A 219965-nucleotide genomic window follows, 5' to 3' on the forward strand; every position below is an offset into this window, starting at 1 on the left:
TTCCGTCCGCGTATTTGGCCAGAACGAATTCGTTTTGAATTTGAATAACGAGGGATTTTTTACGTTGTAGAGGATATTTTTCATTTCCTTTCCGATCTTTGGCATAATATGGAAGGCCGTCTCGGGTTTTAGCGAAAGGATCACCTTTGTCGGGATAGATTTCCCCCTTTTGGGAGTGAATGGCATACCTTTCATGACCATATTCACTTTTCACAAAGACTGGATCTTTTTTTCGATATTTGTAATATTCGCTACCATATCGATTCGGATAAAATTCCATTATATTGCTTTATCTTTTCAAAAATAAATTTCTCGTCTAATGATTTTATTTTTACTTTTCTTCGTGAGCATGTTTAGGTAATAAATATTGATGATATTTATTGCCGTGCATTAAATAATCCATTGTGATCCAAGTATATTTCGGATTCGCGAGCAGTGCGTAAAAATATAAGAGATAGATGCAAGTGATATGGTAATGAGCAGAATCTTTAGGAAAAAACTGACTGGCCATTTTGCGAATAGGGTCTAAGACTTCTTCATTCGATAAAATAAATTCTTCATCATTCCATTCCAGGGCATTAAACAGGGGCTGCTGATCGATTAAAAGATATAGGTGTCCATATTGCGACATATTATCTAACACGTGACGGATATGAGCAACGGCCTGTGATTGAAAATCTCGAACGAGTCGAGGCGTAATCTCAAAAAATAAATTCAGAAACCGGTACGTCGCTTGATAGTTTTCAAGTTGAGGATTTTGCCCAATCACGAATCGGATGAGTCGATCAATCGGTAATTGAATAGTTTTCAAAACAGAAATATCGTAATACTCTGCCATGCTTGTTTAATCCTTCGAACCGAAGAAGAAGAAAAAAAAATTAAATTAAATTGAAAAAAAAAAATGAATCATTCAACCTTTCTTCCATGGCGAATCACCGAACGGTTCAATCGACAAATAGGTCCCTCCTTTCGATATATTGTTCTTATTTCCCATACTGCCACGTTTAATTTGGAAAGAGATTTAAAATCGACCTTGGGTCTTCAATCTTGGTCCTTAATACAATTTCTACAAAAGTTTCGTCAACATCGAGTGGGTATAGAATATATAACTCTGTTCACTCGCAAGGATAAGATACGTCTAGGACCTATTGCAGTACAAGTATCAGAGCGGATTTGTTTCCAACAATTAAAGAAAAAATATGGAACTCAATCCATCCACTTAGTTGGAGCCACCTATCTAAAAGGCAAATTGAGAGATTTTCATGTGATAACCGTAGAGGATTTTAGATTCAATGTTCTCCTGAAACAAGATGACCGATAAAAATAAAACATGGAATCCTATATCGTTCTCAATTTCGAAGGTTTCGAATTGAATGGTGATCCTCTCGCCAAAGAACTCAATCTTTCTTATAATGATGACTTTTCCGACTATATTATTAAAGAAGTGGCTTATATCACCCATGATCGTTCCCAAGGCATTATCTACGTGGAGCCACCCATACCGTGGTCTGAATTATCCTATTCCGCCAAACAAAGTATATCGAGTGTTCATTTACCGTTAGCGGATATAACGCATGGCTTTTCATGGAATGAGGGTCATTTGCCGTACGATCAATTAAAACCGTTTCTCGTAGCTCTAACGGCAGGATATAAAAACATTTACTGCCCTCATTATTGGAAAATTAATGTTTTGTACCAGATACTGGCCCGTCCTATTTATTTCAATTTCGTCTCCAAGAACAAGGAGGCGTTTCATACCGCGCCCATACCAATGAACTATGAATATTCATCGTTTTGTCCGAAACATATAGGTCGGACCAAATATTGTGCTTTCCAAGAAGCTTTGTTTTATTTTCATCGCCTTCAAGAGTACAAGAAAGAAACCTTTCCGTTTGTCATTCATAAATCTTTAGAAAAAAATGAAAAAGAAAGAGACTTACCTCCAACATTATCCAACACGTTATAGAATACTTTTATTTTCTTCCCCGTGAATGAGTCAACTAGGATCTAGGTGGGTCCCTCTTCAACAGCACGTACACATTTGAAGCAAAACTCGAAATGCTTAAATAGATAAGAAAGAGTTCATTCCTAAAAAAACATGGTGATGACTTGTGAATCCAGTCGGCTGGAAAAAATTTCTCAGAGCTATTAAAAAAAAAAAAAAAAAAAAAAAAAAAAAACTTTTTGTTAATTTTTATCATGTCTTCTAGACATGATAAAAATTAACTATCCCCTTTTGTTTTCAATGATGTCTCACCATGTTTCTAAAAATACACCATGACTCATTTATTTCTTGGAATTTTATTTTTAGAAAAGGTGAGTCATAGTCTAATTTTCGAAAGGGTGAGACATCATTCCTAGACAAAAAGAGTAGATAGTTAATTTTTATCATGTCTAGAAGACATGATAAAAATTAACAAAAAGGTTTTTTTTTTTTTTTTTTTTTTTAGCTCTGAAAAATTTTTTCCAACCGACTGGATTGACAAGACATCCCAATCTTTTAAAGAATGGATTGTTTCAGATATTTTTCTTTCTCTCACGACTTTAGTTTTTAAACAGTATATTAATGCAGATTAGGAACGCAAGTATGGCCAAGATACCTATCATAGAAAGAATGATTTTAGTCCAGTTGGTGGTGGATTGATGATTATTTTCGTCAGACTGTATCGGGTTGGCATATATTTTCTTCTTTCTTTTCTTCTTTTTCTCTTCCTCTTCCACTGGATCTTCCTGTCCTGGAAGACCGCTTTCCACTTTCTCGACCACTTTACCCTCCGAGTTATTATATATAACTTTATAGGGTTGGAACCCGTGTCGAGAAGCGCGTTTAGATCTCAAATTGGTCAAATAATCCATCGGTTTCGAATGCGATCGGTACAAGTAGCCTATCAAATTTTCGGGTTCAATTCTAGGGTCTCGTATAAACGCAGACGTCCAGGGCTTGTCATTTAAATTGGGAACAATGATGATTTGATCACACGTGATGGGGTATCCACTCGCAAAGATTTGTTTCTCACTCACTTTCTTGAACTGGACAATGTACTCGTTATTGTATCGATCGACCGGGTAGTAATATTCACCCAATTTATTTTGAGCGTACCGGTTTCCTAAAGGTTTTTGGGTAATGCGCTTATCGGCATGAATAATTTCCGGATAGATTTCATTATTGTCTGCATCTTTGACGTATCGTTTCACGGCCGGATCTTTCATCAATTGATCGTACGATCCTTTGTCCGTCACTAAATATCGTTCGTTGCCGTGTTGATCGACCGGGTAAATAATGACCCCGTTCTTATCATGAGCATAAAAGAATTCTTTCAGCCTCGTCATGGCGAATTGACCGCTGTCCGGGTAAATTTCGCCTCCATCCGCTTTCCGCGCATACACTTGGTTCTGATCGGTATCTCTTCCAAAGATGACTTGCTGAGTGAAAGGGTGAAGGATTTGATAAAATTCATCGCCTGTAGCATTTTTAGGATAGATGGGTTTACCCTGAGAATTGATAGGATAGAACGGAATACCGTTTTTATCGAGGGCGTAAGACATGTATTCGGGCTTGTGTTCCGTATCGTCGGCGAACAAGGGATATTTTTCATTTCCTGTCTCATCTTTAGCATAATAATACCGCCCGTCGGCATCTCGAGCAATCATGTCGTTCCCAAACAAATCTTTGGGAATCGTTTTATTTCGGCCCCGGAATGCTCTTTGGCATAAATTTCTCGACCCTGGTACTTTAGAAAGACGGGCAAGTTATTGATTTTTCCATAATACTCCTCAAATTTTTTTTCTCCACCGATATACACGGGTTTTTTAGCATAATGGGGAATTTTATATTTGTCTAGGGCATACAGTAGACTGGGATCGTCAGTGGTAATATATGTTTCAAATTCCCTTCGATCCTTTCTATATCGTTGATTTCCAAGATTGTCGACTGCATAATACTCATCTTTTGCCATCGAAGATCCTTTGGTAATCGTTTTGCTTTATTCGTCATTGTCGTCATGGTAAATTCTCGGATAATATTCGTCCAAGTTTTCATCTTTCGCATAAATGCCTCCTCCTAAAGCATCTAAGGCCGGTTCGTCCCTATTTCCAATTCGAATATACGTTTCGAGACCGTTGAGTTGCTTGGGATAGTATTCGTCCCCACTCGCTCTCTTAGCGTAATAAGGGGTTCCATCGATGTTCCTAGCCGGCATTTCATTGTGCAAACGATCTCGAGCGTAAATTTCATCGTTGAATTCGTTGACGGGATAATATTCGCCTAGCGTATTGTTTGGGAAATACATTTCGTCCTGATCCGGAGAGAGTTCAAACAGCGGTCGTTTTGTGACGAGATTAAACGGGTATTGGAATTTATTGTTCTCTAAGGGAATATAGATCCGTTGACCGTTGGAATCGAGAGGGGCATATTCGATGGGGAATTGATTGACATCGAGTTTTCGAGCATAGTAAGGCTTTTGATGCTCGTCTTTGGCAAAATAGGGTCGATGATGCTCGTCTAAAGCATAGATCTGTTCTTTGGTCTGAGGATTTTCCGGATACCATTCTTTTCCTCCGTAGAACAGGTACACCATTTTTCCGTTTTCCATGGGAAACATGGGTTCCCCATCACTATCAAATCCATACACGGGACGGTTTTGGGCGTCGACGGGTAAAATAGAACGGTTCAGATGATCGACGGCATAGACAGGGGTTATTTTACCGGTGATGGGAGAGATTTGTTTTGCAAACACAATATTTCCATCGGGATCCAGCATATAAAATTCATCTCCTTGTCGATTCTTAGCATAAATCTCATTTCCGTCAGCCAATTTGGCATAGCGCTTATCTGATTTCATTCGATCGGAGTAGTATTCTTCGTAATTCAGGAGATCTCGCTTATGCCGACGAATTATTTCCTCATCCACGTCCATGGGAATATTGCCTACATTATCATTATTAGGAGGATTGTCATGGATTGGAGGAGGATGGTTAGATGGATTGCTTGGAGGGTGATTGTTAAGGAGGTTGTCAACGACTGGGTCTCCTACATGATTAGGAGGAGCTGCTTCCATTCGAAGCAATTTTCGTTCCGCTTTATCAGATTTGGATTTATCCCTTCGAATCATTTTTTTAATTAATATGAGTTACTTTATTATTATCTCTTCTCTTCTGACTCAGAACAAAGAAAACAAAAATATGGTATCGATCCTCTTATGGATTTTATTATTTCTCTTTATCCACCATCCCGTTTATAATGCTTACCAGAATATTACGTATCGGACCCTTTATTACGAGACATTAGGTCAAGAATAGAGAAGAAGAAGAAAAAAAACAAATGGATTCCTTAACATTAGGAACGCTTTTAGTCGCTGGAGCGTATACGTCCTTCGTGATCCTGTTTTGTCTCATTTTAACACAAAGCTGGTTCTTTCTCCTTTTCCTCCTCATCAACGGACTCATTTTTCTCTTTCTGGCTTTTGGATACATTCGCAAGCTGACGATTTTTACAACCTTCGGGGAATTGCTCGGCAGTTTGGTGCAAAATAAAGACGTGGGAGATTGGTATTGCCGTTTTCGTCAATGGTGGTTTAAGTAAAGAGAATGGATGCTCAAACCTTTAAACGTTTAAAACGAACTTATTTAGAAGATGAACCGATCGTTTCGAACGAACTCCAAGAAAGCCAGGCTCGTGTTTCACCGTTCGTGGCTCATAAAATTCATGAACTTTTACACTTCAAAACCCCTTCTTCTCCACCTCCTCCTCCGGGTATTGACGTTACCCACTTTACGACCGCTTTCCGAGAAGAAGAGCCCCAACAACGATTAGATGAAGTCTTCGTCACCTATTTATTATTCATGGCCAATTTAATGAACCAAGATAAATGGGGACGGACGTTTCTACGACCTGGAGCTTGGGTAGGCGAATACAGTTGGATTCAACTCTTTAAATTGACCACGTACTGCGTCTTAACGCTCCTGTACCGTATTCGATGGAAGAGCGAATACTTTTTCTTTTTAGATGAAGCGGTGATTGAATTACTCCAGGGGAAAAGTCAGGCGATTCGAGACTTGATGACCCGGATCGGCATTTCCGTATCCCCACAACCTTTTTCAGCCGAAGATTATTTTCATCACATCAATTACCACAACACGTTGGTCTTTGGTCCTTATTACTGGCGGCTTTTACATTGGATGGCCGAAGCGTTTTCAGTTCAGGACGAGAAGGACGAGGATATTCGACTCGCGAAAACTCTTTGGAGAGACTTTGTGACAGAATCTTTATATCGAACTCTCCGATGCGGGATTTGTGTGTATCATTACTTATCCAAACTCAAAACGTATAAAGAACGGTTTTTAGGCGAACACTTTGCCCACGTCTGGTTTCAATTTCATAATGAAGTGAATGCCAGTCTTCAAAAGCCACCTTATCCTGAATCGGAATTCCAGAAAGATCAAGAATATATGCGAGCTGCGTTAAAAAAATAAAGAATAAGAAGCATGGGATCTTTTCTGACTCATCTCGGGAATCAAGTATGCGGAACAAACACCATGGGTTCCATTCAAGATCTTTTCAAGAAATGTCAAGACGCACCCGTGACCGTTGTATTAGGTAATTTAGGAAGGCATCCTTCCCTCTTATCCTATCATTTGGAAACCCTTTTTGTTCGACATCATAAAACGGTTCATATTCTTCTCGACGATTCCAACGATTGGTTCGTCAGCGGGTTAGATCCGTCTTACGAATGCGACGGCACGCATTGCGATCTTCTCATCTGGATCGAACCGAATTTTGGAGACTCGGTGGTCAAACCAGCCTATGCCGATCGTCTCATTGTTTTCACGAGCCATCTTCATCTCAATTTATCTAATTGTCAGTTACTGAATTATCATTTAGGCGATCCCTACGACCTTCCTTCCAGTACCATGAAACCGTGGATCGAAGATGAGGCTGAAATATATCCACACAATGAAGTGCTGTACCCAAGGAAATATCAAACTGGGAGATGGTGGAAGCAAGTCGAGAATGAAATGGATGTTGTCTTTCATTTGAAACTGTGTCGGACAGCTCAAGAATGCTATCTCAGCATGTTAAACGCTCTCGAGATTGTTGGAAAGTATCGTCCCAAAACCTGGCGATTCCTTCTTTCCGAATATATGAAAAAGTCATTGGCTTTAAATCTTCGGATGGGATTAAAGAAATGGGATGAATATCAGTCCCAATCCATTCCATCGGTTCGAGTCCGATCCCTACATCCGTCATCGGCTAATTTACTCAAACCCATCTATGGTCTCGATTCCTTTTTCCAGTCTCAATTAGTTTCCTCACTCTGGTTTTCTTCCTCAGGTTCGATTGATTCTGTTTCCTCCTCCTCTTCCTCATCAGAAGTTTCCCAAGGTCCCAATAATTCATACATGAGTAAATCATCTAAATCAGCCTCATCGTCTGAAAACCTGATGCGGTTTTCATAATCGTAAATTACATCATATAAAAAAGAACGTCGCAAAGGGAGAAACATAGAAATTAATTTCTGCAGGACATCTTCAAACGGTTCTCGGCAGACAGGACACGTCAATGCTTTTTCTCTCCAAATGTCAATACATTTCGTGTGGAACTGATGTTGACATGTTAAAGTAGAAATAGTTTCTACATCTTCGGCAATGAGTTTGTCTAAGCAAATTGGACAACATTCGGCCATTTTGTTTCTACTGTTTCTTCTTATTATTATAAATATTTTTTTTGATTCAAAAACCTATTAAAAAATTATAAATAAGTAAGAGTTCTTCATTATACCAAAAATAAAAGAAGCATCATGTCTCCCTCAAAAACTAGTAAATTAGTCTACTCTATTTATGAAAATCAATATGAAACTTGGTGTTTACAAATGCATAAAGATCTAAATCATACCGAAACACTTCAAGAATATCACCAATATCTTATCGATCAAAAACAACGTTCCGCGAAATATATTTCAAATGCTTTAAATGCTATTCGACGAAAATGGTTCTTACCTTCTGCAGATGAGGTGGTGGTCAAGAAACCTCGTCGTCGAAAACACCAACGTTTTACAGCAGAGCAGATGAATCAAATCCGTAATCACTGTCTCTCCAATTATGAAACAGATGAACTGTCGCTGATAGTCTTATTACTTTTAGAAACGGAATTGAGGATGATTCACATCTTGGGCTATCTAAACGATGATCCAGAGAAACGAAAAGCGTTTGCGTCTAAATCTTTAGAAGTCTATAAGGATCCAAATCAGATAAAGTTATTCCAGTTTCTTTTCAATGCTCCTCCATCCAAACTATTTGGAAAAAATCATTACCAGTATTTATTTAATCTAAAGTGACGATTGAAGAAACAGTATAACATCAAAGGGGCTTCCTTCGAAATGCTGAAGCGGTCTCGATATCTCGTGAAAGCAAAGGCGAAAACGAATGAATCAGAACCCAGTGAGTGAAACTTATATATCGACTTATATATCGTTATCAACATCTCCAAAAAAAGAAAGTAAAACCGACCGACTGGTGGAAAATATTTCTCAAAAAAATCTAATGTGGTATTAAAAAAAAAAAAAAAAAAAAAAAAAAAAAAAAAAAAAAAAAAAAAAAAAACTTTTTGTTAATTTTTATCATGTCTTAGACATGATAAAAATTAACTCTACCCTCTTTTTTGTTTGGAATGATGTCAACATGTTGTCTAGACATGTTTCTAAGTATAAATTTCCAAGAAAAGCATGATTCATTCTTAGAAATCTATTTTAGAAAAGGTGACATCATTCAAAATAAAAAAGAAGGTACTGTTAATTTTTATCATGTCTAAAAGACATAATAAAAATTAACAAAAAGTTTTTTTTTTTTTTTTTTTTTTTTTTTTTTTACTATCAAATTTTTTTTGAGAAATATTTTTCAACAGTCGGTCGGTTTTACATTTCCATTTGGAAATAGATCTGTTGATATAACAATGTATAGGAGATGGATCTGTTGATAACAAAATATTATACACCAGTCGTGAGTTTTACTTTTCCATTTTTGCGTACTGTATTTATTTTTATTTTAAGAATCATCTAATTCCTTCTACTTCGTCTTTGTCGTCTCATTTCTCTCCAAAATGCATTCGGTCGACCAAAACAAGGATTGACTTCCCGTTCTTCATCATCTGAGGTAGGTGAACTTTGTCTAGGTGTATCCATATAAGCATAATCTCCCACTAAATCTTCTCTTCTCTGTCTTCTGGGTCTCGTCTGACTGGTACTAGGCCCTGAAAAAATGAGACCTTGGCCTCCCAGATCGACTAATTCTTCTTCGGGTCTTCGTCTTCGTCGTTGCCTTGGCGGTTCTTCCATCTCTGGTTCTTCCTCTTCCTCCTCCTCCTCTTCATCCGAATCTATTCTTAAATGTTCCATTTGCAATGTTCCGCTGGTGAAATAGAGCATATCATCCTGGCTGATACGAGTCCGACAGGTCGGGCATTTCTTTTTACCATACTCTCGAATCCATTTCTTTATACATTTAATATGAAAGGAATGCTCACAATCGAGATTGAAGACTTTATGGCGTTTCGTTTCTTTGAAGGCCTTCAGGCAAATTCCACAGATTTCTTCCTCTGCGTCTGCCATTTTTCCCAATGATTTACTTGATTATGACATATCCATCTCTTCGCCGTCTTCGTTTCTTCTTCCTCCTCCTCCTCCTTGACATATTTCTTGACGAGAGGGAACTTGAGATTCCTTCGTCGCTACATTGAGTAACATTCTCAATTCTTTTTCCATATACCCGTCGGAACATAAGAACAGTTTCACCATTTCCATCGTCCAGAAAATTTCTTCGTCGGATTTTTCAAATTCGCGTATTTTCAAGGCCACTTTCTGTACAAGACGGTAAAATTTCTTACCCGTCGCGATCGAACCTTTCACTAATCCTTTACCTTTGAGCTTGGAAATAATAAACCCGGTCCCGAAAAGATATCAGAGATACTCATCAATTTGGGTGGCTTTTTTCGTCATCTCTTCGTCTTCTTTCGGAACAAACAGGACGTAGGGGAAATTTTGTTTGAACGCAAACTGCTTTATTCGATCATCCGCTTTTCCTAGGAACACTTTCGCTAAAAGGGTTTCGATTCGACTCATTTTTTCAATAAATTCTAGTGATAAGGCATCGCACGTGCCGCCTTGTTGAATCTCTCGAAGGAGGTAGTAGAATTCTGTATTCCGATGGTACGTAATTTGAGAAGTGACCAGTTTTCGCAATTGCTGGGTCAAGAACGATTCTTTGAAGAAGAAGGGGCGACGACAAATGCGAACTCCAAACTCAAACACGAAATTCGCCACCACGTTGAGTTCGTTCCGGCATAAATTGCAATAAATCATGACGTGCACAAGATCAAATAGGGTCGTGTAAGGAGAATAACGAGCCCGAATTTGATTCGAGGCTTTCATTTCCAAACATAATTGATAAGCGGGATCCTTTTCAACATCCTTGGAAGTAGGAGGTAGAAGGAACGAAGCATCGTCGCCGTCACATATTTTTACGTAGGGAGCTAGGACTTTGTGATAATAACTTAAGAAGTTGAAAGGTCCTCGTCTTGATGGACATTTTCCATGAGCGATTTCATGTTGGTGAAAAGAGCGTGCAGAGCCGCTTTATCGACTTGGGAGTGATTCTCTTCGTTGGCGATTTTTTCAATATGCTGGGCGTATTCGTCCATGTATTCGATCATGAACCGTTCGAGCGATTCATATGATTCAAAAGGTTTGGCCTGGGATCGAAAAGGGGCATTCACGCATTGTAATAATCGAATCCCGTTTAATAAAATACGTAACGTGACGGAAACATTACGGATCGGTAAAATACCAGGAATCCCTATGAGAGGGAATGTGCAGGGTACGTTCAAATCTCCCGTCCAATTCGCATATTCTCGAGCTAGACGAGCCGATAAGAACGGATCACTGTCATCAGGAAAGGACGCTCGTAAAATAAAAGCATACGCATCTTGAATTTGATCACATTCCGTGCACTGCAATTGACCATTGACACCTGCTACGATTTTATCGGGACCGTGACACGTTGAAATGAAATCAAGGAACATGGTAACCAAGATCCTACTTGTATTATTCTTATTCTTATCATGCCGTATACACCTATTGAAATAAGACGGGAAATTCGTCGTTCGTATTATGAACGAGGGCAAACGGTTCGTCAAATTGCTCGACACTTGAATGTCGCTCCTTCCACAGTTCAATATTGGATCTCCCGCTCCTCGGAAAATGAGGAGAACTATCAAACCAAACACAAATCCGGCCGACCTCGAGCCACGACCCAAGAAATGAATCAACGTATTTTTGAAATGTCGACGGGTGATCCCTTTTCACCCGCGACGGATATTGGTCGTCGATTACAAGTGCCTTGCACCGCTCAAACGGTTCGTCGACGATTAAAAGAAAAAGGATTAGTGTCGCGCATCCCCGTCCGAAAAGATTATTTGCGGGAGATTCATCGTCAACGACGCTATGACTTTGCTTCTCAGCGTGCGGAATGGACGGTCGATGATTGATCCCGGATTATATTTTCCGACGAGAAAGTATTCAGTTCGATCGGGTACGGTCCTATTCGCGTATGGCGGCCTCGACAGGTCCTGCGTTATCAAGACGAACGTTATTTTTCTTCTGCGTTAGAACGCCGTCAACGTTCCGGTCGCTTTAATCTCAGTGTCTGGATGTGCATGAGCGGAAAATTTCCCAACCAAATCCGTCGAATCGGGATCCAGCATTTAAATGCCGACTATTACCTCTCTAATATTTTAGAACCGGTGCTTCTCGATCATAGTCAACCTCCCGATGTTTCTTTAAACCCTTTGATCATCGAACACCGTCTCTTGTTCATGCACGATCTCTCTCCGATCCATACGAGTTTACGCGTCACACAATGGATTCGAGAACATGAAATTCCTATGGTCGAAGACTGGCCTCCTAAAGGAGCCGATTTAAATCCCGTCGAAAATGTTTGGGCGGAATTAGAACGTCGATTAGCGAATCGGGTAGCTCGAAACCGATTGGAATTATGGGACTTGGTCCGCGATGCTTTTTATAGTTTGGAAGAAACTTATTTTGAAACATTAATCGCGTCCATGCCTCGACGAATTGCATCTGTCATAGAACACAGAGGAGGTTGGACAAAATACTAATCATCATCTATAAAAAAAAGACACTTCATTTGGTTCTTCAATGAATATATTTATTGACACCATATTTCACTATTTGTTGCAGGGCGATCATAGCCATAAATCGATGACAATATTTCGTTCCACAATACTCACATTGCTGTGGACGACGAGAAGGTTTATAGCTTACTGTCCATACAGATTCAACACGGAGCAATTGATAAATTTTTTTTCGACAATGTTCATTCGCGACATACAGTCTTTGAATATGAAGTTTTCGCAGATCCTCATTCAATTGCTGAATCCATTTGGTATGCGGTCGATACGTTTTCATGTCTCTAGAGGCAAACCGGACACTGTTTGTCAGAGTGTATCCATCAGACGTGATGGCCAGCACACCTATGACACTCGGATGAATTTCAGTTCGATATTTCTTTTTTTTAGTAGAAGAAGTAGAATGAGATGAGGAGGGAAGATCTTCTTCGATTGTAGAACGCATGCGTGGTGGAGAGGATTGGTCCATTATTTCTGAATAATGAGAGGGAGAAGACGAAATGGGCGATAACGGCGGATTAAAATTCAGAGAAGGAGTATCACGAATTGGATTAGGTTTCTTCTTTTTGATCCTACGGCGGACAGGTGGAGGAGAAGGAGTTGGCGATATATCAGACCACGACGTGATATACTCATTCTCCGAAGAAACACATTCATATAAAGGCGAAGAAGGTTGCAAGTCCAAACAGGGTTCATCATCGTCTTCACACGTCATGATTAAGTCTCCCGTAGCCATCTATTCTCGACCTATCTGCTCAAGAAAATGAGCCGCGATTCCTTCTGCAATCGTTTATATAAAGAGTGAGAGGGGGGAATGAAAGTAGGTAGGAGTAAAAAAGATAAGTCGTTGGGAAAAATATTTCTCTCAGAAAAATTTTCAATCTTAAAAAAAAAAAAAAAAAAAAAAAAAAAAAAAAAAAAAAATCTTTTTGTTAATTTTTATCATGTCTTTAGACATGATAAAAATTAACTATACCCTCTTTTTCAAATGATGTTGATAACCTGTTGTCTCGATATGCTTCTAAAAATAGAACATGACTCATTTCTTTCTTGGAAATTTATTTTTAGAAACATATTCGAAAGGATGAGACATCATTCTCAGACAAAAAGAATAGAGAGTTAATTTTTATCATGTCTTAAGACATGATAAAAATTAACCAAAAGTTTTTTTTTTTTTTCAAGGTTTAGAAATTTTTTTTCTTGGCTTTCAGAAATTTTTCCCAGCCAACTCGATGGACAAAACTATCCATTTTTTAAGAACGGACTATCGCTCATCTATTTAAGCATTCCGAGTTTCGCTTTAGTGCAATCCGTGTTTCCTTTTAGAATGAGTGTGTGCTCTCCAACATGGTTCTACCCTCTCTTCTCAAGAACCCCGTCCAGTGAAGAATTTAAGGATATCTCCTACCTATCTATCAAAGAAGCTACGCGTAAATTTAATAGAGTTGAATTCAATATGAGTTTTTCTAACAGTTTTCATCAATGGATATTCACAAAATTAATAATAAACGCGGAACCACCCGTTTTTTATGAACACAGATTAACGAAAAGAAATGCTTTACATTTCGCTATTTTGTTCTCAATGGATGATATCGTTCGGCAACTGATTCTTCTCGGATGCGACATGAACAAACATGATATTTTTGGTTTTACCCCTTTACACTATGCCTGTCAATTACGATGCAAACTCATCGTGGATATGTTGTTGCTTGCTGGTGCAAATGTCCGGTGTTGCGATCCCAAAACAGTTTTAGAACGCTGGCGAAAAAATGGACAATTGGAAGAGGAAAATATGCGGTTACTCAATTATGCTGTTGAACCACGTATTCTTAGCCTGGAAAATTTATGTTACATAACTATTAGAAAACATATGAGGCATGTCAAAAGGAATGCTCATCATCTCGGATTACCTGACTTAATGGTAAGACGTCTCACCCTCGAAGAATGGTAATAATATTCTTTAAAATAAGATCCCTTAACCACCCCGCATTTCCCACTTGAAGAATCCATCCTATCTATTCCTTTTTTAAATGTCTAGGGATGTCATCCGACGCATTCTCTCCGCCAAAAAAAACGAGTTCCTCCCACCTACCCCAAAAAGAAGAAGAGGAAATTTCCCATGAGTCTTTTCGAGAACACTCCTTCCCCTCTCTCTTCCTATATATAAAAGAAACCGAGAGAAAAGTTGTCTTTTCTTTTTTTTTCCATCTCGTCCTCAGGAGAGAGAGAGAGAGAGAAAACCAAATGCCATGGAGTGGTTACGGCGAGAGTCTTTTTCCCTCGCGATTCATTTCCGGTTCGCCAAGACGATTCCCCTCACGTTTTACTTGGGGTCGGGCACGCTCTATTTTCGAGGATCGGAACTCGTGACTTGCCTTTCCCAGCAAGGGACTTGGATGAGTCCGAAAGGTCAACGGACTATTCAGCAATGGATCTCTCGAGCCCCTTTTCGCCCTTACCGATCGTTAACGACGGATCTTTGGATCGATACGTCGGACCGCCCCAGCCGGATTCTCCGCTATACTCCTTTTATCACCTTCGATTCCCTGGAAAGACTGCTCAACGATTTGGGTCCAGACGCTCTCCTCTTTTCGACCTGGCTTCAGAGTGTGATGAGAGAACCTCTTCAAATCCAAGAAGATTCTCAGACCGGGGAAACTTATTTTAGTCCCGTGGAGAACAAGGTGATGGACTTTCAGTTTCAAAATTTATCGGAACTGTTTCAATGGGCTTTATGTTTTTATTCTTCTTAAAGAGTGGGTGGGGAAAGATAAACTAAAAATTGTAGAATAATCATAAAAAATAATTTTGTTTTTCTTTAAAAAAATATTGAGATAGTCCAATCTTGGGGAGGAGGTGGAAAATTCAAAAGTATTATCTAAAACAGATGTGGCGGTCAGTCCATTTCGATCCACGGAGGAGGATATGTGTGAGATTCTCTGATCCATAGAGAGTTTCAGAAAAAAAAAACTGCGAAAGTTTCCCCCCTATCTCCAAAAAATGGGTATCCAGGTTGAATGCACAGTACAGACTGATGGGAAGCCGAAACTCGAGTTCCTTAAATAGAAAAAAATGAGAGCTCCTTCTAGAAACAATTTTAGATGTCTTGTTTGGATGAGTGAGTCGACTGGGAAAAATTTCTCAGCGCTCTGGAAAAAAATTTCGTGTTATGCAAAAAAAAAAAAAAAAAAAAAAAAAAAAATTTTTTTGGTTAATTTTTATCATGTCTTTTAGACATGATAAAAATTAACTCTCTCTTCTTTTTGTCTGGGAATGATGTCTCACCGTTTCGAAAAATAGAACATATCCCATTCTTGAAATTCTATTATTTTAGAAAGGATGATGAGTGATGGTCTATTTTTCGAAACGGTGAGACATCATTCCCAGACAAAAAGAAGAGAGAGTTAATTTTTATCATGTCTATAAGACATGATAAAAATTAACAAAAAGTTTTTTTTTTTTCAATTCAGGAAATTTTTCTCTGAGCTTTGCCAATTTTTTTCCCAGCCAGCTCCATCCATAAAACAACACCTCTCAAAATCTTTTCTCACTTATCTATTTAAACCACTCGAATTCTGCTTCCAATGAGTCCACGCATCTTGGCCTTTCTTCCACTCTGCTCTGAGAAAGATAGGATAGATTGTTTTGGGTGGACCGTCCTGTTGACGCTTCCGATTTATATAGAGAGCTATATATATAGATAGGGTCCCTCCTAACTCCCTCTATTATGACTATTAGTCTTTTCTTTTTTTTTCCCAAGAAATATACAAAGTTTTTTTTTCCGTTAATGAAAAAAAAATATGCTTCCACCTTCCGACTTCTTTTTAGTACCTCTTTAGGTGTCTCCTCCTTCTGGATCTTTTCCTTCTCCTCTCTTCCTCGCGAGCAGGGAATTGGAAATGCTGTTCAGGATGCAACGCTCGTAAAGGCTCCACTTTCTTCCTGGAGAGGGCGTCTACGGCAAACACCGTCTTGTCATGAAATTGGAGTTGGTAGTAAAGAGGTCCGTGAATAATGTACACGGAGCGAGCTCGCAGTCGATAGGGAATTATACGATACCCGTCGGCTTCTGATTCCATTTCGCATCCATAAAGACGGATAGAAGCTTCTCCTGTTTGAAGAATATGAACCCACTCGGGTGAAACGTAAAACAGTTTTAAAAAGGTTCCAGCATCGACGGCGATCACATTTTCCCATCGCAGATAAGCGTGTAAGCGAAAGGTTCCTGCCTCCATCATCGATTGGAAAGCAAAATGCTTGAAAGCTTCGATGGACGAAAAATAATGCAGGATTTTTCCATCTTAACAGGATAAATAGCACATGGTTTCTTGGACGATTTGTTCCATACGCTCCGGGTCCCGAAACCATTCCTCGAAACGGGAGAGAGGTTCCCATTGATGAGCTCGTTCGAGATGACAGACGGGCGTGATTTCCACCAGGGTAGGTAGAACTGCAACGGCATCGGTCGACATTTTAGTTTTGCTCGGTTGAGAAGGAAGAACGAGAATGAACCCTGTAGGCAGAAAAACTCGGATCTATATAAATACTAGTGGAAAAAAGGCGGGGGGAAGGGAAGTTCTTCCTTCCTCCCAAAGAATAAGAAAAGTGGGTGGAAAGAAAAAAATCATTTCGCTCTCAGGAAAAAAAAGAATTTTTTTCTTGTCAACATGTTGTCTAGACATGTTTCTAAAAATAGATTTCCAACAAAGGTTCATTCTTTTCTTAGAAATCTATTTTTAGAAAAAAACTGACATATCCTTCACAACAAATTTCTTTTTTTTTCCCCTCCCTCCAGCCAACTGGATGCGCAAGCGTTTCGGGTCAGATCAGTCCGTGCTGACATTATTTTTTTTAAATACAATGGAATTAGTATAGGAATGTACTAGAAACTGACCCAAGGTTGAAAAGAAAATATCAAAATCAATACTCACTTCTTGACGATTTCTTTTTCCAAAAACCTGTCGAAGAATTCTTGATGGGTTATCCACTCTCTAGACCTGTCTGAAAGGAATCCAATCTAAGGTGAGCGCGCATTTACCTCGGAATATCTGCATAAAAAACAAAACGTCCATTCTTAAAAACTCATCGTCTAGTCCATTGAGAGTTGGTTGGGGAAGAAAAAATTCTCAGAGCTCTGGAAAAAATTTCTGAGTAAAAAAAAAAAAAAAAAAAAAAAAAAAAAAAACTTTTTGTTAATTTTTATCATGTTTTATAGACATGATAAAAATTAACTGTCCCCTCTTTATGTCAAGGAAGGATGTCTCACCGTTTCGAAAACGAAACCAAAACTCACACACAGCGGTTCGTTTTTCTTTCTCGGTGAGCATTTGCCATGGAAACGGGGGTTTAAAAACAAATACCCCTCGAGAAGTACCGTCCAATGTGACGTAAGCCAATTCTTTCACAATAAAGGCTCCTTGAGAATCGTAGAAACCTTCAAAGTCGAGCACGAGTTCCATGTTTTTTATTTCTTTTTCTTTCCAAGGTGACCTTTATTATTATCATGATGGATGTGTATTGAGATACGCACAATATTATTCAAAAACCAAATATATATATACGAATGTGACCTTTCCCAGAATTCATACGACCTGTCACGTGCAACCTTTTCTCTCTCTATATATATAAAAGAGGAGACGGCGTGAGAACGCTATCCATTTTTTCCTTCAGGACACACAGCGAGAGAGAGAGAGAGAGAATTTTGTTTTCTTTTTTTCCTCAATTGAAGAAGATGGACATTTTGAGTGCCAAACCTCTCAAAGATTCCTACATTGTTCTGGACATGGAATACTTTCACTGTTATGATCCAAAGACGGGAGATATATGTTTCATCTTGAAAGAACTGGGCTACATCACTTGCGATTTAACCTTATGCGGATCCATGATTTTTCTCCCTCCTGTCCATTACGATGACTTATCGTCCCGCAATCAAGCTGTGGTCAACCAGACTACAAATAACCGACACGGCCTGCAATGGACCGAGGGTCGTCTTTCCTACGAGCATCTTCCTACGATCCTGAAAATACTGACCGAAAATGTGGAGGTGATCTACGTCAATGGATACGATAAAGCCGAATTTTTCAGCAAGCTCTGCCAGCGATCCGTTTACGAGTTTTACATCCCAGGGAAAACCGAGTGGCGGAACAAGTCGAAATGCACGCGACACCAATATTTCCAAAAGATGATTCATTGTGCCGAGAACAAGGTGAGAAATTTTCGATACCATTTGATGGAGGGTAGTTACGTTTTCCGGAAATTACATTGTTACCCCTCCGAGAGCAAAGCTGTCGAAGAGGAGGCGGAAGAATCTCCCCAGGAGAACTCGTGCGACGATGAGGAGGAGGAGGAGGATGAAGTTTCTAATAATAATAAATGTCTAAGTTGGGATGCTTTAGAGACCCAAGAATATTGGTCTCAACCCTTATCTCACCTAGACCTGAAAGAGGATCCTCAAGTGTACTCTTTGTGGTCCTCTTCTAAAATTTGGTCTTTTAGAGAACCCTTGAATGTTCATGAATGAAATGGTATGTAAATCCCTAGAGAAAAAAAATAAAAAAAGAGTTCCTTTTTTTTGTAATATGTTGATTTCTTTCCAATCCCATTTCTTTTCCATAACTCCACCCCAATCGACGAGAAGAAGAAGAATTTTCCAAGTTACACAAGACGAATCTTCCAAGTTACACAAGACGTAGAAAGATTTCACAAGGATTTATAAATCACACTCTCCCACATGATATATGTATAGAGAGAAAAAGACCCTCTGTTCTCTAGCCAATACGTCAAGACTTCCCTAAACTAAGAGAGATCATGAGTACCGAGGAAACCTTACCAGAGCAAGTGGAAAGACTTTCAAAGAGATTAGAAGAGTTAAGACGGGATAGATTTACAGTTCCGCCGACTAAAGAGGAAACTATCATCGATTTCAACAAACCGCTGTACTTTCATCCCCTACCCCAAAGAATAAGACGGGTGGACTCGCCGTTGAACAGTTCCAATGAGAAACAAAATGTCACTTATTTGAATAGCCAATTTCAACACGTGAATATTTCATAACTATTTTTTTGTTTTTTTTCCCTAAAGCGTAGGGAGATCGGATCAGTAGTTTTTCCCTTTTCATCGTCGAAAAAAGATTGGGAGGAAAAATCTTTCTCAGCTCTCTCAGAAAACTTTTTCAGCCTTAAAAAAAAAAAAAAAACTTTTTGTTAATTTTTATCATGTCTTAGACATGATAAAAATTAACTCTACCCCCCTTTTGTCTGGGAATGTTGTCTCACACTTTCTAAAAATAGACCATCACTCCTCCTTTCCTAAAGAATAGAATTCCAAGAATGGGATCTGGTCTATTTTTAGAAACGGTGAGACCCTATTCCCAGACAAAAGGCGGGTAGAGTTAATTTTTATCATGTCTAAAGTTCAGGGTCCATCCATCTTCTTATGTGAAACGGTGACCCTGACGAGATCGAGATAAACAAGTCCTGTGAGTTGTTTTGTAATCTTGACGCGATCCAAGAAAGACTTTTTATTTTTTTTTTGAAACAGGCGGGGGGTGGGGAGAGAAAATGTTCTCACGACCCTCAGATATCTTTTCATAAATATATTTTTTATCAAAGTGTTTCTTTCATTCCGATCCTTTTAAGAGGTTGGAATGACCCTGACATTTAGATGGGGTCGCGATCCCGACAGATGTCGTGCGAGTATAAAAGTGTGTGTCTTCCGCGAGATTTCTTCAGAGAACAGAAGAAGACGTGAACTGAGCTGGTAAGTCCCTTTGGTCCTATGAATATGGTTATCTATAAACTCGATTTGATTCTTTGTTTTTTTTTAATAATCATAATAATCATAACTTCATGTAAAAAGACCTTTGAAACTTTGAAACTTCTTAACCCTTTGAAAAGAAAAATGTCTCTTTCAAGACGACGACTCTAAAACGTTTTATTGTTTTTTTTCCCCTTCTAGATCTTCCCTGTTATACATATATACCTTTTCGACTCTTTTTTTGCTCCTGTTTGTGGGAGGCATCAGCGTATTCATCGCCATGGCGTGTTCAGAAAACTTTATCGTGCTCGATCTAGAGGGTTTCCAGTCCTACAAGCACAAGAAGGTTGAATTTACCTACGTTTTAAAAGAATTGGGCTATGCGACAAAAGATTTTTTGACCGTGGGATCGTTGACGTTTGCTCCTCCTCACCCCTTCCACCAACTGAGTGAAAAAAACCAAAAGACGAATGCCTGGCTGACGAGAAACCGGCACGGACTTCGTTGGAACGAGGGTCATATTCCCTACAACCATTTAGGACGCATTCTCCAATCGCTCACTCACAGCTTCTCCACGATTTATGTGGTGGGATGCCAGAAAGCTAAATTCTTTGCTAAAGCCTTGGATTATCAAAAACCCGTGACGGAAATTTATGTGCCAGATGGAATCATTTGGAAGTATCGGGAAAAATGTGCCCGACATCATCAAAGGAGGAAATATTTCCATTGTGCCGAAAACAAAGTGCGCAATTATCGATGGCATATTACGGAAGGAGATTTTCATATCAATCACGTCTATCCAGACGGAACGGAGAAAGAGGAGAGGATCCAGGAGGAAGCAGACAGTCCTCTGCAAGCTTTTGATAAGGCCTACGATCAGTTAGAGAAGGATCCGTCCCCAAAAGCGTACGATAACCTCATCCAGAAATGGGATAATCTGTCCTGTTTGCAAGTGATGGAACATCCGGATGAGCATACGCCTTTCCACTTGATGGGCTCTTCTACTTCTTCTTTGTCGTCAACTTCCTCCAATAACTCGAGGAAGACGGAGGGTTGGGGAGACATACCTGAAAATATTCCCCATTGCTATCCAGCAGCCTGTTGGGACGAACCTTCCAAAGAATCTCATGAGACCCCCAAAATATCTTCAGAGGATCCAAAGACAAAATCCACTGAGTGTTGGGACAATGAACGGACGACTCATGCTCCAAAATCCACTAAGTCCACTGAGTGTTGGGACAATGAACAGACGACCCATGCTCCAAAATCTACTGAGACTATGTCCACTGAGTGTTGGGACGATGAAACCGAAATAACGACAGAGAATTGGGATGACCGTTCTCAAAAGTATTTGAATTGATATATACATAAACTCAGGAGAAAAAAAATAAAGAAAAGATTTTTAGAAATAAGTAGGAAAAGGTTCTCCGCTTTCCCTATATTTATGGAAATGGACTAAGAAGAGAGAGAGAGAGAGAGACGAATCAGGAGACCAAAAAAATGGGTCTTGGAAGGAATGAGTGCAAATGCATTCAATTCCTTCCGAGACCCATTTTTTTTGGGTCCCTCTCTCATCCAATCTTGGAAAAGAACTTTGTCCTATTTTTCTAGGTCCATTCAAAAAGAAATGAATCTATCCATAAATTTTCTTAAAAGAAAAAAAAACAAAAAGATCCTTTACTTCTTGACGGTCCAAAGTCGAGAATCTTCGAAAAAAGTCATCCACTCTCCATCCAGTCAAGCTTCTCTGTAGAAAATCTAGTAGGTGCATCTGCATTCTTGAACACCCGGCAGTTATTATTGGACGCGAAACGTCGAATGCTGAAATAGTTAACAGTGAGCCCATTCTTAAGGAAACGGGGATGTTTTATTCATCCAGTCGAGTGCGGAAAAATTTCTGAGAGCCGGAGAAAAATTTCTCTAGCTGAAAAAAAAAAAAAATACCCCCCCCCTTTTAGTCTGAAAATTGATGTCTTCAATTTTTAAAAAATTGAAGACATCAATTTTCAAATTTTCAGACTAAAAAGGGGGTTAATTTATTTTTCAGAAACTTTTCCCAGCCGACTCGATGTGAATAAAACTTTACTGTTTGTTAAGAATGTTATTTAATGGATCGATTTCAACCTATCGAGTTTCGCTTGAGTTCCGGCCGTGCTGTGGGCCCACCTGGATACAAGTTTTCCCCTTTTAGAATAGAATAAAACTTTGCTGTTTTTTAAGAATGTTATTTAATGGATCGATTTCAACCTATCGAGTTTCGCTTGAGTTCCGGCCGTGCTGTGGGCCCACCTGGATACAAGTTTTCCCCTTTTGGAATAGAATTTCCGTCAAGGTAGGCTACTTTTCCTCTTTTTGCATTTTTCATGTCATTTCATTTGTATTACAATATACTGAAAACGGGCGTTCGAACTGATTTCTAGACTATTTCTATACAAATGGAGCTCGATCCAAGAAAGAAATGATGTCTTTTTTTTATTTTGTGGACTGCCAATTTGTATTGGAATATACTGAAAACGGGTGTTTAAGTCGGTTTTCAGTATATTTCAATACAAATGGAGCTCGATCCAAGAAAGAAATGATGTCTTTTTTTTTATTTTGTGGACTGCCAATTTGTATTGGAATATACTGAAAACGGTTGTTTGAGTCGGTTTTCAGTATATTTCAATACAAATGGAGCTCGATCCAAGAAAGAAATGATGTCTTTTATTTTATTTTGTGGACTGCCAATTTGTATTGGAATATACTGAAAACGGTTGTTTGAGTCGGTTTTCAGTATATTTCAATACAAATAGAGCTCGATCCAAGAAAGAAATGATGTCTTTTTTTTATTTTGTGGACTGCCAATTTGTATTGGAATATACTGAAAACGGGTGTTTGAGTCGGTTTTCAGTATATTACAATACAAATAGAGCTCGATCCAAGAAAGGAATGATGTCTTTTTTTTATTTTGTGGACTGCCAATTTGTATTGGAATATACTGAAAACGGGTGTTTGAGTCGGTTTTCATTATATTCCAATACAAATAGAGCTCGATCCAAGAAAGGAATGATGTCTTTTTTTTATTTTGTGGACTGCCAATTTGTATTGGAATATACTGAAAACGGGTGTTTGAGTCGGTTTTCAGTATATTCCAATACAAATAGAGCTCGATCCAAGGAAGAAATGATGTCTTTTTTTTTATTTTGTGGATTGCCAATTTGTATTGGAATATACTGAAAACGGGTGTTTGAGTCGGTTTTCAGTATATTCCAATACAAGTGGAGCTCGATCCAAGAAAAAAATGATGTCTTTTTTTTATTTTGTGGATTGCCACTTTTGTATTGGAATATACTGAAAACGGGTGTTTGAGTCGATTTTCAGTATATTCCAATACAAGTGGAGCTCGATCCAAGAAACAAATGATGTCTTTTTTTTTATTTTGTGGATTGCCAATTTTGTATTCGAATATACTGAAAACGGGTGTTCACGTCGGTTTTCAGTATATTCCAATACAAGTGGAGCTCGATCCAAGAAAAAAATTATGTCTTTTCTTTATTTTGTGGACAGCCAATTTTGTATTGGAATATACTGAAAACGGGCGTTCACGTCGGTTTTCAGTATATTCCAATACAAGTGGAGCTCGATCCAAGAAAAAAATGATGTCTTTTTTTTATTTTGTGGACAGCCAATTTTGTATTGGAATATACTGAAAACGGGCGTTCACGTCGGTTTTCAGTATATTCCAATACAAGTGGAGCTCGATCCAAGAAAAAAATGATGTCTTTTTTTTATTTTGTTGACAGCCAATTTTGTATTGGAATATACTGAAAACGGGCGTTCACGTTGGTTTTCAGTATATTTCAATACAAATGGAGCTCGATCCAAGAAAAAAATGATGTCTTTTTTTATTTTGTGGACTGCCAATTTGTATTGGAATATACTGAAAACGGGTGTTTGAGTCGGTTTTCAGTATATTCCAATACAAATAGAGCTCGATCCAAGGAAGAAATGATGTCTTTTTTTTTATTTTGTGGACTGCCAATTTGTATTGGAATATACTGAAAACGGGTGTTTGAGTCGGTTTTCAGTATATTCCAATACAAGTGGAGCTCGATCCAGGAAAAAAATGATGTCTTTTTTTTATTTTGTGGATTGCCAGTTTTGTATTGGAATATACTGAAAACGGGTGTTTGAGTCGGTTTTCAGTATATTCCAATACAAGTGGAGCTCGATCCAAGAAAAAAATGATGTCTTTTTTTTTATTTTGTGGATTGCCAATTTTGTATTGGAATATACTGAAAACGGGTGTTCACGTCGGTTTTCAGTATATTCCAATACAAGTGGAGCTCGATCCAAGAAAAAAATTATGTCTTTTTTTTATTTTGTGGACAGCCAATTTTGTATTGGAATATACTGAAAACGGGCGTTCACGTCGGTTTTCAGTATATTCCAATACAAATGGAGCTCGATCCAAGAAAAAAATGATGTCTTTTTTTTATTTTGTGGACAGCCAATTTTGTATTGGAATACTCTCTCCCAAGATTGGATGAGAGAGTGCCTCCTATTTGTATTGCAATATACTGAAAACGGGCTTTCGAGTCAATTTCTAGTCTATTTCTATACAAATGGAGCTCTATTTACGAAAAAAATGATGTCTTTTTTATTGTGTGGACAGCCCTATTTGTATTGCAATATACTGAAAACAGGCGTTCGAGTCGGTTTCTAAACTCTTCCTATACAAATTCCACCATCTATATAGAAATGATGTCATCGTTGAGTCCAAACAAAGTCGTGCCCGGACCATCTTGATGACCAGACATATTGCCTTTTCAACAGCCCGTATTATTCTGAACAAAAACGTGGAATACTTTTATAGAAAAGAGAAGAATTGAAAGTGAAAGTCAAAAAGCAAAATGGGATCGGCTGGGAAAAATTTCTGAGAGCCGAGAAAAAATTCTGAGTCAGAAAAAAAAAAGAAAAATATATAATATATATATTATATAATATATATTATAAATACTTTTTGTTAATTTTTATCATGTCTTCTAGACATGATAAAAATTAACTAATCCCTTTTGTCTAGTAATGTTGTCTCACCGTCTCTAAAAATAGACCATGACTCATTCTTTCTAAAGAATAGAATTCCAAGAAAAGAATGGGTTCTGGTCTATTTTTAGAAACGGTGAGACAACATTCCCAGACAAAAGGGGGTACATTGAGTCTGTGCTGTAGACCCTGAACAACCTATCGGTCACCGGTAATATATCTGGAAGGACCCCAAAAGGCTATCCACTGTCGTTGGAATTGTGTTCACTGGAGGCTATTTCTTTTTTTGCAATCTCGCTTTTAGTTTTCTCTGAGATTCTTTAGAAATGGGTGAAGATGGGTAGCGTGAAGCGGGGGACACCTGGATCAGGATTCCCGATTAGGGTAGAGAGGGAGGCGTGTTGCCTTTTCAACAGCCCACAGTGTTCTGAACAGAAACGTGGAATGCTTTTATAGAAAAGAGAAGAGTTGAAAGTGAAATTAACTCACCCCCTTTTGTCTGGGTATGTTGTCACCGTTTCTAAAAATAGACCAGAACCCAGTCTTTTCTTGGAATTCTATTCTTTAAAAGGATGAGTCATGGTCTATTTTTAGAAAGTGGGAGACAACATTCCCAGACAAAAGGGGGGGTGAGTTAATTTTTATCATGTCTAGAAGACATGATAAAAATTAACAAAAAGGTTTTTTTTTTTTTTTTTTTTTTTTTTTTTTTTTTTTTTTTTTTTTTTTTTTACATCTCAGAATTTTTTTCTGAGCTCTGAGAAATTTTTCCTAGCCAATCCCATTTCGTTTTTCGACTTTCACTTTCAACTCTTCACTTTTCCTATCCACTGTCGTTGGAATTGTGTTCACTGGAGGCTATTTCTTTTTTTACAATCTCGCTTTTAGTTTTCTCTGAGATTCTTTAGAAATGGCTATACAAATTTCACCATCTATATAGAAATGATATCCAAACAAAGTCGTCCCCGGACCATCTTGATGACCGAATATGTATAGAAATAGTCTGAAAATGGGGTTGAGGGCCGGTTTCTGGACGATTCCTCTACAAATTCGGCCGCATCCAGAAAAACAAATATACATAGTTTCTTTTTGGGTGGACAGGAGATGATAAATTTCTTTTTTCTCTCTCCCAATATTGGAGGAGAGAGTGGCCCAAAAAAATGGGTCTCGGAAGAAATCGAAAGCATTTTGAAATGCACTCATTCCTTCCAAGACCCATTTTTTTGGTCTCCTGATTCAATTCTCCAGTCTATGGAATAGGGAAAGCGGAGAACGTTTCCCCTTCTTTAAGCGACTGGAGACCATAGCGCATCATCATCATCATCATCCTCTTTCTGATACTTTTCAACGAAGGCTTGATGTCTCTGGATGATTTTGGGGAGATGATGGATCCCGAATTGAGTGATGAAAAAGAGAGGACTCTTTTTCCTTTCTTGTTCGTCTTGCACAGTCTCTCGGAGGGTGATATACGTTTCCCCGTCCTCCTCAATTTTCGTCAGAGGTCTCATGAATATTTTATACATCCAAGGGAAGAGCGACTTGTTATGCAGGGATTTCGAAGCGACGAAAGCCGCTTCATTCGAAGTGAGGACAATCTGGTTCGGTTGACCCCATTCTTTGGAGTAGTTGTCCAAATCGCCTAGTCGAAGAAAATGGTGTCGATTAGGAAAAAAGACTTGGAGAACACTCGTCGTATGCGAGACGTTCGTAGGCAAGAGAGACAAGATATCTTTGGCATTCCAGTACAGGAATCCTAGATCCACATACGCGTGCACGTAATAGTCATCGTTATATTCCAGTTTGAGCAGCATGGCTTTTGTGTTTTTTTTTCCGTTCTCAAGGCGAAACACTCGTCTGATATGAACAAGAGCTCGCTGGCGATCCGTTTATATAGACTCCTCAGAGAGAGAGAGGGAGAGGGGAGGAGGAACAAGGTTGATGAATTCTAAAATAAAAAAAATGATAAAACATGAGTATTTGTGAAGGTCATAGAGAGATGATTATAAAGTTGTTTTATTTTTTATTTTCTCAAAAGAAAAAACCAAAAGGGTCCCATTCCATACGACATAACCTTTGAGAAGGTGACGGGGTCGAAATGGGTGAAGATGCGTAGCGTGAAGCGGGGGACACCTGGATCAGGATTCCCGATTAGGGTAGGGAGGGAGGCGTGTTGCCTTTTTTAGAAAAGAGAAGAGTTGAAAGTGAAACTCGAAAAACGAAATGAGATCGGCTGGCAAAATATTTTCAGAGCTCAGAAAAAAATTCTGAGATGTAAAAAAAAAAAAAAAAATTTTTGTTAATTTTTATCATGTCTTCTAGACATGATAATAATTAACTCATCCCCCTTTTGTCTGGGTATGTTGTCTCACCGTTTCTAAAAATAGACCAGAACCCAGGCTTTTCTTGGAATTCTATTCTTTAAAAGGATGAGTCATGGTCTATTTTTAGAAAGTGGGAGACAACATTCCCAGACAAAAAGGGGGTGAGTTAATTTTTATCATGTCTAGAAGACATGATAAAAATTAACAAAAAGTTTTTTTTTTTTTTTTTTTTTTTTTTTTACATCTCAGAATTTTTTTCTGAGCTCTGAAAATATTTTGACAGCCGATCTCATTTCGTTTTTCGACTTTCACTTTCAACTCTTCACTTTTCTATAAAAGCATTCCACGTTTCTGTTCAGAACAGTGTCTCTCTCTACCCAAATCTGAAACCCTAGTCACGAGAGAATATGAGACTAGAAAAATAGTTTAGCTTATTGATCTAAAAAATGTCCCATGCTAGAACTCAGAATTATAATCAGAGCAGGGCTTTCCAGTATCCACTTCCAAGATTTTAGATTTGCCATGGGTGACATGTTCCCAAATTCATAAATTCTTCAATTATAGTCCCCTTCTTTGACAAATGGCTAAGAAATTCTTAAAGAATATCATGATAAAGATTTAGCTATCTATATATAACATTATGTTTTCTTTTCAAAAACAAAATCCAGTCTTGATCGAAATGGACTTTACACACAATTTATTGTATCCCCACCTTTCCAAGATTGGCTTGAAGAAGTGATCAAAAAAAATGGGTCTGGAAGGAAAAGAGCGCATTTCCAGAAAAGAAAAGAGGATCCTCTTTTTCTCGCAATGCACCCGTTTCCTTCCAGACCCATTTCTTTTGCCTCCTCAGAACTCTCTTTCTTTTCTCCTCCCTCTCTCTTAAGAGGGATTGAAAGAAAGAGGCTAGATGGAAAAGTTTCTTTTTTTTTCTTTCGAGAAGATAAAAAAAAAATTTGGAGGAGGAGCAAATTTTTTTTGGGTGGTGGTGGTGGTATTTTTTAGAAGGTGATAACTTTAGTGACATTTAAAGAGACCACCAGAGGATCCGTTTGAGTCTCGACGACCTTTTCTTGACGGGGGTCTGTCTGGCAATAAGCGCTGGCATATTGTTTAGGGTAAGTAGAAGAGTCCGTCATGCCTGGATGAGGCGGTATGTAGCGCACTCCCAGATTAAAGAGGGTGATGAAGGGAAATCTCTCCCCCGGATAGAGCAGTCGGTAAACGGGTTGATTGGGTACAACTCGAACCAGCGGCTGAGTTAAAATGCTATACACCCAGGCCAGAAGCTGATTATTTTTAGGATTCTTTTCGGCCAGATCTAACATTTCTTCGCTGGAGAGGACATATCCCTCTTGAGAACTCCCGAGACTTTCGAGATCTTTTATTTTCCTGAAGACGTGGTGTTCGTCGAAAAACACGGAGAGAATGTCCCAGGTTCTTTTACTGGAAGTATGAATCAGAGGCAAAATGTCCGTAGCGTTCCAAAACAATCTTCCGTCATCCACATAACAGCGAATGCTCACAAACTCATTATATAAGACGCGGATCATCATCTTGAGTAGAAATATGGATACGTACAGCAGTCTTTCTCTCTGGGAAATAGAGTCTGTCTTCCACTCGCCTCTCTATATATACGAGAAGACCACGTGATGGGCGACGTGACGGTTGACTTATAGAAAAAAAATAAACTTTGGCTAACTCTCTCTCTATAACCTTCTATTTTTTTTTCTAAAGGATACCCCGTCACCTTTTCAAAAGTCATGGGATTGAGAGGAACGAAAGAAAAAAACAACCATCCTTTGTATACTACCTATGACCTTCTCCTAGAGACTCCTGTCATTTTCTTCTCGAGAGCTACGTGATGACAGCTTTTTTTTTATTCTAGAGTTTATCAACTTTGTAGACACATGACCCCGTCACCTTCTCAAAGGCCATGTCGTATGGAATGGGACCCTTTTGGTTTTTTCTTTTGAGAAAATAAAAAATAAAACCACTTTATAATCATCTCTCTATGACCTTCACAAACACTCATGTTTTATCATTTTTTTTATTTTAGAATTCATCAACCTTGTTCCTCCTCCCCTCCACCTCTCTCTCTCTCTGAGGAGTCTATATAAACAGATCGCCAGCGAGCTCTTGTTCATATCAGACGAGTGTTTCGCCTTGAGAACGGAAAAAAAAACACAAAAGCCATGCTGCTCAAACTGGAATTTAACGATGACTATTACGTGCACGCGTATGTGGATCTAGGATTCCTGTACTGGAATGCCAAAGATATCTTGTCTCTCTTGCCTACGAACGTCTCGCATACGACGAGTGTTCTCCAAGTCTTTTTTCCTAATCGACACCATTTTCTTCGACTAGGCGATTTGGACTACTCCAAAGAATGGGGTCACCCGAACCCGATTGTCCTCACTTCGAATGAAGCGGCCTTCGTCGCTTCGAAATCCCTGCATAACAAGTCGCTCTTCCCTTGGATGTATAAAATATTCATGAGACCTCTGACGAAAATTGAGGAGGACGGGGAAACGTATATCACCCTCCGAGAGACTGTGCAAGACGAACAAGAAAGGAAAAAGAGTCCTCTGTTTTTCATCACTCAATTCGGGATCCATCATCTCCCCAAAATCATCCAGAGACATCAAGCCTTCGTTGAAAAGTATCAGAAAGAGGATGATGATGATGATGATGCGCTATGGTCTCCAGTCGCTTAAAGAAGGGGAAACGTTCTCCGCTTTCCCTATTCCATACACTGGAGAATTGAATCAGGAGACCAAAAAAATGGGTCTTGGAACGAATGAGTGCATTTCAAAATGCATTCGATTTCTTCCGAGACCCATTTTTTTGGGCCACTCTCTCCTCCAATATTGGGAGAGAGAAAAAAGAAATTTATCATCTCCTGTCCACCCAAAAAGAAACTATGTATATTTGTTTTTCTGGATGCGGCCGAATTTGTAGAGGAATCGTCCAGAAACCGGCCCTCAACCCCATTTTCAGACTATTTCTATACATATTCGGTCATCAAGATGGTCCGGGGACGACTTTGTTTGGATATCATTTCTATATAGATGGTGAAATTTGTATAGCCATTTCTAAAGAATCTCAGAGAAAACTAAAAGCGAGATTGTAAAAAAAGAAATAGCCTCCAGTGAACACAATTCCAACGACAGTGGATAGGAAAAGTGAAGAGTTGAAAGTGAAAGTCGAAAAACGAAATGGGATTGGCTAGGAAAAATTTCTCAGAGCTCAGAAAAAAATTCTGAGATGTAAAAAAAAAAAAAAACCTTTTTGTTAATTTTTATCATGTCTTCTAGACATGATAAAAATTAACTCACCCCCCCCTTTTGTCTGGGAATGTTGTCTCCCACTTTCTAAAAATAGACCATGACTCATCCTTTTAAAGAATAGAATTCCAAGAAAAGACTGGGTTCTGGTCTATTTTTAGAAACGGTGAGACAACATACCCAGACAAAAGGGGGTGAGTTAATTTCACTTTCAACTCTTCTCTTTTCTATAAAAGCATTCCACGTTTCTGTTCAGAACACTGTGGGCTGTTGAAAAGTCAACACGCCTCCCTCTCTACCCTAATCGGGAATCCTGATCCAGGTGTCCCCCGCTTCACGCTACCCATCTTCACCCATTTCTAAAGAATCTCAGAGAAAACAAAAAGCGAGATTGCAAAAAAAGAAATAGCCTCCAGTGAACACTATTCCAACGACAGTGGATAGCTTTTTGGGGTCCTTCCAGATATATTACCGGTGACCGATAGGTTGTTCAGGGTCTACAGCACAGACTCAATGTACCCCCTTTTGTCTGGGAATGTTGTCTCACCGTTTCTAAAAGTAGACCAGAACCCATTCTTTTCTTGGAATTCTATTCTTTAGAAAGAATGAGTCATGGTATATTTTTAGAAACGGTGAGACAACATTCCTAGACAAAAGGGATTAGTTAATTTTTATCATGTCTAGAAGACATGAAAAAAATTAACAAAAAGTATTTATAATATATATTATATAATATATATATTATATATTTTTTCTTTTTTTTTCTGACTCAGAATTTTTTCTCGGCTCTCAGAAATTTTTCCCAGCCGATCCCATTTTGCTTTTTGACTTTCACTTTCAATTCTTCTCTTTTCTATAAAAGTATTCCACGTTTTTGTTCAGAATAATACGGGCTGTTGAAAAGGCAATATGTCTGGTCATCAAGATGGTCCGGGGACGACTTTGTTTGGACTCAACGATGACATCATTTCTATATAGATGGTGGAATTTGTATAGGAAGAGTTTAGAAACCGACTCGAACGCCTGTTTCAGTATATTGCAATACAAATAGGGCTGTCCACACAATAAAAAAGACATCATTTTTTTCGTAAATAGAGCTCCATTTGTATAGAAATAGTCTAGAAATTGATCCGAAAGCCCGTTTTCAGTATATTGCAATACAAATAGGAGGCACTCTCTCATCCAATCTTGGGAGAGAGTATTCCAATACAAAATTGGCTGTCCACAAAATAAAAAAAAGACATCATTTTTTTTTCTTGGATCGAGCTCCATTTGTATTGAAATATACTGAAAACCAACGTGAACGCCCGTTTTCAGTATATTCCAATACAAAATTGGCTGTCCACAAAATAAAAAAAAGACATCATTTTTTTCTTGGATCGAGCTCCACTTGTATTGGAATATACTGAAAACCGACGTGAACGCCCGTTTTCAGTATATTCCAATACAAAATTGGCTGTCCACAAAATAAAAAAAAGACATCATTTTTTTCTTGGATCGAGCTCCACTTGTATTGGAATATACTGAAACCCGACGTGAACACCCGTTTTCAGTATATTCCAATACAAAATTGGCAATCCACAAAATAAAAAAAAAGACATTTTTTTCTTGGATCGAGCTCCACTTGTATTGGAATATACTGAAAACCGACTCAAACACCCGTTTTCAGTATATTCCAATACAAATTGGCAGTCCACAAAATAAAAAAAAGACATCATTTCTTTCTTGGATCGAGCTCTATTTGTATTGAAATATACTGAAAATCGACTCAAACACCCGTTTTCAGTATATTCCAATACAAATTGGCAGTCCACAAAATAAAAAAAAGACATCATTTCTTTCTTGGATCGAGCTCTATTTGTATTGAAATATACTGAAAACCGACTCAAACACCCGTTTTCACTATATTCCAATACAAATTGGCAGTCCACAAAATAAAAAAAAGACATCATTTCTTTCTTGGATCGAGCTCCATTTGTATTGAAATATACTGAAAACCGACTCAAACACCCGTTTTCAGTATATTCCAATACAAATTGGCAGTCCACAAAATAAAAAAAAGACTTCATTTCTTTCTTGGATCGAGCTCCATTTGTATTGGAATATACTAAAAACCGACTCAAACAACTGTTTTCAGTATATTCCAATACAAATTGGCAGTCCACAAAATGAAAAAAAGACATCATTTTTTTCTTGGATCGAGCTCCACTTGTATTGGAATATACTGATAACCGACTCAAACAACCGTTTTCAGTATATTCCAATACAAATTGGCAGTCCACAAAATAAAAAAAAGACATCATTTCTTTCTTGGATCGAGCTCTATTTGTATTGGAATATACTGAAAACCGACTCAAACACCCGTTTTCAGTATATTCCAATACAAATTGGCAGTCCACAAAATAAAAAAAAGACATCATTTCTTTCTTGGATCGAGCTCCATTTGTATTGAAATATACTGAAAACCGACTCAAACAACCGTTTTCAGTATATTCCAATACAAATTGGCAGTCCACAAAATAAAAAAAAATGACATCATTTCTTTCTTGGATCGAGCTCCATTTGTATTGAAACATTCTGAAAACCGACTCAAACACCCGTTTTCAGTATATTCCAATACAAATTGGCAGTCCACAAAATAAAAAAAAGACATCATTTCTTTCTTGGATCGAGCTCCATTTGTATAGAAATAGCGTAGAAATCAGTTCGAACGCCCGTTTTCAGTATATTGTAATACAAATGAAATGACATGAAAAATGCAAAAAGAGGAAAAGTAGCCTACCTTGACGGAAATTCTATTCCAAAAGGGGAAAACTTGTATCCAGGTGGGCCCACAGCACGGAAAAAACTCAAGCGAAACTCGATAGGTTGAAATCGATCCATTAAATAACATTCTTAAAAAACAGTAAAGTTTTATTCTATTCCAAAAGGGGAAAACTTGTATCCAGGTGGGCCCACAGCACGGCCGGAACTCAAGCGAAACTCGATAGGTTGAAATCGATCCATTAAATAACATTCTTAACAAACAGTAAAGTTTTATTCACATCGAGTCGGCTGGGAAATGTTTCTGAAAAATAAATTACCCCCCTTTTTAGTCTGAAAATTTGAAAATTGATGTCTTCAATTTTTGAAAAATTGAAGACATCAATTTTCAGACTAAAAGGGGGGGTATTTATTTTATTTTTTTTTTTTTATTTTTTATTTTTATTTTTTTTTTTTCAGCTAGAGAAATTTTTCTCCGGCTCTCAGAAATTTTTCCGCACTCGACTGGATGAATAAAACATCCCCGTTTCTTTAAGAATGGGCTCACTGTTAACTATTTCAGCATTCGACGTTTCGCGTCCAATAATAACTGCCGGGTGTTCAAGAATGCAGATGCACCTACTAGATTTTCTACAGAGAAGCTTGACTGGATGGAGAGTGGATGACTTTTTTTCCAAGATTCTCGACTTTGGACCGTCAAGAGGTAAAGGATCTTTTTGTTTTTTTTCTTTTAAGAAAATTTATGGATAGATTCATTTCTTTTTGAATGGACCTAGAAAAATAGGACAAAGTTCTTTTCCAAGATTGGATGAGAGAGGGACCCAAAAAAATGGGTCTCGGAAGGAATTGAATGCATTTGCACTCATTCCTTCCAAGACCCATTTTTTTGTTCTCCTGATTCGTCTCTCTCTCTCTCTCTTCTTAGTCCATTTCCATAAATATAGGGAAAGCGGAGAACCTTTCCTTACTTATTTCTAAAAATCTTTTCTTTATTTTTTTTCTCCTGAGTTTATGTATATATCAATTCAAATACTTTTGAGAACGGTCATCCCAATTCTCTGTCGTCTTTTCGGTTTCATCGTCCCAACACTCAGTGGACATAGTCTCAGTAGATTTTGTAGCATGGGTCGTCCGTTCATTGTCCCAACATTCAGTGGACATAGTCTCAGTAGATTTTGGAGCATGAGTCGTCTGTTCATTGTCCCAACACTCAGTGGACATAGTCTTAGTGGATTTTGGAGCATGAGTCGTCCGTTCTTTGTCCCAACACTCAGTGGATTTTGTCTTTGGATCCTCTGAAGATATTTTGGGGGTCTCATGAGATTCTTTGGAAGGTTCGTCCCAACAGGCTGCTGGATCGTAATGGGGAATATTTTCAGGTATGTCTCCCCAACCCTCCGTCTTCCTCGAGTTATTGGAGGAAGTTGACGACAAAGAAGAAGTAGAAGAGCCCATCAAGTGGAAAGGCGTATGCTCATCCGGATGTTCCATCACTTGGAAACAGGACAGATTATCCCATTTCTGGATGAGGTTATCGTACGCTTTTGGGGACGGATCCTTCTCTAACTGATCGTAGGCCTTATCAAAAGCTTGCAGAAGATTGTCTGCTTCCTTCTGGATCCTCTCCTCTTTCTCCGTTCCGTCTGGATAGACGTGATTGATATGAAAATCTCCTTCCGTAATATGCCGTCGATAGTTGCGCACTTTGTTTTCGGCACAATGGAAATATTTCCTCCTTTGATGATGTCGGGCACATTTTTCCCGATACTTCCAAATGATTCCATCTGGCACATAAATTTCCGTCACGGGTTTTTGATAATCCAAGGCTTTAGCAAAGAATTTAGCTTTCTGGCATCCCACCACATAAATCGTGGAGAAGCTGTGAGTGAGCGATTGGAGAATGCGTCCTTAATGGTTGTAGGGAATATGACCCTCGTTCCAACGAAGTCCGTGCCGGTTTCTCGTCAGCCAGGCATTCGTCTTTTGGTTTTTTTCACTCAGTTGGTGGAAGGGGTGAGGAGGAGCAAACGTCAACGATCCCACGGTCAAAAAATCTTTTGTCGCATAGCCCAATTCTTTTAAAACGTAGGTAAATTCAACCTTCTTTTGGTTGTAGGACTGGAAACCCTCTAGATCGAGCACGATAAAGTTTTCTGAACACGCCATGGCGATGAATACGGTGATGTCTCCCACAAACAGGAGCAAAAAAAGAGAGTCGAAAAGGTATATATGTATAACAGGGAAGATCTAGAAAGGGAAAAAAACAATAAAACGTTTTAGATTCGTCGTCCTGAAAGAGACATTTTTCTTTTCAAAGGGTTGAGAAGTTTCAAAGTTTCAAAGGTCTTTTTAAATGAAGTTATGATTATTATGATTATTAAAAAAACAAAGAATCAAATCGTGTTTATAGATAACCATATTCATAGGACCAAAGGGACTTACCAGCTCAGTTCACGTCTTCTTCTGTTCTCTGAAGAAATCTCGCGGAGGACAACACTTTTATACTCGCGCGACATCTGTCGGGATCGCGACCCCATCTAAATGTCAGGGTCATTCCAACCTCTTAAAAGGATCGGAATGAAAGAAACACTTTGATAAAAAAATATATTTATGAAAAGATATCTGAGGGTCGTGAGAACATTTTCTCTCCCCACCCCCCGCCTATTTCAAAAAAAATAAAAGGTCTTTCTTGGATCGCGTCAAGATTACAAAACAACTCACAGGACTTGTTTATCTCGATCTCGTCAGGGTCACCGTTTCACATAAGAAGATGGATGGACCCTGAACTTTAGACATGATAAAAATTAACTCTACCCGCCTTTTGTCTGGGAATAGGGTCTCACCGTTTCTAAAAATAGACCAGATCTCATTCTTGGAATTCTTTTCTTTAGGAAAGGAGGAGTGATGGTCTATTTTTAGAAAGCGTGAGACAACATTCCCAGACAAAAGGGGGGTAGAGTTAATTTTTATCATGTCTAAAGTTCAGGGTCCATCCATCTTCTTATGTGAAACGGTGACCCTGACGAGATCGAGATAAACAAGTCCTGTGAGTTGTTTTGTAATCTTGACGCGATCCAAGAAAGACTTTTTATTTTTTTTGAAATAGGCGGGGGGTGGGGAGAGAAAATGTTCTCACGACCCTCAGATATCTTTTTTTTTTAAGGCTGAAAAATTTTTCTGAGAGAGCTGAGAAAGATTTTTCCTCCCAATCTAATTTCGACGATGAAAAGGGAAAAACTACTGATCCGATCTCCCTACGCTTTAGGGAAAAAAAACAAAAAAATACTTATGAAATATTCATGTGTTGAAATTGGCTATTCAAATAAGTGACATTTTGTTTCTCATTGGAACTGTTCAACGGCGAGTCCACTCGTCTTATTCTTTGTGGTAGGGGATGAAAATACAGCGGTTTGTTGAAATCGATGATAGTTTCCTCTTTAGTCGGCGGAACTGTAAATCTATCCCGTCTTAACTCTTCTAATCTCTTTGAAAGTCTTTCCACTTGCTCTGGTAAGGTTTCCTCGGTACTCATGATCTCTCTTAGTTTAGGGAAGTCTTGACGTATTGGCTAGAGAACAGAGGGTCTTTTTCTCTCTATACATATATCATGTGGGAGAGTGTGATTTATAAATCCTTGTGAAATCTTTCTACGTCTTGTGTAACTTGGAAGATTCGTCTTGTGTAACTTTAAAAATTCTTCTTCTTCTCGTCGATTGGGGTGGAGTTATGGAAAAGAAATGGGATTGGAAAAAAATCAACATATTACAAAAAAAAGGAACTTTTTTATTATTTTTTTTCTCTAGGGATTTACATACCATTTCATTCATGAACATTCAAGGGTTCTCTAAAAGACCAAATTTTAGAAGAGGACCACAAAGAGTACACTTGAGGATCCTCTTTCAGGTCTAGGTGAGATAAGGGTTGAGACCAATATTCTTGGGTCTCTAAAGCATCCCAACTTAGACATTTATTATTATTAGAAACTTCATCCTCCTCCTCCTCCTAATCGTCGCACGAGTTCTCCTGGGGAGATTCTTCCGCCTCCTCTTCGACAGCTTTGCTCTCGGAGGGGTAACAATGTAATTTCCGGAAAACGTAACTACCCTCCATCAAATGGTATCGAAAATTTCTCACCTTGTTCTCGGCACAATGAATCATCTTTTGGAAATATTGGTGTCGCGTGCATTTCGACTTGTTCCGCCACTCGGTTTTCCCTGGGATGTAAAACTCGTAAACGGATCGCTGGCAGAGCTTGCTGAAAAATTCGGCTTTATCGTATCCATTGACGTAGATCACCTCCACATTTTCGGTCAGTATTTTCAGGATCGTAGGAAGATGCTCGTAGGAAAGACGACCCTCGGTCCATTGCAGGCCGTGTCGGTTATTTGTAGTCTGGTTGACCACAGCTTGATTGCGGGACGATAAGTCATCGTAATGGACAGGAGGGAGAAAAATCATGGATCCGCATAAGGTTAAATCGCAAGTGATGTAGCCCAGTTCTTTCAAGATGAAACATATATCTCCCGTCTTTGGATCATAACAGTGAAAGTATTCCATGTCCAGAACAATGTAGGAATCTTTGAGAGGTTTGGCACTCAAAATGTCCATCTTCTTCAATTGAGGAAAAAAAGAAAACAAAATTCTCTCTCTCTCTCTCTCGCTGTGTGTCCTGAAGGAAAAAATGGATAGCGTTCTCACGCCGTCTCCTCTTTTATATATATATAGAGAGAAAAGGTTGCACGTGACAGGTCGTATGAATTCTGGGAAAGGTCACATTCGTATATATATTTGGTTTTTGAATAATATTGTGCGTATCTCAATACACATCCATCATGATAATAATAAAGGTCACCTTGGAAAGAAAAAGAAATAAAAAACATGGAACTCGTGCTCGACTTTGAAGGTTTCTACGATTCTCAAGGAGCCTTTATTGTGAAAGAATTGGCTTACGTCACATTGGACGGTACTTCTCGAGGGGTATTTGTTTTTAAACCCCCGTTTCCATGGCAAATGCTCAACGAGAAAGAAAAACGAACCGCTGTGTGGGCGAGTGATTATTATCACGGCTTGTCGTGGTACGAAGGAGAAATTCCGTACAGTTATTTTCCATGGGTGTTAACGATGTTGACGGAACCTTTTTCCATGATTTGGGTGAGAGGAGAAATGAAACGGCAGTTTTTAGAGAAATGGTTGCAAAGATCCATTTATTGCATTTCGGGATCGACGCAAGAGATTCTCAAATACAATGGGATCGAACACATGAATTGTCCTAACCATACAAAAGGTTTTTTCCATTGCGCTCTACAAAAAGCGGTTCGGTATCATTATTATTTAAAGACACAGAGAAGAAATTCGCAAGGTAGATCCTGCACAATTCAATCTTAACAGAACTCATTAAAAAAATACATATATCACGTTACTTCTTCAACAGCACAGATGGTTCTGAAGCGAAACTTGGAATTTTGAAATAATAGATCAGGGAGAAATCATTCTTAAAAACAAATGGTAAAGTCTCGAATCGGCTGGGAGAAAAAAAATTTCTCAGAGGTGAGATAAAAATTCTCTAATGAAAAAAAAAAAATTTTGGTTAATTTTTATCATGTCTTAGACATGATAAAAATTAATGACCCTCCCTTTTTGTCTGGGAAGGATGTCTCACCCTTTCTAAAAATAGACCATGACTCATCCTTTCGCTAATGGCAATCATTCCATGAATGAATCACGATTTGTTTTTCAAAAGAGTGAGACAACATTCCCAGACGAAAAGGGAAGGGGGTCGTTAATTTTTATCATGTCTAAGACATGATAAAAATTAACAAAAAGGTTTTTTTTTTTTTTTGAGTTGGAGAATTTTTCTCAGCTCTGAAAATTTTTTTCCAGCCGACTCGAGACTTTACCATTTATATTTACGAATAGTCTTTGGATTATTTATTTATTTTCTTTTAAAAAGAAAAATTCTGAGCTAGACCTATCTATTGGCTTAACATTCTGGTCATAGAAACAGTCTACAATCTCATTTTTTTTCGAGGCTAATGCACGGGTTCTCCAATCAAAAGGGTTACTATAAAGGGATTGGTTTGAATGCATTTATCTGCAAATGTTGTAGGATTCTGTTGTTGAGAAGGGGGTATATTATTATTATTATTATGATGATGATGATGATGATTGTGGCAGATTCGTTTTCTACATGGAAGTCTAATCTCCTCCGAAGACCTTTTCTGGGGATCGTCGATAGATGGTTTTTCAATAGGAATCGTTTCCCTCGGATCCTCAAGAGATAAAGGGGGATCCTGTCTTGAGACATGAAGCGGTCTCTTCTCCTGCTCCTCCTCCTCGAGAAGTCTTGAGAAAGGGAGAGGTTTTTCGGTTCCCTTATTCTCGAGGGGTCTTGACAAATTGAGAGGTCCCTCTTCTTCGAAAGAGAGAGAAGTTTTGGTTCCCTTATCCTCGAGGGGTTTTGACAAATCGAGAGGTCCCTCATTTTCGAGGGGTCTTGATAAATGGAGAGGTTTTTCATCTTCGAGGGGGTTTGATAAAGGAAGAGGTCCCTCCTTCTCGAGGGGTCTTGAGAAAGGGAGAGGTTTTTCATCTTCGAGGAGGTTTGACAATGGGAGAGATCTCTCCTTCTCGAGGGGTCTCTCCTCCTCAAGGGGTTTTGAGGAAGCGAGAGCTGGGGATGCCTCCTCATGATCCACTTGGACAAAAATACGACTTTGGGGCTCTCCCCTTTTATTTATAGAGAGAAAGAGAGTGTGACCTTCCCTTCCCTCCTCCTCTCTCCCTGCTTCCTCTATCTCTGGACATCCTTGGATTGGAAAGGGTGACTTTGAAAAAAAAAAGAAGGTCATGGTTGGATAATTTTTTGTTTATTAAATTATTACTTTCACTTCCTCATTCCCACACACATTCATCTTTTAAGAAAAGAAAAAGAGGTCATGGAGATAAGATTTCTTGGAAAGAAAAGAGAGAGAGAAAAAAAACAAATAAAACGGACGTCATAGAGCCTCTACGTGTGTCTGTGTGTGTCTATATATATACAAAAAGGCGAGAGTACTGGGCGAAATCATTTCTTTTCCATTGGGAGCCATGTCGCTATTAGACGTTTTTCCAACTCAACGGATTTCGAACGGGGAGGATTTGAAGACGCTAAAGCAAATCTCCAACTTGAAAATTTTTTTGGCGTGTCATTGTGCGACATTTATTCCGCATTTACCACCTCATCAAGCGATCGTTTCTTTCAACCAAGATGTCGAATCCTCCAACCTGCTCGTTCAGAATATATACAGAAATTTATTCGAATCGCAACAAACGAAAGAGGAATCTCCCTTCTCTTGGAATCGGATGGATCGAGCTTTGAGACGGCCCATTCAAACAGACCGGCGATATACGGATCCGCGCACGAGTTTTCGGTGGAAGAATATTTTTCTCACGAAACGATATTTTACGTTTGGAGTGAGAACGACGGCTGAGGACGAAGTTCATATCGTTCAGACCACAGCCGCTCCTCTCGCCTATTACGAATCATCATCCCCCAATCTGAAGGAAAGAAGTTTTAAAGTCAGCGACAGGATGAAATATAAGAAATATATTCTAAGACCTTTTCAAAACTATGTCGTTCCCCCGAAAACGCAATATCTCATCGTCACAACCCAGAAGAGTCTCTTTCTCGTCGATCGGTGCTCGTACTCGCTTTGGAAACAATTGAAAGAGGAGATTTCTTTCCAATCGCCGATGATGTTTCAAGAAAAAGAAGAAAACCCTTTGCCACCTTTACCCATCCCTTCCTTAGATGATAAGAGGAGCTGGACCAAACCGTTATTTCCCGAAACAAAATCGACCCGGCAACGGAATGAAATTGAAGTCATCACAATTGAAGATGAGGAGGAAGAAAAACAATTACCTTTTAAAAAACGGTCGACTTACCGGAACCTACCTGGCGTGCAAGATCCGCTTCAGAACCCAGAAGCTTCTTCTTCTTCTTCTTCCCCGACTTGTTCAAACAGGCAACCTCTTTCGGACTCCTCACAGACAGAACCTCTTCCAGTATCCTCTTCTTCTTCTTCTCTAACCTGTCCCGACATCGTAGAGGTAGAATGTCAGACTGGTCCACAAGCTTCAAAAAGTCCCGACATCGTAGAGGTAGAATGTCAGCCGGGTCCACAAGTTCCAACAGGTCCAGAAATCATGGAGGCAGAATCACAGCCGGGTTCACAAGTTCCAACGGGTCCAGAAATCGTAGAGGTAGAATTTCAGCCGGGTAAACAAGTTCCAACGGGTCCAGAAATCATGGAGGTAGAATCGCAGCCGGGTCCAGACATCCTAGATCCCTCCACTCATCCCAAAGAGACTCCAAGTATTTCAAGACAGCCTTGTGAGGATCCAGCCCTTCCCGTATGGAATGATTATATGGACTTACAAAATTTGGTGCAACAGGAAGGAGAAGAAAATAATCATACGGATGGGTGGGTCAAAGACTGTTTAGATCATTTAACCTCGAATGAAATTGAACTGTTATGGAATTGCATTTCTGAAATCACATCGGAAATGGGATAAAAACCAAAACAAAAAAAAAATTTTTAATAACAAATTGGAGGAGGGTCATGATGTCAATTTTAAAAAAAATATTATATAGAGTCCAATCTTGGTGGTTCACTTCAGTTTTCCAGCATGAGGTGATCCACGTTTCCCGAAATATGGATCCCATTCCAAGAGAGATTGTGTAGAGCCTTCACTTCAGTTCTTTTTTTTCCTACCAAGAGGAGAGGGTCCCCAAAGGGCTACCCATGTCCAAAGAGAGAAAGTGTAGAGCGTTCATTTCAGTTTTTTTCCAAGTTTAGGGGAGGGAGGTCTCAAAATGACACCCCCCATTTTCAAAGAGAGATGGTGTAGAGCGTTCATTTCTGTTTTTTTTCCAAAGTTAGGGAGTTTTCAAATGGCTACCCATTTCAGAGAAAGAGAGAGAGAGAGAGGTGTAGAGCGTTCATTTCAGTTTTCCACCATTAGAAGGTCCCAAAATACCTTCTGAATTCAAAGAGAGATCGTGTAGAGCGTTCATTTCCAGTTCTCCAAGATCAGAAGAAGAGGGTCCGCTTTTCCCAAAAGGGCTTTCCGTATTCAGAGACAGCGAAATGCAGACTTCAGTTTTCTCCCTCCCCAAGAATAGAGGGTCCCAAAATGGCTTCCCATTTCAAAGAGAGAGGGAGAGGCGTTCATTTCCATTCTCCAAGATAGGGTCGTCTGCATTTTCCCAAAATGGCTTCCCAATTCAAAGAGAGAGAGAGAGAGAGAAAGGGTGTGTAGAGCGGTCATGTTCATTCTCCAAGATAGGGTCGTCAGCTTTTTCTCAAAATGGCATCTCCGTATTCAAAAAGAGATCGTGACCAATTTTTTCCAGTTTTTTCCAAGATGGGGGGGGGGGAAGAAAACCTAGGATGGAATAACACGACACACAGAGAGAAAGAGAAAAAAAAACGCCATCTTGTCATTTTCTGATAAGGTACCGGTGTTCGAATACTTTTGTGAAAGACTGTACTGACTTACAAATAATTTTTTGACTAAGAACTTTAAAGTTGCAATTATAATTCCCATGCACATACGATAAATATAAAGTGTATACATCATGCTTGCATATCCCTGAGTCCTTCCCTCCAAATAAAGAGTGTTGTAAATATTCACAACTCTGAGGTTCATAGTTCATTTCTTTAGCTGTACTTCTTAATAAATATGATCGCTGTGAAGCAGTATCGATAATAGCTCTTGCGACGCGTTTTTTCCCATTACTTCTAATTATAACTTTGAATGTTTGAAGCATTACGTCCGGAGTAGAAGATTGGAAAGAGCTTGATCCACTTCAGCACTAATCTCAGTATTCTTTTCAACTTCAGGTGATTCTTCGTTTTTTGACATAGTTATTTGGTGCATCTTTCTACACAGAAGAATATGGTGTTTTTTACCACAACACAAGAAACTAACTTTCAAGTTACAATCCTTGACTGAATGTCCAGATTTCAAACATAAAAAACACTTGTGAGATTGTTGAACCAGTGACTCCTTCTGCCTTAAAGGTATTTTTTTTACTTTTAGACAGTCTCCAGAAAAATGTGAATCAGAACAGAATATGCACTGTTTTGATACTTGAGATGAAGTTAGAAGGTCTGTTGCACTAGGTATATTTGAAAACTTTCTACTCTTACATTTGTTCTCTATTACCTTTTTCTCATAGGAAAGATTATGTTTTACTTCTGCTTTTGTTTCGATGTGTTGAAACTTTGAGAGGCTAAAAAAATGCGTTCTTCTGCTTCGACTTCGGCTTGTAAGAATTCTAAAATGCATTCTAAATCACTTTTCTCAATTATAGTTTTACTTTCGTCTGAATCATGTAAATTCACTTCTCGAATTCTACGATGAGCAGATCTATAGCGCTGCCAAGCAACAAGAGTTTTTTCGGGTAATGACGATTCAACTAGTGGAAAAAGCATTACAGCATATTTTTCTCTAGTAACACCTAATAATTCAAGTGATCGCAGTTTACTCTTAAGTTGATCTAACAATTTTCTTAATGAATTTTTAGAAGTGTTCTGTTTTTGAAGAACTAATACTAATAAGTCTCTGACATATACTTGAATCAATAGTTCCTCTCTGCCGAAACGCATTTCAGCTGTTTTAAAGCTTTTTCGTAACTATTACCCCCTGGGGGATAGCTCTTAATTAATTCTTCAGGAGGACTGCCTTTTTCCATTGCTTGAGATAAATACGAAAATTTATCGTGAAAATCGATTTTTTGATTTTTTGAATTTATCGTGTCCTCAATTTTTTGAAACTGACCCCAAAAGTATAGCCAATTTCGTACACTATTGTCAAAAGTAAGTAATTTTATTTTTGGGTAACGTAATAAAGTGTTCGGCTGCGAAACAGTGTTCAAATTTTCATTTTTAGAAGATAATTGTTCACTCACTAGTGTTTCTAGCTTCTGTTTTAAAGATCTCCATCGATCAATATACATTTCTGACTTATCTACCGCTTTCTCTATTTCGGTATCGGAAGTATTTTCAGAATACAACAAATGTTTATATTTCTCTTCACATGCTATCATTAATAAAGCTTTCTCTTCAATTAGCTTTAATTTATTAATTTTATCAGCACGATTTAATTTGATTTCTTCCTCATCAAAAGTATTACATGCTCGAGTAAACAACCTTCTAAGTTGCTTTCTATCTTTCAAAACAATATCTATAATGCACAAAGAATAAAAGAAAATATAAAAATATTTTTTCACTCTTAAAAATGCAGCCGTAGTCCTGTCTCTTGGACCCCAGGTATCCCGTTTTACCTTCGATATCAGAAGAATTATGATAGAAAATGAGTATACAATCAATTATCTAATGAAAGACATCTCGTCACAACACAAACAGTTTAATATTACATTTCTATTTACAAGTCTAATTAAGTGTTAGTCATTACCTCAAGACTGTTTTGGTAAAGTATCAAGTCATTCTAGCCTGTAGTTTTAAAGATAGCGCGGTTTGAAATCGCAACCTGTCAAGCCAAAGAAAGATTCTTTGGCCAAGCTGCACAAAGTAGAAGAAGAGGGAGTATTAAAGGGAGGCGGGATTTATGGTAGGTTTCTGTCTATGGTAGTTTGAATGCTTTAAAGCTCTTTACCAGAATGCTTAACAATGCGAACTCCAGATATAGGCAGGCGTGAGTTAAATTGTTCTCACAAACGACGCCTAAGTAAAAGTATATTTCGCTTTAATTATTATATGTTGTATATTTATATCTTGTGTCAATTGTACTGATCGTCATTTCTCAAACTTTTTCAAAGTGAGAACCTCTTTTATAAGCTTCCCCGTTCTGCAGACCATCTTCCTCGTATCCCCATCGAAAACAATTTTTTAGCATATTTTATAAATATCAATATATTTAAATTTTTTAAATACACTGAATGAAAAATTCATTTAGGTTTGTATTAATAATTATTAATAGAAGAGGATATGTTTTCGTTTTTAATGTTTCAAGGCTATTAGAATTTGGATACTCTTTATCTTATTATGTAAAAATTAAACAAATATTGGTTCTCGCATAGATGAGTTGAATGAGTATACGGATTCATGCACAGCTGTTCGATGTTTGGGATGCATGCTGGTAAGCTTAAATCTGAGATCGGCCGTCAGTATCAAATAAATTTCGATACTTTATTTGTAATCAAAAATCTTTTCTCACTGATAGATAGAAGCAAATTAAATTATAATTTTTGGAAGCACTTCCGCAGAGAACCCGGTAAATGTAAACATCGCCAACTTTAGCGATAATAGTTCAAACATGGTAACCTATCGGATTCATCGTATTCTCTTGTTTGAAGGTTGTAACCATTCTTCTTGCGTTCATTTTGTTGAATTATCACTGTCGTTGTTCGCATTTGAAGATTTATATTCTTCTTCTCGTATTTATTATTATTTTTTCTGATTTTCTACGTTATTTTTCTGAATTTTTTAACAACGAATGTATAGAAATATTTTCGTTATAATTAAAGAAGTTTTCGTCGATAGATGCCGGTTTACGGCTCCAATTTTATGGCGTAAAATTTTAACAAGATACTATATTGTTAATGCTTTTCTAACAATAACCTTTCCGAGGATGGCAGGTGTGACATAAATAGCTGATTAAATTGAAATAAAAAATATTGATTATCCAAGATGACAGAGTAGTTTGATGCATCCCCATGGTCATCAAAATTAGCAAACCACTGCTGGTGTAAGGAATACAGTTCAAATTAGTCTTGAAAAATAATAAAATGTATAAAGTTCTAGTTTTGTTAACAATGCTACTGAAGAAAATTAGATTACTGTTGAAGGTTATTTGTATTGTGAAATATATTATGAAAAATACAGCTTTATTTTCGTGTATCACGTTTAACCGGTTAGTTTTACATCTACATGCTTATTATCTGTGAATTTTTACTACCATATGCTTAATATTTTGTTTTGTCTGCTAATTTGAATTTACATGCACTATAAATCACGTTTACGACTCGGCTCATCTCTTGGCGAGTAAAAATTGCAACGGCGCCAACGGGTTCTCTGCGGATGAAAACCATAATTTGGAAACATTATTGTACAATTCAAACATTATTGTACAATTCATTATATTCCATTTTCACTGTTCATGAAATCTAGAAATTAACTATATCTTCTGCTTAGAATTTAATTTTAAATCTGCTATCATTTGAGAGTTCAATTAACTGGTGTGCTTCATTCAATGTACGTTTAAGTACTAAATCACAACACAAGCTATTGATGGTGAAAATTTTCTCTTTTTTGCACAAAACCCCTTTATTTTCTTGTGAGCATTGAGAATAGTCAAAGAATTACCGAGTACACAGGTATTTAGTTCACTTAGATTTGATAATACTTCTGAAAGGTATACCAGTCAATTATGTAAAATCTTCATTAATTTCGTTTATGAATAGCATAATTCCTATCATAAAGTCTTGCGAGTACTTTCAGAATGAAGAACCTGTTATGTTTGATTTTCGTATCATGAAAAAATATTGAAAATGCTATGCTGGTCAGATGCTTAATAAAGTTGATTAATGCTGTTTTCTAACACTGTGGTAGGTCGGGGTAACTTGATGAAACAATAAGTTCTAGTAACATGATGTGCCACATCTGTAGTTTCGGCAACAAACACCACTATGCCTTTTGGCAAGTACTTGAGCCTCATCAGAACAGAAACCTACATCTTTTTCCAAGCAGTATTATGATGTTCCATTTAGAACTTAAAAACCTTGTTCTTTTGTTGTACAAGTTAGCAGAGTTTTCAGAAATAACATAAATAACATCTTCATGACTGTAAACTCATAGCTGACATCAACAATTAACTCTGCATTATTCTTAACTTTTGTTATCTTATTCAGAAGTCAAACAACAATTCAGAAGTCTTTTGTTGTCTTGTCTGTTTGAATAAAATAGACTCTCTTTTAAGTTCAGATTCCATGTTATTGATGCTGAGTGTAACTGACTGTTTGAAAGAGTATTAAATCATTGTTCTTAGATAATTTTTCACTAAACATTTAAAAAAAAAATTTTTTTTTAAACTATCCTTTTTATAACTGGAAGTATTAAGATCTCACCTATAGAAAGGAGTTTTTCACTCTTTATGACTTGCAATATGGAAAGCTTCAAAGTTTTTTTTTTTTTTTTTTTTAGTTTTTGAACCTGTATCAGAAATAATTTTGATTTTTTATTCAGCTAATATCACTAAAAAAATCTGACAGATTTTGCATTTTATCCTTGCATATTTTGTTCCTAAGTGTAATTTTAGTTTCATATATCTCATATTCTCATTTTGCAAGCATTTTGTAACATACAACTCGCTAAGGTTTTGGTTCACACCCACTGGTACACCAAGTAAATCCAAATTCTAAATAACTGGCATTGTACTTCTGAAAGCTTTTTTTCTTTGAACAGCTACAAGTACTCTAGATATTTGTTTAATCACACCTAGCATCACTGATGTTAATATCATAATTACATTCAAATTCTGTACTCTTAGAAGCCCTGCCTAAATGAAGGCTGTCATCATGTTCCTTTATTTTTAGATATCTGGTTCAAAGTCAGTCTTCCATTATGTACAATGGCTACTATGTAACAGATAACAACTAATGTCTATCACATGAGAGTGATTTCAAACAACTAGTATGTATGCATGTAAGATAACCAATAATAAATTTCATAAAATGAAAGTCTTGGGAGAAAAAGTTACGGACGAATGCCATGTATAATTTATAAATTCTTAGATTTTGAGCTCTAGATGTTACATGCAGTTAATTGGAATCTTTTTTTGTGTCCTTCCTCCCCTCTTTTAGTTAATCTGAATCTTATTTTGTGCCCTCCAATTCTTTTTCTTTTAAATCCTAGATTACAATGGTAGGCCTCAAGAATCACATATAGTTTGTGGACCATAGAGCTGAGAAATAATGGCTTACGATGATGCTTACCAACCTATCTCATGTCAGAGCACACCTCACAAGATAATTTGACAATGCACTATGAAGGAACTTTTTCCTTTTATTAACATAAATAATTTCTCTTTCACACTAGGGATTCAATTAATAAGATGTTTCTTTTAAATATTTTTGTTTGAATTTTGCAGTATATGAATATTCCAGCTTGATATTCATTTCAGTTAAGTCCTCTTATGCAATTATATAAGCTTGAAGTAAATGGAATGAAAATATCTAATCCATCCATTTTCAACAACCAATTGTTAAATTTGACTGAGTGAAGCTGCAGGGATTTCATAAAACAGGGATTTTGGGCTACTGAAATGACTGATATAAACTTTGGTGAATTTGTCATTAATCTCGAAGCATGAGCTCATACTATCTAGTTTTCATGTGTTATATCTGTAATTTGTATCAGTTGATTATTTAACTAAATAAAGAGTGATCTGTACTCGTAAATTCTGCCTAAATGATTGACACAAGTTTGGGTGTAGTCTCAACCAGCATTTATGGTCGACAGAAAAGTATGTAAGTACCATTCTACTTTCAAAGCTACAGCACCTTTGTTGGATTTGCTATATCTAATTTCTTAAAAGAAATTATGAAGCACAGCATCTAATTTTCACTAGCTGCTTCACAATTACTGCAGGAAAGTTTGTTTAGTCAACATGGTAGTGCAAGCTCCAACAGCCTGCATTTAAATGAAATCTGAAATGCACTGTTTTTCATTCTTGTAAAAATTACTTTGCAACAATGGCATAGCAAGTAACTTTGCTATGTATTTAACTTTCAAGTAAATGCCACATTAACCTAGTCAGCTCTTTTTTTTTTTTTTTTTTTTTTTTTAATTCTTTGTCCCTCTAAAGGGAAAATCACCATACTCTCCTTATTAACCTGTTTCACAAATACTGCAGTCATGCAAATTATGATCATTAATGAAGTTTCACTTTTTCCTCAGCAGTTGTAGTTCAGGTGTATGACAAAGTTATGCTGTTGCTCCATAGTGGTGTGTAAGGAAAGTCTGCCTCTGTATATGCATTTGTTGCTGGTAATAGCAATAGACATATTAATACCATTATGTAATATAATGAAACATTTCAAGTTTCTCATAGACTTTTTATTTGTAAAACCTGTAATTTGTAGGATTTTAAATATATTTACTCATGATTTACTCTTTATTTTTGTTGATTAGAAACTTAATTTCTTCCTAATTTAAATTACTACTGTATATTCACAAAATGTGATAATTTTTCAACAAATATTAGTGGTGAATTATGATTTAATACTTTCTGTATTCATAGTTTAATACTTCCTGTATTAAACTGTAATTAATAATGGCATTTATCCCCTTCTCAGTCATTACAATTCAGGACCATGTATCAAATAAGGGTTGTATTCCTGAAAGTCTGTAGAGAGAATATGTTGTCATTGTACGTGCATCTAGTGACAATAGCAGAGTTGAAGACGAAAAATCTACACTGCTTGGGACCTGAGGTTTGTGTATATTAGAGTTTTTCAGATTTCAAGCCATAAATAAAAGATTATTAAGCTTCTAAGCTGGAACGAATAAAGACAAATTCATAAAAAGCATATAAAAAGAATTACTGTAGAAAGTCTGGAATCCAGAGTCATGAGGAATTCAGTGGTTCCAGATTTCAGATATTTTTGGATTTTAGATCATTAATTGAAATCTAGTAAAATTGTATGTAGAATGCGAAATTAAAAAAAAAAAAAAAAAAAAAAAAAAAACATGAAAGGGTTTTTCAAAATAAACCCCTCAATATTAACTTTTTCTTTCATGAAAATCAATATGAGTTTTTTGAGCAGTTTTTTTATATATGTTAATACAGTCAAAAGTCGTTAATTCGGACACCCATAATCCGGAATGATCTATAATCCGGGCCTCAAAGCTACAAACTTTCTGCGCATGCGTTGCGCTCACGCATGTGCATAGGCGTTTACGAGTGCACGTAAGACCTTTACGGCTGTGAATATGTGTGTGCGCATGAGCGTTTAACGTGTAACGGAGGTATAAGCTAAGCTAAAATTATCTAATTCAGTTAATGTTGCAGATTGCGTTGTTCCTTAATCTTTGAATTGGATCCGGCTTATTATTTTTTGCAGACTGTTAGAGAAATTTTATAAAAGTAAGCTTGAACTTTCGATTATGTCAAATAGAATTTCCGATATATATTTACTAATATGTAAAAGATCTGCAAAGTGAAAGTATGTTCTGAAATCTGTTTATCAATTTCACGCGTCGGTGCACAATGAATTGGAAGTTGATCTGTCAGCACTATCCTTATCTTCAGAGCAGATGTTTTTATTTTATTTAGCTTATAATTCCTTACTAAATGCAGTATTTGATCTCGATGTACTCCATCTTTGATATGATTTAAATCAAGTTCCTTGTCATTATAATTCGCTTCCGATAGTGAAGAAAGTGACCCAGAGGTTATTGAAAACGAAAATATTTCGATTGACAAATTAGTTGGTATTGACAACACAGCAATTATAGGACTTCAACATCGGAACTTTGTAACTAAACAAGAAATTATGTCTGTTTAATAGAATTAAAGAGAAAGTATTATCACATGAAACGAAGCAACTTAAACAACTTACATTGAAAGAAATGTTTAATAAAGTAAACAAATAAATATTAAGCTTTTTCTTTTTGTAAATTTTGATATCCTTTAGATCATAATTGTTCTTTATTTCATAAATTACGGTTTCATATTTTTAATTTTGTAATTTCTGCATGCCATCTTACCAGATTTAAACTGATGATCTATAATCCGGAAAAATCGATAATCCGGAATTGCCGAAGTCCCGACGAGTCCAGATTAATGACTTTTGACTGTGCTTTCTTTTAATACATCTCTGCATATGTCCTCTATGCTTATGAAAGGAGTTTTAAAAATATCTGCAGCCTACTAGTGACTAAGCATTAAAGTTGCTGAATGCTGCTAGTTCGATCTGAGTTTGATTCCAGGTGAATGGGCTGGCTGTATGAGCATTTCTGCTTTGTATCTTTTTGAAAATCTCCACACGGCACTAGAATGTTCTTTTGTATTTCTAGAAGATACAGGAACACAAAATTTAAATTTTCCTAACTGGCTATGCGTTGTGTTTTATGTTTAACGGATTAACCCCTAATTCAAATTTACGGTGAACTGGTGAGTGACATGAACAAATCAAATAAAACATACCATTAATTAATCCAAAGAAAATAAGACTACAGTCAAAAGTCGTTAATCCGGACTCGTCGGGAATTCGGCGATTCCGGATTATCGATTTTTCCGGATTATAGATCATCAGTTTAAATCTGGTAAAATGGCATGCAGAAATTATAAAATTAAAAATATGAAACCGTAATTTACGAAATAAAGAACAATTATGATCTAAAGGGTATCAAAATTAACAAAAAAAAAAAAAAAAAAGAAAAAGCTTAATATTTATTTGTTTACTTTATTAAACATTTCTTTCAATGTAAGTTGTTTAAGTTGCTTCGTTTTTTATGTTATAATACATTCTCTTTAATTCTATAAACAGACATAATTTCTTGTTCAGTTACAAAGTTCCGCTGTTCAAGTCCTATAATTGCTGTGTCGAGAATACCGACTAATTTGTCAATCGAAATTTTTTCGTTTTCAATAACCTCTGTTACTTTCTTCGCTATCGGAAGCGAATTATAATGACGAGGCATTTGATTTAAATCATATCAAAGACGAGATGAAATACTATATTGAATAAGCAATTATAAGCCAAATAAAATAAAAACATCTGCTCTTAAGATAAGGATAGTGCTGACAGATCAACTTCCAATTCAATGCACGCTGCCGCAGCGTTAAAGATAAACAAAGTTTAGATAAACAAACGTTAAAGTTTAGATAAACTTTATCCATTTTTTGCAGCAATTCCACTTTTTGTTTAATGGACTCCGAAAGATACTTTCGCTTTGTATATCCTTTACATATTAGTAAATATATATCGGAAATTCTATTTGACATAATCGAAAGTTCAAGCTTACTTTTATAAAATTGCTCTAACAGTCTGCAAAAAATAATAATCCGGATCCAATTCGAAGATTAAGGAACAACGCAATCTGCAACATTGACTGAAATAGATAATTAGATAATTTTGGCTTAGCTTATCCCGTCCGTTATACATTAAACGCGCATTCGTAAACGTATTTTGCGCACGCGCACATGCAAATTAGCAGCGGTAAAGGTCTTACGCTCGACGCATGCGCAGAAAGTTTGTAGCTTTGAGGTCCGGATTATAGATCATTCCGGATTATGGGTGTCCGAATTAACGACTTTTGACTGTATTTATTTACTGAATGGTATAGTTAGAATTAAATAAACAAGTGATGATATCAAAATAAACAATAGGACATTAAAATTATCTTTTCTATTTTATCCAAGATGTCAAATATTATAGTGCATGATAAGGGTATCATAATCAGTTAAAAAAAAAAAAATTGAAAGAAAAACATACCCTCCCCGAGGAGAAAAAAAAAAAAAAAATTCTTAATAACCATTAACAATTTCCTAGACAAACCAAGTAACAATTGCTTTTCCCTTTTAAACACTAGTTATTTACACTGGTATTAAAGAACAAATTTCGGATTTGCAAGACAAAGTAATACTTAATTATTACACATTTTCTGTTACCATAGTACTAGGATGACTGGGTATAAATTTGAGTACGGATATATATTTTTTTTCATCTTAAGAAGAAACTTATTCTAATGGAAATTACATAAACGATTAATTGCACTCAACTGGATTAATTAACTTTATATTGCACAGCTTTATTTCAATCAATTAAATATATATACAGTCAAAAGTCGTTAATCCGGACTCATCGGGACTTTGGCAATTCCGGATTATAGATCATCAATTTAAATCTGGTAAGATGGCATGCAGAAATTATAAAATTAAAAATGTGAAACTGTAATTTATGAAATAAAGAACAATTATGATTTAAAGGGTATCAAAAGTTACAAAAAAAAGCTTAATATTTATTTGTTTGCTTTATTAAACATTTCTTTCAATGTAAGTTGTTTAAGTTGCATCATTTCATGTGACAATACTTTGTCTTTAATTCTATTAAACAAACATAATTTCTTGTTCGGTTACAAAGTTCCGCTGTTCAAGCCCTATAATTGCTGTGTCGAGAATACCGACTAATTTGTCAATCGAAATTCTTTTGTTTTCAATAACCTCTGTCACTTTCTTCGCTATCGGAAGCGAATTATAATGACGAGGAATTTGATTTAAATCATATCAAAAACAGAGTACATCGAGATGAAATACTACATTTAGTAAGGAATTATAAGCCAAATAAAATAAAAACATCTGCCCTGAAGATAAGAATTGGGCTGACAGATCAACTTCCAATTCATTGCGCGCCGCGGAGTTAAAGATAAACAAAGTTTAGATAAACAAATCTTAAAGTTTAAATAAACAAAGGATATGCCTTTATCCCTTTTTTTGCAGCAATTCCACTTTTTGTTTAATGGACTTCGAAACATACTTTTCGCTTTGTAGATCCTTTACATATTAGTAAATATATATCGGAAATTCTGTTTGACATAATCGAAAGTTCAAGCTTACTTTTATAAAATTGTTCTAACAGTCTGCAAAAAATAATAAGCCGAATCCAATTCGAAGATTAAGGAACAACTCAATCTGCAACATTAACTGAATTAGAGAATTTTAGCTTAGCTTATACCGTCCGTTATATATTAAACGCGCGTTCGTAAACGTATTTTGCACATGTGCACACGCATATTCGCAGCCGTAAAGGTCTTGCATCATCCTGACGCATGCGCAGAAAGTTTATAGCTTTGAGGTCCAGATTATAGATCATTCCGGATTATGGGTGTCCGAATTAACGACTTTTGACTGTATATATATTTATTATTTTCTCAACAAATTACTACTCAAACAAAACACAAGTAACTTAGCCTAACCCAACAGTAAAAAAAATTATGTCAGAAAGCAGAAATTGGACTAACATAAGAAGGATTGAATTAATAATTAAACAGCAGAAATGAAGATCGCTAGAGTTTACCAGTTAAAAGACGACAGCAATTAACTATTGGATAAAAGTAATCTTAAACTTATCTGAATCTTCTTAGGACTTCGGCTGGCGATAAGAATGAATTTCAGGATGCAGAGGTGAAAGTCTCCATATTACTTGACTTAGATGACGAAGAATTAGACGACAGCGAGTGGTATTAACTTTTAGCAAAATTCAGGCGGGAACTATTCTGGAGGGAGATGGTGACTGGACACATCCTTCAAAGGTGGGGAAATCTCTGCTATATCAGTTGGGTACATCAGAAGATTAAAACTGTAGGCATGAGAGCAACAGCATTTTGAAGATTAAAACTGTAGGTATGAGAACAACAGCATTTTGAAGATTAAAACTGTAGGTTCGAGAAGAACTGCATCTTGAAGATTAAAACTTTAGGTTGGAGAAGAACTGCATCTTGAATATTAAAACTTTAGGTTTGAGAAGAACTGCATTTTTACTGGGACGAACGGCCTCATAGATTCGGCGGGAAGAACCACCGCCATTTCGCGCATCACCTCAGTGTGCAAAGCACGCGACAAAAGCAAGTACTTTTTGACTAAAGCAAGGGACTTTTAAGCGTCGAAAAAGGTCAATAAGTGACCTTCTCCCAGAAAACCACCCGTTTTGAAGTTACGAGCGGGTTCGCCAACTTGGCATCAATCACGCTCCGCCAAGAGGAAAACCAGTTATAACACCCACCTTTCCTGCATACAAAACTTTCTCCAAAACCAACCAGTTTGAAATTACAACGGATTTCCCAACTCGCCAATCAGACCACACCTAGAAGAGGGGAGAACGTGGGAATCTTGGCAACCCTGGACCATGTCCCAGAGAAACTAAACTGAAGAACCCAAAAGTAAGCAATTTGCCGGAAAAGGAGAATTTCCTCCCCCAAAGTTGAAATCACAAAAGCCGTTGCAAAAATCCATTAATTAAAAGACCATAACTTAACTTAAATTGAAGTTAGGAAAACAAAAGTAATCTCAAATTAAAGTGCTAATTTTTCTGCATCTATCGATATCTATTGATTTCTGCTTCTATGATCTATCGATATATGATTGGGTTTAACTTAATTCTTGTCATGAAAAACTGAGTTTATTACATGAAAATTCACCTATATCCATTGTCTGAGTGAGAACACGAGTACGACAAGTTTGAAAACGAAGTGGGCAAAGAATGACGCTAGCTAAGTTTTTCGTGTTAATTCAAATAAACTAAATTGATTAAAATATACTAATAGTAAACCAAATAATTTAATAAAACCAAAACATGTTGCGTAGCTTAAAATTTAGAATATCGACATGTTAAAATTTTGATTACTGTGATTAAATTAATTACGTTAAATTTGCTACACAACATTTCCATGGTTTTTCCCGTCTGTAACAAGGATGATTTAGTATTGCCAGTATCCCTTAGAAAGTCCACCACAAAAGCATCCTTTTCCTTATGCAGAGAGCACTCGTGTGTTTTGCCGTAATCAAATAAACCAAACTAAAAATATCTGTAAACCTGTTCTCTGTAATGTTGCACACAGCAGATTAAATACTAAAATATTTCAAGAATTCTGGGATGCTATTTCTGTTGTATCGATTTTATATATCTCAGTTTCGGTGTATACAAAATTCTGATGTTCATTGGCTGATTTGATTGTTATAAAATTTAAAGGATAGAGTAAATAGAGATGTTTTCTTTCATTAAAACTTTAATTTTGCTCTTCCTTGTATGTGAGCAAAAGAAAACCAGTATGTGCAACATTGCTCTTCAAACAAACATTAGTTTAAATTCACTTATTGTATGCAGGGCTAGATAAAGGCCAGTTTACATCTGTCAGAGCCTCTCGTAGCAAGCCGCTTGTCCGTTCGTTTTGAACCGAGTACAGGTAAAAGAATATGTATATTATGGCATAGTTCCAACAGGAAGATATTTATCTCAAATTCTTACTTTTGGATCCTACTGAAATTGTGTTTCTGGACAACACACAAATTGATATTAACAAAATTAATAATGGTTAAATATAGTGATTATATTTTACTTTTAAAATGCTAAAACGGATAGTTTAAGAAGATTAGAATTCATCTAGCATAATTTGTATAAACCTTAATACACCTTCAGTACACTCACACATCCAAGCTGAACATGTTTCACATCCAAGCTGAATTGTAACGAATTATTGCCCAGAATGTTTTTATACAAAGCAAGAAATTTAAATATCCCCAATAAAACAGATCTACATATTTTTTTCATAATTCCATTTTTATTTTTATAGTTTATAATATCATATATTTATTGCATCCTCATGTAGGATGCTTGTAGAAAAATGAATATAAGCTCACATAATTATAGAAGTATGCAACATCTTAATGAAGCAGTGAAGTGTTCCCTAAAACACTTCATAAAATGCGTATGCATTAAAAAGTGCCGTGGTTTGGCTATCGCTTTTACATCTCGGCATTATAGAACTCACTGTCACGACGTCCCTGCGAACGCTGCTCGGACTAACTGCCCGGATAATTTTTCAACAGGTTCAAAGTAGAAATGGAAGCGCTGACTCATTTCCCCTACGTTTCTACTCCGTTGAAGTGAGCGTTTACACTGTCAAAGTAATCGTAACAAGCGACTCACTCTGAGCCGCTCTGACAGGTGTAAACTGACCTTAAGATAGTAAAACGCTACCCCTACAACCATTTGAGAGCCAAAAATGAAAATTCAATTTATTATTCACCAGGTGTTTAAATTTGAAACACCATGCAAGATGATTTAATATTATCATGGATGGAAAATGGCACATTTTTTATGACATGAGGATGGTATGCTTGAGAGGAGGGATACCTTTGTTGAGACTTTTTTAAAAGAAACTATTCATGTTACACATTGGGAAAACCATTACAACCAACTGTGCAGCTTGTTGCTTTGGATAGAACTTCCAGTATTCTGAGTTCTTAATCAGTTGGAAAAGAAAGGAATAATAACAGAACAACATTATTTACAGCACCCTTTCTCAGGGCTGCCATGCTACCTGGAAAACCAGAAAAAGTCAGGGAATTTGAAAATTGACCAAAATAGTCAGGGAATTTAAGTATTTTAGTCAAAATCTGGAAAAGTCAGGGAATTTCATATGGCAATCCCCCCCCCCAAAGCGAGTTTTGCACCAACGTTGGAAGCAATAACTTTCTTGGGGAATTATATATTACGTGAGCGTCATTTGAGCAGCTGCCTTAGAGCCAATTTTCGCACCTCCAAATTGTGTTGTCTATTAGAAAGCAAAGCAAGTTCCCAGTAACCTCGAGAATCTAGAGACTCGCATGCACATATGCAGTGCATGTTGAACTAAAGAAAATATCTTCCTATTCTCTTATCAAACAAAATCAGTTTAATCCTAGTATAGGGTACTATGGAGGTTAGAATAGCCTCCATGTTCTACTCTATTCGAACCTCCATGTGTGGTGCACACGGGATTTGTCGACATTGTTCGACATGTTCAAAATGTGCCAAGGCCGTAGCTTATACAGTACAAAGTCTTTAATTCAGACTCGTTGGGACTTTTGGCAATTTCGGATTATCGGTTTTTCCGGTTCATAGATCATCAGTTTAAATCTGGTAAGATGGCATGCAGAAATTATAAAATTAAAAATATGAAACCGTAATTTATGAAATAAAGAGCAATTATGATCTAAAGGGTATAAAAATTTACAAAAGAAAAAAAAGCTTAATATTTATTTGTTTACTTTATTAAACATTTCAGCTAATCTTTGGAATATGGAAACAGGTAGTTTGGTGACATTTTGGTAAGGCGATAAAGGTTACTAGCTAGGACTTTAGCAGTGTACATGGATAAAGTCAAGAGTGTGCACAATGCCATTTTTGTGTAATTCTAGGATGTTTTTTCAAGTGAAAATAGGTCAACGTGTACATGGATACCATAATTTGCAATTCTTAAAAACACGGAAAGCAGTGCGCGATTCTACGTTTTCTCCCAATTTCGCACCTAATCTTCGTCATGATTAAGCACTTTTGTTCCATTAAAGTTCTAGCATAAGCGTAATTCGGCTAGCAGATTGTTGGAAAAGATGTTGAGTAAAAAAAAAAAAAAAAAACATGCCTTTACTTCGTGAAAACAAAATGGCGTCCAAAAAAAAGAAAAAAGAAAAAAAAAAACTAGCAGGTTGCTGTAGCAGGGTTGGTCGCCAAAAAATCGCCAAGTTACCATAATCCGAAGATTAACCAACATTTCTTTCAACACGCGCATGCCTAAAGCATACATTACGCATAGTCGAAATTAGAAAATTGCAACCAGAAAACTATTTGATGTGTATTCGTGATATTTATAATGGCGAGGAATTTGATTTAAATCATATCAAAGATGAAGCACATTGAGATGAAATACTACATTTAGTAAGGAATTATAAGCCGAATAAAATAAAAACATATGCCCTGAAGATGAGGATAGTGCTGACAGATCAACTTCCAGTTCATTGCGTGCTGCGACGTCCCCCCCTCCCCCCGCAGAGCAGCGTGAAATTGATAAACATATTTTGGAATGGTTAGATAATCAAAGGATATGCCTTTATCCATTTTTTGCAGCAATTCCACTTTTTGTTTGATGGACATCAAAACATGCTTTCGCTTTGTAGATCCTTCGGCAGCTCCAGAATCGGAACTCTTTTTGACATAATCAAAATTTCAAGCTTACTTTTTATAAAATTGCTCTAACAGTTTGCAAAAATAATAAGCCGGATCCAATTAGAAGATTAAGGAACAATACAATCTGCAACATTAACTGAAATAGATAATTAGATAATTTTAGCCTAGCTTATTCCGTCCGTTATACATTAAACACGCATGTGTAAACATATTATGCATTTACGCATGCGCAGAAAATTTGTAGCTTTGAGGTCTTGATTATAGATCATTCCAGATTATGGCTGTCCGGATTAAAGACTTTGTACTCTACTAGGATTTTACTGCAAAATCTTTTAAACTTTTTTTTTTTTTTTCCTTTTTAATAAATGCCTTATTTCTGATTTTGCAATAAAGTAAAATAAAAAATAATAATCACTCAGCTAGGCTAACCATTTAATATACCGTATTTGACGGCATATAAGACGCACCCTTATTTAGAAGGCCACACACACACATGGAAAAAAACTTTTAATAGTCCGACTTTCTTTGACTCAAGCCAACACGTGTGTCGACTGAGTCAAAGAAAGTCTATGTGAAGAAGGAAACGCTCCATAGACGTAATGTGACCGTCGAACCTGTTCGAACTTCGACATTAGTTTCGAGCATTGGCGCTTTTTAGTGACAGATACTTCACGCATGCGCAAAATAATTATGGCAGTTGTAGAAAAAGTTATGTGTGTCTAGACCTTTATCTGGCCTAAAAATAGCATTCAGTATTGAAAGTTAACCTGTGTCTTTCACGTATAAGACGCAGGTAACTTTTTTGAGACCAAATTTAGGGGAAAAAATGCGTCTTATGTGCCGTCAAATACGGTAACTGTATTTGCCAAAATTTCATTGATTATTGTAATTCAGTTTATAAGTAATTAACTTGATTTAATGTTATACATATCATTTAATGTTGCTTCTACCCTCTAAATTTAGTTGTTATCAGTTAATGATACTTTCAAATTTCAGGCAGTTTTCTCTGGCATGATCTTGAAATTAATTCTAGCAGTATGATGGGTACTTACGGAAAATCCCCTCGGCCAGTTTTTGCCTATTAAAAAAAAGACGCCAAACTACGTGAATTTTCACCACAACTGGAAAAATTTTCTTCAAACACACTGGGTTTGGTGTAACCTTGATTACACCTGCTATTATTCTTGAGTAAAAACTCCTTTTTTCCCCCTGTATCCCCTGTAACTCATTTTTGAAAAATTAAAAAAAAAAAAAAAAAAAAATGATTAAAATTTGGGACCTGCCTACTACAGAAGAGCATGCTGTTGAATATTTCCAAAGTTTTGAACTTTTACCGGCCTCAAAAATATGTGTTAATGGCCACAGAATGGCGCTTTATTTAAAAACTGACAAGCAATGGCGTTCCAGTGTTAAGGCTTGTGCGAAGCAAGTGTGAATTCTAAAAGGAACGTAGTTCGAGGGTTCTTCTATTTCATTTTTGACTGCATTCCAATTCATTTATAGTTGGCACAGAGAATTGATGAATACTGAATGAGAAAAAGAGGAATTAGAGTTAAGTGACAAGACTGTTATAAATTTGAATAATTACCTGAGAGAAGTTTCCGCACACAGCCTTTTATCAAGGTCAAATTGTTACTTTTGTTTCTAGTTTGATTAAAGAAAAAAGTTGTAGGGCCTACCCACATCGTGGAAATAGATGAGACCCTTTTTACAAAGCGAAAATTTTTTTGTTTCTTCTTGTATTTACTAAATGTTTTTTTTTTTTTTTTTGGTTGGGCATGATTGGCACCATCTCTTGTGGTCAATGGGTTTTTCTGTAAGTACCGTATGGCGACATGCTATCATAAAATTTAATGCACATATTTTTTTCATGAAATAGATTTCTTTCTTTCATTTAGCTGCAAAATGTCTGCAAAAAAAGACATTTTTTAATCCAGATTGGCAGATTCTAATCTCAGTTTTCAGCGGAGAAAACAACTCCTATTATAGTTATAATAGTAATGCTTTGTGGATTGCTTTTTTACGTATATACATTTTTGTTAAAATTATATATATATATAATCCACAAAGGATATATAAATATAATATATATATAATCCACAAAGGATATATATTATATATATATATATATATATATATATATATGATATATATATATATATATATATATATATATATAATTACAAAATGATTTTTTAAAAACCAAATATAAACATGCCTAGTATTTTCGCACATTAAGCTGCTGAAAAAAAATTTAGAATTAATTTTTCACAAAGACCAAAAATTGAAATTTATAATATATAGATTTCAAATAATTCTATAAATGCAAAAAAAAAAAAAAAAAAAAAAAAAAAAAAAAAAAAAAAATTTAAAAAAATGTTAAAATGAAAACTTTTCAAATAAGCAATACCCCATTAAAAAATTAAAGAAATTAAAAAAAAAAAAAGGTGAAGTAATAAAATACTTCAGTAAAAAATTCAAATCAAAATTTTCACTAAAGTTTTGTCATAAAGTTATCTTTATCATATCATTAAATTTTCACTAAAGTTTTATCATTTCTATTAGGTTTTTAAATTCTGTGGATTATATGCTATTTGTTTAAAGGTAAAATTTTGATTTGAATTTTTCACTGAACTATTTTATTGTTTCATTTACGTTTTCATTCTTTAACTAGAATTCTCTTTATTTTAAGTAAAAGATTCTAATTAGAATTTACTTCCCTCCCTTGCTTTGGAGAAGGGCCAGAACTTTTGGGTAAACTGTTATAATTAAAATACATTGAAATGATTCATCGGCTAATTTTGGATACAGGAAAGCAAGAATTTTTTTGGAATAGAGATTTCAATTGATTTCAGTGTTCCTTCTTCTGGCAAAGTGGCATTGAAGTTTATTGAATTCCTGTTCTATTATGTTAATTTTCTTTAATTTTTTGAATAGTCATTTCAGTTTATCATTTGGCATTTGCAATGTTCCTAGTCATTTGGCAATGTTCAAATCATTCAATCCATTGGTTCATTCATCCTAATTTTACATGAGAAGTGTATCTAAAGCATAGCATGTTGAGTGACAATCTTTGACATGATTAACAGCATAATGTTACTGTTGCTATCCACTTACATCAATTATGGCTACTGCTCTATTACAAGAAGAGCACCAAATTTCTAATTACTGTAGTCTTGCTGTATTAAAACATCAGAGGGTTCATTTTTGGTTGTGGGTACAAGCTTAGCAATGCTTGACAAAGTGTTTGTTTTATTTTAGTTATAATTCAGTAGAATATAGAGATTTGTTTCCGTACTGAATATGGAAATTAGTTTTCTAATTGTATCCCATTGTTGCCAAATCACTACAGTCATCCACATTTCTCTGTCGACATATGAAAGCCTGCATGGTTTCAACTTGTTAAAGAGTTTTTGATAGTGTGTACTGGAATGAGATTACTGAGCTTCAGTTGATATTATGGCAAAGTACACTAGGGCTATCTGCATAAGGGTAGGGGTGCCATTATGGATACCTTTCTAAGGGAAACTTGCTCATTTTTAAATTTTACGTGTGAAGAAACCATTAAAACACACAGATGGCCAACCTGTTCAGTTGTGGTTAATCATTTCTTAGACCATAGATTCTCAGCCTGCCCTCCCTCATGTATTTCTTTCGCTATTGTTATACACAGGCGTCTAGAAACTGAGAATCTGAAAGAGTGATGTTACATCCAATACGGGAATTTAAGATGTCTAATCTGAGAAACAAGGATTACTGCTTTGTACAATCATCAATTATTATTTTTATTTAATTTTTTATAGAAAATAGCCTGATTTAAAATTATAATTCAGAATGTTAAACAACATTTTACTAATTTTTACATCAGCTAGTTTAATTTTTATTATTATTGAAAATTTTTCGAATTAAAATAGATAAATATCATTTTTATAAAAATCATACTTAAATATCTTATATAATGCTCATTAAATTAAAAAAAATATAGCCATATGTTATAGAAAATAATCAACAAATATTAAAATAAAAAGTTTTTATTAATAAAAGCATTGTTTAAGACAGTATTTATAAGAAAAACAAAGTATACAAAATGTTAATATTATGATCAATATGTGGTGAATGAAATAACAATTGAAAAATGCCAATAAAATTCTATATGTAAGCAACGTAAGCGATTGTGGAACTGCCGACTACAATAATTTACTTAACAATAAAATATTCAGAGAAGTTATACTACGATTGTAAAGCAGTAAATGATTTTTAAAAAGTGGAAATATTAATGGTTACAGTAAGATATAAATACAGAATACAGTTGTAGGCTATTAACAAAATGCTGATTGCAAACTATACACATGATTCTGGAACTTATAATACTACATTTAAAAACACTATAAATATTCACAAAAGTTATACTAAAATTAGAAAACAGTAATGATTTTAGTAAATGATCCTTGAGTATTTAATTTTATAGAAAATAACCTGATTTAAAATTATAATTCAGAATGTTAAACAACATTTTGCTAATTTTTACATCAGCTAGTTTAATTTCTATTATTATTAAAAATTCTTTGAATTAAAAAAATAGATAAATATCATTTTTATAAAAATCATACTTAAATATCTTATATAATGCTAATTAAATTTTAAAAACATATAGCTAACAGGTTGATGTTATGGAAAATAATCTACAAATATTAAAATAAAATGTTTATTAAAAAAAGAAATAAAAATATTTATGATCTGAGCTCTTCTAATTTTTAAACCATACAAATGTTTAAGAAATGTATAATCTATGGATGGAAATAAATGGCTTAATTAAAAAAATAACATAGTAATATTGAATAAATCATATTTAAAATAATAATTTAAATATCACTTTCTTCTTTAGAATTTGAATTCTTGTTCATAATTAAAGATAAGGCTATATTTTGTTGTTCAGTAGGATTTGGTTTTACAATTGGATTTCTTGGTTTTTTACGAATTCTACGTGTAGAGTACAAATACCTCTGACAGATAATGTTTTTGTTTGCAGGGACTTTTTTAAGATTATCTTGTGACGTAAGTGAACAATTGGTTGATGTAATGGCATGTAAAGTTGGTTCTATTGGTGAAATTAGTCTTTCGACTGCTTCAAACTGACTATCTGATGATATAGAATCAATAATGCGTGTAATTTTTTGTTTGAGTCTCTTTTTTAAGAGAAAGGTTTAGGTTTGATACAGGGGAATCATTTTTACTTAGCTCGAAAACTAACGAGTCTGACTCTTTATTTTGATCAGAAACATGCACATGTAATGTGAGATCATCATCGTTTTGAAGAATTACTTCTTCAGAATTATTTCCAGTGTTCATGGATTTTACTCGACATATTAAATGGATATGTTTGCACATATTCCATTTTATGCTGGAATCTGTACAAGTATAATTGTGAATACATGACTTGCACTCCAAGCAAGTAATTGGCATTTGTAATCAATGCCTGATTGTTGTACAAAATACACCTCTTGAATTTCTGATGTTGAAATTACATTCCAGCCATTTTCAGTTTTCGAGACTAATTCATTAGGAAGCTTTAAGCTTAAATCATGTCTCTTACGAAGCTTAATTATTTGTGAGCTTCCCTTTATGCATAATTATTAGTCTATCAAATAATTTGTCTTTGATAAATTGCATATGTTTATCGATTTATCCAATCTTTTTATGTGTTTACCTCGTAAGTAAACATGCTTGATTCTGGGATGCATACTCTCAACATGCATATTGGTATTAATACCGAGTGTAACCTGTGACAATATGCCCATGTTTCCACGCAGTGTGCATAATTAGATACAAAATATTTTCCAAATTCAGAAGTTTTATCATCATATAACATCAATGAAATAGCTTCTGTTAACATTTTATGAAAAGCAGTGGAATCTCGCTCTTCCAAAAGTGTGCGTAATATTTTATACACCTCCAGTTGCTTTTCTGTTGAATTAATTTTTTTAAGATTATTTCTCCATGCACGGCCTACATGCCATGTACAAAATAATCTTTTCTTTGGAACTTCCATAACCTGGCACCAGGCACTGTAGAAAAAGTGTGCCATATCAAACATAAAAATATTAGCCTTAACAACTCCAACTTTATTTTTTATGTATTTGAAAAATATTGAAAGGCAAATTTCGTCAGTTCTATTTGATATTAGAAATCCGCATGGAAAGCCTTGTCGGATATCATCGAGAACAAGAATTGTTATCAATTCAAACTGATATGCATTCAATCTGTGTGTCCCATCCACATGAACACAATCTGAGCCATATTTTTTTAAAATTTCAGATTGAGCATCTGTCATTATCATTAACACAAAATCTTCATTTTTAATTCACCATGTTGTTGATCAACAGTTCCAATAAAGGACAATGCTTTCATTGCTTCTCATTTCATTTACCCATGCATTTACGCTTGTACAGTCAAAAGTCATTAATCCGGTCTCATCGGGGCTTCGGCGATTCCGGATTATCGATTTTTCCGGATTATAGATCATCAGTTTAAATCTGGTAAGATGGCATGCAGAAATTCTAAAATTAAAAATATGAAATTGTAATTTATGAAATAAAGAACAATTATGATCTAAATGGTATAAAAATTTACAAAAAAGCTTAATATTTATTTGTTTACTTTATTAAACATTTCTTTCAATGTTAGTTGTTTAAGTTGCTTCCACAAAAAATTCAAAAAGTTCCTTTTTCTTTTTTTTTTTATGTCATATACAGTTGACTTTCCAATGCCATACTCCTCGCATAATTTTGAGACGAATATGCCTTTATCCATTTTTTGCAGCAATTTCACTTTTTGTTTAATGGACATCGAAACATGGTTTCGCTTTGGCAGCTCCAGAATTGGAAACTCTTTTTGACGTAATCGAAAGTTCAAGCTTAGTTTTTATAAAATTGCCGTAATAATAACAGTCTGCAAAAAATAATAAGCTGGATCAAACTAAAAGATTAAGGAGCTACATTATCTGAAATGTATCCGCTACATTAACCTCTACAATCCGCTACATTAACTGAAATGTATCAGTAAAGGTAATTTTAGCCTAGTTTAATAGCATCTGTGATACATTATTGGCTGCGTATCACAAGATTGGTGACAAAAACTAAAGTTGTTTCACTAAATTTTGTCTTGCTTCTGTTGCGTACTGAATTAAGCTTGAATTGTATTAGTTTAGTTATTTACTATACCTACATTTATTTCTTGCACATGCTTAAAACTAAGTCCTGAATAAATAAACTCCTACATATACTTGATGCTTTATCTAGGGCCAGCGCTATATACCGCATGGTGCAGTCTCTATAGGTCCTAAACTCTGCTACAAAGTACCTTCCTATCTGGTGCCGACATATTCTGCCGCCGCTTCTGGGTTTATGATGAATAGTATATCAGTTATTCTTAATTAAAAAAGCACTAAATGTAATCTTTTGGCGTATGAGTTTCATTAACAAAATCTATTTTTTGCATATAAAAAGAAATTTTTGTTGAATTTTTCCTCGTCAACATTTCTTAGAGCATTTAAAAATCTATAATCATCGCCAAGCGTAATGTTAACGTAAAAGGTTGCCATACTCTTGTTATTCAAATACTAACATAAACAAAAGTTTCACTGCATGAGTTATTACTGATGCTGTCATGTATTGATAAACATGCGGTGATAGGCGAATGTTTAGGAAAGCACGGCGAACAGCAGTTAACGGAATGGAATGGAACGTTTGAGATGTATGCCAAGCAGATACTTAGCTATGGAGCCAAATTATTAATCTCACAAATTTATGCTTACATGGTTGTTTTTCCATTATGAGGTATTTTATTTAGTGCCTAAGTGAAATTAAGAATCTGAATTTTTAAGTGAAAATCCCCACATGTTTTATTATGGAAGGAAAAATCAAATGCGCATGCGTAAAGCATACCAAACAACAACAACAACAACAACAACAACAAAAGTTTGTGTCTTTGAGGTCCAGATTTTAGATCATTCCAGATAATGGATGTCCGGATTTCGGACTTTGTACTGTATATAATAATAACAGTAATGCTCACATGTTGTTTCTTAAAAATATTTTTAAGAATCCTTATTATTATTATATTGCGTATATAATTGCTCCAGTTCAATTGCAACACTTTCACACATGCCGTTTGTTACACCATTTCATGAACATTAACTCCAGGTTCAGAACCCCTGTCTTAAACTGTTTGAAACTGGACTAAGACTGAAAATGTGTAAAAGAATTGATAAGGTAAAAATATATTTACTGGTGCCCCTTGGTGAAAGTCGGCAATTTTTGGCAGTACATAGACACCGAGTTTGTGCAGTTCTTCAACTTGTTAATTTTGCTTTGTGTAGCGGCAATTTTCACCACAAAATAACAAGTCAAAGAATTGTACAAACTTGGCATCCATGTACACATCGACCAATTTTCACTTGAAAAAAATCTGAAAATTGCACAAACTTGGTATTGCACACTTTCTTGACTTTGCCCATGTACACATCGATCTATTTTCACTTAAAAAGTCAAAGGAGCAGCCAATTCTACGCTAGATCCAAACAAAAAATATATAATCTCAATCAACTACCTTTTAAATCAAACAATGAAATAACATAAAAGAAGAAATTCATCTTAGCACTGCACAAAGGAAATATCCACTAACCTTATTTAGAAATTCCCGTGTGTTCAGTCAACCAAAATTCCTTAACAGCATCCAAAAACTTCCAAAAATTATCTGAACTAGAATCTGTGTACTGGCATCACCACATAAATTCCCAAAAATAAGAGTAAAAAATATCCTCCCACGTTCCACCATATGCATTTCCTTCGTGCAAACAAGGAGACTCATAATGGCTACTAAGTAAACCTTCATTTACACACCAGTCAATTAATGCTTTTTTCTCCTTTTGTTTCAAATCGTACAGAAATTCAAATTAATCTTACCACATTCAGCCATTTTACTGTATAAACCACAAAATGACCAACATACTTTCTATCTAACACCCAACACACAAATAAGCTCTTCCAAATTTTTTCCCATCATTCAAATTCACCATAATCATGCTACCAATTACTTCATAATAGGGTTTCCATAACATTCAACTATTCAGGTTACCATAAATGAAACAACAACTTGTTGATAATCCAAGGTGCACCCTTAAATATAATCTAACCATTGATAATTGGTTGCATAACAAAACTGATAATTGGTTCCAATTTTTTTGGCCATTTTTCAATAAATAAAATATAATGACTCCATCGAGGTGTTTTTGTAAGAAATCATTAAAAAAAAAAATCCATGTTTTTCACAGTCCAATTTTTATTCTAAAAATTTTAATACTGTTAATTGCATATTTTCCTTCTTTGGCCTTCTTCGTCATACATTTCTTTGTAGCAATGATTATGATAGTGTATCATTGTTCTATCTAAATAATGTAGGTGTCAATTCGAGTTACCAAGTTATTGTTAAAAATATACTCTGTTCATTGGTACATATTATAGTAAGTAAACATTGCAAGTGTTAATAAATATCATACATTCACAATCTAGTGTACATACATTTGATATAATTTACTGAATGTGGAGCATACAATGAACATATAAATAAAAAACATTTACATTGTGAGAAACTAAAAGTATAATTTAATTTACTCCAGTGTATAACTATTAAAGAAAACAAACTTAGTTAAACATCAAAACATTTATAAAGTAAATCTAAAATTTGGAGTTACTTAACTGCAGGTGGCAGGACACAAATTTACTGTAGAAGAAGAATGAAGGACGTTTCTTGTTTTTAACATGCATTAAAATTTAAGCCCAAAAGTTTCTAATAAGCGTTACCAAAAATAATCTCTTGTGAAAACATACTTCAACATAACAATGATACCATTGATAGCTATTGAAACAATATGAACCGGATTGACACCGGGAACACAATAATTAAGAGCATTTGTACCATTCGTAATTTCAACACCAATCAAATTATCATAGTTATAATAAACAGAAGTGACATTTGCTCTGATTTTAAAACAGGATGTCATTGGAATGAATTAAATTAGAATTATGATTACTCATAAAAACAAGAATTTTCATATCATAAATATCTCTGTAATTTGTAAAAGGTGATAAAAATTTTAAAGTGGTGAACCTGTAGGCAAAAATTGGTATGATTTTTTGGAGGTGTTGTTACATTTACTCGGCAAAGTTGGGAGAATCAAGAAGCTTCAGGGTAACTGATGAGAAAACAGTGTAGCTGACAGTTACTGGATTTGATTATAATACGAAATGTCTGGAAAATAAAAAGGAAGGAAAACAATATAAAATGAAGAATTAATTCAAGACGATAATCACCCATGATCTGTTTCTTCTTCTCAAACAGTCTGAAGGGTCTATAGGGGCCATGTTGTTGTAGGCCTTCATCAGCTGGTTCCCCCCAAAACTTATTGTTATAAAATGTCCAGGCGCAGTAAGAGAGCGTCTCTGCAAAGCAGGTTTAGGGTTGCCAGAAAATAGCAAGGGAAGGCAGGGTTTTCACAATTGGCAAAAAATCACCCATTTGGCGACATGCCATGGACAGATAGAGAATCTTCTAGAACGAAAAGCTGTTTGATATCTCTCTCATCCATGTCTGTCATGAAATATCCAGACTTAGCACTTCCTGCTCAGGTCTAAATCCATCAAAGTTCAGATTTGCGATTCTTGCGCATGCCAACTATTGTCACGTCACCAATGTTAGCTTTTATCTCAAATTTTTGACTCATAACTCAGGCCCCCAAACTGGACCTAGTGACTGCTCATATCTCAAACTTGTATGATGGGCACTCTTATCTCTAGGTACCATTGTACTTCCAAAATTCCAAAGTACATTTTCTCCTTTTGTATTTTTTTATAACTTGCAAAAAAAAAAGGGGGGCTGGCATAAATAATAATTCTTTAAATAGCTGTTAAGGCTTAAGAATGAATAGCTCCAGCTTGGGTACGTATATGTACATCATGGAACCTCAGAAAAATTGAAGTGTGTGTCAGACTGCATAACTTTAAAAACTGCACAAACGTCTTAAAGAAAAACCACGATCATTCATATTTTAAAAAATCATTCTGTGCACTAATTTTTTTAATTTATTTTTATTTTACTAAATTAAAATTTAGCTTGCTGTGACTTTTTCAAACTGGACTATAGTGAATTTAGACTGATTTAAACTAGACTATGCAAGGTATTGTTTTCAATTTGATTCAGGGTAGTATGTTATTAGTTAAACGTTTCTTCTATTAAATTAGGATAAGTGACCTATAAATATTTTCAAAGGAAATCTGCTCTAGCATATCCAGTACTAGAATAGTACTGTGGATATCTGTGTTGTGATGCAATTGAATTCCATGACCACATTTGGAAACTCTTTAATTTCTTTTTCTTGTCTTAATGGTTGAAAAGTTGTAAGAAATGACATTTCATATAATTAATTGCTGAAATGTAATCTGGATTTGTGTTGCTATTTCTGTCAAATCTAATAGCTGTTAGTATACCACATTTTCTAATGCTTTTATTACAACATCTTTCATAAATTGCTGAAATGACAGTTTGTTTCTATTTTACATTGCAAAAATTGTAAATGTGAAGTATAATAGAATGAACCATGTGAGAAAATACTTTTCTTTGAATGTGATCTGTTTTGTATTTATTATTAACTTGTAGGACTACTATTCCTCCTAATCTGCTTGGTAATACGAGTATGACGTGTCCTGATTAGATAGTGAGTTTGACTATAAACTATGTCTTATGGAGTGTAGAAGAGCTGACAAGATGAGAAGGTTTTAATTATCCTTTATTTTCCACGATATTACAGGTGCTCCTGCACTTCGGATGCAAAAACCAACCACTTGTGGACTGAACGTAAAAATATAAAAACTACTAACTAATTAAATTTAAAATAAGATTTAATTTTGAGTGCTTTACACAAATGACTAACACAAAGACTGGCCTTTTAAATTATTACGTATGTAGTATGCAAACTGTGGAAAACTACAATACATCTTTAGCTTTCAAGAGGACTAAAACCTCTGGCCTTAAAGGGAGACAGCAACTGATTTCAAGTTCATGTGAAGTATAGTAGCAAGGAGGCTCATTCTCTCCCCATCTAACTCTGTTCTTGGCAAAAAGCCACAACTTAAATATTTAAGCGTTAGCAAGGACAATTTGCATAAACATATTAACACTTTTATTTTGGCCAGATAAAATAAGTGGAAAATAAGAGATGATGGTAAAGTTTTAAAATAAAATAAATGTTAGTAAAACTTAAAATCCTTACAGTATAATAGTTGCCCATGTATAATAGGTATTCTTTAACTCTCTAAAGTTATGTAAGTTTTTCTTTTATTGCATCAAAAATTCCTTTCAGATTATTTTCTGTTGTTTTGTCAGATAAGTTTCATATAAATCAAAACTTGTAATGTTACTTCAGTTTCATAAGGAAATACAGTTTTATATCAAATCTATGCCTCTTTAATTGCGTGTGTTACTTGAATAACCTTATTTTGAAAATTATGATTCATCATTCTGTAATATTTGGAATGAATGAACCAGTTTATAAATATATTGTTAAAATTATCAAATACTTTTCAAATTTTCCACAATCAATCTTTTTCAAATTGTGTACATCATTTTCAATGAAATGTGTATATTGTAAAATTCGAACAAATTTATCTCTTGTTATGTACTTGGAAGTCATAGGTTCCTTGGACTATTATTCCTTAACAGAGTGCTTTTTTATTTGTGGCATTAAAATATTAAAGGCAACTCGAAACATTTTGAAAGAACAACTCTTTAGAACAATTTTTCTGCTTTGCCACATGATATAAAACAGCCAATCGTGATGAATAACTTTGGGATTAAAGGGGAAACTAATTCTCCATTACAAATGACAGTTGATGATAGGGAATTCGATGCTGATTTGCTGTTGAAAACAAACAAATTAAACTTTTTTTTGTGAAAGGCAGGAAACAATCCTGCATCTTTCTTTCAGAGCATATAGAAAAATTGGTTGAAACAGTTATTTGTCCAAAGCAAATAGGTATGTGATAGCAGCCTAAGGCAATAAATGTATACTTTTTATCAATGATTTATCAGTTTATCAGTATTATTTTATCAGTTCATCTACATTTTCAGTTTATATTCTTGTTGTTCTTAGAGCTTTATATAATATTAGAAGTATTTATTTCACTCAGAAGTATTTCCATCCTACCTCATCAAAATAATGTATAAAGAATTTTTGAGGTGTGATTTTCAAGTTGCTTGAAATAAATTACACAAAGAAATATTGCTTACCCTCCTAAAAAAGTTTCTAAAGTGGAGTTGTTTTACAGTGTCTCCATTCCAGTCTCAAATTACAGTTTTATTTTCATAATTACTAGGATTTATATTGCTGTCATCATTCTTGCCATTTTCACTCCCACTGGTCAATATCAAAGAAAAATTCTATGTTAAGAATTTTTATTTAGCACATTTCATTTTTTTCACATGATGTTGCCAATTAATCCATATTCGAAGAGAAAAAAACTGTTTACATTTTATTGACTAAAATATAATGTCAGAAAGTGAAAAACAAAAGAATACTTTTATCATACATTTCTTACTGAGTAGTGACATTTCTATAGGTATATACTAAATAATACACCATATATACTTAAACATTTAGGAGCCTCTTTTTTTTTTTACTATCGTTACTATTAGTTGTAGGGTTCCTCCCTTTTATCTGTTAACTAAGTATTGACGAACCTAGTGAACTACTAAGCAAATAATCACTTAAGTCCAAAAACAGAAACGTAGGCTTAAGAAGGGTTAATTACCCTTTATTGCTCAAAATAATGATTAACAGATGCCCCTTTCTCAGGACGTACAACAAAGCGTTCACTTGGGCTTAAACTCAAAAAATGTAAGAAATAAGAACTTAACTAATGACTAACTAAAGAGATTTAGCCAAAGCTAACACAATTTCTAAACTAGTTGGTCCGTACTGTTAAATTAACTAGCAAAGCTATCAAGATCATGTAATACTGCCGAGTGTAGTAACAGCTTAAGAGAGATGTAGTCAAATGGCAAACGCACACTATTCAGGAAATCTAATTCTCTCTGTCGAAGTCAGTGGAATTTCAACTTAAATACTCTCTTCTACTAATTTGCATTTAACGTGATTCTAAAAACTCATTCTGGCAAGGATTTGTAAGCTGAAATTAGAAGAGATAGGAAAGGTGAGTAGAACTAAAAGATAACTGTCATAAACTTAGGATATGCCTTACATCTTTCTCCTTAGGATTTAAGTGCTTGGAAGAAAAAAGGTCTCACAACGACCTTGGACAGAGTTTAAATTCCAAGAAACTTTCTAACACTTCACAGTTAAACTTCTAATACTTTTGCTTTCTTAATTCAATCTTATTATCAATGTTTTGACGTTCTTGCAGGGCCAACTTTACAAACGATATAAAGCTAGGTTAAATCTAAGATAAATTAAAATTATTTTTTTTTGCAAAATACGTGCTCAATATATACATCTTCATCTTGACATCATTCTGTTACATACTTTGGTTTTTCCAAAATATCTGGAAGGAAAGAGCAATAGTACTTGTTTGTAAGAAAAAATCTTCCAATTACATTTTATTGCATTTATTTGGACCTCAAACATATTTCATTCACACACATTTAACTCCTTCCCCCCCTGCTCTCCAAAAATTTGTTCTGATATGAACTGAGCATGTCGATATTGTGTTAACTTGATTTAAACTTTAAGTGTTGTCTGGAGAGCCTAACTTTTAACATACATTCATTCTATACTTTCTCTCCAATCGTTCATTTAAAAAGTCTTATGTTTACACAAACTGCTTTAAAAAGCACTTTTACAATCGGCATTTAAAATTTTACTTTCAGCATAAACATTTTTTTCCACATTGAACACATAAAATTTTAAATTGATTTTACATCTCAAGTTACACAGTTGCTGTACATAATTAGCAATCTTTTCCTATAATTCAAGTTCAACTTTACAACGATTTTCATTGAAATTTGGAGTCTTTCTGATTAAAATATATTTTCAATTTAATTTCTCGCAACTTGTGAATTTGAAATTCTTACTTTTAACAACATTTAATACTTGTTCTCACTAGAGAAAAGCAAATTTGAACAACATGATATAAATTGAACTCAATTCTTAATGAGCAAACAAAGAAAATTTTCACTTATCTTTTTGCTTTTTATAATCCTTCATTTTTTTCTGGCAGAATTGTTCCCAGGTGGGACATCTTAAGTTCTGCACTTATGTTTTTTCCCATTCATGTGCATGTAATCATCATATAACCAAAAAAGAGCCTTTTAGGGGGGTGGAGAGTAGCAGGTCTCCCCGTGGCACACCCTAGGTAATGCTAAATCTGCTACGGTATTCAGAATCTACTGTTTTGTAATTGTAGGCAAAATCTCTTGCTCTTTTACGCGCTTCCCAGCAATGCTCGTTTCAGCACTTTTTTCGAAGCTCTGTTCAATCAGTGTGCCCGCTTTGGGCACACCCACAGAATTAAAACGATAAGTGCTATCTTTACAAAATTTTACTTGTGTACTCCTCTAGGCCTAATTAGACTGCCTACCTTTTTTTTTGAAATTCCAACTTTAGCATGCCAGAAAGGGTTAAATCATTCTAATGACATAAATTGTAATATGACATAAATAATAAAGTTCATTGCCCAATAATCTATACCTAATGTTACCATTTTAAAATATGCCACTCCACATGAACATGCAGTTCTTTTTTAGGTGTATTAAGCAAATCCAGGTCTTATTCCTGAGATTGTATAAAAAGAGTTTACTGTTGTATGATATAAATTTGATGCTGGTATTAATAATGTAAATACTAGCTCTGTGTTAGAAAACAATTAAACAGCTAAAAGTTCATCATGAAAATTGAGAATATTGTGTTTTGTGTCTAAGTCTTGCAACTATAAATCTTGTAATGTATATTAACTTAAGTGAACTGTGACTTATTGCTATTTGTGGTTAGTAGAATTTCAGTTCTTAATGAAATTTAATATTTTCACTTTAAATGTAATATGAAAGAGCTGCTAATTTTAAGTTTGTTTTAAATCCTTAATAACTGATCAAAAATGCTTTGAATTTTCATGTATTTTTGAAATTTGTGTTTTTTAGTGAGAGCAGAAATTTGCCAACTTTCTGAAATGTTTGAACATCACATCATATTATTAGATAAGAACCACTTGCAAACTGTTATAAACCAATCCCTAAGACAATTTAATATGTCTGGAAATCTACACTCACCACTTCAAACTCCTACTAGAATGTTTGTTAAACCATTGTATCCTGTGGTAACTGGACATAGGAGCTGTAGTGAAGGATCTTTTCGAGGGAATTACTCAGGATGGAAATGGAAAAGTTGTACAAAACACGTAAGAATTATTTACTTGTGTTTATTTAGTAAAATTATATAAATAAATTTTCATATTTGTAACTCTGTATTTTGATATATTAAAAATTCAGTACTTTGTTATAGATTAAATATTTTAATTATAGAAATTGAAAAAATTAAAATAATTCAATGAAATCTAGAAAATGAACACTTTATTACTCTGACCATTTAGTTAATGTATCTAAAAAATATCTTAGCCTGCAAGATTTTAATAAAAACATTTCTTTTAAAATTAAGAACTCCTTATAGCACTGGTTCCAAACTGCAACTTGGCTAAAAGTTTACATGTCCTACAAATAAATTTCAATTATGTGTTTGTTGTGAATACTGTAGCATTAATATGACAATGATTTGAAGAAAGATTTAAAGATTTTAATGATTTGGAGTCCAATTATCGTCACTATTATAAACAAGTGTGAATAAAGCACCAGGAAATCTAAAAATGGAACTGATTATTTTCATTGTGGCGTGATCTTATTTAAAGGTCTGAAGTTAACTTTTATTTATGCTTATCAAAAGCTAAATAATCTCAGGATCTAATAAGAATAATCACTTTTTTAGGGAGTATCTTTATATGTAAAGAGATTTTTTTCGCAGCTAAAATTTAATAAAAAAAGGCATCTTGTTGACCAATGAGTATATAGAATCTCTGATGAAAATAGTATTTAGTAATTTTTTTCCAAGATTTCCAAACGTTATCAGTATTGAAGCCCCATCAAGTGTCAATCTGTACTTGAATAAATTTCATCTGAAAATTTAATATTTACCTGTCCGTATGTTTGAATGGCAAAGTATAATCAAAAGAAACTTTTTATAGGTACCAAACTTTAGAATTTAGATAGAGAATAAATACAGTCAAAAGTCTTTAATCTGGATTCGTCGGGACTTCGGCAATTCCGGATTATCGGTTTTTCCGGATTATAGATCATCAGTTTAAATCTGGTAAGATGGCATGCAGAAATTATAAAATTAAAAATATGAAACTGTAATTTATGAAATAAAGAGCAATTATGATCTAAAGGGTATCAAAATTTACGAAAAAAAAGCTTAATATTTATTTGTTTACTTTATTAAACATTTCTTTCAACGCGCGCATGCGTAAAGCATACATTATGCATAGTTGAAATAAGAAAATTGCAAACAGAAAACTGTTTGATGTATATTCGTGATATTTGTAATGACGAGGAATTTGATTTAAACCATATCAAAGACTGAGTACATCAAGATGAAATACTACATTTAGTAAGGAATTATAAGCAGAATAAAATAAAAACATCTGCCCTGAAGATAAGGATAGTGCTGACAGATCAACTTCCAGTTCATTGCGTGCTGCGACGTCCCCCCCTCCCCCCGCAGAGCAGCGTGAAATTGATAAACATATTTTGGAATGGTTAGATAATCAAAGGATATGCCTTTATCCATTTTTTGCAGCAATTCCACTTTTTGTTTGATGGACATCGAAACATGCTTTTGCTTTGTAGATCCTTTGGCAGCTCCAGAATAGGAAATTCTTTTTGACATGATCGAGAGTTCAAGCTTACTTTTATAAAATTGCTCTAACAGTCTGCAAAAAATAAGCTGGATCCAATTAGAAGATTATGGAACAATGCAATCTGCAACATTAACTGAAATAGATAATTAGATAATTTTAGCTTAGCTTATACCCTTCGTTATACATTAAATGCGCATGCGTAAAGGTATTACAGTCAAAAGTCGTTAATTTGGACACCCATAATCCGGAATGATCTATAATCCGGACCTCAAAGCTACAAACTTTCTGCACATGCGTTGCGTTGACGCATGCACGCAAGACCTTTACCGCTGCGAATTTGCGTGTGCGCGTTTAATGTATAACAGACGGGATAAGCTAAGCTAAAATTATCTAATTATCTATTTCAGTTAATGTTGCAGATTGCGTTGTTCCTTAATCTTCGAACTGGATCCGGATTATTATTTTTTGCAGACTGTTAGAGCAATTTTATAAAAGTAAGCTTGAACTTTCGATTATGTCAAATAGAATTTCCGATATATGTTTACTAATATGTAAAGGATATACAAAGCGAAAGTATCTTTCGGAGTCCATTAAACAAAAAGTGGAATTGCTGCAAAAAATGGATATAGGTATATCCTTTGTTTATCTAAACTTTAACGTTTGTTTATCTTTAACGCCGCGGCATGCAATGAATTGGAAGTTGATCTGTCAGCACTATCCTTATCTTAAGGGCAGGTGTTTTTATTTTATTTGTCTTATAATTGCTTACTCAATGTAGTATTTCATCTCGTCTTTGATATGATTTAAATCAAATGCTTCGTCATTATAATTCGCTTCCTATAGCGAAGAAACTGACAGACGTTATTGAAAACGAAAAAATTTCGATTGACAAATTAGTCGGTATTCTCGACACAGCAATTATAGGACTGGAACAGCGGAACTTTGTAACTGAACAAGAAATTATATCTGTTTATAGAATTAAAGAGAATGTATTATCACATAAAAAACGAAGCAACTTAAACAACTTACATTGAAAGAAATGTTTAATAAAGTAAACAAATAAATATTAAGCTTTTTTTTGTAAATTTTGATACCCTTTAGATCATAATTGTTCTTTATTTCGTAAATTACGGTTTCATATTTTTAATTTTATAATTTCTGCATGCCATTTTACCAGATTTAAACTGATGATCTATAATCCGGAAAAATCGATAATCCGGAATCGCCGAAGTCCCGACGAGTCCGGATTAACGACTTTTGACTGTATATGTGTAAACGCATAATGCGTTTACACATGCACAGAAAGTTTGTAGCTTTGAGGTCCGGATTATAGATCATTCCAGATTATGGACGTCCGGATTAAAGACTTTTGACTGTATGAATTTGAATTTTTTTCCTTGTACCACTTACGAAGATGATTATGATTTTCTGGCTATCACATGACATGCCATGTGTGTGTAGTAATCTGGCCATCACATGCCATCCATGCATGTGTTTGCCATCTATAAACTATTCTTATAACTAGAAATTGTTTACAAGAAGCCTGTTAAAAGGCATTGTAGGTGCATACCAGAAAAATTCCTTTTCCCCCTTTTTGTAAATATTATTCTTATTTGTGTAAGTTTTCATAAATGTTTAATAAGTGAAATTCAGAATTTATTTAACATTTTTTTGATTCTCTTAGAAACTTTTTATTTTATTTAAAAGAAAAAAAGGCCTGTTGGCTGCTTTGAATAGTGCATTTGGCTTGCGTGCACTTCGATTTTGACACCACTGACATATAATATACACCACCTTACTTAGCTTTTGTTTTCATAGCCATTAGTTGTAGAAATGTATTGGGTCAGTCCATAAATTTGTGTGCATTTTTTGGTAAATTTTTAAATAATGTAAAAAAACACAATTTAACATTTTAATCAATTATATATTTTTTTCCATTATCTACAATGTCTCGCCATCTTACAGGCAGCTTTTTTATGCCATGGCTGAAGAAGTACTCTGGTTTTGATGCAAACAATCTTGAAAGTTCATTGTGTACATTCTGTTTAGAATTTAATTTTTTTCCCAAGAAAAAATTTTGTAAGGCACGAAATAAGTGAAAATCACTTGGGGCAATATCTGGGGAGTAAGCAGGCTATAGCAAAAGCACCCAATTAAATTCACTAATTTTTTAATCAATTAAATTCACTAAACATCGCAGCGCACAATGAACTGGAAGTTGATCTGTCAGCACTATTCTTATCTTCAGAGCAGATGTTTTTATTTTATTCTGCTTATAATTCCTTACTAAATGTAGTATTTCATCTCGATGTACTCCATTTTTAATATGATTTAAATCAAATTCCTTGTCATTATAAATATCACAAATACACATCAAATAGTTTTCTGGTTACAATTTCCTAATTTCGACTACGCGTAATGTATGCTTTACGTATGCGCGAAGAAATGTTTAATAAAGTAAACAAATAAATATTAAGCTTTTTTTTGTAAATTTTGATATCCTTTAGATCATAATTGCTCTTTATTTCATAAATTACAGTTTCATATTTTTAATTTTATAATTTCTGCATGCCATCTTACCAGATGTAAACTGATGATCTATAATCCGGAAAAACTGATAATGTGGAATCGCTGAAGTCCCGACGAGTCCAGATTAAAGACTTTTGACTGTATCTATTTAGTTTGAGGCATTGGATCATAATTTGAAGTTGATTCCCCCCCCTTAAATACATTTCAGTGATGTTCTTTTGTGATTTACTAGTTTATAATGCTTTTTAATTTACCATTTTATTGCAATCTGTATGCCAAAAGATTTTTCATGCAGATAATTCCTAAGCTTTGAAATGTTAAATATACATTATTTATGTTCTCATACAGTGTTTTAAAAGCATGCCAAAAATAATAAACTAGAAATGTCTTTAATTTATGCAAATAAAATATGGCTACTTGATGGCAGTATGACAATACTGAAACCTGCCAGTGTTTCAATGTTTTCTAGAACAAGAAATCTGTAAGATATTATGAATAAGATCTCTTGTTTGTAAAACGTTGTAAATCAGTACTTTTCTCAATAACATGCATAGAAATGCTTGTCACATAGTCTGTTAGCATCAGAAATCTTTTCATAAACCAATAGTTTATTTTTAGTTAAGTAACTTGCACTTCACTTTTCAAGAGCAAACTGCTGTTCAGTTTGTGTATGTCCCCTGAATATGATGATGAAAACTAAATAACTTATTAAATTTTAATTGTATGGGAGTTATATTGTGACTTTTATAATGAGTATAACATTTTCGTTTCCTAAATATAAGTATAGAGATTGAAAGAACGTATAAAAACTTAGATTTTTTTATAATTTTTACAAAATTAAATTTTTGAAATTTAAAAATTTGCAAAGGGAATATTTTTGTCACATAGAACATTTATATAATTGAAAGTATATGTTTATGGCCAATAGTTTAAAAAATAAAGGCCAAATAAGAACTTATATAGACACATTGTATAATCCTTTATGGCCCATAGTTTATTAGAAACCAGCACATTCATGATTACCTCAAACCTGAAATAATGGAGCAGACCAAACTCTTTTCCATGGAACATTGGTGCTCCACGAAAAACTATAAAATGAAGGTTAGAGAACAATAAAACATTTTTATGTATTTAATACTATTTAAATAAAAGAAATTTGAAGAGAAAACATAAGCCAAAGTGGTTTAAATCATGCATGCAATAAATTTTGTAATGTAGCATGACAACATGTGACTTACTTTGCTAATGAAATGCATGCAGAATGCAATTTTGTTTGTGGTCTTTTGGGTACAGATATAAAGAAGTGTTTCAGCGTCACTCTGGTATTTTAAAAATGCTAGTTTTCTTTGGACTTTTTACTTTTCTTAGTTTTATCTTCTTTTTGAATCTATAAATATAAAGCTTTTACTAATGCTAACTAATAAGTATAATTTTTTACATTAAAATTATTGCTTTAAAAAATGAATTTTGCAGCTTATCACTATGATGAAGATATACAAGAGTATTAAGTATATATATATATATATATATATATTGTACATGGTTAATGATTATTGCATATTTAGGAGATATATTTATTAAATGTAATGGAATAAAAATATCTTTACGTGGAAAAAATATTTCCGCTTTCAACGTAATGAATAAAATTGTATCATTTGTTTGAAAGTTGATATTTTGAATATCTTCACTAAAAGATAAATTTGATTGTTCTTCTAGCTTAGATCACTTTTTAAATGAAGAAAGTTTAAAAATTTATAGTAAAGTTTACAGTTAAATATTACATTTGCATGACTCGCAGCTAATCATTGATCATCGTTTCTTACACTGGCAAAGAAGGAGGTGGAAGTTTCTCACAACTTCGTGGGTTCAAAATCTTTTAATAAATGTTTGGCTAGCTCAGTAGATTTTTAAAAAATTAAGAGATTTGATAATCGATTCTAGCATAAAACAAAAATTTAAAGAATTATCCTTAAATAAATTTTGGATAAGTTTGCTAGAAAAGTATGTGAACTTATCAAAATGAGTTACTCATATTTTGCTTCCTTTTGCCAACATATTTGTACAAGAAAACTTTTTTACATTAATCTACAATATATCCAAATATATACTGATGGGAAATGAAATCCCAATACCAAGAAAGAGTTGTACTAGATAAACAGAATTTGGGAGGCATGTTTGCACATCTAAAAGATGATGTTTATTCAAATTTCATGCTATATGAATAAGTATCTGTAGCAGACATTCGAGCTTTTGCTGGCTCTAGTATCACCACTATGAAAATGCTAATAATTTAATCTCTGCATTAGGTGTTGTAAACAAGATTTGTGTCAAGAATGCCTTTAAGAAGGTGAAAATGGAAGTATCAGCCACTTAACGAGTTTTAACAAGGCTATGTAATAGTGCTACAAGAAGGGAGATTTTCTTTTCATGATATTGCAGAAAGACTTGACATGGATGAATTAGTTGTGCATGTTTTTTGGCTGCAGTGATCAAAGGAAAGCATTGCTCAAGGTTGGGATCCAGCCATTAACATAGCACCATATTCATAGCATTCAAGCACCACTCAAATGGATGACCACCACATTTGTTGCACAGGTGATGTGTAGCAATGTATCTGTAGCAGACGTTCGAGCTTTTGCTGGCACCAGAGTGACACAGTGAACTATAAAATCAATTATTTCAGAAACAGCTCCTAGTCAAATGCTCTGTAGTTGCCATATCATTAACTTCACATCATTGCCATCTATGGCTGATGTCAAGCTAGAACTCTGAAGGCTGGAACAGAGATCTGTTGTGTTCTTAGATGAGAGCCATTTCTGTACTGATGCCAGTGATGGCTGTATGTTGGTTGGCCAGGTGAGCGTTTGGAGTCAAGCTGCCTGTGATATAAATACATTAGATCTACAGCAGGAATGATGGTCTGGTTAGCAATTTCCTATGACAGGAAGAGCTCTTTTGCCATTTTCCCATACATTTTCACAACAAATTCGTACGTCAAACTGGTGATTGCACCGGTTGTGCTGCTATTCTTGAGTAATATTCCAGGGGGCATTTTGAAACAGGATAATGCTTATTCTCATACTGCTGCTATCACCCAATGTACTCTGCAAAGTTGGAACTTGTTGCCTTGGTCAGGGAGATCACCTGATCTTTCGTCCATTGAACAGATGTAAGACATGATTGGATGACAAACTTTGCATCATTCACAACCAGTACAAACTGTTGTTGATTTGACTGACCACGTGCAACAGTCATGGAATTCCATCCAACAAAATGACATACAGCACTTGTAAAACACAATACATTTGCATGCTTGCATTCAACATCATAGTGACTACAGTGGTTATTAAGTTACTACTATTTCACATTTGAAATGGCTCTTCTTGCACATACTTTAAGCTCTGATCTGGAAACATTAATAAAATATGTGTGTTATATAGATAAATATGTTCCAAAAAGCCTTCTTTCATTGAATCAACTCCCAAATCAAAATAAACTCTTATAAGAACTTAATAAAATGCTCATGCACATAAATCAAAGAAGGCATGCTTATTCTCTTATTAAAATTCTAAACTTAATTAACATCTCTCGAGCAATATGTTGCTGTTGTCACAAAAAATCTTTAATATGAAAAATAATTATTATGCCTTGGAGATACAGATGCTAGCATAATACATTGATATTTAGCATCTTCCCACTTTGCACTGTAAAAATTAATTGAACTTATTCAAAAATATAATAATAAAAAGTTTTAAAAAATCCTGACATTTAAATTACGTATATAGGTAGTGAGGAATACGAGTAGAATAAGAAAATACAAAGCATTGAAAATGGAAAAAATGTAAAATATTATTGCTGTGCAAAAAATAAAAATATAATAGTGAGAATATAAAATTAAAATGATTCTGCTGATAATGAAGTTACGAGTTCTAGGTGAACACTATGATACATTGTGCACGTTAAAAAGACAAATCCACACTTTCATTTTCTCTGTAACAATTAAATTACCTGCAAAATCAATTCCCATAATTTGGAAAGTAGCAGCACCTTTCACTTGATGTGCTGGCAATGGTGGTGATGGAGGATTCACATTTTTGGCAGAATAGCATTTATAAACAGCGCAAGTCCATATAAGAGACTTTGCCCAGATAAAATCCAATATTTTTCTTTTAGTGAATTCAAGATTTGAGAAGCCCCAGCATATCCTTTTTTTCTTATGTTCTTCCATTATCAAAACTATGACAATGGGGTAGTTGCTTGGTAAAATCACTGGAGTTTGAATGTGTCATCTCTTTGAAATATTTCACTTTTAAAATATATTACATCACCTGCAACAAAAGGGTTTGCCTTTTATCATTTATTCCGCTGAAAATACTGATTTGACTAGAATGGATAATTGCTTTTTCTGCATCATTTAATTCAATGGCAGTAAGTTCACCTTTCTCTTGTATCTTCTTTTTATAATTATTTACAAATGATCACTCTAGCAATTTTTCTATAGCTTGAAAGATGGATATTTAAAAAATCATAGGCATCGACATTATTCATAGATGAAGTTATATTCTTCTTAATTTCTTTGGCAATTTCTTCTTTGTCACTTGTAAAATCATGCCATGTCCACTATCCTGGTGGTGAATAAAGCCAGTGGAGTCCCTTCCAATATTTTGATTCCACTAAGTATCAAGCATAAAAATCTCTGCTGGGCAAATCGGCTGGATTTAATATTTTTGGAACATGGCTTCAAAATTCTTTAGGAATTAACTGTATATTTTTTTATACATCATTATGAACAAATACATCCCCATCAAGCTGTATCCATGCTAGTATGGTAGGAATTGGTTCATAAATAAGCTTCATGTGGTGTAAATTCTTTCGAAATATTTATTTGCAGCAAGACATGTTGAAATCGCAGTTTCAAGTAGTTCTAACCATGTTATTGAAGTCTGTCACATCTCACAGACAGCTGCTCTCACTTTAGCTTGTAACAAGTGAACATGAACAGAATTTTTAGTTTCAACATGAACACAAGCTACAGCGGAATATGCAGTTTTACTTGCTCCACAAAAGAAATGTACAGAAATAGGCTCTGCTTGAATGCCTATGTGTATCCATCTCAGTATTTTCAACTTTTGCAAGTGGTTTAAGGTATTTACCATATTTGACAGCATATAAGATGCCCTGGCATATAAGACACACCCTTATTTAGAAGGCCACACACAAGGAATAAAAGTTTCAATAGTTCGCGCGATAGCATGGTACCACAATAATTTAAAATGTGGTTTCTTTTAGGCCTCATGTTTCGTAAAAGCCAAATAAACAATAATTTAATGCAATTACCAAACACATTTTTATTAAGGAAAATTAACAATTGGCAAGCTATTTTGAACATGATATTTAAATTTCAATAATGAATAAATGAATGGCAAGCAATCAAGCATAATACAAAATAAAGCAGAAACAACAAAAAACACAGATTCAAGGAAAACGTTGCCTATCATGAAATTAGACTTTAATCAGTTTCAAACCATAAAAATCCTTTTCACTATCATCATCATCGAAAACGAGAATATCGTCATCACTACTGTTTCTGTCATCTCTAGTATGACCTTCTTCGAATAATATGTCGTCTTCTATTCCGTCAAGAGCATTACTGATTCCGCACTTCTTAAAGGACTTAACAATTACTTCAGCCTTTACGTCCTCCCAAGATCTTTTTACTCACTCGCACACTTGTGAAATAGAGGACTGCTTCATTCTACCTGAGGGTGTGAGGGCGTGATGTGGCTCTCCTATCCACTTGTTCCATCATTCTCGCACTTTTTCATTAAATGGCTTATTCACCGATACATCTAAAGGCTGCAATTGGCTAGTCAGTCCACCAGGAATGACAGATATCTGGGTTTTTAATTCTCTCGCTTTATTCTTTATGGTTTCAGTTCTATGGGCGCTAAACTGATCCAAAACCAAAAGAGAGGGTTTTCTTAAGAGTCCACCAGGTCGCCTCGCCCATACGTTCTGTAACCACAGTTTCATTCCAGCTTCGTCCATCCAGCCTTTCGGATGAACATGAACAATTACACCCGTTGGAAGTTTTTCTTTCAGATAAGTTTTTCTTTTGAATATGAAAAATGGCGGTAGTTTTGTGCCATCAACACAACATGTTAGAACTACCATATATTGGGTTTTTTTATGACCTGTGGTTTTTATGATTATTGATTTAGACCCTTTAATACTCACAGTTTTGTTGAATAGTACATCAAATGTGAGTGGAATTTCATCCATATTTCCTATTTGACCGAGCTTAAAAGAAGTTTTCTTGCGTTCATTTATAACAAACCTATAAAATGCTAGTATTTTTTCTTCATAATCTGCTGGCATTTTCTGTACAATAGTTGTTTTTGTGCACATTGATAAGCCTTGCCTTTTCATGAACCTGTAGCACCAGCCCTCAGACCCTGAAAAGTTTTGATTCCCATATGTTTTTCTGCAAATCCTTTGGCCTCTTTGATTATCATTTTGGTTGAAACACTTATCCAATTTTCTTCTTATCTATCACCCACATTTTTACGGCATTTTCAAGTTCAGGCCAAGATGGAGCTGGGCATCGAAGGTTATGTTTTTGTTTTTTAGCAGTCTTCAGTTGATCTTCCTGCAGTTGCCAAGTATGTATCATTTTTTCGGTAGGTGGTGGACCGAAATGCCTTGCTGCTGCTCTGTTTCCATGCACTTTGGCATGGTTTAACACTCCTAGTTTATACTGAATTGTATAGCTTAATCTCTTGTTTCCTTTAGTCATATTTTCCAGGGTATTTTTTTAAAACAAATAGTTTTAAGCACCGATACCAACACATTTATACAGAGTAGCACCGATACCGACACGTGTGTCGGCCGAGTCACAGAAAGTTTATGTAAAGAAGGAAAGGCTCCATAGACGAAATGTGACCGTCAAACCTGTTCAAACTTTGACATCAGCTTTAAGCTTTGGCGCTTTTTGGTGACAGATATTTCACGCATGTGCAAAATAATTATGGCAGATGTAGAAAAAGTTATGTGTGTCTAGACCTTTATCCAGGCTAAAAATAGCATTCAGTATTGAAAGATAACCTGTGTCCTTCACGTATAAGACGCAGGCAACTTTTTTGAGATCAAATTTAGGAAAAAAAGTACGTCTTATATGTCGTCAAATACGGTAACCACTTGCAAAATTCAGACTTGGTTTCTGTATCAATGCTTGATCCCAAGATTGTTTTCCTTTCTACAAGCACTGAAACAAAAGCTTAGGGAGTAAGGTAACTGGAGAAGATGTTCTAGGAGGATCAAATATTTTGTGAGCGGGGCTAAAATTAATCGCTTGTTGTCTTTTCGGGCATTTCCTCAATGGTGAAAGTACATAAGCATATTGCTTTTATGTTACCAACATATTCCTAGTAGATTGGCTGGATTAAAAGATTCATCTAAGCAGCGGTTCTCAAATTTTTGACTAACGTGTATCATCTAAACAAAAATTGAAAACCTTTAGTACCACCACTACAAAGTACTACTACCACCACCACTCTTGAAAAAGCTCAGATCGCATGAATTTACGAGAGTTAAAGAAAAAATTCAATCAGAATGTTGGGTTTCTAATTTTTGAATTTAATAGTTAAAAATACTTTACATTTTTGCATACCACCTATATTTCTCTTGTGTACCACCAGTGGTACGTGTACCACTGGTTGAGAACCCCTGAGCTAAAGGATTTATAGGTTTCCAATCACAGAGAGCAAATTTTCTCTTTCCTGATATATCATTAGCAAATTGTATATATTGACAAAGTTCCTTATCGCTACTGATGTTAGTCAAGCAGTTATCCATATAAAAGTTATTTTTCAGCTGTACTACAATTTTCAAAGGATACTTATAAGTTTCTTCCCTTGTTCCATTCAAAGTGGATTCCAAATGATAATGAATCACAAAGCCAAGCAAAAATGAGCTACATGAAATAAGAAAAATCTCTCTATAATGTTGAAAGTATTTAATAATCAGTATTTAATAATCCATCAGATCTATAGCACAAATATTGCAGGTAATCTTTATTTCTAAGATGGATGCTTATTTGTAAAATTGCCTTGTGGATATCATATGTAATTTCAATTTGCTTCATGTGAAATATATTAAGAATTGAATAAATTAATTCAACAAGATTCATTCAGTTTTCAATGCAGTCATTAAGACTAGGTGCTCCTTTCTTATTCTCTGAAGCATCAAAAGCAGGTTTAGTTTTTGTAGTGGTGTTTTCTTTTACAAGATATGTATAAGGTAAATAATGGCATGGTAATTTAATTTCATTATTTTGGATCTCTTCTGCTATTCCCTCTTGTTTATACTTTTTTAGTATTTCCTTATAAGCTTCATAAAGGTTTTTCGGTTTTAGTCATTTGACTGTGTTATTTAAATGTTTAGTAGCCAAAGTTATCTTGCAAGGGTACATGGTTTTCGAGCCATCGTGAGTATTTGAAAGCAACCTTCATTGTCACTGTGTGTTTAAGGAATGTTCTTTTGCAACTTCGTGCAACCGTAATAGATTTTTCTTTTCAGAAGTTTCTAAAATCCCTACCAAATCAAGAGACTATAAGTAGGATATCAAGACTTCCTTATTTAACATTAATGTTACTCATAATGTTGAGTTATTCGAGATCTTCGATATGCTATCTTTATCCATTACAGTCACCTGATTTTTTCTCTTTGGTGGAAAGCCCTGAAGCTAAAAGTTGAAAGCCTCTTGTCTTTAATTTACCCACTATAACAGTCCCTATTAAGATTTCAATAGGATCAGAATTTTGATCAATAAGACTAATACCATTTTTTACTAGTTCATCTATCCATTCGCTATTACGATTGGAGGCATAGTACTGCAAATAGCATCTTGACTGAGAGTCTTGAAATTGCAAAGATAGCTTCCATCGATTTTGGATATAAATATGGTGAAAGTATTCTGCTTTATTATACCTGTAGGTAATCCACTAAATAATGAGTAACTGAGCTTTTCTTTATTACCATTTTCAAAATACGTTTTTGTTACAGTGTGTGAAATATACGATCAGTGCTAAGCATAATCTGTTATAACACATGCTTGACATTTATAACCATGCCTTTTTAGACTTATCATTAAAGTTTGAAGTGGAACATTTGGGGACTTTGAAAATTGACTCATGTTTCATCTTTATGATTAATTTGACTACTTACTTCTTTTGAAATAGTAGAGCAACCTTGCTGTTTATTATCAATGTAGACATTTCTACACAAGAGTTCATGATTTTTTTTTTTTTTTTTTTTTTTTTTTTTTTTGCAAACAACGCATGATGCACTTTTTTTCTGGCATTTATTTAGCTATCCTCTGATTCTGATCTAAATAAAGTAAACCTTCGACTATTCTGCGCAATATTTTGTCTGTCTTCTGCTGCCATTTTTTTTAGCTTTATAGTAGTAATTGATGTATGAAAACCCCAACAAAATATACAATAATTTTCTTTTATAGTCGAAATAAAAAATATGCCAATGGAACTGGTGCAGATTTATGACTACTTTTAAAATCAGCAACTTCTGTGCTATAACTTTAAGACGGCTGATTTATTCCAAAACATTTACTAGCTTAGACACTCATTCTTCTTTCTTTGTTTTGCCAAGTAGAAATAAGAGTAACCCATTTGATAGGAGAAATCTCTATCATTTTGATCACTGTCTCTCTCATCTGGTTCAAATTCTCTGCGCTTTCAGTTAAGAACTTTGAAACTTTGCCATGTGTCAAGAGTTTCATTGGGTTATTATTCATATGGGTTAGACCAATGGATGCAACACTGCAGCATATTTATTTCTTGCAATGCTAGAATTTCTAAAGCGCAAGGTTTATATTTCAGACTGTCATAATTTCTTTGTTTTAGTTGATTTATTAAATTTTTTTACCTGAATTTTTCTCTAAGATTACAGAAAGTAAATTTTCAATATACACTTCTGCCAGGAAGTCTTCTTTACTGTAATGCACTTGTGATTGCTTTAAAGCTTTGCTACATTTTTTACTCCTCAGTGGAAAACTTTTAATTAATTTCTCAGTAGATTATCCTCTGTCCATTGACTGCAGTAAATATAAAAATTTGTCATGATTATCTAAACTTGGATCAGTATCAATCTTCTTAGATTGCCCCCAGAACCCTAATCAGTTTTTAATATTAATGTCAAACAATGGTAGTTTTAGTTTAGGATAGCAAAGAATTATGTTTTTTAAGATTGACTGTCACATTTTTGGCCACCAATGTATCTACATTAAACATTTATTGCAATATGATTTCAAAACAATATGAAATTTTAAAAAAAATCTGCAGAAATTTTATTAATGTCTTATATTTTTTTATTTGTAATTCTGGCTGGCAGCCTTAATTTTTTAGAGCAGTTCTTCAAGATTAGAGTTTTTGTCTGCCTTAAAATTTAAATCTGAAATGAATTTAACTTGCTTAGAACTTGTTTAAAATTCACTAGATTTCAACTGAAAAGATTTGAATTAAAATAATAAAGGTGCTTTATCAAAATACAAATAACGAATTCAGTGAATTCCATACTAAAGAGTTTATTTCAACTTAGGTTTTGATTCATACATATTAGTCTTCATCGCATCCAAAACCAAGTGAATAAGAATAGCAAATGTAACAAATTTTTCAAATCGCTATTTACAATCATATAAATTCTAGTTAATATGAAAAATGAAATAATACACATTAAACAGTAAAATAGAATAATTTTAAAAATAAATAAAAAGCACATTAAAAATATAATAATGCTTGGAGCTGCTATCTAGTGACAGAATTTGAAATTAGAATAGAATCAAACCCCTACTACTGCTTAAATGCAATGACAGAAGATAAAAAAAACCATAACTTGGCTGTTAAAAAATATTTTTATTTGCAACAAAGCAGATGGTTGAGTGAGACTGGTTAGTGTGCAGTCCAGGAAGTAAAGGAATTTATTGCTATGTTTGCAAGGTATTTTCAGTGAAACACATGACTTTCACAGAAGGCAACTCGACACTGATCATAAGAATTTTGTCAAAATTTAAAAAGCAAAAAGTTCAGTTGTGGGACATATAAAGATTATTCTAGGGACACACACACACAAAAAAAGTTTTTTTGAAGAAAAATACTAGAGAAATCTACTGCTACAGCTAATAACAGCAATGAAGTTTTTGGTTAAAAATCCTCTTTCATTTTTTGACAGTAATGAACATTTTCTGCTTTCGATAGTAGAATGTATGTAAAAGCTCTAGCATATTTGGGAGAATTTGATGAGTTTCTAACTTCCCATGTAAAAACTCAGATCAACTGGAAGAGGCAGCATGAGTTATTTTTTGTCATCCATTTATAATGAATTAGTACAAATACTGAAGAATAATATCTTTCAACCATAATTGACTGTACCCTTGATACAACATATGTAAACCAATTAACTTTTATACTGAATTATTTGTCAAAAGATTGAATCTCAATAGAGAGACTTTTTGGATTTTTCATGGAGAAACATTTTAAAGAAAAGTTTTGTGCTAAAATAATAAACATTTTACAATAAAAGAAATGCATACTTTTAGATGGTCTTGTAGAGCTGATGCAGTTAAGGCAGTTCATTATGGGTTCTAACATATAAAAAATGTTGGTCTTGATATATCTCTAGATAAATCTCAGAAATCTTCTATAAAAGTAGAATGATGAGAAATAGCTAACAGAATTAAGATCTTCAGATTTGTTTTCTTAACAGTTATTTGGAATAAAATATTTCCAGAAAAGTACGAGGTGTAAATTTTTACAAAATCCTACTATGTCAATCCCGTTTGTCAAAAATACTTTTGACAATTTATTTAAATATGTTAACAAGTTAAGAAATTTATTTCTGAAAATAGAAGCAGAGGCATTAAATGCATCAGAAAAAATAGCTTATTCTGAATCTGAAAAAAAGATCCAGAAAAAAGAAAAGGATTTTTTTTTTGATAAAATTCATCATGATTAGGAAGCTGTGGGTTTATGTAGTCAGGCTCAAGGAACTTTTAAACACAATTTTTTTATGTTATTGGTGACAAAATATGTTTTGAATTAAAACTGTGTAGCAAAAGTTACTGAAGACTTTACATTGACAAGACTTTTAAATATTTCATTCTGACTTATTAGATGATGACATCTCAGAAATCTGAATAAATCTCGTTATTTAAAAAAAAAAGTACATTGAAGAAGTGATATTAAATAATGGAATAAGGAACTGTTGCAATCTATATTTATTTGTAAAAGCCAAAATTCAACATTGCCATCTGATATGCTACAGTTTATAAGTACCACAAAACTTGTATCAACATATCCAATTATAGAAAACTTTGTATAGTACTTAACTTTTCTGTACCAAATGTATCTGGTAAAAGGTCAAATTCAGAATTAAAACACGCATACTTTTTTTTTTTTTTTTTTTTTATAAAACTCATTGAGCCACTCAAAATTAACTTCTTTACATCAAACAAAATGCTTTGGAAAATGCCAGTTATGGAGAAATAATTGACAATTTTGCAGAACTGAAAGCAAGAAAAAGGGATTTTTGAATTAATTTCATACGTTTTGTAAACCAGGAAAATAAAATTGTTTTTTTAACAAGATACAATCAAACAGTTCTAATTCTATTGGTCTATTGATACATAATCAAATGCATGTTTATAATCCGATTTTGCAATATTTCGAATAAAATAATATTACATTTCACATATATTTATTTCTACTGGAATAAAAATAATTTATTGTTTTATTTTGAAAGTTCGTTTTTGATAAAAAATAACAAATGCATTAGTTTTTTTTAATTCTTTATTTATTATTTCATTTTGCACTTTTTGAGGAAGTATTTTTTTTGTGTGGACGAGTTCTTTTGGGAGGGGGGGGGCTTGGCAGGAAAAAATATTTAGGACCTAAAAAAAAAAAAAAAAAAAAAAAAAAAAACTGACCTTGTCTGCATCTGATGTAAGAATCCACGGTTCTAAACATTGTGCCTCAATTAAAAATTTGTAATTCAAAGACTCAAACATATCAAAGTGTCATTTTATTATTTGGTTGCTCATACTTAATTTAATAATTTTCTCTTTATGTTTGGCCTGGGAAATTGTTGCATATGTTTGCGTGAAAAATGAGGGAAAGCTAGTGAGTTTAAAAGTTCAATTTCTGAGCGAGACCTGTGCATATCATTAATAAAATGAAAAGAAATTTTTTTCCTGAGTTGGTAAAAATATTCAAATAAATTTTTGTTTGTAAATAAATATTTATCTGAAGTATTTTTGTAATTAAGAAGGCAGTAACTAAACATATGTGTATCTGTTTTATTAGAAAATGAGGAAATGATTTTCCATAACTATTGATACATATCATTATATAAATAAAACTTAACTATATATGCTGAGGAGCATAGGAAATATAATGGGCTTATAATTTTAAGACAGGAAAGATCAAAATGGGTTATTTATACAGAAATTAAACAAATAGCTTTTTGGAACCTTCTTAATTAAGAAATGTTGCAAGTGAATGTTCTTGGTGAAACTATTACATAATTTCTCCTAACTGACACACAGTAAAAAAATTTGGTACTTCTTTATTATAGTGGCTTCCAAAATTTTAATCGCTAATCAACCAAGATGCGAGTATATGATGTAGTAGGTATAAGAACACACAACTAGATTTTGGCAAGATATCTCAGTGATTGAATCTTGGGGGCACTGTAATAAGAAAGTAACAACAATTTTAGTAGATTTAGTAGTGTCAAATAAAAATTTATTAAGAACCACATAAAATTATAAAAACTTGAAAATACTTAAAGGGGATAAATTTGGCTAAATGGCATTAAGAGACATTCTAGTATTAAGGATTGCTTCATTTTTCATCATGGTTATTCATTTAAGAGTACATTTTTTATTGAAGATATTGAACTTCATTTTAAACCTTCTAATATATATATATATATATTATATAGTACCGATATTTTTAATTTTACATCAGCAACTAAGTTGATACAGGAAAATATTGCATTTCATGATAAAGCCAATGTGAAAGTTTTTAGAAAGATATAACATTTTATAATGAAACTAAGCCGTATAGCAAGTATTTCATGTCAAAATGTTTGTTTTTCCATGTACAGACAATTATAAAATGATGCTGATTTCTAATAGTATTGTAAGATTAGAAACTTTTACAAATAATTTAAATTTACCAAGAAACTTTAGCATGATCTGTAACTAAAAGAATATTTTGTGCCATATGGTTTTACTTAATTAATTTCAGCAAAGCATACAAGGAGAGGGATGTGTTTATTGAAGACTTTTCAATGAAAACTGTCTCATATTCACATTACACATGAGAAAATCCTTGAAAACACTCATGAAGCCCACTCATTCACTGATATTTAAACTCTGATCAAATTTTCAGTGTTTAGATACTTATCCACTTGGCCTTCATACCGTATGAGGTTCATTACGTATGATCTAGAACAGGGGTCCCCAGCCTTTTTGTTCCTAAGAGCACATTCTAGAATGTCTGTTGGACGGTAGGCACCATTTATTTTTTAAGGTGAATTTATAGTTGGATAGAGTTACAGTTAGTTTTATAGTTGGATACGTGCACATACAAAAAGAGATTGGTCAAATTTCGCTTTGTGCTGGTGGACACAATTTCTATTTCATTAAAAATGAGAAAACTTTCACGCAGAATTTTATTGAAAACTAAAACATTTTCATTGTGTGTATGAAATTGCGCATAGCGGCGGGCACACGTTAAACGATTGATTGATATAAAAATTAGTTGATTTTCCCAATGTGACTTAAAAATAATCAGGATTTTCTGTTGACTATCCTAACAGTGGCCAAGTTGAATTACTGATGGAACACTGGTAGTTCAATCAATCAAATAAAATTAGCAACTCCTTTGAGCCATGATATAATAAGTAAGTTTTTATCTTCAGTATGACGTTTTTGCAAAACTCTTAAACCATTTTCATAAATATAAGGAATACAAGGATGGATATCTCAGTCCCTGATATTGGCAATTATAAATAATAAGGGGTTTCTGAAGAAAATGCAGACTTTTTGTTTGTATTTGAATGATTACTTATCACATTTCTAATATGTTAAATGAACTAAAGTTTAAAGACTAGGTTAAGTATTTGTGTATTTTAACTGAAACATGTTAATCAGCTTTTTTTCTGAGTTCAGGTGTGTTAATATGAGATTGTTAATAAATTAAATGTGTTATCATTTTATGAGTGTGTTGGAATTTTATTTTAAATCAGCGGATTTATATTTTTCATTGTTAACTTTTTGAAATGTGAAACATTTTTTTCCCCTTAAGAGTAGTTTTAAAAATTTTATGTCCTTTAGAGACACTTAAAATTATGTTTTTATTAAACTTAAAAATTAAAATATATTTAGCAATCTTTAAAATCCTACAAGGAGGGCAAGAAGGCAGAAAAGTTGTCAGTCAAGGATTGTGCAACTTATGCAATTTCGTTGAATTCTCACAACCATTAAATACAAAAGCTCATTATTATTAAAAATGTTGTCAGTTTTCTATCTATGCCTTATATTTCAAATTCCTACAAGGCAATAAATTAGGCAAACAACTATTTTTTTTTACTTACTGTAAAGGCTCTTATTTTCGCAAGGCTTTAATTTTCGTGATTTTCGCGAGCCCGTCGTAATTGCGAAAATACTTTTGAATGCGAAAATACTTTTGAAAAAATGTGAAATACTTTTTTTTCCCCGCCTCAAATAAAAATAAAAAATCAGAAATTTTTCACTTACCCAAAATTTAATGATTTATTGCACAGTTACAGGCTTTTTCTTGACAACTTTCTTTCTTATAACTGTTTTTTGAATAATATACAACTATATTTCTCGAATATAAAACAATAAAATTAATAGAAGGCAGCTCATTCACTTAGAATACTATTTATACCAGCTTCTTTGAAGCCATTCAAAATTATCTCATGTTTGGCTTCAATACCGTTAAATACACGCACAAGCCAAGAAGCAGGAATCGGTTTTAGTCATGATATTTGCAAGTCCGCAGATTCTTTTTCCTCTAGAAATTGAAGCTCATTAGAATACTATTCAATAAACTTATTCTTGAGCAAACGCTTGAACTCACCATTTACAGTTAAATCCAAAGGTTGGAGCTCTCCTGTGCAGGAAGCGGGCACAAAAACTGGAATAATATCCCTCTTCTCTAGTTCAGTTAGAAAAAGAGGATCTTGGTGTGCCTTAAAAACGTTGAACATTTCAATCGAATTTTTCAACTTTTTCAACTTTACTTAGGTATTTTTGAAATTTTTCAACTTTCGGTTCTGTTCATATAAAATTTGCGAAATTTTCAACTCGCAAAATCACTGATATATTCATTTTTGTGAAAATTACGGTTCGTGAAAATAAGGGCCTTTACAGTACTTGGGATGAGAATAAGATCTTTTTCGTTGCATTTACATTTCTTGGCGTAATTGATATATCCTAGACCTGCTAATTACCATCCCAGTCTTTTTCAGAGTGCTCTCAAAGAAAGTATAAATTCCATGTACCTCCTCATCAGAATAAAAATCTTAATTCTTGTTAATCTAATTCCAGCATTAAATTTTGTTACTGCATGAATTTTTTTTTTTTTTTTTTTAGCACGTTGAGCCTGGCGCTGAATTTGCTGTACTTTCCATTCAGCCGGTAACCGGCTGCCACTGGTTTTGGTTCAGGCGGTTATCTTGGTAGCAAAATCAGCTTAATCCAGATTGGTAACAAAACGTTACCAAAAAAAAATTTTCTTTTTACATATTGTAATATGTGTAAAGCTAAGCCATATTTTTGCTTAGAATGTTTCAATAAATTTCATTTAAACTACATTTGATCACATTTCATTGAGACTATATTTATTTTTTAACTTTAATACTGTCGGTCGAGTGGACTGACGCCAGCCAAACAAAGGGACCGATGCTGGCCAGACCGAAAGTTCACTGCCGGTGCCCATAGACCCGCGCAGGGCTAAACATGTTAACCATTTGAGTTCCAAGCAGCACGATAGCACTGTTGAAATGTCGAGAAAACTCAGTACATTTTAAACGTTGTGGACAACTGACAGTGCACTTGATGTTGATAATGTGGGCACTTAATTTAAATCAAGTGCATATCGATGTAAAATAAACAAAGTTCTATCTCACTGCTTTGTATTTCTTGACATAAAATAAAACAAGCGCTATCGTGTTGCTTTGGTCTTTTTGTACACATTTAGAGAAAGTGTGGTTGTGCTGTTTGGGATTCTTCAACAGTGTTTTTTCAATAACCCCTGGGACTCAAACGGTTAATTTTCTTTCCAGAATTTGCTAAGTTTTATCAGTGAATATATTATAATTTTTAATCTGGAAATATTAAAATTCCAGGAAGTTAAATTCTCTCTTTTTCTGAGTTATAGCTTGTTTAATACAGCTAAATAACAGTTCATAATTCCTTCATCATTAGAGAAGCAGATTTGAAATTTTAAATGTTCTTTATAAGCTTCATGAACTTTATTAGCATAAAGCTTGAATAATTTTAACCCTATTTTTACTTAGTTTTAAAAATGCACTATGTTAGAAGTAGTATGTAGACCTACTCTGATTTCATTACTACTTTATTATTTTATAGTGTGTGCTTTTAAAAAAAAGGCTGTAATTTAGTTTTTGATGATGCTATTAAGCATTTGATCTGGCTGAAGTATCTAGATGTGATGTTGTTTTTCAATGTAAATAAAAACTTCCTTTTGTATTCTGTTCTTCTTCTTCCTTTATATTTAATTAAGGCTGTATTATTCAAGATATTTCAAAACTATAGCGAGTGACATGAATTGTTGATATCAAGTAGAATAATTAATAATAAGTTCTTGTAATTAAAATTATTCAAATTGAAAAAATAATTATTAACTAGTTTCAGTGGAAACAATTAGAAGGCAAACATGGGTATGTGAAATATATTATATGTGGATGGATGTACAGAATAAATAGATATACAAAATAATGGATATCAAAATCATTATCAGAAAGAAAAGCAAATTCGTTAAGTCTGAAAATTTATCCATGGATGCTTCAGCTGCTCAACCCCCCCCCCCAAATGCAGACTAAAGCCAAAATGAATTTTGAAAGAATACATAATAATTCTGTAATGCTCTAATAGAACAAAATTTTTAAATGGTTATTAGTGTGAATTTAATTTTTCTCATGAGCAGAAATTTTCAAGGTCTTGATTTTCCCATGTAGTACCACGTGTAAATTTGGATATTCCTGCCAGATATTGATTTGACTGCAGCTATTTTTTATTTTATGAATAATGTTTACCTCATCGTCATATATATGTCTTTCTCAGTATCCAATAAGTTTGCAATCATTTTTCCAAAGATGTGTATGGTTGTAACACAGAAGTTCGATAACTTTTGTAAAGAATATCGTATGTCTTGTAAAAGACCTAAAGAAGGCAAAAAATCCATATCTTGATGATAGAACTTGCAGAGTATTTGTACTCAAAGGAGCTTTAAAAAGACACAACAACTGCATTAGCCTCCTACTCATAAGGTTTAGTACTACTTCTTTGCCGAAAAGTCATAGCATCAACTTTGAGCAGAGCTTTGTTTGACAACTCAAGGAATTTGAATAGAACCAGAAAACCCATTGATGATTTTTGTTTAATGTTCATATACACATACCTTGAGTTATAAGTTTTGTGAGGTACAAGCTGTCACTAGATCCAGTTTTTGTGTGAGTTATGAGTTAAAATTTGATACCCGTATTTGCCTCTGTGATATCACAGCCTGTTGGTAGGCGCAAGACTCGCATATCTGAGCCACCAGTCATTTGATTTCGATATCCTTTATTTTATATATCCATTTATTCTGTATATCTTTTATTTTGTATATTCATATTTACCTTCTAATTGCTCCCATTGAGACTTTAGTTAATAATTGGATAGATTTAAAGTGAGAGAACAGAATATGGAAAAAAAGTTTTTTTTTTTTTTTTTTCAATTTAAATAAAAAGAAGTCATTACATCATGATGCTCCAACTACAGAATAAGAACAGCATTACTAAAATTACCACCATCACCAAAAATTAATTTACAACCTTTAAAAAATATATATAGTATATACTGTAACAAAACAAAGTAGTATGGAAATCTGAACCACCAATCATATTTGTGAGTCCTGTGCATGCAAATTGGCTATGATATCACTACCACTCAGATTCACCTACTGTTTTCAATTCACCTCACAGCAGAAGCATTTCTGCCATACTATTTTAATTTTGTGTTTTTTGCACATGCAGAGTTAATTTTTTTGTCATGTAATGATAAGTCCTAAAGAGATCAGTGTAACTGAGAGCTTAAGGAATATCATTGAGTTTAAATTCACGTAGAAAACTCGCTTAGTTTTTTTTTTTTTTTTTGGGGGGGGGAGGGTAAATTTTTCATTTTTTAAAAATATTTTTAATCATAAATTTATGTAGACGGAAATTCAGTATATGTAATAGTGTATTATTTCAAAATAAAAAGGGCAAAAATTCCTTTTTTATTTATACCTTTAATACCCTTTTTTATCACTATTTATTTGATAAAATAGTGGTACTATTTGAAAGTTTCTGTTTAGGTATGAGAAGATTCTTTTTTAAAAAGTGCATGAACTGCTTTTATAGTGTTTTGCCAAAGCTTCTTTCACCCTAATATTAGTTATTGTTAACATTCAAAATATTGTGAATGCAATTTCTGAATATAAGTATGATTTAACTAAAATGCAGTCCTCCTGAATTGTTTTTAGAAGATCTGACTGCACTTTAGTAACCAGAAATATTTAAATAGTGGGGGTTTTAAAATTAGGTATTTCTGATGGAATATCTGGATCATTTATATCATTTGGATGTTTAAGTAAAAAACTGCTCCTTTTAAAAATACTTAAATCTTGACATTAATTTTTCGCCATCTAGAAACTGGAAATCAAAAGCCATCACATTTAAATTTTGATATCTCCATTTTACTTGTAAGAATAAAATATCTCTCATTTCTTTTTCATTTCTACTGTGAAAAATATTTCTCTGAAATATTTTTTATTATATGTATTAATAAATTATTATTATTGGCAAAGCATACAAGAGCTATCTGTCTAAAGAGTGAGATGCCTTCATGGAGGACTTTCTAACAGAAACTTGTAAGTTATGTATGGGGGAAAAAAACAAAAATATCTGTGCAGCCAGTCTGTTCCCTGAAATCCGATATTGGATTAATCAATCTGTTAAGCATGTAGTTTTTTGCAAGTTTTTTATTGCAAGCCTTTTAATCTTATTTTGCTTGCAGTGAAAAATTCAATGGAAGCATATCTAATTTCTTGATTGATTTCTTCAAAGAGATGGTTAATTTTATGCACTAGAGTAATCTGTTTGGAGCCTTGAATTTGAAAAAAGAATGGTAGGGTCCCCGAATCCAGCTAACCTGGTGATAAGCACCACTCTATTAACACTTTTCAGTTTAGAGCATAACCTAATAGTCAAAGACTACACAATTAATTTTAATCCAAGCTGGCCCAGAATGTCTAACCAGGATATCAGATTTAAATGTTGTCAGCGATAATGCAAAGCCAAATAATTACAAACTTATTAAAGCTGACTGGGACTAACGCAACATGCCATGAAAGACAGAAGCATGCTGTTCTTACAATCCCAAAACATGAGCTTATATACTCGCCAACTTCATTTACATTCCTGTGAGGAAACAGAAGGGAAAAATTATAGTAAAGGCTGAAATTATAAAATAACTGGCCATTTAAATAATAGTAACCATACTACTGGTTAAAACGTTTTGAGTATGTTATTTTATTACATAAAATATTCTGATATTTATTTTGTCACAGGTAGGGTTTTAAATACACAGAAGAAATAATATAGTGTGGGGGGGAAGTAGTCTATGTTTTAGTGTTTAGTACAAGATTTATGCGAATAAGTTTAAAAAATACAAGTGCCTAAAAACAAATGTGAGTCACTGTATTTTATTTTGTATTATTACACTAAATCCAGTCGCAGAACATACAATGCAAGCTTCTTTACATAATAGGAAATTATTAGAACAATTCATCTCTGTTGTCACTCAGTTTTATATAAAACAATTCTTAAAAAAATTACCCCTCAGCAATTTTGAGTTTACCATTATAATTTATTCCAAACAAAAATACTTTCTCTCAAGTTACCATCTTCATTTAAAAAAAAAGTTCTATGCATTCTGAAACTTCTTATGATTGCTCCATTTCAAAACTTCTCTTAAATATTAAAGTATTGAAATTTAATAAACCCAGTAAAAATAAATTGCTATACAAATTCAGCTTTTTTTCTCTGCTGTGTTGTAAAATTAGGAATTAAAATGCAAATTATGCATTTCGTTTTAATAATTATAGATCTGACAGAGTTAAATTCATCAGATTATTAATATGCTTTTTCATTTGTAGCCTCTCTATATTAATTATACTTTAATTTTTTGTATTAAATAGTTCCATATAGTAAGCAGTACAGAACTTCCGAAGGTTTTGAATTGATGGATTAAGTAAACTACATAACTGGAGCAGAATTCTGAAACTGCTAAATCACCAGAACGTTTTTAAAATTCATGTCTTTACTTAAACTGAGGTGAAATAATACGTTATTCATTCGCTAGCCTTTTCTTATGTGCTATGAATCTGTTTTACAGTTTTTTTCTTTAGCTGCTGATTTTAACAACGTTTCAAGTGCTTATTTCTCACTACTGCATAAAAAGCCTTAGCCTGGTACAGTGTACTAAAACGATTAAGTGGCTTCACTTCTAATTGCTATGAGAAATTTAAAATATGTTTTTCGAGTTCGGGCATTTTTAGGAAAAAATTGTTGGATTATTTATTTTATAATCTTATATTTATTTTATAATCCGAAGATTCATCTGCGATATTTGCTGCTGCTTTCTTAGCTACCCACAACCATTCTAATGTTACAATCCGTACAGCTTTCGATTTTAGCTAATCGGTAATTTTTGTTAGTTTTCGTTAGCGGTAAGTGTAGGCTTTAAAGTTGTCTCATTTCAGGAGCCATGATTCGGATTGGATGTATCCTAAATATAAATAAATATAAAACGATAATAAATTACATGATCATAAAAAAACACGCAGAGCAGCAACATCAGTAATTCTTTTCCATAGTTTATCAAAATTTTCGCAGTGTTCACCTGTTAGGAACTTGTGATGCATTTAATATATATGCATTTTATGTAATTTATATTAATTTAATATACATATTTAAACGCACAACTAAGCATTTATTTATCATTTCTATGTTATTAAATAACTATTAAACTGTATGTTCGCATTGTGGAAAACGGCGGCAACTAAAGCGACTGTGTTTTGGATACGCGTAATCCTCCACCCGAACATGTGCGCTTCGAAGACTAAATTTTGAATTTAGTTTTTTTAATTATTTCAGATTTTGCGCGAATTTAACCACTTTTTTACTTAAACTCAACGATTTAAAAGAAATGTGTTGCCATTGCCCGAAATAAAGTATTTTTAATCTTTCACTCTCCAGTGTGTTGCCGTTTGGCAAAGCTTAAGTATTTAATTTTTCTTTCAAATTTAATCTGTCTGTTATTGATGAATACACTTAGAAATTTAAAAGCAGTTCTGTATTATTATTAATTATTAGCTGGGCCGTGAAAGTACACTAGCTGGACGTAAAATCATTATATATATATTTTCCTCTTTTATTTATAATTATTATTTTAGGCGTTCAGCCGGGCAAGCAACTAATTAATAAAATGTTTGAGATTGGCTGAAGCCTCTTAACTCTTCCCCGCCCCTATTCGTTGTCAGTGAGGCGGACTGCTATTGGTTATATCGTTTGGGCGATTTTTCCAAAACAAAAATAAGTTGCAGTAGGAACAGTCTGTTCATGAAGTGACATATAATTATTAATTTTTTCATCAGTATTTTCTCCATTATGATTGATAAAATGCAAATTATGGAAAGGAGTTAGTATTTGTTATTTATGAGTTTCAATTTTGTCCTAAATTTCTAGATCGTTATATTTGTTTTTTAGATACTATTGAAGGAAACATTCTATTTTTATGTATTTATGTTTCTGAGTTTTAGTATAATTTTCGGTAACCTACGGCTTATAGGAAACTGTTAGCTATTCAAGAATTAGGTGTAATATAATAGTGATTGGATTCAGTTCTGTTTTCGTTACGAAATATCTCGTCAGCTATCTTAATTAGTTTTTGTAAGAAGATAACAGTATTTTAGATGAATACCAGCTTTGTGAATTTTGTAGATGTTTTTTGAGTTCTTAGTTCAAGAAAGAAAGAAGGGCGCATTGTTTTATGCGTTCCATATTCAAATGAGAGCGAAAGAATGAATTGGAGGTTTATAATAGTGTTATTTCAGCTGCAACTATTCCCAATAACAGGTAATAAAAAACACTGGGCGAAATTTCTACAAAAAGCCGAAATATTGTTATTTTCACTGCAATTTTTTAGCGGCAGCAGAGTTTAAAGAATTCCAGTTTTTCTGTTTCAAAGTTTTTGACAGAATAAATCACTGGTGAAATTTGTAGTCATAATCAAGAACATCAGGCGTCGAATATGAAATGTAAGAAGCAGTAAAATTATTATAAAATATAAAAACATTAATAAAATTAATTTAAAAGGAATAGGAGATTTACAAAGGAGGAAATTTAAATATATAAAAGTATGAAAAACAAAGTTTTTAGCGAAATATTCAAGGAATGAAAATGTCTTTTTTAATTCAAGTAATTAGTATCATTTTTCGTGTAATTTTTAAAAGAAATTAAACTTTTTAAATTGACAGTAATCACTTTCATTTACTTATAATAATAATTCTTTTATTACCTTATGACCTTTTTATTTTTCAGCAGCTTAATGTGCAAAAATACTAGGCATGTTTATATTTTGTTTTGAAAAAATTGTTTTGTAATTATGAAATACAAATAAGCAGCTATTAGTACTTACACTATTTTAATAGTTTTACAAATTTAGGGATTAAAACTAACATCACAAAGACCAGGGTTAAAGTTTTCCTCAGTAAACTTTACTATAATTTAGGCTAGTATCCTAATTACTTTTACTTATTGCTCATAAAAAGAATATTGAATTTAAGGAATGTCAGAGTTCTAACTGATTAACATGTAGACATAATGGTATTCCTCTCAACCGTACAGTTACTAAACAGCAGACACTATGAAAAACATTTAACTGCATTTAGTCTATTATGTGTAATATATGAAATCTAGTTTACATAGGACAAACTACGAATAATCTTAACATTAGAATAAACAACACATATCCCGCATTAAAAGAATTTCAAACAGCAAAATAGTAATAATTCTGCTTCCAAAGAACTTGAACATCTTAAAATTCACGATTTTAATCATATTACTATCAAAATTTTAGATATATAGTGAAACCTCGAGATACAAGTTTAATTTGTTCCAGCATTCAGCTCGTATAGCAAATTTCTCATATCTAGAAACAACTTCCCCATTGAAAATAACAGTATTCCAGTTAATCCTTTCTAGAGCCCCCAAAATATCGATATATAAATCAATTTTCCTAAAACATAACACTGGTAAATAATACCTCGTGAAGGTTCAAGTACAGATTCTTAACTGTAGCACAAATGATAACTTTCGATACCAAATCGCTTTTTAACTGCTCCTTGTCAATCCACACTAACAACAGCTTTTCATCATCTTCTAGGAGTTTTGGACGATGCTTGGAAGTAACGTAACTTTTTTAGCTAAGTTTCTTAATTTCTTCCTAATGGTAGAGATCGTCGATGTCGAACGGCCGTAAGTCTTCGCCAAATCCATCACATTTATGCCACGCTTATGTTTATCTATAATTCCTTAATTACTTTTAATGGCCATGACTTCCTTTTTTTTTCTTTGCAACACCATCTGAACCAACAGTTTTTTTGGGAGACATTATGAAATAATTATTTTCACGTTAAATGTAAAACACAAGTAACTCGCAAGTGCACATACACGTAGATCAAAGAACGCTGAGTGATCTGACAAGGAGATTCTCTGAGTCAAGCTGAATTGGGAAACGTGTCATGAGTGTCAACAATCTGGTTCGTTGCTCGAGTCAGTGCTCTCGTTAGATGAATTTTTCGCTCATACTTTCCTTGTATCTTTTTCACGTTTATAGAGGAGCTCGTATCTCAATGTTCCACTGTAGTACCTAATCTTAAAAATAGACTTTTTAAGGAATCTCTTTACGTTTTGCAGTTAAGAATGCTTTATGGATTAAACTCTTGTATTAATAGTAAATCTGCCTACTGTTTACAAACAAGTTGGTCTTTTTAATAAAAAAAAAAAAAAAAAAAAAAACACAGAGGTACCAGAGTAAATGGCAAAAAAGTTAAAACTTCTTTAAAATTTCAAGAAAAATATTCTTAACTACCTTCATTCCCTACCTCACAGACATCTTCTTTTCATTCAAAATTTTGTCAAAGATAAATTCAAAGGTGATAATCTCATTAAAGATTTAGTACTTGATTTCATAAAATTCAAATTCAACTGTTCTTCTTCAAAAATAAATAAATAAATAAAAATCTGTACCATTATCTTTCTACATAAAAATTATGATGATCTTCAACTTCACAAGATTTTTAAACAAGCACAGCAAAAATTTCGTGCAATAAATTATAAAATTTCGGTTTGCTTCAAGTACAACTAAAAACTAAGTGGTTTTATTTCTAACCATAATGAAGAAGATTTTGCAGCATCATGATTTTGTGATGAAGAAAAATTTGTGCCATTTTTTAACGAAGAGCACAAACATATAATAGGAAATCTGGACAAGAAGTTAGAAATCTTAAAATTTACAATATTAACTACTATGACTTTAAAAAACTTCTACATGTCTCGGCCACTAAAAAAAAATCTACGAAGTCTTTTAGAAATGACATTTTTCCCCTGAAATACTTAATATTCTGGATTTGCAAAAATGGAAAAAATTTCTACATTTTTCGAACTACCAAAGCTGTATTGAACATTCAAAATTTCTTTACTTGCAAACACAAGGAATTCCAATGGGAAGTTCATATTTGACTTATTTTTATAACTTATTTCAATTTTATAAAGAATTCAAATTCCTAAAGAGCCTTTCTGGTAACAATTTCGATATATGCGAACACACTTATAGATGTATTGGCGACATTATTACCTTCAACAATTTTAATCTTATCGAAAATAGCAACATCTGTCAGAACTGTCTAAAACTTAATAAGGCAAATAGAAACCAAACAGGAATAGTTTATCTTGATCTAAGTATTCATAATCTTAAAGAAATTAAATTTTTTGATAAAAGAAAAGATTTAAATTTTTCTGCTATTAAACTTATAAATTGGAGCTCTAAGATATCTAAAAACATTAATGCAAATACTATTATTAACCAAATTAGCAGAATTAAAAAGGTTACACTGAAATAGAAACACAAAAAGAAGAAATCCTAATTCTCACCAAAATTTTAAAAGAAAATTAAATTTCTTTAAAATTCATAAATAGTTTATTAGAGAAATCTGGAGCAGTCAAGACCCTATAATACTTTTTAAAAGTATGCATTTTTTATCTGGAAGCTCCAAAAGAGAAGGGTAAAGAAGGATGTTTTGAGCAGTTTATAGAATATTAATTCTATTTATTTATTTATTTATTTATTTTTATTTTTCTCTTAATTACTATTGTGTTATTAATCAAAGGCCTTATATATTCAACGTTGTTATGATAAGCCCATGACGTGAAGACTTTTTACTTTCCTAACAATAGTTCCTTTGCTTTGTTTTCAACCTTTTTTTATAATTTTAAATAACAAAATTAAAAAATCTAAAATTCAACTTAACAGATTTTTCTACTCATATCTACAAAACTATTATTAAAAACTTTTCTACCACTTTTTGAGCACCTTTTTGAGTCTACTATTTTTAAAGAAATAATTGATTTTAAAATGTAATTAAAGTTTTACATTGAATGATATTCTTTTTACCATTTTTGTTTTAAAAGTGTCAGAATTTACTTAAATTTCACTTTAATTAGTAAAGTTGTCTTTTTCTTTGTCAAAATTGAAATGTTCATAGAAGTTTTAAAAGCTTTTCTTTTGGTTTCAAAATTCCATCTTTTGTTCCAAGCCTTTTGAGCGATTACTTTCTTGCCAAGGTGTTTTAGTTTAGTCAATGAAGCCAGAATGGCAAGTCACTACTTTAAGGATCTTCCTAGTCTCGACTGTGTTCTAATGAAAGTGCTCAAAGTTTTTAATTGCTTCTTGTGAGTTTTAATGAAGTCTTTTAACTAAAGTTTTATAATTTCGCTTACGTTTTATTCTGGATACGCAATATTTGGTTCACATACATATGGGTGTCTTATTATTGTCTTACATTTTTGTGAGCTTTATACATATTCCATGAGTGTATACGAGCCAGTTTCCCTTAGAAAGTCCTCCACGAAGGCATCCCTCCCCTTAGGCAGATAGCCCTCGAGGCTTTGCCATAATCACACACACACATATTCCATGAGCAAAGAAAGAAGGAAGCCGTAAAGCGTCTTGCCAGAAGGAAAGCCTAAGTGAAAGTGTAAGCAGCAATTCAGGGGAAGAAGGGAGAGAGTCAGAAAGTTTCAGTTCGAGTTAAGAAAGTTTTGGTTTACAAATCAATGATTGAACAAGAGGTATTTGCATTAAACGTTATATAGTATTTGAACTTGAGTGGATGAATAAAAAATATTTTATTAATGATTGAAAATTAATTAATTAAATCAATGAAAAATTTTTTTAAAGTCAATTCCTACTTAGGTAATTAAAAAAATTAATATGTGAAAAAACTGTATTAACATCAAGTGTCATCCACTACAAGTTTAAAAAAATGTATTCGAAATTGATGAATAAAAAGTACAGTCAAAAAGTCGTTAATCCGGACTCGTCGGGACTTCACCGATTCCGGATTATCGATTTTTCCGGATTATAGATCATCAGTTTAAATCTCGTAAGATGGCATGCAGAAATTCTAAAATTAAAAATATGAAACCTTAATTTATGAAATAAAGAACAATTATAGTCTTAAGGGTATCAAAATTTACAAAAAAAAAAAAAAAAAAAGCTTAATATTTATTTGTTTACTTTATTAAACATTTCTTTCAATGTAAGTTGTTTTAAGTTGCTTCATTTTATGTGATAATACTTTCTCTTTAATTCTATAAACAGAAACAATTTCTTGTTCAGTAACAAAGTTCCGCTGTTCAAGTCCCATTAATTGTTGTGCTGAGAATACCGACTAACTCGTCAATCGAAATTTTTTCGTTTTCACTAACCTCTCTGTCACATTCTTCATGTCTTTATCCATTTTTTGCAGCAATTCCACTTTTTGTTTGATGGACATCGAAACATACTTTCGTTTTGTACGATCCTTTGGGAGCTCCAGAATCAGAAATTCTATTTGACATAATCGAAAGTTCAAGTTTACTTTTATAAAATTGCTCTTACAGTCTGCAAAAAATAATAAGCCGGATCCAATTCGAAGATTAAGGAACAACGCAATCATCAACGTTAACTGAAATAGATAATTAGATAATTTTAGATTACACCGTCCATTATACATAAAACGCTCACGCGAAAACATATTCTGCGCTTGCGCACACGCATATGCACAGTGGTAAAAGGTCTTACGTGCACGCGTAAACGCGGCGCATGCGCAGAAAGTTTTTAGCTTTGAGGTCCGGATTATAGATCATTCCGGATTATGGGTGTCCAAATTAACGACTTTTGACTGTATTTTATTAACGACTGAAAATTTGAATAAGATATAGGGAGAGTGTGAGCTAATAGTAGAAATTTAATAAAAGAGGTTATAGCCAATTAAATTAGAAATTTGCTTTCATGTTTTTTATCTTACACATCCGCCCTTCAGAGAGAAAAAGGTGGAGCGATAGAGAAGCCTTTTTGAGAGAAAAAGCATTAGAGCAGCAAAATATGAGAGATATCATTTTGAAACTACAAAACATAAAATTAACTTTTGGACAATTAAAAAATTATAAGTCATAAAATTTTGATTTCAATAATAATTTTATGCACTATATTCTTTTAAAACAATTGCACATTTTTAGAGTCCTATTAAAATTTGAGTCCAGTCTGTAAAAAGTTATTGTTTCTGGAAATTCACGATACTCAGGAAAGGATTTCCAAACATTTTTACCCACAATTATAAAAATTGGTACTTTTCCGTTTTGCCGGTGCAAATGATAAAGCCGCCCAATAATGGTGCAACTGATGCCAAACGGAATATCTTTGCTGGTAACCTTTTACGCTTCATTTTCAAAACAAGTCGCAGCCATTTCTTACCAGATTGATTGTTTCTTTTAATACTGGCATACAATTACATAGAAGTTACAAGATAGTTAAATTTTATGCCCTAAGACCGTTCACAGTAATTAAAACAATTAGGATGCAATCATACTGCTCAGCCAAAGGTGAAAATATAGAAAAGGCAAAATCAAGGGTTAAATTCATCAATTCTAAGGAGAATGCACTAGCGAAGTAAAGCAATGCGGTTTTACATAATTTCTGAGTAAGCTATTCATATGAATTGAAGTAATTCTTGCGTTTAAACTTGTATTCTAAATTAAGATTTAACTTGAAATTAATGTAGATAATTTACTGAGAGAATTAGTTTTATGTAGCGTAGTTTATGGAGGTAAGATCACTTGGGGTCACGTGATATGAACTGGTGAATCAGGATGTTGATTCATGAAAGCATAGTAAATTTTAAATTAATGTCTTTTTACAAATTTATTGTCTTTATTTACTGACTTTTTACAAAATTTTAAATCATATTAAAATGTTTATGCCGTCAAAATAAAAAATTCTTACAACATTTGTTAACATTTTTTATGTGTATCATGAGTAAACTGTATCAAGTAAAAAATTAAATTAAAATTCTTAGAACTAAAATTTTTTATTTGTATACTGTATGCTGTCGCCAACAAAGTCTCCTTGGTGAGATTTGTGCCAGCGAAACGGAAAAGTACCTTAATGTTTACAAATGCAATATTTAATTATCATAATGATAATTTTTCTATCTGTGTGTGAAATATAAGGAAATAATTTTTTTTTTTTTTTGCTTATTTTTAGCATCATTTCGTCCAGAAGTAATATGTCAAGCATTTATGCCAACTTTAAAGGAATTATTCAGGTTATATCCTGAGTCTCTGCCTTTTCGCCATCCAGTTGATGCAGCACAAGTGCCAGTAAGTATCACTTTCTCCACCTTTTTTATGAGTATATAAAATTTGGACTTTTTGTGAGCATATGAAAACATATAGTAAGCTATTTTTGTACTGTCTGATCAGTATAGAACTGAAACAAACCATGAATACAGGATTAATATAAATTTATTAATTTTTAACTCATGTATAGTTCAATGAAAAATGCTGTATTTAATTTTTTTTTTAAGCTTATGTAAACAAGTTGTGAGTAAAAATATTTGAAAAATATATAGTTCCTTAAGTCGATAAAAAAGATCACCAAGATTTATATTCACTGAAATTTGCCTATCAAAACTTCGAAAAACTGCACATGAATATATTACATCCAGAGGAGTAGAAAATAGGAATTACGATAATAGCATTTGTGATTATTTAATCTTGAAAATAAAAATACATTAAAGTGAGCTCTTTTCTAGCTGAAAATACTTTTCTAAATTGGAATTTTTTAAAAATTAAGCATTAAACACACAATTTTTTTTTCAATCGTATGATTTCTCAAATAAATGTACTATAGTCAAAAGTCGTTAATCCGGACTCGTCGGGACTTCGGCGATTCCGGATTATCGATTTTTCCGGATTATAGATCATCAGTTTAAATCTCGTAAGATGGCATGCAGAAATTCTAAAATTAAAAATATGAAACCGTAATTTATGAAATAAAGAACAATTATGATCTAAAGGGTATCAAAATTTGCAAAAAGAAAAAGCTTAATATTTATTTGTTTACTTTATTAAACATTTCTTTCAATGTAAGTTGTTTAAGTTTTGCTTCGTTTCGTGTGATAATACTTTCTCTTTAATTCTATTAAACAGACATAATTTCTTGTTCAGTTACAAAGTTCCGCCATTCAAGTCCTATAATTGCTGTGTCAAGAACACCGACTAATTTGTCAATCGAAATTTTTTTGTTTTCAATAACCTCTGTCACGTTTCTTCGCTATCGGAAGCGAATTATAATGACGAGGAACTTGTTTTAAATCATATCAAAGACGGAGCATATTGAGATGAAATACTACATTTGGTAAGGAATTATAAGCCAAATAAAATAAAAACATGTGCGCTGAAGATAAGGATAGTGCTGACAAATCAACTTCCAATTCATTACGCGCCCGCCGCCGAGCAGCGTGAAATTGATAAACAGATTTCGGATTTCAAAACATACTTTCGCTTTAGATCCTTTACATATTAACAAATATATATCGGAAATTCTATTTGATATAATCGAAAGTTTAAACTTACCTTTATAAAATTGCTCTTACAGTCTGCAAAAAATAATAAGCCGGATGCAATTCGAAAATTAAGGAACAACGCAATCATCAACATTAACTGAAATAGATAATTAGATAATTTTAGCTTATACGTCCATTATACATAAAATGCGCACGCTAAAACGTATTCTGCGCACACTCATATGCGCAGTCGTAAAAGGTCTTACGCGCACGCGTGAATGCCTCTGCGCATGTGTCAACGCGGCGCATGCGCAGAAAGTTTTTAGTTTTGATGTCCGGATTATAGATCATTCCGAATTATGGGTGTCCGAATTAACGACTTTTGACTGTATAAAATAAAACTTTGAAAATCTTCCTGCCAGTGGTGCATTGAAACAGTTTCTTTTAAAAAATCTAAAAGCAGTAACCTATCCTGACCCTACTCCTGTCAAATAGTTTTCCATTTCAAAACTGTACCTAAAATTCTGGGAAAAATTTGGTGTCATTTTAACAATTCTGAAATGGAAGACATTATTATTAAAAAAACAATCAAGAAATTGTAAAATGATTTATAACCTGATTCAAGATGATTTTAACTTTATTAGGTTTTCATGAGCAAATGAAATGATAGCAGATTTAAACTTTCATCACCTGCTTCCATATTTTAGTGATCAGGCTACCTAGAATTTCTGTAGTTTTTCCCATCATAACCTGAATACAAGCCAGTTTCCCTTAAAAAGTACTCTACAAAGGATGTCTTCCTTGGCATATAGCCTTCACATGCTTTGCCTTAAATCAGGGTTTCGTAAACATTTTTTTTTTCTCAACCCCCAAGTGGGTCGCCAAAAATTTTAGCACTTTTGATATTTCTTTAACTTATTACAATAATTTTGCGATTACCAAATATTTTTACACAATGTATCTAAAAATAGATAAAGATAAGACAATACAGACAAAGAAATTAATGCGATCACTTCGTCTGTTACCTTATTTAAAATTTTCACAGTATTCTATGTCTTAAAATTAGAAGTTAATGACCTAAAAATGCAATAGTATATCACAGTGCAAGTGAAAAAACTGATACTTTCACGCACGCGTGCGTCGGATTTGCACAATACTTATGGGATCCCACAAAATTTTTGTAAATATTATGGGATCCTGGAGGTCGCGAAAAAATATCAGTGATAAAAGGGGTCGCGACTGAAAAAAGTTTAAGAAACCCTGCCTTAAATAAATCAACCAGTATTGTTTCATTTCCATGTTTTAATGGAATTTCAAAGTGATTTGGAAATGTGAAACAGAAAAAATGGTGTAGAAAAGTTGCCAAAATTTTAGAGATGAATTATGATGAGGCATCTGGGAAGTTCCGCTGTTTATTGATGATGACACAAATGAAGCAGTACAAAAAACATAAGAAAATTTCAATGAATCACATAAGCACCATTTTGTTTTATGATTTTTTTATAATTTCTCTGCCAGCCAGAGAATTTCCTTTTTTGAAAAACTTATTGAGGTATAAATATGAGTTTTTTTCTTTAAAAAGTTACAGTTACGAAGTTTGACAGTCTTCAAAGAATTGAAATCCAGTCTGTTCTGATGAAAGTTTAAATCTGTTCCAAGAATTTTGAAACAACCTGAAGATATGAAAATCTGAAGAGGGGCTGATGAATATGAGGGGTGACATAATTTATTCCAGCCTTACTCAATAAGTCTTTGTCTGACATTCTTCTGAATGTGGGGGTCAAGTACTGTCATAATGGAAGACAGCATCTCAGCTCTTGGTCACTTTTGGGTGCTTTGCTTCAATTTCTGCTTTTAAAGCTAGCATTTAGGAAGAGTATTTTTGCAAGTTTATTATCTGATTTGGTGGCAACATTTTATAGTATGTAATTTCAATTTAGTCTAACATACACAAAGCATTACCATTTTAGGATGCAGCATCTTTCTCATTGTTAGGAATGGTGTTTTTGTGGGGGATATGGTTTATCCCATGAACTTTAGTAAAGAATCACATGCTGAAATTTGCGCAAGCATATTCTGCTCTTTCAAAGTATGGGATACCCATACATACATCATAGTAGTTTACATACCCAGTTTTCATCAAATTATGTACTGTACATTTTGAAATATTTAGTGTAACTCGGTGGTTCTCAACCAGTGATAAATGTACCACTGGTGGTACGCAAGAGAAAAATAGGTGTTACGCACCTATTTTTCAAATAAAGGAGCAAAATATTTTTAACTATTAAATTCAAAAATTAAATACTCCAACATCCTGTTAAAGTTTTTTTCTCTAACATTTGTGTGATCTGAGCTTTGTACAAGGACTTTGGCAAAATATTTTCACAAACATTCTTTTAACCATAGATATAACAAAATTTATAATAAATGATGTTTTTAAAAGGAGTAATACAAATGCGTGTTGTATTTAATAGGAAATCAAAATAAGTTCCTATAAAAAGGTAATAGCGAACTTTTGGCAGAACCCAAAAAAGCATTTAAAGGCATTTCAAATAAAGCTATTGCCCTTTTTATTACTTTTTTACACAGCCTATTTGTGTGGACAAGGATTTTCTTCAATATTATATTTAAAAAATAAATACAGAACAAAATTAAATGTGGATCCTAATTTACGGTTAAAACTAAGTGAAATAAGACCAGGTATAAAGAAATTGATCTCTCTTAAACAGGCCCAAATTTCGCACTAAATTTTAGAATTAAAGTATTATAACTTAAATTAAAATAATTAAAATGGTAACCAATTTTTAATCTAATATTTTTTTGCGTGTGCATCTCTAATACAAACAGCCAATAGGTTGGGCAAATAGCAAAAAATATATATATTTTTAATATTTATATTGAGAAATTGAAAAATAATCATTGTAAAATGTAGTGGTGGTACTAAAGTTTTTCAATTTTTATTTAGATGGTACATGTTAGTCAAAAGGTTGAGAACCACTGTTCTGATTGTTCTTGAACTCTAGCATATGGATTTTCAACAATACTTTCTTTTAAAAACAGGGTTGCCACGCTACGTGGCAAACCGGGAAAAAGTCAGGGATTTCAGAAATTGACCAAAAAATTCAGGGAAAAGTCAGGGATAAATGTTTTAGTCAAAATCTGGAAAAGTCAGGGAATTTCATACAACGATCCCGCCAAAAAAGGCGAGTTTTGCACCGACGTCGGAAGAGATCACTTTTTTGGCGAATTGTGTATCACGTGAGTGTCATTCGGGCAGCTGGCATAGAGCCAATTTTCGCAGCTCCAATCTGATTGTCTTTTTAGAAAGGCAAAGCAAGTTTCCCGCAACTTTTGGTTTCCAGTAACCTCGAGAATCGCATGTGCAGTGCATGAACTAAAGAAAGTACCTGTTCTTGTATAAAACAAAATGGGTTTAATCCTAGTATACAGTACCATGAAGGTTAGAATAAAAAAATATGTATTGTAAAGAAGGAAAACGTCTCTGCAACAGACGTTTCTCCGTTCCATCATAGCGGGAAACAGCTGTGCATGCGCGATATATCTGTTGCCAAAGCACGAAACCGGTGTCGAAGTTCGAAGGTCACGTTATCAAGAGTTCATAAAATGAATATCGTTTAAAATTTCTTTAAACTCTAAAGAAAAAGAAAATATTTTTTGGCCCAAGTAAATTAATTCATTGATTAGTTATTTTGAGGGGAAGGAAAAAAATCTACGAAAATCCGTTTTTAAAATTATTGCGAAAAATCCAAGAAAAAACGCTCTTTGATAAAACGTTTCTTCTTGGATTTTTTGCAATAATTTAAAAACGGATTTTCGTAGTTTTCTTTTTTGTCTAAGAACGTTTCTTCTTAACATGTGTTTCTCAATTTCCTGTACACATCGCGGAGAGGGAAATTCTGGCCGCCAGGTTCTGTCGCCAAATCCCTTGTCAAATTTTCCCTCCGCTTTTTACATACTAGACGTTCTTTGGTTAGAATAATCTCCACGTATGGTACAGCGGGATTTGGCGACATGATGATGAGCAGTAAACGGGTCATTTTGTTCTTGGCGACAATTTTCAAAATCATTCGAAGGCCGTATCGTATACTAGGATTTTACCGCAAAATCTTTTTTTTTTTTTCTTTTCTTTTTAATAAATACCTTGTCATTTTGCAGTAAAATAAAAAAATAGTAATCAATCATCTAGGATAACCATGTAATTTAACTATATTCGCTAAAATATCGTTGATTATTCTAATTAAATTTTTAAGTAATTATCTTTATTTTTATGTTATTCATATCATTTAATGTTGCTTCTGCGAAATAAATATAAAATACATCAATTTAGTAAAAAAATATCATTAAATAGATTTCTTTCTTTCATTTAGCTGCAGAATGTCTGCAAAAAAAGCTTTATTTTATTTCAGATTGGGCAGATTCTAATCTCAATCTACAGTGGAGAAAACAACTCTTGTTATAATAATATTTGTGCTTTCAAGTGTTAAGGTGCCTTTTAAGAATACACCTCACACAAATTAGATTTACCTAAAATCTAACCTAACTTTTAGCATTGCGTTGTGATTTATAAGAACCGGATTGGCCTCGTGTTGAACTGGGGATGATCATGAGTAATAATTAAATAAAACATACAGTTGTTATCCAATGTATATATCTTAAATTTATTAAGTTTTTTAAGCGGAAAAGTAAACAAAATTATCAAACAAAGTGTACCAAGAATAATTAAGAATAAACGTCCTCTGGGATTTATTGAATAATTAAGTGAATTTGCTACACAGTACAAGTAATACCATAATTAATTTACCTCTTAGCACAGCCAACTGGAATTTTCTTGAAACATACCTGGAAAACCTGGAAAAGTCAGGGAATTTCATTCTCCTGTTTGAGTGGCAACCCTGTAAAAAGTTCTTGTTTATAGTAGATAGTCATCCTCATGAATCATTGTGGATATTGGTTGACCTTGTGTAGGCCTTGATATGAATCCAGTGTCCTGAAACTTTCCAAAAATTGCACACGACACTGCTCATTACATTGAGCTCTGTAGCCAAATGCAGTTGTGATTGGCTTGCTAACAATTCTCCATATCAGTCCATCATCCATATGTTTGTGGCTACTCATTTTACCTGATACCTTATATAATTTACCCACTTTTGAGAGAAACACAGCCAAAGTCATGCAGTACGGAGGCTGTTCGCGCATTTTTCAGACGATTTTGGTAAGCGGTAATAAAAAATCGTTTGCTGCAAAAGAAGTAATTGCAAGTGTACTATGTTTTTAAAAGTCAAAATTATTGTCTGTGGCATGAAAGTTTTGCTTTTATTCAAAATGGCGAATTTAACATAGCAGTGGTTTGAAGGCTACATTTACGCTCTTTCCGAAGAGCATAAATGTAGAATGCATAGTCCGTTATCCAAAAACGATGTGAGAGTCATGGCTTTGTGATATCTAAAATGTCGATAGGTAATATCATCAACAAGAATGGAAAAAAATTGTCAAATTGGAGCCTCAAGTAGGACAAAAATTCCAAACAAGTATCCAAGGAAAAAACGGACATCTTCGACTATTGCAAAGGTACGTTGTTTAATGTTAAAAGAAAATCCCCATAGTCAAAGGACAGTTGCAAAATCATTAAAATGCTTGGTGTCCACTGTAAACAAAATGATAAACATTGATTTAAATCTTAAGAACGTGAAAAAACGCAATGTGCATCGTCTTCTTCCAAAGCATATCTCTCAACGCAGGACACGCTGCAGAATTCTATATGAGTAACACTTATCCAAAGAAAAATGGAAAACAGTTGTCACAATAGATGAAGCATGGGTGTATTTACATTATTGTAACAAAAAAAGAGCCATTTATTGTCATAAAAGGGGAGAAAAAAATTTAAGTACATGGTTCAAAGAATCAAAAGAAAGTTTTTCTAAGGGATTCATGATTGTTGCTGGTTTTTCTTATAATGGCAAGTTAAAAATAAAGAGAGTGCAAAAAAAATGTCAAAATTAACTCCAAATACTATCAGGAACATATTTTATCGCCAATTTTTCTGAATGAAATACCATCGCTTTATCCACCGTGCCATCGATCTGTGAGACTCCATTAGGACAAAGCTAGCAGTCACACATCAAAATCCACTGTAAATTTCCTAAAAGAAATGGAACAAAAAACTGGTATCAAGGCCCTTCACTGATATCCCTACTTAATCTCCCGATGTGTCACTTATGGATTTTTGTGCTTTCGGACTTTTAAAACTGCATTATCCAAACGTTGTCCCAAAACGCTAACAGGACTCTGGAAAGCTGTTCGGGAGGAATGGGATAGAATACCTCTTCTGCCACTTCAAAAGGCATTATTATCCTGGAAATTGCGGTGTCGAAAGATAGTTCAGAATAAGGTATGTCAAATAGAACATTTAAAGTACAAGAATTTTATGTAATTTAGTTTTGTGAATACAATATACATCGTCTAAAAAATGTGTGAACAGCCTCTGTAGTATGAGCAAAAAATTGCCCCCAAACCCCTCTTACTTTTATACCGTCTCTGTAGCCATTCTGAATAATCCTTTGACAACATAATTTGCATAATCCTTTGACAACATAATTTGCATAATCATTTGACAACATAATTTGCATAATCCTTTGACAACATAATTAGTACCTTTGATTCAATACCTGTCATAAAAATAGACATAATTTGCAAATTCTCTTAATCAATTACATTCTTATTTATTACATCATAAAGGTATTAATTTAGAAGTCAAACAACAAAAATCAGCGTTATATTTTCAAATTTTTGCAGGACTAGTTTTGATGGTTTTACCAAACCAGCATCCTCAGCTGCAAAAGTGTAAATGATCATTTTCGCTTTTGCAGCTGAGAATGATTTTTTGGTAAAACCATCGAAAATAGTCCTGCGAAAATTTGAAAATATAACGCTGATTTTTGTTGTTTGACTTCTAAATTAATATTTGTTTGGCATGTTATTGTATCTTAATCATAAAGGTAGCTGAGCAAATATTGTTTGCCCATTCACAAAGTTTCGATAAGTTGGTGACTTTTTCTGGAATGTGGTTAATCCAAAAGTACAATTTTTCGTAATATTTATTTAACCTGCCCGTCTCCCCTTGCCAATTTTTCTATTCTGTTTTAATGTTTTTACAAAGTTTTGCTTCTGTTGTAACTTTTAAATGGGTTATTTATTGTAATTTTTAAATTCATTATTTATTGTTTGAGCATATTTTCTTTCTTTATTAGTTAATTTATGTTATTCTTTAAATCATCTAGGATTATTATGAGATAATAAAAAATCCTATAGATTTGTCAACAATAAAATTCAAGCTGCAAATGGGACTGTATCAAGATCCATGGCAGTACATTGATGATATGTATCTGATGTTTGATAATGCAGAGGTATACAATAAGAAAACTTCAAAGGTTTACAAATATTGTTCAAAGGTGAGTATTGATAAATTTCAACAAACATAAGATAATAATAAATCCTATAGATTTGTCAGCAATAAAATTCAAGCTGTAAATGGAACTGTATCAAGATACGGGGCAATACATTGATGATATGTATCTGATATTCGATAATGCTGTGATATACCGGGTGGTTATAATTAAACTTCTTCTATAAATGGTATTCTACAGCTCAAATGGGTGAATGGAATGCAAAGAAATTTTGTATATGGGTTATGCATAAGATGCTCTTGTGGAATTTCGAAAAAAAAAAAATTAGTTCCAAAATGTCCACCAGAGGGCACCATTTTGGGAAAACATGCAATTTGACACAATAAATGACCAAAACGGAATACAGAAACTATATTAACAATCCAGAACAAGAATTATGCATAATAAAATGCAAAACCAGGAAATGCTGTCAGTTGTAGGAGAAAAATGTCAAGATTTGCATGCTTGGGAAGAGGTAGCTTTAAGCAAAACAGGTTAGGGTATAAAACGTTTGCAGATGTTGTCATGTTTAAGTCCATGTTATCGGCTAAACTAATGACCGTCTCTTTAGTTGAACGTGCGTTATTGGTGAAGCTGTTTTACGAAAACAAGGGGAAAGCTTCTGCTGCAGTTCATGAATTTCATTGTAGAAAGAACCTACGGTGTAGACCAATGTCTGCTAAAGGTATCCAGGCCATGATTAAGATATTTGAAGAAAGAGGAAAATTAGGAATTCAACCTGGATGAGGCCGTAAACGTGTCACAGCAGTACTTGTTGATGCCGTCAAGACAGCTGTTGATGCACAGTCACAGACATCAGAGTTTGGGGGCAGTAGCACGTGTGCAGTTTCTCAACAGACAGGCTATTCTTACAGCACCGCCCGAAAAGTACTCAGAAACATAATGTGCTACTTGCCATACAAGATCCATCATACCTAGGAGCTGCTTGATAGGGACAAGCCACAACATCTCTCATTCGCAGTCAGTCTTCTCAATAGAATGACTATTGATCTGTCATGGTCTTGGAATATTCTGTGGAGAGACGAGGCTCATTTCTATCTCAGTGGGACAGTCAACACACAGAATTGGCGCATTTAGGCTAAGATAAATCCGTGGATCCTCACTGATACTCCCCTACAGTCTTCAAAGGTCATTGGTGTAGATTCATGGTGACATTCATCCTTGGGCCATTCTTCTTTCAGAAAATTGGTGAACGTGGGTCTGTCACATGTTCTGTTATGGGCTGTCAGTACCATGATATGCTGCAGACATTTGTTGTGCCACAACTACAGCAAAGACGGGTCCTTACATCGACCATTTTCATTCAGGATGGTACATCCCACACATATCCATGGGCCTGTGAAGGCACTATTGCTCCAACACTTCACAGAGGAACACGTTATAAGTTGTTCCTTTCCTAATCCATGGCCACCATGTTCGCCGGATCTAACTCTGTGTAATTTCTGGTTATGGGGCTATTTAAAATGTCTGGTGTATTGTGGAGGTGTTCCGACGTTGAAATTCTTAAAGAACTTCATAACACTTCATGTGCGAAGCCTCACAACTGATCAGTTACGATCTGCTGTTGAACACACTGTCCATCAACTTGAAATTTTGCATGTGAATGAGGGTGGTCACAGGGAGCACCTTTCCCTGCATCATCATGGACATGATTAACAACTGCTCCTCTTCTACAATTTTACCCTAATCTGTTCTTGTTTCTGCAAACTCAACAGTTTTTGTTTCTCCCCTTACTTTTACTTAATGTGGTTCGATGACAAGGTGATCAGAAACTACTCAATAAATGTTATTGTTTCTGTAGTCCGTTTTGGTCGTTTATTGTGTTAAATTTCATGTTTTCCCAAAAAAGAGCTCTCTGGTGGACATTTTTAAACAAAAATTTTTTTTCGAAATTCCATGAGCTCATCTTGTGTATAGCCCATATACAAAACTTCGTTGCATTCCATTCACCTGTTTGCGCTGCAGGATGCTGTTTATAGAGGAAGTTTAATTATAACCACCCTGTACATTAAGAAAACTTCAAAGGTTTACAAATATTGTTCAAAGATGAGTATTGATAAATTTGAATAAACATATTTAGACACATGAAAGGGTGTCGACCAAGTTCGGAAAAGAGGGAAAAGACAACAGAGAGGCACCGGTTAGGTGTATCTTACATGAACCGTTTTCGGCTGCATTTGACGCCCAATTACTAAAAAGGTATTAGACCTGCAAAACTTGAAATTTTGTATGTCTAATAAAGCTCCCTTGAACACCTAGAATAAGAAATTTCATTACTTTACCTCTTATAGTTAGGGAATTATTAAGGTCTGAAAAAAGTCATTTTTATCTCTCACTGATTGACACGCTTATCGAAAACCTAGACCGCTTCTAAATGACTTTGATACTTGAAATTTGGCATCAAGGTAGATCATTAGGCTTATACAAAGGAAAAAATCTAAAACTTCAAAAAACTAAATTATTGTTGAGGTTAAACCAAATAATACTCATAACAAGCATTTGACACCATTAATGCATTAACAAGCATTTAACAATAGATGACGTTGCACTGATCATTGTTTTCTGCGCCACTCTGCTTTCTTTGCCGAAAGTGAAGAATAAACACCTGTTTATAAAAGATGAAATATAACTCTCATAACTCAGAAACGAGTATGATGTTGAAATTTTGTAAACTCAGAATGTTGAAATTTTGCATATAGCAGCGGTTCTCAACCTCTTGACTGACTCGTACCATCTAAGCAAAATTTGCAAAACTTTAGTATTACCATTGCAGTTAAGATGCAATAACACGAACAAGTATTAATTTAGAGGTCAAACAACAAAAGTCAGCATTATATTTTCAAATTTTCACAGGACCAGTTTCGATGGTTTTACTGAACCATCATCCTCAGCTGCAAAAGCTGAAATGAACAAGATAAGATATAGTGATTAGCCAAGATAGGAAAGACTGTACAGGAGTTAAACTACTGGTGCCATCTGTTGATGAAATGAGAATTAAAACATAATTTCCTTAAAGGCTGAAGGCAAAGATGTACTGGAATTAGGGTTGTCGACTAGAACAGAAAAAACTCCTGTCTAGTCTTTCTTATCTAATCCATTTGTGCTTTTGCGACTGAGGATGATTGTTTGGTAAAAGCATCAAAACTGGTCCTGTGAAAATTTGAAAAAAAGATGCTGATTTTTGTTGTTTGACTTCTAAATTAATACTTGTTCGCCATGTTATTGTATCTTAATTATAGGAGCCCCAAACAGGCTTTTTTTCCCCCATGTGGCTTTTGTCATTTTGCAATTGTATGAGTTTCTGAAGCCACAAAACAGGTTATTTCCCTTTTTCCACATGGCAGGTTCACCATTTTGTGATTGTATGAGTTTCGGTAAGTATTTTTTCCCAATTTTTTAAGTTTGACTTGTATTATTAAGTATTTTAATTTTTAATTGATATTTTGCTTTGCTTATCTGATTTCATTCTTTTTAGTTGCAAATATTTTATTTTGTTTTCATTTTTGGTGTGAAATTTTTCTACTGTTTTGAGCATTTTTATTAGTTAGTTAATTTAGTTTGATTTTCTGCATTGTTTAACATACCTTCATCCATGAATCGTTTCACTAAATTTCGCCTGAAACAACAGAAATTTCTGAATCACCTTGACTTTTTACTAAAGTGTAAATGTAATCCCCAATTTCATTCAAATCAAATCTAATCAAAAATCTTCCAGTCATGTTTCAAGAATTCTGTTAAACTGCAAGCTTGCCCTGCTTCGGTCCATCATAAGGGATACATGTCATAAGGGATACTTGCTAATTCATATCCAAAATTCACTGCCATTGAACAAACATCTTGGTCTAGAACTGAGAATGTAATTAACTGTCATAAAAACATCCTTACATTTAATTTTGAAAAACTTCTTTTACAGTCTTGCAATTTAAGTAGTTTTGTAATGTAGCCGCTCCTCAATAGACGCTAATGTCGGCTAGCTTTAAAAGGATTTATTATTAACACAGCACACAGGAATGGTTACAAACAAAAAATATACATAAAAATGAAACATATACCAAATGGAACATCAAACATTAGAATTACAGAGACATCTAGAACATTAAAGTTATTGTTCTCATTTACAGCTATCATCATCGCGGCTGGAGGTCAACTGTCGTTTTTTTCCTCTTTGCCACTAGATGGTGTTCAATAAAATAGTTTGGTTACAGTTAAATAGTTCTGTTACATCCTCCCCCTCTGACTTTGTATACGTCTCAGGAAGAAGTCAGGAACTGACATTTGTCTACTTTGTGCAGTGGGCGGAGAACCAGATGGACTGGCGAGTTTGACGAGCTGTAGATTTAGCATCACCAGCATCTTGTGCAACAGGTGCAGATTTGGGTGGTATTACTCATTTTGGGCATCCTCTTTTCTTTAAGGAAACCACTGGTGTTACCCGAGGTAAAGTCTGAAACTTATTTTGATCTTGATATGGTTTCAAGGCTGAAACATGATACTTGCTGAGAATTTTGTCTGGTTCGTGAGGATCGACAATATCATAAGTGGTTGGGGATCTGGTAGTCACTATCACACAAGGATTATCTCGCTTCGGCATGAATTTAGCAGTTTTCTTTAGTGGATCTTTGCTGATTGGGTGGAGGGTAACCCAAACTTTATCTCCAGGAACGAATTTCGGAGTTTCTCTTTGTTTTTTGTCAGCATATTGTTTCTGCTTATCTTGATGCAATTCGACTCTTTCTTGTACCTGTTGTACACTTCTTGCAAAATGTTTCAAATATGAAGTAGTTTCGGGAACAAAGTTATTGTTCTCATTTACAGCTTTTATATCATGTTTTATGTGCAAATTGAAGAAATGCAGCAGAATGTCCAGTTGAATCACATTTGGCTGTATTCAAAGTAAACCTTATTAATGGCAGTTTATCTTTCCATGACTGATGGTCATTACCAACAAGTATTGCTGAATGCGGTTTCAGATCTCTATTCTTCCTTTCATTTAAACATATTTCTGAAAATTTCATTAGAGATATGTTTCTCATTCAATTAATTCAGTTCTCATTTTGCGACAAGGGAAAAATACATAAAACCTCAATATCTTTATTAAAACTTGAAAAATATAGAAAATATAAAACATCAAATACAGTTAAAACAATTAAAAACAATTTTGACAATTAAAATTAGAGTTAATTAGTTAATTTCTAACTGGAGAAGTCAAATATTTGAACGGAATTTATTGACAGTTAAAACTTGCCAAGTTTGAAATCTGATGTCAAAGAAAGTAATAAATACTTTTTAAATGAATTGAAGAAAATTGTGCATTCCTATAGCAGTGATTAAAGAAACTTCTATGGAATTTGCCATCTGTTAGATGTTAACTATTTTGCGGGTGACACTGACAACACCAAATGTCGTTTCTCCTGAACTTGGCCCCCATTTCACATTTGTGCTGTTAAGATTTCTGTATCCTGAAATATATATATGCATTTTAGTCTATCTTTTTTTTTTTTTTTTTTTTACCTAATTAGCTTTCAGAAGTTTTCCGAAGTGTGATAGATCAGCCAATGCAGTCACTGGGTTACTGCTGTGGTCAAAGATATGCTTTCGAAGCTCAAGTTCTCTATTGTGCACAGGCATGCTCTATACCTGTTGGTGCTATTTATTGGGAAGAAAGCAATGGGTACTTTCTTTTACAAAATTTAATATTATATACATTTTTATGTAGTTATTTTTTTTCTTAGTAAGTAATTATTATTTTCTGCTGCTTCTTTTAGGATCAAATATTGTCAGAAATGTTTCTCTAAAATTTCAGAAGATTGTACACTTGGAGATAATTCTGTTGAACCATTAGTGTAAGTTGTAAAATAAGTCTCATGACATATATATTAATTTGTAATGTATTTATTAAATTTGAAATTTTTCAAACAGCATACAAACTGTATTAACTCTTCATATAAAGCATTATGAATGGTTATTTTATGGACTGAATTATCAGTGCTGCCAGTTTTTACCAGCAGACTTCCAAATTTTAATTATATTCTCAATCTCCTGATAAGTCATCACATCTCCCAGTTTTTAACTCATTATCAATTCATATATTTTTTTTCAAATGCAGTGTAGAACTATTGTTAATCGCAAAGTTAAAAAAAGAAATTTCTCAAATAAAATTTTGTTTATAATTTTTTTTTTAAAATTGCATTCCACCTCTAAATGAAACATTAATTTATAATTAATTCTAATCTCAGTAGTGATTTTTATCATTTTTTTTCAATTAATTTTTATTTTATCTGAGTTGCATTATTCTATTATAATACACAGAGCTTGTTTTGAAGACTTAAGATATCAGGTACTTGTCATAATTTGTCAAAAATAGAACACCATTTTATTAGATACTATTTTAAGTTAAAACATCAAAAATTTCTAAAATAAACATTAAAAAGAAACAAAAACATTTTATTAAAGAATAATTATCTACACCAGAGTATCCCAAAAGCATTTTATTAAATGATAGTCATCAACACCAGGATATCTCAAAAGCATTTTATTAAAGAATATTCATCAACACCAGATCATCTCAAAACCAAGAATTATCAAAGCATGTAAGATCCAAGGAACTTGAATTATAGGTAAATAATACCAATATTGCCAAGCTTTAAAAACCAAATGTCTTCTGTAAACAAATACCATTACATTTTAATGCTCAATAGTTTTATAATTAATTGTCTTATGTCATGAGATTTTGTATATCTTTTTCAGGAAAAAAATAATTAAATTATTTAGCAAATTTAAACTCTTGCCAGTTGTTTCATTTCCTAGTTGATTGAAATTCCCAAAACTCTAGACTGATAGGCAGTTGTGGAAATTGAATTGAAAGTGGATACTTTTGTTTGGATAATATGCTAAATTTTAAATTTGATTTGAATTTTGATGGGAAAATGGAGTGGCTACATATATGTTCATAATTTTCCCATATTAAGGTAAATACAAGGCAGAAAGAATATTCTTGAAGGCACTTATCTGTACATACATTTTTTTTAACTGTAAAAAGTAAACTGCTTTTTTGTGAAAATGTAATATGAGTATAATCCCAGTTGTTGTGCCCTCCTGCCACAAAATCTATTTGTGATGGGGAAAAAATGTGTAGTTCGACCGCCTCGTCTGCAACCATGAGTGCAAACATGCATGCACCATTTGAACCGAATTATTCTCAAAATAGGGTGGAAGGATGGGGTCTTTCTTCCCCCCCCCCCAGCATAGCTCTTTCCGGAGAAGAGAAGCCCTTTCACGTCGCAGCCCTTTCATCGCCCCTTTTGGACGAGTCTATGTGTTTTGGCAGAATGCCAACCAGGGTTGCACTTGAGATGGTCGAACTGTACCTTGGGGGAACTGATCATGTAATTTATTATAATTATGTATATCAGTATAATTATTATTGCAGAATATTCTCATGAAGTCTGCAGTATGAATGAAAACATAACATTTCTTCTCTGGACATAAAATAAAGGAGCTCACCTGAGTTACTTTTCATAAATTTGAGCATAAATAGCCACGAAAATATTCAAGTATGCTTTCATGTACCAGGGTTCGTATGGTCCTTAAGAGTCCTTAAAAGTCCTTAAGTTTTTTGGAATCGATTTTTGGTCCTTAAAAGTCCTTAATTTTGCTCAAAAGTGGCAGAAGGTCCTTAATTTTAATCATCTGAAATTTCTGTCTGTTTTTACGACTGCCATTTGGAGTGTGAATTAGCATTTTGCAGGAATATTTTTGGCAATTCACTGACAAATATGGCTATTTTTTGAATGGGTTCATGAGTTATAATTTGTTCCTATTTGTAATATAAATAATGATGGGATACTCAAGTTTCTGAACAAAAAGTGAAAAGCATTTCAAAATTATTTAATTTTTGTAATGAAGAGCTCTCAAAGAAGTTTACGCTTTTGGGGATGTGAATTCTTTTATTAAACAGTTCTAAATTTGGCGATTTTAAGATCGGTTTCTATAGAAAATTTTTAATTCCGAGATCTGGGAATTTTTCACAATTTTTTTAGAACATTCAAAAATTGTTAAATTTTATTAAAATAATGGTAATATATTGGAATTATATTTAAGAAATAACATTAAAATAAAGCATTTTTATTTTTCTTTGTCATATTATAAAGTTCCATTTTGGCCCCATATTGTACAATTTTTTGAATCTGAAAAATAAGCAAGGAATAATGCTATAAAGCACAGTTTACAAAACAGTTTTTAGCAAAAGCAAAATAGCTATGTAATTAATTAAATATGTCTTTTTAATTTTTTCATGGTAAGAATTTTTCCTATTTCTCAGAATGATCAGAATTCTCAGAAAATGCATCAGTTTTCTCTATAATATTAATTTCGCACTTTTTTCCTCTGATTTTTTTAAAAACATATCTGGCTTTTTGTTGTTACAGAATTGGTAGGGGTAATTTTTCTTTGGGATTTTAGACATTGAAGCTTGGAAAGTTTAGAAAGATTTTAAGGCAAATTTATAGACCCACGATTCTAAAAGATTCCAGAAAAATGTGATAAAATGAAGTTTTCTGGAGTGTAAGAGAAGTATGTTTCTGACCTCCACTTGCTCCCTGCATTAGTTGTGTCATCTTGATAATTTGTAATTATTAGTCTTTCCATTACTGCTGCTGACATTTGAGTTTATTATGATAATAGAGTTACTGAAGCAGATTAAATTGAAATTAAATTGAAATTAAATTGTATAGTCTTTGACCACTAGCCCATATTTTTAGTTTGAATTTGACTGTTCTTGTTTAATTATATCACCACAAACTGTAAATGATTTTGTTAGCATAAGAACAGGCCTATATGTTCCAAGTTCTTTTTGAATAAGAAGCTTATTTAAACCTTTATTTAAATTTATTATCTGATTTATAGTTACTTTCAGACATAGTGATAATTTGTTTCATGTCTGTGTGTGTGTGTGGGGGGGGGTGTTGGACTATTTAACTTTTACCAGATCAAGTAAGCCTTCATAGGTAGTACATTGTGGAGAGGTTGACAGTTGGGAGATAAAACACGCAGAAACTAATGAGAACATTGTTTTGCATATTGAGACAAATTTCTAATTGTTAGAAAACATGTTTAAGGAGAAGGAAATCGATATAAATTAGCCAAAATGTCTGGGCAGGTTTTGTTGAGTTTTATGTTTTGTAGCTTTTAATGTGTAATTATCCTAATATCGTTTAAAAATCAATGTTAAAATTGCATGTATTTTAAACTGTGAAATTTTATGAGATTGTAATATTAATACGGTTTTTAACAAATATTATTAAAAAATAAATTTAATTTTATAGTGGCCATGTAAATCCATAATGACTAAGGTTATCTAATACCTAATTTAATTATGACTAAATGCATTATCTTAAAAGTTATCTCTCTATATTAAAGCAAGTTATTGCCTTTCATTAATACGCTGAGCCCGGCGTCGGTTCTTGGGAACTGGTACTGGAATTTTAGTTTGGCTGGCATCGCTCCACGGGACCAACAGTATTAAAGTTAAAAAATAAGTATAGTCTCAATGAAATGTGATCAAATGTAGTTTTAATGAGATTTATTGAAACATTCTAAACAAAAATAGGGCTTAGCTTTACACATATTACAATACGAGACAACTATTTTGGTAACATTTTTGGCTATCTTGCATCCAAATAGTTTTGAATTGTCATCATAACATTTCAAACAATACTTTCGGACTTTATATATGTCTCTTTTTTTTTTTTTTTTTTTTTTTTTTTTTGTATAATTTATGAATAATTTAAGTCAGCAATATTGCACCGCTTGATCGTAATATTGCCACCGGCTATTGCTGCCGGCTGAACAGAAAGGACAACAAATTCGGCGCCGGGCTCAACGTGTTAAACCTTTACCGTGGTCTCAAGGTAAAACACAGAAATATAAAAATTCATGTGAAACTTATTCATGTTTGAGGTTCTATTAGGCCACTAAAGCATTAGCGGTGATAAGTTGTTTTGCATTAGTGAGACTTAATGCAAAACAAATTATCACCGCTAATGCTTTAGTGGCTTAATAGAACCTTAAATTATATTAACTGAGTTACAACCCCTGGAACTCTACACGAAGTTATGACACTAACAGCATCAGACAGTGGTCAGCTAACTTTCAAAATTTGCTAACTGTGCCTACATCAGTCCTTTCAGGTTTGTTCTGATTAGCAGGTCTCTCTATAGGCAAGCAGGAGCGGTGACAACAGCCAGTCTTTTGTTATGAATCATCCTGATTATGATTTTAATGATCATTTTAACCTATGCTGCTTGATATAAAATCTACTTACTATTTACTAAACCTCTAGACTGAGCAAGTATGTGACAAAATGAGACATAAAAAAAAAAAAAAAAAAAATACCTAACTGTTAGTAAAATGTAACTAAAATGTAACTTATCTTCTTTCAGATATGTCCAGTTATTATGAATGTAAAATATTTAATGCTACTTGAAAAATTTCATAAAATTAATTTTTTCTCAAAATATTAATAATTTTGTTAATTAAGTTATGTTTAATAATAATGCAAGCTACTCATGTTCAGGCATAGATATAATATTTTTAATTGAATTTATTCAGTTCCATTTGCTCATAGGTCCTTAATTTTTTTCATTAATGGTCCTTAAAAGTACTTAATTTCCTTGTGCAGAAATGTGTACGAACCCTGATGTACTTACAGCCTCTGAAAAAAAGAGGGGGGTTATATTGACATTATATTGTCATTGGAAAACAATCCATAAAGAATAGCCTTGTAGATGAACGTACTAGCGGCATTAATCGGCTAACACCAGGATTCAGTCAATAAATCCTGAACTGGGTGCATTGATACACAGTGGGCACTTACTACTGTTATACTTAGTCAGCATTTATCTGAATTAGTGAGTATTTACTGTACCTACAAGTAGCCAGGGTTCTATTCAGGGTTCATTCATGAAATCACCTTTTTTTTTCAGTTCATATTAAGTGTTGATGAAATGCAAATTGCAAGAATAATAGTATAATCTATGTTACTATTGCTTTAGTTTAATAATAATTACATATGATTAGCATAATTCTTACAATTAGCATACTAAATGCTAAAAGTGTGCGTGGGGAAACTACTAATATTTAATTAAAACTTGTTTCTGATTTATTTAATGTATTTTAAATAAAAATAAAGTCATTAAGAATTAATGGTTGCTTATTTATTTCAGTAATAGTTTAAAGGCAAAACAGCTTCAAAAAATGAAAAATAATTTCTTGAAACCAGAACCGTGAGTATTTAAGCATAATTTTTCCCCTTACAAGATTATCTATGCTGCAAAACAGTATATTTAAAATGAATTAAGAATCTTATAAAATTGATATATATATATATATATATATATGGGATTTTAAATCAATAGCTTAATATTTTTCCTTGCACGCTGTATAAATGTTAGCTGTTGACTGTTGACTGCATGAGTGAAATTGATTGAACTCTTGCCTCTTTGTTTTATGAGAGGAGATGTAAGATGATATAGATGTGGTATTAAGAGATGTAAGAGGTTATAGTTGTCATGTTAATAGATATAAGATGTTATAGATATCGTGGTAATAGATAAACAATGTTATAGATTTTGTATTAAACTATATTATAGATGTATTAATGTTTTATTAAATGTGTTTTGTTTGAACATGAAGAACATGAATTGTTATTTCGAAACTAAAGAACCCATATATATATATATATATATATATATATTAGATATATAACATTACAAAGAGTAATTTTCCAGATTGTTTATAAAATTATGCATTTAACATGGCTGATTTGTAACATTTACAAAAATGAGATCAAATCTTAGTATAGATTTTATAATGTAAATACTTTTATACAATTAAGACACAATAACACGCCGAATAAATACTAATTCAGAAGTCAAACAACAAAAATCAGCGTTAATTTACAAAATTTTCACAGGACTAGTTTCGATGATTTTACCGAACCATCATCTTCAGCTGCAAAACCACAAATGAACAAGATAGGAAATAATGTTTAGATAAGATAAGAAAAAGCAAGTGGCGCCATCTGTTGGCGAAACCAGAACTAAAACATAATTTCTCTAAAAGCGGAAGGCAAATTTGGATTGGAATTAGGATCGTTAACTAGAACAGAAAGATTTTTATGAATGTGAAATGCCTCTAGAAAATCCAGTTCTCCAATGGAAGATGTTTTTTGAATAATTTTGGCAGCAGAAAAATTGAAAGTGTGATTTTCGGACCAACAATGTTGAGCAACAGAAGACTTCTGTGTTTCCTTTTTTCTAACATATGCCTCATGTTCTTTGATGCGAAATTTTAAGGCTCTCTTAGTTTGGCCAATGTAAATTAAACCGCACTGGCAAGGAATCCTATAAATACCCCAGAAATTCATATCCGGAATGGGGTCCTTGAGTATAGAAGTTGGAATTTTATTGATGGGAGAGTAAACAACCCGAAAGTTAAATTTCTGCAAAAAATTTGTAAATTAACGCTGATTTTTGTTGTTTGACTTCTGAATTAGTACTTTTATACAGTCAAAAGTCGTTAATCCGGACTCGTCGGGACTTCGGCGATTCCAGATTATCGATTTTTCCGGATTATAGATCATCAGTTTAAATCTCGTAAGATGGCATGCACAAATTCTAAAATTAAAAATATGAAACCGTATTTTAGGAAATAAAGAACAATTATGATCTAAAGGGTATAAAAATTTACAAAAAAAGAAGCTTAATATTTATTTGTTTACTTTATTAAACATTTCTTTCAATGTAAGTTGTTTCGTTTTATGTTTTAATACTTTCTCTTTAATTCTATAAAGACATGATTTCTTGTTCAGTTAAAAAGCTCTGCTGTTCAAGTCCCGTAATTGCTGCGCCGAGAATACCGACTAACTTGTCAATCAAAATTTTTTCGTTTTCACTAACCTCTCTGTCACCTTCTTCATGTCTTTATCCATTTTTTGCAGCAGTTCCACTTTTTGTTTGACGGACATCGAGACATACTTTCGTTTTGTAGATCCTTTGGGAGCTCCAGAATCGGAAATTGACTTAATCGAAAGTTCAAGTTTACTTTTATAAAATTGCTCTTACAGTCTGCAAAAAATAATAAGCTACATCCAATTCGAAGATTAAGGAATAACGCAAGCATCAGCATTAACTGAAATAGATAACTGTATAATTTTAGCTTATACCGTCCGTTATACGTTAAACGTGCACGCAAAAACGTATTCTGCATTTGCGCACACGCATATGCACTTGCGCGTAAAGGTCTTACGCGCACGCGTAAACGCCTATGCGCATGTGTCAACGCGGCGCATGCGCAGAAAGTTTTTAGCTTTGAGGTCCGGATTATAGATCATTCCGGATTATGTGTGTCCGAATTAACGATTTTTGACTGTATATAACAAGAAGCATGGGATAGTGCTTATTTGTATGACCTTTAAACTTTCTGCATTTTGACGTGCTTGTTATATGCTCTTTCATTAAGAAATTATTTTATTTTATGGAACACTATTATTTTTTATCTGATAGTTATATCATGAATGCAAATGTACATGAGATATGGAGAGGAAGATAAACTGTTGTGCATGAATAGTTATCTAAGGAATTAAGAAAAGAAACTCAAAGAGATTTATATTTTTATAAAAGTAACACCTAAAATAAAATATTTTGTCCTGAATATACATCAGTGGCATTAGAAAGATGTCCTCTGTAATTATACCAATGTATAAATAATGATCATAGCACTAAAAGTGTATCCTATATTTTTAAATTGCTGTTAAATTTTATTTTTAAATTGCTATATTTTTAAAAATTGGAAATAGCTCTTAGAACTGACAGTTTGTCAGATTGCACTGATGATAAGTATGATAAGGAGAAGACTCAGGAGATTAGTTGGTAGTATAATATCATATGATACAAAGAAAGGAAGTCTAGAAACATTTATCCTGACTAAATCAACCAGTAAAACTGTTTTCTTAAACTGTATTACACGTGCACTTTTTTTTTTCCTATTATGTTTACTGGAATGGTTTAAGTCATTGGTCTTCAAATTTTTCAACTCAAGGAATCCCTTTTTGTGTTGTATTTGTTTTGTGTGTGTTGGTGCAATTCCTACCTCAGAGAAGTAACTATCAAAAAAGTATAGAAAATGTAATAATATTGCATTTGCACAGAAAACTTAAAATAAAATCTCTATTTCATTACATATGTTTCACTGAATGAATTGAGTAAAAGTTTCATAAATGTTCATAGTTTCATTTCATAATTATTAATTTATTAATTACTACTACATGATACGTTTAATGACTTGAATTTGCTTGTCCTTTTTCTACAGCATAGCTCTATTGATGTTATCTGTAAAGCACATCTGACATTTGGTGTTTAGTATATTAATTTTATTGCAACATAGTCTAAAATTGAGTTTTCACCAAAATGAATATCCATATGAATACATAACATGGGGTTACAGGATTTTTATGGCTTTGTGAGAAATTTCATAGTATTCTACATGAATTTCAGCAGCATAGTCTACAGCATCTTCTACTACCGTGACTTTTAATGAGACAGTGCATTTCCTTGATTTTTGCTGAAAACAAACATGCACAATGGATACTTCCCTGTCAAATCTTTCTGCATTATTGCAAAACGAAAACTGGAATTATTATCTGGAAGATAATAAATAAAATAAAGCACACGGAATTTAGATTGCATAATTAAAACAAACATGACTTAATGTTCATAATGGCACTATGAGCACCACACTTATTTGTCTAGTGTGTAACCTTAATAAATATCATCATTCAGATGTGCGGACGTGCTTCACAAATTCCAAATTTCATTGACAACTCTTTCTTGGTACGAAGATTTTATTTTCATTTAGTGTGTATTTTACTTATATATGTTTAATATTCAATAGCTTTTTTAGATCTTGCCCAGAAGGGCTATTAATTTCGTTTCGTCATTTTGCATCGGTTCACTATAAATATCGGTTAACTTTTCAAATTGTTGCCACAAAAATATTAGAGCCCTGCATTATATTTAAAGAAATTAAATAATGAGGAGTCTGCATGAAAGTATGTATGTTTCTTGCTCTGTGAAAAAAACAACTGAAGCTAGAGACATCAAATTTTGAATAATATAATCTTTCACCAAATATAGACATCTAAAAGCCCGAATTTTTAATTTGGAATTTGTTTTATTATTGATTTCATATTTTGTAATACTTTAACGAATTTTTGATTAACAAACTCAAGGACTTCAAAGTAAGCAATGGCAACATTGTACAGAGAAAAACATTTTTATCTTCAGTGCACGAGACTGTGTATTGGAAATTCTAAAGATATACTCATTTCAAAACTATTTTGCGATATTGCTCTTGAATTGAATTTTATGGTTTTAGTGTAAAGGACATGAAATATTAATAAATAAAGGTAACACACAAAACATTAAAAAACGCCCCTTTGTGCGTAATATAAAATCTGAAAGCTTTCAGACTTTTTTTTATTTATTATTTTTTCTTCAAATTCTACACCAGACCTAGGCATGATTGCCATTAGTCTGTGACAGGCAGTTCAATGCAATTCCAGAAACATTAAAAAAGTATAATAATTTTTTGACAGCATTATTGTTGCCACGTCATTAAAGTCCAGAACAAGTGTCCAAATGGTCATTGCACTTGTCATCAATATCACATGATGAGCAAGATGGAGTGTCTGTTAAACGAAATCTGTGTAGGTGTTTTACGAGGTATAATCAGAAGTTTGTGATACCAACAGGTCTAGGTAGGTCACAAGGAATGGTATTCTCCATCACGGAACTCCAAATCTTCCCCTTCAAAGTCCCCATTCTTCTCTCGAAGATGAGCTCCACATCTGACTTCAATGATTCTCTTAGCACTGTGATAGCAAACAGGAAAACTGGGTTGAGAAAAGACAGATCCATCTATAGCCAGAGTGTCAGAAATCTCATTAGAGATTCCACAATGACTTGGAATCCACTGCAGAGTAATAATGCAACCATTATTTATTAGAGAATTTATCACGAGCTGAGAATTTAAAACAGACTCATTGTTTAAAGTATGACTGAAGGAATTGCTTTAATAGTGGCCTATGAATCAATAAATTTCACAAAGCTCTGATCATCTTGTTTAATGATTTCATTCAAGGCCAGTTTAACAACAGTCATTTCAGCATTGTAGCTGGTAGCATTTGCATCAGCCCTGATAAAGGACCAAGAGTCAACTCCTGCACCAGCATTAATATTAGCACCCATAGCAGAACCATTGGTATACTCATCGGAGTAAGATGAAATCTTTCTCCGTTAGTTGCCAAAGCAGCCATCTTCATTTCTGTCTCAGTGTAGGATTTTTTACTGACTGGCAGAACCAAGTCTTAACTTATAATTTGGGGAGTTCAAATGTCTTAGAAACACACTAGTCTCAAGTAGTGGCTATCTGTTTAAAAAAAAAAAAAAAAAAAAAAAGGATATAGGGGGAAAAAAATCAGACACTTCATTTGTCACATGTAAAAATGTAGATAGAGATTTTTACCTACACTCTGCAGGATTGAATTCTTCCAGAAATCACCACACCTCATCAATCTGTCAACCATCTTGAGAGTACTTATTTTCCTTTGGTGAGTTAGAGGCTCAATATTTATTTGCAGTTGCATGGCCCAGATAGGAGTAGAAAATGTTCCACCAGTGTTGATTCTCAGGGCATTATTTTGAGTAGTTTCTATCCTGTTCTGTATTGACTCAGGAGCAGTTATGAGAAATTCACCACCATATTCGACAACAGGCCTAATATAAGATTTATAAGTTGTATCAGCTAGATCTTGTGTAATATCCCACTTTACACTGGTAAGCCTTTTAAGCAGTCTGCTTCTCAGATGGCCTATACCTAGTATCCTGTTGGCCTGTTTGTTCCACCGTAGCCTGGAATCCAAAACAATTCCCTGGTAAGTAACCTCTTCAGTCCTGTGGAGCTGCTGGCCTCCATTAAATAGCTCTATCTCTCAAGGTTTGGTACCGAGGGTAAAAAGCTGAAAGGTTGTCTTACTTGTATTTACATTCATTTCATTGTTTTTTGACTGAGTCGGAAAAGGCATCAAGGGGAATGTTAAGCAAATCCTGGATAACATGGATATCTTGCCCAGCAGACCACAAAACAAGATTGTCAGCAAAGAGAAGGGTCTGCATCTCAGGAGGGGAATTCATAAGATAGTGGATAATATCATTGATCATGATGTTGAATAGAACAGGACTCAGGACCAAACCCTGAGGAAGCCCTTGTCTAGTTTGTCTATAGGCAGAGACAGGTGATCCAGATTTAGTTCTGATAAATTGCTGGTCCAGAAAAGATTTAATTCAGTAAAATATTATTTCCACAAATACTGATACCGATTAATTTCCTGAGCAGCTTTTTTTCCATACTCTATCAAAGGCCATTTGGAAGTCGAACAACACTGCTACTGTTACGAAGAACACAGAAAATATATAAATCAAATATATTCAAAACAGTTCATTCAGTTGCGGGCTGCCTCTACCCGAGGCTGGGTGCATTATAAATAAAGACAAAAAATTCTTAATAAGCCATTCTTATTTTCATCAAAACAGTCTTACTCTTCTGAGATCAGCTTTTGTTCTGTCTACAAGCAAAACATTCGAAACACTCAGCACGCAGGCTGATGTCATGAACAGCAGCCATTCGCACCAGTTATTACTTCAGTTCATTTCACAACATCCTCCCCCCCTTGAGACTCAGGTTGAGTCTCAAGCTCATAACAAACATTATTTAAAAGATCAAGTCTTTTTGGAGCTTTTACAAAGGAGGAATATTGTTGCATTACTATTTTATCAGGTGCAACCCCCCTTTTAACGTACATCTAGCACTAGAATTAGATTCCTCTGCACCCAGTTTCTTATCAGGAATTATGTTTCTGTCATTGGCATGTATCTCCAGAGGAAAGATGCGTTGTATTGGTCATACAACTGTTCCATGTCGGGTCTTAAGTTTAACCTTGCAAGTCTTTCCATCACGTCCAGGGATCAATTCTGTAATTCGGCTAAGGGCCAAAATAAACGTTTTTTGTTATCATCCCCCATCAGTACTATTTCTCCAACTACAGGTTCCCGAGATCGTTTTTCATTATGCTTTTGAACCAGTTGACTAAAGTATTCTTTTCTAAAGCATTGTCGCAGATCATTTAACGATTTAGTTCTATACTTTAATCCCTTATTAAGACTTGACGAATTTAATTCATCAAGATCTTCAACATTGGAATTTCTCTTCTCGATAAGAAACATGGTGGGTGTCAGAAGCGCTAATTCCTGCGGATCTTCAGAAACATACGTTAAGGTCTACAATTTATAACTGCGCATGCTCGTGCCATTGCTGTGTGTGTTTTCTTGAGCTCTGATTTTCATCTTTATTTTGCGATAATTAATGTGTGTAAACTATTTATTGTGTATAATTTTATTTGTGCAAGTGCTCTGCTTTATATTTGTGCAATTTGTTTCAAGTTAAAAGAAGTATTGTTAATATTATGGCTCTTGCAAGATTTCGGTATAGTTAACCCTAGCTTAACGATTTGTTTACTTCTTTGAGTAGTGCTACGAAGTAAAAGAATGCCAAGATGGACGAAGACGATGATGTGTTTTATAGTGCGCTTAAATGTTGCTATGATAAACTTGAAACGGCTATTGAGTCAAAGTGTAATATGAACCAGAATATTCGTGAAGAGGCAAGGCATGCAATGTGTGAGTTAAAGTGTTTGATTACTAAGAATTTTGAACGTATTAAGTCGTTGGGTTACCGTGAAGCTTGTAGGGAAAGTCTTAAAGACATTTTCGTTAAACCAACGTATGCTAGTGCTGTGCTGCCATCTCCTGTGGAGAATGCAAAACAAAATTCTTTAAGTTGTGGTCTTGTCATTTCTTCGGAAAATCGTTCGTCAGAGGATATTAAGAAGATTCTTAAATTACAAATTAATCCTGTAGAGAAAAAAGTGGGTATTCTCAATCTAAAAAATATTGGAAATGGCAAGGTATTGATATAATGCCCCTCTGAAAATGATTTAAAAAGGATACAAACTGAAATTCAAGTAAAATCACCGGAATTAACTACCTTTCCTTCCAAACGAAGGAATCCTACGATCTTAATAAAAAATGTCCCTAATGAGATAAGGGATGAGGATGTTCTCGATGTTTTAAAAAATCAAAATCCAGATGTTATCGCCTCTGAAAATAAATGGAGTGAATCTCGAATTCGATTTACGTTAAGGAAATTTCAAAATACGAGACATTTAGTTGTTGAGGTGCATCCAGACATGCATAGAGGTATTTTACAGGAATGTAGACTAAAAATTTCTTGGAGCATCTGTACGGTGGATGATTTTGTCGTAATTAATCGGTGTTTTAATTGTTTAGGATATAATCACCGTGCTGAACATTGTAAAAATCTACATGCTTGTTATTTCTGTGCACGTGAACATGAAAGTAAAAATTGCCCACATAAGAATTTGAAAGTCTGTGTCAATTGCATTAGACGCAATCAAAAAATAAAAGATGAGAAAAAAAATTAAATGTAAGCCATTTGCCTTTTTCTGAAAGTTGCTCTTGTCATGAATTTATAAGAAGTCAAAATATAGCAAGAACAAATTATGGATAATAGTCATAATTTTATTTTAAAATTTGTTCAAATTAATTTACATAGATGTAAGGCTGCTACTCAGCAACTTGTTTTGAATATGGAGGTAAACAATGTTTCTGTTGCTTTTATTCAAGAACCTTACTCTTATCATGGTCTTATGCCTGGCTTTCCGAGTTCCTTTAGGTTATACTATGATTTTAACTCAGAGGTCATAAAGGCTGCTATTGTTGTTCGAGCCGGATTTCTACCTACTTTTTTGGATTTGAGATTCTTGGATTATAATATGGTGACTCTTGATATTATTTTTAAAGATACTAAATATTTTCTATTTTCATACTACTTTGAGCCCTCCCGATGTATTGCATTTGATTTGCATAAAATAAGTCGGGTCTTCCAGGCTAAGGATCTTGCAAAGCTTATTTGGGGTATGGATTCCAATAGTAAGTCTGAACTGTGGTTTAGTCCCTACAGTGATGCTCGAGGAAACAAGCTTGGAGATTTTCTCAGCTCCTATAACTTATATGTGATCAATGAGGACTGTGGCCCTACCTTTTGTTCGGAACAGGGATCAAGCTATATAGATGTCACAATTATGGGAGCTGATTTGCTAGCAAATGTTCCCGCTGGTGTCTCTCGCACTGTGAATCATTGTCAGATCATGCAATGATTGAATTCGACTTATCTGTTTCTGATGCTTCTTTAATTGCTGTCAGTAGAATTTTGTTTAATACAAAAAAAGCAAATTGGGGATATTTTGAAAAATATTGTTCACAGTATATTTCTTTAATCATTAATGGTTTGGATTCTTGCTCAAGCACTGACTCACTTAATGTGATTGTAGATTTTATGACTTCAGTTATTTTTCGGGCATGTATTAAGGAAGTACCTTGGTGGTCATTGGAAATTTCCATTATGAGAAAGAGAGTCAACACGGCTAGACGGAGGTTCCAGAGGACTACTAGCAATGATATAAGGGACTTGTATAAGTGGAAATACCTTGATTTAAGGAAAAAAAACAATGAAATGCTTATTGAGGCCGAATTAGAGTCTTGGAGGAAGTTTCTTTCCGATATCAATAATGAGAATGTGTGGAAAAAAATTTACACTTATGGTATTAAAGAAAATTTTATGAGGAAGATTGAGATCTCGGGCCTTCGTCTTTCAAGCGGTAACTTTACGTCTTCCTTGGAGGAAACTATCGATGCTATTCTTGATAAAGCTTTTCCTCCTGATTGTGTGAGACTTGATAATGACTTTCATACTCAGTGGCGCTCATGTGCTCGCAGTAGTTATGCGTCTCAGATTGATCCTCCTTTTTCGCAGGCCGAGGTTGATGATGTAATTCGTAATTTAGGGCTTGGCAGGTCTCCTGGGCCGGACTCTATTCCCAATGAAACCATAAGATACTTCCATCGTCTTTTTCCTGCAGTTTTTCATAGATTATTTAATATATGTTTGAATCTTGGTGCTTTTCCACGAACTTGGAAGAACGCCCTTGTTATTGTGATACCCAAGAAACAAAATATCACTGTTCCACATGTGAATAATCTTAGGTGTATCTGTCTTCTTTCTTCTTTAGGTAAATGTTTTGAAAAACTAATTACTAACAGAATTACTTGGCATCTACATAAAGAAAATATTCTTAGTGCTGACCAATATGGTTTCATTGCTCAAAAATGTGCTGAGGATGCACTTCTGCGTCTTAGCAACATTGTACAGAGGGGTAAGATGAGAGGTTTGTACACTATTTTAATTTTTCTTGATATTGAAGGAGCTTTTGATAATGCATGGTGGCCTGCTATTCTCAATTTACTAAAAGAAATGAAGATACCTCAAAATGTGTTTAATGTTGTTTCTGATTTGCTGAAAGACAGGACGGTCGAGCTTTCTTTGGGTGGCACCTCAAGTTTTCGCCGACCTCAAAGAGGTTGTCCACAAGGTTCTGTTTCCGGTCCCAAGCTTTGGATTATTATTATGAATGATCTCTTACAGAAACTTTCTGATCTCTTCAGTTGTGAAGTCATTGCCTTTGCAGATGATTTGTTGATTTGTATTCAAGAAAAAGAAATGCAAAAAGCTTTTCGTCTAGCCCAAGATGTTATAGATTTCATTTATCATTGGTCAATAGATTTTAAGTTAAAGTTTAACCATGCAAAATCCAAGGCCATGTTTATTGATAGAAAAAATACTACTTATGAAGGATATCAATTGCTTTTAAATGACAATCCCCTTGAGAGGGTGAATGAAATTAAATATCTAGGTGTTTTTTTGGACAGCAAATTTAACTGGAAAAAGCATATTTCCTACATTTCTAATAAATGTGAGAGGCTTCAGCGTGGGCTGAATCGAATTGCTTGTAATAGTTTTGGTGTTAAATCGAATGTTAGCACAATTATTTATAAACAAGGCATTGTACCCCTTATTTCATATGGATGTAGAGCTTGGGGATTGTCTCTAAAAAAGAAAATTAACTCTAAACGCCTGCTTCGAGTTCAAGACGAATTTTGCTGCGAGTTATAAGCGGTTACCGAACTATTAGTTACAATGCTGTTTTCTCTCTTGCCGGATTTCCACCACTGGATTTGTTTATTCTGACTTTTATAGATTATAAGAATAGTCTTGCAAATTACTCCAATTCTCACTTTGATCGTTTATTGCCCTTGTCTGTTCTACTACATCCTTCTGTAAGACAACCAGTACAGATTCTGGATAGTACGGACACTGATGTTAATTCATTCTCATTTGTGCTGTATACGGATGGTAGTAGGATTGATGATAAAGTTGGTTCTGCTTATGTTATTTTTGAAGATGATATTGAAATTGAGTGTCACCAATTTCGCATTAGAAATGAATGTACTGTATATATTTCTGAACTTCTGTGTATTAATTTTGCAATCAAGTGGATAATTAGCCAGAATGGAAGTGGTTCCAGCTACTTGATCTGTACGGATTCTCTCTCTTCCCTGGAATCTCTTAAAAATACCTCTTTATGTAATGATATTATTGTCAATATACAGCAGTCTCTCGGAGATCTGGAGAAGAGGGGTATTTCAGTGTTTTTTACATTTGTCTGTGGTCATTCGGGTAATTATGGAAACGAGAGAGCTGATTGGCTTGCTAAGAATGCAACTAAAAATGATATTAACGTTGATGTAAATATTCCAAAATCTTATTTAAAAAAAACATTTAAAGCTAAAATGATTGAGTGGTGGAACTGTGATTATATCTCTTCTGATAAGGGATCTGTTACAAAAGCATTCTTCCCAACTATTTTTGAAAGACTGAAAAGTAAGGACTTGTTACTCAATTTTAAAGTTACGCAATTTTTGTCTGGACATGGTAAGTTTAATGTTTATCTTGAACGATTTAAGCTGATATCTTCCAATTTGTGTAATTGCAATCTTAGCATTGAGCAAAGTGTTTTCCACCTGCTTTTTGATTGCCCACTGCTTGATAAAGCAAGAAATCTTTTGAAATGTAGATTGAAATTCATTGGAATTCATTGGCCGCCGAAATGTTATGATTTTGTATCCTCGATTTCGGCCTACCGAGCTTTCAATGATTTTGTTGACTTTTATTTTAAACACTGTTAATGATTTCTTTATACATTCTTATACTTTTGTATTTACTTGTGTTTTTTTTTCCTTGTTATGATTTCATTGTATTGTTGAAAACTGATGATATTACTTACTATTCTGCCTTTTTCACTTACGATTTGTAAGTCTCGTGCGATACTTTGTGGTGCACGAGGATTTCTTTTTCTTTAAATAAATAAAAAAAAGAAAAAAAAAAAAGTCTACAATTAATTATAGTTTCACAATCATAAATAATAGTACAGTCAAAAGTCGTTAATTCGGACACCCATAATCCGGAATGATCTATAATCCGGACCTCAAAGCTAAAAACTTTCTGCGCATGCGCCACGTTGACACATGCGCATAGGCGTTTATTCGTGCGCGTAAGACCTTTTACCACTGCGCATATGTGTGTGCGCAAGCGCAGAATACATTTTCGCGTCCGCGTTTTATGTATAACGGACGGTATAATCTAAAATTATCTTTTTCAGTTAATGTTGATGATTGCGTTGTTCCTTAATCTTCAAATTGTATCCGGCTTATTATTTTTTGCAGACTGTAAGAGCAATTTTATAAAAGTAAACTTAAACTTTTGATTATGTCAAATAGAATTTCCGATTCTGGAGCTCCCAAAGGATCGTACAAAACAAAAGTATGTTTCGATGTCCGTCAAACAAAAAATGGATAAAGACATGAAGAATGTGACAAAGAGGTTAGTGAAAACAAAAAAATTTCGATTGACAAGTTAGTCGGTATTCTCGGCACAACAATTAACATGACTTAAACAGTGGAACTTTGTAACTGAACAAGAAATTGTGTCTGTTTATAGAATTAAAGAGAAAGTATTATCACATAAAACGAAGCAACTTAAAACATCTTACATTGAAAGAAATGTTTAATAAAGTAAACAAATAAATATTAAGCTTTTTTTTTTTTTTTTTTTGTAAATTTTGATACCCTTTAGATGATAATTGTTCTTTATTTCATAAATTAAGGTTTCATATTTTTAATTTTAGAATTTCTGCATGCCATCTTACGAGATTTAAACTGATGATCTATAATCCGGAAAAATCGATAATACGGAATCGGTGAAGTCCCGACGAGTCCGGATTAATGACTTTTGACTGTATAAAGTTCTTCATATGATAACACTGATTTACCTAAAGTACGTTTCAGCAATTCGTTTACTGTATGCACCAACCTCTCCCACCAAGCTGCAGTAGGTGGAATAAATTTCCAGAGTATCTTTTCAGTTCCCGTTTCCTTCAATACTTTAGCCCAATTTAGTTTTGATAAATCATTAGATGCACCCAGGGTTCGTAGCGGTCCTTATAAGTGCTTATAAGTCCTTATATTTGAAAATAAAATATTAAGGCCCTTATAGGTGCTTACTTTTTCTTTAAAGCCCTTATCTTTTTGTTTTTATTGCTTATTTTTTTGCTTTTAGTGCATTTTTTTTTTTAATGAACGCCCCGTACCAAAGCCGAAACTAAATAAACAACTTTTCTTCCTAATATGGAATGTCAGATGGTGAGTCATACTCCCGCAAATAGCTTTTCCCCCTTTCTCTGCATTAACATAACCTTTGGTGTGCACGAAGAGTACAGACAGGTGCCCGTCATTCTATTGGTCAAAGAATTGCGAAAGCAGTAGAAAATTCCTCTGCATTCGGCATTCTTTTCCTCCCACCCAAATACTACACACGTTTGAATTTCTGTCAAGATCTTAAAAATTTGCATTCTCGTTCTGCTTGGTCAGTTCGTATTCGTGTTTATTATGATCGTTATGCTTATATTATGAGCATATGTATGAATGTTTATAATAACATAATCAGTAACTGCTGAAGTATAGTAAGCTTCCAATAATGGTTGTGTTTTAACACAGATTAGCTTTCTAAGGAATAATATTCGGAATGACTTAAATAAAGGGAAAGTAATCGAATAGTCAAAATAATTTCATTTTTTTGGCCAATATATTATACAGTACGAAGGTTGGGAGGTCTCCCCTTTCTCCGCAAAATCTTGAATATTGAAACTATTACAGTTCACTGCAAAACAAGCAACGGACTTTTTTTTTTTTTTTTTTTTTGGTTACTTTCCAATCTGGATTGAATAGGATTAAAAGTTCTGCGGTCTACCAACCCAAGCGAAGAATGATTCTATTCCGGAAATTTAATGCCGTCTGTTGAAAATTAGAATGAAAAACACCCCGGTTATTTAGTTCTTTATTCTCCCAATACCGGCAGTTGTTGTTGATTTCGATTGCGTAATATCACGCAGGGAAGAATTACAGCGCACATATTGCACAATAATGTTTGCGATGTTTTGCAGAGATAATTCATTTTGATGTTTTGTGCGAGATTTGTTTATGAACACTTACTTACTAACTGAAAGAGTTTTACTGTGCTTGCTAAGCAGAATATTTTTTAGTTCCGTTGGTTTATTTTTATATGATGCACATATTGAAATGTCAAAAGCATTTATTAGCGGAAAAATCTAAAGAGCGGCTACAGTCTACCCCCCTCCCTCTCCTTCAAGTTACGCTCAACTGTCCGAATATTCGCCAATTCCAAGTATGCAGGTTAGTTAAGCTTTTACTGTTAAAAAATGGCTGCATGAAGCAAATTTCTGTCTTCTGATTTCAGAAATGTTCCTCTTTTTTACCTAAATTACTTTGCTTGCAATTTCTGTTAAGAGGAAACTGATATACAATGAAAATTTAGAAAATGTTCAGAATTTAGATTTAAATATCAATATGAATGGAAAAATAAATTGTATTTATTATTAGGTTCCAAGCGAATACAATAAATATGCCTTATTTATTTTCTCTATTTTGAACTGAAATTTCATCATTAAATCTTGTAATATAGTTTAGTTCTTCATAGTTTTTTTTTTTTCCCCTCTCATTGTAAACTAGTTCTGTAAATTGAACTATTGTTTGTTTAAAATTGGGGGGGGAAAAAAAAAAAAAAAAAGTAATTATTTTCCATGATTGAGATAATGCTCATTCTCTCTTAATAAGTACTTCATTTCTCATAGTATTTTAAATTACAAGTCTAATTTTTAAGGTTATGCAGTTGTGTATGATGTAATTAGACAGGTGCTTATTTTTTTTCTTAAAATGTGCTTGAAAAGTGCTTATAGGTGCTTATTTTTTTAACTAAAATGTGGCTATGAACCCTGTGCACCCCAAAAATTTGTCCCGTTATCACTATAGATTATTCTAGGGCATCAGCGCCTAGCAACAAATCATCGAAGCACCAGGAGAAACGCATCAGTAGAAAGAGAATTAACAAGTTCAAGATGAATGGCACAGTACACAGCGCACATAAACAGCGCGATCCACACATTTCCTCCATTTTTTAAAAACAGGGGTTCAGCCAAATCAATCCCTATGATTTCAAACGACGTACAATCTGTATCTCGGTCTGGTGGCAGAGGTGTCGGTTGGCTTGACATAGCCTTAGTTTTAAATCTTTTACAAACGATACAGTTAAAGAGGACATTTTTAATGGCCTTTCTAGCTCTGACTATCCAAAATCTTTCTCGTAATATACATTGCATCATCTGAAGACCAGCATGACAGTTCTTATTATGTACATTTCTGATTAATAACCTAGTGAAATCACATTTTTCTTGTAACAGTATTGGATACAGAAAAGATTCATGGCCATCTCTATTTAGTATTCTCGTTTTAACTCTCAGAATACCATCATCGTCAATGAGCATTTCAATAAAATTATAAGATTTCTTATCAGTCAGAAATTAATTTTGAACCAAACGAATTAAAATTTTCTCAGAATTTTCAATTTCATACTGTGAAAGTTCAATGTTTCTATTCTTTTCAGAACCATCTTTACAATTATTTACAAATCTAAATATCCATGCAAATATTCTAATCATTTTATCATAATTGGATACACTGATTCGAAGCTAAGGATGTGCATCTTTTGATAGATCAATATTCACTATTTTTATCTTTTTCCTCTCCAATTCTTCTTCTTCTTCATGCAAACAAATAATCTCACCAGTGAGCCAGTTTTTAGGGCCTTCTCGCAACCAGAAGGGGCTTTCCCACCATCTAGACCGAACCACTTGCTTCGCAAAACATCCGTGCGATAACAAGTCGGCAATATTATTCAGTTTCCCTGTGACATGTCTCCATGAATGACCTCACATGAACTCTCGAATCTCTTTAACCCTAGTTTCGACGAAAATGGACCAATTGCCTTGCTCTGTTATCCACCAAAGGGCAGTGGTGGCATCAGACCAGAAGGTAACTTGATAATAGAATTTGCAAGTCTAGAACCTATACAACAGGCCATTAATTCTAAGCGAGGAATGCTTAAAGGTTTCAAAGGCGATACTCTAGACTTCGCCCGTACAAGATTTATTTTTACCTCAGAATTAAATACTGATCGAACAAAGACGCACGCTGCATACGCCCCCTTGCAAGCATCCACAAATACATGTAGTTCAGACGTGTAATTAATAAACAAGTATCGAGGCAAAGTAACATCTTTCAAAACATTAAGTTCTTTAAACCAGTTTGAAAATGTATTTGCATCATTTAGAGACAATTCATCACCCCATGCAATTTTTACTTTCCACAATTTTTGCAACAACAGTTTCGGAAGCAATGTAGTTAGCGTTAATAAACCAATAGGATCAAAAATTGTCTGCACAATTGCCAAAATTGTCTTCTTTGTGATTTTCGTATCACAGGTCAATGTATCTGTATCTGTGCAGCACCTCAGCGTATCATTATCCAAATTCCAAATTACCCCCAAACGGAAGTATTCCCTGAATGTTTGTCAACATTTGTACCAGCCACATTGCTTACAAAACTGTGCAAGTTAAAACATCCATTTGACACGATTAATTTGGAATGATCAATAAACGCAAACTGTTCATCAATACTAAAAACACTAGATAAACAATTATCCACATAAAATGACGATTTCAATTTTTGAGCAACTTCACTATACTGACATGGACAGTTTTCTAATAGATGCATTATAGATGCGTTCAACAAGTAGGGGCTGGAAGAAACTCCAAACACAACTCTGCAATGCTTATAAATTAATTGCCCTTCATTGCATGAGAAAAAAAAAATCTGAGAAAATCTCTATCTTTAGATGCGATGGATAACATTAAGAAAGCTTTTTCAATATCGGCACTAATACCTATCTGATACATCCTAAAACGATCTATAATATCAGGTATTAATTCAATAAGATTCATTCCTTTGCACAAACATTCGTTCAAAGAGAGTTTCCCTTTCTCAGATGCAGAAGCATCAAAACCAGGACGAATTTTTGTGGTTTCACTTCCTAATTTTATTACAGGCTTATGCGGCAAATAATGACATTCATTATTCAGTTTGTTTTCTGGTACACTTTCAATAAGATTCAACCTTTCCCATTCCTTGAACACATTTTGATAATCATCGAAAAATTTACTACATCTGAGTTTATAGATCATCTTTTGATACCTTTTCCAGGATGATTCTTTATTATTGGTTAAATGTGTCATATCACATTTCCATGGAAGTTCTACTTCATATCTTCCATCTGGAAGAATTTTCATTTTATTCTCAAATTCAGATAAATTAAAACTTCATTCATTTTAACAGTTTCGATTGGAGCGCATATTCCTATTTTTTCAAGTTCCCATAATCATTCAGAGGAATTCTCCTGACATGCATTGAAAATGTTTTCAAACTATTATCCTTTTCACCCGAATTTCGTTTTCCAAATACCGTTCACCCAAGTTTCGTTTCAACAGCCGTTACCCCCGACTGTAATTCAATAGAATTTCCCGTCAATAATTTTCCTATAACATCCGCTCTGATTAAAAGGTTAATTTCGGTTTCCTTTCGCAATGGATCAGAAAATTCGATTTCTTTTCTTTTAATTCATTCAAAATTTCTTTATCCTTAACTTTAGGAATAAAACCGCAGATCCTCTTTTCAGAAAGCGCCTCAAAACTACATGCGAACGTTCCTTTTAAATTGCTGACCTTGACCGAAAACACTTCATGTTGTTTAGGTTTCGTTTCGTCCCCCCCCAAGCAGTGCATGTATAACAACTGTCTTCTCCCTAAGTGGAGATGCTTTAAGCTGACTCATCATACTTTCACTAACAACTTTTCACTAACACTTGTCTTCTGCTATCAATTATGCAGCGAATACTTTTCTTGCGACCTTGACACCGAATTAGAACTCGAATCTGATCATTATCTTTTAGCTTTTGATTACACATTACATCAAAATGATTACAACTTTCACAAATAGAACAACTTAACTTACCTTTCAAAGGACAAAATTTACTAATGTGATTCGCTCTTTTCAGACAAGAGAAACAAGCACCTTTTTTCAATAACAATTGTTGTTTTTCAGCTAAAGTCATTTTTTTTGCGGAGTAACATATTTCACTAGAATGTTTTTTTTTCACAAAAATTACAGTTCGGAATACTTTTACCTGAATTCTCTAAACTTACTAGAGCTGGCGCTGTTACGGTTCATTTTGCTTTACCTGTTTGTGGTTATTCTTTCGATGGTTCTGTTGGGAAGCGAAACCAGTTCTTGCGAGTTGAACGATCTCTTCGCCCTTAACTTCCTGTTTTAAGAAATTCATTAACTGTTGCAAGGATCGAGTCCCTTTAGTTTCAATGGAGTCGTGATTTTGGCTTCTTTCCCACGCCATCAGTACTTCTTCTGGTAAGCAACTTTCCACTAAGGGGTTTAAAAAATCCCTATATTTTTCTTGGGTTCTCCCCAAATTTTCCAATGCTCGCAATTTTCCTTCTAGTTCATCATACAGGGAGGGTAAATCAGTTTTTGCTCTTGCGGTTACTGCGTTTTTCATCATTAGGCTTAACAAGTCTCTCACATAGACTTGCACAGCTAAATCTTCGCGTCCAAAGCGCTCTCTTAGTTGTTCGATCGCTTTGGGATAATTAGTTGCCGTTGCCGGGAAGCTAAGAACTAGGCGTTCTGCCTTCGATTTGGGTTCCATGGCCTGCAACAGATATTGCATTTTATCTTAATCAGCGATATTTTTGTCGTCGTGGATTTTCTGGAACTGACTCCAAAAAGTCAGGTAATCTTTAGCTTCATCACTGAACTTTTTGAGCTTAATTTTAGGCAATTTAAATTTCCTCGATTCGGAGTTACTTGGAAGAGAGGAGGCTTGTATTTCCACATCTATTTGAGCACACTGTTCTAGAAACTTATCTCGGTAATCCTCCGCTTCTTGAAAATTATCATTAAATAATTTTTCTCCATCTTCAGTCTGCAAAATCTTCTGCGAGATAGCACTCTGGCATACTTCAAGTCTCTGGAATTTATCACAAAGTTGACACTTGAAAATCGAAAGTATTTTTAAATCTCTTACTTCTTTAGTTAATTCACTTTCGGTTTTCCTTGAGGTTTGAAAAAACGCAATTCTAAGTCCTCTTCTTTGGGCCTTTAAAGCGATCAAATCCATCTTCAAAGTATAGTCAAAATCGAAGTTCAAAATCAAAAGTTCAATCGGAAAATACTAATCCATAGCACCCAGTCCCGCCGAGGGTACCACTATGTTACGAAGAACACAGAAAATATATAAATCAAATATATTCAAAACAGTTCATTCAGTTGTGGGCTGCCTCTACCCGAGGCTGGGTTCATTATGAATAAAGACAAAAAATTCTTAATAAGCTATTCTTTATTTTCATCAAAACGGTCTTACTCTTCCGAGATCAGCTTTCATTCTGTCTACAAGCAAAACATTCAGCACGCAGGCTGACATCACGAACAGCAGCGCCTCGTGCCAGTTATTACTTCAGTTCATTTCACAACAGCTACTGTACTCTTTTTAAGATGGTTTATCTCTTGTGTGAGTATTGCTATTTGTTCAATAATATTTCTATATTTCCTAAAACTGGCCTGTCTATCAGAAAAAGAACAGAATTTCTCAAGATAGTGATTGCGTCTATTTACAATGAGGCATTCAGTTAGTTTAAACGTTACACTAGTAAGTGATATTTGATGAAAGTTAGTGAAAACATCTTCGTCTTTATCAGTTTTGAGAACAGGTATTATTTCTTCTTTACACCACACACTAGGAATACCTGTAGTCCAAGTGAGGTTAATAAGTCTTGAATAAGACTTTCATAGACCTTTTACCAAGATTAATGAGAAACTCTGGCAGGATTCCATTTGGTCTTGTACTCTTTTTCTGTGGGAATACTGAAAAACCTACTTATATATATTTAAATTATTGTATTTACTGTTAAGATGGATCAGCATAGTATGGAAAGATTACAAACTGTTGTAAGCCTCATTATAAACATTCATTCCCCACAAGTAAATAATTAAAGCAAATATTAGGTATAGTTACTTTTTGAAATGTCTTAGAAAAGTTTTTTTTTTTTTGGTATCATTTATTTACAAGGTCTGGTTATTAATTTCCAGGACTCATGGAATAACTCAATAGAAAGAAAGGTTAAACACATAGCCATTTAATATGATTCAAAGTAATCCCCATCAGCCGTAATGCACGTCTGTGCTCGGCTGCACAAATTTTGGAAAGAAGTTTTAAAGTCCTCTTTTGGAATGCTCTTTAATAGTGACATTACAGTTTTCTTGATGGCTTCAACATCCTGAAATCTTGTTCCCTTCAGCGAATTTTTCAGCTTAGAAAACAGGAGAAAGTCTGCGGGGGCTAGGTCTGGAGAGTATGGTGAATGCTGCATTTCAACGACACCATGCTGGGCTAAGAATGCAATGTGTGGGTGGGCATTGTCATGTAGCAGCAGCAACTCCTGTTTTGTTGAAAATGAGGCCTCGCTCTACGAATTCGTTTTCGAAGTCGGTCAAGAACTTCCGTGTAGAACTGTCCATTGATAGTCATGTTAGGAAGAAGAAATTCATGATGAATGAGTTCATCACAATCGAACAAAGCGATTAACATGACCTTGATCTTGGATTTTTCAAATCGAAATTTTTTTCTACCTTGGTGAGTTTGGAGACCGCCATTCGGAGATTCGACGCTTAGTTTCAGGGTCATATTGATAGCACGAAGACTCATCTCCCGTGGCTATCCTATCCAGGAACACAGGGTCAGCATCAGCGTTGTAGATAAGTTCGCTACATGCGTTCAGTTTCAATTGCTTTTGTTCTTTCCTTAAATGGTGAGGAACGAATCTGGAACAAATCTTGCGTTTGCCTAGGTCTTGCGTCAGAATTCGCCGAACCATCTCTTTGTCGAAGTTGAATTCATTGCCGAGTACTCGAATAGTCAATCAAGGATCACATTTCACCATATTGCAAACTTTTTCAATTGCTTCCGGCGTGCGTACGAACTGTGGCCGACCTGTGTGTGGATCATCTTCGATGCTTTCGCGGCCATCCGGAAAGCGTTTAAACCATTCAAAAGTTCTTGAGCGGGATAATGCTTCCTCGTTGTAAACTTGTTTTAACATTTTGTAGGTTTCTGCAGCTGTCTTGCCCAATTTGAAGCAAAATTTAAGTTAAGTCTTTGCTCCATTTTCACTTTGACAATAGGAATTTAAGAGCTATGTTTTAATGCACCTTTTCACGAGAACCAATTACTTCAGAATGGCACTGATTGCACTGCACAAAGAAACACTCTTCAATATGCAATCATTAGCGCCATCTTCTGACTTTTCATTTTCCTACAGTTACGTCTGTCCTGGAAATTAATAGCCGGACCTTGTAAAAAAACTGTATGAATAGACTTGGTTTTCAGATTAAATGGAGAGGAAACAGAGTTTGTTTTCAAATTTAAGACTATTTCATTTATTTGCTATTGAAATAAAAAATTTATTATTTTACTTATCTCACATTTTTTATAGATTTATTCTCTGCAAAAACTGTAACAGGAAACAACATGAGATATGTGTCTTATATCTGGAAATTATGTGGCCAGAAGGGTATGTAAAATAATTTTGTACGTATATTTTTGTGGTTTTAATAAATATAAAATATGTTTATTATGGGACAAAAAATATTTGATCATTTTATTTCTCTTCCGATTATATTACACAAGGTAGTTTTTTTTTTTGTGCAATATCCACTGAAATTAGAGATAATACTTTTGAAATGTTTGCTTTGAAGTTCTGACTGTCATATATTTTTCAGATTTTTGTGTAACACCTGTTTAGAGATTAAAGGAAAATGGAGGAGAGAAAATAAATTTACAGCTGAAAGTAAATGTCTTTCCTTTTTATCCTTTATACAGTTTTTCCTTTTTGTACACTGAGAGATATGTATTAGTTTCAGTTAACATATAAAATCATGTCCAGAAAAAATACAGTAAATTCTATTTTGGAAATAACCTATCTAAAATTCCCTCTTCTGAAGGTCATAAATATTTCTTACAATGTAAAAATTGAATTGGTATTGAATATTCCTTGTCTTAAGACTGAATGCCTGTCTTCATAAAAAACTGCATGAAACACATTAATTTACCATTCTCATAACCTTGAGCAGGACTGATTTTCAAAGTGGGTTAAGATCTAAAGCAAACATCAAACCAGATGTTATGCATTGGCAAAACACAAGACCTTAAATTTATCTTTCAAATCTCTTTGACGTGTTTGAGTGCTGCTTTGCAATGCTGCTGATGGGCTGACTGGGTGCAGATCAATCCCCTTTTCAGTCTGTATTGTTGAAATAAATCCACTTTTCATCACAAGTGATAATCCAGTCCAAAATTTTGTCTTTGCATTGATATTCGAGCAGATTATTGATAATCGAGCAGATTAGCGCAAGCCCGAACACGTCTGTCCTTACCTGCTTGAGTCAGCTCGTGTGGCACCCAGCGAGTGAACATGTACGTCAAGTTTATGTGATGCATAGTGTGACTAATGGACATAACACTAAAATCCTAAATCATCCAGTCCTTAGCTAGCTCTTGAGTGGTTGCATATTGATCTTCTTCCACAAGTTATTGCAAGCGGCCCTCATCAACATCAGTAGGTTGGCTAGAGCATTCTGCTTCTTGAATGTATTGGTCCTTGTTTTTGAATTTTCGGTACTAAACCTTCACAGTGTCATATGATACAACATTAGTACCTAAAGCTGTACACATGATTTGGTGACATTCTGTAGCTGACTTTTTGCAACAGAACTGGAAGTAAATGATGGTTCTAATCTAGTAGTGTAATAGTTCCATTTGAGACATCTTGTACATAATGATAAAGATATATTTTTACAAATTTCACAACACAGTGTTCTAAAGAAAGTCTCCTTCTTTCAAATGCCAAACATCGTTTGACAAAATATGATTAAACATGCCAACATGAACTGTTTGTACAGATGATATTTGTGGTGGCAGGAAACTTTTGTTAAAACCCAATACATATAGTTAAAGTTTTATAAATTAGAAATTTACAAAAAATCTTCTTATCTAATTTACATAACTAAGCTCAATGATCTTATAAGGTATTTTCTCCCTCCTTTCTGCATGCCTTTGTGGTTTAACTGGACTCATGCTCAATGCATGTTCGAGAGGTTCAGAGTTCAAATCCCAGTGAGCTCAATAAGGAATTCTTCACTTTCCTGACTTCCGAAAAATTCTAAATGACTCTATAGGTGGCGTCTGAACTGCAAATGGGGTAGACAATAATCCATCACTACCATGATTTGGTGATTGGGTCCCCTAATTTCCAGTACCCTCTAAAATGAAGAGTATGTAAGGTATTTTCTCCCTTTTTTCCACATGCCAACATGATATAATTGGAAGCACACTTGATGTGTATTCGGGAGGTTTGGGGTTCGAATGCGGGTGAGCATAGCTGATTTTTTTCAATTCCCTGAGGTAAAAAATTCTGCACGAATCTACACATGATGCTCGATTAAAAAAGTGGTGAATGATGTTTCACTACCGCCAGGATTTGGTAGTTGGGTTCCCTCATTCCCAGTCTCCCTTATGTAAGGTATTTTCTCTCTCCTTTCTGCATGTCTCTGTAGTGTGACTGGAAGCACACTCGATACATATTTGGGAGGTCTGAATTTCAAATCCCGGCGAGGGTATTGTGGATTTCTCCAATTTCATGACATCAAAAATTCTAATGACTCTACAATCTTCTTAAGGCAGAACTTTCCTTTTGATAGGTTGACATGTGCAACACAGGACATCAACAACAGCCTTTTTGATTCTTGGTAAGTTTGGCTGAAAATCTAGTTTTAAAACTGAATCTTGAAGAATGCATCTTTGAAAAATGTTTTCTGCTGCAATTTCCATTTCTCAGCACTGTATAGTTTGCTACCATTTGATAATGACTTTGGTTATCTGCCAGAAGTTAAATGGCAACACCTTTTTTTTTAATATTACAAGCACATATAATCAGAGGCGTAGCTAGGGTTTTCAGTGCTTGGGGACAACTGAAGATTTGGACCCCTTTCTGTGTGCCACGAATGGAAAACACCTCATTCTAAAATTTCGTACCATCAATTTGGCGCCCCCTGGATGCTGCGCCTGGGACAGATGTCCCCCTTTGCCCCACCCTAGCCACTGCATATAATGTTCTGCTGGGGTTGTTTTATGTAGCCAATCACTGTTATATTTTCTGAGAGCTGATTCAGATTCTCATCTGTTTGGGTGACTGGATGTGAAAAAAAGAATACTCCCAGGATATCTGCATGTGTTGTAAAAGGCAATTAAAATAGGCACACAGTGTCTGGAGGTATAGCCAGGTATTCTGCCTGTGGTGATTATATCAGGAGACTGGTCTTCCAGTTTGGAAGTTGGGCTTGAGATTAACAACCTCACACTGTGAAAATCTTATTGTTACGAAAACAAAGCAAGAATTTTCTGGATCATCTATGCAGAAGCGAAGCCCATGGGAACCAGATCTCGGAGTAGACCTTCGGTGAGATGAATCAATTGTGTTGAAAATAAACATTTTAAAAGTCAAAAACCAGAAAACAGTTGCCAAAAGCAGAGATGCCTGGAGAAGACTTCTGGAGAAGGCCAGAGCCCATCCTGGGCTGTTGAAGCGAAACACATGAGAACCAGAGCTCAGGGTAGACTCCCGACGAGGTGGATTGATTGATTGTGTTGAAAATGACCTAAATATTTTAAACATCAAAAACTGGAAAGCAGTTTCCAAAAGCAGAGATGCTTGGAGAAGACTTTTGAAGAAGGCCAGGTCCAAGCCTGGGCTCTTGAGCCATTGGAGGAGATTAAGATTCAGTTTCTAAAATTTACTTCAGTAACTGTTTGATTAAAAAATTCTGACCAATTTCAAGCTTCACCATCCTTTCCAGTTAACCTACATTTTTGTTATTTGTAAAATCAACTAGCTAACTTTTTTATATTATACTACTCACTAGAATAATGTGAAACAAAACTCTACAATTTATTGTACATGCTAATAACCAAATTCTGTATTCTAAAATTTGCATTTTGTCACTGTTCATCACTTAGTATATGGACATATGTATTTCTGCTATTAACAGAATTTAATGGTTTTGAAAAGAAACATCAAATTTCCTGTTCTTAGCCAAATTTTGATAAGCTAAATCTGAAGGGATCCCAAAACATTTTAACTCATTGAAAATTTATTTTATTGAAAAATTAGCATCTGATCTGCTATAAAAAAACTGATCTGCTATATTTTCCTTTTTCTTTTTTTTTTCCCCTGCTATTTTCTCCTTTTTCTTTCTCTTTGTTTTATGCTTTTCTATTAAAAATCTTTGACATGAATTATTTACTTTTTTTTTGGTTATTTTTCTGCAATAGTTAATATTTGCATCTAAAAATTGTAGTGAAATGATGCTATCTAGATTGCAAAATTTTTATTTCATTTTGAAATAATTTTCATGTAGTAAAATAATTATAGAACACTAGAAAAAAATTCGCCCAGCACTCAAAATGATTTGGTCTATGTTTTTAGAACTGCAGAAAACAGAGCTAGGGTTGTATCTTGAAAGCCATGTGAACAGTCATTTAGAGAAAATGAAATGTGGTGCAAGTAGAGTTATTATACGTGTCCTGTCAAGTTCTGAAAAATCTGTTGAAGTGAAACCTGAAATGAAATCTAAGTAAGTATTTTTTGTTTTTAAGCAGGATTATAGATACTGAGTGTCAGCAAGGTTATTGATACTTTTTCATTTGCATAGTTATCTCTGTTTTTTTTTTTTTTTTTTTTTTTTTTTTTTTTTTCATTTTTATGTGTATAAATATAGATGTATAAATGTGTAAGAATTTTATTTTCGTAAGAACTTAAGAGTAAAAATAATTACAAAGAAAATTTTTTATTTTATGAAAATTAGATGTATACTCTTATTTCTCCATACTGTCACTTCGTTACTTAAAATATTTTTCATAATGCATTAGTAAGTGTTGTATATTTACAGAAGCAAGTCTATCTTTTAAGGTAATCCATCACATAATTTGTAAATTGCGTAAATCTTAAACTGGGGCCACATGTTTAAGAGAAAAATTTTCTATGAAATATCACATCAGTAAATGAAAATACAAAACTCTACCATTTTATTGCAAAAATCATAAAATATTTATTTTCAAACAAGTTAAACTGTTATTAGTAAATTTACACATTATCAGATCTGTAAGTACATCATTATATGTTTTTTCCAGTTTCTGCTGTCTTGGCAGAAATCTAACCCTATAGCATTATGTCCCATCTTGATTTATATTTATGGGATTCATCTGCTGGAGTGACTCCAATTTATTTTGGGGCTTATAACTCTATATAAAAGTTTTATTCACTATTTATGATATCATACATTGCATTGATTGCTTTTAATGAAATCTTTCAATTATTTTACATTCATCAAGAAATGTATGCCTGCTGTTATGCCATCGTCAGTTTTAGGGGCAGCTCTATCTAGTAAAGTTTCCAAAAAGACATGTGATCATGCAAAATAGTCTGAATTTGACTTTTATTTTTGTCTAAGGATGCATGAATTTCCATGTAAGGGGCTCTCTTCATTTCTTCAATCATACAGCACGCACTGATCACACTTCTTATATTGTCACAGTCAGGGAATGCTTATCATGCTGTTTGTCACCCAGTTTGTGTATTCCATGAATGAACTTTCTGGTCATATAAAAACATTACTTGGACATGCTTCACACTAACTGTTTTTCTCTTGATGTTACAAATGTAGCTATCTTGGATGGAGCTCACCAATGTAGCTCACTTTGTTTGCATGAAATGCTAACCTACAATTAACTTTTGTTGTGCTGCCACTCACAGAACTGTTGTTACAATATAATGATTTGGGTATCACACTATGTCATTCCAAATTATCTGTTAAAAAAAAAAAAAAAAAAAGTGCTATCCTTGGACTACTGCAAATATATGCAAAAGTAAAGTAGTGGATTTTGTACAACTATATATTTTCTGAAGACATCTTTATATTTGCTGTGATATTTGAGTGTTATCATAGGATACATATCGAGGTAATAAAAGTATGCTTTTCCTTCCCCCCAAACCCCCCCTCATGTTTTAGTCATTTTCAGTAAATTTAGTGCATTTTGTTCCTCACAGCAACATAAGGAGAACAAATACTTATGAAAATTCTAAAAAGGTTTTTGGAATGCATTACTAAGCATACATTTTAATTTGACTGTACTGCTGAAACATAATGACATATGTTTTTAGGTTTTTAATCTCTTCATAGTGTATCTAAGTGTATCTTCATAGTGCACATATACATCTTGATTTTTTTAAGAATTATGTTCATGTTTAATGTTGATGCATGTTTCATTTTATGTTTAACATTGATGCGTGTGTGTTTCATGTTTAACATAGTAATGGTTTTGTGTAGCATATTATTTATATTTAAATTAATATTTTTTTTAGTATTATAGCTGCTTTGTTCATTATAATTTATTTATTAAGTATTTTATCTTAGATTTTTTGAGAATGAAGAACAGCCTGTGCAGTTTCCTTACAGAGCAAAAGCTATATTTGCTTTTCAGAGAATTGATGATATTGATGTGTGTTTTTTTGGCATGTATGTCCAAGAATATGGCTCAGAGTGTGCTTTTCCTAATACACGGTAATACATAAGTTGCATATTTCATAATTATTATATCTCCAAAAGAATTTTTTTCTTGTGTGGATTTACACGAGATGCTTATTTCAGTATGTATTCATTAAATTTATCTTGATTTTTTTACTTCCTTGTACTAAGTAAAGGAAGTACAGTCAAAAGTCGTTAATCCTGACTCGTCGGGACTTCGGCGATTCCGAATTATCGATTTTTCCGGATTATAGATCATCAGTTTAAATCTGGTAAGATGGCATGCAGAAATTATAAAATTAAAAATATGAAACCGTAATTTATGAAATAAAGAACAATTATAATCTAAAGGGTATCAAAATTTACAAAAAAAAAAAAAAAAAAGCTTAATATTTATTTGTTTACTTTATTAAACATTTCATTCAATGTAAGTTGTTTAAGTTGCTTCGTTTTTTATGTTATAATACATTCTCTTTAATTCTATAAACAGACATAATTTCTTGTTCATTTACAAAGTTCCGCTGTTCAAGTCCTATAATTGCTGTGTCGAGAATACCAACTAATTTGTCAATCGAAATTTTTTCGTTTTCAATAACCTCTGTTACTTTCTTCACTATCGGAAGCGAATTATAATGACGAGGCATTTGATTTAAATCATATCAAAGACGAGATGAAATACTATATTGAATAAGCAATTATAAGCCAAATAAAATAAAAACATCTGCTCTTAAGATAAGGATAGTGCTGACAGATCAACTTCCAATTCAATGCACGCTGCCGCAGCGTTAAAGATAAACAAAGTTTAGATAAACAAACGTTAAAGTTTAGATAAACAAAGGATATGCCTTTATCCATTTTTTGCAGCAATTCCACTTTTTGTTTAATGGACTTCGAAACATACTTTCGCTTTGTAGATCGTTTACGTATTAGTAAATATATATCAGAAATTCTATTTGACATAATCGAAAGTTCAAGCTTACTTTTATAAAATTGCTCTAGCAGTCTGCAAAAAATAATAAGCTGAATCCAATTCGAAGATTAAGGAACAACGCAATCAGCAACATTAACTGAATTAGATAATTTTAGCTTAGCTTATACCGTTCATTATACATTAAACGCACATTCGTAGATGTATTTTGCGCATGCACACATGCATATTCGCAGCCGTAAAGGTTTTACGACCTTTACGGCTGCGAATATGCACGACGCATGCGCAGAAAGTTTTTAGCTTTGAGGTCCGGATTGTAGATCATTCCGGATTATGGGTGTCCGAATTAACGACTTTTGACTGTATTGTAATTGCAAAGAATTTCAGGTACCAATTTTCAATGAAAATATCCACTTTCACTGCTGCCAAATCCACTTGAATAATATTTTTGCATTACATCTTTATGTACAGAAAGAATAAAGACTCTTTTTTTCAAAATGGGTTTAAAATGGAATCAGAAGAAATTTTATTCATGGCATCTGTAAGTATGTATGTATCTAGCATAAATCAAAAACAAGTAGCCTCAGAACATTGAAATTTTGTATATGGGACTGCTATGAGGGTTGCTATTTATTTCTGGCCAAATAATGAAAAAATAAATATTTATGATCGAAATTAGTTTTATTGTTTTTTAAAGTATTCTCCATGAAGATCAATACACTTTTGTATGTGTCTGAACCAATTTTCGATGCACTTTTTCTACTCTGATTGACATAACGCCAAAACATGCATTTTGAATGCATCAACTGCTTCTTTGGGTGTTCTCAAATCCCTGACCACATAATTTATTTTTGATGTGCAGAAATAAAAAAAGTCATTGGGTGCCAAATCAGATCTGTATGGCAGATGACCCATCAGTTCGATGTTTTGACGCATAAAAAATTCCTTTGTTTGAGCTGATGTGCAAGAGCTTGCATGGGCATGATAAAGAATGATGGGCCTCTTCTGCTTTTGTTGAATTTATCCAATGATTTCTGGCAAACAAATAATCATGTACCATTTATCCTGCATTGCTCTAATGCTACTGTCATCATATGACCGGTCATGCTGAAGAACACAGGCAACATGAGCAACTTTTGTTAGATTTGACTTGTCTTGAAAGACCCATGTAGTCGACTGCTGTTTTGTTTCAGGCTCAAATGCATAGATCTATGATTCGTCACCTGTGTAGATGTTATACACAGCCTTTGATGCACCTTGAACATATTTTTCCAACATTTCCTTGCACCAATCAACATGAGCATTCTTTTTAGCATTTTTCCTATTAAGTAGTATCCAATGCAAAGAAATCTTTTTTGCAGCCAAATGTTCATATAATATTTTATTGATGCTTGCCATACAAATGTCCATAGATGCCTGAATCTCATAGTATGTCACATGATGGTCTTGCTTTATCAATTTATGCACAGTGTCAATATTTTCTGGCACAACTGATTTTGCACAACCTTTTGGGATTCATCCTGGAGCAAACATTGACCCTAATTGAATTTGTTATACCAGTCTTTTGCAGTGCTGTAGGATGGGGCTTTATTGCTCTATAAAGAATTAAGTTCATTAAAGCACTCTTGTCTTGATAATCCACATCAAAAGTTATGAAAAATAATCACACGAAAATGTGAAGGAATCAATTTAATTTTTTGCCCGAGAGGAACTTTTTGATTTACTGTAAACAACACAAATCCCGCTAAAATGTGAAAACTTTCTGAAAGAGTTATGTTTAAAAATATCAAAATTTCGATTAGAATTGTCAGGAATCGCCTAGCAACACTTACTGTTGCCAAGGCCAGAAATATAAATAGCAACCGTCATATAACATGTAGTTGTGCACCTCCCTTTTTGGTTACAATCAGCAAAACCAAACATATATAAGTATATGTATATATATTTAATGGAAAAAAAGAAGACTTGTCTTGATGATGTAGAACGTAGAAGATTGAATCTGTAATGAAGAGATGGCGTAGAATGCTGAAGTGCTGATCCACAATGAATAGGAAACTGGCAGCTGGGACAGATTAAATCTTTATTTTATGTTAGCAAACATGTTGCAGCCACAAAAACATGACACATTATTTCAGGGTTCGTACGGTCCTTAAGAGTCCTTAAATTTTTTGGAATTGATTTTTGGTCTTTAAAAGTCCTTAATTTTGGCTAAAATCAGCAGAAAGTCCTTAATTTTAATCATCTGAAATTTCTGTCTCTTTTTATGACTGCCATTTTGAGTGTGAATTAGCATTTTGGAGGAATATTTTTGGCGATTCACTGACTTATTTGGTTATCTTTTGAATGGGTTCATGGGTTATAATTTGTTTCTATTTCTAATAAAAATGATGGGATACTTGAGTTTCTAAGCAAGAAGTGAAACATAAGCATTTCGAAATTCCTTTTTTCTAATAAAGAACACTTAAACAACTTTTCGCTTTTGGGGATGTGAATTCTTTTATTAAACAGCTCTAAATTTGGCGACTTGTCAACATTTTGGCAATTTTAGGATCAGTTTCTATAGAAAATTTTTAATTCCGAGATCTGACAATTTTTCGACCAGTTTTTTTAAAGCATCATAATATTGATAAATTTCATTAAAATAATGGTAATATATTGAAATTATATATAAAAAATAACATTAAAATAAAACATTCTATTTTTCGCTGTCATATTATAAAGTTTCATTTTGGCAACTTATACAATATTATGAATCTGATAAATAAGGCATATTGCTATAAAGCATAATTTACGAAACAGCTCTTAGCAAGAACAAAATTAGCTATGCAATTAATTAAAAATGTCTTCTTTTTAATTTTTTCATAGTAAGCATTTTTCCCATGCAATTGTCTCGGAATATTCAAAATTCTCAGAATATGCATCAGTTTTCTCTATAAAAGTAATTTTACACTTTTTCCCTCCTTCTTTTTTTTTTCAAAATATTTCTGACTTTTTGCTGTTACATAATTGGTAGGGATAATTTTTCTTTAGTATTTTAGACACTGTATTCTTTAGTATTGTATTTCTGTAGTATTTTAGACAGCTTGGAAAGTTTAGAAGGGTTTGAAGTCAAGCTTTATAGACCCACGATCCTAGAAGATTTGAGAAATATGTGACAAAATGAAAAATGTCTCCATGATATCGACAAGTAATGGATGTATTTTACAGGAAGTTTAGGATGAATTTCTTACCTTTTGGAGAACGTCTGGAGAACAATGAAAACATAATATTTAAATGTTTTACTCCTGATACTAGAATCTTTTTCTTAACATGTTTATCTTCCCTTTATTTTCTCTACCTTTCACTAGACACAAGCATCAAAAATATCAAAAATGCATCTAATCTTATCAATGGGCAGGCATTATAGAAAGGGATTTTTTTATTAATAAAGAAATTGAAAACTTACAATTTAAAAGATTCATCTAATATGCCTTAATGCATCATACACAGAGCTGGCACTAGGCATTTTCCCACCTGATACAATCTCTGTGGATCCTAAATTCTAAACGTTTTGCTATTTATAGATTTTGTTGTTCGGTGTGTCACTAAATTCTAAAAATTCTGCCACACCAGCTTTGTAACCGGGCTTTACCATATATATTTCATATTTCTTCTGAATGTTCATATTACTAAAGAAATAGAATTAGCCACTTTTTCTATACATTCTAAATGCATTTAGTGTTTTTTAGAATAACAGAAATAATTAGATCCAAAAATTCTAAAATGAAAAGGAACTGTGTTGAAGAAAGAAACTGAATACATAAAGAAAATTACTCCTCGAAGATATGTGCAGTTATTATTATGTAACTTACCCAATTGTTTATAATTTCAGCCTTTCAGTTTATGATTCAGTCAGGGGTTTGGGACTATTTAACTTTTACCAGATCAAGTAAACCCTCATAGGTACCTTGTGGACAGGTTGACAAGTTAGGAGATAAGCACACAGAAACTAGCATTGAGACAACTCTCTAATTGTTAGAAAAGATGATTAAAGAGAAGGAAATGAATATAAACTAGCCAAAATGTTTGGAAAGGCTTTAAATTAAAATGAAGGATAAATATTTTGTTGAGTGTTATTACAAAACATATGTTTTGTAGCTTTTAATGTGTATCCTAATATCGTTTAAGAATCAATGTCATAAATTACATGTATTTTAAAATGTGAAATTTTATTAGATTTTGATTTTAATTGGCTTTTTTAACAAACATTGTTAAAACATAAAATTTAATAGTGGCCATGTAAATCCATAATGACTAAGGTTATCTAATTACCTAATTTAATTATTTATAACTAACTGCTTACCCTTAAAAGTTATCTCTACATATTAAAGCGAGTTATTGCCCTTCATTAACACTTACTGTGGTCACAAGATAAAACACAAAAATCTAAAAATTCAAGTAAAACTTATTCTTTGCATAATTCTTTGCATCTAGTGAATACAAAACAACTTATCATCTGCGGTACTTTAATCGCTTACTGGAACATTAAAGTATATTAACTGGGCTACAAATCCCTTGGAACTCTACACAAAGCTATGACACTAACTGCATTAAACAAAGCCTGACTAAGTTTCAACACTTGCCAACTGTGTCTACATCAGACCTTTCAGGTTTGTTCTAATGAGCATGTCTCTCTCTAGACAAGCAACAGCGGTGACAACATTCAGTCTTTTGTTATGAATCATGCTGATTATGATCTTACTTCTCATTTTAACCTATACCGTTTGACGTAAAATCTACCTGCTATTTACTAAACCTCTAGACTGACTAAGTATGTAACAAAATGAGATAAAAAATCAACATACAGCTAACTATTAGTAAAACATAAGTAAATGTCATCTTCTTTCAAATATGTCCAACTATTATAAGTGTAAAATATTTCATCCTACTTAATAAATTGTATAAAATTTATTTTATTCTCAAACTTATTAATCATTATGTTAATTAATTCATGTTTAGCAATAATGCATACTACTCAGGGATCTGTTTTATTTTTAGGATGGTATTACAAAAGTGAAATTCAGGCATAGAATAGTATTTTTAATTGAATTTATTCAGTTCCCATTTGCTCATAGGTCCTTAATTTTTTCATTAATGGTCCTTAAAAGTCCTTAAAAGTACTTAATTTCTTTGTGCAGAAATGTGTACGAACCATGTATTTGTGTCTATTTAAAAATGTTTACATTTTTGATTGATTTGCTATAAGAAGAGAACAGTCCAATTAAGCCGAAGTGCAGAAAGCAAATGCATTATATTTAGGATTAGATCTTAATTCTGACTTAGTTAGTTTTGGTTCTCAATTTTGATTGGATAATTATTACTGCTGTAAAAATTATTGTTGGCTGTGTTTGGATTTTAGTTCCACATGCTTCCAGCATTATGTAAGAGTCGAATGACATTAGAATGGTCTCAAATTTGGGAGAAAAGGGAAACATATAAGGGTTAATTAAGAAGTTGCCAATTATTATTATTATTATTATTATTATGTTAGTGTTGCAATCATATTTTTTTCTTACATACACACATACATATATATATATATATACAGTACAAAGTCTGAGATCCGGACATCGTTGGGATTTTGACTATTCCGGATTTAGAATTTTTCCAGATATTAGATCATCAATTTAAATCTAGTAAGATGGCCTGCAGAAATAATAAAAATTAAAAATATGAAATTGTGATTTATGAAATAATGAGCATTTATGATCTGAAGAGTATCAAAATTCACAAAAAAGGCTTAATAATATTTATTTGTTTACGTTATTAAACATTTCTTTTAGTGTGAGTTATTTAAGTTGCTTCTTTTTGTGCTAATACTTTCTCTTTAATTCTATAGACAGACATACTTTCTTGATCAGTTATGAAGTTCCATTGCTCAAGTCCTGTAATTGCTATATCGAGAATTCCGACTAACTTGTCAATCAAAATTTTTTCGTTTTCAGTAACCTCTCTGCCACTTTCTTCACTATCGGTAGTGGCATTTTCTGGATATAGAACCATAGTACAGATGTCATTGTCCGTTAATAGATTGATGATTGGGGCATTGTCATTGCAATGAAAAACTTCTGTTATATCATCTTCATTTCTCCTTCTCCACATTTCTTTACAAAATCAATTGATTGGAAATTTTTGCCTTTGGTTTACAATATCCAAAAACCTTCAAATTTACTGCTATGATCTTAATCATCCTCACTATGAAATATAGTAGCTGGCCATACATTATGCCAAGCATTTTTTAAAGTATCTAAAGACCCATCTTCCCATGATCTTACGATGCTCATGCAGCAGGTTTTGTGTTAAAATATTTCAAAAATTCCTGAATAGTCTTGCCTTTATTCAAGAAATTTAACATGGATTTTAAAAATGCTACTTTATATTTGAATTACGACTCAGGCACTATTCAGATATCCATGGGCTGAATGATGGATGTACAATTTGGAGGAAAGAATAATAGTGATACATTTTCTTTCACTAAAACTTTTAAGTGAAGTATGAGCCAAACTGAGCCTACAATCAGGACAATTTATGCATCATCGAGTAAACCAACTGAATTCAAATTTTGCCAAGCCTGTGAAATGATTTTCAAACCAATCATTCATTAACACTTGTGTCGTTAAATTTTTCCTCGTCAACATTTCTTAGCACTTTATGTAATATTCGCCAAGCGTAATGTCAGCATAAAAGATTGTGATACCCTTTGTTATTCAATTATTAATATAAAAAATGTTTAGGCATCGTTGCATGAGTCATTACTCAAGTTGTCATGTGTTGATAAACATGCAGTGATGAAAGCAAAATACAATAAATAATAATTCGCCAGGTTGGTGTCAGGGATATAAAATATTAGTAGGTATAAAATCAATGATGTTTCTATGTAGAATGTTTCGGTTTGAGATGTATGCCAAGCAGATACGCAGCTATGGAGACAAATTATTGATTTTGCATATTTATGCTAAAATGATTGTTTTTTAAATGAGGTATTTTATTTAGTGCCCAAGTGAAATTATGAATCGGGACTCTCTACATGTTTTATTATGGGGGGTGCAATGAAATGCCCATGTGTAAAGCATACACACACACAGACACACACACACACAAAAAAAAAAAAAAAAAAAAAAAAAAAAAGGTGGTTGCTGGCTTTTGAAGTCCAGATTTCAGATTATTCTGGATATTGGACGTCTGAACGTCCGAATTTCAGGCTTTGTACTGTATATATATATCCATTGTGTTACCTGTCTCAATGAGTTTAATTTTTTTGTTCTTTTATGTTGGTACATTGTGCATTTTTTGCTTTAAAAGTGATTGAATTATGTGGTTCTTATGTTTCAGTTAAGGTTTTTATGCTTTTAGTTCATCAGAATGCAGTAGTTATAAAATTATCGACAAATTAAAAAATTGTTTAAGTGGAACTAAGCCTAATGTAGCTGCCATTTGTTTGCATTTGAAACTCTTAGTCGAATAGTTGAATTAAGTCAAATTGTGCACCAACTGTAGAGTGTGCAAAGTAGGACCAAAAGTAAACTTTCAATTTTGTGCTGTGAAAAATCTGTCTTCCTGTGTGCTGGCCGAATTGCTTGTTTTTGCATAGAAAGTCTAATTTTAATTGTAAAATATATTTTTTAAAACTGTTTTACCTGTATTTGGTGTTTTATGTTTTTCTGTATTTTATAATTTTTAATGAAGATGTTTTGAGTTTTTATGCATTTTGTCTTGCTGTGAAATAAGAACTGAATTAATGGAATGGGATATGTATCTGTAATGAAATTCACACATATAAGTTTATATGAAATTCAGCAAAAAGTATGTATAATTTAATAGGTCATGCAAGGAAGTCATGGGATGACTCCATCAGATTTTTTTTCTCTTCTAGGCGTGTGTATATAGCTTATCTAGACAGCGTTAACTTTTTCCAACCTAAGCAACATAAAACTGCTGTATACCATGAAATTCTTCTTGGCTACCTTAGTTATTCAAAACGTCTGGGGTATGCATAATTTTCTTTAACTTTTTAATTAAGTAAATCCCATTGTGTTCATACAAAATTTCCTTCCATTATGAGAATTTAGTTTCTGAAAAATTTTATTTTACTTTTACACAAATTTTCTGTAATTTTTACTGTGTGTAATTTTATTATATAATTTCAATGAATTTTTTTTATTAATGTGTATTACAAGCTTTCATGACTATTTTAATTAAAAGCAAAAATTTCTTGAACAAACTTTGAGCTGGTAAGTCCATTCTCATAATATTTATATCAATTTTATTTACATCAATATATTAGAATGTACAATGTGAGTTAGAGCTCATCCATATTGAAACAGAAAGGGCCTCTTACCAAAGTGTTGCTACAGTGTAGGTAATGCTGAATAGTCTAAACCATTAATAAGAAATTAAAAAATATTAAGATGAATTTATATTTATCTCAAAATGTTAATGTAAGCATCTGCATTCATATTTCACTTCACAAAAGCCAGGTAGCCAAATGCCACACTGGGGAAAAAGAAATCATAACCATAATGCTTCCCTCGCTAAACATTATTTGAGAAAAAATACACTTTTGCAACTGGACATCTCTTGAATTAGCCTAATTTTCTACAAGAATTTTTTTGAGAGCAATCGAGTTTCCATTGCAAACTCTAAGAAAAATTTCAAATGTTTGCAATTAGAAGTAATACATTATTTTGTCTAGAAAGTAAAATAAGAGTTTTGCTAAGTTCTAAACACTATTGAATTTATGTTACAGTAATAGTGGTTGTTATCTGTGCCTTTTGGGATCATAGCAGCCTTTTATATATCTTTTTATCAGTACTTGTTGTTTTTAATTTATATTAGGTTGAAGAAACAGAAATAGGCATTTGCCAGGTATTGAATTAAAACTAAAAATATTAGGGTGAATTGATAGAGAAGAATGTGTAAATTAGACATGTGATGACTTGAATGTTTGAAAAAGTATAGTGAATGACTGGCAGTTAAACCAAATTCTCTTACAATTTTAATAGGCAAATAGAATTGGAAATTTACTCTTTATAAAAGGTATGCTGGGAAGGGGAATGAATTATTGAGGATAAGTTTTGGATATACAAGGTCTGCCCCCAAAATAATGAGAATGATTAAAAGTAATTGTTCTCCATATTCACGATTACATTACCTTCAGAATAGAGGCCTTATGATTAACTGCCACTCTATATAAAAGTGGAGAAGTCTTCATTTGAGGTGTAGTTCAAACACATCATCACAACTATTGGATATATTCAGTTATCCCAAAACAATGTCCTTTGAAATGGATTTTAAGTTTAGAAAATTTTAATCCATGGTCCTCAGGAATAATGATATGTGACTTGGCACACTCTTTTGGTAAAGGAATTATATGTTTTTTATATCACGGTACTTTTTTCTCGAATGACTTGGCACAGTATTAATTAGGCACTCCCATTGTGCAGAATGTTGCTGAGGTTCTGTTGCAAACTTAGCTGATGAAGATTATCTTCATTTGTCCCATACTAATTTAGCACTTCATGCATAATCAAAAAATCAAATTTATTGTTTCAGTCATACATCTATGTATTAATGATATATGTAATGTACTAAGCATATTATGTTCTGAAACTAACTACTACTAAACATATTGTGTTTTTATTGTACTACTAAACATATTGTGTTTTTGTTGTACTACTAAACATATTGTGTTTTTGTTGTACTACTAAAAATATTGTGTTTTTGTTGTTTGACTTCTAAATTAATACAGTTCAAAGTCTGAAATCCGGACTTGTCGGGACTTTGGCGATTCCGGATTTTTCCGATATTAGATCATCAGGTTAAATCTAGTAAGATGGCATGTAGGAATTATAAAATTAAAAATAAATTTGAAATCGTGATTTATGAAATAATGAAGTATTTATGATCTAAAGGGTATCAAAATTTACAAAAAAAAAAAAAAAAAAAAAAATTAATATTTATTTGTTTACCTTATTAAGCATTTCTTTTAATGTAAGTTCTTTACGTTGCTTCGTTTTTTGTGCTAATACTTTCTCTTTAATTCTGCAGACAGACATAATCTCTTGTTCAGTTACATTGCTGAAGTCCTGTAACTGCTGTTTCAAGAATTCCGACTAACTTGTCAATTGAAATAATCAATTTATAGAATTTTTTTTTTTTTTTTTTTTTCAGTAACCTCTCTGTCACTTTTTTTATTTTCGGTAGCGGTATTTTCTGGATCTAGAACCATACTACATATTTTGCCATTCATTAATTGATTGAAGATTGAGAAGCATTGTCATCACAATAAAAACTTTTTATATCATCTTCATTTATTGCCGCTTCTCCACATTTCTTTACAAAATCTGTTAATTGGAAAATTTCACCTTTGTTTAGCAATACCCAAAAACCTTTAAAATTAGCGGCTGTCATCATCAAATTTAGCTATACTTTATTATACATATTTGGCTATGTATCATGAGCTTGGTGACTAATGACAAGTTGTTCTGTTAAGTTTTATCGTACTTCTATTGCATACTAAGACAATTAAGCCTAAGATGTATTAGTTATTTATTATACTTATATCTATATCTTGCACATGCTTAAGGCTTATCTAAGTTCTGAGTAAATAAATTCCCATATATACTTTTAAGGCTTATGGAGGGCCGGCGCTAGATATCTTACTGCCTGATGCAGTCTCTGCGGGTCCTAAATTCTGCTACCAAGCGTCTTCCTTTGTTTCTCTAAATTCTGCAACCCGTTTCTGGCTTTATGTGAATAAGAAATTAGTTATTCGTAATTCAAAGAGCACTAAATGTAATGCGAAGCATTCAGATACCATTTTACCAGATACTGAAGTAGGAGGGGATGAGCAATTATATTCGTAGGGAGCAATTATAGTTATTTGGCAGATACTGTTTAGGCATAACTTGGTTGTAGGAATATTGTGCGAGAATTTGCAGTGAGGTGGGATCATTCATTTCGTGTTACGAAGCGCAGTTACTTGAGAGACATCGTAAGCTAGACTGAACTGGCTGCTGTCCTCAGCGTAGTAGCAGTAGACCGTTCTGAAAAATCTGAATAATGCAATAAAAATTATTGTTATTCTTGAATTACATTATATATATATATACACACTGAAGTGACAAAAGTCATGGGATACCTGCTAATATTTTGTCGGTCCTCCTTTTGCCCGGCGAAGTGCAGCAACTCGACGTGGCGTGGACTCAACAAGTCGTTGGAAGTCCCCTGCAGGAATATTGAGCCATGCTGCCTCTATAGACATCCATAATTGTGAAAGTGTTGACGGTGCAGGGTTTTGGGCACAAACTGACCTCTCAATGATGTCCCATAAATGTTTGATGGGATTCATGTCGGGCAATCTAGGTGGCCAGATCATTCGCTAGAATTGTCCAGAATGTTCTTCTAACCAATTGTGAACAATTGTGGCCCGGTGACATGGCGCATAGTCATCTATAAAAATCCCATCGTTGTTTGAGTACGTGAAGTCCATGAATGGCTGTAAGTGATCTCCCAAGTAGCTGAAGGTATCCATTTCCAGTCAATGATCGGTTCAGTTGCACCAGAGGACCAAGTCCATGCCATGTAAAAACAGCCCAGACCATTATGGAACCACCACCAGCTTGAACAGTGCCTTGTTGACAACTTGGGTCCACGGCTTCGTGGGGTCTGCGCCACACTCGAACCCTACCATCAGCTCTTACCAACTGAAATCGTGACTCATCTGACCAAGCCACAGTTTTCCATTCGTTTAGGGACCAACCGATATGCTCACGAGTCCACGAGAATCGCTGCAGGCGATGTCGTGCTGTCAGGAAAGGCACTCGGGTCGGTCTGCTGCTGGCATAGCCCAAGGAAGACAAATTTCGCCGCACTGTCCTATCGGACACACCCCTCGTACATCCCACATTGATTTCTGCGGTTATTTGACACAGTGTTGCTTGTCTGTGAACATTGACAACTCTACGCAGACGTCGCTGGTCTCGGTCGTTAAGTGCAGGTAGTCGGCCACTGCGCTGTCTATGGTGGGATGTTTCGCCTGAAATTAGATACTCTCGGCACACTCTTGACACTGTGGATCTCGGAATGTTGAATTCCCTAACGATATCCGAAATGGAATGACCCATGCGTCTAGCTCCAACTACCATTCCGCGTTCAAAGTCTGTTAATTCTCGTCGTGCAGTCATAATCATGCCAAAGCCTTTTCACATAAATAACTTGAACACAAATGAAAGCCCTGCCAAAGCACTTCACATTTATACATTTTTTACACGATACTACTGCTATCTGTATATTTGCATATTGCTATCCCATGACTTTTGTCACTTCAGTGTATATATGTGGTGGTGAGGCTTAGTTTAGCGAATATATTTTATTTTATTATTAGAAACAATTAAAAAAAGTGAATTTCTAAGACAAGCAAAGGTATAAATTATTTGTGACCACTGTAATTTGCAGTTCATGTCACCATTTTTGAGATAAAAATATTGTGACATTTTATTGACCACGTCTCTCGCTTAAAATACTTACTTAGGTTAATGTTTATTGCTCTAAACTAGTTCATAATGTTTAATTTAGAAGTAAAATATTCTTTAAGGTTTTGTTTTTTCATAACTGAAGCTGCAGAAGGGGGGGGCACATTGTGAAAAGTCGCCGTAATGTAGTTCCATCTAACGATGCTAGATTTAACTATATCTGTCATGTAAATAAGTAATATTATTTACTATGTTTTGAATATGTTATAATAATGTTTTTCTTATAAAATATAACTTTTCTCAATATCTCTTAAAAATGTATAAATTTTCATTTCATTTCTCATTAATTTAATTTTTTTTTTCATCTTTCATTCCTTCTCTTTCTCGTTTTTGGTTTAGCGGCCACCTAACAGAAGTAAGTTTGGTTTATGTGATTACAGCAAAGCCAGAGGGCTATTTGCCTAAGGGAAGGAATGCCTTCATGAAGGACTTTCTAAGTAAAACTGCCTCATATACATGTTACACATGGGAAAAACCACGAAAACAGCCTGTCTGTTCGCGAGATTCAAATTCGGACTGAACTGCCAGTGTTCAGTAACTTTTCCGCTCGGCAGCTGCTGAGTGTAACAGAAATAGAGTGACCGTTTTACTTAATACATAACCAGTCTCTTCCAATGAAAATTGCCTTTTTAGGCTAGAACTTTATTAATACATTCAGGAAAATGGGCACCAAAAATTTTCCCATTACCATGTAGCTAAACCGAAAACGAGAAAGAGAAGGAACGAGAGAGAGGGGGAAAAAAAATAAATAAAAAATAAATAAATAAATAAATAAATAAAATATATGAAAAATGAAATGAAAATTTATACATTTTTAACAGATATTGAGAAAAGTTATATTTTATAAGAAGAACATTAATGTAACATATTATGGTACTTTTCCGTTTTGCCGGCGCAGACGGTTTAAGTTGCCAATAATGTTATGACTGATGCCAGACGGAATATACTCACTGGTAACCTTTTACTGTTCATTTTCAAAACAAGTCGCAGCCATTTCTTATCAGATTGATTGTTTCTTTCAATACTGGCATATGATTACATACAATTTTTATCAGATAGTACAATTTTATGCCCTAAGGCCATTTGTGATAATTAAGTCAATTAGAATGCAATCACACCGGTCACCCGAAGGCGAAAATATAGAAAAAGCAAAGTCAAGAGTAACTTCATTAATTCTAATTGAGAATGCACTAGCGAAGTAAAGCACTGCAGTTTTACATAATTTCTGAATAAGCTGTTCGTACGAATTGAAGTAATTCTTGCATTTAAACTTGTATTCCAAATTAAGAGTTAACTTGAAATTAATGTAGATAATTAGAGAGAATTGTATTTTTGTAGCGTAGTTTGCGTGAGATGAGATCACTTGGTGTCACATCATATGAACTGGCGAATCAGGATGTTGAACCATGAAAGCATAGTAAATTCTTAAATTAATGTCTTTTTACAAATTTATTTTCTTTTTAGAAAATTTTAAATGATATTAAAATGTTTATGCTTTCAAAATAAAAATTAAAAAAAAAAAAAAAAAAAATTGCAAAAACTTTTTATGTGTATGTTGTCGTCAATAAAGTCTGCTTGGCGAGATTTGCGCCGAAAATTACACATCACGACTTTCAAAATATAGTACATAATATTATCTATTGACGTAACTGATCTAGTTAAATCTAGCATCGATAGATGGCACCACATTTCAGTGACTTTTCACCATCTGACACGCTTTGCTCCGCCTTACTTGGTTTGTGGCCGCCTCCTTCTGCAGCTTTAGTTATGAATAAAATAAAACCTTAAGGAATATTTTACTTCTAAATTCAACATTAACTACTAGTTTAGGGCTATAAACATTAACCTAAGTAAGTATTTTAAGCGAGAGGCATGGTCAATAAAATGTTACAGAATTTCTATCTCAAGAATGGTGGCATGAACAGCAAATCAGAGGTCACAAAAAATTTATATCCTTGCTTGTCTTAAAACTTCACTTTTCTAAATTGTTTTTAATAACAAAATAAAATATATTTGCTAAACTAACCCTCACCGCCATATGTTTCTATAAAAAAGCATAATTCAAGAATAACAATAATTTTTATTGCATTTTCCAGATTTTTCATGACAGGGAAAGGAAATTTCATTAGTGGGAGGAGCCAAACAATTTTTTAAGGGAAGGAATGTAACATGATGTGATGAGCAAAATAGTAATGTAACATAGAGATATTAGAAATTTGAAAGCATTTGGAAGAACGAGATTGGAAAATTAATATCGTTAAGTAAACAAGAAAAAATATTATAATGTGAAAGTTGATTAAATGAAGAAACTTTACGGATAAATTTTGAAGATCCCATATTAAAATGTAATTAAGTGACTGCCGTACTTAGCTAAAAAAAATTCTTTTTCCTTTCGAAATTTAATTCGTATTCCTTGACGAGAAATTTCAACGCCTTTTTCAATTTAGTCAATATACACCAAACAGCGGGATAAAGTAATTAACACAATAATTAAAAGCAAGTATGAGATCTTCAAGAAACGAAAACTGAATTTTACTGATAGGTGAAAAAAATAACTTAAATATTGAACTTATGGGAAAGTTGAGAAATTTTGTAATTGATTGTAAATTTAAATAATTATTGGGTACGCGTCAGCTAAATGTAACTGTCGTCTTAGTGTCCTGTTGACTAAATGTCTTGACAGTTAACTGTTCCATAGCTAAATGCCCTGATGGCGAATTCTGTGTGTCGGCTAAATGTCCGTGTCGGCTAACTGTCCTGACGGCTAACTGGTGTCAGTTAAGTGTCCTGTCGGCTAAGTGTCACAGACCCATTTTATTTAGTGTTGAAGTGAAAGTAAGAATCGGGACTCTCTAGATGTTTTATTATGCATGGAGGGGGGAATCAAATGCGCATGCATAAAGCCTACGTGAAAAATGTTGTTGGTGTTTTTGAGGTCCAGATTTTAGATCATTCCGGATAATGGACGTTCGGATTTCGGACTTTTTACTGTATTGTGTTCTGTTCTGAAAATTCTCTTGTATTTTATTGCCTATTTATGTAAGTGTGTATGCTGTTGTATGTTACTATATTCTTTTGTGTGTAATTTTAGTACTGTTCAGTGTAAGCACATTAACTTCAGCATTATAGCTGCCAGATGAACAAGAAATACAATTGCAGATGTATAATACTCTTTACTTGTCTGCTCTGTATGCTTGCCTCCATTCTGGGTATTCTCCTTGATAGTGGTGAATGAGGGGCAAAACTGGCTAACCTCTGGTAAACAGACATTTCCTCATAACTCCATCTACAGTCAACTCTATATTTGGTTCTCCCCTTTGATTGCTTTGACTCCATTTTTGTTTTCTAGCTTTTCAATGTGCCATCCCTCTTCCCCAACAAATAATCAATATTTTTAGGTCAGACCATGTATATAGCCCAGTAAAGTAGTTCATTTGCCTGTAATAGAATTGCCATTATTTTGCCTTAGAGGAAGAATATTAGAAGTCATGTTATTCATTTTTTAATTAAATAAGCAAGTCCTTAATTTTAATATTTATTTTGTATTTTATACTTTTTTTAATCTGTTTCCAGTCTATAAACACTAATTTATAACTTTTTCAGAATATCTTTTATACATGTCCATTAACTGCCTATTTCTTTTATCCACTTTCATAAAGGATAATTCAGGTTTTTTTTTTTTTTTTTTTTCCTTTTTTTAATTTAAAGAAAAAGAAATCCTCGTGCACCACAAAGTATCACACGAGACTTACAAATCGTAAGTAAAAAAGGCAGAATAGTAAGTAATATCATCAGTTTTCAACAATACAATGAAATCATAAAACAAAACAAAAAAAAAAAAAAAAAAAAAGAAAGAAAGAAAGAAAACAAGTAAATACAAAAGTATAAAAATGTATAAAGAAATCATTAACAGTGTTTAAAATAAAAGTCAACAAAATCATTGAAAGCTCGGTAGGCCAAAGTCGAGGATACAAAATCATAACATTTCGGCGGCCAATGAATTTCAATCTACATTTCAAAAGATTTCTTGCTTTATCAAGCAGTGGGCAATCAAAAAGCAGGTGGAAAACACTTTGCTCAACGCTAAGATTGCAATTACACAAATTGGAAGATATCAGCTTAAATCGTTCAAGATAAACATTAAACTTACCATGTCCAGACAAAAATTGCGTAACTTTAAAATTGAACAACAAGTCCTTACTTTTCAGTCTTTCAAAAATAGTTGGGAAGAATGTTTTTGTAACAGATCCCTTATCAGAAGAGATATAATCATAGTTCCACCGCTCAATCATTTTAGCTTTGAATGTTTTTTTTAAATAAGATTTTGGAATATTTACATCAACGTTAATATCATTTTTAGTAGCATTCTTAGCAAGCCAATCAGTTCTCTCGTTTCCATAATTACCCGAATGACACGGACAAATGTAAAAAACACTGAAATACCCCTCTTCTCCAGATCTCCAAGAGACTGCTGTATATTGACAATAATATCATTACATAAAGAGGTATTTTTAAGAGATCCCAGGGAAGAGAGTGAATCCGTACAGATTAAGTAGCTGGAACCACGTCCATTCTGGCTAATTATCCACTTGATTGCAAAATTAATACACAGAAGCTCAGAAATATATACAGTACATTCATTTCTAATGCGAAATTGGTGACACTCAATTTGAATATCATCTTCAAAAATAACATAAGCAAAACCAACTTTATCATCAATCCTACTACCATCCATATACAGCACAAATGAGAATGAATTTACATCAGTGTCCTTACTATCCAGAATCTGTACTGGTTGTCTTACAGAAGGAAGATAATTCAGGGTTGCCAACTGTTCTGATTTCTGACCATACTCCCACCAACCTGATTTTCAACATATTTCTCCCAACTTTACTTTCTGTCCTCACTTTAAAGGAGATTCAACAGGCTTTAATATATAGCACAGCTAATTATTAAATTTTTAAAACAATGCATTTCTTCTGGATAATTGCTTAGTACTTAATGCCAGTAATACACCAGGATTTGATGTTGCCGGATTTTAAATTACGTCCAAAGGAGCCTTTTTTAAAACATTTTGTCTGTTATCTTAATTTATTAACTTTCACATTCTTCCCACTTAAACCATAAAATTCAGTTAAAGAGCAATATTGCAAAGTAGTTTTAAATTGAGTGTATCTTTAGAATTTCCGATACAGAGTCTCACGCACTGGAGATAAAAATGTTTTTTTCTGTACAACGTTGCTATTTCTCACTTTGAAATCCTTGAGTTTGTTAATCAAAAATTTGTTAGTTTTGCAGAATATGAAATTGACATAAAACAAATTTCAAATTTGGGCGTCCACATGCCCATATTCGCAGTAGGATTATGTCATTCAAAATTTGATGGCTCTATGTACCATTGTTTTATCACAGTGTGAAACATATACATACATGTATGCAAATTTTTCATTATTTAATTTCTTCAAATATAATGCAGGACTCTTAACATTTGGTAGCAACAGTTTGAAAAGTGAAACGGACATTTATAGTGAACCAACACAAAATCGCAAAATGAAACAAAGTCCCTTTGGACTAAAAAAAAAAAATCATATTTGCAAGTTATGAAATGCATCTGTCACCTCTTAAGTTTAGCACAGAAAGTCGGCTTCTTTGTCAGTAATTGTGGATGAATGCATTATTGATATTTATTATTATCTTAGAAAGATTGCTAAAAGGAAAGAAAAATTGAAGCAATTCTTACAGCTGCATAATACTGAAATAAGAAAAAATCTGAAATACTCATATGTATGAACAAAATCGCAAAAGTTATCTCTAGAGCTAGAATCCTTGACTGTTAGAACCCACTTCTTACATATTTTAGGGAAGAGGTAGAGTTAAATTAAATTCTCTGTTGAAAGTTATAAAATGCCTTAATTAAATAGAGATGTAGTTATTACTTCCACTGTTAAAATAGGTGAGAGAAAAATTAAGCAATTTAATTGACAATTCTCAAAATAATACTACAGAATATAAGCATAAAGCTCTACCCCCCCCAAAAAAATTGCTTGACAAGGGACTCATTTTTTATTTATTGTAAGTTTATCTTGTGAAGAATGAATATTTATGGTTTTGTCTTTGGACTTTAACAAAGTTTTTTGCTCTTTTTGTACGTTGCATTTTGCCATCATTTGATGTTCTTAACAGAGTTCTACTGTCCAGAGTTATATTAATTCATGTTTTGCAATCAATGATCTGGTTAAACTATTATTTAATGATTAGGGAAACTGATTAGAGTATTTTTCTGTTATCAGAAGTAGTAGTAATTACTTTGTTTTTTAAATATACAAGTATTTTTGCATTATTTGCATTTAAGAAATACTATCTGAGCTTTCAGATATTAGTTAGCTACTGTTTAAAGTTAATTCATTGTTAGAAAATATGGTACTATTCCGTTCAAGCGGCGTCTGTTAAAATCTGCCGCATTTTTTTTCCACCAATTGTTGCTGATTGTAAAATTATTAAATAATAATAGAGTTCAAAATACTAAAAAGAAATTCGTTTTGTAAAAAGTAAATTTTTTAAAAATTTCTTAGGGAAAGTAAATTTTTCCTCTTAACCCATTAGCCGCTGGTGTTGCGTTGACGCAACGGTCAAAATAAATGCGTATATAAATATAACTACCTAAGATATTTTATACCAGCAGATGATTTTGTGTAGGGAATATTATGAAGATTATTTCTGTAAAAAAATATTTGCCTTCACCAATCATTTTGTTTATAATAATTAATCTCATACTTTAAGCAAAATTTTCGACCGGGTATTTTTGCTGAAAATATTTAAGGAAAGAATCGCCGTCTTTATGAGTGATCTATTTATAATCAAGGTCACCGTTTATCAGAACATTACGTCAATTAGATGTTTATATTTGTGTTGGGAAGGAAGGGAAAACAGGTGTTGCTCTGACACAACGTCAGCAGGAAACGGGTAGTCAATCTCCTTTTTCACTCATTCCTTTCGATGTTCTGTTCATGTTCTGGTTGTTTAAAAATGCCTAGAACGAGGTATCTTACATAAGAAGAAGCCCTTCAAAGACTTTTTGATGAAGCAACAGATGATGATAATGTTAATAATGACCAGAATGAAATTGATATTGTTGTTCCCCCAGAAATTGCAGAAACTAGTGACGAAGAAAGGAATGGCAATGTTTTAAATAATGATAATGATATTTTACTGAATGATACTGCCGGGGAAGTTGAAATTCACGTAAGAAGTAAGTTTCAGCCTTCTAAAAGCAGTTATAGTCATACTAAAAAGTTTAAAAAGCAGAAGACTGAAATCTTGAAGTGGATAGAAAAGGAACTGTTAGTTATGTCTCAGGAAGAACATGAAAAAAGAGATAGAAGAGAAATTATAAAATACAAAATACAAGGTAAAACTAGTGCAAAGATTTTCGATTTTCTTTTTGGCATTTACTTTCTTTTCGTTGAACAGACAAATATATACGCTCCGAAGGGGGTGGGGGAACAACCCAGAATTTATTGCATCTGAAGCCTATATGAGAAGATTTATTGAAATATTATTGCTTACAGGATATCATTCTTTACCTCAAGAAAAAATGAATTGGTCTTTTGATAAGGACATTTCTGTTCCTGTTGTACGAGAATTGATATCACGTTTGTAGTACAGGAATATGAACAGAACTTGCATTTGACAATAATCAAATTGACAATACTGATAAATTATATGAGGTGAGACCGTATCTAAACTTACTAAATATCACCACTTTTTACTACTGGAAATATAAAGTCTTTTAGATTTCAGATGCGAGAATGCATTATTCCTTTTGAAAACTCCTATTGAGAGTGCAGAATTAGCCAGAAATAGATCAGCAACAGGAAGATTTAGTAAATTCAGCATTCAAAAACCATTGCATGGAGATGGTAGACATTTTTTCATAAAGTCCGTTGATAACAGAAGACTTTGTTGTAAAGAGTATCATAGCCAGACTGTTTATAGATGCAAAGTATGTAATGTAGCTTTACATCATGATTGTAATCAAGCTTTTCATGCTTGAATCTTTCAATTGAAATAATCTGTATTTGTAAAAGAAATACAATGTATATTTTAATATTAAATTAATTACAACTAAAGTGATTTGTAGATTTATAAAACGTTATACAGCTAAAAAGTAATCCTGCGCTCCACTCAAAAGAAACATCACACGAGTACAATCCTACTCACTAAACATCTGTAGTCTTATTCTGCTGATGTTGTGCGAACGCAACACTCGCTTTTTCCACAGGTAAGAACATTTTTTTTTTTATTTTCAACATAAATTTATATTATAAATGCTTAATTTAATATTTGTTATTATTTTCATGAGAAAAGAAACATTCCTTGTAGTTTTGGCGGTTAATGGGTTAATTTTTTAATCTAAAATATATAAATAAAAGATACCAAAACTAAACAAAATTCAATCTAAACAGATGGTATAGAATTACAGATATCATTCAATATTGCCAAAAAATTTTCAGCTTTTGAATGTAATCGATGCCACATAAATTCTATCAAATACGACTTTAAATGGTGGCGAGCAGTGCCCCGCTGATGTTTATTTCTCCATTTAACACTGCCCCACAATCACTTCACAGTTCGAGTATGGTATCTAGTTATGGGGTCTATAAAATTATAACTGGGATTCGCAGTGAAATGTTCATGTTCCTTAATTCTTCTTTTTTACATCCTTTCCAGCAGTCTGAAAATCTAATGTAGCCATTTGCATTACTTTCCTGTCATCAACAGTGAATACCCATTATTCTGGAAGAATATGTCCAACGTTTTTTTCTTTTTGTAAAAAGACTTTTAAAGTAGCTATTCCAATCTATTGTCATATTATGGCTGATTTCTAGCTGAAGATAGCAAAATTCAGTTGACGTCAGTTCTTGATACCACAGACAGATAAATCAATCTGCATTGAGGATACGAAGACAGAAGTCTTCAAACCATGTTTTGGTTCTCAATCCTTTTTTTTTTTTTTTTTTTTTTTCCACAGCAAGAACAAATGTAACAACACCATATAGGAGCTTTGTGTGAGTCAACAATTAAACTTCATCAGATGATTTTGAGAGCAAAGTCTATTGATATGAATTATTCCTTTGTTCTGAAAGAATCTTATGACAGCCTTTTGGTCATTAGGTAATTGCCAAATTGTGTAATTCATCGTACTAAAAAAAGTGCCGAAATGCGACAAAACAATAACAAGTGATGATATTTCAAATAACTAAAAATCTAGAGCCACCATATTTCAAACGTTAAATTGTCAAGTCATAATATTTGGCGTGTTGTTATAGTGCTATTTGCAGTGTTGTTTTCTTCTAATTTTTTCCCTTCATTTTTAACTAATACCGCTCTAATGGAATATTACCAAAAATATATTTTCTTTCTATATATTTTTATTGTTTAAAAAAAAATCTTTTTGTCGCTGAGAAAATTCCTCTGATTTCTTTAAAAAAATTTCCTGATTTTTTAGCATCACAGGGTAGGCAGGTATGCTGATTAATCTGGTGTCTATTGTAAATGTAATGAATTATTCAAAAATAATAGACACTGATTGCATAGAGCTAAATTTTATAAGGAAAAGTGTTTTAAGTTTCTAATTGATTAATTCTAAAATTTTATTTATCAAATCTGCTTGATTGATTATAAAATTTCAATTTCTGTTCTATAAGTGTTCTTGTGATTTGAGAGATCATACTTATACTAGTTTAAGTTGGTTGCTTTAATGGGCTGCTAAAATAACTTCTGGATTTTCTGTGAAATTTCCTGTAATGATGGAGTAGTTCTTTTACACAGAGACATCTAGTCTCCTGAAATTATTGAAACCATGCTAATTGTTTAACCAACTCAAGAACACAGAAGATTTTTTCTTGAGGTGCTGGCATTCTGAATGTAAATAAGCATCTGAGCTCTGAAAAGGAACAGTATATCCAGACTATAATAGATTGCTATGCTGGCAATCCATTCAGAACTTATGAACCTACTCTTTCCCATGAATCATTCTGAGAAATTTCTTGAAGACTGAGATAAAATTTCGCAATTTGTATATTCTTTTTAAATGATCCTTGTTATATATATTTATGCTGTGTGAATGTTTCTGATTTTATGCAAATATTGTTTTCTGTGCATGATGGTTATTCATTTTTTAGATACATAATGGCACATATATGGGCTAGCCCACCAAGTGAAGGAGATGATTATATTTTTAATTGTCATCCACCTGAGCAAAAAATTCCAAAACCAGGAAGACTGCATGAGTGGTATAAAATTTTGATAGACAAAGGTATAAAAAATGGGATAATTGTAGATTATAAGGTAAGTTTATTAGTATTTTATAACAAACAAGAATGAATTCTTTAATATTATAATTTAATAAACATTCTGACAATGACAATTTTGAATGGTATGATATGATATGTTGTGTTTATTATAATTGAATAAACGCTTACTGTAGTCCATACCATAACACCACAGTCTGAATTTTTGAAAGAAAGTATGCTGAATTGTTTTTCTATGTGGTTGACAAGTATGATTAATAAGGATCACATGTTTCGACAAATTAAAATAATTCACATTCTAGCAGTGGCCTAAAAAAAGAATAATAGCATGAATTTTAATGAGCTAGATTTTTGTTTTAAAAGCTTTAGATTTTCTGTAAATATAACTGCATTGCATAAAAAAAAAAAAAAAAAAAAAAAAAAAAAACACTTACTTACCTGATCTATGCAAAACAACATGTATGTCACACTAGACATTTAATAGAGATACCAGTTTTCCCAATTTAGGTGGAAGACTGAATTTCTAAACCATACTTCTGCCAACCTGATTTACAGCATATTTCTTTCAACTTTCTGTTACTGCTTAATTTTCTCATAATTTTTCATAGTTTGGCTTAACATTTCATTATTTGACCCAAAAATATCATTGCTGGCATAAAAAATTCCTTGGATTTTCCCTAGATTACTTAAAAAAATAAAATGAGGTCATTTAATGTAAGATAGTATGGTGTGCTGTTGCTATGCTAGTGAGAACAGATATGTCTGAAAAAATCATGTGTGTTGCTGTCAATGACAATGAAGTAGATTGCTTCTAACATCATTATCCTTTTCCAAAAAGAAACTGTTGTTCAAAAAGACTTATGAGTAGTTATGCATAGGACTTGTTGATGTACACTGCTCAAAAAAGAAAAGGGGGGGACAGTGCTATATCTCCCGTTCTACTAGGCCAATTGACAAAATTCAAACTGCGTTTTTCATGTCTCGAAAGCGCGACTTAGGATATATATTAGATTTATATATAGCACTATTCTAACATAGGTATTTTGACACAAAATCGGACTTTTCTGAAATAACATACCAATTTTTTTCCATATTTCGATTCTACGGCTCAAATTATGCCAGAATGCCAAGTTTTGTAAAAATCGTACAAGTAGTTTTTAAAAAATTAGCTGTCAAAATTTTAGCTACTCAATGGTAATTGAATTTGATATATATTTATTAATACCTCTTTTTCTATTAATCTTACTATTAATCTACTATTACTTAATTTATAATTCAACTAACATTAGCTATTTAAATACAAAATCCGTAACAATACTATACCTTTTACTTCAGCTTCAGTAATTCGGAATTGTTGTCGGAACTAGGACTTAGAAGATAAATCAAATTAAATATTTCAATAATCCAACAAATTCAAGGTCGAAGTTTCAGTATTTTATTTTCGGAGGGAGGGGTCATTTTTTCATTTTTGGTCCATTATTCTAAGTATATTTGCTTCGATTCTTTATTTTTTCCATAAAAGCGAAAATCTTACGCATGGTATACGTATAACGCATAGCTTCAAATTAAAATTTAATAATATAGAGAGTGGTTATAATTAAAGTTCCACATTGAAACGGTCATAAAAGGAAAACTACTGGATCAAATGTTAGCAAACTTTGTAAGCATGTAAAGGAGGTCATGGGAATTTATTTTCCACGAAAAAAAGAAAGTTTGAAACCTCACCACCAGGGGAGAAATGGCGCTGTATGTAATATTGTTAAACGAAATATGGGTCAGAATCTAACTTAACCTTTTGTTACACAGGTTTAATATGTCGTATACCCTTAAGAAACTTTGAAGTGAGCAAATTACCATTTAAAGGCGTTAAATTCGATAAAAGTTGAGTGCGCCATCCGTGTAAGTGAGAAATTCGTCCGTGAAAACCACGAATTAGCGATTAGAAAATGTGCGATCTCAAATCACTCGCACGAGTGCGTACAATCTGGAAATCATTTTCTTACAGATCGCTAATTTGTAATTTTTGAAGCCTGAATTTGGCTCTAAAGCATGAAGATAGTGATTCAAAATGCTTTTAATCGATTTGGGCCAAAGAAATCCCTCATGTTATCTACCTAGTTCCATTGCATTCGATTGCATAGCAGTCATTTCACACTGCTGTTTGGTGTGGAATGACAGCTAGTTTCATAACTGAACCATTTTTCTCTGAAGAGCAGTCGACATCTGGACCACTGTGATTGCAACTCGCTTAGAGTCAATGTTAAAATGTTTCGTGATACGTGAACTGCAGTAACGGGGCATTTTAGATACTACAATTTTTATGCAGGGCTGGTCCCCACCTCACATGCGTCGCACAGTTACTTAGGCAGCATTTCACGAATGAATGTCTTATAGGCCGACACTTCCCCTCTTCCCACCAGACCTACCTCACCCTCTGTGACTTTTGGCTATGGGGTTATCTTAAAAGCACTGTTTATTGAGATAATCTAAACAATTTGGCAGAAATGAAAAATGTGATACACCGACATGTCCGTAACATTCCTCCTGATGAGCTAAGAGCTGCTGTTGAGAATGCAGTGACAGGATTTAACTTACTTTCGGAAAATGCTGGTTGCTACATTGAACATGCTTTGTAACATGTTTCGGAAACGATTAAACACATTTTAAACAGATGTTTTCATGTCTTATTTCATTTAACAATATTGCATACAGTGCCATTTTTCTCCTGGTGGGGAGTTTTTGAATTTTTTTTTTTCCCTGCGGAAAATAAATTTCCATAACCTCCTTTACACGATTCCCAAGTTTGATAACATTTGGTCCAGTAGTTTTCCTTTTATGACCATTTCAAAGTGGAACTTTAATTATAACCACCATGTAAATTTAACTTTAAAACTTTGACAGTTTGGTTCAAGTCCCAGCTTTAAAAATATATAAATTTTTATATTAATTCTCTTAGAAAGAATTTTTTAAGAAGCTAATTTTTCTCGCACGTTATAGATTGTATAAAAAAATATGATATATTTAATATGATTTAGTTTGGTTCAATCGGAATAAGAATTGGGTCACTCAGTGAAACAGAATGAACACTGCTGGACTGTTTTATTTCTTTGTCATTTAGCAAAAAATCTTTTAATATAAATATTTATCATTTGGACTTCGCTTTAAACTTTATTTATAGTTAAAATGACTAGAAAATGAAAAACTGTCTTCAGCTGAAACGCAATTCATGTAATTGATATTTTTAAAAAAATGACAAGAATGCAAAATTTATGGAAGTCTAGCAAACGAAAAATCTTAATTTTCTTGTGTGAGCACTGAAAATAACTGTAGAAGCAAAGAAGAAAATTAGGGAGAAAAGCAAGCAAAAATTCGCAGGGAAATTTGGCTGTCAGACATACCAAGGTGTTTAAAAAAGTTGGACGCTTTTGAAGATACTTTCAGTATACTTTAAAGAATTTAGGTGTTCAAAGAGAAAACACTTGGACGTGTACACCAGCAAATACCATCAATTGAGCTTGTGTTAACAGAAAAAACAAAACGATATCATTGCAGATCAGTGAAGAGTGACTGGTTTTAGACCATACTGTTGTATAAATTTAAATTACGTTATAGAACATCATATCGTATCATAAATGAGAATCCCATGATTTTCTCAGTCAAATTATTTGAAGATTCAGGAGTTTATCCAGTGATGTATGCGGATGTCACGTAAAGATGTTTTCTTTTTTCCCTCCTGATGAAACAGCGGCCGAGCGGTAAATCACTCAACACTGGTAGTTCGGTCCGAGGTTTGAATCCCACGAATAGGCTGGCTGCATGGACATTTTCGTGGTGTTCCCCATGTGTAACGTGTATGTGAGCCAGTTTTCCTTAGAAAGTCCTCCGTGAAGGCATCCTCCCCTTAGGCAGATAGCCCTAGTGTGCTTTGTCATAATTAAATAAACCAAAACCTCTTGATGAAACCAGTCTTTCCTTTCATCTCATACCTTCAAAATGCTTAGCCTCTAAAGACTGATAAAGGCTCTGACCAAATACTGACGAAATGGATTGAAATGGATTATTAAGTTACGGCAAAGCAGGGCTATCTGCCTGAAAGGAAGGATGCCTTCGTGAAGAACTTTCTAAGGGAAATCAACTTGCATACACGTTACACATGAGAAAATCTTCGAAAACGCCCATGCAACCACTTACCGGGATTCGAACCCCAGAGTGAACTACGTGTCCATCGACTTTACCGCTCGGCCGTTTGTGGGCCTTTATGAAATGGAAGGCGATAACTTTATTTAAAATGATTGTCAGAAATACCAAGATGTTTCAAAAAGTTGGATGCTTTTTAATACACTTGCAGAATGCCTAAAGAAAAAGAGCAAGAATGAAGCAAAATGCCTGAAGAAAAAGAGAAGAAAAAATAAATTTTTGCATAAAATTTAGTGTTTGTATTTTTTAAAAATTTTTAATCTTGTGATATTTAATTCTTGCGATTTCAAGAATAAAATATTTGACTAAAATATGAATAACATTTTAAGAAACCAAATGTAGGATAAAGAAAAAATAAATTTTTGCGTAAAATTTAGTGTTTGTATTTTTTTAAGCTTTTTAATCTTATGATATTTAATTCTTGCGATTCCAAGAATAAAATATTTGACTAAAATATGAATAACATTTTAAGAAACCAAAGGTAAGATAAAATTGTGTAAAGCAATGGGCACAATGATAAAACTGTTTAAAGCAGTGTATGTAAGTCATCCTAAGTTAAAATGTCGGTTATACATCTCTCTTATTTATATATATCTTTTCTGAACAGAACATTGAAAGGCATGTTAATTGTGCTTTACTGTATTTTCTCTTTTAATATATGCAGTTTTCAAACGCATCATAGTCTGGGTTACAAAGTATTCTTCTGAAAGAAACGCAATTCAAATAAATAAAATCAAATTCTGGAAAATTTATATTAATAAATATACTTAAAATGCTCAGTTCGAATGAATAAATAGAAAATTTTAAAATAATTATCTAAAGAGACAATGCAACACTCACAATTAAAATAAAAGTCTGAAAATTTAAAAATTACTTAAAATAGTAACTATGACAAAAAATATAGTATAAAGAAAACTATTTGAAAAAAAAAAAAATAAAAATAAAATAAATGATGCCTCTTTGATTTAAACTACACAGTTCGAATGAGTAAATAGACATTTTTAAAACAGTTATTCGAACGAAACCATGGAACTTAAACAATTAAAATGAAATTCGAAAAAGAAAACAATTGCTTAAAATTAATAACAATTAATAATTAAAAATGTAATATAAAGAACATTATATGAAAGAAGGAACGATTGGGTCTTTTTTTCCTCTCGTGCACTATCTAAAAATAGAAATGAAAATAGGTTGCCACGTATTAAGAAGTTCACCAAGTGAACTAATTTTGGCGCAAACTGAATAAAAAATGCCAACATAAATTGTTAAATTTCTCCATAAATTTCACAACAAATTTTAGAAAATTTAATTTTTAGGCATAATTTGAGTCGTAGAATCCAAATATGGAACAAAATTGGTATGTTATTTCAGGAAAAGTCTGATTTCGTGTCAAAATAACTATGTTAGAGTAGAAGTATATATAAATCTAATATATATCCTAAGTCGCGCTTTCGAGACATGAAGAACGCAATTTGAATTATGTCCATCGGCCCAGTAGAACGGGAGTTAAAGAACGGTACCCCCCCCTTTTTTTTTTTTTTTTTTTTTTTTTTTTTGAGCAGCGTACTTAAGGAAAACGCATGTTCAAAAAAGAACTTTTAGTAACAAAAGAAAATTTGACACTCAGAGCTGCTGATAAAAGTGACATGTTGCATACTGTTACTAGGTCTTCCATAATAAGTATCATAATCAAGTTCCTTCAATGAGAGTAAGTTTTCATCTTAATTAGAAACTCTAACTTGCCTGTTAGAAGTAACCCTCTGACTGCTTGCCCCATGATTTCCATGGGCAATATAGGTGTATCAAAATTTGCTCATCTTAAGATACCTGTGGGCATGCGTTTGTTACCTGTATTAAAAGTGTATTGTGCTGTTTCGATGTTTAACCATCAGTAATGCATTTTTTGCTGTATTTAGACTTTAAATCATGTTTTGCTCAACATGTAGTTGTCCACTAAATTTCATATATTTGCATAAACATCACAAATCAATATACAGATTTCAAATATAAAATAAAAACATACTCAGTTTGTGAAGCAATTTTGGTAAAAAAACTGAGAAACTAGAGGGTTAAAAGCTAATGAAATGAAAGCTGTAAGCTAGTTAATAGAGGAATTAATGACATTTTTCATGAGATATTAAAAAGTGTATTCACCTGTCTGTATTAAAAGTATTGTTGCGAAATGTACAGGAGCGGTGAGATGGTTTCCCGACGAAGCAGTTTTAGGGTTGCCATAAAATGGCAAGTGAAAGCAGGGTTGCCATATTTGGCAAGAAATTGCCCATCTGACGACATTTCGCGGCAGACCATGGAGGGTTGGAGAACCTTCTGGAACGAATTCTTACCGGTTTAACCCAGAATGTTCTCGAACACAAGCCGAAAGCTATATAAACCCTGCTGGTTCACAGTCAGTCAGTGTGTTTCAGAGAGTGTCCCTCGTCTAGCGAGCCTTTGACAGCCAAGCAGCGAGTGCCGAGTGGGTCGTCGAGTGCACCGAAAGAGTCTCATAGTGTATCATGGTTAGTGTATCGTCTAGAGAGCATGTTGAGCTCCGGGAATGATTGAACCGAAGAGTCGGGAGCTGTGCTCGTGTGTCGTCGAGTGCATCACGAGTTGTAGCGTGGAGAGTCTCGAGAGTACGTGGAGTTCCGAGAACGACCAAGCAGAGTCGGTAGCTGTACTCCGGAAAGCAGAGCGGGTGCTTTGCAGGAAGCTGTCTCCACCGTGATAACCTGATAACCTGAAGGCTGTGTCACTGATTGTTCCGGTGTCTTTATAGTAGATCTTGGACGACTGTAAAAAGTGACTTTGGAGCTGTCCTAGGATACCTGTGGGCATGCGTTTGTTACCTGTATTAAAAGTGTATTGTGCTGTTTCGATGTTTAACCATAAGTAATGCATTTTATGCTGTATTTAGAATATTGGCTAAATAAAGTGTGTTTCGATACTTCATCAAGTGTCGTCGTTATTCACCCCAAATCTACGAACCCCGTACGAACGTGTAGGAAGAAAATAACGTAACAATTGGTGTCAGAAAAGAAAAGAATAATGTAACAAGTGGGATTTGAGGGTGAATGCCAGTGACAAGACCAATGGAAGATCTGCGAAGACAGCTCGTGACTGCCTTTGCTGAATTCCAAGAAAAGATGGAAGCCAGATAGGAGAAGTTGAAAGCCAGATATACTGAGATAAAAGCTGGATATAAAGAGATGACAGCCAAGATCAAAGCCGGACTAGAAGAGAAGAAAGGCCGATGAGTAGAGATAAATGGCGGCCAAGAAAATGTGCGAGAGCAACTCCAACAGCTGAAAGTGGAGCTTACAGAAGAAACTGGAGGCATAAAAGTCAATGTGGAAATGAGAGAAGTGGCATCTGAAGGATCAAAGAATGAAGAAAAGAAGGAAGTAGCTAATGAATTGTCTGAGAAAGATCAAGAAATTAAGGAGGAAACATCTAACGGGATTAAAGAAAAAGAACTAAAACATGAAGAAATAAAAAACAGGAAAGAAGCTTTTGATTCTCAAGTGCCTGAAGTGGAAGAAAATGAAAATGCGACTGTTAAGTTCGTCAAAACTGATAGTGAAGTTACGAAGCCGCAATTAGCAAGTATTGAAACATCTGAAAGTTCATGTGATGCTTAGATGGAAGAAGCTGATATACAACTTACGCAGAGTTCTCCGGTATTGCGAGAAAATTCACTCATTTCGCAAACTATGTGTGCATCTCATAGTGCAGATTTTGCATACAAGGACTTGATTCTAAACCTGGATACTTCTGCTTGTAAAGGATCAGATTCTATTCGCGAGCCTGGTGCAAATATCGGAGCTGGTTTCCAGGAAACGCTGGAAAATAAGAGTGTACCATCTGCTAAAGATATCGAGGTGAACTATACGCATGCTGCGAATGATCTACAGAGTGGTGAACGAACTGTTTTAGATCTTCCAGTGGATGAAAAGTCTGAAAGGACTGAATTTTCAGACTGTGACATGAAAAACAAATGCATCCGAGAACTGCAGTAGAAAAGTATATGACCCGGGTATAAATAATAAAAAGACAGAGACTGAAATTAGACTTTAATTTGATATTAGATTTTAGATTTAATTTTAGATTTCAATTTGTATAATTTAAAATTGTTATGCGTTTAATTTGTGTATATGACTTGTACATACTGTAAATATCTGTTTCTGTAGTTATGTTATTTATTTATATCTTATGTTTGTTTCATTATGTTTTGTTTGTATTGAATTTGGCTTCTGACCAAGCGTTGTACTGCCCGGGACGTGCAGTCCTTGGGAGGGGGCAGTGTTATGAAATGTACAGGAGCGGTGAGATGGCTTCCCCACAAAGCAGTTTTAGGGTTGCCATAAACTGGTAAGGGGAGGCATAGTTGCCATATTTGGCGACAAAATTAACGATATACCATGAACTGTTGAGAACCTTCTGGAACGAATTCTTGCCGATTTAGCCAGAATGTTCTCGAACTCAAGCCGAAAGCTATATAAACCCTGCTGGTCCGCAGTCGGTCAGTGTGTCTCAGAGAGTGTGCCTCGTCTAGTGAGCCGTGCAGAGTCGGTCGAGTTGACAGCCAAGCAAAGCAGCGAGTGCCGAGTGGGTCGTCGAGTGCACCGAAAGAGTCTTGTAGTGTATCACGGTTAGTGCATTGTCAAGAGAGCATGTTGAGCTCCGGGAACGACTGAACCGAAGAGTCGGGAGTTGTGCTCGTGTGTTGTCGAGTGCATTGCGAGTTGTAGCGTGGAGAGTTTTGAGAGTACGTGGAGTTTCGAGAACGACCAAGCAGAGTCGGGAGCTGTACTCCGGAAAGCAGAGTCAGGTGTGTATCACGGTTAGTGCATCATCGAGAGAGCATGTTGAGCTCCGGGAACGACTGAACCGAAGAGTCAGGAGCTGTGCTCGTGTGTCGTCGAGTGCATTGTGAGTTGTAGCGTGGAGAGTTTCGAGAGTACGTGGAGTTTCTAGAAGGACCAAGCAGAGTCGGGTGCTTTGCAGGAAGCTGTCTCCACCGTGATAACCTAATAACCTGAAGGCTGTGTTGCTGATTGTTCCAACGTCTTTATAGTAGATCTTGGGCGACTGTAAAAAGTGACTTTGGAGCTGTCCTGATTAATATTGGCTAAATAAAGTGTGTTTGGATACTTCATCAAGTGTCGTTGTTATTCACTCCAAATCTATGAGCCCCGTATGAACGTGTAGGAAGAAAATAACGTAACAATTGGTGTCAGAAAAGAAAAGAATAACGTAACAGTATATTCAGCTCAGATATTAAAAAGTATATTGACCTATCTGTATTAAAAGTATATTCACCTGAGATATTAAAAAGTATATTCACCTGATCTGTAGTATTTGGTGAACAGATCAAAGATGTGCTGTAAATTGTGAATGTTTGTGAAAATGTAGCAAAATTTTTTTTTTTTAAGTTTTGCTGTAAACTTTCAAATTGATATTTAGATATGTTCGAATAAAATAATTTATGATTTGAAGGAATCCTGTGACATTATACAAATGTCAAAACTGATTAGTTTTTAAGTTTTTTTGTAAATAGAGAAGTGATGGTGATTAGAACTAAAAATACAAATACAAGTAACAAATACAAGTAATATTTAGAATGCAGTCTCATCCATTTGTATAGTTTGATATTGAAATACTTTCTTTAACTTGTCTGACAAGTTATAAATGATCTGAAGAGCAAGCACTTTTGTGTCTTGACTTTTATCATTTCTTGATAAAAGTCAAGACACAAAAGTGCTTGTTCTTTTATCAGTAACCTTTATCCAAAAGCCATTGAATATAAATTTGATTGATGATCTTCGTTCAGACTCATGGCAATATGAAAAAGAAGTCCTGGAGAACAAAGTGCAGTAGACTCATGTTTTTAATTATTGCTTTGGTCCAGAGAAGTTATTTTTAATGAAATTCCCTTCTCCCATACCTTTTTGCAGTCTGTACGAGTTTGTGAAACCTAAAATCCACAGTATTTGCATTTTTTTTTTTTTTTTAAATTTCCATTTAGCATTTCATGTTTTGTTTTTCTCTTACAATTAACAGCTTTACTGTGATTTTATTTTTAGGATATTTTCATGCAAGCTTTGGAAGATAATTTGAAAAGTGTATCTGAATTACCTTACTTTGATGGAGATTATTGGCCTGATGTTTTGGAACATAGTATTAAGGAACTTGCCAATGAAGAGAGGAAAGCAAAAGCATCTGCAGTTGCATCATCAAAACTGAATATCGAACAAGAAGATGACATGCAGGTAAGATCGGCTTTGTCATTAATTTTGTGCCTGTAAGTAATCTTCCAGCTGCTAGAAATGTATAAAAATGTTATTTTGAATTTCCTGCTTCCATTAGGAAATGTAAGACCTAATGGACCTATATTAAAATATACTTCATAAATAAATGAATAGTAAAATATACATCAAAATTTTTTTATAACTTTTGCCACTTATAATAAGAAGTTTAGTTGGTTTTTAACAAGGAAATACAGTAGAAAATTTTACCTCTTTTCCTTCTTCCCCCTTCCTCTTTCTGATTTGTGTTTTCTGCATTTGTGCTTCCTACTGATTGATCACTAATAACTTCCAAATTTTGACAGAATTATCGCTGACTTTTTTACGTATTCAGATTCTAACACTGCAAATGGGAAATTCGCATGGATTAAAGTCAAATCGTGATTTGAAGAGAATAAAGTTGGATGTAGTAATGAGATATTTTTCAGGCTTTTGCTGGAAAAATGTAACTTCTTGAACTTCTCTTTTTGAATTTTCTGGAAAGCTATGTGGTTCTTTCTTCTTCTTCTTCTTCTCTCTCTCTCTCTCTCTTTTTTTTTTTTTTTAAATATATCTTTACATACATCTTTTGAAATGAGAGTTTTTTTGTTAGTTGTGAGAGAACTTCCAGTAAACCAAATTAGCATTGGAATTAATGTGTTTGCAAGGAATAAAATAAAATCAAGTTTGGGTTCCAACAGAACAAAGTTACTTATAGTAATAAGGTATTTTTCATATTGATTGGAAGAATATAATTTCTTGTAACATTTCTTCTTGAGGTTACTAAAAAGCTATATAATTCTTTCCAGCAACTTTGTTTTTTTAATTAATATTTTGCAAAAGAAATTAGTTGTGAAGCATTTTTGCAGTTAGTAGATTCATCCAATTGCAGATTGACTTCCATTTGATATATCTATTGCTTTTCCTTTTTGTCAAACATAATATCTACTATATCCTGGGCTGCTGGAACAATTAACGGTTCAGCAGTCATGGACGGCTTGCCAGTTTTAGCAATATAATAGTTCACTTGAGAAGAAGTCTCCAATGCTTTTTTATTAATATTAGTGAAAGCCTACATGAAGTTCAGCTTATATTTCAAATACTGTGTTTTTTTCTGAAAATCTTCAATGCTTTTATCTTTGGATTCTCTGTGTTTGATGCATAGGTGCCTCTGCAGTTTATTTGGTTTCCGTGACTTGTTTGACAGTACTACCCGCATAGAACGCATCTAGTCTTTGGTTCATATCTTCAATACAGAGTTCATATAGTCCTTAAAAGTTCTTAATTCTAGGTATTTTGGAAATGATTTTTAGCCCTTAAAAGACCTTAATTTTTATCAAAACCAACAAAGCTCCTTTATTTTACTCATCTGACATTCCTACCTATTTTTTATGACTGCCATTTTGAATGTGAATTAACAGTTTGGAGGAATATTTTTTGATGATATATTGACAAATATGTATTTGATGGTTTAAAATGTTTAATTCTTTCCTACTTATTCACAAATCAAACAACTTTCCTACTTCTTAATGTAAATGTTAGATACTCAGGTTTTAGGGACAAGGCCCTACCTCGATTAAAATATAAACATTTTGAAAGAATTTCTTTTTTGCAAATGAAGAGTTCATTTGCAAAATTTTGGCGATTCTTTTTAAACATTTTATTCATCTTGCTTTGATAAATATCATAATAACATTGATGAATATCATAACAATAATGATAATTTATTAAAATTATATTTAAGAAATAACATTAAAATGAAGCATTTTTATTTTCTCCTGCCATAATTTAAAGTGACATTTTCCATTTTATTGATTTAGGAATATTTAGATTCTGGAACATTAACAAGATATTAAATGCCATAAAGTACAGTTTCCGAAACACCTCTTAGAAAAAACAAAAATGCTACTATAATTATTTAAAAATTAATTTCATTTGTCTTTTTTTATATTTTTTTATGGTAAGAGTTTTTTCCCCATGTAATTTTTTCAGAATATATTAGTATTAGTTTTCTCCTGAAAATTCACTTTATACTTCTCTTTTCTGAAATTTTTTCTTTAAAAATCTTCTGGCCTTTTGTTTTTCCAGAGTTGGGAGGCATAATTTTTATTTGGATTTTAGACCTTGCACCTTGGAAGGTCTTTAAAGGCAAGATTTATATATTATTATTTTTAAGGCAAAGTCTATAGACCTACAATTTCCAGAAAAGTGTGATGAAATGATGTTTATCAATTTATTTAAGTGTCATCATGTTTATTAACTTGCAATGGGTGTGTTTTTTAGGAAATTCATGACGAATTTCTTATCCTTTCGAGAATTTTTGGAAGAACAGTGAAAAAAATTATTTGAATTTTCTGCTTTTGACCCCAGAAGTCTTTATCTTAACATGTTTATGTTCCCTTTATTTTATTATCTTCCCACTAGACACAAGCATTGAAGCAATTAAAGAAAGCAAAGTAATCAAAAACTGGCAATTTGGTAAAAGATTATCGTATATATCTCAACGCACTATACATACCTTAATGACTGTCCTAAATTTTGTTGCTCAGCACTTCATTAAATTCTCAAAATTCTGTCATATTAGTTCTAGTGCCGGCCTTGACCTTATAGTATTTCATATTTATTCTCAATTCTCACGTTTTTAAAGAAATAAAATTAACAGCTTCTTCTATACATTCTAAGTACAAGCAGTTCTTTAGAGTAACAGAAATGTTGTTCTTTAGAGTAACAGAAATGTTTAATTAAATCTGAATTTTCTAATGATGAAATCTGAAATTTCTAATAATTCTTTCTAATAATTCTTAAAATGAAGGGGGAATTCATTGAAAAGAAATTGAAGAGAAGACAGAAAGATATTTTTCAAAGGTACATTGATGAAATGTGAACAATTAGGAGTTGAGACGAGACTAGTGGAAACATTGATTTGTTTATTAAAACAATAAACCTAGAAAAGATGCTTAAGAGGAGGAAATTGATGAAAATTAGCTAAAATGTCTGGAAAATTTTCAAGTTTATACCTTTTAATGTATAGTTATACTAATATCATTTTTAAATTAGTATCATAAATTACAACTGCTGTAAAGTCTTCTTAGTGCTTTTTTAATGGATATTTTTTTAGAAATAAAAAAAATATAACCATGCAACTGCTGTAAAGTCTTCTTAGTGCTTTTTTAATGGATATTTTTTAGAAATTAAAAAAAAATATATATATATATATATAACCATGTAAATCGATTATGACAAAGGATATCTAACTACATAATTTAATTATTTGTAACTAATTGCTTGTCGTAGAAGTTAGTACATGTTAAGGTGAGTTATCACCTTTCTTTAATTCTTATTGTGTATGCAAGACATGGCACAAAAATGTAAAAATTAACATAAAACTTTATTCCTTACTGCTAATGTGATTTAAAATAATACAAAACAGCCTATCATCTCTGGTGCTTCAGGGGCTTTTTGGAACTTAATAATAAATACTGGGTATTATCTGGGTTACAACTCCAAGATATCTACATGAAACAACACCACTATCTGGGTCAGACAAAGTGCAACACTTACCAACCATGCCAACAACAGGCATTGAAATCTGTTCTGATTAGTGGCTCTCTGTCTGTAAGCAAGCAACTGCAGTTGCAACAGCCAGACTTCTGTTATTAGTCATGCTGATTATTATTTTACTTCAACATTTAACTTAATGCCACTTGACATAAAAGTTGCATATACCTCTAGACTTTGTGAGTATGTGGCAAAATGAAAGTCCTTTATTAAGGGAAAATAGAGTCCTGTATTATGTCCTTATGTAGAGATGTCATGGAAAAGCATCGTTAAATTGCGTTCGATAGCATTCAAAATGGATATTTTCATTGAAATATGACACACAGAACTTTTTGTGATTACAATACTATCTTACTTCGTACAACAAAGTAAAAAAAAGGGTTTAAAGAAATTACATTAGGAGAAAAATCAATTTGCGGCATTCTTAGTTTTTCAAGAGTATTATATTATGCTTTCCTAGGCTGTGTAGGGGGAAAAAAAATGTTTTATATGAGGTCCAGATAATAGATCATTCCAATTATTGGATTTATAAATTTTGGTCTTTGTATTATATGCAGTTTTAAAATTTTATATATTATTAATATACATACACTATTATTTATTAATATACATACACTAATTTTATTAATATACTCAGTCAGCTGGGAAATCTTAGAAAGTCATGGGAAATCAGGAAAATAGCATTAAATAATATATTAATTATATAATGTAATTAATAAAATATAGCATTTTTACAGAAAATCAGAACGTTTTTCAAAAAGTCAGGAAGGTGACATAATAATCAGCCCTTTCAGACAACAAGTAGGTCATGTTTTGAATAATATGCAGTAAACAAAATGCCTTTTAAAAAGCAAATGGATAAAATGTTGTCATTAATCTTTTTCTTGCAAAAAGTATTTTACGTACCGAATTTCTGAAATGAATTTTAATCAGACCTTCTCTTCCCCTGTTAATGAGCTGTTTTATGATGTTTACTACGCTGAATGATTTTAAATTTTATTAACACTATAAATTTCTTTTCTTTCTTTTTTTTTTCTTCTTTTTCTTTCTTTCTTTCTTTCTTTCTTTCTTTTTTTTTTTTTTAATCCAGTGTATTTCTAAGTTCCTCTATTTTGCAAAGATCATTCAGATAGTATTATCACACAGTCTACTGTAACATGGTAATAACCAGCACTAGAAAAAAGAAATTTTGTAGATAGAAGCATTCTTACTTTGGAAGTGTCAATCAGTGTATGGTTCTTTTGCTTTACTGCATTGCAGCCAATTCTTTACATAACATGAATGCATGCCCATTCCATTGACTGTCTTTTACTCACAGAATCGAAATGAATCAGCACACATGATGACTAAAAGTATTCTGGACAATCCCAAGCGTAACACTGCATTTCATTATTTGCATGATCATTTACTTTCTTTTTGATTTGCATAATTTCCCTGTTTCTGTATCATGGTGATTCATCTGTCATTTTGAATGACTTCCTCAATGGCTGTTGCATTTTCATCAGTTGTGCAGTAGGCTACCTATCTGACTGAGCCTGGTCCTGGATGTTCCAATCACTAGCCACTGATATACATTAGTTTGATTTATTGCATTGTCCCACAGACTTACTACAGCTTACTGTGAGTCAGTGTTGCCGAGTAGTCTTCATATTTGCAAAGAATATGGACATTACTTGGTTTTCATGGTCTTCATTATCAGTGCAGCACCAAGATTATTACCAAGTTTAAACTGCTTGCATATAGTTTATGGCTGCTATATCTCTGCAATAGCTTTTAATATGGCATCAAAAGGCTTTTCTTTTCCAAAGGATTTTCGCCGTATGAATTCTGAAAGATACAACTCTAGATGATGTCGAGCTGTGTACCCTTATGCTTTTTATTTCACCATTTAACTAGTCTCTATAAGCTTTCCACATACTGAAAGTGAGCATTCTTGTTAGATTAACAAAGTTAAATTTGTGATTCACAGTTAAATGGCCATAACCAGCCCTTTCAAGCTCATCTGTTTTATAGGCTTGGCAATAATTTAAATATATTGTTAAACCGTCCACTACATGGTCTATAGTTGTTGATATCAATGTGCTTTCTTCCTGATCTGAAACCTGAACAAGAAAGCACTCACCACTTTCACAGCATAACCTACTAAATATCCACTGTTCTGGAAATACTCTGCTAGTATTTTTTTTTTTTTTTTTTTTTTTTTTTTTTGCTGCACTGACAAAACTTTCATCAATTTCAATTATCTTTCCAGGCCCACCTATTTGTCCTTTAGATTGTCAAAGTAAATCTAGCGAACAAGCCTCTTTCATAAAATTGTTCCAGTCAATTACGGTATTCTGACACATGTTGAGCTGTTCATTGTACTGCTTGAATGACATTAATTCCTCTGCCAAACAGCAGATGAAATGTAGCGCTGTTAGGAATGGTATTCAGTGACCTCTAAACAAGTTATCGGATCGAATACTTTTTTTTGTTTGTTTGTTTACAACTTTTCACATTGTACTTCCACATACAAATCATAATATATAATTCATATATAATTTCATTCTGTGGCCATTTACACATATTCGATTGTGAGGTAATATATATTTCCCCTGGAAAAACTATATTTCATCTTCCTCACTCCTTGGTAAATTGAAAATTGAGTACTTAAATTGGAAAAAGATTACTGCAATATTATCAAATTCAGTAAAAGTGTAAAGTGAAAGTACCATTTTTTACATAAATGTTTAAATTGAAAAACCACAATATGATATTACACGATTCATCAAATTCAGCAAATATGATGAACTGAAGAGGCTATTATGATATCACACAATTTATATAATTGTGCTGTTTGTCACGGGGGTTGTGAAAGTCAAGTAGTATCGGAATTCAATCAATGCACATTGGCATAGTAGGGTTCCACACTGGCCATCTATGGTGGCTTACTTGCAGAAACAAAGAATAAAAATTATGTATAGGTTAATTGCTGAAAGGCAAATGATTTTACGTACAAAAATTTCATTTATTTAGTGTTTACCATTACCAAGCTACAGAAGATTGTGGGATACATTTTAATCGAGAATCGTAAAAGAGTATGGTAACAAAAGTTTATTGCTACTAATGCACTTTTAACTTTTGCAGAAAAAACAGTCCTTCCTTCTCTCTAGTGTTTAATATTTTGTTTTAGAAACTTATGTTTTTGAACAATTTTGTTATATATTTCGTATAAATAAATATATTTCTTTCATTTTTCTTGACCTTAATAAGTAAGAGAAATTTTCATAATATCCGTAACTATTGTATTAAATTTTGTAGTAAAAATATATTATTCATTTATTCACGCTGAATTTAATAACCAGTTCATCATGTTTGGTCAGAAAAATTATTCCATTTGCTCATGGGAAAGCAGAAAATGTCAGAAAAATTAAAAGATAATTTCAGTGGGAAACTGTGTAGCATTTTGTTGTAAATGCAAAATAAAAATATGGTATCTTTAATAATTTTAATATATAATTTTCTCTAGCCTCAAAAGAAGAAACGCAAAAGTGATTGCAGTAAAATGTTAAATAAAAGTAAATGTAGTCACAGAAAAAGCAACAAATTTAATGTTATGTTCCCTAGCAACGATTTGTCAGCAAAATTGTATTCTACCATGGAAAAGTTCAGAAAGGTATGGAATTGCTTCTTTTGTTAACGTTAATAGAAATAAGTAATATTTCATTTTCATGTTGTAACTGCCAAAATTTAGGTTATGAAATTTTCATTCCTTATATGTCAGCCATACTCACATAAAATTGTGGCACTCCTGCTTTTCTTCATACTTTATGCTGCTTAAGCTATATGTATTCTTTGGTGTATATGAATTTCAGGATTGTAGGTCATGTTAAAATAATTAGAAATTAAATTTCTGTGATTAAACTAATACACTGAGTTAAAAATTCAGCAGCATAGTTCTGTACATAGTTCTTAATTTATCCTTGTATGAACGTTGCGGCGCGCAATGAACTGGAAGTTGATCTGTCAGCACTATCCTTATCTTCAGGGCAGATGTTTATTATTATTTTTTTTTTTGGCTTATAATTCCTTACTAAATGTAGTATTTCATCTTGATGTACTCCGTCTTTGATATGATTTAAATCAAATTCCTCGTCAATATAAATATCACGAATACACATCAAATAGTTTTCTGGTTGCAATTTTCTAATTTCGACTATGCGTAATGTATGCTTTACACATGCGCACATTGAAAGAAATGTTTAATAAAGTAAACAAATAAATATTAAGCTTTTTTTTTCGGTAAATTTTGATACCCTTTAGATCATAATTGCTCTATTTATAAATTACGGTTTCATATTTTTAATTTTATAATTTCTGCATGCCATCTTACCAGATTTAAACTGATGATCTATAATCCAGAAACCGGATTAAAGACTTTTGACTGTATACACCAGGGATGGCCAAACTTCATAACATTATAAGCCATATGTTAGAATTCAGAAATGTTTGAGCCACAAGGCTGTATTGCTTCACTATATTTACAGAATTGATGGTGTTGCACTGATGTCTTTGTTCATCTTTATATATACTTGTTATTTATATAACTTTAAAAGTAATAAAACAGGATTTTAAGAATCTTGAAGCAAATTAGTGAGAATTTTACTTTTTTTATGTTATTATTATGGTTTCCTATATATAAATGATTTTTATTTCACCCATTTAGACCCTCTTAAAAAAAAAAAAAAAAAAAAAAAAGGGCGGGGGGGCATTTTTTACCGATTTTATTTTCTATCATCCTATACTGTTGCCTGATTTTTGTTAAAGCGAATTGAAATCTAAGAAAGGCATAATGGTCTTTAAGAGTACTATAATATAAAAAGTTTTTCATTTGAGAAAAAATAAAGCTCTCACCTGGAAAATAGATCCAGTGATTTTTCTTTTTTTTTTTTTCTTTTTTTTTTTTTTTTTAGCTTATATATACTCCTTTTGAAAGAATAAAATAATTGAAACAGGACAGCATGTTCTCTGCGATAATTGCTGCACAAGAAAGAAAAAATTGTTTTAAAAATGCTGTCAACTTTTCTAGACTTTAACATAAAAATTATAATATTTACACACAATTAACGTGAGTACCAACATATTGAAATCAAACTCAGCTTTAAATAATTCAACTCATTCATTTCAAGTGAAGTGAATTTTTAATTACCTCTTGTTTTTGCTAAATGGCACATATGAATCCTCAGATCTTATGGATCTTCAGGAAGATTTGAAATCCTAAAACTCCAGTTTAGGCACTTTTCTTATTTTTCAAATTCTAATATAAGAACCCATTAAATGTTTTAACTCAAAGCTTTGGAAAGATAAGTTTTATAGACACCCTTCAGAAGTGTTTATTGAAAGAACACAGTTGTTGCAGTTTCAGTGTTGTCTATGTCACCAGTATCACCTCGTGACAGGCTGACTGCCATACTGTAATAATCTAGTAAAATCTGCCAAAATTTTCAAGTAATTTTTGATTGAAAATTTTCAAAGCTACTCTCAAATCATCTCAATTATTCTGCCCATAAAGCTTATCACTGAATCTTTTTTGCAACTCATGCTATGTCATCGAAATGCTGCATCTGTGCATGACTTCAGTTGTCTACCATTTGAAAGACTGATCCACTGCAGATTGTTGAATTTTAAACAATTAGTGAAATGTGTTTCCCAAATTATGTTGAAAAAATGAACCTCAAGATTAAAAGTGCAATTCATTTAACATGTACATTTCAAATCTTACTTCATTTAAAACCTTTTAAACATTAAGTGTTTTTTTCCTCTCTTATCCGGATTAGGAAATTTAGAATTCGACTTACTTTAATTTTTTTTTTCAATGCAAGATAAAAGTCATATATATCCGTACAGCTGCTTAGCAAAATTTGTGGTACATTATTAATGCATCATAATCTCAAAGTGTCTAGGTCGTTTTAAAAAAATTCGCAAGCATTTGCAAAATAGATAATCAGTCACTAGGATTTATGCTTCCAATATAAGCTTTGTCTTGAAAATTCTGATTATACATACACACACATATAATAATAAGTCATCAGATGAGTAAATTATGTAACAGAATAGATGAAATGATCAGTCATCTGAAAGAAAATTCACACCCATGTGTAGCTAAAATTGTTTACACATGTATTTGAGATAAATATCTGAACCAAGTTCTTATTTGGTCAGTCTTTGAACCAAGCTGTTACTGTATTATTTGAGGTAAGTATCTGAACTAACTGAAATAAGTAGATACTGAACCAAATAGAGTTAAGTAGTTACTGATCATGGACATTTTCCAACTTATGGAAGATATAATGTAAAATATTACATGTTTCATAAATATCTAGTGTCCTTGTGGTAGCTCGATGTCAATGTTGCTCATTGTATTCTGGAACCCACTTTGCTTCAATACTTATAGAGAAATTATCTTGCATTAATATCAACTAATGAGCTCAAGAAATTTCTAAATGTGTAGTAAACAAGAAGATGCTTAATGTTGAAATAATGTAAAGTTTGTCAGAAAAGGAAGAATACTGTTTTGTGCACATGATGAATATAAGTTTTTTCCCCTTCTATTTCCATTTTGCCTTCTGTTCAGTTAAATTCATAAGTTATGCCATATTTTTTTTATTTTAAACCTGATTGATGTTGGAATGTTTGTGAGACAGTTGTACATATTTGTATTATTTGCAACTGAAAGTTTGAGACAAAAACAAATGTTCACCATAACATTTTGAAGTGATAAACATTTGAAATAGAATCTGTAAGTGTCTGAAGTACTTTTAGTGTAGAAAGTCAAAAATCATTTTTCAAAATTGTGAGTTTACATGGCAAAATTTCAGAGTTTCTCAGTGAATTGCATAACACATATGGGAAACAGACAGTGAGTTGTAGTGCAGTCTCAGAAAAAGTGTGTGATTATTATAATATAAACAAGCAAATGTATTGACATTCATTTTAAATAAGTAATTTTAAATCTCATGATTTAACAATGTATGAGGAGTTTCAGTATCTTAACACTAGAAAACTTTCTCCTTTTCCAGGCCCTTACCAGAATTTTGAAATAGTATTCTGAATTGATAAACAAAATTATTTCACTAAAAAGAAATCACTTTTAATCCTGCAAATGAATTTAATGAACTATTAGCAATGGTAAAATATGTTTGATGGTAAAAATTATTTATTTTTATTTTCCCAACAATTCATCTAAATAGCTTTTAATGATCATAAAATATTTTCACTCCTTGTCTTCTTTCCTTAGGAAGGATGCAAGCAGTTATAGCCCACACTATTTGGATTTTCAGATATTTATCATTGACTTAATAATGAAAATTATTTGAGTTATCGCCATAATTAATAACTTCAATATAACTATACAATGCTAAAAGCCAGTTACTTACATAAAGAATGCAGGTTTTTATTTGTTATAAGCATCCCATAGCCATGAGGAAGTAGTTAATGCAAATTCACTGTAGATCTGCCTATTTCTATCAAAATTTTTTTTGACATTGTATTGTATTTTATTCATTTTTTATGTAAGTCCGTTTTATATTACTTTACAATGAGGAATGCAAATTGTTTTATAATAAATAAATAATTCTTTAAGTATAATCTGATGAATATGCAATACAAAGTTTGAAGTTTTATATTTAATATGACAATTTTATGAAAGAATTGCAAAAAGAGAGTGGAAAAGTTATACAGTATGCAAGCAGGGGTTTTCAAGAAGTTTGGACTTTCATAATCATTTCCTGGGAAAAAAATTGGGACTCCAAAATATAAGACAGTTTTTATGATATTTGGAGAGAAAAGTTGAAGAACTTTAAAGCCTATATTTTGAGAGAAATAGAACATGAAAATGAAGATTTTTAAGTTGGGTTATCATTTTGTTTTGTATGTTTGTAATATTGTTTTTTGTATCATTTGTAATTTATCATTTTTATGCATAATTTTGTATCATTTTAACATATGGGAAAGTTAAAGAACATAATGATGGGGTATCGTTTAAAATCTAAAGGCTGTGTCTTTGATGAAAATCTTTTTCTTTCACATTTTTGTTATATAGTTATATGTATTGTACAAAATGTTTATTTTTATTTGAAATTATGTTTATTTCAAATAAAATGTTTGTTTTCATTTGTCAATGCTTACTGTTTTCTTCTAAATGGGCCCTTCTGTCACTAAGCTCTTTTCTCTCGGGGGGGGGTGTATATAAGATAAAAAACATGTAAAGCAAAAATTCTGTTTTTAATTTGCCTGTAACTTTATTTCGCTAAAATTTTAATGTAAATTTTTTTCTTAACTCTCCATTTTAATTTGGCTACTTTCCCTTTCTCTCCTAAAAATAGTAATTGCTTATAATAAATTTCTTTGTAATAAATTTAAACTTGGTCGCTTCAAAATTAATCCATGTTATATGATCTTTACAGATACAGGCACTTACATAAATGCTTTAACCAATCATGATAAATGAAAACTGAAACTCCCTTTGGGAACCCTAACCTATTTCCTTCTTTCCTAATTATTAATAAGTGCTTCCACTTGCTATCTAATTGCAGCTTGAGATATGTTGGTATATGATCTCTGAAAAATCCATTACAGGTTTATCACATGTAATATCAGGAAAGGCTGATAGAGGCAGTCTCAACATTTTTTAATTAGCCCTTTTATGTAAAAGTAAATTGGCAAAATCTTCACAAGGAAAAATTTTTATCATTCTCGGTTATTGTTTAAATAATTTTGCCTTGCGACACTTAATCCGTAAGACTTAGTATTTAAGAAGTTAGATTATTGATAATTTTTTAATAGTGTTAATTTTGCATGATTTTTTAAAGCTTATAAGCATTTTCTTTTTTATATTATTTTTAATTAAGATATTTTATTTTACTTGAAATAGGCCTTTTATGTTATCCATTTACATTCTGCTGAAACGGCTGAAAAATTACCTCCTGTTGTGGATCCTGATCCTTCGATTTCTTGTGATCTGATGGATAGTAGAGATGTTTTTTTAACATTTACTAGAGAAAATAATTATGAATTTTCTTCATTACGTAGAGCAAAATTTTCCACTATGGCTCTGTTATGTGAATTACGCACTCAAGGCCAAGATAATTCTGTGTTTGTATGTAATAAGTGTCATAAATATATTGAAGGAAGATACCATTGTCCTATATGTGATGTAAGTATATTTTTAGTGTTCCCAAGCAATAATAATTTGTATACTCAGTTTCTCTAGTTATGATTTTGATTTAACTCCTCCTTCAAAAAATTCTCATTTTGCATGATATATTTTTATAATGAGAATTTGATCTTACAAGATTTATTGAGTTAACATATTTTAAGAGTACTTTTTATAAAAAATCTTTAGTGGTAGTTAATTCTTAAAAAATACACACATTCAAGATAAGAAATTGATGCTACCCTATGGTCAAGACTTCTGAGGTTAGTTTGACACTGAAAGTACATATTTTCAATACTAAATCCCCAAAATAAAAATTGCATTAATATAAGTGCATAACAGGTTTTCTATACAAATTAGAACAGTTTCAGTTTTTATTTAGCAATAGTTAACAATTAGTTATTAAATAGGAAACTATACTAAACGCGGTTTATTTATTACAAAAATGCATATTTGATTAATAGTGTATAAAATCTACTTCTCTCATAAAAGTGGTAGAAAAGTAGAAAGTCAAAAATATTCTTAATAAGCATATATGTAGATGAGCTCCTTGTACAACTTTTGTGCCTCTGAATTCACAATATATTAGTTTCTTTGTGAAGGGTCTTTCTGTATGCACACATAAATTTTAATTATTATTTTGATTCCAGAAGTGTCCTTAACGCAGTCTTTTAAAACATTTTTAATGCTGCATTATGTTTCATAGTGCTATCAAGTATTTATCTTCTTGTTTTGCCTATGTTACAAGCACAACAACATTACATTGCATTATGCTGGACCCAGAGGTCAGCAGAAACCAATGGCCTAGATCAGGGATCGGCAATCTGTTTGTCCTTAGGGCACAATACTAAATTTGAAAATCACCGAGGGTGCATATTTTACACATAATCAACAGGCATAAATAGGCATTAAAAAAACAGATTTTTTATAACTTTATTTTGTTGGTGTCATACATAATGATACATATAATTCAGTGTGAAACTTGGGTGTCCATATTTTCAGCTAATTTCTTATAATTGGGGATATATTTAGAGTTCCCGGTCCTTAAACAATTATCTAAATGTGAGTCATTAAACTTTGTTCAGTATTTTGATATCAAACATTTCATATTTGAGAACAAAGACTCGCAATTGTATGTTGTTGCACAATATGAATAAATTTTTAGCGAACATTTTCTTAAAATAGGATACTTATTTTCATCGACTAACTTCCAAAACATTTTATCATTACTATGCGCTTTTAAAATAATATCACTTTGCAAGTTTATTATTTCTAATTCTAGGTCTTCGATATTATGAAGCTCGAAATACACTGAAACTATTTCAAGGACATCATCTTCAGTAACATTGAATGTATTTATGAAAAATCTTAGAACGGGTTCTAATGCTGCAAAATCTTCAAATCTAGAAAAAAACTCTTCTATTAGCTTACCTATAATTTCTAAATATAATGTAGCAGTAAAATTTTCATTATTCAAATTTAAACTCTCAACAGTATATTTTATATTTGGGAAATGTGATAATGATTTTTTCAATAGATGGATTTCAACAACACTAACTTGCATTTGAGTGCATTTACTGCACAATTCATGTCAGCGATATGCTGATTTTTCCCTTGTGTCATGCACATACTCTATGCTACCAACCAAACCTGCCGGAAGAACAGACTTATAGCTGAAAGCCAACGACTTATAGCTGAAAGGAGAGAGGAGAAAATCTGGCAACGAGAAGAAGAAACGTGCTTGATGCAAGAAGAACGGCATGCTCGTGAAAAAAAATTTGAAATTAGTTTGGCTGTATTCCGAGAGTAAAGTTAGCTTTTTTTTTTTTTTTTTTTTTTTTTTTTTTTTTTTTTGTTAAGAACGGAGAGATGCAATGTATTACTTGGGCGTTTGATGTAAATGTGAATAAAAGCAATACTTTGTGAAAAGTTAATGTGTATTTACAAAATTTAAAAATATAGCTCATGTTATTCTTAAAACTGCATAAGTGTCCCAGTTTATTTCCTGCAAATAGAGTCGACTAATAACATTCATAAGTGGACGGAAAACGAACCGACAAAGATGAAAAAGTGTCAAAGGATCAATAATGTATGACAGTGGTGGCAGCTGGTCGGATGTATATTTGTCGACTCGGAAAAGGTTCAAGTGAATTCCTTACGAATGCTGCGAAGCTTATTAAGTGGAATAGTTATCTTCTACCAGGTTCTCTCGTTAAGTTATTTATTTATGTTTTTGTGTTTATGAAAAATTTGCTGTTCATGTAAAGGTACACATGAACAAGTATTTTATAAGACAAAAATTATCGGTGTGATTATCATATAAGACTTGAATTACCTTGCAAGTGCATTTATCTTTTATTATATGAGTGAATGATCATTAATTTAAGTAATGCTTGTGTTTTATTTATGAGATATGATTGCATTAATTTTCAAATGCGTATATATAAACATACATGTTTTTTTATTGTTATTATTATTTATTGAGGATTTGGATGTTGTGCATATTTAATGCAGATACCGTGTGTTTATGTTTCAACAGCAGTTAAGGATTAACCTTAATGTATAATTTATGTAAGGAGATTTAGTTTTAATTTTCTGTTATTTTAATTAAGTTGAACATAAAGTCGCATAATGTCATTTTTGGCCAAATCTAGAAAGGCTGATCTAGTCGCCCTTGCACAAGAGTTTGGTGTTGAAGTGTTGCCTACATTTAGGATTTTGGACTTGAGGGAAAAGATTCTTGCTAGTGAAAGCTATGAGGAGCAAGTAGCAAAGGATCTTCTGAGTGTTATCATTACAGATAGGGAGGCAAAGGAGGAGAAGGAAAGGGAATATAAACTAAAGTTAGAGGCAGAGGAGCGGATTGCCATTGAGAAGTATAAGGTAGATTGCCAGGATCGTTACTCGAATAGGAGTACTACACCCGAACGGGGGGAGAATGGGAAGGAAAGATCAGTAGAAGAGTTAACGAGGACAATCAGATTATTGACAGTAAAGGTTCCATGTAAAGCAGATGGCTGAGACTATTTCTTCTCCAGTTTAGAAAGAGCTTATGTCAATGAAAGTATCCCTGATGAGTATAAGGCCAAAATTCTGATTTACCTTTTGGGAGATAAAGCGGCAAATTTATTAACATTGATAAGCGAGGATAAGTATGGGAATTATGAGGAAATAAAGGAAACTGTGTTGAAAGAATTTAAACCTTCACCTCAGGTATGCCTGGAGAATTTCAGAAAGGCAAGACGAAGATCAGAAGAGACCTTTGGCCAGTTTTCTACTAGAGTTACTGCCATGTGGGAAAATTATGTGAAATCAAGGGGGGTGACAGACTTTGAAGGTCTTAATCAGTTGGTGGTAGCGGACAAAATCTACCAGACCCTTGATATGGAAACTGCAGTGCACATAGGTATAAGGCAGGGAGACTCGTGGTTCAAGCCAAGAGAGCTTGGAAAGGAGTGTGACATATTCTTTGCGGCTAAAGGGAAGTCCTACAACATACGTAGGGGAGCTTGTGAAACTAAGATTTTAAATCAGGCAGTAGGTGAGAAACCTAAGGTCGAAGAAAGACGAGGCAGTCGGCATACGTCGGAAACCATAGGGAAAACCACAGGGAACGTTAGAGGTTTAACTTGTTTTGTATGTGGTTCAGCTTCACATTTTAAAAGGCACTGTCCTCAGATTAAAGGTTCTAGGCAGTGTAACAGAAATGAGGAAAAGGATAAAGCCAGGGTAAACTGGGTAAAGAAAGATCAGGATAATGATATCCTAGAGGACAAAGTTGTGGTAGCTCGTGTGGATCCTTTGAGGAAGTCAGGGGATGTAAATCACTATAAGCTGTGTGAGTTGAAAAGGGTTCCTATTAGTGTAAATGGAACAATAGGAAAGGCCCTCGTTGATTCAGGAACAGAAATTACGGTGGTTAAGAAAGAGTTAACCAAAAGTCTCCAACTGAAGGAAGGATCTAGTATATATTTGAAAGGTATATTTGGTCCAGCTGTTAAATGCCCTTTGGTAAGCATTCCACTGAGTATTACTGTAGGAGAAAGTGCCAATGTTACACATCAAGAGATTTTGTGTGCAGTTGCAGAATCGCTGGCAGAGGATGTGTTGCTTCCTCCGGAAGTATTCACCATGTTAGGAGGTCGGTTATATGACACAGGTGAAGGGATGAAAAACTTACCTGAAGAAACCACAAACATCCCAGAGGTTAGCAGAAAGGAAAAGTCTGTGAAGGTAAACACAGGGAAACTAGAAGGAAACGCTAGTATGGGAAGGAATCTCAATGAGAAAGGGAAGATGGAATCAAGTGAAAGCCAAGAACCTCAGCCAGGAAGACTATGTACAGCGGATGTATTTAGAAGAGAGCAGGAGACTTATGAATCTCTGGTAGGAGCATGGGAGAATGCTCGGAAAGGAAAGGGGAATTATTATACAGTGGATAACTTTCTCTTTCATAAGGACAAAATTCTTGGGGAAAGTGTGGGGCAATTAGTTGTACCTAAGAGTCGAAGGGAGGAAGTCTTGCAGTTAGCACATTGCTCGGTGTTTAGTGGCCACATGGGGGTAAAGAAAACTGTGGAGAGAATTAGATACTCTTTTTATTGGGAAGGTCTGAGGTTAGACGTTCAGAAATTTTGCGAGGCATGTAAAGTGTGCCAGTTGACTAGACCAATTAAAACTGTTGATAGGGCACCAATCACCCCAGTAACCAGGCCAGATCTGCCCTTCCAAATTGTAAACATTGATGTGATAGATCCGATTGATCCTCCCAGTTCTAAGGGTCATAAGTATATAGTTAGTTGATCAGCATACCAGATGGACAGAAGCAATACCTCTAACTAGCCTCTCCGCCAAATCGACTTGTGAGGAGTTATTACATATTTTTTCAAGAACGGGTATTCCAAATGTAATTGCATGTGACAATGGAACAAATTTTAAAGCAGATTTGACTCAAGAATTTGAGAGACTAAGTTTTCGACCCCTGGATATCCTCAAGCTAATGGATTAGTTGAACGGTTTAATGGTACTTTAAAAAGAATGTTGCATCATGTCATCAGAGAAGAAGGTAGAGGGTGGCATTTGCAAATTCCTTATGTATTGTGGGCCTATAGAGAAAGAAGTACCCAACTCAACAACTAGGGTGGCTCCATTTCAACTCATGTATGGCAGGACACCTCAGGGACCTCTGTTGATATTAAAATCATCATGGACAGGGAAACATGAAAATTTACAATTAGATGCAACTCCTGTTTATACATATTTACAAAATCTAAAGGCTAGGTTTGAGAAGGCAGCGGAGCAGGCAAAGCTCACAGCTAAAATTCAACAAGAGAGGACAGCACACTATCATAATTTAAGGTCTACCATAAAAACATTTAAGGTGGGAGATAAGGTGATAGTCTTGATTCCCGATTCTAATAACAAGCTTTATGCTAGGTGGCAGGGTCCTGCAAATATATTGGAACAGAGAAGTTCTCACTCATTTGTAATGCAAATGCCCGATGGGACCAAAGGACATGTTCATCAGAATAAGATTAGACCTTATGTAGTTAGATCCCAAGCAGTAAATGTTATCTTGGAGGGGGAAGAAGAGTTTGGGGAAATTGAATCTATACCTGTCAACAAGGGAGAAAAGAGTTTTTCTGAATCCCTGGAAGGATTAGAAATGTCTAATTTAGATTCAGTCCAAAGGAGTAAACTTTTAGGGCTACTAAGGAAATATCAAACATTATTTACACGTCCAGTGCAACCAGCACGAGTAAGTACACACAAGATCGAACTTATTCCTACTGCTATTAGGAAGAAACCCCACTGCCATGGAATACCCATGGCATACCGCAAAGCAGTAGATGAGCAGATACATGAGTTGCTAGAATTAGGATTAATTGAACCTTCTGAGTCAGAAATTGCTCATCCTATAGTTTGTGTGGCAAAAAAAGATGCTACAGTTAGAATGTGCATAGATTTTAGATCATTGAATGCTGTAACGCAAACTCCAACATTTCCCATGAAAGATATGCAGGAATTGATTTTTGTGGTGGGTGCAGCAAACTGGCTGACAAGCATCGACCTTCGAAAAGGGTATTGGCAAATCCGAATGGATGAAAGGAGCAAACCTTTGACTGCATTTGCAACATGTAATGGAGTCTACCAGTGGAGAACAATGCCTTTCGGCTTATCAGGAGCCTCAGGGACATTCCAGAAGGAAATGAATTGTGCTTTGCAGAGTCATAGTGATTATGCTCAGGCATATATAGATGATGTGGTGATTTTCTCAAAAACATTTGAGGAACACTTGAAACACATTTCTCTGGTTCTGGAAACTTTAGAAAAATTAGGATTTTCTGTACGTTTGGACAAATGTACTTTTGCAGCTAAAAAAATCAAATATTTGGGGCATATAATTGGAGGAGGCAAGCATTGTCCTGATGAAGAAAGGGTCAAAGCAATTAGAAAACTCATCAGGCCAGTCACAAAAAAAGATGTGAGATCGGTTTTAGGATTCATGGGATTTTATCGATCTTATATTCTCAGTTACGCAGAAATATCGGCACCATTGACAGAGTTGACGAAGAAGAGGCAAGCCAATATTGTTCTATGGGGGAAGTTGGAACAGAATGCTTTTAACAAATTAAAGGATACTTTGTGCCAAGTGACATCTCTGGCCACACCAAATATAGGAAAGCCGTTTCAGATCCATTGTGATGCATCCAATTTGGCGGTAGGTTGCTGTTTAACCCAGATAGACGAGAGTGGTAACTATTGTCCTATTGCATTTGCAAGTCAAAAGCTTTCTCAAACTCAGAAAAATTGGGAAAGCATTGAGAAGGAAGCTTGGGCAGTCTTATTTGGCCTGAATAAATTTGATAAATCAATCTATGGGGCTCAGGTAGAAATTATAACGGATCACAACCCTCTCAGATATTTGAATGAAACTACTCCTCGAAGTCCCAAATTGACGAGGTGGGCTCTGTCATTGCAGAAATGGAACTTATGGATTACTCATAGGCCAGGTATCCAGCACCAAAGTGCAGATGCACTCTCACGTCTGGATCAAATATGATATGATTAATATAATTTGATTGTTTTTTTTTTCTTTTTCTTCTTTGTTTATTTGTATGATTGTAATAATTTATTGCTTGTTCTGTTTTGTTTTATTTAATACTGTACGAGGTTGGTATTGTGTAAAGGTAATGTACAGAAAATTTGCTTGGATATTGATTAATGAAATACGTCCCAAAGAAAGGACAAATTTCATTCTTGGCAGGGGCGTGTCATGCACATACTCTATGCTACCGACCAAACCTGCCAGAAGAACAGACTTATAGCTGAAATTAGAGAGGAGAAAATCTGGCAACAAAAAGAAGAAGCGTTCTTGATGCGAGAAGGACGGCATGCTCATGTGAAAAAACAGTTTATCTGAAAGGAGAGGGGAAAATCTGGCAACGAGAAGAAGAAACGTGCTTGATGCGAGAAGAATGGCATGCTCGTGAAAAAAAATTTGAAATTAGTTTGGCTGTATTCCGAGAGTAAAGTTAGCTTGTTTTTTTTTTGTTAAGAATGGAGAGATGCAATGTATTACTTGGGCGTTTGATGTAAATGTGAATAAAAGCAATACTTTGTGAAAAGTTAATGTGTATTTACAAAATTTAAAAATATAGCTCATGTTATTCTTAAAACTGCATAAGTGTCCCAGTTTATTTCCTGCAAATAGAGTCGACTAATAACATTCATAAGTGGATGGAAAACGAACCGACAAAGATGAAAAAGCGTCAAAGGATCGATAATGTATGACACCTTGTATTTTTTAATTTAATTCATTCAACTTTGCCGTTATATCTGTCAGAAATTCGAGGTCGATTAGCCAATCCTTATTTTCTAATTGCTCGTAAAATTTGCTTGATGCAATAAATTCCTTTATTTGTGGCAAAAGCATGATAAACCGCTCAAGTATTTTACCTCTGCTCAGCCACCTCACTTCAGTATGTAAAAGAAGATCTGTGAACTGAACGTCCTCATCTTCTAAAAGTAATTTAAACAATCTGTGTTGCATAGCTCCCGATCTTATGGAATTAATAATTTTTGTTACTATCGTAAATATGTGTTGAAAACCGATTGTTTTTGTGCATATCATTTCCTGATGTATGAGGCAATGATAAGAAATAAATTTTGTGAATAAGGAATCCTGCCTGCATAAGGCAATAAATCCTTTTTTTACACTAGTCATCGCTGGTGTCCTGTCTGTTGTAATTGACGATAACTTTTGTACAGGTAATTTTACATCTGTTATATATTTTTAGATAATGAAAAGATATCTTCTCCTCTGGCGCTTCCCTTTAATGGCAGAACTTTAAGGAATTCTTCTTTTGTTGTAAAACCAGAAAATACCATCTTCACGCAGATTGCTAATTGTGATATATTTATCACGTCTGTCGATTCATCCATCTGTAGCGAAAAGAAAATACAATTTTCCATATCATTTGCTGATTCTGCCTCCAAATTCTCCACAATTACTTCGGTTCTTCTAGTAACAGTTCGTGCTGATAATTGCAACGTGTTTATAGCTGAAACTATTTCCTTTTTATTTTTAAATTCTTCAAAAAGTGAATCAGCAGCTTCTAACATGGCTTCTTTCACTAATTCTCCATCTGTAAATGGTTTTTTATTCTTAGCTAGCAAATGCGATATTTTATATGACGCGATCGTTGCTGCTTTATGTTGTTGCAGTGGTTTAGTAAAAAAAGCTTTGCTGGTTAGTTATTGAAGATTTTAAAGAAATATTTTTTTTTTCTTCTAACTTCAGAGTTCATTGGATAGTCACTATCAAAATTGGTATGAACGGTCTTAAAATGTCGTTCAATATTACTTTTCTTGGGAATCGCAACACTATTATTACACAACAAACAAATACACTTCCCTTTGTAATCAACGAAACAATATAGATGTTCCCATTCATTGTTAAAATAAAATGTTCTTTTTCTTTTTCATTTATTAATGAAGGGTTTTGATAGAAAAGAATTATTTCGGATTACTTGGTAGTTTTAAATGCACGGTCTACGCGTGGTTTATTCGAAATACGATCACACACTAACAAAAAATACGTGCATGTTATTAGATACGCTCAAGTTAGCAAACTGCTAATCTATGCCCAATCCTAAACTCAACTGACTACTGTCTACCCACGCTAGCGAGAGCAGTTTGGCTGAGGGCCAAGATGGGTCAGTTTAATTGAAGGGGCGTGTGGGCGAAAAGCGCGGGTATTTTTCCCTCTCGAAGGTCGAAGGGGTGTGGGTGAAATCGAAGGTCAGGGGACATTTAGTGTCTACCGGGCTACTGCACTCACCCCTACATAACTGATAGATGTGCCCACTTCCGCCCCAAACCGGATGTTTACATAGATCTGGAATATGTGGTCAGACAGTACTTGCTGTATATCACTGTTTGACAAGAGTAAGTAAATCGCTCTGGCTATCATACATTTACATTAGTCCAGCGAGGGTGCATTCAAAATCGATCGGGGGCGCCGCATTGCCTACCCCTGGCCTAGATAGTCATCAGTGATCATGAGTTTGGCACTCACTAATGACCTTCAGTTATGTAAGTATGTACCTTCAGTAATCATAGATGACTGATAAATAGCCTTTCAGTTAATTTAATTTCAAAGCTATACTAATTTACAACAGTATGTTAATGATCCATAGATTGAATATAAAGGACCAACATCTTTGCAAGCACCAATGTACTTGATTTAATTTAAAATGCTGTCAAAATTTAGTGCACTAGTTTCACACTGATGGTTTATTTGTTGACAACTTACAAGTGTTTACATGTAGTGACCTGTAGTGATTACATGGTGCAAGAGACCTTGGTGGCTTCGAAGAACTAATTGCTTGCTTGTGTCGCCATCTATTAGCACCAATGAGAAGTGCAGCAACACACGAGTTTCGCATGCCCTTGAAGATGGTAATAACGTTGGGATTTGATCATGGGTCTGTTTAATGCGAATCAAATTCTCTACCATTAGCGCAAAAGAGCTCCCAAGTGCCAGGTTCAAGAATTCCATCTCTTTCAAATTCGCAAGCGTTGAGTTGTTCTCGAGATTGCTACAGACCAGGAACTGGTGACTATGCTGGATATTCTATCTGAATGATATAGCTATAAGATGAAAAATTTATAATACAATAGACTATTAAAAATCCTCAGAGCTTAGTATCTGAGCTCTGCAAAATTCAGAATTCTGCTGATTTTAGATCATGAATGAAAAATTATTTAGTTTTAAAAATGTTAGAGGGAACTGAAACAAATTTGTGAAAAATGCATAAAATTAATTTCTTTTTGACTTTTTCTAAAATTTGATTTAAAAAGAAAAGGAAAATTATGTAACTCCCTCCCTAACATTTTTCAAACAGCTGTTTACAGTAGTTTTCTTTAAATTTTCAGGTTTATACAAGTTTAAAATTCAGTTGAAAAATCATAATTAAGTTAAAATTTTCTTGTTTCAACCCCCTTCTTCTCAGAGAAAATCGTAAATTTATTTAGAACTGCCCATTCTGATTCAATGAAAATGTACTTTTTAAATACTAGTTGTAAAATAGTTTAAAAAAAATTGATGCTTTTAATGCATGGAGCATTTGGATTTATTAATGCACGGTAAACATTTGATGCTGATATGAGATGTAATTTGAAATAGTTATGGCAACCTTAATGATATTTACATTCAAGATACACTACTGCTCAAAATTATAATCATAATTGAATATCTAGTAAAAATGTTACATTTCTGTAAAAGGAATAATTCCATGAGTCCTATTTTTCAGCTTTCAATCTCTTGATGAGCCATTGGTTACAGTGCTATTTTGATAGCTGTGCAATAGATTCTTATGGTTATGTGAACTAAGTCTTTAACTATGGGTATTTCTTTTCCCTGAAAGAATTTAATGTCGGATTCTTCATCAATTGGCTGTTGCCAAATTGTGAAAGTGATCTCGGTTCATTTGCTAAAAATCTTGCATGAAAAATACATCTGGATCAAAACATGAGGAGTCTTAATGGTTGGCACTGTATAGTTTCTATTCTTTGCATGCTTATGCATATTTTGACTCTTGCTCAATTAATAGAAGAATACCAGGATTCCATGTACTGTAAAGTAATTTGTTTATGACAAGACAAAGTTAATTTTTAGTTATGGGTACAACTTAAATGATTTTGGCAATTTTTTTGATCTCAGTTATAAAAGTGGTAATCAATATAACATGGTAGCTTGCTTCAATACTGAATGAGAAAACATGCTACCAATAATATCAAATCAACAAATGTTGCCAAGAAACACCATGTGTATTTTACTGTTGACATGTCATCTGTATTTTACTGTGTTACATATGTAATTTTACAAGTAATCTGTATTTTACTGGCAATACCACAGAGATTACATGGAATTAATGGATTTGGTTGGTGGATTTTTGGTCTTCTAATGTATATCCAATTAAATTTTTTTTTTTACATTTGAAGCATTATTTTAACACTAGAACATGTTTTTAATGTCATATAATCTGTGCTTGGTAAGGGGTTCTCTTTTGAACTCCCCCCCCTTCCTAAACTAAATTTTTCCATGAATCTGATCTCTTTTTTTCACAGGCACTGTATTTTTTCACCACTTTATTCAGGGGAGGGAGTGGCCATGATAAACCTTTTTATTATGGAGATAATTAGTTAAGTTTTAATCATGCAGGAATTTCAAAAGTAAATGTACACTGTGCAAAAAAAGGGGGGCAGTTGTATATCTCCCATTCTACTGTGCCCATTGATGAAATTCAACTTCTCCCATGTTTCCACGTTTTTCATGTTTTGAAAGCGGGACTTAGGATATGTATTAGATTTATATATAGCATTGTTCTAATACAGGTATTCTGATGCAAAATCAGATTTTTTCTGAAATGACATGCAACTTTCTTTACATATTTCGGATTTACGACTCAAATTATGGCAAACTGGCAAGTTTTGTAAAAATAACATGAGTAGTTTTTAAAAAATTAGCTCTTAAAATTTTAGCTTCTCAATGTTCGTTGAATTTGATATATATTTATTAATATCTCTTTCTTTGTTAAACTTATTTGATTCTTTTAGATTCATTCTAAATAAAATTCGCCTATTTTTTATGATTTATTTTTAAAATTGTATTTTAAAATAATTTTTATAAATTTTTCCAAAAAAATTTTTGAATTATAACCTGTAAAAGTTTTGCCATCATCTAAGAGTAGATGTATTTCTAAGCATACCTGCAAAAATTAGAGTTTTTTATCCAAAATTTCCCAAAATATATGTGAATTTAAATTTCTGCGCGTTTTGAAATTTGGCGAAAAAACGACAACGAAAATGTGGTTTATGCACTTTGTTAAAATTATTTGAAAGTATGAACAATGACTTTTTTTCCGCTTGGGGACAATGAAGAAAAAGGAAAGGAAAATAGGTTGTTATAAATTAAGAAGTTCGCCAAGTGAATTATTCTTCGTGCAAACTGAAAAAAATTCACCAAGATAAGTTTTAAATTTCTCCATAAAATCCTCACCAAAAATTACAAAATTTAATATCTAGGCATAATTTGTGTTGTAGAATCTAAAGCTGGAAAAAATTGGTATGCTATTTTAGAAAAAGTCCAATCTTGTATGTTAGAAAAAGCTATATATAAATCTAACATATATCCTAAGTCGCGTTTTCGAGACATGGAAAACGCAATTTGAATTTCGTTAATCAGCTCAGTAGAAAGGGAGATATAGAACTGTCTTTTTTTTTTTTTTTTTTTTCTTTTCTTTTCTTTTTCTTTTGTGCTGTGTGCGTTTTTAATTGGTTTTGCTTTCACTTATTCTATGATTCCCTTTCAGGATTTTGACTTATGTGTCAGTTGTTATGGGAAAGAAGGTCATAATCATGAAATGGAAAAAGTAGGCTGTGGGATAGATCATGATTCTGCAGCATCTGATAGCAAACAAGCAAATCTTGTAGATTCCAGAAATTTATTCATCCAGTATGGTGCACATTTCATGGTGCATGCCTATCAATGTCGAGATGCAAACTGTTCTATGCAGCAATGTCGAGCCATGAAACTAGCTATTCAGCATGCATCTAGTTGTGTACAAAGAACTAGTTGTAATTTGTGCAGAAAGCTTCATATATTTCGCATACAACACAGTAAGAATTGCCAGGTAAAACTGTTAAATTATATATTAAATTTTATTCTTTCAAACTTCTTTTTTCTATTTAATTTTATTTCATTTTTTCTGAATTAATGCTTCCAATAGATTGAAATTGAAACAGTTTTGTTACTTATTTAAGTAATTTTTATTTTTTTATTTATTTTTTTTTTTTAAAGGAAACTAGTTGTGTTATTCCAGGTTGCTCAATGGTCAAACTTAAGTTACACTTGCATCGGCCTCTGCTCTCAGCACTGAATCAGGCTTAGAAGGTACACCTCCTTTGTGATTTATCCTGTAACATATCCTGAAAATTACCATTATAACTGGTAAAGTGTAGCTGGAAATATCTGATACAATATATGATTTCTAATATTTGCTACAGTTTTGTGCATGAATCATCTCTAAAAATGTATTAAATATTATAAATGAAATATTTTGGAGGTAACAGCACATCTCTAGAAGTCTAGAAGTGTCATGTAAATATTTATTTTATCTCAAGAAGTGTTGTGTAAATATTTATAATGAAATAAATAAAAATTCAGAATATGTTTTTGTTTTTTAATACAGTTCTTTCCCGCATAGTCGGAGAAAATAGTATTTTCCATGCAAAATGTGTAAAATTCATATGCATAAGCATTTGAAATAAAAATGATGGATGGTCTTAAAAAAAGGAATAAAAATAAATCACAAAATATATTTCAAAACATAGCATGACATGACATGACTAAATTAACCCCTTCTTGGTCGGATCCCCCCCCTCCGAAATTCTGACCCTCCTCTCTCTCTCTCTCTCTCTCTCTCTTTTTTTTTTTTTTTTTTAAATTCCTGAAATCAAAAGCGAATATTACTTACATAGTTCAAAGTTAGTCTTGAGATAGCTACCAGTATGCCAAAAAGCCATTTTTAATGCTTGTCTGCATTAGATCTTTTCATATTACTGCAGTATATGCCAGTGGCTTATTCCATAACTTAAGTGGGAAAAAAAAGTGAAAAGATATATCCTTAGTAAGATTAGTAGATTAGAGATTGTATTGTATAATTAAGATCAGTAGATTGCAGATTGTATTCTTGATTACAGCAAATATATGTATGCTATTGGCAAACATGATCAGCTACTTTCCAGAGTCTAATTACCGAAATTGGAGATCCAGGATGAAATTTCTTGGGATTGATCTCTTCTTCTATTTCCTTTCATAGTCACAGATATTGCTAATGCATATTATGTAAAATATTTAAATAACCTAATAATTTACTATTTCTTCATTTAAAGTTACCGTACCTTCTGGCATATAATGCTCATCTATATTTTCAAGCTACATTTTTTAATTTTTGGTATATTCACCGTATAACGCGCACCGAGTTCTTCACCAAGACAAATGAAAAGATAAGAAATGCTCTTATCTTTTGAGGTCACTTATTCGAACATTTTTCCTAGTCTTTCGAACAGTGGTTAACCACACTGACAAGCGATAAGGGGAACAATCTGTGTGTGGGTTAAATGCTTAAAGGAGTAAATATTCCAGCAAAGAGAGTGCATTATATTCAATGCAGAATTCCAAAAGAATGCTATTGTAGAGCGCTTCCAACCTGAATGATTTCGTGGATGTTCTCTTTCTGTAATCGTTTGCAGCCGTGATTTTGAAGTGAAAATCGAAGGCTTTAGTAAATTGCATTTGCTTTAGTCAAAATACAGTTGATCTAATGCACCTTTTAGTAGTAAATATGGCTTCTGTGAAAAGAAACACAGTGCTGGTTTCAAATTCAAAGCCATTCATTTTGCGAAAGAAAATGGAAATCGTGCTGCAGTAAAAATGTTTGGTGTTAGTTAAAGGTGGAGCGGATAATGATTATTTATTTATGGA

The 219965-nt window shown here is 33.4% G+C and overlaps 1 protein-coding gene across 7 annotated transcripts; it reads left to right on the top strand.

Annotated features, from left to right (window-relative positions):
* Positions 1 to 44913: 44913 nt before the first annotated feature.
* Positions 44914 to 218653, top strand: LOC118205803 (CREB-binding protein-like). Of its 7 annotated transcripts, none has more exons than XM_085810519.1 (19): positions 44929 to 44963; positions 49708 to 49845; positions 75283 to 75539; positions 109816 to 109931; positions 118417 to 118587; positions 124122 to 124273; positions 124368 to 124445; positions 129825 to 129884; positions 151721 to 151798; positions 152007 to 152074; positions 155768 to 155915; positions 157755 to 157901; positions 166706 to 166819; positions 181550 to 181715; positions 191962 to 192147; positions 199229 to 199375; positions 204632 to 204913; positions 217792 to 218112; positions 218280 to 218653. In XM_085810519.1, the coding sequence occupies exons 3-19, from the start codon at positions 75512 to 75514 to the stop codon at positions 218367 to 218369; spliced, it is 2352 nt and encodes a 783-aa protein (XP_085666645.1). In that variant the 5' UTR covers positions 44929 to 44963; positions 49708 to 49845; positions 75283 to 75511; the 3' UTR covers positions 218370 to 218653. The 7 variants fall into 7 exon arrangements, with proteins under 7 accessions (XP_085666646.1, XP_085666645.1, XP_085666643.1 ...); XM_085810517.1 differs by having other exon boundaries at positions 44952 to 45086; XM_085810520.1 differs by lacking the exon at positions 49708 to 49845 and having other exon boundaries at positions 44914 to 44963.
* Positions 218654 to 219965: the final 1312 nt, after the last annotated feature.

The sequence above is a fragment of the Stegodyphus dumicola genome, chromosome 2, assembly GCF_044657685.1.
Source record: "Stegodyphus dumicola isolate Sdum_Otavi_A_Nest chromosome 2, ASM4465768v1".
NCBI classification, from domain to species: Eukaryota; Metazoa; Arthropoda; class Arachnida; order Araneae; family Eresidae; genus Stegodyphus; species Stegodyphus dumicola.

Excerpts from the sequence above, each read along its gene's own strand:
- LOC118205803 (XM_085810516.1), top strand. The coding sequence starts at position 102,618 with ATGATTGATAAAATGCAAATTATGGAAAGGA. Across the intron at positions 129,885-151,720 it reads AATTTCTTGAAACCAGAACC|ATTTATTCTCTGCAAAAACT; the intron begins GTGAGTATTTAA and ends CATTTTTTATAG. Across the intron at positions 166,820-181,549 it reads AGTTATTCAAAACGTCTGGG|ATACATAATGGCACATATAT; the intron begins GTATGCATAATT and ends TTCATTTTTTAG.